General features: G+C 36.7%; 5 protein-coding genes and 1 non-coding gene across 11 annotated transcripts; 2 read left to right on the plus strand and 4 right to left on the minus strand.

The window, feature by feature from the left end:
* The first annotated feature begins 13,015 nt into the window (after positions 1–13,015).
* On the plus strand, positions 13,016–158,144 carry sema5a (sema domain, seven thrombospondin repeats (type 1 and type 1-like), transmembrane domain (TM) and short cytoplasmic domain, (semaphorin) 5A). Of its 4 annotated transcripts, XR_009425594.1 has the most exons (23): positions 19,645–20,021; positions 54,506–54,733; positions 67,654–67,753; positions 71,091–71,136; positions 82,587–82,649; positions 90,219–90,317; positions 93,272–93,485; positions 94,985–95,270; positions 95,665–95,800; positions 98,045–98,249; positions 101,254–101,461; positions 104,277–104,394; positions 106,223–106,404; positions 106,747–106,890; positions 116,720–116,867; positions 126,989–127,214; positions 141,313–141,522; positions 147,138–147,308; positions 150,743–150,898; positions 151,810–151,854; positions 153,530–153,741; positions 155,658–155,833; positions 156,914–157,052. XR_009425594.1 is itself a non-coding variant. In XM_059524531.1 (22 exons), exons 2-22 carry the CDS (start codon positions 54,577–54,579, stop codon positions 157,031–157,033), a joined length of 3,246 nt encoding a protein of 1,081 aa, XP_059380514.1. In that variant the 5' UTR covers positions 13,016–13,033; positions 54,506–54,576; the 3' UTR covers positions 157,034–158,144. The 4 variants fall into 4 exon arrangements, 3 of the variants coding, with proteins under 3 accessions (XP_059380514.1, XP_059380512.1, XP_059380513.1); XM_059524531.1 differs by lacking the exons at positions 19,645–20,021; positions 155,658–155,833 and adding an exon at positions 13,016–13,033 and having other exon boundaries at positions 156,914–158,144; XM_059524529.1 differs by lacking the exon at positions 155,658–155,833 and having other exon boundaries at positions 19,647–20,021; positions 156,914–158,144.
* A 46,192-nt stretch (positions 158,145–204,336) lies between these two features.
* Positions 204,337–226,947, minus strand: mtrr (5-methyltetrahydrofolate-homocysteine methyltransferase reductase). Its single transcript, XM_059524538.1, has 15 exons — positions 226,820–226,947; positions 225,947–226,100; positions 225,704–225,854; positions 225,508–225,625; positions 225,046–225,424; positions 224,667–224,780; positions 223,902–224,055; positions 223,652–223,740; positions 223,300–223,480; positions 220,478–220,520; positions 219,789–219,975; positions 219,357–219,475; positions 209,082–209,174; positions 204,959–205,144; positions 204,337–204,849 (listed from the first exon to the last, which is right to left on the minus strand). Exons 2-15 carry the CDS (start codon positions 226,088–226,090, stop codon positions 204,705–204,707), a joined length of 2,103 nt encoding a protein of 700 aa, XP_059380521.1. The 5' UTR covers positions 226,091–226,100; positions 226,820–226,947; the 3' UTR covers positions 204,337–204,704.
* A 285-nt stretch (positions 226,948–227,232) lies between these two features.
* Positions 227,233–234,086, plus strand: LOC132116022 (T-complex protein 1 subunit epsilon-like). Its single transcript, XM_059524536.1, has 11 exons — positions 227,233–227,455; positions 227,853–227,913; positions 227,992–228,156; positions 229,125–229,323; positions 229,400–229,592; positions 229,688–229,837; positions 230,288–230,407; positions 230,659–230,844; positions 231,064–231,201; positions 231,301–231,481; positions 233,761–234,086. The coding sequence occupies exons 1-11, from the start codon at positions 227,351–227,353 to the stop codon at positions 233,886–233,888; spliced, it is 1,626 nt and encodes a 541-aa protein (XP_059380519.1). The 5' UTR covers positions 227,233–227,350; the 3' UTR covers positions 233,889–234,086.
* A 29-nt stretch (positions 234,087–234,115) lies between these two features.
* cmbl (carboxymethylenebutenolidase homolog (Pseudomonas)) lies at positions 234,116–238,692 on the minus strand. Its single transcript, XM_059524537.1, has 6 exons — positions 238,541–238,692; positions 235,549–235,760; positions 235,369–235,476; positions 235,137–235,279; positions 234,938–235,029; positions 234,116–234,362 (listed from the first exon to the last, which is right to left on the minus strand). The coding sequence occupies exons 2-6, from the start codon at positions 235,758–235,760 to the stop codon at positions 234,183–234,185; spliced, it is 735 nt and encodes a 244-aa protein (XP_059380520.1). The 5' UTR covers positions 238,541–238,692; the 3' UTR covers positions 234,116–234,182.
* Positions 238,693–245,157: 6,465 nt separating this feature from the next.
* Positions 245,158–245,231, minus strand: trnat-agu (transfer RNA threonine (anticodon AGU)). The gene has a single exon. It is a non-coding gene; the product is annotated as a tRNA-Thr (tRNA).
* A 2,708-nt stretch (positions 245,232–247,939) lies between these two features.
* On the minus strand, positions 247,940–253,574 carry klhl15 (kelch-like family member 15). Of its 3 annotated transcripts, XM_059524535.1 has the most exons (5): positions 253,280–253,335; positions 252,212–252,293; positions 251,785–251,882; positions 249,943–250,654; positions 247,940–249,769 (listed from the first exon to the last, which is right to left on the minus strand). In XM_059524535.1, exons 3-5 carry the CDS (start codon positions 251,802–251,804, stop codon positions 248,660–248,662), a joined length of 1,842 nt encoding a protein of 613 aa, XP_059380518.1. In that variant the 5' UTR covers positions 251,805–251,882; positions 252,212–252,293; positions 253,280–253,335; the 3' UTR covers positions 247,940–248,659. The 3 variants fall into 3 exon arrangements, with proteins under 3 accessions (XP_059380518.1, XP_059380516.1, XP_059380515.1); XM_059524533.1 differs by lacking the exon at positions 251,785–251,882 and having other exon boundaries at positions 247,940–249,763; positions 249,937–250,654; positions 253,280–253,574; XM_059524532.1 differs by lacking the exon at positions 251,785–251,882 and having other exon boundaries at positions 253,280–253,572.
* Positions 253,575–256,538: the final 2,964 nt, after the last annotated feature.

Consider the following 256,538-nt stretch of genomic DNA (forward strand, 5'->3'; position numbering starts at 1 on the left):
ATGGACTGGATACATGTGGATTATTGTAATGTTTTTTGTCAGCTGTTTAGACTCTCATTCTGATGGCACCCATTCACTTGGTGAGCAAGTGATGTAATGAAAAATTTCTCCAAATCTGTTCTGATGCAAAAACATTGGGTTGCATGCAATTTTCATTTATGAAAGTTGTGGGAACACATGGATGCATGTGTGTTTGCTTATTATGTGAGTGGCTAAGATAACAATAACAAGTACTGCAATGACAAATCAGTACATTTCAAAATAGATTTTTAAAGAATGTGTATGCAAATTCATGTGCAATTATAATTAGCACACAGAAGGAATGGATACTTTGTCTTACTGTGTTTTGTTGCTGTGAGAGCAAAGGCTTTATGAGACTCTCTGTAGTTTTTAATTATGATTCATTTCAAGCAAGATGTGCTGTGGGCGAACGCTGCCTGCTGTATGGAGACCTGTATGATTAGAGAGGGAGAGGACATGTTTTAGGCTGCGTATATATTTTGCTCAAAATGGCTTTGTTGCCATATCTTATTTTAAACAGACGTACAGTGTCGTTTACTGTGGGCGATTCCTTTATTAATAACAAAACAAGGTGTAGGTGAGGCTGTTTATTGGATGATGGCCAGGAAACAGTGGCTGCATTGCAGATTTTTCTCTTTCAGAGATGCTTTGAAACTGCTGGCTCATGCTCTTAAACGTCCTGCCAGCCAGGTTTACTTTATAAACACTGACACAATTAATCTTGTCTTGTTTTAATTATGCATTCAACACAGAACAACAAAGTCATTCAAGGTCAGTGGTACTTGAAGTATTAGACACAGAAGAGTGCAAAGGCTAAATATGCCTGCTGCAGCAGTGATTTATTGTTGTGTTGAGTCAGTGTTTTTACATAAATTAATAGGGAGGGGTTTCACAAATGGAAAATTGTCATTCCGGCAAGTGGATTTCTAACTTATGGCAAAGACTTGTGGTGATATCATACTCTTTTAAATTGACTCCTCTAATGAGTTGCAGAACAAAGCCACTAATAAATCATTCTTCAGCTGGAAAAGTTCAGATTTAGACAAACCTGGAAGCCAAACCACAAATGTAACGCAGATTCTACTAAATACTATCTATCTATCTATCTATCTATCTATCTATCTATCTATCTATCTATCTATCTATCTATCTATCTATCTATCTATCTATCTATCTATCTATCTATCTATCTATCTATCTATCTATCTATCTATCTATTGGTTGGTCGGTCGGTCTGTCTAAACATAATTCAAACGTTTTATTAAAAAAAAAACATTAACCAATTTTTCATTTAATTTATTTTGTAAGTTTTTCATTCATGAATGACTTATTCATATTCTTATTCTCATCCAATCCATTTGGAACATTTTTACAGTAATATGCTAAACGCAAAGTAAACAAAAATAAAAAGATTTAATAATTATAATAATTAAAAATATTAATATAGATATTAATATATTATATTGATATAAATATAGTATTACATAAAAATATCACATAATAACAAACAGTAAAAAAAATTATATATAGAAAAATATATAAAACATCTGTAGTTGTTGAGTATAAATGTATTTGTTTGTTTCAGGTTTAGAATTTTTAGGAAAAGTGAAATGCTTTATTTTTATTCATATAATAACTCCATGAACATAGCGAAAGAGGCTATTGTAATAATTAACAATAAAGACATTTAAATGTGTTTTAAATTGTTTGTTTAATTTCCTGTACTCTTGAAAGACTGGCATCATTGCTGTAAGCTCTAACATGACAGGCACACATGCTATTTTGAGGCTTATCAGCTGATTAGTTCATGTAAACAGTTCAGAGCTGCTTTGGCACTGGAGCTCATAGCTCGGTGTGCATGTATGTGCGTGTCTGTCTGTCTTTGTGTCTGTGAATGCGTGCCATCTTAATTCATTGTCTGGCTCATCAACACAGCCTCAGATAATCAGCGGCCCCCAGTTTCTTGTTGCCGCCGGAAAATCCTTTGTTCCACCACATTAATGGAACAAGATTTCCATCTTAATTGATTCACAATACCCATCTGCCTGTACTTAAAGGTGCCAGGTGTGAGATGTTAAAAGCTCATTCTCAGAGTCTGGCAGAGGTTATGTGCAGTCAGACAGACTCCCATTAGCCATGTTCAGAAGAAATTTTTGTGGCCAAAACAGTTGCTCTGGAGAATTCAGTTTTTGCCTTCAGGCTGCATATATGCTCTGCTCCATTGCAGAAACCATCTGTGATAGAGGGTGTTATCACAGTTCATTTACACACTGTCTCTCTACGACTTCTGATCGAGGCTGAGCTATTAGAAGTGTTTGATCTGCACCTTGGCAGCAGTGCTGATGAGAGAAAGCTATAATGATACTATACTCCACATGATTACCTACAACACTTGACACAGCACTTATTTTTTGCTGGAATTATAACTTCCTTGGTCTGAGATGGGAATCTTAACAAGCAAAGCATGTTTAGGTATGAAAAATTTAACTATATAATATTTAGTGTCCAGTATATGGAACATTCGGACTCAAGCACATTAATTCTCATATAATACTGAAATATAAAATGTTTTTTTTACCACCGTGGCAAGATATAAGCAAGCACAGCACATTTCCTGTATCTACTGCATATACATATTTGAACAGATTTATCATATTAAAATCATTAATAATCTAATTAGTATACACTATCTGTCAAATGTTTGGCATATACACACACACACTGCAAAAATTATAAATGCAACACTTTTGTTTTTGCCTCCATTTTTCATAAGCTGAACTCAAAGGTCTAAGACTTTTTCTATGTACACAAAAGGCCTATTTCTCTCAAATATTGTTCACAAATCTGTCTAAACCTGTGTTACTGAGCACTTCTCCTTTGCCGAGCTAATCCATCCACCTCACAGGTGTGGCATATTAAGATGCTGATTAGACATCATGATTATTGCACAGGTGTGCCTTAGGCTGGCCACAATAAAAGGCCACTCTAAAATCTGCAGTTTTATCACACAGCACAATGCCACAGATGTCGCAAGTTTTCTTTTGGCAGTACATCCAACCGGCCACAGAACCGCAGACCACGTGTAACCACACCAGCCCAGGACCTCCACATCCAGCATCTTCACCTCCAAGATCGTTTGAGACCAGCCACCAGGATAGCTGCTGCAACAATTGGTTTGCATAACCAAAGTATTTCTGCACAAAATGTCAGATAACTTCTCAGGGAAGCTCATCTTCATGCTCTGGGGTCTCGAACCTGACTGCAGTTCGTCATCATTTGAATGCTCAGAGATACCGTGACGAGATCCTGAGGCCCATTGTTGTGCCATTCACCATATATATATATATATATATATATATATATATATATATACACACACAGACACACACACACACACACAAGTACAGCTCCAAAAATTTGAATAAATTGATTTTTTTTTTTTTTTTTTTACTAATTTCAAAAAGTGCAACTTTCATATATTTTAGATTCGTTACATGTACAGTTAAACATTTCAAAAGTTTTTTTGTTTTAATTTTGATGATTAGAGCTTATAGCTAATGTAAGTCAAAAATATATCTCAAAAAATTAGAATATTTACATTTGAGTTTCGATAAATTTCAATCCCTACAGTATAAATTCTGGGTATCTCTTATTCTTTGAAACCACAATAACGGGGAAGACTGCAGACTTGGCAGTGGTCCAGAAGACAATCATTGACACCCTCCACAAAGAGGGTAAGTCACAGAAGGTCATTACTGAAAGGGGTGGCTGTTTACAGACACAGAGTGTTGTATCAAAGCATATTAAATGCAAAGTTGACTAGAAGGAAGAAATTGGGTAGGAATAGGTGCACAAGCGACAGGGATTACCACAAGCTTGAGAATCCTTTCAAGCAAAGTCCAATCAAACATTTGGGAGAACTTAACAAGAAGCGGACTGGGGCTGGAGTCATTGCATCAAAAAGTCACCACGCTCAGACATCTTCAGGAAGAGGGCTACTAAGCCACTTCTGAAACAGAAACAACATCAGAAGGATCTTAACTGGGGTTAGGAAGAAAAATAAGCGGACTGTAGCTCAGTGTTCCAAACTTCTCTCTTCAGATAAAAGTACATTTTGCTTTTCATTTGGAAATCAAGTTCTGGAGTCTGGAGGAAGACTGAAGAGGCACAGAATCCAAGCTGCAGTATGAAGTTTCTGAAGTCACTGATGATTTGGGGTGCCCTGACGTCTAGTGATGTTGGTCCATTGTCTTTTATCAAGTCCAAAGTCAATGCAGCCATCTACCAGGATATTTTGGAGCAATGTATGCTTCCATCAGCTGACAAGCGTTATGTAAATGCTGATTTCCTTTTTCCAGCAGGAATTTAGCACCACAGTGCCAAAACCACTTCCAAGTGTTTGCTGACCATGATTTTACTGTGCTTGATTGGGCAGCCAACATGCCTGACCTGAACCCCATATGGAATCTATGGGATATTTTCAAGATAAAGATGAGAAACAGTTGATCCAACAATCCAGCTGAAGGCTCAATAGTGCCTAAGCAGTCTGATAGCTTCCATGCCACACCTCACTGATGCTGTAATTTATGCTAAAGGAGCCCCACCCAAGTATTGAGAGCATAAATTAACATACTTTAAAGAACTTGAACTTTTCTGTTTTGCAAAAAAAAATTTAATTATTAAATTTTTTTTATTATTATTTTTATTGATCTTAGGAAATATTTGAGCTACTGGACTTTTGACTTTCATGAGCTGTAAGCTCTAATCATCTATTCATCATCTATATCACCAAATCACACGAGTGCACTCACGTGATTTATTAGTCTATAAAACTCAAAATTCCAGGCATTCTAAATTGTAGATGGCAAAGCACATTTACTAATAATTTTATACAAGTTTAGTAAAGCAATAAGTGACTTACATTAAATATTGCTAATGAAAATAGTTCCAAACAAAGATCATAGCACTGTTTTGCATTTCTAAGCAATGGACGGTGTTTACTTATTGAATGTTCAGCTTTTTGAACAAATCGGTTGAATAAATGATTCAGTGATTCACTCATCACACAGTAAAATGTTTTTTTTTTTCTGAATGAATCAGCCATTTGAATGAATCGGTTGAATATCAATGACTCACTCATTAACATTCACTTGCTGTCACTTACTGGCGGTTTTAATTTCACATGTTGCCTTTTTTTTCATGTTTTAAATTATTTCAGATATCGGTGTTCAACGTTTTATGTTAAAAACAAAACATTAAGCCTATTTATGCATCTTTAACTGCAGATTAAATGCATCCATGTCCATGCTGAAAGACATGAAACTTTAGGCTAAATGTTATTTCAGATGCAAATTTCGGAAATGTTTTCTTATGTTGGAATGAAAGACACCAAGTACCGGATGAAGTTCAATTCAATTCAAGTTTATTTGAATAGCGCTTTTTACGATACAAATCATTGCAAAGCAACTTTATAGAAAATTAAGTTTCTACAATATTTAGTAGTAGCTTATAAGGAAAAAAGATGTACTGATCATGGTGGCGCGTCCACATGCAGCGGCTTCTCTCTGTCCCGACAGAACAGTGTTTTCGTGTTTTTTGTCTTGTGAGTCGCAGTGTTTTTGTACGACGCCATCGCGTCTACCTGTCTGTAAGCACGCATACAGTCGCGAGTTTCTGCTCGATGTCAGCAGAACCGCATTTTTACAGTTAGACTCCGCGTACCGGAAGAGCAGCAGGATCTCGGTCTGCTACGGAGACCTACACCATCACCGACCCCCACGACTGCATCTCGCCCACAGCAGAGGCGCCACAAGCGGTGTGAGAGGAAGCAGAAGAGGGGTAAGTGCGGAGGTATCCGTGCTAGGCTAACTGCTAACCCACAAAAGCCATCTATCCCCACCATTGTACTGGCTAACGTACGCTCTTTGGACAATAAACTGGACTACATCCGATTACTACGTTCAACTCAGAGGACTGTAAGAGACTGTTCTTTTTGTGTTCACGGAAACATGGCTCAGCAACAGCGTTCCAGACGGCGGTATTCAGCTCGACCAGCTGACGTGCTATCGAGCGGACAGAGCTCTCGTCGCGGGAGGAAAAACCTGCGGCGGCGGGCTTTGTATTTACATCAATGACGCGTGGTGCCGCGATGCTGTTGTGATCTGCAAACACTGCTCACCCCTGGTGGAGTTTATGATTATTAAGCAACAGGAACGACGCACCACACCACACAGAGACAAGCTTACAAAGCCATCCCCCTCCCCCACCTCGGAGCCTCAGACCACATCACTGTCATGCTAATGCCTGCATACAGACCGCTCATTAAAGTCACCAAACCGGTTCAAAAACAGATTTGAGTGTGGCCAGAAGGATCATCAGAGGTTCTTCAAGACTGCTTCGACACAACTGACTGGGACATGTTTAAGCAGGCTGCCACATACAATAACTCCACTGACCTACAGGAGTACTCAGAGACTGTCACTGCCTACATCAAAAAGTGTATTGATGATGTAACAGTCACAAAAACCATCACTGTCTGGGCCAATCAGAAGCCGTGGATGACAGGGGAGGTCTACAGACTCCTGAAGACACGGAATGCTGCCTGAGAACAGCCAGGGCCAACCTGTCCCGCGGCATCAGAGAGGCTAAGAGACAGCACTCCGGGAGGATAGCCCATCAATTCAGCGACAGCAGAGACACTAGGAGCCTATGGCAGGGGATACAGACCATTACAGACTACAAGCCCCCACCACGGACCTGTGACAGCAACATCTCTCTGCTGATTCAGCTGAACACCTTCTTTGCTCGCTTTGAGCAACAAAACAGCACCACTGCACAGAAGACTACACCTCCTCCTGGCGACCAGGTGATGACACTGACCCCAGACAGTGTGAGGAGATCCTTCAGCAGGATCAATGCACGCAAAGCTCCAGGTCCTGACAACATCCCTGGGCGTGTACTGAGAGACTGTGCAGCAGAAATCACTGATGTCTTCACAGATATTTTCAACATGTCACTTAGTCAGACTGTTGTTCCAATATGTTTCAAAACTACCACCATCATTCCAGTTCCGAAGAAGCCATCTCCATCCTGCTTAAATGACTACAGTCCTGTTGCACTTACTCCCATCCTCTAGAAGTGCTTTGAATGGCTAGTCATGCACCACATCAAGTCTGCCCCCCCCCCTCCCTGGACCCCTTTCTAGTTTGCATATCGGTCCAACCGGTCGACCGATGATGCCATCTCCATTGCCTTCCACTCAGCACTCACACATATAGAGAAAAAAGACTCATACGTCAGAATGCTGTTCATAGACTTCAGTTCAGCATTCAACACAATCATCCCTCAACAGCTCATTTACAAACTGATCCAGCTGGGGCTCAACACTTCGCTGTGCAACTGGGTGTTGGACTTTCTGACTGGAAGACCTCAGGCAGTATGGGTCGGCAACAACACATCCAGCACCATCACACTGAACACTGGGGTCCCCCAAGGATATGTGCTGAGCCCCCTCCTCTTCACTCTGCTGACCCACGATTGCGCACCGTCACACAACTCCAACCTCCACATCACAGAGGTGTGCACATCACAGAGGACCTCTCCTGGACTGAAAACACAGCAGCACTGGCCAAGAAATCACAGCAGCGTCTTTACTTCCTCCGCAAACTGAGGAGAGCCAGAGCCCCGCCCCCCATCATGTACACCTTCTATAGAGGCACCATCGAGAGCATCCTGACAAACTGCATCACTGTGGGGTATGGCGTCTGCAACGCGTCCTGCCGGAAGACGCTGCAACGTATAGTGAGAGCAGCTAAGAAGATCATTGGTGTCTCTCTCCCCTCCCTCCAGGACATTTATGGAACCCGTCTCACTCACAAAGCCCGCTGTATCGCAGGTGATCCCACCCACCCATCACACAGCTTCTTCAGTCTGCTGCCATCGAGGAGGAGACTGCGGAGTCTCCAGTCCAGAACCAGCAGACTGAAGGACAGCTTCATCCATCAGGCTGTCAGGAAGCTGAACTCACTCCCGAACTTGCCCCCCTGTCCCTCTTCTGCCCCAGGCACCACTGAACTATGAAACCCCCAAATCCTACATCCCCAGGTCCTTCTACCCCATACCCCCCCCCCCAATATAAGATGGCATGCACCAGTCACTTTGTGCAGCATTGGTCTGCTCACTACCTTATTCATCATGGAACTGTTAAATAAAATAACTGCTCTGAGCCCTTTGTCAATTTATCAGACTGAATAAGCTTCTTTTTTGCACTAAAAATCTTTATCTGCACTGTTTGTTCACTTCACTGATTTGCACTCTATCTGCCATGTGCCTTGCACTGCTTTATTTAACTTTTTTTTACATTTTATTATGTCTTTTTTACATTCCCTTATTGTATAGTTGTTTCTTATATTTTATATTTAATCTGTATTTTTTAGGCTCTACTGTTAGTTATCTGTTTGCACCGGGGGTCTGAGAGTAACGCAATTTCGATTCTCTGTATGTATGTACTGTACATGTGGAAGAATTGACAATAAAGCAGACTTGACTTGACTTGATAAGTGGTGACTGTCAGTTTATCTATATATGACAGAAATCTAGATTTAAACAGAGAGAGTGTGTCTGAGCTCCGAACATTATCAGGCAGGCTATTCCAGAGTTTTGGAGCCAAATGTGAAAAAACTCTACCTCGTTTGAGGACTTTGCTATTCTAGGAACTACTAAAAGTCCAGCGTTTTGTGACCTTAGGGAGCGTGATGGATTGTGACGTGGTATAAGGCTAGTTAGGTACGCAGGAGCTAAACCATTTAGGGCCTTATAGGTAGGCAATGATAATTTGTAACTGATACGGAACTTAATAGGTAGCCAGTGCAGAGACTGTAGAAATGTAATGTATTTAAAATGTATTTAAAATGTACCATTTAATAAATACTTTTCATACTTAAGTACAATAAATATCACATACTTTAAGACTTTTACTCAAGTAATTATCTAAATGGTGACTTCAATTTCTACTAAAGTAATTTTCTGGTAAGATATCTGTACTTTTACTTGAGTATGAATTTCAGGTACTTTATACACCACTGATAATCTGGGTATATATGGAATACCATTAGGTGTCAAGATTTGTTTTATTATTATTTATGAAGTTATATTAGTGTAAGAAAACTTTCCCCATATCCCACTGTTGGGACTGAATTTTGTTGATAAGCATGAATATGTACGCCTATTGATAAACCATAGCATGAGTTTATGCCAGTAAAATTAATTTATTTTAGTTGAAAACTTTTCAGAGTAATATTTATGTACTTTTAGAAATAAATATGTAGGTTTCATAAATTCGCACAATTGTTTTTTTTTTTTTTTTTTTTTTTTGTAGCAATCATGAGTTAAAGTCAAAAGCACTTAATATTCAATTACAAAAATTCAAATGGGGTTAATACTGGTAATTTTCATCTCAGAAATTTTATACAAAAAAAAAGAAAAAAAAGATTGTCACATTCGGACAACATACCAGTTTCTGTTTCAGTCCTCATGGTAATATAAAGCAAACCACTGGAAGATGCTTTATCGTTTGGTTAGCAGGTCCCCTAGGCACTGAAGAGATAAACATTAGTCATTTTTCCTAACATTGTGTCTGATTATTGATGGCTGAGGGCAGAGGAAATTTGTGCTGGCTGGTCTAGCATTCGCTCTCAGTGGTCAGCAGCTACTATTGTCTCACTCTTTCTTTCACTATCTCTTATTTTATCCCTCTCACAGCTTTCATTTTGCAAAAGAGATGTTCTCTGTGCGGTTTTGTTTTCTTTAAATTGCATTGTAATAAAATCTATGCTTGATAAATTGGAATAATATATTTATATAAAGTATTTATACAATATATGTAGACATTAACTGGACTATTTTTGCGCAAAGGAACACAATTTAGTTCTGTGCCATAACCATTTTTTTTTCAAGATGACTACTTCACCTAATATCCATTGTGACTGTCAGCTTTCTTAATGTCACAAGGCTTCAAGTGAACGGTCTGTGAAAATGAGAATGCGACATCGGCCCTCCATAAAAACAGAAGAGATTCTAGCTTGTTGTCATTTTGAAAGATGCTGTTTTTGCTCTAGAAGCCATTGTGGCATGGCTGATAGAAATTAATTAAGTGATAATGTGACTATGTTCACTCAGCAGCATTCAGAAAAGGAGAGCAGAATGTGTGTGAGAGAGAAAGAAAAATAGACTCTGGAGATTACGCAGCAGTTTAATTAAAATTGCTGATGGAGTTTGAAACGCTCAAGTCAAGTTGAGTACTAGGATTCACTTATTTATTATAATTCATTTGAAGAAGTTATGTTTTGTTCCAAAACTTTGTGCAAAAGGTCAGGATATTGCATATTTACTTCGTTTCATTCTTTTTGAGGTATAGCCACTACCTCACAAACAGACTTCATTACAGTGCTCTAACAAACCGTAAAGAAAACCAAACTGAAGTGGACAAATTCAACTTTTTCTTCTTTAGAGAATCACTTTGTGGAATAGATTCTTCAACTGAGTGAAAAGACAACATTAAGACTCTTATCTCTCTCACTAGACTGAGACAATATGATTTGTTCGATTACAAGCTAAATTCAATCCCATGCTTCACAGCTGACAGGCCACAGGACAGAATGGCAGTGTTGACACAAATCCTCCGATCCTAGATAATAGTCATGATTTGGGAAAACCTGTTCTTTCATCTGAAACAGATCAATGCTGTGCTAGATGGTATTGTGATCAATCTGTTGTTTTTCATCTAGTATTTGGATTAGATGAATGTTGCTTTGTTAAAATACGTCAAATATATTCATATATAACAATGATACTTGTAAATTCATTTCAACCAACAGCAGCAAGATTGCCAGTGTGATATTGCTTTTATACAACAGTTCACTAAAAAAGAATTTAATAGTATTTAGCTTTTATTTTAGACACAAAAGGCCTATTGGCTATTGTTTTTTGTTTCTACTCTGCCAGTGAAAATGGTTCCAAGCAAAGACACTGCAGGATCACAGTTATGCATAATTCCTGAATAAATCAGGCTTTTAAATGACTTGGTTCAAGTGAATGATTCAATGACTCAATACGAGTAACAAAGAATGCATTTGTGCGCATAAAAATGTAAGACAAAGGGCAGTGGAATTGAAGAACTTACGGTATAAATGTGTGTATTTTAAAAGGATAATTCACACAAAAATGAAACATTTCTGAGAATAAACCACTGAATATATAGATTCATTTCATCACTTGTTTACCAATGGATCCTCTTTTTAAATCTTTAAACCATTACTTCTAGCCAAAGTAGTTCATAATCTATAACTATGCTCCATAATAGCATTAAAAAGGCCATTTTGTTTATAACTATTCTGGACTATTTTGGCTTCTAAACAATGCTTGATCCGTGCATATTTCTCTCCTGATTCAGACTTTTTAACTGCAGAGTATCCATTGGTGGGTAAGTGATGGAATGCTACATTTTCCCAAATCTTGGATGACATGATGATGAGAAAATTTTCTGCAAATTTTCTATTTGGGGGAACTGTTCCTTTAAGTTAAGCACCACATTTGTAGTACACTTTGTCATGCATAAGACATTGCAAAAGATTTGAGCACAACACGCTGGTCTAGCTCAAGTTTACAATGAAAACAAATGGGGAAGCAGCACATATTTTTCTGCAAATTTTCTATTTGGGGGAACTGTTCCTTTAAGTTAAGCACCACATTTGTAGTACACTTTGTCATGCATAAGACATTGCAAAAGATTTGAGCACAACACGCTGGTCTAGCTCATGTTTACAATGAAAAAAAATGGGGAAGCAGCACATATTTTTCTTTATTGATCTTCACAATATATGTAATCTATTTTTTATGTTACCTAGAGCAAGACCTCTAGCTCCCTTCCAACTGGTGCCATTCTAGCAAATAACACTTACTTTTCACACCCAATCAATGATGGATAAAATTGTTATCTCTTACTTTTTCCCTTCATTGAATATGTCGTATTAGCTCAGTAAATGGTTTGTGAGCCCATTTCAAGTTGACATTAAAAACACCTACCTTTATCGTCCTTTCTGTCTAAACATGAGATTTTACTGAGATGTCACAAACCCATATCTGTGTGCTTTATCACTGCTCTTTTGCCATCACTGCACTGCATGAAATTACATTTGTTGTGAAACTGGCTCACCATCTTCCACACAATCCAATTTCTAGAAAGCAAGTGGACCATGTAAGTAATTATAATGATCTCTCTGGTCTAACAAAGGGTGGTATATCCATGAACTTTCTCATTTGTACATCTCATTGGAGTCTTTTCCGTCATTAAAAAAAAAACTAATTCCAATCTGCATTTTTGCAGCTGTCCAATAAGATGCATTAAGCCTTATGATTTGTAACATCATAAGATCAGATAACTATGAAAAGAGGGTTTTTAATCCATATTATTGTAGTATTTCAGTGCACCCAAATCTTGATGTGCAGTAAATATTATGACAAGCTTTGAAATTGTGAGGCAGACACTGAAAGAAGATTAGTAGCTGCAACAAACTGCCCTCTTGTCTCAACAAAGTTTGCTTTTTTTATTTTTTTTTATTTCTAGTGAGCAACTTGGAGGCAAACTAAACTTCTTTCCACCCCCGGCTGTTCTTTTTGCCTGACCCCTGCCGTTCATGGTGAGTAATTAAAATTAATTAACTTGTCTGGTGTGTGCCTGAAACCAATTACCCCAATGTAAACTTGCTTGTTTTCATGCTAGTGTTTTTTGGGAAGCTTGTTAAGTTGTAGTGGCCTCTTCTGGGGGAGTGAGAGATGATGGATGTTTACCTGCACTGAGGTGGGCGAATCATGATTTGAAGCTCAACTTAATTGCAACATTTTAGATTAGCAAACACCATGACAGCATGATCAAACCGTGTGTAGGCCTACTGATAATAATGAATATGCTGCTTTAGGAAGGAGTCAACGGGGGCATCTGGAAATAAGTTCTATGGTAAGTTAAATAGCAAATCTTTTAAATTCTAACAAGAAGCTAAATGCTATAAAAAGTGTTTTTTTTTAATTAATTAAATAAGTGTAATAAGGTTGTTAGATAAAGCACTTTCCAGGGTACAATTTTGTGTCCATTTCTTTTTTTTAAACAACAGAGTATTCTGGTGGCAAACATTAGATATGTTGTTGTTATTATCAAGTGCCTTAACATCATTTTTAAATACTGTTTAATAGCAAGCTTAATTATTCAACTGTTATCGAAGTTATTGTAAGAAAAAAAATCCATCCAACCATTTTTCATACCGCATTATCTTCTGCGTGTGACTTTGATCTGTATAAAGCAAAAAAAAAAAAGTCTTTATTCTATTTGTAAGTTTATTAGTAACTACAAAAGCACATTTGGTCCCCAAAAGCTCCTGCTCACTGCAAATGTTTTCTTTGGCAGAACCCATTTTACTCTTATTACTGTTACTCTTATTTTAAATATGTGGACGTCACTCCAGTTTTGTAGCAGGGTTGCAAAAATTTCTAATTTCATATAAAATACTGCTTTTTAACTTGTTGCATTGACTGTGCATGCTACATGAAGCTAATGCCTGTGTGCATAATTATGGTGTTTTTTAGAACTTATTGTAGTGAGATTTTTTTTTAAATTTTCACAACTTTAGATGTATGTACATGCGAACTGTTGAAATTGTACTTTCCTTAGGATGCCAATGTAAAACTGGCAAACAGGACTACAGAAGAAAATTAGCCATCAGCTAACTCTGGCATGTTACAGGTGTACTGTTGTTAATATGCATTGTCCTGATAAATAAAATAAAATAAAAAAATGTATTTGAACTTCTGAGGTTGAAGATCAACATTTTCAAAATCAAGCATTTAATTTCACTAACCATTTTGTTAAGAAATGTTTTTTTTTTTTTATGTACGTAAAATTCTTATTTCATAGCCTTTTTTGTTGAAAGTTCCATCCTGAGTGTACAAATCTGAATAGTCATTATCTTAAATTGCTTAGTGCACAAGAGGATAACCTGTAATTTGTATAATGGTAAGCTTTAGCCTTTGGTCTGTTTGGGTTTGAGGTGAGAAGGTTGTGACTGTGTGGGCTGTGGCATTTTAACCTCCACTGAAAGGCCTCAGTGTGTTATGGAGTGAAGGGAAGTTCCCTTGAAACAGGAGCTCTCTGCATCTCCTCTGTCTCCACATGAGGGGAAAAAAAAAACATCTGACAAGAGTCGAAATTCACTTAATATTATATATTAGTTCTATCCCCTGCAGTGTTCCTTTATGGAACCCATTGAGCATTTGGGCCTCACGTTGAGCTAAAATAAAGTAATTTAATCATGGTTAATATCCTCGGAAATTTGAGCCTCTGCTTTATTTCCGTATAAACTGATTTTTAATACTTGTATGGCCACTTTAAAAGCTCATATTCATTTTGAGCACCTAAATTGGTTTTAAAGCTGAAGGTGAACTCGACTCCGTAATGCTCAGATTACTAACTTCTCAGTCATGCTCTTAAAATAAGAAAATGTTCTAATCCTATCCATCATGTCGAAGCAGGCTGGACAGTGACAAATACAGTCTGCAACTGGCTGAACTTAAAGAAACAGGGGAGTGGAGTGATATATATAGCGAGAGGAAAAAGAGAGAAACAGTACATTTCATTACATCTCTTCATCCATTTTTATTCTCTGAGCATCACTCCACAAAACCCACTCCAGCTAGGAACTTCCTTCTTCATACAGAGGTCAGTAGTTCCAATACAGCCGGCTCGCTTCCTGCCTGCCGAGCTAGAGAAAAGCAGGGGAAATCACCTGACCGAGGGACTATTTACTATGCCACAGTGAGCTGCACATAGGTACGCAGAGGTGAATGATGTCTGATGGACTTAGTTGGGCAGCTTGACATCCTCCTTCATGGTATCCTGAGTGGCCCCAGGGACCCCTGTCAGTTATGATGGAATCACTGCTGAGGTAGTTGTTTAGCTCTATGCTTCCCTTTTGTTTTAATGCTCCCAGTGGGGGGCAAACAGTTGTTTGGTGAAAGATGAAGGTTGTGCATCACAAGGCTGGTCAACATGGTCCTGTTGCAAAAGTGGTGACCGGTTTGAGCAATGAGGCTTTTTGCTGCATGTCCAGATGAATACAGTGTAACACATGATTTCTTAATGAAGCTGTAAATAAAACTAAGATTACTGGAGAACGTTTTACAAGAAAATACTGCTTACTTTAACATTTTGCATTTAATTCAGTGTGTTGCCTATATAAGCTTGTCTTCATCACAAAATAAAAACCTTTAAAATGTAATTGCGACTTTTTATCTCACAATTCTTTTATTATTTTTCACAATTCTGAGTTTAACAAATTTCTGCTTTTGTTTCACCTACGGAATAAAAACAACAACAACAAAACTTAATTGTGACTTTTATCTAAAAATTCTGACTATATTTCTCATAATTGCGAAATTATATTTCACAATTTTTTCTCATGAAAAGTTCTGAATTATGGGATAAACAGTTGCAATTACATTTTTCTCAGAATTGTGAGGAAAAATGTCAGAATTGATTTTTCAGATTTTTTCTCAGAATTCAAAGAAAGAAAAAAAGTTAATTATGACTTTTTATCACATACAGTCGTTGCCAAAAGTTTTGAGAATTACATAAATATTAGTTTTCAAAAAGTTTGCTGCTAAACTGCTTTTAGATCTTTGTTTCAGTTGTTTCTGTGATGTACTGAAATATAATTACAAGCACTTCATACGTTTCAAAGGCTTTTATCGACAATTACATGACATTTATGGAAAGAGTCAGTATTTGCAGTGTTGGCCCTTCTTTTTCAGGACCTCTGCAATTCGACTGGGCATGCTCTCGATCAACTTCTGGGCCAAATCCTGACTGATAGCAACCCATTCTTTCATAATCACTTCTTGGAGTTTGTCAGAATTAGTGGGTTTTTGTTTGTCCACCCGCCTCTTGAGGATTGACCAAAAGATCTCAATGGGATTAAGATCTGGGGAGTTTCCAGGCCATGGACCCAAAATTTCAACATTCTGGTCCCCGAGCCACTTAGTTATCACTTTTGCCTTATGGCACGGTGCTCCATCGTGCTGGAAAATGCATTGTTCTTCACCAAACTGTTGTTGGATTGTTGGAAGAAGTTGCTGTTGGAGGGTGTTTTGGTACCATTCTTTATTCATGGCTGTGTTTTTGGGCAGAATTGTGAGTGAGCCCACTCCCTTGGATGAGAAGCAACCCCACACATGAATGGTGTCAGGATGCTTTACTGTTGGCATGACACAGGACTGATGGTAGCGCTCACCTTTTCTTCTCCGGACAAGCCTTTTTCCAGATGCCCCAAACAATCGGAAAGGGGCTTCATCGGAGAATATGACTTTGCCCCAGTCCTCAGCAGTCCATTCACAATGCTTTCTGCAGAAGATCAATCTGTCCCTGATGTTTTTTTTTTTGGAGAGAAGTGGCTTCTTTGCTGCCCTTCTTTGCCCTTCAGGCCATCTGCCTGCTGCCATTCCTGAGCAAGATCTGCACTGGTGGCACTCCGATCCCGCAGCTGAATCCTCTTTAGGAGACGATCCTGGCGCTTGCTGGACTCTCTTGGACGCCCTGAAGCCTTCTTTACAAGAATTGAACCTCTTTCCTTGAAGTTCTTGATGATCCTATAAATTGTTGATTTAGGTGCAATCTTAGTAGCCACAATATCCTTGCCTGTGAAGCCATTTTTATGCACTGCAATGATGGCTGCACGCGTTTCTTTGCAGGTCACCATGGTTAACAATGGAAGAACAATGATTTCAAGCATCACCCTCCTTTTAACATGTCAAGTCTGCCATTCTAACCCAATCAGCCTGACATAATGATCTCCAGCCTTGTGCTCGTCAACATTCTCACCTGAGTTAACAAGACAATTACTGAAATGATCTCAGCAGGTCCTTTAATGACAGCAATTAAATGCAGTGGAAAGGTTTTTTTGGGATTAAGTTAATTTTCATGGCAAAGAAGGACCATGCAATTCATCTGATCACTCTTCATAACATTCTGGAGTATATGCAAATTGCTATTATAAAAACTTAAGCAGCAACTTTTCCAATTTCCAATATTTATGTAATTCTCAAAACTTTTGGCCACGACTGTATGTGATAAAAAGTCATAATTAACTTTTTTTTTTCTTTGAATTCTGAGAAAAAAATCTGAATTGCAATAAAATTTAAATAATTGTAAGATTAGAAACTCAAGAAAAAGTCTGAATTGTGAGAGAAACAAATTGCGGTAAACTTCTCAGAATTCAGAAAACAATATCAGAATTGCAAGATATAAACACAACTGCAAGAAGAGAAGTCTGAATAATGAGATAAAAATTATTTTTTCTCAAAATTATACAAGGAAAAAAAAAATCTAAATTGCAAGATATAAACTTAGAATTGTGATAAGTGATAACTGCAAGAAAAAAGTCTGAATTGCAGGAGAAAAAGTGTAAGAATTGTAAGATATAAACTCAGAATTGCATGAAAAGTTTAGAAAGATAAAAAGTTGCAGTAACCTTTTATTTTCACAACAGTCTGAGAAAAAAGGTCGGAAATATAAATTCAGAATTGCGCAAATGAGAAGTGTGAAAAAAAATTTGTGGCAGAAACGGACTTCCATGTTTAATTTCCATTTCTTAGTAAAATTTACCAGCGTTTCTTCTCCATTTTTTCTTTATTTCTTTGTGTAGTCCATAATCTCTCTGCCCTGCCAAAACTTGTTCAAAAACCTACATAAGAACTAGGTGAAGGGGTCTTAACTTTAGCAGACGGTTGCCTGGCAACTTAGTTATTAGACTGTCTTCAAAGCTTTCATCGGGAGTCTGGAATTATGTATTGTTAAGCACAGTTGTCAAGCAATACAGGATCCTCTCTGATTCGTGAGTCCTCAGAAGCCTCTATATCCTTTTTATGGACATCATAATAGCAGATCATCTCGCTTGCCTTCGGGCTGGCATATATTTGATTGCTTTTTGGCAGTGTTTTCTGGCTAATGAAAACAGCAAATAAGATTGTCACAGGATTAAAGTTTTAGTCCACATTTAAACTTGATAACGACTGTAATCTCCTTGTGTTCCAAGAACACTGTGAATTATCCAAATGTAAATGTTTTATTGCCACTCATTTTGAACTCCTCTGTGGTGTTTGAGTTGAGTCACAGACACAGTATGTCATTCATGGAATTTAATACTCTGCTTTCATGTAGGCAATTGCATATACGGTAATATTGGACCAGCCGTTCCTTTTTTATTTTTATTTTTTTTCTGTCCCTCTTGCCTGGCTGCATAGCAACTCTCTGTTACAAGTAGGGCATTATATCCAAGTCATTCTACTTTCTGATGCTGAAAAACAGGCCTCTTTCCAAAGCAGCATTGCACCGTAGCAAGTACAATTAAATCCTTTACTCTTTATTGCTGTAAATAACTCTGGATTCCCTTTTCCACTGTGTTGAAGTTTATTGGAATACTTAAATGTGGTATATTAATATAACATGCACTGTAGACTATACTGCAAGTGTGAAACGATGCATTCAGAGTGTTAAAATAAATATCTAATTTGTATTCTTTTGCACTAATGCAAGATTTTTTGTCTTAAACTATTCCAAATATAGAAATTTTTTCATATAAAATATGAGCTGTTCACATGAACAATAACTGTAATGATAAAGTTGTATAATAAATATTCTATTCTAATTCTATGAAAATAGGGAAGTTCACACCACAGTTATAAAGATAAAAACACAGAGGAACGTTGTTGTAATCAGAACTTTTTTTTTTCTTTTTTTCAGCAGATAAACAATAAACATTAGCAGCAGGACTGCAGTTAATAGACCATTATCCATTTGTGTGGATACAAATATAGACTAGGCCTAAATGTTGTTATCTAGAACAGGCCTTTAATGATATTTATAAAATTATTTAATGACACAGTGGAATAGCATCCCTATTTTTTGTTGAGTGACAAAATAATTTTGAATTTTGAAGAATGTTAACCAAACAGCTAATGTAGCCATTGACTTCTAGTATGAAATAATAATAATAATAATAATAATAATAATAATAATAATATGGACGTCAATGTCTACCGTCGACTGTTTGGTCATCAACATTCTTTAAATATCATCTTTTGTGTTCAACAGACGAAAATTGTGTCATTCAGTGGTCTTTTTTCCTAATAATGTCAATCGTTTCCAGTTATTTTATTTTATTATTTCATATTGACATAAGTCTAATAATTTATCTTGTAACTTTATACCGTCTTTATCATAAATAAATCAATAAAATCTGTGATTACACTATAAGCACTAATGTAAGTTGTGACCTCTGGTGGTGTCTTACGCTACTGTAATAAGAACCAGTCAAAAAAAAAAAGTCAAAAAGGATTGCTAAACCTTTCAGGGTGGTAAAAAAAAACAATACACACAAGTAGTTAAGTGCTCCCACTTCACGCATTGTAAACTCAAATGATGTTCTTCTGTGTGTTGTTAGAGCACAAATTAGAGCGCCCTATCATCATCAATGAAGCTGTCCACGCGCGCAGTGCAGACAGGCGCGTTGGCTCAATGGGACGCTCTGGTCTTGTCGCGTCGCGTTGCTCACTGTAGACACGGGGGCGCTCGCTGGCAGCGCGTCTCATTCTGTCGCTCTCTTGACTGGAGCGCTTCACACACACAGTCCAGTGAGTTGGACTCCGCGGCACTGCTGCTCGTCCTCGGCCGCTGCGCTCTCACTGTCCTCTGGGAAAGTAGTGGAAGTCGTTGGGTCTTATTCGCGTAGCCTACCTTACAGGTTGAGTTCATATAGAAAGCTGCGCTCTGACGGACTATTCCCCCTGTGCGGACTGTAGAGATATTTGGATTATTACACGTCTTATATTTCAAAGAACTCACTGACTCTTTGGTTCTTCTTACCTACATGATCAGGAGGAATATTGTGGCACTTTATTTGGTAAGTGACTCGTTATGTTTTTTTCCTTTACGGGAGTATTTGGTAAATGCAAATAGCCTACGGTTTCTGTGTTTCTCGTGTTCAAATGCATTAAGTTCCTAAAACCGTTAAACATTCTGACTCTGTTTTATTTAGCCTTTTCTGTTGATATTTGCACTCTCATTTCACTTTTCTCATTAATGAGGAAAACATTGTCGAAATCATTTTTACCACAATGCATTTGTGCTTTCACGTCTGTTTTGTGGAACTTTTGCTGATGAAATCCTATTTACCGCGTGGTGGTGCTGCCTCAGAGTAATTTACAGTCTGGAGGAGAAGCAGCTTTTGACAGCAATTGAACAGTTTCACGTCTTAATTCAGCATCTGTACGCTTTGATTGCTAGCAGAAGCTGTACTATATAACTAGTCTACATTGCTTAGTCTTTGATATTGATGGATTTTTCAGTTAGATTCTGTATTTTCAATTATTCTAGTTTAAGAGAATGGATTCAAATACAGGTACACTTCGTTTTGTGTCTTAATTCTTTATTTATGATTTGAAAATTATTAACTGATGCAGAATTTTATTTTGGTCTTTTGATTTAGCCTGTGTAATTTATTATCTCCAGTCGAGAGGAACTTACTTTTATACAACACATTTATTGAACTATTAAACTAAATAAACGTATTTTCGCTTAATATGAAAATATGTAGCTAATTGACCAGCAATCATCAAAAACGAGCTGTCAAGATGTAACTCGTATTTGCTCTCATGTATGTATAACAAGGGTGTTGCAATTTTGTAACATGCATCTTTATTTGTAATTCAATATGCTTTAGTGTTTTAATCATACAGCAAAGTGATTTTTTTAAAAGCTGATTTACATTCTTTAGTTTAAGAGAAGTATTCTCATTTACTATTGGTTTTTCTCCTTTCATATGGATTGATTATATGTTTAAGGTTAATCACTATGATGATGATGATGTAAGACAAATGAAGACATTTTCAGACTGTCAAAGACTCTTGTGGGTTTTTATTAATGACTGCTACGTTTGATTGTCTCCTCTTATTTAAAGGACACTCAATCATGAAATGTATTTGTTCCACTTTACCTGATGTCCCACTCTACGTTAACAGCCACTTTCAACCATGGCTCATCGAGCTCATTTGGCTCAGTGGTCATATATAAACCTTTCTGTATTTGATTTTCCTGCATTGTGACCTTTGCAGTGTGTCCAAACTGTGTAGTCACACTTGCTGTTGTGATCAGACATATTTAGTTTAATCTAACAGAAAATGTGTCAGGTCATTAGGCATCAACTTTGGACATTCAAAACCATGCAGTAGTTGTCAAATGCAATCTTTTTTTAATCCCTCACTGTCAAATTTATCGCAAAATGGAAATAACCACTTCAAGTAATTTGGAGAGCAAATGCATTTACTTAATGATTCCGAACACGATTGGCATTCCTGAAATCAGCGGTTCATAGCTTTCCTGCTCCATTGATCTCTCCAGACTGTACCCTTATGCCTTTTACCCATGCTGAATATATGATGACATTCAAGACCTGGAAGATGCCCAAGTTCTCTTCAGTTTTTCTTTACTTGCTTAAAGGTAGTTGCACTTCAACGTAGGATACAATTTTAAACTTAAGCTCTATATAGTCTATGTGTATAGTGTAACACCACCAGCAGGCTTCTGGAAAAACGTGACCCTGGTCCAGATGGTTAAATTACTTTTAGATCATAGCAGTGCAAGTCCTTTGAGTTCATTCGCCTGCAAAGGCACAGTCGTTAAGGTCCCATAGGACAGAGCGGCTCGGGAATGTAAAGCGAAAAAAAAGTGCTGAATTCTGAAAGAGTATGATGAGATACCTTTGGGCAATGAGAGCGGTTCGAATTACAGCGCGGATTCAACACTGAATCTCAGTGGACGTGTTAAAACAGTCCTAAACTGGAAAAAAAAAAGAACTCTGGATCACTGATTTAACCTAAACTCTAAATTCTTTAATACTGTTATTGTCCTAAAGCAATAATTTAGTCAACATGAGATCATTACGTTTATATGTCAGCCATTGTCTCGTACACTTCTACACTGAAAGTGCTTTTATTTTAGAACGCCCCATGGATGCTTTAGTAATATGAAGATTGGCTTTGTTTCTTATATGTAACCCAAGTTATTAGTCTGCCACTGGCATACATGTGCTACGAAGGTGTCACCAGCTATTGTGAAGTTGTTAGTATGCTGTAACTAGCACCTGCATACAGTAGCTTGACAACCCAGAGAGCCTGTTGTTCCACTTTCCTTGTTCGTTTTACATAATCAGACAAAATACCAAAAGATCTTAAAGGGATAGTTCACCCAAAAATGAAAATTCTGTAATTAATTACTAAGATCTTTGTTCATCTTTGGAACACAAATTGAGATATTTTTGATGAAATCCGAGAGCTTTCTGAACCTCCATATTGAAAGCAATGCAACGATCACGTTCAAGGCTGAGAAAGGTAGTAAAAACATAATTAAAATAGTCCATGTGACATCAGTGGTTCAATTGTAATGTTATGAAGCTATATGAGAATATCTCTCGTGAACGCATTGAAGACTGACATCGATGAGAAGAAATGGGTGAATAAATTCAATATTTACAAAAAATATTTTCGTAGCTTAGTAAAATTACGGTTGAACCACTGATGTCACACAGTAATGTCTTTACTACCTTTCTAGGCCTAGAATGTGTCAGTTGTGTTGCTATCTATGCAGGGTGAGAAAGCTATTGAATTTAATCAAAAATATCTTAATTTGTGTTTCAAAGATAAACGAAGGTCTTAGGGGTTTGGAAGGACATGAGGGAATTAATGAAGGAATTATCTTTTTTTCTTCTTTTTTTGGGGGGGGGGGGGGGTCAGTAAAAACAGCAATATTGTGAAGTATTATTACAATTTACAATAAATATTCTGACTGTTCTGTTTGAAGATATTTTACATTTTTTATATTTTAAATATTTTAATTTATTCCTGTGATTCGTCCTTGCAGAATAAAAGCATTCATTCTTGTCTGTGTGCGTGTGTGTGTTTTCCTTTTAATCTTTCTTATCTCAAACTTTTGAATGGCAATGTATCACAGTTTCACAGTGTGTCTTTGGACCCCATTGATTTCATTATATGAAAAACACTTTCAAAACTTTTTACATATAGGTTTTGAACAGGCGAGGGTGAACAAATGTTGACAGAATATACATTTTGCTGTAAACTACCATTTTAAATGTGATAATTCCATTCATCATAGTCTCTCACACGCTTAGCTGCCCTGAAGTGAATAGTGTTTTTCCATTGTTTACCAGCGGTTTTGTCCCTCTTCTATATTTAGCTTCAGCTCGCCACATCTCCATTCAGGGTTAGTGCTCCTGTACTGATCACAGAACAGTCTTGGCAGTCTTAAGAGGAGAATGCAACAATGGCTGCCACTTTATTACTCTTGTAGAATAAGTCAGGCTTGAGGAAACAGCTGGTCTGAGGAGCAGACTGGTCAGGGCTAATGATGCGCTAACTTATTCAGTCGGTTAGACAGTGAAGGGTTGCTGTGGTTACATGCGACACAACCTTGATGGTAAATCAGACTACAATAGAGGAGCGACTGTATCCGTAGGCGTAATTGTCACCCGTGAAAGTTTATTGACGTTGCCATAGCTTCCAAAGAAGATTAGATAAGTATGTTGTACGACAACATGAGTTATTATGTCAGGACAGATCTGATGTGGTTGCAGCACTTTGTAATTATCACTGATTGTATTTATACTGTTATTCACATTCTTGCTCTTGATGTTGATGATTATTGTAATTACTATTTGTTAGTTTCCATAAACATTATTTGTTGTCTCCTCTAGGCTGTAGAGAGAATTCATTATTCATAATTCTTTCAATTATTATTTACAACTGAACAAATACGTTCAAGATGTGAACAGCATGGACATCGTATTTAAAATTAGCTGCATTTTTAAGTTCACTTCAAGGTTGTTCATAGTATTGTTCATGTCTAAAAGCCTGCAACTCTGAAACAAGAAATTTGTGCTGTATCAAGTTTTTTTGTGAGCGTACAGTCCAGAAAAGAGACTCTTTCATCATGCTGGAATAGTTCATTCGATCTGCAGCGTTGCCAGATTGGAGCAGGACTAGAGTAATAGGGACTGCTTTGAACTGTCTCTGTTCTGCAGGTGGAAGCCAATGCTTTCAGGATGATTTTTTGAGCTTTACAAAGAAAGAAAGCAGGGTCGAATGTGTTTTGAGTATGAGAGAGAGAGAGAGAGCTCTTTAATGCTCTCCGCTTCGGTTGTAACAGATATGTCCACATGTCATCTCTCCACTCTGGCTGATATGTTTACTTAGTCCTAAAACCACAAAACCTCATTACCCTTCTTTCACTGTCATTTTCAACCACAATCCGTAGTTTAGCCCTGACTCACTGATTGGGAAACTTCACGTTGACAAATCCCCTTGGTCTCTGTATTTCCGCTCGGTGCTCGTTTGAAAGACTTGTTTCTTTTTTGCGCATTTAAATGAGGACAGTGCTTCAGAGGCACTAATAGAGGTCCGGTTTATAATCCCAACAGACCTCTGGTGTTATTTTTAGGGAAGACTTGGAGAGCATCCTGTTTATGTTTAAAACACTGGACCTTATGTTCTTTGAGAATAAAGGATGAGAGCCAGATCTGTAGTTTATTAATGCCATGCCATTCTACCAGCGGTTCTTCTTCGGACTGAATCATGAGTTGTCAGTCTTCTGAAAATGATTTTCCATGCTTTCTAGGCCCGGTTTAACAGGCTCGTAATTTTTATGCGGGTGAATGACGTTATAGTATGAGTGAAAGGGCTGTTTGAGTGATTCTGCGTATGTTTCTGAGAGAGTTTAATGGTGACAGCAAAGATTCCTGAAGACCCTTCATCAAATCACTGACATGTTACTGAAGATGGTTGACATTTGTTTAAAAAATGTATGGATTAATTTTTGCGGCCGTTTTATGTGGAGCTATTGAAGTTGTATGGTCACTGTTGAATTTGTATATGTAGTCTATTGAGTTATGGCATAATAAATTTAATGGAGCAGAAATTAATAGCCGGTTAACTAGATTGATGGTCATATCATGTTCGTCTTTTCAAAAAAAAAAGCTTGCCTTTACATTCACTTTTTAATAGCTAATGACAACAGAGATAAAATTAAATGATTGATGTTAATTGCTGCAGTTTTAAAGATGTTTATGAGAAATGAATGGTAATTAATATGTAATGCATTTAGTATGTGGAATAATTCAGATTTTTTCAAGGGCGTATCTTATGCTCATTTGAGCAAAAATGAGGGAAAAATAAACAGTAATGATAAAAAATATTTTATAAAAAACCAAATATATTTTGCTGTGTTTTTTGTTTCTCTCTGATTGAATACATACATTTACACCTTTTACCATATATAACCGCACAGGCCATTCAAAGAAATATATATTTCAAATTTTTATATAATATATATAACTTTGCACCTACTCAAATCATCCACTTTCAGGATTCTTCTCTGGGTTCTCCATATAGCCTGGTTTATAGAAAAGCTTCAGCCACTGTTCTAATGCAGTGCAAGTGTGTCTGATGGATTCCAACAGCATTGTGACCGTGGACTGTGTGGGGAGAGTGATGCAGATAGCGAGAAAGCACTTAATATGTATTTAGGGCTTTTTTTCAGATAGAGCTGTAGCCTGCCGCCTCCCCTGCTGCTCTGAAAGCTTGTGTCAGGCTGTGAACAGCATCCATCTCTGTCTGGGGTCCTGAAAATGTGGCATAGCAGATAGAGAAAGTGTAGATTGATTCTTGTAGCCGGGGGTTTGCTTCAGGGTGAAGGAGGTCTGCGTTTAAAAAAGGCTTTAATGAGTCGCCTTGGAAGGTGGTCTGCCGGGCTCTGCTCCACAGCTTTTGTTTTAACGCTACGTGATTCTCTCGCTTGCTGTTTCTGTGGACTGTAGAGCGAAACACGGCGCTTATGATTGTGTGTCAGTTTTGTTTTCTTCTTACTGCGTAGAGAGTTTGGCAGCGTTATGTGAAAACTGTTGATGAAGCGTTTGCATACAAGCTCAGTCTTGCATGTGTGATATCATGTGTGACTCGGTTTCTTAATTTTAACTTAAATTTGAACTTTCTCCAATAAAAATTTTGTAGAGTACCCAAGAACGTAATCGATGTAATCAGCATTGTTTATGTTCGGGGGAGGGGGGAAGCGCGCACATGAACGTTACTGACGTAATCAGCGTTGTTCATGCTTAGGGTAAAGTGTGCGTACGCCTTGTGATACTCTTGAATAAAGTAATTATATTTGTTTTCTGTGCGCACAAAAATTATTCTCGTACCTACGCAAAATTGAAGTTGAGCCACTGATGTCACATGGACTGTTTTACTGATGTCCTTAATACATTTCTGGACCTGGGAACATTGATGTTGCATTGCTATCTATGGGAGGGAAAGAGAGCTCTCAGATTCCATTAAAAATATCTTAATTTGTGTTCCGAAGTCTTACGGTTTGGAACGACCGTTTAAACGTAACCCTTTTTTTCGGTTGCAAATGTTTGTTAGTATAATATTTATAGATTTATATCAGCTACCAGAAAAAAAGAAGAAAAGTAAAGAAAGGGAAGAAATTAATAGTTGTTTTACTTTTAGTTAACAATAACAATTTGGAGCTTGACTCTGATGCCGTGAGAAATAGATGGAGGCCTTGATCTGTTTAAAAAGCTCAGTTTCTCTGCCAATACCAATCCAAGTATCAGATAGGTGCAGCAGCTCTACAATTTTATTGATGCGCACAGAATTGAGAGGGCAAGAAAAGGCAGGAAGACGGATGGGTGGGGTCAGCAGAGGACCTAAGCCAGACTTAAACGTCCTCATGGCTCAACATGACAGAATATGTGGCCTAACCTTTAAGCCCAGGCGCCGTCTATGTGCTTTTCAAGCATGAAGATGACTCAAACTCTGCATTTTGTTTTCTTGACGTGATATTTGTGATGTGTCTGCACTGTGCATCTGTGCTATCCAAATCTGAAGAAGCGTCAGGGGAATTGACATCATCCCTGACAGGTGAGGCATCCGCAGGCTCAAGAGATGCAGTGAAGTCAGACGGGATGTGACAGAAGTAAGAGAAAAAAACATTACTGCTTTCCTTGACTTCATAAAGCATCTGACAGAGAGAATCTGACATCTATTGAGGAGTCTCTTGCTGTTTAAATATGTGTCTTAAGGCCAAAAGTCTGTTGTAAATCTTGTTTAGGCCATTAAATCTTTTTCTTGTCAGTGAAAGGAGTCTGATGTACTGTAAATTTGTGCACATATTAACAAACAAAGCCACAAGGTCACGGTGGAAGCATGGGCATGCAGATCATCCCTGCTGTATCAATGAACAGCTTGATTTTATGGAAACCAAGCTCTTGCTAATCAATACAAACCCCCCTAAGTCCTGCTTAAAGCATTGAACGGCTCCCTGAGAAGACGTAGCTCACAGCTCTCTGGCGACTGATGGGACAGCGACGCAATTTAAATGTGTCGACTGACTCCTCTCAGATGAATGGCTGTTCATGCAGACTTTATGAAGGGATCAATAAGAGATTTGCTGTTATAAGAGATGTGTGATTTATATTTAAAATCTTAAAATTTTGATCAAGTGATCTCTTTTTTTCAGACATATGTCTCAGTCAGGAGCCCCAGTATGAGTTTAGCAGGGAAGTGGGAAACAGTCAAACAGTTCACAGCGTGAAGCAGGTGGGTGTGAAACCCCCTCTAGCAGACAATGACAACTTCCTGCCTGCTGAGATGAGCCCAGTGAAATAACACAAACCAGAAAACAGCAAGCCTGTTTACAAATCACTAAATGTTTTAGCATGTTTATTTGATATCTATCTATCTATCTATCTGTCTATCTGTCTGTCTGTCTGTCTGTCTGTCTGTCTGTCTATCCTTCTGTTCTTCTATCTGTCTATCTATCTATCCATCTGTCCGTACGTCTGTTGATGGATGGATGTGAATGAATGAATGAATGGATGGATGGATGGATGGATGCATGGATGGAAGGATGGATGGATGGATGCATAAATGAATGGATTGGATGGATGGATGGATGGTTGGATGCATGGATGGATGCATAGCATTGGAAGACCATCAGAGAAAGCTTCCTCAAAAAAAGGTAAAAGTGATTATTATATTTTATATTTCCGTCCATCCGTGTTTTTCTTCATGGTGAAAAAACATCTAAACATTTTGACCAATGTGGCATGCTTTTTTTATTTTTGATGGCACTGGCCAATTTACTGACACAAAACAAAAAAAAAGTTTTAAAGCATGAATTAAAGGTTTTAGAATGAATTAATAACTACATATGGCAGACTTGCAGTAGAGTTCTGATGTTCCAGCGAACAGTTGTGACTACTGCACTACAGTTTAGAGAACACTAAGCCTGATTCAAAAAATGTGCTAAAGCGATTGAGAAAAACTGTAAAATAGTCTTCGTAAGTGATGATGCATTTGGATCAGGATGCATTATCTGATCACCAGCCTGACATTTGTCATTTTAGGAAACAAATCAGTTTCAAATAATTTGTATAGGAATGGAAAGCTCCATTCCATCCAACATCTACTTGGTTATGTGTAGAGGATTACATCTTCCACTCCTTCATTATGACAGGTTTATATACAGTATGACTCTGTCATAGAGTATCCATTAATATTTTAGCTACATTTGAAATGTTTCTCTCCATCTACGTTAATGATGCACTAAAGTGATACTAAAACCTAATTGGTCTGAAAGGTTACTCTGATAATGATGGTTATTTATGCAGAAGAACACACATTTTATCTCTTCTCGACTTTTCGACTTATTCTGACCCATTTTTGCTGGAAACAAATGATATTACTCCATTTTCACGTCCAGTATGATTGGTCAATTTAAGGATCAGAGGAGTGTTTATGCTGTCAGCATCATCTAGAGTTCATGAAGTGATTTCACGATTTGGAGTAAAACATTGGTTGATTTATCACTTAAAATTTACCTTTTTTGAGAATGCTTTCTCTGATGGTCTGCCAATGCTATCCATCCAACCATCCATCTGTTTGTCCACCAATCCATCCATCCATCCATACATACTTCTATCCATCCATCCATCCATTCATCCTTCTGTCCATTCATCCATCCATCCATTCATCCATACATCCTTAAATCCATCCATCCATCCATCCATCCATTCATCCATTCTTTTTTTGATATTATTTAATTCCTTTATCAATTATTTTCTTTCTTTCTCTTTCTTTCTTTCTTTCTTTCTTTCTTTCTTTCTTTCTTTCTTTCCATCATCCCACATCCTTTCTTCCTTTACATTCTTTTCTACATCCACTCTTCCTTACTTTGTGTCCTCTCCTTTATTTATCCCTCCTTCCTTACATTATCCATCCTGCTTTTCTTCCTTCTGTCCTTCTTTTTATACACTTTTTTTCTTTATCCACCCTTTCATTCTTTCTTTCTTTCTTTCTTTCTTTCTTTCATCCTTCTCCTTCTCTCCCATCCATCTTTTTTACTTCATTTGTTCCTAACATCCATCCATGTAAGGTTCACTTAGAAGTCTTAAATGGAGAAGTCTTTATTCATTTAAGTTTTCCTTTTACCTTAGATCTGTTTTTATGATCAAAACATAAGTTCATATTTACAGAAAGAGCCAGTGTTGCTTGCGTCAAATGGTTTAGAAAGGCTAACAAACACATTTTATTGAGTTATATAAGAGAAATTGTCCAACGTTTTCTGACAACTCACTCTTTTTGTTTCGGTCCATGCTAAAACCATACATGTTCAACTGTGGGAAGCCTTACAGCCTTACAGTCAAGTGTGGTGACAGTTCAGAGGTGCTCTTTCATTTGTATTCACTTTGGATAAATGTCACTGGAGGAGTTCTAGTTAGCAGGCAAATTAGCCTACCTGCCAACATGGAGTTCCTGCTGTGAAACGATAGGCACACTGTTACGTCCTCCTGTCCTTTTTTCATTTATGTTTTGTTTCCTTTCCACCCTCTACTCCTTTCAAAAGAGACAGAGTGCTTGGAAAGGAATACTGAGCTATGAAAAAAAAGAACAGAAATCACCTGTTGTGCTTAAAACATCCAGTTTTGCCTGGTGGGCTATTAAACCCTATTGCCTGCGTGAATGTAATATCAACAGGCGTCTTTCCTGTGAATAGTGTTGAATAAGACTGAATGAATTATGGTGAGCTCTGAACCCTGCAGAGCCAAACACGCTTTCCCTCCCAGTACAGAACAAACATCTGTTGTGTGATAAATAAAGCAACGTTTTCTAAAAGTATATTTCAGATATACACCTCCGGACCCTTCCTTCCCAGCCACCACACACTAAATGGTTTCTAGGTGTTAGGCTGATAGAGATGACAGTGCCCTTGTGCAGTTATTCAGAGTTATAAAAAGACACACTTGTTCCTTGACGCTCACTTGTTTCTCATTGACCCCGCTGAGGTTTGCACTCTCGCACTCCCCCATTTCACCTGCTGACCTTTTGACGGGGCTCGCAGGAGTTTTCATTCATTCGCTCTCTTCTGACAGCGCATAAACCGTGAGCTCAACCCTGACATCTCTGAAAACTGTCCTTCAAACAGCATGACCCAGACTCAGTTAATAGTCACAAATAAGCTCTGCCTTGCTTACCACTTATATGGTGCATTCTGATAATAATTAGAAATGTTTCTTGAGCGTTAAATTAGCATATTAGACTGATTTCTGAAGGATCATGTAACACACTGGAGACTGGAGTTATGATGCTGAAAAACAATGCTTAAATACATTAGAATAGAAAACAGTTCTTTTAAATTGCAAGAATGTTTACTGGTTTTCCTGTATTTTCAATCAAATAAATGCAGCCTTGATGAGTGTGAGAATGTTTTTTTTGTTGTTGTTGTTGGTTTTTTTTATCTTACTGACCCCAAACGTTTAAATGGTAGTGAATAAAAATTAAGTATGTACATAAAATTTAAAACTCACAAACATTAAAACCATTGCAGAAGCTAACAAAAAGTACTGTGAAATGCAAACTAAATTTGAGGAAGCCTTTCTCGCAGCCACCCTGGAATAATCATTCTTTCTTCTATTTTTAAACACCAATCTCTTGTTAGCAGTGCCACCTAACCTGGCCCATATGGACGTTTCGCCATTGCTAAATTTCATGTTAATTAGAATCTGAGAAGGATAATGAGGATTATGTATACTAGGATTTCAATCTCATGCTTATAAGGGATCAGTGTTCTCTGAAAACAATTAGGGGAACACATCCTGTTATTCCTGCCCTCAGAATTAGGTTCAGTTTACCATGACTGCTCAGCACGCACATTTTATCTGTCGTGTGAGATGAGGAAAGGGAAAGAGAGAGCGAGGATGAACAATGGACAAACAGGAGTGAGAGAAAAAACTAGAAGGAATGTTCAGTGGTAATCCTTGATGATTTAGGAATGGGAGGTGTTTGGAATAATTTCGGGTTGGTAGACCCCGTCTGACTTGCCCACCTGGAGGCCACATGTGGCGGCCCTAGAGAGCTACAGTCATCATTGAAGTGAAGGTTGAGGGGGCTCATTAAAACATTATTTATGTGAGCTGTGATATTTTATTGCCACCATACAATTTCATTGTGCTCTGTGAGGGCATGTTCAGCAGAGAGAAGAATAACTTGCTGTTAGGCTTCCTGAGACGCCCGTCGTTAAAAAGAGAAGTTGGGGTGTGAGGCCGTTCTGTTCCCAATGCACACTGGAGTGCAAAATTCTCCATCTTGTTAACACCTGTTTCTGTTGCTGTTTCTTTATGAGCTGTTTGGAGAATGAACTCGCTTAAATTTAAATGTTGACAGGTTATGTGAGCTTGCTGTGCAGGGTTTACAAATATTCTGCCTCAATGTTGCCTCAATCTGGATTTTTTATTTATTTATTATTTTATATATTTTTATGAAGCACACTATAGGTTTATACAAATATATTTGTTTAGATAATTAACTTATATTTAAATGATATTAAAAAAATATTTTTTTTTTAAATAATTGTCAAGTATTCTAGTATTTTATGTAAATAAATGAATATACTGTAAATGGCTTATGTAAGATATGTTAACAATATCCGTATCCTTACAAAATCCTTGAATAATTAAAAAAAGTTATTTTAAATATTTTAAAAAGAAAAAAAATGTTATTTTAAATTGTAAAATTCCACAATATTACATTTTATTCTATTTTGATTTTGATCAAATTGAGCATAAGAAACTACATCTAAAAAATTTGTTTTAATTATACTAAAGGTTTTTAAATGAATACTTATATATTATTACTTTATAAGTTGGGAATGAGTTGTATGTTTATTTATGAAACTGCTTGTGGACCTGGCCCACCCATCATGGATCTATTTATTTTTTAGTTGACTATTCTGGCATATATTTATACATAAGCTAAGAATACATGCCAACTGAGAATCTGACTAAAATGGGTTGTAAAATAATAATAATCATAATTATAATTATTTAATTATTTGTTAATACTTCATAATATAATAATAATAATAATTAAATAATTTATTATATATTATATAATAAATGTATTATATCTTAGGTATGAAATGATAATAATAATAATAATAATAATAATAATAAATATTTGAATCCTTAAATTATAAATTTAATCATAAAATAAATAAATAATGAAGTTATTGAAGGATTCAGATTTAAGGGTTTGGTCAGTTGTACCACAGCGCTTGTCTGTCTAACACTTTCACCGCAGAGCACATGCATCTCTTGCTTATGCAGCTGCACCCACCCGCCATCCTTCACTTCCTAAACGCATCTTTTCTTTCTTGATTCAGATACTTTAGGGAAAATAAGGGTTCACACTGGTGTGGTTGTGTGGTGGGCTGTTTGTGGTGTGTCCAGGTGCTGCTCGCCCCCATCTGTTTGGGTGAGAGGAGACAGGAAGTTGTGGTGCCTCTATAGAAGGTGAATTCATGCAGAAGTCTGTGGTGAAATCTGCCCTTGCTGCTTGCAGTTTAGCAGATGGTGAGGGTTAGGATTATGGCTGAGTCATTGCTGGCATTATTTCGGGATATTTTAGCAAAAAGAAAAAAAAATCTGTAAGTAAGACTTCTCTTTCTCTAAATGTATTATCTGCTAAATAAAACTATTGTGGAGAAGCCTGACAGATAATCAGACTCATTTAGATTTCCTAGCCATGCCTAAATCTCTCTCCTGACAGTGTTAGCATGACCCAGTTCTAACATCCAATAATACAGTGCTGTTATGAAGAGATTTTTATGTCACCTGCAAGAATATTTTATTAGTTAGGAAACTGTATCATTATGTATACTACTGTTGAGTAGTAAGACTTTTTTTTATTGTTTTGAAAGAAGTCTCTTGTCATGCTCACCAAGACTCAATGTTACTGTTTTCTATTTTAATGTTTAAAAAAAAAAAATCCTGTGATGGCAAAGCTGAATTTTCAAACCAACAGTTACTCTAGTTTTCAGTCACATTCAGTGTTACATGATCCTTCAGAAATCATTCTACTATGCTGATTTGCTGCTCAAGAAACATTTATTATTATCAATGGCGAAAAGCGTTATAATATTTAGTGGAAATCATGATTAATTGTTGTTCAGGAATCTTTGATTAATTAAAAGTTCAAAAGAACAGCATTTATTTGAAATATCGTGTTGTTTTGATCAATGTAATGGAACCTTCCTGGATGAAAATTTTATTAAATTAAAAAAAAAAAAAACTTCAAACTTCTGAATGATACTGTATCGATTTCATAAGCAGTTGCAAAAAAAAGAAGAAAAAAAAGAAACTGTATGAGGTCTTATGTTGTTTTAGGCCACATTTACTTTCTGTGTATAGTCAAAAACAGTGGAAGCATTCTTAAAATATCTTATTTTACAAAAGAAAGCAATACAGGGTTCGAATGACATGAGAATTAATGGTCACACTTTATTTTAATGTCCACTTCTCACTATTTAAAAATATATATATTTATCTTTGGAGTGTTACAACCTCTTGGTGCATAGATCTGTAAAGCTGCAAAGACTAAAGTCTCAAATCCAAAGAGATGTTCTTTAAGTTAAGACTCTGCCATGCCCTCCTAAAACGGCTCATTTAATCACGCCCCACATGTCTATGTCACTATGTGGAAATATTTGCCTAAAGCCACCCACATGTTCACTCAAAGAAAGAAGGCTTGCCTCTGGCGATTACTTTTTGGTTGCACCAGCAACTAAAGCAAAGTCTGAGGTGTGGAAAAGTTTTTACCATGTTTATAATGAGAATAATGAGTGAATAATGATTCACCATCAGTGAGCGCAGGAACGAGCTGAAGCTGAATTCAATCATTTTCCTACAAAAAACATGTAGGCTAGTCTAATCTCTGTAAGTAAAGGTTTTTCATATGATAACTAAATATTCATTGAGTAAATGCATAATGTGGACAGAGTATTTACCCTAATGTTGGCATTATTCTTTTATTAAATGTCAGCTGCTAGTGCCGAAGCAAATCCGGCTGAGCCTTTATCTTAATTTCTTTATTGCCAAATACCCATCTTAATTTAAAATGTATCTTAATTTAATTTGTTTTAAAAAAAACTCGTTTTTATTGGTGCGTTGGTGTGTTTATATTTAGAGTGCTGAGATGTTACGATGTTACAGAGGACTTATTTTATTTCTTTATTCCAACTTCCAAGTGGCCTGGTCTACGTTAGTTATGAATAAATTATGTTAAAACATGTATAAATGACTCATTCTTCACACAAGGAAAAAGAGCTGTGTGCATGCGCACATTTGAATAATGTCGGGCTGTAAAAGGGTTCGGGCTTTAAAAAAAGCTCTCAATCAAAATGTACTTGTCGGGTTCGGGCCGAAACCTGTCGGGCTCGGGTCCTGTCGGGCCTAACTTTTAAGGCCCGATTACAGCTCTAGCATCGGCTACAGCTTAGGTCCGACGCATAAGTATAAATCAGCCTTAAGTACTTACAAATAGCCTGCATGTTAATAATATGTATGCAAATAAGCAGCTACCATATAGCTGCCGTATAGCTACCGTATATATATATATATCTCATAACTACCGACGAGGAAAAAAACATATATAAGTGGCACTTGACTATAAGTCGCATTTATTTAGAACCAAGAACCAAGAGAAAACATTACCAACTACAGCCGCGAGAGGGCGCTCTATGTTTTCAGTGTAGACTACAGGAGCACTGAGCAGCATAAAGCACCCTCTTGCGGCTGTAGACGGTAATGTTTTCTCTTGGTTCATTTCTCTTGGTTCATGTCAAATTAATTTTGATAAGTCGCACCTGACTATAAGTCGCAGGACCAGCCAAACTATGAAAAAAGTGCGACTTATAGTCAAGAAAATACGTTAGTTAACATTGAGAACTGGTCCATATACTACAGTGTTACCGAATAAATAAATAATGACAGTATCTTCATTTCTGAGTGAACTATTCTGAATACTACATTTGCCAAGAAAGGGCCAAATTGGCCTCTATCAACAATACTATTTCCATACGCAACACATACACTGCATGGTTCACAGGGGTCCCCGAGATCTGTGGTCCACCACTGCAAGTGCTATATCGATACGCCAGTGAGTGCTTTGTTTAAACACAGTTATTCTACCCAAAAGTGCACTTAGTACAGCTCAGTTAGGTCTCTACAGTTCAGAAGGTGACCCACTGTAACCTAACTTGAGTGCAATAACACAGCTGCTCAAACCAAAACAAGCTCTTGTCTGGTACTTATGTGACTGCTGCTGGCCCAGCGCATGGCCCTCGCTGCTTACAAACACATATGAAGAGTGATGCTCTCAGCGGAACACTAGACATCTGCTACGAGTAGAAAACTGCTCACAGATGGACCGCCCTGTTGTCTAGGTAGTAGGGTTGACATCAGACAAATACTAGGAATGCAGAGCATGAGTTTAAAGGCCAGAGTGTAAGATCAGGGCCTTGTAATGATGTTGTTGTGAATGTTAGTGTGTCGGTTCGATATTTAAATCGATAATTAAGTTCCCATTTTTACAGTTTTTGATCCAAAACAAGGTGTTTTAGTAGAAATAAGGATCTGTGTTTTGTTTGATTTTATTTTAATGAAACTGCTTGTTGTTTTGAATGCACACTGTTAACACCTGGTCTAAAAGAAGTCTGTATATCATTACTGTATACAAATTCTGAAGGTGTTGAAACAATAATTAGCTGAATTTCTGCTCCAACCATTTAACAAGCAAAATATCCTGTAGATTCTTAATGAACCAGACAGGAAGAACCGATTCTGAGGATTTTACACAGATTATGTGGATTTTTGTAAATCACCTGACACTGTCTGAAATTAGCTCTAAAGCTGTCGACCCAAGTCAAATGGAAGTTATAGGCTGTATCCAAGTTTGCATACTACTTCAATGCACTAAAACTACAGTGTGCACTTTGCTGGAGATGGGGAAAGTAAATAGTTTTAAACATATGGTAAGCCAGCCAGTATGGCAGGATACCACAAACATCTTTGTCATCTTTGCCATTTTGTGTCAGCTAAATTCATTCTTATTATACTTACTTTTTTTTTTTATGTTACCTTATTCCAGATTAATATGCTATGCACAATTCATAGGTTGATTTTTCAGAAAATGTCTGTTTAGGTCTTGTTAAGCATCCTAGCCACATAGCAACACTGGCTCAACCGATAGTGTGAGTTTGGGGTGGAGCTTTTTGTTTATCCAACCAATGGCAGAAGAGTCTTTAGGAAGTCTGTTTGAAAGCTGATTTTTTTTTTTTTCTGTTCCTTTTGGTGATGCTAATGATGCCCTTTAAGGTGCATTATCATTTAAGGTTTATGCTTTTAATAAAAACATTGTCTTTTCTTTACTTGAAGTCAAAAGAAAACTTTCTAAAACTCCTCCTTCTTCCTTATACAGAAGTTATGGTTAATAAAAGCTAAAAAAAAAAAAAAGACGTTCACTGACATACTTCCAAAATGTTGATTTTGGACACCCTAATTCCTCTCACATCCTACATGGCATACTATATGAATTAGGATGCAGCCGTAGCGAAACTGTGCTCAGAATAGCAATACAATGCCAATCTCTACTTACATTGTCCCAGAACCTCTTGTGGATCGTTTCATCTCATCCCTGGATTTGACTGCTCATATACTATCCAATTAGCCTGCCGGGGCAGCGTATTTCAATTACTCTAACGAGGCCTGCAGGATAAAGCATACGTCCCCAGTTAAACTTTATTGTTTAAACTTCATTGTCTAATGTCCAGACGGTAGTTTTTGGAATATTGCCTCATGGATTCATCAGACCAGTGAGGAAGAGAAAAAAAAATAGAGGTTTGTTTTCTGGTTGCATCCCCATGCAAGTATAGCCAGCAACATCAGCGAACCTTTTAACAATACACACTTGATTCTCATAGCAATCTTTCTCCTTTATATAGAAAGAACTCTTAGAACCTAAAGAGATGCGAGTTATGTTGTTTATGTTGCATGAATATTATCCTAGTCTGCTGATCATTTTAATGTTCTTTATTGTCATATATTATATTATATTATATATATTTTTTCCAGAGATCTATAGTTACCTGTTTAAATGATGTCTATGTGTTTATTCTTTATGATTGCTTGGAGATGTTGCCTTTGCAGCCAGTTTGCATGTTCAGCTTTGAAAACTTGAAATGAATCAGTCAAACAAGAAGTGAAGCCACAAGCTCGAGCTAATTGGAAAATTTAAACAGCATCTCTAATCATTTCTTCTCTGGTGAGTTTTGGACGACTCCTAAATGTGGGGATAAAAAGATGGCACTATGACATAAAATAAGCTTATACTGCATTTGCATCAGTCAGTTAAGAAAAAATATCTAAATTCATTCATATATATATATATACAGTACAGACCAAAAGTTTGGACACACCTTCTCATTCAAAGAGATTTCTTTATTTTCATGACTATGAAAATTGTGGAGTCACACTGAAGGCATCAAAACTATGAATTAACACATGTGGAATTATATACATAACAAAATAGGGTGAAACAACTGAAAATATGTCATATTGTAAGTTCTTCAAAGTAGCCACTTTTTGCTTTGATTACTGCTTTGCACACTCTCGGCATTCTCTTGATGAGCTTCAAGAGGTAGTCACCTGAAATGGTTTTCACTTCACAGGTGTGCCCTGTCAGGTTTAATAAGTGTGATTTCTTGCCTTATAAATGGGGTTGGGACCATCAGTTGTGTTGTGCAGAAGTCAGGTGGATACACAGCTGATAGTCCTGCTGAATAGACTGTTAGAATTTGTATTATGGCAAGAAAAAAAACAGGAACACGAGTTGCCATCATTACTTTAAGAAATGAAGGTCAGTCAGTCCGAAAAATTGGGAAATCTTTGAAAGTGTCCCCAAGTGCAGTCACAAAAACCATCAAGTGCTACAAAGAAACTGGCTCCCATGCGGACCGCCCCATGAAAGGAAGACCAAGAGTCACCTCTGCTGTGGAGGATAAGTTCATCCGAGTCACCAGCCTCAGAAATCGCAGGTTAACAGCAGCTCAGATTAGAGACCAGGTCAATGGCACACGGAGTTCTAGCAGCAGACACATCTCTAGAACAACTGTTAAGAGGAGACTGTGTGAATCAGGCCTTCATGGTAGAATATCTGCTAGGAAACCACTGCTGAAGAAAGGCAACAAGCAGAAGAGACTTGTTTGGGCAAAAGAACACAAGGAATGGACATTAGACCATTGGAAATCTGTGCTTTGGTCTGATGAGTCCAAATTTGAGATCTTTGGTTCCAACCACCGTCTCTTTGAGCGACGCAGAAAAGGTGAACAGATGAACATGCCTGGTTCCCACCGTGAAGCATGGAGGAGGAGGTGTGATGGTGTGGGGGTGCTTTGCTGGAGACAATGTTGGGGATCTATTCAAAATTGACGGCATACTGAACCAGCATGGCTACCACAGCATCTTGCAGCGGCATGCTATTCCATCCGGTTTGTGTTTAGTTGGACCATCATTTATTTTTCAACAGGACAATGACCCCAAACACACCTCCAGGCTGTGTAAGGGCTATTTGACCAAGAAGGAGAGTGATGGGGTGCTGCGCCAGATGACCTGGCCCTCACAGTAACTGGACCTGAACCCAATCGAGATGGTTTGGGGTGAGCTGGACCGCAGAATGAAGGCATAAGGGCCAACAAGTGCTAAGCATCTCTGGGAACTCCTTCAAGACTGTTGGTAGACCATTTCAGGTGACTACCTCTTGAAGCTCATCAAGAGAATGCCAAGAGTGTGCAAAGCAGTAATCAAAGCAAAAGGTGGCTACTTTGAAGAACCTACAATATGACATATTTTCAGTTGTTTTACACTTTTTTTATGAATATAATTCCACATGTATTAATTCATAGTTTTGATGCCTTCAGTGTGACTCTGCAATTTTCATAGTCATGAAAATAAAGAAAACTCTTTGAATGAGAAGGTGTGTCCAAACTTTTGGTCTGTACTGTGTGTATGTGTATATATATATATATATATATATATATATAAAATATGGCCATTTAAACATGGAACTGTTTCCTATTTTAATATAATTTTAAATGTTATTTATTCCTATGCTGGCAAAGTTTCATTATTAGCATCATTACTTCAGTGTCACATGATACTTTAGAAATCATTCTAATATGTTGATTTGGTGTCCAATAAATATTTCATATTTTTGTCAATGTTAAAAATAGTCCATTTTAATCTTACTGACCCCGAACTTTGGAATAATAGTGTGTATGTTTAATGTTTACTACATTCCTAATGGAGTCTTTGGAGAATCATGTTTTAGAGTTTGAAAGTGAATCCATGGGGATTGAGCATCTCATAATGCAATTATTCAGTCTCCTTAATACCTTAATTGGTTTAGATCTACATTAAAATTCATGTTGTTTTAATAATGTGCTGCATTTCAATGTGGCGTACACCATCAGATTTTATTTTTCTTCTCTCTAAGATGTTAATAAGCTTATTAGCCAGTGTTTTTAAAGGCAAAAGCTACTCAGAGGAGAGATGTCTCTCTCGCACACGCATTTTTCTTTACTTTGTCCCACTTTTTGTGTCTCCAGAGACAACAGAATGCAGGTCATTAGGTATTAGGCTTATAGTACACATACAAGTCTCCATATGTTCAGAAAACATGGCTTTTTACTCGCCCCATACTGTTTCAGACCTTCTTCTGTTGAACACAAAAGAAATTTGACAAATATTTTTTATCCACAATGAAAGTCTGTGAGGTTCAAAACAGCATTTGTCCAGACCTGTATATAATGAAATGTACTTGGAAAAGTCTTGTTTTGTGTTCCACATAAGAAAGTGAGTAAATGAGGACAGAAACCTAATATTTGGGAGAACTATCCCTTGAAGCTATCATTGTTTCTCCTCATTTTCCTCCAGTTTCCAGTTGTTGATGTGTTGATGTCTGTTTTCATATGAGTGTTAAAATATGAGCAGCAAATTGCTTGGAGGATGAGGAAAGTGTGTATGTTTGTGCTTGACAGCGCTGTGAGTGTCTGGCTGTTCTAGACGGGGTGTGGATTCAGTAGACGAACTGTCTATAATCTATCCAACTCGACGCTGCCTAAGCTACGCCTGCAGCTGTGCAACATGCTCTGTCCTGTCAAGACATCAACCTCATTCATAGCTGGGCTGCAACACTTTGTCTTCCTCTTTTCTCTCTCACTCATTCTCTCATTAGCGCCGACTTACAGCCGACTTGTGCGACATTGTGTCTGCTTGCATTTCCTTCGTCTTCTTTTTATGGGACAAATGACATCCCACACATGTGATTAATTGGTTCCACTGGAGCGGAGTAATTATTTACATTCCGACCCTTTTCATATCTGAGGACTTTATAAAAAAATGGCTAAATGGTCTTACTGATCAAAAGTTGGTCTTTTCCTGTATCATGGCACCCGCATTTTGGTGTTTAATTATATAGCAGAAGAAGTGGTTATTATCTTTGTGCCATGACAGCTTGTACTTCAAAACCTGATTTATACTCGCACACACACTGCCGTTTGGCTTTCTTAGTCTGGACGTGTGCAAATATGTGTATATTGGTAGTTGTGTCACAGTTGGCAACTGGCTAAAGATGTAAAAAAAAAAAAAAAAAAAAAAATTTACAAGTTCAAGTAGGACTTTTATACAGCAAGGACACATTGATCAAAAATGACATTTATAATGTTACAGAAAAATATATGAAAGAAAGGCACTGGGGTGGGGCGCTGAGAACCAGAGCGCACCACCCCAAGAAACCAAGAATCCCGTCGGTGGAGCTGCGGGATTGCGATGCAATTGTGTCCTAAGTCCTAAGCCTGTTGGGCCTTCAGGTCAGCTGGGAAAAGAGCAAACTCTCGCCGTGGCAGAGGATCTCTTTTCTCGGTATGGAGTTGGATTCGGTCGAACATACAGCACGCCTCACAGAGGAACGTGCACGGTCGGTGCTAGCCTGCTTGAATACGTTCAAGAGCAGGACAGCGGTCCCACTGAAACTCTTTCAGAGGCTCATATGGCGGCGGCACTTACACCACTCGGCCTATTAAATATGAGACCGCTCCAGCACTGGCTTTATGGCCGAGTCCCGAGGTGGGCGTGGAAGCGCAGCACTCACCAGGTCCAAGTTACACCGGCCTGTCGCCAAACCCTCACTCCGTGGTCAGATCTTGCATTTCTCTGGGCAGGGGTGCCCCTAGAGCAGATCTCCAGGCATGCTGTGGTTTACACGGATGCCTCCACCACCGGCTGGGGGGCCACGTACAACGGGCATGCAGTCTCAGGGGTTTGGACGAGCCCGCAGCCGCAGTGGCACATCAATTGCCTAGAGTTTTAGCAGTGCACCTTGCATTGAACCATCTCAAAGGTCTCTTACGAGGCAAGCATGTGCTGGTCCGAATGGACAACACTGCGACTGTTGCGTACATCAACCGACAAGGTGGTCTGTGCTCTCGTCGCATGTCGCAACTCGCCCACCACCTCCTGCTTTGGAGTCAGAAGGTTCTGAGGTCACTTCGTGCCGTTCACATTCCAGGCCTGCTCAGTCGTACAGCCGACGACCTGTCTCGAGCAATGCTCCCGGGAGAATGGTCTACTCCATCCCCTGACGGTCCAGCTGATTTGGATGCGGTTCAGAGCCGTTCAGGTAGACCTGTTTGCTGCTCCAGAGACCTCTCACTGCCAGTTGTTCTACTCCCTGACCGAGGGAACTCTCGGCATGGACGTACTGGCACACAGCTGGCTGCGGGACCTACGCAAGTATGCGTTTCCCGCAGTGAGCCTTCTCGCACAGACACTGTGCAAAGTCCGGGAGGACGAGGAGAAAGTCTTGCTAGTAGCGTCGTATTGGCCCATGCAGACCTGGTTCCCCGAACTAGTGCTCCTTGCGACAGCCCCTCCTTGGCCAATTCCTCTGACGAAAGATCTACTGACTCAGAGATGGGGCACCATTTGGCACCCGCGTCCAGACCTTTGGAAACTCCATGTCTGGTCCCTGGACGGGACGCAGAGGTTCTAGGTGACCTACCCCAAGAGGTAGCGAACACCATCACTTCGGCAAGAGCACCGTCTACGAGACACGCTTACGCCTTGAAATGGAACCTGTTCATCGAGTGGTGTTCTTCTCGCCGAGAAGACCCCCGAAGATGCCCGATTGCAGTCGTGCTGTCCTTTCTGCAGCAAGGGCTGGAGCGAAGGCTGTCTCCCTCCACCCTCAAAGTCCAGGTTGCTGCTATTGCTGCGTACCATGACCCCGTGAATGGGAAGTCTTTGGGTAAGCATGACCTCATCGTCAGGTTCCTTAGAGGGGCCAGGAGGTTAAATCCATCCCAGCCCCCCTGTATACCCTCTTGGGACCTGTCTCTAGTGGTTAAATCACTACAGCAGGGCCCATTCGAGCCTTTGCATTCAGTTGAGCTAAAATTTCTTTCATTGAAAACTCTGCTCCTGCTTGCACTGGCCTCCATCAAGAGGGTAGGGGACCTGCATGCATTTTCGGTCGACGATTCGTGCCTTGAGTTCGGGCCGGCTGACTCCCAGGTAATCCTGAGGCCCCGGCCTGGCTACGTGCCCAAGGTTCCCACTACACCCTTCAAAGACCAAGTGGTGAACCTGTAAGCGCTGCCCCTGGAGGAGGCAGACCCATCCCTGGCTTTGCTTTGTCCCGTCCGAGCATTAAAGTGCTACGTAGACCGGACACAAAGCTTCAGGACCTCAGACCAGCTCTTTGTCTGTTACGGAGGCCGGCAGAAGGGGAGTGCCGTCTCTAAGCAGAGGATGGCCCACTGGATTGTGGATGCCATAACCCTGGCTTATCAGGCTTAGGATGTGCCCTGCCCGTTCAGGTTGCGAGCTCACTCAACTAGAAGTGTTGCATCCTCCTGGGCACTGGCTCGTGGCGCCTCGCTGACAGATATTTGTAGAGCTGCAGGCTGGGCGACCCCTAACACGTTCGCTAGGATCTATAGCCTTCGTGTAGAGCCGGTATCCTCCTGTGTTCTCACCTCAAACGGGTAGTGGCACTGAGAGGCCCCGGTTAGTGTCGGCTTGCTTAAACTACTCCAGAGTATCCGTACTGTAGACCCTGTTGAGATCCTCCATCACCCAGCTGGACGCGGCATAACGTCCGGCGCCAGGCCTTCATGATGTATCCGTGAGAACCATGGAAGGGTGGGTTCCATATTGAGACCTAAGCGGTACTCGTATGTGTATAGTCCACGGTATAGCCTTAGAGCCCGTATATATATATATATATTGCAGTTATCCATTTTTTTTATTAGATAATAGCCCCATCCATTTTTGGAGTCCCACTAAAATGGCAAATCTTGCCCGTAAGTGAACCCAGAATAGACATGCGCCTTTACAGTCATGAGTGTGAACCCTATTTATTCAAAAAGGTGATCGCGTTCAACTGTTGAAGGGCTTCAATACTACAATGCTGACGTGCAGCTGGGAATCGTGATAGTGTAATTTGCTGCAGGTTTTTCTAACTCTTGGAGGCCAAGCGTGTAATTAAACCTCTAAAAATGTCAAATGTTCAGAGCTACAGGCATTATGGGTCTTATCGCCGTACCTCCAGGGGTGTGGGTATTTGTGTATGCATGGGTTTTAGGTGGTATATGATGGGTTAATGTGAACCGCATGCCTTTCAGTGCAGTTTGTGTCACGTTAAGCATATACGTAGCAATTAGCATCAACAACGGGGCACCTGAAATGTCTGTCAGCCTGTGTTTCAATGCCTGCTTTAAACAGATTTGTACAACTTTGGAGAACATTTAATTTCTCTTGTCATCTCTTTTGAGAGCCTGTGAAGGTTTGCATCTTTAAAAGGCTCCTGTGATGTGGGGGAGGCTCACTGCCTGTGTCACGCTCTGGCATTTAAATGTCTCCAAAAACCAAAGCTTTGTGGAGCATGTGGAAAATGTCTCAATACTGTCAACTAAAAATGGTTTGTGTTATAATTTGGAATCAATAAGGCTTTGTGACAAAACAGCCTAGCTGCATCTTTCACAGCAAAGGAGACTTAATTAAATGTGCAGTGTTTCGTTTAAGTATCAAGTTGGTTTTCAATGTTAAATGTGGATAAATGAAAGAACTGAGGTATCTGGTTACAGTATTTGACATCTTTTGAGATCTCTTCTAGAACTTTAGAGGAGACACTTTAGGGTCTTTTTCTTGGAAGAAAAGAAGACTCGAGCAGTTGTCTTCATTTGCAACTGAGACTTAAGGGTTTTACATACTGTCACGCTGTCTGGTCTCTGTTTCCCTGGGTGTCCACTAGTGGTCTCACTTCCCCATAGGCACCTCACCCAGGCACTACTATTCCCACAAAGCCTTGTCCCTCATCCCAGTAATTGCACTCCTGTTAATTGCACTCAGGTGTCTTCACTTGATAGTCATTACCCTGCCTATATTAACCGGTCTTTTCTGTTTGTCTTCATGGAGTCCTTTCTTTCCGTCACCCAGTTTCCTCGCCTTCCGAGTTCCTCATCTTCCGAGTTCCTGTTCCCGTTCCTGTTCTTTCCCTGTTTGTTTATTTGTTGGATGGATTTATGGTTTTGACCCCGGCTTGTTGATTTCTGATTTGGATTACCCATTGAAAAACCCACACTGCGATTGGATCTCTTGTCTCCTGTGTTTCCCTGGGTCTCCGACCGTAACAGAAGGACTCAATCTATGTCGAGATCCAGCGGTGTGGGACTTCATTCCCGTTCCCCAGCCAGTATGGTGGAGCGGAGGGCGAAATATTTAAAATTAACCACCCTCCGCCAAGAGGGCAATGAGGTGGGTGCCATGGCACATGTGTTCTGGACCTTGACGGAGGGTATGGGATATAATGAGGTGGTCTGGATGAACAGGTACCTCGCATGGTAATGGAACAGTTGGACGCGTTTGGGTTCTGAGAATTCATTTTCTACTTACAACATCGGTCTCCGTGGAATACCCCAGCCACACCTGTCTCTCCCGGTGGGATAGCCGATTCTAGACCGGGGTCTACAAACAGGAGGACCGCCAGCCCAGCGCCACTGCACAAGATGGCCGCCAGCCCAGCGCAACAGCACAAGGTGGTCGCCAGCTCAGCGCCACAGCACAAGGTGGTCGCCAGCTCAGCGCCACAGCACAAGGTGGTCGCCAGTCCAGCGTCACGGCGCAAGATGGCCGCCGGTCCAGCGCCACTGCCCAAGATGGCCGCCAGCCCAGCGCCACTTGCGCCATTGACCCTCCAGAGTCGAGCCAGGTTCCCGTTGACCCTCCAGAGTCGAGCCAGGTTCCCGTTGACCCTCCAGAGTCGAGCCAGGTTCCCGTTGACCCTCCAGAGTCGAGCCAGGTTCCCGTTGACCCTCCAGAGTCGAGCCAGGTTCCCGTTGACCCTCCAGAGTCGAGCCAGGTTCCCATTGACCCTCCAGAGTCGAGTCAGGTTCCCGTTGACCTTCCAGAGTCAGGTCAAGTCAAGACACTGAAGCGAAATATCATATTTTGGCCAGAAGTTTAATGTTAAAATATTAATGGAAATCACACAGCTTAACAAATACCTTTGGCTTAAATGTTTGTGAGCCTCAGGCTCTTCTTCATGCATTTAAAAATGCTTCATGTGTGAGTGTTTCAATGACCTTGTGATAACGGGTTGGCTAGGGGGCATTACTCTTGAAGAGAGCTACATAACTACAGAGCTATGGCTTGCTTTCAGTGTCAAAAAGCTTTGTCTGTTATATATCCAAGGATAGTCAGTACCAGTTCCATCAGAGGCCGTGTAAAGAAACAGACATTTAAAAATAAAGGCTGGATACCTTGGGAGAGTCAGGGTGTGACGGGCTGAAATTGCTGGGTATGCTGTCCCAGATTTAAATCTGACTTTGTATGTGGCCAACCAGACCAAAACTGCTCTTTAACAGTTCCAAAGCTATTGCACAGAACATAACCCTCAATATGTCAGTCTTTAAGTAGTATTGTTTTCGTAACTAGCCTGCAATTGTGGCTGCCTACCCCCAACAAGTAAAATCCAGTTCCAACCAAGCCCTCCGTCAATTTCACTCAGTTCTTGGCTGTGAACGTGTGGGAGAAAGGAGAGGTTTTTGTGTGTGTGTTACATATTTGTTACATATCTGCCTATTTTTATGCATAATATGGACTTAAACAGATCAGCACTTAAGATTTTAAGATAAGCGGTTGGCTGTTATCCGATAGTTGACAGATGTTGTGTACTCAGATGTGCAATCTGTTAAAACGCTGTTGGTTTAACAAAATGAGAGCTCACTGGACCCAAAAGGAGTACTAGATTTGAGATGGAAATGGTTCTGTTTGGCTGAGAAAAATATCAGGAGAGGATAAAGAGGTTGCTAGCGGAAAATTCCATTCTCGCATTGAAAAGCAGTAAATGTTTACCGACTGACATGCACACGCTACACCTGGGAAACTGCAGTGATCGGTATTTGCTCAACCGGCTATCACTTTGAAGGTTATTTAATTATTATTTATTTTTTTTAAATGTTCAGGTTTGCCTCTGATTTCTTCTTTGTCACTTACAGATTCCAGGAGAAATAAAAAAATTTTGGTTGGGCGTTTTTTTTTTTTTTTTTTTTAATGAAAACAAAATGGCTTGCTGTGCTGCAAAGCCGTTATTTGTACCTTTATAAAGATCTATGCTATGGCAAAATTATTTGTATCTGTATTTGGATCAAATTAAATTAAATGAAAAGCCACATTTTTATGTGTTTGTCTATTCCATTTAAAATTATAGACTCCCTGCATTGTATAATTAATACAATTATTTATTCTTCTTTATTACAATCTTCAAGCTTAAAATATAAAAACGACAGTATAACTGTATGTCAGATTTTAATTTTTATTTCATTTAATTTTATTTTATTTCACAGGCGACTGTTTACATTATTTTAACCCAAAATCATTCTAATTCCACATCTTAATATCCTATTATTTCTTAGTTTATTTATATCTTAGCATCATGTATTAGTTTCATGTATTATGTAACCCTTGACAAGTTCAGATTTCTGAACCGAATATTAAGGAGACTTCAATTTGTTCACGGTTTAGTCTTCTATTCAGTTGGTTTTATGAATTTTTAATAACGTTTTTAATGTGTCATTATAAAGTATCAGTGTGATTGCTGGATATAAGTCTGCTAAATATATTTTCTTTCAATTATTATGTGATTTAAAGAAATTATTGATGTCTTTCTGATAATAAGGTAGTCAATTGCAGGCAAATCTTTACCAGGTAGGGTTTTACTTATCTTTGTTAAACACTTCTGCACTTCTATAAAAGTTATAAAAAGACCTTAGTAGCCAGTAAGAAGGATAACACTAGTATATCTATACTTTCCCTTTTGCTTCAAATATACAGTGCATTAAAATGCTGGTTAGTAGCTTGAAATGTTTTTCAGGGACCCTCATCCTCTCTAAATATGCCATTTTTGGCTGGAATAAGCAGTAATGTGGACCAGTATGCTAAAAACCTGAAGTCTGACCACGTGTGTGAGCACATTCACAATCACCAGCTGAGAATAACACATCAAGTCACCTGTCTGGATGTCACAGCTCATGAATGTACAATTCCCATCACTTAGGAAACCCTTGCATTGATGTCAGTTCTAACCGGGATGGCCAATTGGGATATTTCTCCAGAAGGAGAGGGCTAATTCAGACACCACGACTGAGCCTTATTCAATCCTCGAGAGCTTGTATAAAAATGCCCCTTTATTTATGCTTTATGTGTATTGACGCCTAGAGGCAGTCTTTGCCTTTTTCTGGACCAGATGTTGTTAATGCCTCCTCAATCCGGTTGCCTCAGGGGTGTTGGTAAAAAAAATATCCATTTTAGTAGAGATGTCAGGAATAGCAGGGTGAAAGACAGAGACGGGAGATTGAAATTGATCTACAGAGGAAATAAAAGTTGTCTGTGCTGGTTTGTGTTTCCTTGCTGTCGATCCATAGTGTAGGAAACCTCTATTTCCCGTCTTGTCCCATTATTGGTTTTTCCCTGGGTAAAGTCTGGTGTTCTACAGCGTGTGTGTCTTGTCTGCTTTGTAACGAGAAGATACATCCTCAGGAAGGTGCGATATGTGTGTTTTCTTCCACAAGTGGGTTTGAACTCAAGAGCCATCTGTGCAAACATGGAGAAGAACACAACATGGATGTGTAGTAAAGATCACATACTTAGTTCTGCCGCACTGTATGTTTATTTAAAGTGTATAATTATAAGCTTTCGCTCGTGGCAATGGATGATAGCTGTGTTAGTCAGCGACCTTGCGTGTACGGTGTCTATTGGAAGAATTTATTGACACCCGGGGTGTTTTTTATTTTTTAAATCTGTAATAGTTTAGGTTAATAGGTTTTTATTTGGTTGGCCTTCAAGCTGGTTTGAAATCTAGGTTTTAGTTTTTCTTTTCAGTTATTCATTCTTGCTTAAAAGGATAATTCACTGAATTGATAAAAAATGTCATCATTTAAACATCTTCATGTTCTCTTCACTTGTTCACTTCTGTTAAAAAAAAAAGACAGCCATTACATATTTTCCACTTTACAAGATTTTTCAATCACGCTAAGAAGTGTGAATTGCTTGAAACTACAATAAAAACCCATGTTAGACCAATAGCATGCCTATGCATTGCTCCATGAATAAATTATAGGGTTATTGATATAAGATCATTTTTCACTGTTTGTTGACTTTTTACTTTGTTGTTGTTTGGTCATTATTGGTAGATATTTTGCATTTGGGAAATGAGCACATTTAAATTGACACAAGAAGTTACTTGCAGTTAAGATGGTAGCTAGTTGAGAGACAATAGATGAATGCATCAATTTCTGAACAATTCCTATTCTTACAGTGTTTCCATGCTGTTGAATAGTTTAAAAAGAATTAAGGATTAACATTTTGTGGTTTTGCATATACTTTGCCTACCGTTATATTTTTATGTGTTTGAAAGACGTTTCTTTGATTATAAATACAGTAAACAACGTAATATTGTGAAATATTAAAATGTAAAAGGATTGTTTTCTATTTTAGTATATTTTAAAATGTAATTTAATCCTGCGATGGCAAAGCTGAATTTATCATCATTACTCCAGTCTTTAATGTCACGTGATTATTCAGAAATCTTTATAATGTACTGATTTACTGTTAAAAAATCATTTAATTATCATTCTTTTATTATCAATGTCGAAAACAGTTGTCTTGTATAATATTTTTGCAGACACCATGATCAATTTCTTCAGGATTCTTTGATAAATAGAAAGTTCTAAGGAACAACATTTTTGTATTTTTGTAATATTATAAATAATTCTGCGACTTATTAATAAGGTATAAATTATTTAAAAATAAAATCTTACTAATTCAAAATTTTTGAATGGTATAAGTATATATGTGTTTTAAAGCAATAACATAATGATGTCATGAACAAATCATTTTTCTAAATCAGATCTTTTCAGTGATCCATTTCTCAAATATGATAATTTGCGAATGCACTCACTGATTCCATCTGAATCAGAAAAAGAGAAAAAGATTTCCATCTTTTATCATACCAAAGCTATCATATGGCTTTCAGAAGAGCTGGAATGTAGTGCACGAGTCAAATGGACCACTTTTACATTTCTACCTCCTTTGTGAAGCTTAAAAGCTCCAGTCCTTAAACTAGTACATTATTTAAAAATGTACCTTCTGTGCCACGGAAAAAGGATGTGAGGATGAATAAATGAGAATAGAGCTTTCATTATTTGGGTGAACGCTCTTTTTTTATTCTTCCCTACATTTGGTTCAAGATATAACCATATTTCATTTTATTGCTGAAGATATTACTGTGATTCAGCTCTGTGAGCGACTGTAATATGTAGTGGATCTGGTGTTTCTATAGGAATAATTAGATCATATTGACCATGGTGCTCTCCCAATTCTACTTGTGTTAGATGAGGACAGTTTGAGCAGGAAGCCACTCAGACCGCAGTGTGTATGTGTGAGAGAGAGCATAACCGGTAGTACTGCTGAAGTGTTTCATCACTGTCAACATACATTGTTATTTCCTGCGAGACAGACACTGGACCAAAGCAGGAATATGTCATGTTGTCATTTGCAGCTATGATTAAAGGAAATTCAGCTCTTGTGTGCTGTCTGTTTATGACAACCAACAACCAGCCATTATGTTGTCTCGGTGGTAATTGGTTAAGTTTGTAGGTACCTTTTTTTACCTTTTATTTCAAGTGAAGTGGAGAAAGAGCAGGTATTTATGGATAAGGAATCAAGCAATGTTGTGAGCTGGATTCAAACCAAGGTTATTATAGTTTTGCATTTTCCATTAGTTTTTATTTTTATTTCGTTTTGACTTTTTGTTTTCAAATTCAGTTTAGTTTTAATTAGTTTTTAAAGTGGGTTTGCTAGTTTAGTTTTTATTTTGTTTTAGTATTAGTTTTAGCCTTTTTACGTAATTGGGGTTATTTGTCAGGGGCAAGATTAAAAAAGGTAAGAAAACGTATTGTGTAATAATTCAACAGAAAACATTCATTTACCCTATACTAAATTTACCCTATACAAAAGCCTACTCATCTGGATTGAAGCAGCAAACATTCAGTGTAAGCGTAAACAAATGACATAACATTATTTAATATTCACAGCTTATGTAGCGTTTTGACATCAACAACCCAAGTGCATTTTACCTCAAACTTGCGACTAGTTAACTTTCTAAAGTAGCAATCGCTTCTCGGGTCGACATTAACACACTGACAAAATTATATTCAGAATTAAAAATATTTTTATACCACTTTTTAATGTGTGATTGTGTAAAGGTGTTCACGAGACACCAACCTTTCACGAACTTGCTTTCAGCGTCGAACACTCAATCGTTCTCATGGAGACGCGGTGTGCACGGAGGGGAGGGGAGGGGCTGTGTGCGCGCGCATGCGTGTACGTGAGAGAGACGTGCGAGTGAGAGACGCAGGGAAAGGAAAAATGCAGCAGTTATTTGCTCTATGAAAGACATTGACAAAGACGAAAACTAAGGACATTTAATCTACATTAAATTTTATTTTATTTTAGTTAGTTTTGCCAAACAAACATTACAGTTTTAGTTAGTTATCGTTTTTTTTGTAATGTCTCTTTTTTTTTTTTTTTTTCAACGACAATGTTTTTCTCACCTAGTTTTCGTTTTTTCATTCGTTTTCGTTAACGATTACAACCTTGATTCAAACTCATAGTGTCCATATAGTATGAGCACCATAACTCGATGTGCAAGGGCATGTATTATATCTGTATTTAGAGCTGGGTAGATTACTTGCAAATTGTAATCTGTTACTGATTCCAAATTAGTTTACAAAAATTTGAGTTAGTATCGTAATCCTTTACATTTTTTGTAATATAATCGATCTACTTTTTGGTTACTTTTGACCTAACTTTATCACATTGATTTAAATAACAATCTTGACACAATATTGATACAACAATAGAAAGAAAATATATTCCATTTGTTTTGTAATTAGCAACAAGAACTAGGTTTAGTGATTTTAATTGAATTCATAATAATAATAATAATTTAATACTATTGTGTGAATGAGATGTAATCAATAAAATAATAGCTGTAGACGGATTAAAAGTATTTAAAATGTAATATAATTACAAGGACTTCATTTTTGGAATCTGATTACGTAATGCAGATTACATCAGTTTCAAATCAGCACTGTCTGTATCTGATTTGAGACTTCCTAGCAAATTAATTCTCATAAAAAACTTTAATGGATGTTTACACTTTTCACAGTCAAGTTATTCATCCACGCTAAAGTGTTTAAAACCTGCATTGAGCTACAATATAAAATCAGTGGGAATGTTCAAAAGAAATGATGATTTTAATGTTGTGCAAGTGTTTAGACTCAAAAAAACTAACATTCACCCAAAGAACCAAATTGAATTCCTTATTAACTGTATTTTGCCATTTGATGTGTTGTTTATGAGTGTGTGTGCTTGATAATAATGTAATTGAATATCAAATGGGAATTGAACGTAAGAGAAAAACAAACAAAAAAACACTGTGGCTCCACTCTGTCCAGCATCTACTGACAGGAAACTGTGTGTGTGTGTGTGTGTGTGTGTGTGTGTGTGTGTTCAAAAAGATGTAAAGCCCTGTTTCCATGCACTACAGACATGAGTCTCCAGACCCATCAACAGGCCATTCAGATCTGCAGTGTGTCAGTTACTGAGTCCCTGTGGTCCCTGCTGATGAGAGCAACTTTGGCGTAATCGAGTTCTGTATTGCCCTTTGTGCAGACTGACTCAATTTCATCTTTACTGTCGTAGTGTAGAGAGGTTATCCCAAGGAAAGGAAGGATGATGGAGTGATTTTTGATTGACAAGCATTGCGGCACAAGTGCTAGTCGTGCTGCAAAGTCAATCCAGGAGACCCGCAGTCGAGTTTTTTTATTTATTTATCAGGGTCAGACAGCTCTCGGTTTTCATCAAAAATATCTTAATTTGTCCCAAACAAACAGTGGTTCTGAGGCACTCACAGAACTTGCTATCCATTAAAAACATGCCAACATGTTTCGGCCTCTGTGGCCTTCTTCAGGGCAAATTCAAAACATCTTAATTTGTGTTCCGAAGATGAATGAAGGTCTTCCAGGTTTGAAACGACATGAGGGTGAGTAATTAATGACAGAATTTTCACTTTTGGGTGAACTATCCCTTTAATAGTCGTGTGCAAGTATTAAAGAAAGAAAGCGCTATTTATAGAATGTGCTTTATTGGTGAATATCAGACCTCTGTCAGAGCTTTTGCTCTTCAGCCCATGAGTCTGAAAGCAATCTATAACACTGTAAGTTTCTCAGGAGTGCAAAACTAGATGGAGTTTTTTCTGGCTGCATGTGAGCAGTGTGAGGGGCCCCTGTGGAGTGTGTGTGCTCTGCGGTATGTTCTCTGATAGTCTACGGCTCTTCAGAGGAGCTGGAGTGCAGCTCCCTGTGCTGATTCATGGAAGTGGGGTCAGAGGTCAAAGATGAGAGTGCAGGAGGTTGGGGAGATGAATGTGACAACCTCAACAGCTGCCATTTCTTTATCTGGCTGCACTCTCTGCCTGATGCTCTGTTACTCTGTCATGTTAATCACAGTTATATATCAGTATATATCACTTTTAATAAAAATATAAAGCAGTTTAAAGTTGAAAATAATTAAGATTAAGGCCCAAAACCAAGTCTGCTGGAAAACTTTTGTTGAGACCCTATGCTCCCCCAATAAGGCTCCATTTATTTGTTCAAAAGTGCAGTAAAACTGTAATCATTTGAAATATTATTACAATTAAAAATAACTCTTTTCTATTTAAATATTTTTACATTTAGTTTATTCATGTAGAAAGGAAACTGATACATTACCGTTCAAATGTTTTTGATACGTTTTGTTAAAAGAATAAAAAACATAGAAATGTTTGGATTAAATTGATGAAAAGTCACAATAAAGACATTTACAGTATGATGGTATAAATCATTTCTATTTTATTTCAAATAAATTGTTGCTGTTGTTTTGAACTTCATATTCATCAGAGAATCAAATCTGATCAGTCAATCCTCGTATTTTGCAGCATATTTTTACATAATGACCACTAACCTGTTTAATTTATTGTGATGTGATAGTTTCAAGATGCTTTCTTCTCACATAATAAAATGTTATGTAATGGTATTAAAATTGTATGAATCTCCATGTATATATTTCCTGTGTAAAAAGTGGGAGAATATACAGTACGATCAGCCAGTCATTATCATCAGGTCCTGCCTTTAAGTAATGATCTGTTACATAGTGATTTTTTTAAATGACTTATTAATGAAGCTTATGAAAGTTATAAAGTTTAACCAACGAAATCAATCAAACCTTATCGCGCTCGTTCAGTCATTCTCTCATTTTCTCTTCAGATTTCCGTGGCAGATGCCCAGCGCCCTATGCTCCTGCCCCAGCAGTACTGAGCAGCGTCCCCTGGACCCCCATGGCTCCCCCCGTGGAGGGAACGCCCCTGGCCCACTACCTCGTCCTGCTGCACAGCCTGCTGCTGCTGTTGCCCAGAGGAGTGCCCTGCCGGGGGGCCACATGGGCCCCGGAGTCCCCCTGCCATAGAGCTGAACACCCACTCATCTCTCACACAGGTCAGCATTTGTATCCCAGACAACACAACATGACAGCACGTTACAGGAGAGCTCTGGATTTCATTTTGCATGTTAAGTAATGGAGCTTGCTGAGATAAGCACCACTATTAGTATCTGCTTGATAATTTATGATATATCGAATACTGTTTCCGGGTCCAAGCAATTGCTCCATTTCAAGTGTACTAGATACTCTACTCTCTACAGCTGTTCATGGGCGCTATTCATTAATATCACAACTTTAAGCTTTTAAAAAACTCACAGTGTACACAACAGTCTCCACACTCAAGACACTAGTATTTTAATGATTTAGAAAAGATGAATCGGCCAAACAAGTTTAGGATTTTTCAGTAGTGCTACAGCACACATAGAGTGTATAATAGCACTGTATGTTATTTGCTTTTGGGGTTTGATACATCTGGACCCAGAAACAGTAATGTACAGTATGGTGTGTTTACAATCAGATTCCTGAAGTTTAGAATTAATAGTTTAGATTTGAACCTGTGGAAACATTTGACTTATAAAACCTAAAATATACTTTATTGCAAGTCTATAATCCTACTTTTTAATAAATATAATCTTATATTTAAATAAGCAAGTCTATAATCTTTAATATATATATATATATATATATATATATATATATATATATATATATATATATATATATATATATATATATATATATATATATATATTAGTACAGACCAAAAGTTTGGACACATCTTCTCGTTCAAAAAGATTTCTTTATTTTCATGACTATAAAAATTGTAGATTCACACTGAAGGCATCAAAACTATGAATTAACACATGTGGAATTATATACATAACAAAAAAGTGTGAAACAACTGAAAATATGTCATATTCTAGGTTCTTCAAAGTAGCCACCTTTTGCTTTGATTACTGCTTTGCACACTCTTGGCATTCTCTTGATGAGCTTCAAGAGGTAGTCACCTGAAATGGTCTTCCAACAGTCTTGAAGGAGTTCCCAGAGATGTTTAGCACTTTTTGGCCCTTTGGCCTTCTGTCTGCGGTCCAGCTCACCCCTAAACCATCTCGATTGGGTTCAGGTCCGGTGACTGTGGAGGCCAGGTCATCTGGCGCAGCACCCCATCACTCTCCTTGTATATATATGTATATATATATGTGTATATTTCATTTAAACATACATTGAAATGTACTGAAAAGTAATACACAAAATATATAAAAATATATTAGTTAATTTACTTAGGAAAATATAAGTTTATATAATTGATTTCCTTTGTATACAGTTTTATTTCCATACATTTTGATACATCTATTTTTTAAATAGTTGGTCCTGTGTTGTAAATTGTCCTTGAGCTATGCTTTCTGAATGACTACAGAACTAAATGCTTTTTTTTTTTTAATAGTGTGTTATGGACTAAATCATGGAGACCTACTGTAATAGCATCGATAAACTCAGTCACCTTCCCCCAGCTTAAATTACAGGACTCCCTTCCCTGGAGAACATGTATTATAATCAATGTAAATTCAGCAGGCGGATTTCAGTAAGTAATTGTAGAGCTGAATGTCAAAGGCAAAGGGGGTCTATTGGGGCTAATGGAGTGGAAAGACAAGGTCAGTGTTTTAGCTTAGTGATCAGCTCTGACTGGAAGTGAACTCCTGGAGAACCGAGCTGTCTGTAAGCACAACCTAGTGAGTAGTAACACAGACTAGTAGCTCATTGACCCATTGATTTTTAAGATTGTGTTCTTGTGGCTGTTCACCATCTGTGTTACAGAATGAGTGTGAATTTCAATGTCTAACACCCGTCTCACACACACAAATGGAACACAAACCTTTTAATTAGCACCCCATTCATTAAATATGCACAGTGAGTGCAGTGGTAATGGCGTTTATGCCCAGCAGGGACAGGGAGGTCTGTCACACACGCACTCTTCATTCCAAGCCCATTACAGTCCATTGGCACCGTTCTGAAAATGCAATTCTTATGGTTGCTCAAATAATCTCAGTTCTCCCTGTTTGACTGAGCTTTTGAATCAAAGCTTTCAGATCATTGAACAAGCCCCAGTCTACACATTTAGCAGCTGCCCTGCTGCAAAACCAAATACCTGCACGCCAGCTTTCACAAACAAAATCCCTTCTTCAGTAAAAACATTTATTCAGAAAGCGCTGGGATCTGCAGGCACTGGCTTTTCGCAGGTTTTCTCTTATGTGTTTGTTGAACTGCTCCACTCGGTTTCTAAAATAAGCCTTGAACTCTGTATGCTCTTTATGGCCCCAGTTCTCATCTGGAGTTCAGATTATGCTTTTTTCCAAACAAGCTCCTGTATTTAGTGGTAAATACATTGGATGTAGTTACAGCTGCAAAATTACTCTATATCTGTGAATTTGTGTGTGTGTGTGTGTGTGCGCGTGTGTGTGTGTGCGTGCGCGTGTGCGTGTGCGTGTGCGTGTGCGTGTGTGTGTGTGTGTGTGTGTGTGTGTGTATAGGAATTCTTGTTTTAATGATTTCATTGTTTATTGATTGATTTAATGTCAATTTAAATAAAATGCTTTTTTTATCTATTAAATAGGAGTTCTTATCTTTCTTTCTTTCTTTTCTTTCATTCTTTCTCTATATGTAGTTTATGTACTAATGTTTAATACCTTATTAATACCTACATAAAATACAAGTTATTCTATTCTATTTTTGTTCTTATTTTTATTACTTAAAACAATATTTATTTAAAAATGTTAATTAAAATAAATTAATTTAAATGTATTAATTAATTTTAATAGATGTTATTAAACATTGTATTCTGTAAAATTCCAAAAAACGCACACTGTAAAAACTGAACTGTAAAATGTACAGGATTTCACTGGCAAAAAAGTTGCCAATAAATTCCTGTAAAAATGATGTTAATTGCTGTAAAATGGATTACAGGACATTACTGCAAAACAAATTACAGTTAATTGCTGTATGTGAAATACAGTAGTTTGTAGTATTTTTTACAGTAACATTGAATTAAACTTGTAGTTTAGTTTACAGCATTATTTTGTAATTTCACTAAAGTACAGTATTTACCTGGCAACAAAAGTTGCCAATAAAATCCTGTAAATACCCCTAAATCCAATATGATGTTGTAATAATTTAACAATGAAACTGCTGTAAAGAATAATTTTAACAGTAAACTATAAAATACTGATATAAATGCATTATCATGAGCTCTATCTTAATACATTTACAACTGAATAAAAACCAAGTCAATGATGTTGCAAATACGTATTTTTTAAAACTGGCAGAAAGACATTGCAAGGCTTTTACTGGTAAAAATAAAATGTTGAGTCTTTCAACAGTTAAAATCTTATCATAAAAATAACACAGCATCACAAAATAACTACAAATACCTGTTAAAAAATAAGGCATATTCAGTGTAGAACATTAACTTTCTATAAAAATGAAGGTCAATCAACAGAATTTGTATAATTGTGGTAAAAAAAAATTTTTTTTAAATAAAAGGATTAAAATAAAATACTGGAATCAACATTAAATCACAAATTATGTTGTTTGAGCTTATGTTATATTAAATAAGAAGAATATTCCTGCAAAAGACAATGTAATAACTACATAGTGAAAGTTCATCAACTTTCTGAGATGAGCACACACGAGGGTTGTTCCTCTTCTCTGAGACTTTTCCACTTGTTTTGCCTCTGTGTCCATCTTGTATCCAGTGAGTGTTGTGATTCCAAGAAAACATCTGCACATAAAAACAAGCAGAAGCATCAGGATAAAGTTAAGTACTGAATGAAACTAGCTCAATAAAATAAATGTCAAAATGCCACTTATACAATACATCAGAATTGACCAGCACTTAAAGGGTTACTCCACCCCAAAATGAAAATCTTTATTAATCACTTACTCCCATGTCGTTCCAAACCCATTAAAGCTTCGTTCATCTTCGGAACACAATTTAAGGTATTTTGGATGCAACCGGGAGGATTGAGACTGTCCCATTGACTGCCAAGTAAATACCACTGTCAAGGCCCAGAAAAGTATGAAAGACATCATCAGTGTAGTCCACCAGTGGTTCAACCGTAATGTTATGAAGCGACGACAATACTTTTTGTATGCAAAGAAAACAAAAATAACGACTTTATTCAACAATTCGTCTCCTCTGCATCAGCGTAGCCCCATTTTGGAGAGTATCTTCTGGACACAAACTGCATACGCTGTTCTGTGTCAGCTGAGTCACACTGATACACTTTCTATGTTTATTTACGCTTTGATTTGAATGAAAACACCGTAACCGTGTGGTGCAGCTGATATAATAAAAAATAACGACTTTGTTGAATAAAGTTGTTATTTTTGTTTTCTTTGCATACAAAAAGTATTCTCGTAGCTTCGTAAATTTACAGTTGAACCACTGATGGAGGATGGAGTATTCTGACGATGCTTTTCATACTTTTCATACTCTGGGCTTAGACATTGTTAATTGTTTGGCAGTCAGTGGGACAGTCACAAACCTCCCAGTTCTCATCCAAAATATCTTAAATTGTGTTCCAAAGACGGGTTTGGAAAGGCATGGGCGGGGAGTGATTAATGACTAAATTTTCATTATGGGGTGGAGTAACCCTTTAAACTAAATAAGTGACATTTTTTGCAAATGAAATTACTCAAGTAAAACATGTTACCTTTAAGAAATTCAAGTGTGCAAAAGATGCCTTCCCCGGGATGCCAGACTGAAGTTGTAATAAGACTGCAAATCCAGCTACAAAGTTGAGGTATGAATTCACAACCATCTGAGCCTCAAATAGTCAAAAGCCACTGGGTGCACCTGAAATGAATAAATACAAGCAGTAATGTAACCTACAATGCAGTATTTCAATATAAAATTTAATCTATATTACAAGTTTATCAAATGATTTAAATAATTAATATATTACCTAATAAAATCAGCTTCAGAGTTTTGAAGCATCAAACATTTCTCCACATCAGCTGCTATTCTTTGCACCGACAAGAAAAAGAAAATAATCTTGTGATTTCTTTAAAGCATTTACATAAATGAGACCAAAATTAAAACCCCAAAAGGCATATATTTTAGAATAAACAAACTCTTACATTTTATCAAAAAATTTACTTATAATATTACATTGTAGAACTTTACCACTAGTCAAATTAAATAATTTACAGTGCCCAATTACAACTGTGTTATGACATTAATTTTTTACATTATTTTTTGAAAATACAATTAATACATTTTGGGAAAATGCAATGATACTTTTTAAACGTGAGACTAAACCGCCATTAGGTGGCAGCAAATAACGTAATGAGTGAGTCATTCATTGAACCGATCCGTTCAAAAAGCTGAACCATTCATCAAAAACACCACCGAGTTTTGATTTGAGGATGAGCAAAATAGTTTTGCTTTGATCTTTGTTTGGAACTATTTTCGTTGGTGATATAGAACAACTGTAAATATATTGTGTCTAAAAAAGTAATTAACTTGTTAACTAATTGTTTATTGAACTATGGAATCGTGATTCTCAGCAAAACGGCTCACTTGTTATGCTACTTACATCATATGTTATAAATAAACTCAACAGTTGAACATTTACGTCATGTATTTTCCGTGAGTTTATGTGTGCCGGTTAGCTTGTTTTGATGTTGAATGAAACGTTAATATAATCAGAATCAGTCTCACGGATGTTTCCTTAGTCAAAATTTTTAGTATTTTTTTTTTCTTGTCTAAATGTCATGATAGGAGGCTATTGTGACATGATATCGCGAATACATTAACTTAAATAAATATAAAAGGATATATTTCTTAAGTATAATTAAGTGAATTTACCAGGAATTATGAATAAAGCCTCTAATCTTCAATCGTTCTCATGCTGCTCCAGTCGGCTGGATATCGGATTTGAATGATGCGTGCGCAATCCCATAATGCCACACTACAATAAGTTAGTGTAAAAAGCAGGAGCTACAGTGACAACACCTGCTTCCTGTAAATGAATTACAGTTGACGTGGAAATATACTGATAACAACTGTAAAACCTTATTTGACCCATAATGCATTGCGAATTACAGCTGCATCTTGTAAAACGTTTATACAGTAATATTCTGTAAAATTTAGCTGTAGAAACTACAGCAATTTTTTACAGTGTACTTATATTAGTACTTGTACTAATCCTTTATAACTTAAAACTTGGCACTGTGTACAGCAAATGTTGTTCTCTCATGTTAAATTGCTTGCAGTGTTCTCCGTTTATAAGTCGCTTTGGATTAAAGTGTGTGCTACCAGGGGCGATTCTAGGATTTTCATTTTAGGGGGGCTCAGCCCCCAATGAGGGTATGATGTAAAAAAAAAAATGTGTTTATGCTCTAATGCTCATTATTAACTAGTTTCATTCATTCATCCAGTAACATGCATATGGCACAGTTTTATAATCACTGAGGTACCGAATGTGAGGTATTTAGGAGGATTCGGGGGCATGCTCCCCCGAGAAAATTTTGATTTCTCTGATCTATATATGTGCATTTTAAGAAAATATGGAAAAAAATGTAAAAAAAATTTAAAAAATTTTAATTTAAAAAATTTAAAAAATTGGATGACAATAGCTTTAAAACCATGTGCGGGCAGCTGTTTTTTTTCTCACCTCATCAGCATCACACTCTTTTTCTCTTGGTTTTTATCTTGCTCTGTCTTTTCCCTCGTAAAGCTGAGCTTTGACTGATATAGGCTTTTTATTTTTGTCTGTCAGTGAAGAAAGTAAACATAGGGTCAACTGATAGGTTGATTTATGAATCATTTTCTCAGACAAAGCTACCAGGAAAGCTAGGTAACTAAGTCCATCAACAATGAAATATAATTTATTATTTTTTTTTTAAGCTTTTTAGCCTTTGTAATCAACAATATGGTTGGATATTCACCAAGTCACCCCGTGAAAATCTATTTAATTTCAAATCATTCAACTAACCAGCTAAACGTGTATTAATGTAACTGTCTATTGGCAATATGATTAATCTGTTCTATATTTATTTCTATTTATTAAAAATAACAACATGAATTATCAATTTGCCACTTCTATAAATCAAGTACTTAAAAGAAAATCACAAATCCCTTTTACTCTTACTCTAATATATGTATGTACACTCCTCCTGATTCATTATTACTTAATACAAAACTATATTTATTAATACAAAACAAAAAAACTCCAAAATAATAATGATGTTCTCTCTCTGGGCCATCTAGTGCTTTCAGATAATGATGTGTGTCTTTAATCATTTCTGTGCATGGCAGCATAATGTAATGCCAAAATACAAAATAATATGTTTTAAAGTTTAAAAAGTAAATAAATAAAATAAATCATGATCGTTTTCTAAAGTATGTTTTCATGGGTGTTAATCGCTTCATTTTTGTAGGAATAAAAAACAACTATCACACAAGGGCTGAAGGTGAACGCAGCGAAACGTATTGGTATTGGATGAGAAACCGAGCCGTCCCGTGTGCTCCCAATGCTCCAGTAACATTACATTATGTAAACTGCAATGCATTTATGACAAAGAACTGCACCGATGCAGATGTAATATCATAGCAATCTATCAATAAATGCACTCACGACACACCTTGTACTCTCTGATGTTCGCTCTGCTCGGCGCCACTGAAGATTGAAAAATGCGCTAACTCCAAGCAGACTCAGATAAGGGGAGGAGCCGAAACTTGACGCAGCTTGCCGCCGTTTCAAATGAGTTTGAAGCCCCCCTAAAAAGGGCCTAGTGACGCCCCTGTGTGCTACTTAAATAAATGCAAATTTAAGTTAGATAGATGTCCAATTATCAAATGTCTTCTCAGTATCACCTTAGTAAACCAGAATTCAACGTAAATAAAATAGCTTTTCACACCAATTGCATGCTGATTTAATAAACACCTTCTGTTTCTCTGAAATTTCATGCTTTGTGAAATAGTTGTCCCTGTAATTACAGTCAAACACACAGGTGGTGCTGTGCTTATCCTGACAAAGGCTATATAAAGAAGAGTGACTGATGGGCCTCTTTTCTTTTTTTTCTTTTCTTTTTTAATCTAAACCTTTCAGACTTTGTCAGGCCACCCAGTAGGACAATTTAGAGTGAATTGAAGGCTGAGAGAAACATTTTGCTCTCTCCTTAAATTTGCCTTTTTGAATCAAGCCTGCAGTCTCCATTTATAGAGGGCGAATGTTCCTAGCAGCCTCTTTGAAAAAATCAATAAAAAGGGTTGAGTCACCGAGATGCGTGTCTCAATCCAGACAAAAAGACAGACATTGAGACCAAGAGACTGTGTTTTCCTAAATGGAACACCTCTGCTCTCTTCTCCAGAGTGCTGTGGGGACATGTTTCTCCGTGGACCGCGTAATCTTTGTCCGTTAGGGAGAAAAAAGTGGGAAGGACGAACAGTCGGCTTTCCTCTGTGCAAACTATAAAGAAGATAAATATACATCCCCTCAGCCATGCCAGAACTCCAGCAGAGCTCCACTGTTAGATCTCTGTATAAAGGCACACTGGTTGACTGTAAAGAAATGTTAATATCAGCGCCATGGAGCTGTTGTGCTCTGCTCATAAGTGCCGGTTTGTGTTCTGGACAGATGTTGCACACTCATAGCGAGTCAGGTTTGCATTTTGTTTAGACTTCAGAGAGTTTTTTTTTGTTGTTTTTTTTGTCTTGTTTTTTGTTTTGGGGGGTGGAAACAAGGTTTTTCTCCTGTTGTCAATGACAGGTTTAAGAAGCAGATGGTTCCCCACAGGTACAGTACATATCTTATGATGGGTAGGAGTGTTGTCTGTATGGGCTTGTCAGAGCCCTTGCTGCATTGCATGGCTTGGGGGAAAAACAAACCCAACACTAGACTTTTTATTTTGTTTGTTTTATGTTATAAAAATCTTATTTTAGTAAGTTTCTTACATATACAGTTTCTAGATCATTAATGTTGCTGTTAATGGTTTATTATGTAGTTTTCATTGTGTTTGTATGTATTGTTGAAGTTCTGGGTTACATTTTTTATACATTAGCATTAGTTAATGCAGTAGCTCACATGAAATCATAGTTAACAATATTTTACAGCATTTATTAATCTTCCTTAATGTGTATATATATATATATATATATGTATGTGTGTGTGTGTGTGTGTGTCGATATATTTAGCATTTAAAAGGAAAAGTTCAAACAAAATTTTGTCATTTATTTACTCACCTTCATGTTGTTCCAAACCTGTAAAACCTGTAAATTTATCTTTGACGCACAAATGAAGATATTTTTAATGAAATCCTAAAGCTTTCTGACCCTCCATAGACAGCAACGGAACTGGCATGTTTAAGGACCAGAAAGGTAGTATGGACACCATTAAAATGACATCATTTGTTTTCTTTGCGCAAGAAAGTATTCTCATAGCTTCTTTGGTATCAGAGTGAATCAGACAACTTAAGATTTGATCAAGAACATGGTTGAAACATGAGGAGCTGAATTCCACAGAAAGGCCCAAGACAACATGATTCTAAATCACATTTGTAATTTGTAATTTGTAACATTTGGCAACAATACACACTCTTTGTAAAGTGGTTTTGTCTCATTTTAATTACAATATTGTGTTGTGCTACTCTCTGTAATTTTGGTTAGAAAACTTGTTTAAGAGCAACTTTGCGCCAATAGACCCCAGCATTTGCACAGCTGCGGCTTGTCAGATGTTGCTTCCCGTACTTAAAGAATCTTTGTAAAGAGCAAACTTATTAATGTCTATTAAAAGAAACAGTCCTTGGCAGTTCAAGAAAACAAGTTTACGAGCAAACTAAGGCAAGAGTTCTTGCAGTTTTGACAGCCGTGACCTTGAGGTCTTTAAATTGCTTCCATGCTGAGGTTGATTTTTGGAAAGTGCCCATGTTGTTTTACATCTTTATGCTATTTTTATGTGACATTCATTGCTAGTGTGGCTCTTTCACACATTTGACTGAAAGAATTAAATAATTTTGCAAGAAGATTTTAGTTCTACTCAATATTTTGTCACAAAATGACACCTTTAACATATAAAAAAAGTGTTCACTGTATCCTGCAAAGAATGTGGAAATATAAACAGAACATAAATGCCTACCATTAGCTGACATAAGTAGCCTATATTAAGTCATCCAAAAGCCCAAAAATAATTAATATGTATTGTTATCATATTAAACTGCTTTTCAGAAACACTGAAGAAATACATTGTGTGTCTCCACATTCACTTACGAGTTCCAGTCTCGTTGAAGTTAGGGCTATCCCATAGAGACATGCAAGATTTATGGAGGAACATTGTGGTAACTGATGTTGCGGATCTTTAGGGAATTCTGGCTTCCTTTTGTATGCTCGAGATGCGCTTCTTCAGAAGAAAAACAACCCTATCAGAGTTAGAGAAAGCTTTGTTGTTTAGCAGAGCTGTTTAACTGATTATTAAAATAAAAGAACTTTATTGAAGAAATGTTGTAGATTATATTTAATTCATTTACTAGGTTTGTAAATTATTCTGTATTCATTATTGTTTTGTAAAGCACAAAGGACAAAAAAGTGTATCTGTCTGTCTGTCATTTTTCGATCTATATAGATATATCTATCTATTTATCGATCCATCCATCCATCCATCCTGTCTGTCTCTTTTGTTTTATCTGTCTGTCTATTGTAACTTTATATATCTATATATAATGTATTTACGTGTTAGGGCTGGTAAGCGATTAAAATATTTAATCTAATTTATTAATTTAATCTAATATATTAATACATTTGGCTGAGAAATTACTCCCATAAGATCATTTAAAATCATTGTTGTGTAAAGCATCAAACAGACATTACAAAAAGTAGCATCAGCAAGAAATATTTAGTTTGATCAAATGTATTACATATACTCCTCTTGACCATGAAGGGGAGTAAATGATGACACAATTGTCATTTTTGTTTATCATTTGGTTTGTGAATTATTGTTGCGTTTCCACCGAAATAACCCGGAACAATTATACAAATTATATTTTATGTTTAACCACTAAAGAGACATCAGAGCCAGCAGCACATATCAGAAGGTCTAGTCGAGGTGAGAGTGCTCTCGGTGGATACATGAGCACTGAGCTCTCGCTGATCGCCTGAAGCTGACGTCTCCGAGGTCGGCCAAACACATTTTTAAATAGGTGGTGTCTTTATACATAAACCACAGATTTGAGTTTTAAGCTACATTTAACTACATTCTCAACTTAAATACTTTTACATTTCATACAAAATGACAATACAAAATTACATTTCATGACACAATAACAGTAATATTTTGAAAATGATCCGAATCCGGTTAAAATCAAAATGCTGCATGAACTCAACCAATCAGCATGTTTAGCACTCAAGTCCCGCCCCCGAAAGTTCCAGAACTTTGAAAAAGTTCTACCTTGCCAGCAGGGACATTCTGAGGGGCATTTTTTTACCCGGAACTTTATTTAGATCCTGGTTCCTGCGGTGGAAACACACAGAGTACCAGACCAAAGTCCCTAGTTCCTGGGTAAAGTTCCAGTGGTAGAAATGCGGCTATTACCTTTATTTTTTATTTTTTTATTAATTTTAGTATTACTATTATGGAAATATTAAATAATTTCTTTAATGAAATGATACTCTAAAAAATAAACTAAAGCTGCCAGTAGGTGGAGGTAAACGTCTTAATGATTAAGTCATCAAGATATTTATTCATTGATTTGATTCGTTTAAATGGCTGATTTATTCAGGGGTGAAATGAATTTTTTTTATGAATGGTCCATTGAATCATTAGGCTTGTTCGACTTGAAGCAGATCATCACCGTCAGACTGATCGGTGTGTGACATCAAAGTACCACAAGAGCTTAGAGAGCAGATGGCTCCTTATGCTTTTGAATCGCTTTCGCAGTCCTTTGATGTCATACACCGATCGGTCTGTGCAACGCCTCTTCAAATCCAATGCGACTATAGCCACTGGTTCAATGCGCCAAATGGTTTACCCAATTCGTTCAAAACGTGCATTAAGAAATGAAATGCTGCTGTGTGTTGGTCGGAGATTAACAGTTCTGCTTTGTTTTTATATGTTCGTTGGCAAAATTTAGCAAAACAGACAACAACGTGTTTAAAATAACACAATATTAAATTCTTACTTACTGAACCATTGTATAAGATCAGTGTGATATTGCATTTAGCCTACAGCTCATGTGATATTGCTTAACTACATGATGTGAATATAAGACAAAAATTCAAATATATCTTGAATTTCTTATTTCTCATTTCTCACTCAGTTCTCTAGGCTCCATCATGCAGTAAGTTGTTGCCCTGCCTCATATTTGTCATCAATCAACTGTATGAAATGTCAGATGACCCACGTAGGCTACTGTAGGTCTGGGGCGGGGCAAGTGCGTTAAATGTGTTAATAGTTTCTCACTATAATTAATAATTATAATTAACGCTTTAAATTACCAGCCCTAGTGTTTATATTATGTTCATTTTTATGTTTTATTTATATGTTTTTGTAAATGTATTATTGTGTATTATTTCAACATTTATTATTATTTCATATTTTTATTTGTATATTTAATTATATTGTTATGTGTGTAATGCGTACATATAAAACATATTTTAACTGGGAAAAATAGTCCGCTCATGTGTTAATGTGAAACTACATCCCAGAACTGGAAAAAGCAATGACCAGTAGCACAAATGATCACATTACTGGAACAGCTAACCCAGCAGCTATCTCATTACACAGAGGTAGGTAGGCAAAAGATGTTAGACAGGCCAAGATTGAAGCATTGATGTCAAGGCCAGAGGTTAATATGAAAGGCGCCACAGCGAGGGCATTTGATATGCATATCATACACCCGCACAGAAACAAACACAAATGCACCCAGGAGCACTCAAATTGAAGAGAAATATGTGCGCTAACATGTGCCCTCTCTTGTTCTGCAGAAATCGAGCCTTGGATCCACCGATTCAGAGCTGAGGGCACCGTTGATTATTCGCAACTGACCTTTGACCCCGGCCAGAACGAACTAATCGTGGGTGCAAGGTAATGGTTACTTCTTCCATCACTGCATGAAATTTAATTAAGACTCAGTCCATGTGTCTCAGTATATGAATGAGTGTGTCGTTGTCAGAGGTTCTGACAGTGTGTGTGCTAAGCCTTACATTCAAATTGTACTATATTTTCAGCAACACCAAATTGACACCCATTGCGAAAATGTCACAATTGCCAAGTTTCCCATGATTAGCCGAATAGTGACACACAATCCGAGTCCTCGTAAAACCACACAATATAACCGAAGGACTTTTGTGGCAGACAAAGCATAGCATAGACCGTCCTCACGACAGATACTTTGATTAAAAAAAATCGCACCATGAATGTGAGAATAGGATAGGATTTCCTGTGTCCAGCTCTAATTAATGAGTGTGATGATTTCCACATAGACTTTCGCACTGTCCTCCCATACATCTTCAGCCAAATTAATCTCATATTCCCAATCTGTCAGCAGCCTGGATGATCTCCAAGCAATTATTTTGTGACAACCGCAGAAATGGTTTGATATGAGGCACTGTAACCGTTCATTCACCCCCAGGGCCGGGGGGCGGTAGAATAATTACTTTTTCTGGGGATTACCATTCACTTCACTAGTGGTTCATTGTATCGTGAGCAGAATGTGTTAGTAAGTTCTCAGAACCTGCTCCGAAGTGCAAAACATCATTATCAAGTCTGACATGGCTAAAGAGTTGCGGTTGGGATTCTTGTTCTCTCCAAACATCAAACGTGTCTTGCTGGTGTTACAAAGAAGTGCATATCAGTGGTAATGACTAAATTGAAAATATCCTTGTGCCCTCTTGCACAGTAGGAAACACTTGTTAAGTTTTTCCAGACATTGTGTTCTCATTGTTTTCCTGTAATGAGAAAGCTCAGTCACTCAGTTCCAAATAATGATTCAGTCTGTCAATAGATGTCTTGTACTTTAGGGTTTTGGAGACAAACACAAACAACTGGAGTTAAAGGAAACTAGTAATGCTCTTTAGATTGAGGTTAGCAATTAGGGATATTCTTAAATATATGAATATATGATAAATGAAAGTTCAAATGAAATAATGTAATAATTATATTTTTTGCATTTATTTATGTCTAATATATTTATCTTCTCACATTAACATTGGTTATCATTTTTTATTTCACTTAATTAAATTTGTATCTACTTTTATATATTTATAATATATTATATTATATAATTATTTGTTCATTTTTCTATGTATTTTTTATTCAAAGAAAATGTAAATAGTTTAGTATGTAAAATAATATTTGTATAATCATATGCAGTGGAAAACATTTTTTTTAAATATTTGTTATCTGCCTCAAAAACATCAACTTTGGTTATCATATCAGTGCCTATTTTTTATTTCGCTTAAATTAAGTGCATTTTATTTCGGCTAATATATTGGCTGTCTGCCTTCAAAATACATATTAGATCATCCCTACTTTTTTAGAATGGAGAGGTGAAAATCACAGTAAACAACCATGTTTATGCAGGTCAGCTATCTTTCTGTGGTTAATGTACATCACTGTGGATAGGATGAGTCCGGGGCTGTGGATCAGTGTTGTTCGAATTGAACTGTGAAGAGGAAAAACTTAAGGCTTGCCTTGGAGGAACTCCATGTTGCTTTCAGCTCGACTTGATGTCCCTGGAGCAGATGGGTTTGCAGGGCCCAAGGCCTCACAAACACACCCACAGTCTGGCCTAATGGACTGTGTCAAGATTCTCCAACTGAGCTGCTGCTTCATCAAGGTCACTGAACAACAGGGATCTCATGAAGTTACTCAGCAGCTCAAGGAACATTCTGTCAATTACCAACACCAGACTGTGCAGACTTGTCAAATACAGGCACTTAGAGTGTGAAATATTGAGTCATGCCTCTACTGAAACAAATACCCATTTAAAAACTGTTGTTATACCCTTATGTATAAATCGATAGATCCAAAATAATCATATCCTAAACATCTGTGCAGTGGCTTTTATTAGTTTTGGTGTTGCAAGCTATTAAAATGACCTACACAAATATGCAAACCTTGGCATTACTTGATTTTTTGTGTTCTCATTAATGTGACCCTGGAACACAAAACCAGTCATAAGGAGCACCGGTATATTTGTAGCAATAGCCAACAATAGGCTACATTGTATGGGTCAAAATGATCGATTTTTCTTTTATGCTTTTAAGTAAAGATCATTTTCCATGAAGACATTTTGTAAATTTCCTACTATAAATATATCAAAACTTAATTTTTAATCAGCAATATGCATTACTAAGGACTTCATTTGGATAACTTTAAAAGTGATATTCTCAATATCTAGATTTTTTTGCACCCTCAGATTCCAGATTTTTAAATAGTAGTATCTCAGCCAAATATTGTCCTAACAAATCATACATCAATGGAAAGCAAATGAATTATTCAGCTTTCCGATGATGTATAAATCTCAATTTAAAAAAAAAAATTACCCTTATGACTGCTTTTATGGTCTAGGGTCACAAATATCTTGAGAACCTCAAAAGGCTTTAACGGGAATGCAGTGAAACACAATCAATATGCATGTCGATTCAGTAAGTGGACCTTAATCACAGCAACCTGATTTATCATGTACTCTCTTATACAATAAGACAGGCTCCACTTTCAGATTACGTACCATATTGTTTTAGCAAATGTGTTTGTGCTTCCGACATTCACAGATGGATGTAAAATCATGTCGGACGGATATGCAATTTGTAGTTCCACATATAAATTACATTTGAGATTAGAGTTGGCAAAACACTATATTGCTACACTAGATTACATGCTCGTTCCAAGATGTTTGGAGGAGCAATTTTAGTTGTTTTTTGTTTCCCAGAATTAAAATGCATGCAGCATTTACAGGCCTCTGCTGCTCCAAACAAGCTCCTTATCCTTAGGCAAGGTCCAGCATTGGCTAATTAAAGTGACAGTAGGCTGCTTTGCATAAGAGGTTTTTGGCTCTAACACATTGTTTGACTTCATCCAGGTGTGCAGATCATATAAAAAAAACTTGAACTTGAACGGTTACACCAGGTTGTATTAAAACTGGATGTGTATTGGGAGCATGTTAATGTGATTTATTCAGCAATTAATTTGGCAATTTAGTTCCCAATCCTCCGTTTTATTTATAGTTTTGTTTATCTCTGAAAAAGCTCAAAACATTCCTCTCACAACATTGGCCAATTGCTATTGCGCATGGATTCACTCGAAATGTTGCAATCCATAAAAATCTCCATTTATAACCGCAATGGCCACCCACCCTCTGAGGCAACTTGTGTTCTGAATTGGGTGGAAATTCATATCTTTTTTTGGTATTTTCTTTCAGAAATCATCTCTTCAGGCTACATTTGGAGGATCTTTCATTGATCCAGGTGGGTGAAAAAAGTCTATATCTGTCTCTTTCTGTCTTTCTTTTTTTCCAGAATTGCTCAGACAGCTCAAACACCCAGGATGAGACTAACAGGTGTTGCTGCCGCCATGTGTGAATGCCAATTATGGTGGCTTCATAAGCTCAGAGAAAAAGAGTCTGCCAATTTAAAAGTTGTCAGTTCGGCACAAAGCTGACGTGACTGGTGTTATTGCCCCGTGGGCTAGTGCTCTCTGTTAAATCCATATGTAAACTTACCCTGGACTCCATTTTAGATTTGTGTGGTTGGAAAACTAACAGCTCTTATTTGTATGGCCTGATGTCTGTTTGTGCTAAAATTTAATGTTATAATGCTGTCAAACAAACATGTTATTTGAGTCTTTGATACTGGCTTTGAATTGGTAATTAAAAATGATGTTCACTAATAAATATGATGAGGCTGATAAGGATAAGAGAGTTTTAAGTGCTGGTTATACTCACTGGGATTAATCATTGGAAACTGTTGTGTATTTGTGCTTTATAAGGTGGCGGATCACTCTCTGGGATTGGGAAAAAAACCTTATTAAAATTATTATTTTAATTAAAAAAAGTTTTTTATTTTATTTTACCATTTTTGTCCACTAAACCAAAACCTTGTGTTGCAGCCAACATATAAAAAAAACAAGGAATGTCAGAGTAGACACTCATTACCGTGTGTTAAATGTCATAAAATATATTTTAATATATCAGTAATTTTCATATTTTATATGTTTTGCTCCAGCATACCTGAAAACAAACATAGGAGAAGCAGATGGATATTTATTTAACATAGCAATATTATTTTATATTTTATATTTTTGACCTTTTTATAACAACGCAGTGTTAAGTCAGGTTGTGGAATTTGGCAATAATACAGTAATACAATACAATAATACAATACAGTAATGTTATTAAATATGTAGCAAACTTTTTAAGATTTACGAATTAATTATTTTTATTTAAAAAAATACATAAAAAATGTTTTTATTCACATTTTTACTTGGTTAAAACACATGAAAAACCTTTAAATTATATGTATAACCTTTTACAAACCCATATAAAACCAACATTAAATACTAAGTGTACATTTCTTACAACTTGGCACAAGTTTTAAACTAAATTTAAAAAAAAAAAGAAGAAATTAAAAATGAATGAGTTTAGGTGATTTTGTGGTTGTGAATTATGTGAGTGTGAATGCCGCTTTAAATGCTCTACTTATATAAAAGTCAGAACTATCAAATCTAGTTTAGAAGCCAAATGGACCTGAATGAAGACCTGCATATCTTATTCCCTTAACAAGTTTCAAACATAATTACCCAGGAGTAACCGCTGTCTTGTAATAGCTGCAGCAGACAAGTTACTTTCCCTCTCCTATTGCATTGAGCATCTTAAAACCACATAAATACCCATCCAAACATTGACATCTTTGAAAGTTTATTTGAAGTCTTTCCAGATAGACTCCTTTGAGGCCTTTAAAAGAGCCAAACACTGGCAACTTCAACATCGTGGGGTCTCCTCAAAAAGACTGACCTCCTGAGGAAAAGAGCAAACAGACCAGACAACTGTAGAGATGCCTTTTGTTCTGACCTGCTCACAGGGAACAGGCATCACAAAGATGAGCTCTTCCATTGCTCTCCAGCCAGTCCTTACCTCCGTAATAGAATTCCTTCACTTGCCTCACAGCACGGAGTCTTGTGTGTACTTTTCTTTTTGGTCTTTTTATGCCCTTTGTCACTTCTACAGCTGACTTTGTTGAAGGTTTCTCTGAAAAGGGAAATTCTCTGATGAGATGTTTTGAGGGGAGCTTCCCAATTTAGCTTGACCTGAGGCCGCTTTGCAGTCTATATCAGTACTTGTAGGTTGTTTGTGTTTTTAAACATTCACAAATTTGATCTAGGGTAAAACATGAAAGTAATGTTGTTCCCTTTTGGGTTTTGGTGTAATATGGTTTATTCATATATAGAGTTTTTCTTCTCTCCTTACACAACAACTTTCGGGAAGACCGGTGAGATCACAGGCGAGGGGATAATATGAATGATTCTGGCAATATGTTGCAATGAGCGAGAAGTCCAGAGACCTAAGAAGGAAATGAACTAGAAAGTGCTGCTTTTATCCTTCATTGATCTCACAGAATTGAGCTTTTTGTAGCAGTGATGCATCAGCAATGGAAAAAATATAAACCCGCAGAGTGACCCATCATGTGTCTGCAACACCTCCGCTAGTGTTTAAGAGCACAGTGTTGTGAAGCATTAAAAGCCTTTTAATGGCAGGATAAATGTGGCAGCACTATAGTATATGTATAGTATGCAATCATTATATGGACATTGGCAGGGCACATTATATTTCATGGGTCATTGTACAAAATGAGTGTAATTTGTCTCCTATAGTATATGCAAGTATGTAAAAATGACTTCAAAATTCAAATAGCTGATGCCAACTAAAAATGTCTTTAGTATACTGTACATAGTAAAGCCAGATTAAAAGGCTTGTATTTTATTATTTTGGCAAGCCCTTCTGCACTGAACATTTCTTTAGCTGTAATTTTATTTGTATTACCACATGCAGTAAAAATAATTTACCATCTGTTACATTTTCCCCTCTATTACTGTCAGCTCCTTTTCATTTTCTAATCACAACATATTTATATACATCCCAATATATTAATATATAAGTTTACAGATACACACACACACACACACACACACATATATATATACATATATATATATATATATATATATATATATATATATATATATATATATATAATTATAAATCTGCATTGTTTGTCCTTTTGATCTTTCATTCAAAAAAATCTAACCTTTCATTGAAGTAAGACAAGTGAAAGTGGGGGGAAATCATATTGTGAAATAATTCATATGAATAATTTCTCCAATGCATGTTGGCCACATTTATTGGCACCCCTAGAAATTTGTATGAGTAAAATATATCTGAAGTATTTTCCCATTATTATTATTTTTTTTGTTTATTTATTAGCACACCAGGGTGACTAGGAACACAGAATTGTCCAGCCATGACTTCCTGTTCCACAGGATTATAAATATGAGGAACATAAAGCCAAATTCCCTTAATCATCCAATAATTAAGAAATTCCAATCAACTAAAGATGCTACAAATCTGCCTGGAAGAGGATGTGTGTCTATATCGTCCTGATGCACGTTGAGGAGGAGAGTTTGAGGGGCCAAAGACTCTCCAAGAATCACAGCTGGAGAATTGCAGAGAATAGTTGAGTCTTGGGGTCAGAAAACCTAAAAAATATATCAAACAGTCCCTACATGACCACATGTTGTTCGAGAGGGTTTCAAGAAAAAACTCCTGGCTCATCCAAAAACAAACTCTAGCATATTGAGTTGTCAAACACGGCTGGAACTTTAAATTGCACAGGTTTCTATGGTCAGACTTAAAAAAAAAAGAAAAAAAAAGCTTTTTGGCATCAATCCCACCAGATGGGTTTAGTACAAACAGGGAAAAAATGACCCCATGTCCACGGTTAAATATACTGCTGGATCTTTAATGTTGAGGGCCTGTTTTTCTGTCAGAGATCCTGGATGTCATGTTCAGATACATGACATTATGGATTCTATCAAATACAAACAGATAAAAAAATCTAAAACTGACTGCCTCTTTTAGAAATCTTATAATTGACCATGTTTGGATCTTCCATCAGGAGAGTATTCCAAAACAAACAAAAATGTGTCACTGAGCACAAAATGAAGCTTCTGCCATGGTTTTCCCAGTCTTCTAACCTAAACTTTGTGAACTAAAGAGAAGAAGCACCAACATGGAGCTGTGAATCTGAAGGATCTGGAGAGTTTCTGAATGAAATGGTCTCTGATCTCTTATCCGGTGTTCTCCAAACTCTTCAGGCATTACAGAGAAAACTCAAGCTGTTGCAGTATCTTGGGAAAAGGACATTGCAATAATTGGGTGCCAATAATTGCAGCCAACTTGAACTGGAGAAAACATTTATTCACAATGAGATTTCCCCCCAGTTTCAATTGTTTTACTTCAATGATAGATTTGAATTTTGTGAATATTTTGAATGAAAGATCAAAAGGATAAACCATGCAGATTTATTTTCACAGCCACCTTTGCTCATATTAGTGTAATTGTATATATATTATGTTTGAATTAAACTATACAAATTACATAGATAGATAGATAGATAGATAGATAGATAGATAGATAGATAGATAGATAGATAGATAGATTAGAAATAGATTTCAGTTTCATGCAGGTCCCTTCACAATAATGAAATGCAGATTCAGATCTGCAGAGTTTGCTGAAAGAGAGCACTTTGGAAGGTCGGGCAGGTCAGATATACTTTAATGAAAAGAGAATGTCTCAGACTAGTTTAATTTTCTTAGAAATCTTCGTAATAGAAAACAGAAAGGGTTCACGAAGTGATAGACACAACGAAATGTTGAGCTAGTGAGTTTGAAAACTGGCTGACAGGTTCAGATGATGTCTGTTAATGCTTGTCCTCTGTGTAATGTTGTTTTTCTGTCAGGCTGTTGTCCACAAGACAGACGAGGAAAGTAGGTTTTTAGATGTGATGATTTAACAGTGTAGACCTGCTTGTTGATAGACAAGCTTCTGATCGACTAGTCTGCACTGGATTTAGTCTCAGGCTCCCTGTGAGCTGCCTGACTGGAAGTCCAACTAATTTAAATACTAAAGCTGACAACTGCTACATTATTTTTAATATTTGCTTACAATGTGTTATATTAATCAATATATAACATTTAAATGCTAAAAGTGACTCTAATTATAATCTAAAGATTATAATAGAAAATTAAGAAATAATATATTAAAGGAAAGAAAACAAAGGATATCGTAATAAATGTCAGTTCTATACACCTGCTAATATCATGGTAAACAGAAACATGCTGAATGTTGCATTATGGCAATCCAGTGCTTTTAATTTTGTTCTCAAAAAAGTGAGTAGTGATGCGTAATTTACAAGTAAATATAAATCGAGTTGCTTATTTGTGCTTCTACACTGCATCAGCAGCTTTGGAGAAATGGTCAGTTTCTGCAAGTTTGCATCTAAGAATTCTGAATTTATATATCACTAAAGGTCAGAACTGTGACATAAAAAGTCACATTTATCTTTTTCATTTTAATTTTTTATTCCATATGTAAAAACATGATATTAGCACTTTTGGTAGTGACTTTTAATGTAGAGAAAATATAGATCCTGACCTCTTGTAGTTTTTTATATCAACAGGATTCTGAAGCCCAGGTTGACTGAAAAATACATCTCTTTGGTCTCTCATTGGTCAAATGACAGAGGTGCTTGAGGAAGAGCAGCTCTATTGTTCAGTCTTTATGCTCTCAGTCTACCTAGAATCCACCTTGCTCAGCCCATTTCCCTCTGTCAAGTCTGCTCTCCCTTAAGCATTTTGCATATTGTACAGTAGCAGCACTCCTAGCGCCACTGATTAATTGCCTGAATAAATGCATTGTAGTCACTTCATTGTATTTCAGGCTTGACAAATGAACGCCGGAGCCTGTTTCCCCAGTACACCTCTATTCAGCCGTTTTGCGAGAGTAAATTTAAATCAGTTGTTAATATGCAACAGAGCAATTGGCGTCTTTATTCCTGATGCATATGTAGAAGTTTAACACTGCGTCATTAAATAATTGAATATTTAACTCTAAGTGAACTGAATGATGTCTGGCTGCTCAGGATAGTCTGGTTTCCTTTTGGCAGGCTCGAAGGAAATGAGCGGAGGCGCTGTGAGGTGGCATCTTATCCGAGTGGCTTGTTGACCAATCGCCTCAGGTTAAACCTGTATGTCCTCTGCACCACAGCCAGCCTGCAGTGTCTATTCAGCACACATGCACTCATAATGCTGTGCCACTCACTTACTCTCTATTTAACGCAGCAGTATAGCTCCTCAGCTCATGACAGCTGTCTCGTTTTGAACGTACCGGCCAGGACCTGCCATTTACATTCACTTCCGCAGCAAATATGGTAATCACTGTGATTTAAACCGGTGTTTAGCCGTTTGCTCTAAGGGGATATGCCCACGAGCGCAATTCAGCTCTCCGCAGTACTTACACACATGCACCAGTGCGTTTGGTTCAGCAGAAACAGAGCCATTACCGTGATCGATGATTTTATCATGTCAGCTGGTTGTGTGTTGATTTTCTTTAGCCGTGACTCTGGATCTTTTGTTCATTTTTTTTATTCATATTTTATTCAGGGGCACCGGAATTGTGAGTGATGTTGTGAACTCATGAATATTGATTAGCAAGTATTGATGTTGGTAGGTAATATTCTTAAACCATTTAAGTCAAATTATTTGATTAATATACTCAAATTAAACCTTCACTTTGGTACTATTCGTAAACTGATATTTTGTGCAAATGTGTGTGAATTGTATAGCATTACCGAAGGCAGTTTTTTCACCAGTATCAACCCAGTTTTATGTTTGCTCAGATATTTTAACTTTTAAATATTATTTAATTCTGAAATATCAAAAACGAAATACCAACCTTTAAAAATACAATTAAAAAAAGATACATTTGAATGAATGAATGGAATTATTAAACAACAAGTTATATGAATGAATGAATATACATTTGATAGTTTATCAGTTATGTCTGATATTTTTATTGCCTTTCGAAAATGGTTTAATTCTGAGATGTCAAAACAGAAAAGTAAACCATTTAAGTTGATTCATTAAGATTATAAATTATATCTTTAAAATAAAAATAAACAAATAAAAAAATTATAAAAAAATAATGAGATGTCAATTGATGTATCTAATACAGGTATAATAAAAAAAAATATGATAATTAACAAAAAAAATTAATCAAGTTGTCCCTTGACTGACATTTCTCAAACATCAGGATACAATAAATAAATAGAAATGTAAAACATTTAAAGAAATTTTCTGAACATAAATGTAATTTTGGCCTCAAACTGATATGAATGACATTTTATCATCATTTCACTCAGTACCGGTTTTAGTTTGTAGTTTGAGCCATGTCTGTGAAAATTTCAAGTGGGTTTTTGCAGTAGGGTTCTCAGAGTAAAAAAAAAGAGTCTGTGATTAACATTACTTGAAAAACTTGTTCAGTCAGTTACATTAATTACACACTTTCATACCTCAAACATGAATTTTTGAAAAATGTTGTGCTTTAAAGTTACTAACAAGTTGCCACATAAGAAACCTGCAAGCAGACAGCTGATTCAAATACACATTTGAGGATAAACTGTGCACGTCTAGACTTATCAAAATGCTCTTGATTTCATTGGTTTTTGGAAAATTGTTATTAACAGCATTTAGCTGATATTGACTTTGACATGTTATATCATTAACTTTCCTTTTATACGCAATATAAAGTTGAAGTAAATGAGACAGATTGTCAGTCATGTATTTCATTAACCTCTCTTACTCACCGTCACTAAACAATTACATGCACTGATTAACAGAAAACTTGTGCTAATTTCTGAGGACGGCTGTTTCAAATGCTTCCAGTTATTCTGTCATTTGCATTCATGAAATACTGAACATATGAGCTCCCCTTCAGCGCTCTGTATACAGTAGTGTAACTCCATCAGATGTCTGATTAACTAGGCTTGGACCGTGGTCTTATATGCCAATTACAGGCTGATAATGGCCACTTAGCAACATACTGCTGGGATTTTTTTCCATTTACATATATGATGAGTGGAGATGTATTGGGATTTGGTAAAAGATCACTTTTGGCTAGGATTTCTGTGATATATGAGGTTTCAAACTCATTTATAAGCCACAGTTGCAGGGCAGGATGAGATCACCTTAAATCTCCACACTTCAGTGCATTGTAATTATGAAAATGCACGATTAATCCAATTGAGCAAGATGCAGTACTTTGTCATCTGTTGACTGTTGCTTGATGTGCTGCTTGTTGAAATGAGCAGAATTCATTGAATACCCAAAGCATGCCTGTGGTTGCGTTCTTCAACTCAGATAATACAAGCATGCACAACAGAAATACTTGCAATGATTTATGCATGCTTTGTTTTGTCTTGGCAATGTAAATTCCAGGCAGAACTCAGAGAGAGCCTTGTGGTGGGCGACTCAACCCACACCATGCTGACTGGGTCTCTCTGGCCCACCTGTTTCTGACAATGACCCCTCAGTTCTGGGGTCTGCACTGGACCATCTGGAACAATGGAGTGAGTCTACCATACAGGAGCGGAAGAACTGTAAAGACATTAATGTGTGTTTATATAATTTCAGATGTTGTCTGTGTTTTTACGTTCATGGTGAAAGCTATGTATGTAACCAGTTGTATAGCTTCCATAAAGAAAACCTCTGAAAATCTGAAGGACAAACTGTTGAAACCAAGAGCTGAATTTATTGAGCATTGTGTTCTATATGTTTTTTTTTTTGTTTGTTTTTTTTTTAGGCTAATTGTTTTCTTCTTTGTGGTGCTGCATAAAACATCTGTGTAAATAAAACAATCAACCAATTAATTCAACTACACTGAATCAAATAAGACATAAACGCCAGTATAGTACTGTGCTTGTACAGTCTTTGGAAATGTTTTGGCTTTGGTTGGACTGTTTTCTTTTGTGGAGCAAAAATTTACAACGTAACTGATAATATTTTGTGTAAAATGTAAGCTGATAGATGATTACTGATAGATGATGAACATTTTTAAAAGTAAACAGTCATTTTTAACCAGGCCGATTTTAAAGTTCCCCTATTATGACACGGTTCCACATTTTACGGTTCCTAATATTGTTTTTGGAGTCTCCTACAATAGGATTACATGCATGCAAGGTCAAAAAATGCTTTAGTTTTCTCAAAATATACATTTAATATCACCTCATTTTCCAGCGATTCTCAAACAATTTGTTCGAAGCAGTTCAAAGTTTCAGTCTCTCTAAACCCCCCCTTTCCGTGAGCCTGCTCTGATTGGTCAGATGGCCTAGTCTGTTGTGATTGGTCTACGGAATTTCAGTAGTTACTACGTTCTACGTCACGGAAGTGGGATTCGAATTACTAACAACTCGTCTAGGCTGTAGAGAGTCGATTCTTTATTTTGGGAAACAAGAACTTTATTTATCATGCGCTTTCAGCTTTAGAAATTTGCAGATTGTTTACATTCACATACAGCTACATTACACACTGCATGAAAGGCAATATTGGAAATGGCATATTAGGGGCCCTTTTAACGACTTGAATAAGTAGTTTTTTGCTAATTTAATTTAGCTTTTGATGTCATCCTTCTAGCTATTTTTAGCTGTACAAAACAATTTGTTTTGCTGCTTGATATTGCAAACTAGTGTTTCTTACCATATTACTTTAATACATTTTCTTAATTATAGATGCACTGCTTTGTAGCGCAAACAGTCTTACTCTTTACCGCACTTTCTTTTTGTCATTTGCATACTTTCACGATTAAAAACAAGGTGGATAGATTGATGAACAATTTTTAAGAAAATGGTTATTGTTACCAAAGCTATTTTTAAAAGACAAACATTTTGAAGTCAGTCATAAATACCAGTTGACATAAATAGGGCATATTTTACCGAAAGAGCAATTTTATGCTGTGCTGGTGTCTACCTGCCTCTTTTCCATTATTCACTTTTGAAAAATGTCTTGTGTAAAAATATCAAAGAGCGCAAATAACATTCAAGTCGTTAATGGCCAAGTTCAAGTTGGTTAATGGTTACGTTCAGCATTATTACATCATTAAATAGCTCTACTGATGAATAATGCCAACTACTGAATGACATTGTTTACACTATCCTGGAAATTCATAATGCAGTTTTCCAAAGTATAATTTTAACCTAATTTGTCAAGGTAATGGTTTTAGTAATTACATTTAATTCACTTTTCGCACCATTTTTGCTGAGCTAAAGGCAACACCTTGAGTGGGCGACGACTACTACCTCTAAGCAATTTGTGCTGGCACACACAAAAACCACTTTAAGACATCCTGATGCTGTCCTCGCACTCTGAAACATTCTGCTGATGTGCAGTTTGTTTGTACGACTGACTTTCCTCAAAATAACTGGTTTCTAGCCTGGGATATAAGAATGAAGTTTGTTCCTATTCCTTCTGCTGCTCGGCTACAAAAGTTCATAAAATGCACAGTTAAAATATAGTGTTGTGCCTCAGCGCCCCTGCCTAGCTATAATTATGGCATTTGACAATATGCTTTGAAGCATGAAAGCGCATAGTATTCTGCCCTCAGCCTTCTTTCTGCTCCTTCCTATCATTGTCAGGCTGAAAGTGTTATATCAGTTGCTAATGGTTATTTTGACACATTAAATCATCTTTCTTGTCATTCTGGATGTGAAGGAGTTTCCTGTCCCTCAGCCTATTTCTCTGTCTTGTGGTGGAGATTTGGCATGAATGGGCCTCGTGGGGAAACACATTCAGCAGCATGACTGAGCAAGACGACGGATTTTCAGTCCTGCATTTGCACATTCACACCCTGCACCATCTTCTAAGTGTCACTTGTAAGATTCCCTATTGGCTCGAGGGAATGAGAAACTGGATTTTTTTAACTTAATATTTGCCTGTTTCCAGAGGGTCACGGGTGCACTACGTCCTGTTCAGCCTCGGGCCGGGGTGACATAACAATCCCGTCTCATAAAGCCATGATCGGAGACTCTCCAGACAGAGTAACATCTCAGGCAGCAGCCACAGGGCTTCTGCTGTGCTCTAGATCACTTCAAAATGAGGTTACTGTCTAGCCAGAGTCGTGCCTCCTTGGGGAATGATAATTTCTTATAAATTTTTCAGTTCTGGAAAGGATAAAAATGGTCACTGTGCCTTTGTAACATATTCCTTAATTGTTTTTTGATAGTCAGTCGCTTGCTTTCGCTTGGCAAGCTTAAAGTCTCACACATCTGGATCCGAGCCAGAGATCTCATGGTCAATAAGTGCGAGGAGCTCATTTGATATTAAAATCCATTTGGAGGCAGTTGCAGACATCAGACTTGGCATTAGCCAGCAGTTCAGTGCCAGCGGTGAAATGTGAATGCAACCATAGTCTGTGGACGCTGTCATTGTCTCTGGGACCCTCATCTCTCGGTGAAGGACGGCACACAGGCTGCCTCTGAAAAGCCTGTTGTTTTTCCCAGAATGCCGGGGAGCTGAATACAAGTGATTATCATCCAAGATCTGCCTGCTTTCTATAGCCAAGTTCATTTATCCTCTTAGTGACAATCAATAATACCTGGCTAAACACAGAGATTTGATTTAAAAAAAGAGTTTCTTTTGCACTATATCCTAGAGCTTAGTAAATTTAAAAATCATTTGAGGCATAGATCAATTTTCTGATGTAGCAGATCTGTTTTTTTTTTCTTGTATGAATGATGAGCTCACAACAATGGCCTCTTTAAACAGCAAAACATGTCATTTCATGATGTTCTTCTTAATGTGTGTTTGTTTACAGGAGGCAGAATGGCATTGCGATGAGTTTACCAAAGGAGCCTGTTTCAGTCGAGGCAAATCAGAGGTACGCACATCTGAAAAGTACAAAAACTGTAATAATATGTCACTTTTACTTGCTAATTTGTACTTTTATGCACCGTTCAGGGATATAAAGTTGCACAATCACGGTGACATTCACAGTTTCCTTCCATGAGTGTTTTAAATTCTCCAAATATTTCATATTCGTGTGAGAATTATAAAAGGATATTATAGGGGATACATTTTCTAGTTAATTTTGGAAAGCTTGGAAATATTTTTTTGAAAAAGATTTATGAATACTTTGATTCAGCAAGAATGCATTAAGTTGATTAAAAGTGACAATAAAGATATTTATAATGTTTCAGATTATTTCTGTTTCAAATAAAGGCTGTTATTTTGAGAAATCCTGAAGAAAAAAAGGTTTCATGGTTTCCACAGTTTTTTTTAGCAGCAAAACTAATAATGTAATAATCTAAAGACCGGAATAATGGCTGCTGAAAAATTACTTTGTCTTCACAGGACTAAATTACATTTTAAATTTCTAAAAGAAAACAACTATTTTAAATTGCAATATTATTTCTTAATATTATTGTTTTTACTTTATTCAATCAATGCAGCCTTGGTGAGCCTAAGAGACTTACTTGGAAAAACTAAAAAATCTAACCAATCCCAAACTTTTGAATTTAAACATTTGAATTTAAATCGAAATTCAAAAAATTAATAACCCTTGGAATAACCATTATAAATCTTTTTTTTTTTTTTTTTTTTTACAAACCTTAAATGTTGGGTTGCAAAAATGTCTTTAAGCTTAAACATTACAAACAAGCAAATTAATGGACAGAGAACACTTCACTTCGCAGAATGCCTTTACCTGCCATACTTCCTGTCATTTCAGTGCAACTTCCTGTAGTCATGATTAGATTAATTCAGATTTAACCTGTAAATCGAAACTCTGAATTTTGCCTAAACCCCGTAGACAAACGTCTACTATTTTGACTTTTTAAACAAAACACTTTAAAAAGAAGTTTATTGCAATTTTTATTTCATAATAGTACATATTTATTACCTATTTATATTTTAAATAACATCCAATACTGATCCTAACAGCAACCACTAAAGGGCTGTCCTGTTGCTATAGTGACCACCTCAGGTGCGATTTCTGTTACCATTTAGCACCACATGGAAATATGAGCTAACTAACATGTTATCTGACCTTTTGTGGTTACTGAAAAATTTTAATATGTTTCAGACCTACCTTTTGTTTTGACTTCCATTGGTGAGGGGAGAGGGTGAATTCAAACCCCCAAACCCCACTGTAATTCACATCCTGAGTGAAGGTTATTTTAAATATTACCTGTACTTAAGAAAGCAATCACCCTCCTAAAATAGCTTGCCCATTATTTATGGCATCGCTCTTGCTCAGGCATTCCCATGTCTCTTCCACTTTGCTATGGAGCCGTTTCCATGGCACTTCAGCACCGACTCCCTTGTGTTTTTGAAGGCAGACTGAATCAGATCAGATTTGTGCTACAAAATGTTTCTTAAATCTCCTTAATATTTCACTTACTTCAACTCTGTCAAATATGAGACGGAGTGTCCCTCTTTGCTTTATAGTATGCTACACTGAGCTGAGCCATTTTAAGTCATATACGGCTGTATAGGGACTATGTTTGGGATTGCTGGTCATTCTTCCAGCCTGGGCTAAGCCCCAAGGTGTATTTCTAGAGGCCCCCATGCGGTTTCAGCCTGTGTGAATGGCCCCACAAGTCTTTTTTTTTATTCGCTTGTGAAACGTGTTTTGAAGCCTGTAATAAGATGGATTACTCTGAGCAACATGTGATTGTTATTCCGAATTTCAGGAGGAGGCTGTTGTAACTTTCTTGCAATTGTGCAGTCTTGCTGTATCGACTGCACATGTGGTGGCTCAAAATATCTCTAAAGTAATAGTTCGTTCCAAAAAAAATAAAAAATTGGTTCTTAAAAAGTGGCAGAAAAAAAAATTCTGTGAAACACAGAAGGATGCATTTTGAATGATGTGCTGGTTGCTCTTTTCCACGCAATTACATTGAAGATGTCAAGCTTCAGGAGGTACACAAAAGCACCAAAAACTATACTAAAAAGCTTTTTGTTTTGAAGTGATATGATAGCTAGGGCTGGGCAATATGGATTAAAAAATGATCAGGATATAATTGTTCATATCAGTTGATATTGATAATTATCACAATAAATTTTAACATTTTATTTCCTAATTTTAAATGGTGAAATGTATTTACATTTACAGTTTCAGACTGTTTGAGTTTTATTAAAATTAACCATTGGTCTTCCGTAGTAGCATACATTTAGATCATTATAACCACAGTTACAATACAACGATAAAAATGTAACCAAATTATTTCTAGTTATTTTATAAAAAAAACAGTAGTCTAAATACATTTAGTATAAATACACAAATTATATATAGCTTAATCACAAAAATACTCTTATTATATTCCATTGCTTCTTTAATACATTTAATTCATGTTTACATTAATAATATAATAAAATGTCCCACATTTCTGCCAAAATACCATGGTGCAGTTAGTGTTACTACAGATAATTCATGGTAAATTATTGTGATTTGTAGATTGAAAAGTCTTATGACTGCATCATTGTGCACAGTGTTTCTGCTGTTCGCCAGTGTTATTTCATCTGGGTGCGTATTAACAAAACATTTTATCTTACCACTAAGAGTTCTCTTAAATAGCAGTAAAAGTGTTTAGCTAGAGTTAAATTAGAGTTTATCTAACCCTAACCTATTCACAAAGCTGCTGAGACAAACTTTTACTAATGAATAGAGAGAAGTCTTAAGCTAAGAGAAAGGGGGGTGTTGACCTTGTTGCCATAGATGATGTCAGCATGCTTAACTATGCACACAGTGATTGGCTGATAGTCTCTGTCAGAAATTTATTAATGGAAATATTGCAGAGCACAATATTATGTTTCTGTATTCAAATAAAGATTAAAAAAAAGTTAGTTACCAATCTCAAATAAAAAGTATATGTTCAGCTAATTGTCAGCCTCTTACATGTATGCTTCACGAAAACAGTTAGCGGATATGCGTATAAAGAGACTTTTAATTAACAGAGTAGAATAATCATGGCTGATAGTAAGACATGCAAACGCAAAAAATAAAATAAATGGAAGCAAGAACAGCTACTGCTACTTGCCCCACTGGTTAATGAAAACAAGGATATAATCAAAGGAAAATTTGGAGTTGGGGTAACCTCCAAAACCAAAGGTGATACCTTTTTTAAAAGATCATTATCATCAAATGTTTCTAAAATGTTTACGTTTAGAGGCAGATTGCCAGCAACAGCCATTTTAGGAATAGTTTGTGGTTTGTTCTTAGTGACTTAGGAGTCCTCCTCACTACTCTTAACCTTTCACAGATTTAGGAGCTAGTTTTAGTGCTAAAACGCTTTAAGAGTCCTAAATTTAGGATTGAAACGCCCGTTATTTTTAAGATTTTCTCTTAAATCTGCGAGTTATGAACGACTTTTAGCCTTAAAGGGATAGTTCACCCAAAAATCTAAATTATGTTATTAATAACTCACCCTCATGTCGTTCCAAACTAGTAAGACCTCCATTTATCTTCGGAACACAGTTTAAGATATTTTAGATTTAGTCCGAGAGCTCTCAGTCCCTCCATTGAAACTGTGTGTACGGTATACTGTCCATGTCCAGAAAGGTAAGAAAAACATCTTCAAAGTAGTCCATGTGACATCAGAGGGTCAGTTAGAAATTTTTGAAGCATCGAAAACACATTTTGGTCCAAAAATAGCAAAAACTATGACTTTATTCAGCATTGTCTTCTGTTCCGTGTCTGTTGTGAGACAGTTCAAAACAAAGCAGTTTGTGATATCCGGTTCGCGAACGAATCATTCTATGTAACCGGATCTTTTTGAACCAGTTCACCAAATTGACTTGAACCGTTTGAAACGGTTCGTGTCTCCGATATGCATTAATCCACAAATGACTTAAGCTGTTAACTTGTTTAATGTGGCTGACACTCCCTCTGAGTTAAAACAAACCAATACCAATAATTCATGTATTCAAACAGTACACTGACTGAACTGCTGTGAAGAAAGAACTGAAGATGAACACAGAGCCGAGCCAGATAACGAACAATAGACTGACTCGTTCACGAGTCAAGAACCGGTTGCATCGGTTTTCGGATCACCAGTTCTTTTGCGCTCGACGTAATGGCATCATTGGCGAAGATTGCCCTTGATTCAAGCCTTCGGTTTACCTGGGCTCATAAAATTAGCACAGAATCAGTTCAGAATCAATCACCAAAAGAATCAGTTCGGTTCAGACGCTCTGTGTGTCGGTTTGCTTCAAACTGAATCACACATGCGCAGTATCATCAGCTCCTCGGTTCTCAAATCAGACACGTCTGACAGAAACGGTTCTTGACACATGAACGAGTCATTATCTGGCTCGGCTCGGTGTTCATCTTCAGTTCTCTCTTCACAGCAGTTCAGTCAGTGTACTGTTTGAGTACATGAATTATTCCGGGATATTGGTTTGTTTTAACTAAGAGGGAGTGTCAGTCACATTAAAAAAGTTAACAGCTTAAGTCATTTGTAGATTAATGCGTACTGGACACGCGAACCATTTCAAATTATTCAGTTTGATTTGGTGAACTGGTTCAAAAAGATCCGGTTACATCGAATGATTCGTTCGCGAACCGGATATGACAAACTGCTTTGTTTTGAACTGTCTCACAACAAACATGGAAGAGAAGACAATGCCGAATAAAGTCATAGTTTTTGCTATTTTTGGACCAAAATGTATTTTCGATGCTTCAAAAAATTCTAACTGACCCTCTGATGTCACATGGACTACTTTGAAGATGTTTTTTTATTACCTTTCTGGACATGGACAGTATACCGTACACACAGTTTCAATGTAGAGACTGAGAGCTCTCGGACTAAATCTAAAATATCTTAAACTGTGTTCCAAAAATAAACAGAGGTCTTACGGGTTTGGAACAACATGAGGGTGAGTTATTAATGAAATAATTTTGCAAATTGGGCGAACTAACTCTTTAAGATATTTTTTGAATACGGCCCCTGGTTTTAAACTAGTTTAAAATCACAAAGTCATTTGTTTTGTTAGCTGAATTTGCGCACTTCACAATGGATCTCACAGTGCTGTTAAGTGTTGTGTGACCGAGATTTGCTCTAGTGAGCTCGCACTGTGCTGTCGCTTGAACCTTGAGCTTACCAGATGCAGTTCAAATGAGTAGTGCTGATTCATTCCGCTTCTGGCGCATAAACATTATATCGAACATTTATCGAACACTTGTCATCGTTTTATCTCAGGAAATTGTATCGCGATGATTATCGCGATAATTTTTTCGGCCAGCCCTAATGATGAGATCACTCATAACTGAGTCAATCTGAATTATTCAGACCATATCTGTGAACCAAATCAGTTGATTAATTTAAAATGTCTTTATTAAGTTTAACTTTCATGATTTCACAAAGCTATCGTATGGCTTTAGACCAGTGGTCTCAAACTCAATTCCTGGAGGGCAACAGTTCTGCAGAGTTTAGCTCCAACCAGCTCCAAATCACACCTGCTCGGAAGTTTCTAGTAATCCTGAAGACCTTGATTAGCTGGATCAGGTGTGTTTGATTAGGATTGGAGCAAAACTGTGCAGAGCTGTGGCCCTCCAGGAATTGAGTTTGAGACCAATGCTTTAGACGATTTGAAATGTAGCATGCAATTTGTATGGACCAATTTTATGATACTTTATGAAGCTTGAAAGCCTTGGTCCTCAAAAGAAGGACCAGTACAATTCTTCAAAAAAAATGTTAAAAAAATTTGTGTTCCAAATAAATAAAAAAAGTCCTACGAATGGAACAACATGAGGACATAATCAAGTGAACTATTCCTTTTAAGACTTTTTGGTTGTTTTACACATCACAAAGCAATTTGAAAACGTTTTTTCTTTGTTTTTCTTTTTTGGCTTTACTACTTTACAAAACATTATCTTTAATTGAATTACATGAATAATTGTCTCTTTTAACCACTGCATCTGGTTTTTGTGAGTCTGTTGTTTCAAGAACAAAGGAAAGTGTTTAATGGAGTGAATGGTGTTCTGTCGACTTAGTATTGTTTGTAATGCAAACAGTGCATAGCAGCCACTATATTACACTATGGAGTGTAGCCATCTGTCAGAGGTTTCCATAAACATGTCACATTGTGATGTGGTAGGTATATTAAATCTCCGTTTATTTACGCATACAGCAAAGCACTGCCCCCTAGCAAAATTGCATTAGTAAATGTAAATCATCCTTTTTTTCAGGACTCCTTTTAGTGCAGGGAAATGAACGACTTCACAGGTTAACAGCCATTCTGATGAGCAAATAAAGTTGACCCCCTCAATCACTGCCTTGGAACACCTTTAAATCAACAGAGAGCGAGATGGGGTGACAGGGTTTCAAGTACTTCAGACAAGAATGATTTACTAATTCTCAAAAAGCCTTGTAAAAACAAACCAAACTGAAGCATTACGGTTCAAGAAGTGCTGCAGCTGGTCTAATATAGCAGACAATCTGATTGGAAGACAAATGTAACTAAGCTTACAAAAATTTCATTTTGAAAGATTTCTTGTTAAAAGCCATTCAAATCAAACAATAATGGTCTTATAAATTTGGCTTAAAGTTGCAATGAAAAAGAAGTATTGATAAATATTTTGTTCTGTATTGTCAGTGTCACTTTATTTGTAGAGCATAATTAAAACTAATTAATTAATGTAGGGTGAATTTTCATACTGATGAATATGACTATGATTTCAATTACGATTATGATTTCTACACTTGGGGAAAACTGTCAATGCTAATGGATTAAAAGGCCTTTCAAGATTTTGTTTGATCATTATATGAAAATTCACCATACAGTACATACATTTTCTAAATGGACGTTACTGATCATATTGTTCAATCAGCAAAGATATCTGACAACAGGTTTAAATAACTGTTAAAAAATATATATTGTATAAATGTAATATATAATAAAAGTATACATATTTCTTTTTAATATAACTGTTTTATTTATATATATATATATATATATATATATGTTGTTGTTGTTTTTTTTTTTTTTTTTTTTTTTAATTTTCCATTTTTCAGGCTGGTTCTGTAAATGAATATTTTATAATAAACAAACTTTAGAATTAGCTTTAAAAGGGTTAGTTCATCCAAAAATTATATCATTTTTTACTCACCCTCATGTCTTTCCAAACTCATAAAACCTTCTCTCATCTTCGTTACACAAATTAAGATATTTTTGATGAAAATGGGAACTGTCCTGAATGCGCTTCGAAGATTGACACGGAAGAGAAGATATTTTTAAATTAAGTTGATATTTTTGTTTTCTTTGTGCACAAAAAGTATCATTGTGAAAAGTCTATACCCCTTTAACAAAAAGGCAGGGTTTTCTATTCATAGTGTGTTATGATTTTGCCAACACACATTTTTCTGAGTTGGCTCAATGTTGCATTTGTAATGCTAATAGTCAACACTTTTGATAGTGCTTACACATTTTCCCATATGTCTTTACACAGGAGGAGTGCCAGAATTACATCCGTGTTCTACTTGTCAACGGCGACAGGCTGTTTACATGCGGGACGAATGCATTCACTCCAATTTGCACCAACCGCACGGTAACGTAAACGCATCAATGCACTTAATATAATGCACTGGCTTCCTGACCTGATGTTATGCTTGCTTTGTCCCAAGTTTCCTCTCCCACATTGACCTCCTTTGACATTTTCATCACTGTGTGGGTTGTGTAGCATAGCATGTGGTATTTCAACCAAAGCCTGTGGTTTATTTCAATAAACTTTTGTTCGTGCTTCACCTCAAAAGAAGCTTTTTTGAGATCGAGACAAAAAAACAACAATAACAACCAAGGCCTGTTTTTCAAATAAAATGGGATTTTGTAGTATCTCTAAGTCTCTTGTCCTTTGTGGAAAGTTCACACTTGTTATGCAGGTGTTGTGCGAGTGTTTGCACTTTATCTTTGACGAATTATTCCAACGCTTGGGTTGCAGCATAGTTGCCACCTATCGCAATAAATGCCACTCAATGTAGCTGATTGAAAGATAAGCATCTCCAGCAAGCACATTTACTGACATCCCCCATTATTCCCCCTCACATCTCCTAGTTTTCATTCAAGCATGTAAGTCTCTTGTGCTCGAATCTCTGAATTTGAATGACTGGATTACTCTTCTATCCTTTCCTCAAACCTGATAATGATGATGACAGTCGATTCGCATACGATGGCAATCATTTCCTCGGCTATTTATTGACTCAAAGCTAAATCACCCAGGGATTTACCATTATAAGTACCTCGTGCCAGCAGGAAAGGACTTAGCGCAGCCAGGAAGGCACGAGCGAAAATTCTCTGTTGTGTCCTTGTAACGCCGCCAGTAAAGCCTCATCTTTAAACAATCGGCTATCGAGGTTGTAGTGCTGCTCAAACACAGCTGCCAGTCTCCTGAAGAGGCATCTTTCAACCCTCTCCATTAATGTGCATTATGGGTAGCGTGTCCATATCTGCGAAGGCTTCCGAGTGCTATTTGTCAGAAGGTGTTCCATCAATAAACGCCTTTCATCTTTCTTCACACCCAAGAAAAGGCACATCCGTTCAGGCGTTGGCTCAGGGAGAAGTATCTCCCTGGCACTGACGCTTCAAAAGACTGCTTCGCCTTGCCAATCATGCAAATTCGCCTGACTTTATTGCCAGCTAAATGGCTCCAGGTCCTGAAGGAAGCCGAGACACTTCCAGCCATTCGCGGAGGTTTTCTTCAAGCCAACATCAAGGATAATCCCTCTTTACATTGATTACACAGGGCAAGTGTTGTGGCCGTCAGCTGCATGTAAGATAAAAGCATTCAGGAGAGGCCACACAGGATCTAATCCGCCTTCGGGACGGACCGATAGGGTTGAGTACAATGCAGTATGTCAAATTTCCTGGTATAAAAATAAGCTAGTCAGTGAAGGCATGACATTTCAAGCTGCATAGATACATTTACTGCTGCTTGAGATGTATTGTTCAATTCGAAAACCATTCACTTGTCATTTTTTCTGGTACCAGATACCACATGAATATGGAAGGTAGGAGCGTCATTAAAACAGAAACTTTAACGGGATTTTTCAAATGTGTTTTTGATGCCAATTTTAATCACATTTTTAAATATGATGATCAGGGTCTGACTGTGCTCTCAAAGGAAACAGCACTAACAGCTCTTCAAATCCTCTCCCTTGTGAGTACTGCAAAAAAATCCCCACAGTTGAATGTGTGTGTGTGTGTGTGTGTGTGTGTGTTTTCTTTTTTAATGCTCAAAATCTTTTAATTTTCCTAGTTTAAATTTTAAACAAGGCTTAGGTCATTTTGTCTCTCAATAAATGTATTTCATTGTTTGTTTTTTCACTGTAAATGTAAGGAATGTTTAGATGTTTCTACTAGAAAAAATAAATAAATACTGAGGAAGGAAATAATTTTTGGCAGTGATAACGGAAGCAGTCCTTTACATCAGTGGTTCTTAACCTTTTTGACTTCAGTGCCCCATTTTGTCCACAATAAATTCCCATGTTTTTTCCAGTTTGTACGTGGTTTACTGGATAAGGATTTACTCACAATTTTATACCCAATAAAATATTTTAGAACCTGGCATATATACATATTTTAGAGCTCGGACGATATACATATTAGACTTTTCTATGTCCACAAATCAGACTTTTATAATGAGGCTTCCTCATATATCCAGGTTTTACAAGAAGTGTCAATCCTGTTTTTTGAAAGACAAAAAAAAAAAGAGTTGTTAAGGGCATAATGAAGAAATATCTTGATTTTTAGTTGTTTTAGCTTGTTTCAATGCTTGTTTGGTCTGATTTTATGTCATTTTAAGGCCCTCTTGGACGTTTGCCAGGGTTGAGCCTGGTTGAGGACCACTGCTTTAAACCGATATGGTTCACTAAAAGCTTCTCTAGTAGTTCAGATGGAGAATTTGCTGGATGTCTCCGTTCGCCTGTGTGAAGGAACAGAAATCCGATAAAGAAACTTGGACCAGCACGAAAAGTCATACTCGCTTTCTTTGGTGGCATATCCCTTGTGCTTATTATATACAAATGTAAATTACCTCCCTGTCATGGTAGCTTCCCATTGCTGGCTAAATGTCACACTAAGCAAGAATCAAGGCTTTGCCATACTGCACATAAGGACAGAACGGGTGTGTTGCGAACGATTAGCTTTTAGCTATTGCAGCCACCACTAGGCGTGACAACCAAGTAATGAGATAAACATTTTTGCCGTCTAACAAAATAGCACCCAACATGGCTGGAAGTAGGCAGAGTGTTTCCACAGTAATAAATAATTCGAACAGTGAACAGCCACATCAGCGCCTTGCATAAACAGAATTAGAACATCTTAGAGATTTCTGTCCGTGGAAGTGTTTGGACGTATTTCTCTGTCCAGACTCAAAACAAACAATAATGCGTCCAAAATTATTTATTCCATGATTTGGATTCAGATTGTATTTACTAAGATATATACTAGCCATTCAGGTATAAGAATTCCAGGGTGTCTGAATTCAATCTCTGTTTCTCTGCACAGCTGACTAACCTGACCGAGGTCCATGATCAAATCAGTGGGATGGCACGGTGCCCCTATAACCCTCTGCATAATTCCACTGCCCTCATCACTTCCAGCGGGGAGCTGTATGCCGCCACAGCCATGGACTTTTCCGGCAGGGACCCGGCAATCTACAGAAGCCTGGGAGGACTTCCACCTCTGCGTACTGCTCAATACAACTCCAAATGGCTCAATGGTATTGTATCAAATATATTGAATTCAATTAAGAGATTAATTAAGTCATTAATAGCAATCAAGTGACTAATTAGTCTTTGGAAAATGTTGCACAAGTTGTTTTTAAAAGTGTAGTTCACCTAAAAATTGAATTTCTGTCATAATTTACTCACCTCCATGTCATTCCACAACTGAATTTCTTTCTGTAACACAAATAAAGACATTAGGCAGAATGACAGCCTCCAGCACTGTTCACTTTTATTGTATGAAAAAAATGACTGATGTCTGTCAGTCTGTAACATTCTGCCTTACATTGGCTTTTGTGTTCCATATTTGAGGTTCTGAACATAAAAAGGAGGTGTTAATGATGACATGTTGGGGGGTGGGGGTGATATGTATGTTTAAGTAGCACATCTGTTTTGAAGAGCTCTTCAGTTGTTCTTAACTGATGGTTCACAACACAAAAATAGGCTGCATAAAGTTTCAAACATCTGCAAGAACAAAATTTAATGCAAGTGTAACTTAAGTAAATGTGCATATTTGGAAAAGTAAAATTAATGTACTCATTATCCTTTCAGATAGATGAGTAAGCTTTTCCGGATCATTTGTTGTGGAGTTCAAATAGTGAGTGTCTGGTCAAGTTTGACCGTGTTTTATTACAACATCAGTCATATCATAGGAGGTAGACAAATTAGCATGCGCCAACATGATCCATAAAAACATTGAACAACACTGCAAATAATGAATACAGTTTTAGTAATTTTAGTCACCTGTTGTGTCCATTTGGCTTGTATTTGCTGGATTTGAATTGACCATCTTAAAGGAACAGTTCACACAAAAATGAAAATTCTGTCATCATTTAATCACAATCATGTGATTCCAATCCTGAATAACTTATTTCTTCTGAGGAACACAAAAGATAATTTGAAGATCGATGGTAACCAACAGTTTTAGTCACCATTTTCCTGGTAAAAAAAAAAATAAAACATACTTTTTGCACGAAGTATCCCTTTTACTGTAGACCTTAATCTTTTCTCCAAACCTAAACATCAACATCTAAGCTAAAAAAATTTGCCTGAGCTGATGGGTTTAAAAATTGTCATCAGAAAATCTTGACCGAGAAGAACTGATTTACATTTACATGGCATTAACTTTTTCCAATTGATTTTTCCTCCATGTTGTGCAAATGTGCAAAGCTCCTCACCACAAAAGAAAATGAATTTGCTGTCAATCACATCCACCTCCTCACTTTGAATCTTACGGAGCTGGCCTTGATTGTTGCTCTTTTTGCCTTTTTAGAGGCTCGTGCATTCATCTGTTTTGAATGGAGAACGATAATTAAACAAGTTAGCTCACTTTGATCGTTTCTCATTGTAACCTTTCTCTTCTCCCATGACAAATGAGTTCGTCCATTACCTAAGCATAAGATTAATAAATGCATCTCGATGGGCTAGTGGTTCTGCTCCATGTGCAATCCATTATTAATCACTGTCATCTGTCCCCTGTTTCTGTCAAACTTAGAGCCCAACTTCGTTTCCTCCTACGACATCAGCAACTTCACCTACTTCTTCTTCCGTGAGAACGCCGTGGAGCACGACTGCGGCCGGACGGTGTTCTCTCGCACCGCCCGCGTCTGCAAGAATGACATCGGGGGCCGTTTTCTGCTGGAGGACACCTGGACCACCTTTATGAAGGCCAGGCTTAATTGCTCACGGCCGGGTGAGATTCCATTCAACTACAACGAACTGCAAGGAACCTTTTTCCTGCCGGAGCTCGAGCTTCTCTATGGGATTTTCACTACTAATGTGTGAGTAAAGCACCTTTTAATCACAACACACAGTTTTAAGATATCCACTGTTATGTTCCGGGGTTTCAAAGCACAAAAGTCAACTTATGACACATTATTTCCTGCAGAATGTCAATTTTGTGGTCTGCAATCTCACCAAAAGCCTACTAATTCCATAGATTTTTTTGTGAGGACACTATCAATTTAACACCATACATTTGCCTTTTTTATTTGCTTATCTGCTGTTATCTCTCTGGTAGTGTGTGATCTGTATCACAGTCAGCCATGGACAGATCCATTTTTCACATTGTGTTCCACTGTGCTTAAATGATTGTCAGTGAAAAAGTGTTGCATATAAGTGTGTGTGTATGTGTGTTTGTGTGTGCTGACTGCCTGCTTCTGACTCTGTTCTCAGCAACAGCATTGCCGCATCAGCAGTGTGCGCATTCAATCTGAGCGCTATTACCCAAGTGTTCAGTGGGCCTTTCAAGTACCAGGAGAACTCACGCTCCGCTTGGCTGCCCTACCCCAATCCCAACCCAGACTTTCAGGTAAGCACCCAGAAAATGACAGTCACTTTTACGGACAGTATGCATTCGCTCTATCTACTTGAAAAGTTAAGTGGCACTTTCCACAAATAGGGTACAGAATAGGGCCTGAACCTCTCAAATGGTCAGTGAAAGGAGGTGCTTAACCTTCTGAGAATCGTCATCCATTCAAGAAGTCGTTCTGAGTTTTATTTTCCATTATTTGATGAGACCCTGCAACAGCATTTGTTGTTTAAATGTTTTTTGTTTTTGTTTAATACTAAACATAATTATATGATTTTTCTATTCAGTAGAAAACTTAATCATATAATGAGTAACAGGGTTGCAAATTTGATAAAAAAAAATATCAAAGTGACAGTAAAGACAATTATAATGTTCCAAAAGATAGAACTTTGCAATCAACAAATCCTAGAAAAGGTGTCACAGTTTCTACAGAAATACTAAGCAGCACAACATTTTTCAACGTTTTTAATATTTACAAATCGTCTTTTTCCACAATGCTGCAGGAAGTAATTCAGATTAGTTTGTAATATAAATATTTTTACTATAGTTTCTAAATTAATGAAATTTGTATTTAACAGATTATGTCAAAATGATTATTTAAATTTTTTAACTACCATTGAAGTGGGACTTCCTACATTTCATTCTAGGTTAGTAACATTAATAAATGTGGGATTTTTATCTTTGCTGCTCTAATGCCAAATAATAGGGTATATGTGAAAAGTGCCAGGTCTCTTTCTGTTGGCAGCACTCCAGCAGTAAACAACCAAAAAAATAATAATTGACTTTCTCACCTCAACTACTGTACCACCAATGTGTGCCCAATTAAAATGAGATGGTGACTGATGTTTTAGGTTTTATTGCCTCATGTGTTTGCCTGATTATTCTCCAGAAAAAAAAGAATATGTGAGGTGAGTTTTTATTTTTCTGAGTACTGTCCAATTATCCAAAACCCACAAACACCTCTGTCTGATATTTTCGATGAAATCTGAGGGGAGACAGATCAGGTCACGGTTCCTCAAGCCTCTCTGATGGTTGTTAATTCTCCTCCATTTCCATGTCTTTGTAATGCTCGTGAATTTATTAATAAAATTGCCAGCTTATAACATTTTTGGCTGGACAATAAGAGCTAATAAAACCAGTATTCATCTCCTGTGGAGTATTGCCAGCCACTTCACAATGACTGACTCTGCAGTGCATCGTTTTAAGACTTTCTTCCGAAATCTAACTCGGGGTCAGAATGAAGGAATGTATCTGTGTCTGAATTGCTGTTAATTTGTATTTTAAAATGTATTTTAATGTGATTTGAGATCCATGTTCAGGTCCAGATGGACTTTTATTTACATTTTCTAAGTTGAATTTTGGTGAAATTCTCCATAATGTATTTTTAAACATAGTAAATAGTGTTGAAAACCAGTTGGAATACATTTCACCTCTAATAAGAAATACACAAGGGCCAGATGCTCTGAATGACGTGTTCAGATTCTTTGAAAATCTTCAGTGATTTCTGTTGGCATTGGGAGCAGATTCTATGCAGGCCTGGTAATGACCCCATTAAAATGACTTGACTACCATATCTAAAACCTTTCAAAACTGTCTGATCAGCATGGACTTCTTTTTTGGATCAGCTGAATCAGACTTTCTCTTCTGGCTTATTGAAGCCGATCTCTGTGACCTGATAATTAAGTTTCCGAAGTCCACATGAAAGTCTTTGACTTCATTCTTTTTCTCTTTGAACCACAAGGATTCATGATGTACAGTAGCCCTACTTTATCTAGCTTGCTGTGACATCTTCATCAAGCATTTGTCCATGTTGTTGAGGCCAGATTTACGAGCTTCAAATATATGGCTTCCAGCATTGATGGAAAATGGCTTGCTGTATATTTTGTTCTTGAAAACCAACATGCACCCCATTTGAGAAGAATTATGTCTGAGTTGATCTCCAGCTGATTGATGTTGATTATATGTGATCCGAGAGAGTGCAGGTTTTGTGAGGCCAGCTAATTTGTTTCTCCATATAAAATCTTATTCAGGGAGGTAAACATTAATTTAGGGAAACAACTGCTATCCAGATTTCTACAGTAAATGCTTTTCTATAGAAGAAATTATGATGATTTTATACAGCAAATGGGTTTTTCAGACCAACAGCTTTTAGTTACTTTTTTTGCAATTCGTTGCAACCGTAAATCCTTTTTGTTTTTTTCTTATCGGCATCTCTCTGTTTGTATCTCTCTTGTTCTTTCTCAGTGTGGCACTATAGATTACGGCTCCTATGTGAACTTAACGGAGAGGAATTTGCAGGACGCCCAGAAGTTCATTCTGATGCACGAGGTGGTGCAGCCCGTCGTTCCTGTGCCATACTTCATGGAGGACAATGTGCGCTTCTCCCATGTGGCTGTGGATGTAGTGCAGGGCAAAGACATGCTCTATCACATCATTTATCTAGCAACAGGTATAGTACCACATTACCTTTACATAGAAAAAAGACGTCTGTACATAGCGTTAACATTTATGCACATTTAATATAGTCTAAAATAAGCACTGCATTAGATATACGTACTGATGAAGGTTAATGGAGTTGCAGCATAAGATGCACACTAATAGCACACTACTTTCTGCAGAATTGCAAATGCAGTCCATTAGTTGTGCCAGATGCTTATAGTGAGTGATCTTATTAGTATAAAAGCTCATTTCTTCCGATTCCATCAAAAATAGAAAATTTCATTTGTAAAATAAGAAATAAAGTCACAATTGACAAGTTTTAGGTATGAATATAGTTATTCAGCAAGGATGCATTAAATTACAATATATCTATTTCAAGTAAATCATATTATTTTGAACTTTTCACTGATCAAAGAATTCTAAAATAAAGGGATCACAGTTTCTACAGAAATATTAAGAGGCATAACTATTTTCAACATTGATGATGAACATTTTTTTTTGAGCACCAAATCAGCCTAGAAAGATTTCTAAAGAATCATATGACACCGAAGCCTGGAGTAATAAAACTGAAAATTCTGATTTGTATCACAAGAATAAATTAAATTTTAAATAAATTAAAATAGAAACCAGTTATTTTAAATGGTAATAATATTTTAGTTTTTTAATCAAATAAATGCACCCTTGGGGAGCCTTTCAAAAGCAGAATTTTAATGACCTCAAACTTTTGAACAGTAATGTAAGTAGCCACCCACACACACACACATATATAAGTCTGTCAGTCGATTCACACTGAAGACAGATATGGGTCACTAACAAAACAAGAACTTAAACAAGAAAATAAATAAATAAACAGTTCTGAGAAAAAAAAGTCTGAAATGAACATTAAAGCCTGTAATATGAAAGTAGTCAGAGAATCCCAGGTGGCCGACTTCTCATTAAACCCACAGCTTATTAGAATGTTACTTTTACCATCAGAACTTTGTCGAGTGAAGACTTCTGCATTGCCATAAGGGAGGCACAGGGGAAAACTGACTCTAGTAATTGGTGGTCCACTTGAATCATTGGTCTTTGAAGCAAGCAACAGTTGGTCACCAGGCTGAATAAAGGCATTAGACACATAGCAACGATAAAACATCAAAGGCAGCATGTGCTTACATAGGGGAAAGAATTTACTGTAAGCTGTCATTTGCTATCCAGATGCACACCAGAGCACTGGAAATCTCCAAGTCTGTCTGTTCTGGCCTGTGCACTGCTGAAAAACACTGAACATCTAGTTACCTGTCAACAGTAATTAAATTACAGGAACACTTATTGTTAAGGAACTGTGTAAAATAAACACTTGTTAAAGGGAAGGAGACACTTGTTAAATTGTACAACATAAACACACAGGACAGTCAGGGTTTAAAAGCTGTTTGCTAATTGGGCCAGTAGCGTGACTATGGTTTTATTTCTGTAATACACTGTTTTCGATTATCAGGAAGTCAGAGCCTCATGCTGATTTAAGAGCATTCACAATGTCTGTCTAGTCTGACAGTGAGGGAATAAAGGAATGGAATAGCAAAAAAAGAATAAAATTTATTGTTCGGCAAAAAAAAAAAGTTCTGTATTACTTTATTTCTTTGTGGCACAGAAAAAGGAGAATTTTAATGTTCACAAATGGCTTCCGGTCTTAAAAGATGTCCATTCTCTGTATTCCAAATCTTCTAGAACTTAAAAAAAGCTTGAAAGAAAGATCTCTACTTCTCTCCTAAAAACACAAACGTTCGACGTAAATATTTTCAGACAATAATAGTAATATCTTTTATTCTTTTATTTAAGTCTGTTGACTTAGTATTGTTATTTGTTCATTTCGGATATTAGTTGCCAAGGCAGTATTTCCAGTTTCTGTTTCCATCTTATATTAGTATCTTAGTTTATTAAAGCTTTGATTTTAATTAGTGGATACAATTTGTAATAGTTTTAACATTGCTAACACTGGTCTGATCCTCACACAAACCTCACATATGTCAAAATATTGTGCTTCTATATAGCGCTTTTGCGTCTTTTTTGAAAAATGTACTGTATGGAAAACTGGCTTTTTTAAAATCTTTTTCATATGCATTTGGAACAACATGAGGATGAGTAAATGATGAATTAATCATTTAATGCTCAACATTGCAGTCGCTGATTATGTATTCCATGATAATGACGTGCACTCAAGATTCAAATATTTGCGAGGCGCTATAAGATAAGTCCTTTGCTATGGCAAACAGTCCTTTATACGCCATGTTTATAAAGTTAGCCTTGATTCAATTCATGCCAGACAATAATAGCTTGAAGTGTGAGGAACGTAGCTGGAATTTCACAGTCGAATGGAATGAAATAGAGCACTGAAGCCTGTTTTGACAAGAGCAGGGACCTAATCAGTGGCTCTTGTAGTATCTAAAAGTTCATTGCCCCACATGTTGTATGGCTCCTATAAAACATCTGACAGGCCGCTTTAGAGCGAACAAAAGAATAACGGCAACTACTGCAAGGATAAGATAGATATTAAATAGCTTATCAAACCAATCCAGTTCACTCTTTGTGACATTATGAGATCAATGAATGTCCTCCATGGACTCACAGACCACATGCTCCATAGAGGGATGTATAACCTGCGAAAGGTGATTCAGCCGATAATTCTGCCCTCCTTTCAACTGCACAAAAGCCACCTTTTGGAAAAGATAATGAATCTTCTCTGGAGAGTAGTCAGTCCGCCCTCTTTGCCCTTTCTGATCCAAATAGCACATCCATATTTAAGTTGACAGCCCAGATGGCAGACTAGCACTATATAGAATTTTCATGTGATAGAAGAGATCTGAGGTCATTCTCCACTGCTGCTTCTCTGACATCATTTCCTTTCAATCTCACCAGGTTATCAGAGATGCCCCACTTGATCACCTAAACTGCTTCCTAACTCTTTTCCCCCCGTCTCTTACCTTCTCTCTATTATCTTAGACACTTGTTTTCAAATTTCTCTTTCTGCTTTCTAGATTATGGCACTATTAAGAAGGTGCTCTCTCCACTGAACCAGACCACGGGCAGCTGTTTGCTGGATGAGATTGAGCTTTTCCCCCCAAAGAAGAGGCAGCCAATCCGCAGCCTGCTCATACTTCACAGCCGCAGTGAGCTATTTGTGGGAGTCAGAGACCAGGTCATCAAAATCCCCCTGATGCGCTGCAACTTCCACAAGTCTAGAGAGTGAGTACTGCTGCTTCTCAGCAGATAAATGTACAACATCTCAAGGTAGAAATTCATACCTACTTCCCAAAAATGAAAATGTCATCATTTATTCACCCTCATGTCAAAAACTGAACACAAAAGTTGTTGTTTCTAGATGCCTTAGAATAGATCTTGTAAGTGGCAAATTTGACAGTTATGAAAATGAGGCTGTGAGGGATAGAAGTACAGTGCGTTCAATGGATTGTACTGTTGTTTAACAACATGCCGATTGTTTAGCTGATGAAATGTATTTCTCAAAATACATCAGTTGTGAAAATTATAATGACCTTTACAAAATTCGCTCCATTGTAAACACTCTAAGCTCTATTTAATATGGTTTCTAACCTGATTAAGGTCTATAATGAACATATTATATGGATACTTTAGTGTTTTGTTTATTTTTTGTCCTTTTTGGAGCTTGAAACATCCTACAACCTGTCAACCCTTTCATCAAAATATAATAACTTTTTGTGTACAAAGGCTTTGTGGCCGTGGGGGGAGGGTATTAACATATAACAATTAATCCTATTTTTCATAGTCTGATTAACCCTTAAAGAGTAAAATCAAATCAAAGGCTATATTTTGTAGCTTTTTTACAACACTGAATTTTTTTTTTTTTTTTTTTGTCACTCTTCAATTAGACTTAATGTGTTAACCTTGTTAACAGTGGATCATTTTACAGCATTTATTAATTTAGGTTCATGTTTTATACTATTTTTGGTCAAACTTTATTCTAAGTTCCAATTCTTGCTATTAACAAACCATTAACTATGACTTTTTCCTCAATAAACTCCTAATTTGATGTTTATCAATAGTAAGATAGTTGTCAAGTTTAGGTAGCGGGTAGGATTAGGGAATTGGTCCCACTGAATTGTCACCCTATTGTGACGAGTGGGGCGGGCCGAGAGCCGTGGGAACTGAGCGAGGCTGGTGAAGTGATCGGGAAATGAGCAACACTTGCTCCACTCGCCGGTCTCGCGTCCCACGGAGGAGATCGGAAGGATATAAAAGAGGAGCGACGAGAGTGAAGGACGAGAGAGGACCAGGCCTGGGCTTTATTTGGTGTTTTGTTTTGTTTGTGCGTGGCAGTCGTCTGCGAGGGGCTGTCGCGTGTTTATTTTATTATTTAAATTATCTTCATTTGAATGTCCGCCGGTTGCCACCTCCTTCTTCCCGAGATTGTGAAGTTTGTATTTTGTTACACCTATCTTTTAATTATTAATTACGTTCTGTTCTTAATTCATGTTAATTTATTGTATTTACTTGCTGAAATATGTTGGTATATATAGTAAAAGTGAAAGTATTGTTCATTGTAAGTTCATAATACCTAATGCATTAACTAAAGTTGACAAACAGAACATTATTGTTAAGTGTTACCCATTAGTTTTCCTTGCAAATTTTAATGTTTTATGTGACAAGTTAAATGCAAGTGTCATTTCATGATTGCTTTTAATAATACCAAAGTTTTGATTCCTGGCAAGATAAATGATACTACTAATCTTATGAGCGCATACATGCCTGCAACCTTTTTTTTTCGCTGCACAAGAATAAACGTAATTTCACAAAGATCATCTGCCAGAGGGCAACAAAGAACAATCATCATGTTTGACATTGTGCCTCCAGGCCTTCATATCAAGAGCACTTCTCTAATCTCTGCTCATAAGAGTAGATGGCAGCCTGTTCATCATCTCTCTCCATTTGCATTCCAATGAAAAGCGCTGAGTTATGTGAATATGAGCTGCGTTTTGCCTGATGAGCTTTTTCTATCCTCTTAAGCGGTTAAAGATTTGGAGAGGTCAATTACTCACACCTCTATACTTTCCGACAGCAAAAAGGGAAACTAATGCAAATTTTTATTGAATAAACAGCCACATGCCATAACAGGACTGTTTTAAAGTGCCTGCTTTACACTGCTGATAGTCCCATTGCTGTGTCACTGTACTATAAACTTCACAGCACTGAACGCTTGGCTTCATCTTTCCATCCGTGCTGATGACTGCTGTGATAGTCCTCAATCAGTTTGGGCTGTTCTCTATTTCTGATGAAAGTTATTACCAGCACTCGAGGGAAATACTGCCAGATGAAGTTATGCCAAAGCGAGCAATATTTATAATAAGAAGCATGTGTGTTCTTTAAGGTGTTTAACTTTTTAAAGGGCTCATATTATATGTTTTTACCATTCCATTTATTTCCCAGAGGTACACTGATGAAGTTATTCAACTTTGTTCTATTTAGTGTCAGAACTGAATTTGCATGAGGATTTTTAACCCTTCTTTGACTCTTAGAAGGGTATACCCTTAAGACTTCTGTGTAAACGCTTTTTCTGAATGTACAAAAGCTTCTCATTTACTCTTGCTATGCTTGCTCATGGCCTTCTTCAAAAGGATGTGCAGAGCTGTAGGTGCTGCATACAGCCTAGAACAGTGTGTTTAGTGGACTTTCACTATTTAATATTCTAATTTTTTTAATGCATAATATTTATTATTATTTTACTTCTGCTCTTGTTTATGAACAATGCGATCTGTCCTATTTGTTCATGTTTCAGGTTTCTGATGTCAGAAAGAATTTCATAAGCCGTATTTGCGGTTAAGTGTCGATATATGATGTTTTTGGACAGGGAAGGAATTTGTCAGTTGTAAAACTTGTGGAGAGTGTGCTTTCATAAAGGAAAATTGGATTTCTTTGTTACATGACCTCTTCATTTCTGTTCTTCTTTTGTCTTCTCGCTGTTGATTAATGTTGCCATAAACTTTCATTTCATGATGAGCATCTGTTCTTTCTCTCTCTCTCTCAGTGCCTGTGTGGGGGCCAGGGATCCGTACTGCGGCTGGGATCTGGTGCTCAAGAAATGCACCACCCTGGAAGAAAGCGTGAGCATGAGCCAATGGGAGCAGAGCATCACACGGTGTCCTGTGAGTATCCAGAATGCACTTCAATCATTCACGCCGTGTCTCAGCCCTCAAAGCCAAATGTTTTTTAGTTTTTTTCATATGAAGACTCTTGATGCTGATCCAGTCTGTCAGTGAAGAACAGGGACAAATGCGCCCGCTTCAACCGTAACTTGCAGGATCAACTTTTTTTCTCATAACAGCAGACACTCTTAGAAGTGTTTTATAACAATGTTGAGGAAACATTGCAGGTGATGGACAGACAGTGCTGAGACAGTGCAGATCTGATGTATTGCTGCTGCTCCAGCAAAACAAACTTTTCCTTTTTCTGTACTCAAAAAGTGAATATAAGGTTCATAGTAAATAGAGCTTGTGTGCAAAGAAACAAAGCGCAGCAGAATATCTTTCTGTTGAATGGCATTCTCTGGTAACATGGCTTCATATTCCCACACTCCTTTGTGCTGACATGTGCCCCTGCCTGAGGCCTCCCAGCCTGTAGATCACTCCCAGAATCCTTTGTCCAATCCATCATGTCCCTCCCCTGTATAGTGGCTCTGAAAATATTTAGACACTTGCTCTTCACAAGGTTTCATGTTCTAAAGGTTACATGCAGTGTTCTGTGAGATACCACAGCTCTGAAAGCACAATCCACACACACACACACACATATATCTGTGGACACAAAGATACTATAAACTACAGTATATCAGGCATTGTGGCAGTCTCACGGGGTCTTAAGGTAAAGGACCTTGTAGCTTGTAGCTGTAGCTGATAAATTACATTTTGTGTAATAGCACGTTGCCTCCCACACTGCCTGAAGAAAGCAGCATGGAAGTGTTGAACACAAACAAGGAAGTGTAAAAGTGTGGGAGGCTTGGGTCTCAGTCACTAGAATGCAAGATTTCTATTGATTTAGTTTCACACATGTTGTTTACACATATTGGTCACACATTTTGAGGTCCACATGTCCTTTGTTGTTGGAATCAACAATCAAAAATGTGCCCCAGACATGGTTAGCTTTGCTGCTTTTGTGGAAGATGCAGATTTGTATCCTGCCTATACATCTGCAGGGTAAGATTGTGTCCAGGTGTCTGAGGTTGAGTGACAGATCTAAAATGACTTCAGCAGCAGAGCACAGTAAGGCTAGATGGAGACACACTTCATTCACAAAGCCCTTCTGGAGGCTGACACGGTATGGAAGTAAACAAAGAACCAAATTTGTTTTCTCTGGAAAAAAAACCGTTAACTTACTGTATCATCCCTGCCTTAAAATTGGCAGAAACCGCATCTATATTTAAAGGAAAAGCGAGGCTTTTGAAAATGAGGTTTGTTTTAACTTTTTCACCACACTGGAAATGTGATTCTCTTATGCGTTCGGTACACAAAGAGCACAAACAATTTCTCTCCACACAGAGGTCCATTTATTATTTTCCATTCATAATGCATTGACAATCTTTTCCACAGAACTCATCGTGTTTTATGCGCTAGACAACATTACCTTCTCCCTTTGTTCACAAAATATGTTGTCCTGTATCTGATACCTCAGATGTTAATAACCAGAGAGCAATAACAAAATTACATTAGCTATTCATTACTGCATTCTCATATAATGCCTCATATGAAAATATTTGCTCATTGTAAAGCGTGTTCATTTTCCAAAGAGGAGGCCTGCTATTTTCACAAATCTCATATGCTGAAAGCTATATTTTGGTTGGGATTCATCAATAACTGGCAAACGTGACCTTATCTGCAGTAATAATTCATTTGCATTCATATTTTGTTTACTTGTTTCGGTGCCCATTTACTATTTATGTGCTTTCTTTCTGTTGTGTGTGGTTATGTATGTGTGTAGGTGAGGAATGTGACTGTGGATGGTCATTTTGGAGCCTGGTCAGGATGGAAAGCTTGCAGTCATAGTGATGGCGGCAGTTTTGGTTCATGCCAGTGTCGCACTCGAGCGTGTGACAGCCCGAGCCCTCAGTGTGGAGGGCAGCCATGCCAAGGAATCTTTGTTGAGGTGGCAAACTGCTCCAGGTATGCAAACATCTCACAAATGCGTATATACTGTAGCACAAAGACTAAAGCACAAAAAGATTTTTTCTGTAAGTAACATTTTTGTATTTTGTATTTTTTGTATTTCATTTCCTGTTTTAGTCATTACCATGCCACAAAACAGCAATTTTTCTTAAACAAAAGTTGTTGTTTGACTCTGAACTCAAGAATAAATCATTTCATACAATTATGTTGTTTCTATTGTAAACAGGCTTTGAACAGTCTTAACTAAGATCCTCAGTGAATAAACCGAAGGTTAGATTATACCAGCCAGCTGTGCCAGCGTTTGATTAGTGATTACTGCCGTAACATATCCATTCTCAGAAACGGGGCATGGACGCCATGGACGGCATGGGCTCCTTGCAGCACCAGCTGCGGGATCGGTTTCCAGGTCCGACAGCGTTCCTGCAGCAACCCCACTCCTCGCCATGGGGGACGCGTTTGTGTGGGCCAGAATCGTGAAGAGAGGTAAAGAAAAGCATGATGGCTTATTATATATGCTTTTTTTTTTACTCTCAAAATCTAAGGGGACACATGCATGTTTGAAAAGGCATGATGATTCTTTTGTTTGTTGCTTTCATTCTCACCTGCTGCATGTGTGATTTCTGCTGTGATTGCATGGCAGTTGATGGTAATGAATATGTAAACGCAGCTCGTTTTATAGCTTTTTTTATTACTATTATGAACTATTATGCAATGTTCATCTCTAGAAAGCTTGTTAGTAAATAACTGGAAGCACACAAACCAAATGCTTGAATGGTGGAGTGAGAGAGGTTCTTCTTTATCTGCCCCATAATTTGTGTGACTGATATCCAATTAAAAATAAACATGCTAAGACTTTTTAATTACAGAGACTGTCGCCGCAGACTTCACACAGACACTCAAACACTGTAGGTATGATAGTGCGCCATCTAATTATGGCAGAATTATGTTTAAACTGCGCTGCCCTGAGAATGTGTGAAGTTTCTAAGCAACAGTGCATTGCAGCTGAAAATTAGACCTGAAGTGCTGGGATGAAGAGAGGGCGAGAGAGGCATCTGTTGAAAACAGTTGTGGTCCCTCTGTTGAAGGTGCCAACTTTTCTTGACTCACACTTCAGGCTTTTGTCTTCAGACATTTTTTATAAATATGCTCCCTTATTTATAAGACCTCAATGTTAAACTCAGCTGTGGTTGAGAACAAGATAAGAAAATTACAATTATTTCCATATATAGTAATATTTCAATCTGCTATAGGTAAATAATTGGTTTTGGTTAATAACCCAACTGGTGACCAGCAATGTGAAACAAAACGGTAAACAGCATTTTATTAGGAAGCACTTTATTGAGGATACATCTGAAATGCAGATGAAACAGTGACTTAAATTCAGATTGCTGCAAGGAAAATAGAAAGAACCCCCTAGCAGATCTAGGCAGGTGGTGCTGGGGAAGGTGGAGGGTTAGGGAAATCCCATGGCACGCTGCAATGAATTGATTAGATAACCTCAGGAATAAATAGGTTACGTCGACAAAAAACAAACAAATGATTGGATGAAGTTCAGAAGAGTATCATGACTGTACTATACATTAAAGCCAAATTATTTAAAATCTATTCTGTTTATTGAAATAAAATTAAATAATTAAATGATAAACTTACTTAAAAGTTAGAAGTGTTGCCTTGGCAAGTAACTGAAATAAAATAAACAGAAGTATCAAAATTTTAAACTGAAACTGAATATAAAAAAAAACTAATAATAATGACAAAAGGACATAATTATTAACATAAAGACAACAATTCAAGAATTCCAAATTCAAAATATTAATAAATATTATAATACACTGTAAGAAAAAAAACAAGAAAAAAAACAGGGCATAACTGTATTAATATGAAGGATTTTTCTGCATTGAGTGTTTTACCTGTATTTTGAATGTTGCACTTTATTGATTTGTTTTTTAGGGTTTCCAGAAATGTCCATAAAATTCATTGATAATGTTCTGGCTGTGTGTGTGTGTGTGTGTGTGTGTGTGTGTGTGTGTGTGTGTGTGTGTGTGTGTGTGTGTGTGTGTGTGTGTGTGTGTGTGTGTGGTGTAGTATGTAAATAATATAAAGAAAAAAATCACTGGATTTAACTGAAAAATTAAACATTTTGTAAATGTAGTGTATATATATATACATATATATGCATGATTGCATGATTGAATAATAATAACTTTGCATGATTGAAAAATAATAAGCTCTTTTAATATATTATTCTTTCTCATTTTGGAAAATGACATTTTGACAGTATAACAAACTGACCTCAGGTTTGCCAAGATACCAGTGTCTGAAATCACAAGTCATAAACTTTTTAATTTCACTTTATCCAATTATTCCAAGCTCATGATTAGAGCCATGCTATCCACATTCATTTTATAGTTTTATACTTCTACTTCATAAAAAAAATTTTTTTTTTAAAAATTAAAATGAAGGAGCAACTGCTGAGCAATAAAATTGTCCTGTGAAACGGGACAAAATGACCATGTCACAGTTTTTCACCATAGAAACACAGACACGGGGCTTAAGACATGAATACCGCTGCAGATTGGTAGTTTTTCTTTCTTTTTTTGCAGGTGACTGTGAAGCAGACCATTTCTGCCACCTCTTGCATTTTCTATCTCCTGCCCCCCACTTACACTCTTTCTGCAAGGCGCCGGGGCACTTGATGCCCTTAGGTGTCTAACCATAAAGGCTGTGAATAATCAGCAGAAAAGTTCTGGTGCAGGCTTTGAGTTTGTCTCCAGTCTCACTAGTCTATATGCCCCTGCGAGTTTTTCACACCACCCATGCACTTTAATACAACACCTCAACCAGCCCAGCGGTGCATAATGGCTGTGAAAACATATCCGGGGAGCGCGTCTGGGCCCACAGTTTTCATTTAAGGTTGAAGGGAGCCGAGTTAGTGGCTCAAATGTGCTTTGTCAGTTCCCTTAGCAGGACGCTGTTTCGGACCAACAGAAGAAAGCAACATTCCTGGTTTTGTTCTACTCGGGCTACTGCAAAATCTCTGTAGTTCGGGGTCTTTTGTCCGATATTGAAAGAAGTTTGGATTCACTTGTTAGTGCTGCAGGGGACTTTTTTACTTTGAGTCCTGCTCAGCCAATGGGCATCTGTTCAGAGGTATTCAGAATCAGCTCATATGTACAGTCACACTTTATTCCTGTTCGGCGCACTACTGCCAGATGGCAATGTCCTCAGCACGCAACTCTGCTGTGGGTCGGTCACCATGAGATGTCCTCGATGAGTGAAACGAGAAAGAGACATTGAATTGAGAGTGTCAGCTTAAGTGATACTTCAGTCAAAAATAAATAATCTATGCTAATTTGCTCACCCTTTTGTTGTTCAGAAATCAGTCTGATTCAGAAGATTGATTTATAAATCAGATCTCACACTTTTTCTAATGAACACATGATAACAACAAATAAATACATATAATCTGAATGAGATAAATGTATGTATATATATATATATATATATATATATATATATATATATATATATATATATATATATATATATATATATATACAGTACAGACCAAAAGCTTGGACACACCTTCTCATTCAAAGAGTTTTCTTTATTTTCATGACTATGAAAATTGTAGATTCACACTGAAGGCATCAAAACTATGAATTAACACATGTGGAATTATATACATAACAAAAAAGTGTGAAACAACTGAAAATATGTCATATTCTAGGTTCTTCAAAGTAGCCACCTTTTGCTTTGATTACTGCTTTGCACACTCTTGGCATTCTCTTGATGAGCTTCAAGAGGTAGTCACCTGAAATGGTCTTCCAACAGTCTTGAAGGAGTTCCCCGAGAGATGCTTAGCACTTGTTGGCCCTTTTGCCTTCTGTCTGCGGTCCAGCTCACCCCTAAACCATCTCGATTGGGTTCAGGTCCGGTGACTGTGGAGGCCAGGTCATCTGGCGCAGCACCCCATCACTCTCCTTCTTGGTCAAATAGCCCTTGATGCCTTCAGTGTGACTCTACAATTTTCATAGTCATGAAAATAAAGAAAACTCTTTGAATGAGAAGGTGTGTCCAAACTTTTGGTCTGTACTGTATATATAATTTATTTTTTTTAATTTTTTTGGTTTTCTATTTAACACTTGTGCGTTGTTCAAATTCACTTTTTATTTATTTATTTTTTTATATATATATTTTTCTTTAATGGCAAAGCCATGACACCATAAAATCATGCATTCTTGAAGGTTGGTGGTTTTCTATGTAAGAATTTTCAGGACTTCTTTTTAAAAGCAATTGCAAATTGTATTTTCAATTGCGTTTTCGCTCAACGATTAATTTTTCCAAACCCCTCCTTTACATGATGCTAATCTGCTGTGATTGGTCTGATTGGATCATGCCTGGAATGCTTGATAAAGCAGCGTTTGTGAGCAGTGCTGCTTTGTGTACAGCCATTACTGAAGAAACGCAACATTTCTGTGCACGCATTTCTGTGCACGCAACAAGTGGGCGGGCAATATGCTAATGTTTCATGTTGAAATTTTTAAAACTATGCCTTTCAGTGATTCAGATTTGGCTCTTTATTTTGAGAGACAATGAATTTATACACTTTCAGATTTAAAACTTTGCAGAATGTTTTCATTCCCTTCACGCCCCAAAATACTTCAAACGAAGTTCATTTTCATTCTTCGTTTGGGGTCAAAAAGAAGTTCGAAAAGGATGAGCGATGGTATAACGTTCCAGAACATTCCAACACCCCTGAGTTGCTGGAGGCAGGGTGTAGATTAATGTAAACGTGTTGCGACGCTCACGCGTATCCCCTAAACACAATAACGGTGAAAGATGAAGTGTAGGCAATCTAAGTGTGAGAATATTATAGACAAAAAAAATCATGATTAGCAGCAGTTCAGAGTCAAGTATCATATTTGCAATACAAAAGAACCATTTCATTTCCATAATCAGTGTTTTATGGGAATTGTGAATGGCTCATAGTCTGAAAACTTTAGCATGATGTGGATGTTACTTTATTTTATTAGTGTTCATTTATTTTATTAAACTGGATATAGTGTTACACCTTTTTATATTTTATGTGGTGACATTATTTACTTTTGATAAAAACAAAGGTTTATTATTGTATATTAATTTGGCATTTCATTTATTGCAGGCCTATACCCGTTAAATTTGCTCATTAAAATAACAACAACAGCAGCATGATGAACATAATATAATAATATATAATCACTCTAAAAATGCTGGGTTCAAAACTTCTTAACTTGGGTTATTTGGCAAACCAGCGCTGGGTAAAAATTGGACAGAACACATGCTGGGTTATTTTGATCCAGATGATTTACCAAACATGGGTTATTTTACTTAAGTCATCTGTTGTTTAAACATTATTATATTGCTGGCTTAAAATGGACTTGATATTCAAAAAAAAAAAAATTATTAACACACATAATTACTAGAGGCAACAGCAGTAATCAAAAGATGAACATTTATTATTAAGCAAGAACACATGGAAAAAATACAAGACAAACTGAATTTATTTGGGTGAATACATCATACTTTACAATATTACATACATTTAAACTTGTTTAACAAGCATTTTAAAAGTAGCATTTTAATTTAAATGTATTCAATTATTCTCTGTAATCGCTTTTCACTGAAATAGTGCTAATTCGTGTGCCGGTGTGTCGCCACAATCTGAGTGAGTGAAGGGCTGCTGTTCGCCGGGGGAACTGCGAACTTCAGACCGCGGCCTCGTGATAAACTTGTAGCTGAAAGATGCTGTGACTGACTCCAAAATCTGCCCATTAAGAAACAGTAATGAGATTAGAAAACATATTTAAACATCATTTTAAATTAAACTAAGTACTATAATGAATAATTTGTTAGCAAAAGGCATTTCCATCATGCAAAGTGACTGCTGACTGACGCAGCTGACTGACAGTTCATCCTTATGTTGCGTTGCGTAAAATAATACAATTTACAGCACAGTAAAGACTTTATAAATTAAATAAAATGGGTTTTGGCTGGGTTTTGACACAAGTTTCACAGTTCAATACAATTAGATTCTCATTTACAAGCTTGCGATCCGATACCGATTCAATTCAATATTGATTATTTTGGATACATAACTGTTACAGAACATGCCAAATTTTCTCAAGGAAAAAAAATCTCTAAACTAATGCTGTACAATATACATGAGTGTCAGTTGGTACTACATTACTACAATATTGAAAGTTAAATTTAACTGATTATTATACTAACGCTTAAATTACACTCTATTACCTTTTTCTAATAATAAAGTTACAATTACATCATAATATTTCTACTCCAATTCATTTTTTATAATATAAACATTTAAATGGTGACTGTAATAAAAACTTTTAAACATAAAAAACGATTTATTTAAACATAAATTGAACATTGACGAACAATAATACATATAAATTAATATGTTTTATGGTGCATTATATTCAACAAAATGCCCCTTTCTAGAGTTCATTTTTCAAGCTTTTTCAAGCTGATGAGTTTATGGTCACAGAATAAGTTTTTATCTGAGGTAAATGTGAGATTTCTTGACAATCTTTACAAGCTGTAATACTGATGTCTTTGCGCGGTTGAAACACTGATTGAGCGATTACATGAAACAGGGTACAGATTTCAGTAAGTTGTATTCTTTCTCTTAACCTACCTTCGGATGTTTATTCATGTTTATTTTGTGCTGAAACTGGTATTAAAATGGGAGATGATCAGTTCACGCTGCAGCTTCTCCTGAATGAGGCGTACAGCGATCTGTAACTCCACATTAAACAGCACCAAAACAGCATTAATATATAATATTGTAATAAGATGGACAGAATTTGAATTCTGAGACTTAGTTTCATATCAAAAGTAAAAAGCTCAAAGTGCTTTAAAATTGTGATTTATTGGATAGGAGGTGCGCTACAATGATCCATTCATTAACTGAAAACAGGCGAGACTAATCGATTCTTAAATAGCAAGAATTGATTAGTCTCGACTGTTTTCAGTTAATGAATAAGCTTTATATCGTTCTTAAATGTCAGAATCGATTAAAATCGAAAAATCTATATTTTTTTACCCAGCCCTAGTAAGTACAATGTAACAACGGGTATGTACACAATAAGTGCATTCTATCAAATGTTCATATTCATATAGTAGTTAATGCAACTTAAAATTAAAGTGGGACAATATTACAATATAATGGTTTTTACTGTATTTTTGATCAAATAAGACATTAAAAGACATCTTATTGACCCTAAACTCTGAACAGTAGTGGATATAACATAGGAAATAAATTAAATTAACATGTTCCATGACAGCATTGGTTTTGGCACCAGCACTCTGGGGCCTGGAGACTAGTATTCAACTCTCTGTAAGCTCTGAGGGCCCTAGTTTTGATTTTTGACTGTCTCCAGTCATGCAGCCTGAGGCATTGGAGGTCCCTGACAATGGCCCCAATGGCCTGGTCCCTAATCCAGCCCTGGTCCAGAGCCATATATCTATCCCGGCACAGGGTGTCTGTAAACGCAGAGCCAGCAACTCCCATCCATTTGTGCTCAGAAACTCTCGAAAACAAGATAGAACCCCTGCAGGTAAAAGAACTGTTGTTGCAACACTCCAGTACTTTGTTCTGCTTGAAATCCATTTGATAAATGAATGTGTTTTTTACATGCTCCCTCATTCTTTTCATACACCATCTCAAATGTGCTATTAATTACCACTTTTTTCTTGTTCTTTTGATCGTATGTTTCTTTCTCCTTTTTTGTGCCAGAACAGGGGCAAACTTGTTAAACTTAGCAAATCCGATTTGAATGAACACTATTTGCATATGCAAATTGGCAGTGGGTTTCCCTTGGCTATAAATCTTTCTTATATGGATCTCTCGACTTTTTTATTGAACACTACATAACAAGTTCATCAGTGGTTCTCCAATGGGAATGTGTACTGCTTCCTACTTTCGAATACTTTTTCATATTTGAAACTTATTTTCTAATTTGCACATATACACACATCATCAGACATCTCTTTTGAAGAAAGTGGTTGCAGGCACAGAAAAATAAAAGTATATCTTGTGTAATTTCCCTGAAGTGTCCTACAGTTTTACAGATAAAATATCGCTCATATGGAAGGCTATACCATGATCTCCTTTCCTTATACAAACGTTTGGTTTTCGCAGGAAGAGTGTTGCATTAATTTCTGCTGGAAAATATACATTTTAATAGGTTTCAAACTATAATGAGCCTAATTTACATAAAAAAGAGATGTCTGTAGTGAAAAGAATGACAGTGGCTTCATTTGAATACTCAAGCCAAAGCATTACCACCTGGTTAGAATCGTCTTAAATATTTCAATTCAATTCAATTCAAGTTTATTTGTATAGCGCTTTTTACAATACAAATCGTTACAAAGCAACTTTACAGAAAATTATGTTTCTACAATATTTAGTAGCAGCTAGTAGTTTGTGCACGTTTGACAGGATTTTAGAAAAATAAAAATAATAATAATAATACAAGACGTAGTCAGCTAGATGATGAACTATCAATATTATTAATTAATAGTAATTATAGGATGCAGTCACACATGTAGCAATAATTGTTAGTTCTGTTTGTTAATTCATGGTTAGCATCATTTGGGGTCCTCTGAGGGTCAGCATCATCTCTTCTCAGGTGTTCTGGATCCAGACTGGAGCTTGTGTAAATCTTATCCCGTGGCAATACATAGAAACAAAATAGAGACATCATTAGCATAGCTGCTGATCCAACAAAGTAAAATTTGTTTAACCCAAGCTAAAGAATAAAAATGCAGATGCAACTACACTCACAATTTAAGAGATACATTATTCGAATGCTTGGCGAAAGAGATGCGTTTTTAATCTAGATTTAAACAGAGAGAGTGTGTCTGAACCCCGAACATTTGACTTTTTTTTTTGCCTGAAAATGTTTTACACATTTTACACAATGTTTTACGCAACTGTTTATGTATATTTTTGCCAGTTTTGTAAGTTCGTTAGTCATTAGATTAGATTTTCATGCATAAAAATTATACACAATACACAGAAATTGTTCTGATTGTCCTGCTTTATTTTAATGTCTGCAACTTTTTCCTAAAGACCAGTTATGATATATTATATTATATTATATTATATTATATTATATTATATTATATTATATTATATTATATTATATTATATTATATTATATTATATTATATTATATTATATTATATTATATTATATTATATTATATTATATTGTTTATATATTATATATTTCTTGTTTGAGAGAAATAAATATCTAAATATATTATATCAATATATGAATTAACCACAATTTATTTTGTGATTCCAGAGTGTGTTGAATAAAACCAATAATTGTCGGGGGAGGGGTAGTGAAATATAAAGAATTAGATTTCAGTTACCTTTCAGATTTGATGCGTTTTTACCACTTAAAATCAGTACGAATTTTTCAGATTTTCCTGCTTTATTTGTATCCTGCTTACATCTGTACTCATTGTTTTTCTGGTTTAGGGTCATGACAGGCTGAGAATGGCTGAGGTTATTTTTTTATTTATTTTCCGAGCCTTTGTTCTGGTTATGAGCGTATCTTCAAAAGGAAGCTGACTTCATTTATTATTCACTTCCTTTCAAAGATCCACTGATTGCAGTGAGACCACATGAGAGCTGGAATGATTGACTGTGTGTGTCCAATCATCATGCTTTATACCAATTAGCTTTATACCAACTACCTTTCAGTTACATCTACTCATCCAGCACACACGTCTAGCTTTGCAAGTGGACAGAAGGGCCCAGAAAACCCCCTCTCTCTCTGCCTGCAGGCCTCATTTAGACTAGACACTGCTCTATCAGTGCTCATTACACTAAGGTTAACCTAGGCATTTCCTTTCCTTGGAGACCTGCACAACTGCTAGCCAGTCATTATCTCATGTTTTGAATTCAGTAGTTTTTCCTTGTTTAAATGTAAAACTTTTTTTTATGCATGAATTTTTTAAATGGCTCTTTCATATAAATTCATCATGGCTTGATGCACCAAGTAGTTTTGAAATGTTTACAGTTAGTTTCTATTGTAATATACAAACATTTCACAGTAAGAAATAGATGAAAAAAAACATTATATTCTTTATTTGAAGTAAAAATATAACTTTTTTTTATAATTCATGCTTCAGAGGATTCATTGCATAATTAGGATGGTTTGAGTGAATAACTAGGAGATGAGTTTGTGAATAAATGTTTATTTGCATGCTGAAATGTTTGTTTCAATCTACTTTAGATACTGCAATGAGCACCTGCCCTGCCCCCCACATGTCTATTGGTCAGCATGGTCTCCATGGGAGCGCTGCACAGTTCCATGCGGTGGTGGGATCCAATCGCGACGACGAATGTGTGAGAATGGAAACGAATGCCCTGGATGCAGCGTTGTATGTCACTTTCCTATTATTACTCAATTTGTTGTGAGACCTTTTCTTATTAGAGCACCTCAGGAAATTCAAAGTGTGTTCAGTGTTTATAGGCTTTATTATTAAAATATCACTCAAACTAACAGCAGAAGCATCATGGCCTACCTGTGGTGTGCAAGGTATTTTAATTATTCGTATCTTAAGTTACGCTCACATAATTCCAGTCCAGACAAGTTGCAAACTTTTTCCTATTATATTTCCTATATTTAATCTAGCATTTATAATTTTGTGGGGGGGGGGGGGGGGGGTATTTATGACAGAAATTAATAGTTTTATTCAGGAAGTATGCATTAAATTGATCAAAAATCAAGACTAGTATATTATTTAAATTCTTTTAAAAAAGTGGGTTTTTTTTTTTTTTTTACTTTTTATTCACCAAAGAAATCTTAAAGATATCACAGTGTTCAGTTGCACAACTGTTTTCAACATTGATCTTGAACCAAATCAGCATATTAGGAAAATTCCTGAAGGATCACGTGACACTGAAGCCTGGAGTCAAAAATACTTTTTAGACGCCAAATTTCTGAACGGTAGTGAACATATCTGCATATATCTACAGTACATAAACACACTATACCAAAATGCATTTCCTCGTTTAGAAAGCTGGGAGGAGCTTGCCATGTGCATTAGCATTGCAAGAGTAAGCTGGGATTTTCCACTCATGAGTTAGCTGTGATATTCTTGCTCTACTTTTAAAACCAGTTACCCACTCACTGCTAGTTTAGAATAAGTCCAGCTCACATGACCACGGTTTCATGCTATTTGTGGAAGTGGTTTGGGTCATTTAAAAAACCTGGAACAGCTTTAAATAGTTAATTTGCTATATAAACTCTTTTGTAAGGAATAATAACATCTGTCCGGTTTAGAAATCAAGGCTGTCAACCGTTTCGATCTTTGCTGCTTGATCAATGGCACTTGGGAGACACAATGGCTTAAGAGAAAGTTCAGACATTCCTGTGAGTCCTAATGGTAATGCTCTGGCAAATTGTGTCCGTGTTTAGCCTCAAGGCCAGCTGCCTCAGATCCATCACATCGTAGACGACACCGAAAACACCAAGACACTGAAGTATCCTAGGAATGCCACAGAGGCTGTGAGGGCAGCAACATCATGTTGCTATATATATATATACATATATAATTATATACGTGTGTGGGTACCAGGGTGGTGCGTTGCCTGATTTGGATATGTGTGCTATTTGTGTGCCCTGTAAGCACGAAGTTAAGCAAGCTTCAGTTAATAAGCAAGCTTCATATTATTTTCTGTTACTGATGATGATTGCCTTGCTCTGACATGGCCCTTACGTGCAAACAGCTGTTATCATGTTCTGAAAAATTCCCATACTAGTTGTTGGTTGTTTTGTCAGACACAATAAAAACATGATGTGTCTGTCAGATGGTAATTTTACAGGGGGTTGGTTTGTCACAATGCTTGTAACCTCTCTGTAATGATAGTGATAAAGCCCACATGAATGTAGCCAGGTGTCAGAGTAGACAGAAACATAATAATGAGTACCTGGCAACCCTTACTAGGTTGTTTGTTTATGAGATCCTTCATGTTCAGTGTAATGATGCTTTGATAATCAGACTCAAACATTACCATCACTTTGTCATAGGGCGGCTGGAAATCTGTGAATATGTGAAGTACATTGTTAAGTGTAAGGATTTAAGACATTTTTTCTTAGTTTTAATTCGATTTCTGTAATTGCAAAAATAAGAAGATGTCTTATACCTAAAATATACTCTTTTTCGACTGCACATGATGACAGCAAACACATTGCTAGTGTAAATAATTCAGCATTTTTTTTGTGAGATGTAACTTCAGTGGGTACTTGGGTATTTCAGTTTAATCATTGCAGATGATCTCGCTAAATTTCAGTTTCAGTTGTTAATATCATATGAGTTTTATATAATAATGCATTATAAATTATATTATATATATAAAATATTTTTGAATATTAAATCTGCATATGAATGCCAATATTATTTTTTTTAATAACAATTTATTTTATGATCATTGAATTTCAAGAACTGTGTTGGATAAAAAACAATCATCAGTAAGTTAATGAGGGAGGAATACAATAAAATAAAGATTTCATTTTTAATATTTAAGTTACCCTTTTATTTATTAACTACCTGTAATATTTTAATTATTTTAATCAATTATTTTAATTTAATAATAATTTAAATTTACTTGAATTCATTAATATTGTTATTCGTGCCTTTGTAAGATTGCTGAGGCCACCTGGTTGAGAGAAACTAGCCTTAATTACTGTATATTAAATAAAATGTATAATTAAAATAAAATAAATGTCATTAGTAAGCATACTACCACATACAACTACCACATATAAAAACTTTTTAAAATAATTTTTCCAAATAGCTTGATCATTTGCACAATTATTCTTAAGTCACCCAAAATAAACACCCAAATTAATACTTTTTATATCATAATAAACCAAGGCCTTTGTCAGAGGTGCCCAAACTCGGTCCTAGAAGGCCGGTGTCCTGCAGTGTTTAGCTCCAACTTGCCTTAACACACCTGCTGGGAAGTTCCTAATATGCCTAGGAAGAGCTTGATTAGCTGGTTCAGGTGTGTCTAACTGGGGTTGGAGCTAAACTCTGCAGTAAACCAGCCCCCTAGGACCAAGTTTGGATACCTCTGGCCTATGTGTACCTTGTGTGCAGTTCAGTGCCTCAGAAGTTTTATCTCTTATGACAGCATTTGGATGATCTTCTGAAAGTTCTTGAGTTTTTTTATTAATTTCTTGCGAATATATTTCCAACTACTACATAAAACCATCCTCAGCCCATAAAAAACCCTGCATTCCATTTCTCTACGATGACGGATATGTGGATATAAATTTACCCAACGCTGTGGTCATACAGAGACAAGTTTTCTCCGGGGAATTTGAACATTCCCAAATGAAAGCATTTTTCATTAGACCCCCTGATGGAGTGTATTGCGCTCCGTAGTCTTGCTTGACTGATTGTACGCTTTTCTGTACTATTAATTGAGACTATTTGTCTTGGTGGTCCATTGTGGAATGGCCAGCCAGCATCTCTCAGGTGAACTAATGAATGCGATCAGCGACACCTGGGTAATGGATTGGAGTTTGTTGTTTTCTGTAAAACATACTAGAGGCTGCATATCTCATAGGAGTTGGGGCATATAGTGTCAAAGATGGGAGCCATAGAACGACCAATTATGACCAACACACACGTACTTGCTGATATGCTGTATTTTTGTGTGGACACAAAGGATTGAGGGCTGTGTCTGTGTGTGCAGAGTGGATGTAATGATGTTAGAAAGCTCCAGAGAGTGCGGGTGGGATTACTCATTAGTCAGCAGATGCCTGGAGACTGAGCGGGGTCCAGCAGAGCTTCGTAAGGGCATCCCCTAAACCCTGCTTTCTCTACCTATAATGCATTAGTGACGGGCGAGAACTTTAGGTGATACAGTAATTCTGAGGATGAAAACGGGAGTTTGAAAGTCTGAAAAAGATGGAGAGTGTAGGGGATAATGAATAGACTGTCTGTGGGAAAACAAGAATGGAACAATAGAATTAGGAAAGGAAGAGGCAGATAAAGTGAGATGGATGGAGAATTATAGAAATGAAAAACGTGAGTGGGATGAGTAATGATAGAGGAGTGGGAATGAGCACAAACACTCCGAGAGGGTGTATTATCCACACATAACATCATCGACACAAAAAATGGATTGATTGATTGATTTTGTTTGGTTTAGGTCATGTCATATTTTCACATTTCAGACAACATGGGAGGGATGGTTCACAAGCATCAGGCTGCGTAAATCAACACATCAGTAACCATTAAAAATCACCATTATGATGTGCTGCTCATATGTAGGAATTCGCCCAGCTGGTGAGAACATGTATCTCATTGAATCCAATGTAGCATCAGCCCCATAGCCGATTTGGTTGCATGCATTCTGCTGCAGTATCACTTTCACCTAATACCCTTGAAGAGAGATTGTTGCAGGGATGCTTTGCAAAGAGGTTTCTTTATTTTCATGACTATGAAAATTGTAGAGTCACACTGAAGGCATCAAAACTATGAATTAACACATGTGGAATTATATATGGAATTATATACATAACAAAAAAGTGTGAAACAACTGAAAATATGTCATATTCTAGGTTCTTCAAAGTAGCCACCTTTTGCTTTGATTACTGCTTTGCACACTCTTGGCATTCTCTTGATGAGCTTCAAGAGGTAGTCACCTGAAATGGTCTTCCAACAGTCTTGAAGGAGTTCCCCAAGAGATGCTTAGCACTTGTTGGCCCTTTTGCCTTCTGTCTGCGGTCCAGCTCACCCCTAAACCATCTCGATTGGGTTCAGGTCCGGTGACTGTGGAGGCCAGGTCATCTGGCGCAGCACCCCATCACTCTCCTTCTTGGTCAAATAGCCCTTGATGCCTTCAGTGTGACTCTACAATTTTCATAGTCAAGAAAATAAAGAAAACTCTTTGAATTAGAAGGTGTGTCCAAACTTTTGTGAAATCACGCACCTGATAGAATTTACCGCTGATTAGAGAACCGGCTTTACTGACAAGATGCGCATAACAATCGGCCAATCGTGATCGGAGCACCCCTTATCAAAATACTTTCATTTATCATGTATTTCTACAGAATAAACTGTTTGTTATTCATTTAATGAAGTATGAGTGACTTCTGCTGGCATTATGTTGCATATTTCATCTTTAATTTTGAGATCCCTCCCTTTCCCCATCTAATAAACGCTTCACATGCGGATATGTGTTTCCTACAGTTTCCGAAGTGACGAGGGAATATTACTGTGTTTATTAGCTTTCTGTTTCAGGTATGATTCTGTATGTCCATCAGTTTACACTGCAGTGACACTTGCAAACTCACACTGTGTCGCAAAACAGTCTGTTTTAAAACTAAAAAACTGTAAAATTGTTGCTTCCTCCATGTCATGGAGACGCTGTGTGTTTCATTAGGCGGGGAAGTCGTGGCCTAATGGTTAGAGAGTCAGACTCCCAATCGAAGGGTTGTGAGTTCGAGTCTCGGGCGGCAGGAATTCTGGGTGGGGGGGGGGGGGTGCATGTACAGTTCTCTCTCCACCTTCAATACCATGACTTAGGTGCCCTTGAGCAAGGCATTGAACCCCCAACTGCTCCCCGGGCGCCGCAGCATAAATGGCTGCCCACTGCTCCGGGTGTGTGTTCACAGTGAGTGTGTGTGTATTCACTGCTCTGTGTGTGTGCACTTCAGATGGGTTAAATGCAGAGCACGAATTCTGAGTATGGGTCACCATACTTGGCTGATTGTCACGTCACTTTCATTATGAACGCAAAAATACTTTGTTTGGACTTCCAAAAGAGGACACAACTAGAAATGAGTGATTGAGTTGTATTTGCAACACTGTTCCAGAACAGTTCAATCCAAATATTCAGATGTGACAGTGCATTTTATGGAGGACAGTTCTGACTCACAGTCTGTAAGTACGTTTACATACTGTATGTAAAGGATTTGCCACTGATGATTCAAACAGTGTAAAGTAGAGCTTGTTGTTTGTCATTTCTCTGATCAGAAATTTAGAAATGGTTTTATGTTTACGCAGGGAGATGCAACACAATGCATAAAAATACAGTATAAGTCATTATAATCCATAATTATGTCCCCACTGGATGCAACTAATCGCTCGTTTGTAATGGGTTTTATTGTTATTGTCTTGTCACGCCGGTGTTCTGATCAGGACACGGCATCACAGTATGGTAAGGAGTGTAAAATTTCCGTCATACGCTTGAGGTATTCGGCCAATCACAATGCACTTGATAGCTGGCCAATCAGAGCACACCTCACTTTTCAGACCGATGAGCTTTGTAAAAAACTACGCTTTTCAGAAAGGCGGGGCATAGAGGAGAAACAATGATGTAAGGTATGTGGTCAATAATGGGTTTTTATTGAACCTTAAACCACATAAATATATTTAATTACACCAAATAAATCAAATAATTTTATTTTTAGCATATATCATATGACCCCTCTCCATTAGATGAGAGAACATGTTGGGAACATTCTCTTGCTGTTTACTGTTGCTGTCAGGAACAATTTTTTAGTGAAAGGACAGCATTTAATGAACTTCAAAAAAGTAACATTTCAATACATACATATTTGGTTCAAATATTTTTTATTTAAAAAATACAAATAAAATAAACAAATAAAAGTAACCGTTTTATAAAAGCAATAATGTACCTGAGGCCATCCTGTATTGTGATTTATTCAGCACAGTCTCTCGTACCTTATTGCTCACATATGCCGCGTTTCCACCTAAATTACCCGGAACATTTTTACCAGGAACTTTTTTTCTCAGGAACTTTTTCCCCCCAGACCTGTTGCTTTCTGCGTTTCCACCGCGGTGTAAAGTACCGGGAAGATTGGGCAAATAGTCTGGTGACGTAGGTCTGCGCGCGTTTCTCAATACAAAGTACGCTGATTTTGGACGTGCATCCTCGGTAGTGCGGACTTTGTGCATTCATCTCGGGAGTGTGATGTCCGTGACGATGCAAATCCGGTAATTCTGCAAACAGCAGCGTACTTCATAACTTCAGTCAGCTGACCATGGCTACTGCAATTTTCCTCTCTGTATATTTACAATAAAACGAAATAGGATATCAAATACCACTGCCTCCTTTCGTTTTCATTCAAACATAATGAATGAGCTGCAGAAATGTCCTTGGTTCAGGGATATGTGTATGTATATGTATATATATATATATATATACAGCCATTAAAATGAAACGAAATATAATATAAATTTGCCTTTTTTTTATTTTCATTTTAACATATAGATAAATTGAATAGAGACCAAAGATAACCTGTTAGATTTACCCAAAACAAATTATATTATATGTTTAACCACTAAAGAGACATCAGAGCCAGCGGCACATATCAGAAGGTCTAGCCGAGGTGAGGCTGCTTCTCGGCGGATACATAAGCACTGAGCTCTCGCTGATCACGTGGAGCTCACCGTCTCTGAGATCGGTGAAACACATTTTAAAAATAGGCGCTGTCTTGATAAATAAACCACAGATTTGAGTTTTAAACAACTACATTCTCGCCTGAAATACTTTTAAAATTACATTTCATGACACAATAACAGTAATATTTTGAAAATGATCCGAATAAATAGTAGTTAACCCGAACAATGCTGCGTGAACTCAGCTCGCTTTGGCTACTGCGATTTTCCTCTCTGTATATTTACAATAAAACGAAATAGGATATCAAATACCACTGCCTCCTTTCATTTTCATTTAAACACAATAACAGCTGCAGAAATGTACTTAGTTCAGGGATATGTGTATATATACAGCAATTACAATGAAACGAAATATTATATAAATTTGCCTTTTTTATTTTCATTTTAACATATAGATAAACTGAATACAGACCAAAGATAACCTGTTAGATTTACCCAAAACAAATTATATTATATGTTTAACCACTAAAGAGACATCAAAGCCAGCGACACATATCAGAAGGTCTAGCCGAGGTGATGCTGCTTCTCTGCGGATACATAAGCACTGAGCTCTCGCTGATCGCGTGGAGTTCACCGTCTCCGAGATCGGCAAAACACATTTTTAAATAGGCTCTTTCTTTATAAATAAACCACAGATTTGAGTTTTAAACAACTACATTCTCGCCTGAAATACTTTTAAAATAACATTTCATGACACAATAACAGTAATATTTTGAAAATGATCCGAATAAATGGTGGTTGAACCCAACCAATGCTGCGTGAACTCAACCAATCAGGATGTTTAGCAGGGGCTTTCTGAGGGGCATTTTTTGGAAACAGTAGTTTTCAGGTTTTTTTAGTTTTTTTTTACGCATATTCTCTTTGTCGATAACAAAATAGCGCAAAAACTAGATGGAAACTTGGCTAGTGATAAAAAGCTAAAGCTAAAGAACCAGATTCTTTAATATTTTAATGGCATGTTTACGTAACTATAGACTTAATACAGCTTCTATTTGTAGTTTGTTCATTTGTGGAGGCATCTAGACATTGATTGTGAGTGGAACCATGTAATTATTGGGTAACTCGTTTCGATTTTGTGTTTTGAGAGAGTGCAGCCTAGCATGAACATTTCTCTATGCGTAGTCACACTACAACACTAACACCCAACAAGTACAACACTAACACCCAACACCCTCCTTTGTCTAAGAGAAAACAGACTGCAAAAATCTCTGTCTTAGAGCCTTTCTAGCTGAAGTGTTGATGCACAGTGAGGTAAAAAGTGTAGAGTCAGCTCATCTGTTTATTAAGCGTTATTAAATATTAACAAAGAGAGTGTGAAAACAAAAACAGATGGTCAGATCGCACAGCAAACAATGGTTAAACTTTTCCATATATTAACCTCGGCTGCTCCCTGTCCTTGGGAGAACGGAGGTCAGAAGAGACGAGTGGAGGGAGGGGAAGTGAGGTAGACAGCCGTCTGACCGCTTCACATCAGCTCTCCCTCCGTCTGCCAGATTGACAGATGAACAAAAAGGACTTTGATCTTGTTTTGCCAAGGTCTAGCAGTCATTCAAGGTCTCTTAAGCATAAATAAATGCAGCGAGAATGGACACAGCTCCCCACTCCACCAAATGAACACATATGATTTACAGGAAATCTATAGCTCCTTGTTTCAGGCGAATTTATTAAGGTGTCAGGACATGAATCTGACTGCCTCAAGTGCTAGACATTGGTATCAAAAGACGCTCTACATTATCATAAATCAAAAGATTGAAAGCTCATAACTGCTGGTACAGATCAAGGATACAGGCAGTGTAGATGTCATATCAATTATAGAAATGCAATAAAACGATCAAGAATTTAAGAGGTTTGCTGCCCTCCCCACCAGAATCGGACGTGATGTTAGAACAGACAGCGCTCGTTTGAACTGTCCCATGCCAGTGACAATTTCTTTTTTGTTAGTCCTTTGAGCTTCCATTCAAATCTAAATGTCATTTAGCTTGTGTAAATTGTGCTGCTTATTTATTTCCACATATTTCAGAGCCTTTTACTCCTCACAGGCCATAAATTAAAGTTGATCAATGACCTATTCTGCTTGACTTGTTTGCGACTTGCGTTGCTCAGCAAAGAGCGCATTGGAAATATTTCATATGCGCCTGCAAAATGGCAACAAATCACCAAGGATCATTCTCAGCATAAGTGTTATATATATACACTGAACACAATTATAAATGCAACACTTTTGTTTTTGCCCCCATTTTTCATGAGCTGAACTCAAAGATCTAAGACTTTTTCTATGTACACAAAAGGCCTATTTCTCTCAAATATTGTTCACAAATCTGTCTAAATCTGTGTTAGTGAGCACTTCTCCTTTGCCGAGATAATCCATCATCCTCACAGGAGTGGCATATCAAGATGCTGATTAGACAGCATGATTATTGCACAGGTGTGCCTTAGGCTGTGTGTGTGTGTGTGTGTGTGTGTGTGTGTGTGTGCGTGCGTGCGTGCGTGCGTGTGTGTGTGTGTTGTTCTTATTACTATCAACAAGCTAGTTTATTAATATTTTTGTGGAAACTGTAGTACACTATTACACAAAAAATTGTGTGTGTAATTTATTTTAATGTTGTTATTTTGAATTGTAATTGAAATGAATTTAAAGTACAGTATAAACCAAATGTATATAATTTACACAAAAATGTTCAGCCACAAAAACAGCATCGAAAATAAGAACCATTATTGATTATTGACAACCAATAATAATTGCTATAATATTATTTGTATAATATAATATCCTTCAGAAACCATATTAGAATGATTTCCGAAGGATCATGTGATACTGAAGACTGCTAATTGCATTCATATTAAATTATAATATTATAAATTATAATACTTATATATTCTTTATAATTATATATTTTATTATAATTTTTTTAAATAAATTATATTATAATTCTATAATCAATTCTATATTTTATGATTCAGAAATACAGACAATATAAAATGCTATTGAAATATTTTAAGTATTGTATTGATTATATAAAGAATAAATGTATAATTATATATTTTGCTCTTTTGTACAGGAATTCCAGTCCTGTAATACCCTCCCTTGCCCGGATCTAAAGAAGACCACTCCCTGGACCCCATGGACACCGGTGAATATCTCTGACAATGGAGGCCACTACGAGCAGCGATTCAGGTACACCTGTAAGGCGAGGGTCCCAGAGCCCAGCCTGCTGGAAGTAGGGAGACAGCGAATTGAGATGAGGTACTGCTCCAGCGACGGATCCACAGGATGCTCCACAGACGGTGAGATCTCATTCTGTCTCTCTTCCCTGTGATTCATCATTTGTCACTCAGCTTTTTCCTTTTCTCTACTCTCATCCTGCTTTTTCTCCATGTATTTTATGGAGTGAACCCATAGTGACTTGGAGGCAAGTCACTTGATCTATTTGTCCATCGGTGGAAAGACAACATGATGTGCTCCAGTGCTTCTCTCTTTCGTTCACTCTCTCTCTCTTTCTCTCATCAATGTGGGCTCACTACATCAGTTTTTTGAGTGTCGTCTCACCCAACACAAGTGCTCTTGGTGCATTCTGCCTCAGAGAGACACGAGGAACATGCTAATGAAGTCAAATCAGCGAATGTGATTTCTCTCAGTGATTGAGGCTCTTCTGTTGGTGGCAAAGTGCAGCACTTGCACTTAATTTTATTTGTTTGCCTCCCTGCATTAGGTTTCACATCTGTGAACTAGTTGCGGTTTCTAAACAAGCTGTTAACTGACGAGTTAAGAGAGTCAAAGTTGCACCGAGATGTTACACAAATATATGCAGTGAAAACCCTGTAACCCTGTAAAAGTCTGTTTTTGAGTGATGTTTATAGACACTCATATTCTACAGTCAAGCTCTGATCTTCAACAGACATTCACTAAGAGATGCCACACACAAAGCTAATGACAAGAACTCTTTTAGGCTATTTTCTTTGCTTTTCCATCTCGCTAATTTCCATTCCATTTTACGAGCGACTGAGCTAAACAAAACAAAAAAATAAACATTCAGACCCATATAAAGGACAGCACAAAAACATTTCAATTGCTACGTACTTTGTGGAAGTCTTTTGTTGTTTTTAAATGCAGCTTTTCCATTTGCTGGCCGAAATACAGGAAATCAATGAGGATTCTTTTTAATGGTAATTGTGCGTTGAGTTGTGTGTGGATATATATATATATATATATATATACAACCCGAATTCCGGAAAAGTTGGGACGTTTTTTTTAATTTTAATAAAATGAAAACTAAAAGACTTTCAAATCACATGAGCCAATATTTTATTCACAATAGAACATAGATAACATAGCAAATGTTTAAACTGAGAAAGTTTACAATTTTATGCACAAAATGAGCTCATTTCAATTTTGATTTCTGCTACAGGTCTCAAAATAGTTGGGACGGGGCATGTTTACCATGGTGTAGCATCTCTTTTTCTTTTCAAAACAGTTTGAAGACGTCTGGGCATTGAGGCTTTGAGTTGCTGGAGTTTTGCTGTTGGGATTTGGTCCCATTCTTGCCTTATATAGATTTCCAGCTGCTGAAGAGTTCGTGGTCGTCTTTGACGTATTTTTCGTTTAATGATGCGCCAAATGTTCTTTATCGGTGAAAGATCTGGACTGCAGGCAGGCCAGGTTAGCACCCGGACTCTTCTACGACGAAGCCATGCTGTTGTTATAGCTGCAGTATGTGGTTTTGCATTGTCCTGCTGAAATAAACAAGGCCTTCCCTGAAATAGACGTTGTTTGGAGGGAAGCATATGTTGCTCTAAAACCTTTATATACCTTTCAGCATTCACAGAGCCTTCCAAAACATGCAAGCTGCCCATACCGTATGCACTTATGCACCCCCATACCATCAGAGATGCTGGCTTTTGAACTGAACGCTGATAACATGCTGGAAGGTCTCCCTCCTCTTTAGCCCGGAGGACACGGCGTCTGTGATTTCCAACAAGAATGTCAAATTTGGACTCGTCTGACCATAAAACACTATTCCACTTTGAAATAGTCCATTTTAAATGAGCCTTGGCCCACAGGACACGACGGCGCTTCTGGACCATGTTCACATATGGCTTCCTTTTTGCATGATAGAGCTTTAGTTGGCATCTGCTGATGGCACGGCGGATTGTGTTTACCGACAGTGGTTTCTGAAAGTATTCCTGGGCCCATTTAGTAATGTCATTGACACAATCATGCCGATGAGTGATGCAGTGTCGTCTGAGAGCCCGAAGACCACGGGCATCCAATAAAGGTCTCCGGCTTTGTCCCTTACGCACAGAGATTTCTCCAGTTTCTCTGAATCTTTTGATGATGTTATGCACTGTAGATGATGAGATTTGCAAAGCCTTTGCAATTTGACGTTGAGGAACATTGTTTTTAAAGTTTTCCACAATTTTTTTACGCAGTCTTTCACAGATTGGAGAGCCTCTGCCCATCTTTACTTCTGAGAGACTCTGCTTCTCTAAGACAAAGCTTTTATAGCTAATCATGTTACAGACCTGATATCAATTAACTTAATTAATCACTAGATGTTCTCTCAGCTGAATCTTTTCAAAACTGCTTGCTTTTTTAGCCATTTGTTGCCCCCGTGCCAACTTTTTTGAGACCTGTAGCAGGCATTAAATTTTAAATGAGCTGATTAAGTGGATAAAAGTGTAAAATTTCTCAGTTTAAACATTTGCTACGTTATCTATGTTCTATTGTGAATAAAATGTTGGCTCATGTGATTTGAAATTCCTTTAGTTTTCATTTTATTAAAATTTAAAAAACGTCCCAACTTTTCCGGAATTCGGGTTGTATATATATATATATTCAACATTAATCGTGTGTAGAGTTACTTATATACACATTTATATATGCAAACACATGCATACACATGCAAACATACGTATGTATATTAGGGGTTGAGGTTTTTAAAGTCGACTTTTATGTGATGAACCAATAAGTCTGGAGCTGTGACAAACCCCTTTTGCACAGCTATGGCTAATGACACAGCGCTGCCAACATGGTTATTGCTCTTATAGCAGCTCATTTTTATCAGTTCTTTTGACTTTGTCATTTTATTTCTCACAGATTTCTGCTCATTCTAAATCATATATAGATAAAGTAGCACAGTAAAGATTACATTTATGTGAATGCATACTATACTATAGACTGTTTAAAATGTGCATTCTCCTGTTCAATTTCAAACATCCAGTAATATAATCACACATGTCTTGTGGAGCTTTCGGAGAATACTTTTTTTGTCATTTTAACTGTTTGGAAACGGAGAGCAAATGTGGAAGTCCAAAGATTTATTATCATGTTGCGCCCTCTATAGGACCCTCTATATGACCCTCTATATGACCAGCATAGGACTTCAGCAACGTCAACTTTTGTAACATTATAAATGTGTGTGTATAGAATAGTATATTCATGGGTTTCAGTCATCTGACTTTGTTTCGGATACCTTCTTTAGTACCTTGCGTAGCCTCTCCTCGCTTATCGGAAACTGAAATAACACTTCACCAACAACGAAAAACAATAGTATTAATAAAATAGATACTTTAGGATTAGATCCTTATTTAAACAGTCAAGCAAACTGCTGACTCCACTAAAGTCTTGTGAAAACTTACCAATTTGACGTTTGCTGATAGGCTATTTACATCTAACTGTACCTCATACACATTTACTCTCCTTACACTCAGGTCATTTTCAGTAAAATTTTCACCTGCTAGAGACATCGGCCCGGGTCCATCTGCCACACCCGGCCTGGATGCCTGTGTACACACTTTCAGATTCTGGGCCGAATCAACCGGACCAGATGCGACAGCCGTAACTTGCAGACATTGTGTCATCCAAGCCGGACTTGGCCCGTTGCGCAGCACAGGACGTTCATTAATGTTTCCTAGACAAAACGTTTACTTTCATTTTAAATATATAGGTTATAATACATAAATAACATGACGTAACAAATCTATAAACCTCTCATTATGGAAGCAATTTTAATTAAATAACTAGCTTGACCAAGCTGGCATGAGGAAAATGTATTTACAAAACAATTTATTTACAAAACTATGCAATTACAGCAAAAAGCAGCTCTACAATTAGTGTAGATAAAGTATTTAACACATTTTGCAAAACTACCCATGCATTTACTTGAATGAATGATGCATTTATATGTACGCTTAACACATAACATTGAATTAAGGTTAAAACATAAAAAAACACATTTGTAAATGGCAAAGTTTTGGAATTAAATAATTTGTACTTCATAAAATTATTTAAATAATAATTAACTAACTGTTAATATGAATACATTTTAAAAGCAATCAGTGTTCTTGGTTGTTGCTCATTGTGGGTCATTGTGCAGCATGTCTTACGCATCTAAGTCTAAGGTATTTAGGGTGGAGAGAACGTTGTACATTCACTCACCCCACCTGAAATTCCTGCCAGCCCGAGACTCGAAGTCACAACCTTTGGATTACGAGTCCAAATCTCTAACCATTAGGCCATGACTTCCCTTATTATAATAAATACTTATTATTACTTACCAATTTAATTCTAGCACATTACATGGTTGTGTCCAGTATTGAAATTTAAAGTGTGTATCATCCTAATTAAAGAGACAGTTTACCCAAAAATGTAAATCATTTACTCCCTTTATGTCGTCTGCATGTGACAAACTTGTTGGTTTTGATTACCAACATTCATCAAAGTATCTTCTTTTGAGCTCTGCAGAAAAACAAAAGTCAGGGGTTTGAAAAAACAAAAAGAGGTTGAATTGATGTAAAAATTGTAAATAATGACAGAAATCTGGGTTAACTATACCTTTAAGTAAATAAGTATAAACAGTATTCACTAGTCATCACTAGTGCAGAAAAATAACAGTGAATACCACTATAAAATGCTTGAAAAATACACCTTAAATAGATCCATAGCTTCCTGTTGGTCAGTTTGTCTTTTCAGTTACGATTCCCCCCAATTGTTGCAGAAAACATTATATTACATAGTATAATCATGTTCAGTGCAGACATTTACTTGAACTTACTTTCTCATCGACTCTAAATGCTCCTTGGTAGTCCAGTCAGAGAAGTATAAATGAAGATGATGTCCACTGTCTGACTCCAAGCACTGCTAGTGTTCACATGTGTCTGAGGAGGAACGTCTGGAATTTTATCTGCGATGACATTTCTCTTGTTTACTGAAAAACATAGGTTAAAAGACATTTGTGGAACATTTAAGATAAATATTAAGTTATTTCTGTATGTCTCTACATGCTAAATGAAGTAGCAACACAACTGTAAATCTGTGTTCTGTTGTAGTCAGTTACATGTGTTTTGACATTGGTGAGCACCTGTACATATAAGTCTGCTTTTATAGCAACTGTAAAAGGAAGACACAGCTACTGCAAATGATCTCAGACATATTGATGCATAAAAATTTGATTGTAGTACATTGGCATAGTAAAAATCACTGTAACTAGCTTATATATTTAGTTAACTGAGATTATTCTATAGGATTATAATACTAATACTTACAAACAAATCCTCTTCACTCTAACACCCTTGAAGTAATTACATTCAGCTACTACATTCATAAAAATAAGAATGTGGAAACCTAAACTACAAACCTTTCTCTTTTTTAACGTTATGTGCTGGACCATCATCCTCGTCCTCTTCCTCATCTGTTTGTTTTCCTGGATCGGAGTGTTGTCCGTCAAAGTCTAGTGCAGCATGAATATTCTAGACTCACATAACTGTACTTACATCAAAGATAAAAAATAAAACAATAACTTTTAGTTGATTTATTAGCTTTAGGTGGAGCATAACTAAAGTTTCTCGCATGCGAATTTAACCTTTTGTAAGTTTCATCACAAACTTGCTAACTAAAATACAAAAAATTTACAGATGCATCTTTGCTTACGAGAAATATTTGATCATAAAAATCCCATATATACTCTTGGTAAATAATCCGTTTTGATTTGCTGTTATCAGCCCAGAGCAGAGTACAGCAGATTGCAATTTGGTGCAACAAACGGCAGCCACACCACTGTGTGATGTCACATGAAACCTATGAATATGTAGACTTGAGTTATGGCTATTACAACTGTTATGGCTATGTTATTTTACATTTAAATAGACTTCACAATATTACTATTCTTACAGCATTTTTGATCAATTAAATATAGTATTGTTGAGCATAAGATAACTCTTTACATTGGCATGCATATACGAGCACACACAGCACTTTTAGAGGTGTAAGAATTATCTACAATTTTAGTTTAAATTTTTGTTTCATATTGCGTGCAATCTGTATTTCTTTGACACGCAAATGATTCATCAGTGCTGCATCAGTATAAATATCATAAATATTAAATGCCCAACATACACATGAATAATTTCTGCATTTTAACCATTATTTAGCTTGAAGCACCCAGCTGTACTGTTGCATGCCCTATAATGACAGATGTTTGTGGACAGTGGTTAACGTACTGCATATCGTACAGAGGAGGCCTAGTCCCATAATCACCTCCACGCTAAAGATGTGTGTTGATGTCAGTGAAGCCACAAGGGAAGATAAGTTCCGAAATGAATGGGGTGCCATTTGGCCAAGATTTTGCCTCACGTCTCGGCTGGCCCATATTGATTTGAATCCGTAAGCCATGCCGTGTGATAAAGCATTGCATAGAGTTCATGTGGAACAATCTAGAGTGGAGGAATGACTGTATGTGGTTACATTAAATGGTTACACAATCAAACTCATAGAATTACTGCAAGATGATTATTTGGGTGAAAAATTTGATTGGATTATTTATGGGTTGTAGTTTGTGTTAAGACACTAAATGCTACATATTATGTAAAAATGTGGTCTTTTCTTTTTGTAAAATGTATTTATTAAAACACAAGGACATTCAGTTGTCTGTATATCCCCTGTAAAGACCTTGTCTCAGAGGAGCACCAGGACAAGAACACAGGAAACAGATGATTCTTCTGCACAATCTGACTTTGCTGCAGCCTGGAATTGAACTACTGGTTTCGTCTGGTCAGAGGAGAACTGGCCCCCCAACTGAGCCTGGTTTCTCCCAAGGTTTTTTTCTCCATTCTGTCACCGATGGAGTTTAGGTTTCTTGCCGCTGTCGCCTCTGGCTTGCTTAGTTGGGGTCACTTCATCTACAGTGATATCGTTGACTTGATTGCAAATAAATGCACAGACACTATTTAACTGAACAGAGATGACATCACTGAATTCAATGATGAACTGCCTTTAACTATCATTTTGCATTATTGACACACTGTTTTCCTAATGAATGTTGTTCAGTTGCTTTGACGCAATGTATTTTGTTTAAAGCGCTATATAAATAAAGGTGACTTGACTTGACTTGACTTGACTTGTAGATAAACTGAGTTAGTAGGGCCCTGGAAGTCACCTTGGCATTGTCAAGTAGAAGTCACGTGTTTGTTGCTATTTTGTCAAGTCTTGCAGGTCTGAGCATCTGTCTCTGTCTAATATCAACATTATGAAAGAATCAAGATCAGTAGAATCAGCCCTGGCTGACATTTTCAGATTGGAAATGCATTTGATGTCAGTTTTATTTTTTTAGGCAAATGTAAATCGGCTTTGTGCAGATAAGGTTCCTTGATTTCTCTGCAGTCTCTTTTAGGAGCAAATTAAAGAAATTATCACAGTGTCCGCAGCAGCTGGTCATTATTTACAAGGATTCAGGAGCTTTGCTTAGTGAGCTGCAGTCCGTTTACTTAATTATAAGAAGTAGATTAACCTGAATAAAAATCTAAAAAAATGTCAGATAACAACATCACTTTCTTTGATAAACTACTGCCTGTATTTGTTCAAACCTTGATGGTCATCAGTTAATTTACTAGTGTTTATAAGTTTAAAAGTTCTGTCCTCTAAGATTATTAAAGGTGTGAATGGATGACAGTCTAACACATTTTCAGCAGTGCTTAAATGAACATGCAGAGAGTGTGCTGGGCTTTATCTTTTAGACATTTTACATAGTAAAAAAGATTCCGCCCCTTTATAATGCTACTGCTATAGGCATATGCATTCAGACATATAAACTACAGTACATAATATATATTCTTAAGAGTTTAATACTTTTATTTGTCAAGTATGCATTAAATTAATTGAAAGAGACATTGAAGACATTTATAAGGTTACAAAAGCTTTCCGTTTCAATTAAATTATTTCTATTCATCAAAGAATCCTAAAACAAATGTATCCACTCTATCCACAAAACTTTTTTCAGCATTTGTAATAATGAGAAATGTTTCATATTAGAATGATTTCTGAAGGATCATGTGACACTTTTAATCAATTTACTGTGTCCTTACTGAATAAAAGTTTTATAGTTGTTTATTTACTCACAACTTTCAAATGGTAGTACATTACAGTTTCCACAAAAATATTAAACAGCACTACAACACAACTGCTTTCAACATTGATACTAAAAATAAATGTTTATAGAGCAGCAAATGAGCATGAAAATTCAGTTTCCTTTCACTCAGTCATTCTCAACTTCGTAGCCGAGCGACAACATCATTCTGCTCCATCCAGTGTCTTCAAGTCTCTATGAGTTCAACGCGCTCTTGGAAACTTCTGGTGTTGATGGTACGGTGCTTCAGTGATCATTTCCAAGACTGATCGTCTTTTTAAAGATGCCATTGCACCCGTGCCTTTCTGGATGTGGTCATTACCTGGTGCTGGGTGATGGTCACGATCGCTGCCTCGCGTGTCTGAGAATTAAACACACTGAGGTTGGCATTCGCGGATTAGTCATATTCCCATTGCGGGAAGACGACCATCTCGGAGCTGCAAGCCAGGCTCTGTTTCCCCCAGGGGGGCGGAGCTCCATTGACTCTGGGCTACTCCCAGACCGAGGGAACACTCGGTACGGTCACACTTGTACACATGTGGCCGTGGGGACTGCACAAGTATGCGTTTTCCCCAGTGAGCCTTCTCACTCAGACGCTGTGCAGTGTCAGGAAGGACGAAGCTAAAGCTAAAGTTTCTTTCATTGAAAACTCTGCTCCTGCTTGCAGTGGCCTCCATCAAGAGGGTAGGGGACTTGCACACTCCCAGCCCTAGCGTTGCTCTGTCCTGTCAGATTCCTGTGATGCTATGTAGACCGGACACAAAGGTTTAGGACCTCAGACCAGCTCTTTTTCTGTTAAGGAGGCCAGCAGAAGGTGAAGGCTGTCTCTAAGCAGAGGGTGGCCCACTGGATTGTGGATGCCATCACTCTGGCTTATCAGGCACAGGGGGTGCCCTGCCCATTCAGGCTGCGAGCTCACTCAACTAGAAGTGTTGCATCCTCCTGGGTGCTGGCTCGTGGCTCCTCGCTGACAGATATTTGTAGAGCTGTGGGCTGGGCGACCCCCAACATGTTTGCTGGATTCTATAGCCTTCATGTGGAGCTGGTATCCTCCTGTGTTCTCACCTCAAATGTGTAGTGGCACTGAGAGGCCCTGTTTAGTATTGGCTTGATAAAACTACTCCAGAGTGTCCATACTGTAGACCCTGTCAAGCTCCTCCATCAATGTGATGTCGAGAGCGACAGACTGAAAGGAAACATCTGAAGGAGGGAACGGAGACATCACGGCTGCTGTGCCACCTCTAAGCGGCCGTGTCACTGGCCGGGCTCCTCAGCAAAAACCTGGTATGTATTGCACATGCTGCTTTCTTTATACTTATGCTGTGATCAGCTGCAGCTACATGCAATAATTGCATGCCAGTGTGCATTGGCTCATTTAGTTTACGCTCGAATTAGATTGGTCTATCGAAGCGATATGCTAATTCGTCAGTCTTCTGACGTGGCTTCTTACCGAGACGATTTGCATCACTGGAATAAATAACATTTAAAAATATATTTCAATAGGAAACTGTTATTTTGAACTGTGACTGTTTCTAATATTTTTAATCGAAAATATGCCTTTCAAAAACATTAAAATATTTTTCCAGTTTTTGTCTGTTGTCACATATTGCAGTTTTTTGAGCATCCCGTCCTGTTTTTTAAGATGCCATGTAGAATTAAAAACAAAATGTTTCTTGTATGCCCAAACCCTAAAAAACACATCTGACCAAGGTCATGTGAACCTCAGACCAGCCTAATTATTGTTAATTAGTTTTGTTAATAGTTGTTCAGGAAACCAACTGATTATTCATTCTAAATTGGGTAGCTTACAGAGGTGGAAAGTAACGAATTACATTTACTCGCGTTACTGTAATTGAGTAGCTTTTTTGTGTACTAATACTTTTTAAAGTAATTTTTTAAATCTGTAATTTTACTTTTACTTAAGTATATTTTGTTTGAAGTATTGTACTTCACTACATTTTAAAACACATTAATTACTGAGTAAAAAAATAAATAAATAAATAAATAAATCGCTCCCTGGAAACTACGGCATAATGGGCAGGAGGGCAAACTGGCGCTAAAATCACAAGAAAGATGCAGACGGACAAATCAGGCGTTAGTGGTGCAGACACCGCAGAAAACGAAACCCCGTCATATTCTGAAGTTGAACTCGAAGGAAATGAAGTGAACCCCTGGCCATATGTATGCTCTATTATGCAGTGTAAGCTGTACTTGCCTAGGAAGACCAAACTCGCAGCTTATAAAATCTCGATAAGACATCAACCCTTCGCAAGAATGTAGAGGTAAACTAAATAATTGCATCGTTGCATTGGTGGTTAAAATGAAGCTTTGACATTTTAGCAAGAGGTTTTGCACAAATTATCTAAAAAGACCGTGGTGAGGAGTGTGCTATTTTTGTTTTAATGATGTGCGCGCGCATTTATAGTGCGTTCTTTCACTGTGTGGTTCAGTCTCCTAAAATGCATTTAGAATGATCACAAAATTGAAGATAAAGGGGCAGAAAATTCACATATTTATATAATTTCATATATTAAATCAAAATCACACAAAGAATGCCATCGTTTCCTCCAAAAATCATCATGAATATATACATACATATATATAACAGTTCAGTAAACAAGTTAATTAAGAGACTTGCGTTTTAGACACCATATTGCCTTTTTTAGCTCTATTTCTACAACAGAAAATAATTCCAAACACAGCCACCAAAGCACAGTTTTGCGTCTCTGAGCAACGTGACAGTGTTTCGTTCCTGAATGAATCAACCGTTTAAATGATTCGGTTCAATCGCAATGACTCACTTATTAACAGTGACTTGCTGACACATACTGGCCATTTTAATTTCACATTTAAAGTATCTTTTGATTTTTTTAAATAATTAATTTCTTATCATTTCAAATGAGTATTCAACATTTTATGTCTTGTATATCAAAACATTATTCATGCATTTGTAACTGCAGGTTAAATGCATTCTTGTCCTGCACTAAACAGTGTAATACATCTAAATGCCACTTCCAATGAATTTTCTGCATTTCCTCTGCATTAAAAGATGAGTTTGTTGATACTGATTTGCCTGGTAACAGCCCAAATGTTATATTATTCTAAATAACTGATTCCTTTAATTAAAAACAACTAGTTTGAGATTAATAGACCTATCCCAGGGGTGTCAAACTCAGTTCCTGGAGGGCCGTAGCCCTGCAGAGTTTAGTTCTAACCCTGCTCCAGCACACATATCATGTAGTTTTCAAATAAACCTAAATGATTAGATTAGCTTGATCAGGTGTGTTTAATTAGGGTTATATCTAAACTGTGCAGGACTGTGGCCCTCCAGGAACTGAGTTTGACACCCTTGGCCTGTCCCATTTTGACTCCCTCCCACTGTTAAAATGTAACTAAGTAATTTTTACTCTGAGTAAAGTTTAAATAAGCTACTTTTTACTTTTACTTGAGTAGATTTTTAGACTGGTACTTTTACTTGTACTTAAGTAAAATTTCATTAATGTAATGGTACTTTTACTTGAGTAGAATATTTTTGTACTCTTTCCACCTCTGGTAGCTTATGCACTGACAGGTACAAACTGTAAAAATTAGGTAATATTTTGCAATTGAATGAACACAGTTTAGAAACTTAAAGGGCGATTACAAATTTTAGTGTGCAAAAAAAGGCTCTGTAGCTTTCGTTACAATATAGCACCATTTTTCTTTTAGTGCAAGTGTTTAACGCTTAACCTTCAGTACAATAAAAATCAATACATGCATCATTGCTGGAGTAATGGCAGTGGCTAGAGTGAAAATGCTGCCAAACAGTCAAGCTACTTATCTTAAAACCTTGAGTTTCTTTGAAGCATATTGATGATGGTCCAGGTTTGTAATTTGGCTATGAGTGATGCCTTCATTTATCTCCGAAACAATAGCACATAATTTTAGCGTTTGACTTTAGCACTATTTTCTCATCTAAATACCATGTTGCACGGACAGCTCCATCTCTCTGTCATTCTCTTTTTTTCTTTCTTTCTTTCTTTCCTCCTCCTTTTCTCAGAAGCTGCTGTTATCTCCAAGGCTATTTACTGTCGGTTCCCTACAGATCTGCCATCAGTTAGAATCCCACTCAGTGTCAGATTCTGCAGACCTTAGGATCTCAGCTGGCAAATTTCTCTGTGGTGCATTACACACACGTCCTTGGATACAAAATAGAAAATCTCACTGTCTGTGATTCTGGTCTCAAACTGAGCAGACCCAAAAAGTCTGAGCATGCGTCTGAAAACCTGTGATTAAAAATCAAGTTCAAACTGAATAGAAACTTAAACTTTTGCAGTTTATGCATCTCAAGTGCTGTTTTTGTTGAAGCAAAACCAGTGACATTGTGATTTTATAAAAAAAATAAATAAAAAATTCTTTCAAATGATGGTAATATGTGTAATTTATACACAAATTTTATTTAATTACATTAATACATTTTGCATAAATAAATTGAATTTGTATTTAAAAACATTTTTGAAAATTGCAAATAATATAATTTATTAATTAATAAAAACTATAAGAATAGTTTAATTATAAAAAATAATATTTAATATAATATACATTTTTAGAAAACTATTATATTATATTATTTTTATTTACAAATTAATGTAATGTCTAATTGAAAAAGCTGTTAAATTGTATTCAGTAGTTATAAATCATATCATCCATTATTTAAAAAAACTTAAATTACATTTATTAATTACAAATTAATATAATTTCTCATTTAAAAAGCTGTTAAATTATATTCAGTAATTACACATTTATAATACAATGTATAATTAATAAAATACTTGATAGTAACAATAAGAAATAGAACAGAAATAAAAACAGAAAAGCATTTTTTACCAGTGGTCTAAGACTTTTGGACACCACTGTTTAAGAGCACCCCACACTTTTCAGTTGACCGTTTGTGTCTCGACTGCTTCTTGCGATGCTATAATGCTATATGTCATTGTAATTACATGTATTTGCAGAGGCGTTAACCACCCCCTATGCAGACCCATCAGGGAGTCGTTTCTAATTGCCCACCCCCTAACTTTTAATGAGCGCCCGGTGACCGCTAGACAGTTTACAACAGCTCTGGGGAATTGCGTAAAAGCCACATTCTTAATCCACAAGAGCTATTAATTTTCTTGATTGTGCAGGATATAATGCCACCCATCTCGCACGGCAGATGTACCGCCGATCCTATTGTCTAACACATGACTGGGAAAGTTCAGTGTGTATGCATAAGCACTGCCTTTTTTAATCGCAATTTATCTTCTTTACTTTGCGTGGGATCTTAACAACCAGCAAAGCATAGCGAAGTTAAAATCCAATTCCATAATGCGACTTTACACTTTCCTAAAAATCAATGTAGTCTGTCATTTCTTGGTTAAAGTCATTGAACGCAACACAGTTTGTTTACCTGCGGGTCTAGCATGCACTGACACCTGTGTTCCCTTGCCATTACCCATCAGAGCCAGGCGCCCCACTTTGAGGTGTGGGTAGATTATGAAGTAGTCTATTACCTTTGAGAGGACTGTGTGCTCTGGTGCTGGAGAGATTAAAGGTCGACCCATGTAGCTCTGTTGCCTGCTCAGAATTGATAAATGGCTGTGGCTCACAGGGACTGTCACAGATGGATCTCGCTCAAGGTCAGAGGTACAAACACAGAGGTCACGGTGCAGACAGATACTCTGTGGCAAAAACACTGTGTGTGATAAGATAAATGTTCTGACACAATACAGTAATACAGGGAAAGTTGTGAATGGCATGGATAACTATGATGTGAAAATCCATTTTGCTATCTGAGCTATTCTTTTGAAATAGTTCAGGTGGTCTGGATCTTTTTTTATATATATAATAGATTGAAATGTTTGTTGAAATAATAATCTCTGAAATCAGAAAACCCTTCTCTGGGTTTATTGAAGAGCATCAAATTCCCATGATTTCCCAGGAGTTGAATCTGTTTATTCTTGTTTTAGGAGATTTGCTGCGTTCTGGACGTATCTCTGGATTGACCGTAAATGGAGGCTGGTCCGCCTGGGGGACTTGGAGCCAATGTAGTCGGGACTGCAGCTCGGGGGTCCGAAACCGCAAACGAACCTGCTCCAACCCCAAACCCAAATATGGAGGAATCACCTGCCTGGGGCCTGCCCAGGAGTATCAGGAGTGCAATACTACACCATGTCCAGGTTAGCAGTGCTTATACATAAACCTTTTCCAACTTTTTCCTTTCATATTTTTGTGACTTACACATCTTCTCCAGACACTGATTCTCCCACTGTTTTCCCCATTCTGAAATTAAATTATATGTATTTTGTTTGCAATTAAAAAAAACAATTGTTTTAGAAAAAGTATCTTTTGCTCAACTAGGCTGCATTTATTTGATCAAAAAAATTAAGTAATACTGTATTAATACAGTAAAAGAATCAAATAAAGTGAAATCCAGTGTAAATAAAAAGTTATATTTTTAAATAATCCTTTTCTATTTTAATGTATTTTAAAATGTAAGTTATTCCTGTGATTTTTGAGCAGCCATTACTCCAGTCTTCAATGTCACATGATCTTTCTAATATGCTGAATTTTGTGATTTTTGTATTTTGTATTTTTTATTATTATTTGATGAATAGAATAAAGTTCAGCATGAACAGCACATATTAGAAATCGAAATATTTTGTCTTAATTAAGTCTTTACTGACACTTTTGATCAATTTAATGCATCCTTTCTTTAAAAGAAATATTTGTAACTGTATATTTGTTACCTACAAAGACTTCCCTAAATTAAGAAAAAGTAAATTAAATTATTTTATTTATAAATATAACTGTGTATGTGTAAAAAACATTTCATCAAAGACAGCTATTGAATAATTCTTTTTCTTTAGATGTCAAAATAAATTCTTAAACTACAGTTATAAACAACAGAAAAGTGCAGTTTGGCTCAATGGAAAAACTTCTGAAAGAGGAGAACATATCCTCCAGTCGAGCACCAGCACTTATTTGGTGGAAAAAAGAACACTGCGTTTACTTTAAAAACCCTCACACAACACAAACAGAATTCAGACTTATCCATTCTTTCCTTAAATGTTTATATGGAAACGATCATAATAACTGTCTGTTTTCAGTTTGTTACTGGTGTGCAGGGAATAAAGAAGGATTCCAGACATCAACAAGCGATAAAAGAAAGACACACACAACCCACATTTGCGCATGGTATTTGTACGTGTAGAAGACAGCCTCCCTGTTTTAAGGTGCGAGGACCTCAATTTGCCAGTGGAAATGGAGAGAAATCTCAGTGGCATCGTTGTATGTAATCACATTTCAAGCTAATTACACCGGCAGAGACGGCAAAGCAGGATTCAGTCATTAAAAGGCTTGTGACAATGGTGTACACCCTCTCAAAGTTGAAGGAGGGGAAAAAGCTCTCTAATTAAATGAGCGCTCATCGTTATGTGTGCTGGAAATATGCTGTCTAAATGGAAATGCGCTACTTGGGTATTTTATGATACCTAACGGTGAACAAGACACAATCAGGCAATGCGGAATTTGTTTTGCAATCATAATTAATCAATAGCCTGTTTTTGGAGCCTGAAACCATCAAAGCACTGAAGTTTCTAGCTCTTCATGATATACTGGAAAGCTAATTGCTCCTCAGTCTTAATTTCTAATAGGAAATCACATATTTCCTGTAAAGTGACAGTAGCAAGACTGCTTCATTAACAAAGACCTCCAGAGGTTTTAAGACCTGATTAGACTTATTGATGTTTTTCTCCACAGGCGTAATTGCTAACAGATCAGGAATCGCAGCGCAAATTTTATAAAAGCGGCGGATGAGAGATTGTACAGCAAACTACAGTATGTGAGCGCTCAGTAACTGTGCTTCACTAAGTTAATTCAGTCCTTGTCTACTTCCAGTGAAACGTCTTAGTAGCGCTTAGATTCAATAGCTCTTTTGTACAGACGATGACAGAATAATACAGATGACTTTCATCAAGCGTATCCCAGCAGGAAGCTTGGAAAAGAACACATCAAATTGTTCTATACCTCCATAAGCGTATTTGAACCGGAGTCTGTGACCAATATTCTGTCTGTGTCTTTTATTGGTTCCTTCTTGCCGAGCTAAATCTTTATACGTTCAAAGTCAGAAATGCATTATTTTGTTTTGATAGAGGCAGACGGAGGTCTCGCGGTTGCAGTTGTGGAGGCTATGAAATGAATGAATCTTTTTTTCTTTTGCAGGCCACAAGGGGGAAATTAGATGATTTGTCATTTTTCACAAAAGAGAAGTTATAGCAGATGATAAAATGCAATATTTGGTTTACTTGTGTCTTTTATATAAAAAGTCACCTTTTCTGTTTTGTGAGATACAGTCAACAACACATATAGTTATAGAAACCTTTACTAGCAGCTGTCCTGAGCTGTGACTTCAAAGGCACCAGACAGGAAAAGCTTCCCAAATCAAAATTGGGCACTAGTTTTAAAAACCTTTTATACTGCTAAAATTAAATACACTAGAAAAACTGGAAAAGGATTTACTTTGAAGCAATTTTCTCTTAGAAATTGCTAGTAATTTTCACAAATAATTACAAAGAAACCGTAAGTAACACATTTAGTTAAATGGTGTCTTTTTTTAAGAACAAAGACTGAAATAGTAATTTCTTGAAAAATGTGCTTTTTGTTGCATTTACAGCTTGCATTTGAAAAATATTTTCAGCAATATACAGATATGATCGTGATATGTCACGATATCAGAATTTCACTACATAGTTATCATGGCTAAAATAATTCATGATAACAGTGTTGTATTAAATTAAATTACATTTTTATAAATTTATTTATTTAGCAGACGCTTTTATCCAAAGAGACTTACAGTACATTCAAGCTATCAATTTTTACATATCATGTGTTCCCAGGGAATCGAACCCCCAACCTTGCGCTTGATAACGCAGTGCTCTACCAATTGAGCTACAGGAACACATTATAGAAATGTCTTTAGAAATGATTTTTTTTGCAATGAATCCTCCTTCCCCATTTCATCAAATAAAGTGATTATATTTCTTAAACCATTCAGTTAATATGGATTATTTTTACAATGCCTTTATGACCTTTTTGTATCTTCTAAGTTTTGGTTACCTGGATATTCAGTGGAGGGACAAAAGCCTCTCAGATTTCATTAAAATATCATAATTTGTGTTTCAAAGATTAACCAAAGTCTTATGGGTTTGGAAAGACACGACGGGTGAGAAAATGATGACCTAATGAACTAATCCTTTTAAATATTTGTAGCATACCATATATCGTTTAGCATACAGTTTGTTAATAGCAGCCAATATACAATGCACTATATAGTAATCAGTATGCTAATATTTCCTACTAAACTACCAAAATCTACTCATGTCAGTGACTCTCACCCCTCTTCCACAAACCTGTCAGACAGCTAATGCTAATGTAAAATGAGACTCAGTATGCTTGTTTTCCTTTAATTAGGTCCAAGATAGTCATAGTGTTTTGTGAGTTGTTCTATGTTCCCCCAGTTGTCGCGGGTGATGACCCTGAGCTTGGCACTCGCTGAAGACGGGAGGGAGTGAATTGATGGTTCATTTAGCCTCATTAATTAGAGCAGGGGTCAGTGTGAAACCGAGAGGGAGAAGCAGAGCTCCAGAGCAGATTGTGTGAACAGCTTCTATTCTTATCGACCCCTGGATTCCCAGCAGTCTTAGCATTTGGATTTAGCTGGTTTTGACACCAGATGATTTCATTGTAGTGATCTTATCAGTGATGTCATTCATTCAGATTGTGGTAATAGACTAATAAATTAGTTGGATCTATTTAAATGAAATACATATTCACTTGTTAGCAGGCCATGGTTCTTTTAAGAGATTTATACAGTATGTAAATGAGCTGTGCTATGGTTGCCTAACCTCTTCAAATGTGAAATGAGTTCCAGCTCCTCCAAGTTTCTGAATATTTAATAGGTGCTGTTATCTAAATCATAATTTTTTTGATATTACAAATGTGATGCCTTCTGAATGACCTGTTTTTGCAGATCATTTTCTACAAATGGTTGTGTTGTTGAAGTGTACATAATAAATTGTAATATTTTATTTATTTTAAATCCTGTTTTCCATGATATGTCCCATTTCAATTTAATGAAACTAAATATACTCAGTCTGAATCACTCCTCTTTGCTGAGCTACAATGAGAAAAGTGTAGAACAAATATTATATAACACATTTGCCTTTATTGATATAAACTAATGTTTCGCATTTAGAGTGGCAATCCCACTCAAAATTATTCAGATATAATTATTCTATTTTATTTATTTACTTTGAAATGATAGATGCTCTTCTTAAAAGTGTTTATGACACAAGCGCAGTAGGATTTAGCTTGTTTTGAAACCAGATTATTTCATTGTATTGATCTTAACAGAGGTAACTATAGTGAAGTCGTAAATTTATATTGCGGTAGATCAATACATTTCCTGGTTCTATTTAAATGAAATGGAGCACATTCACTTTCCCCCTTTAACCCGAAACACACTGCATGATTTTCGGCTGTCCCAGACAAAAGATTGGCATCTTGAAACAATCGTGGTGGTTTCTGTGATCATGGCTCCTAATCTGTGGTTCTGTGTCGTACAGTAAAAGACAAAGATGGCCGTTGTCACGGTCTTGCGACAAAAGATAGCATACAGTCATATTCTGACATTGTCAGAAATACAGCATTATCGTCGCACAGTGTGTTTGCTGCTACGAACCACATATACTGACCAATCAATAAAAGTGCAACATGAAATCAACGCGACATGGCGCTAAGACATAACAATGCTTAACTCAAAAGCTTATGCTTTCCTCTTTTGCCACTTTGTCAAATTTTTAAAGCAAACATAAAACAACAACTGCTAAAGTGTGATTTATCATGCTCTTTTTGTTTACCACTAGCGCATGCTAATGTCGTTTTATTCTTTTATAGTAACTTGCATCATAGCCTACGAGTCAATAAATGTCACAAGTTTATTAGATCCATGTCACACTGTGTGACACGCAGTGGTCTTATAGGATTGCTAAAATTGTGAAGTCTATCTTTTTATCTCTGGCTTTAGTAGATCAGTATTTCAAGATCAAATACAGCCATAACCCTGGTTGAAAACCAGTCTAAGATGACTTGGTTTCAAACTAGCCAATAGACCAGCAATAAAACCTAAGAATGACTTTAACTGACTTTTTTTTTTTTTAAAGACAATTTAGTTTTATGTGACTGTTCTCTATTTTCTCTCATCCTTTTAACAGGCCAGTGTTCTTTTAAGAGTTTTATATGTAAATGAGTTGTGTTATGATTGGGTAACCTCATAAAATGAGAAATGAGTCACTACCAAATTGCAGAATACTGAATATGTTCTGATATCTAAATCTTTATAGTTCTGATATTACAAATGTCATGCCTTCTGAATGACCTCTTGTTGAAGATCGTTTTGTGTTATGGGGCTACTGTATGTGTTTGTATTAAAAATGAACTCTTTTATTTTTATCATTTTATTTATTTTAAATCATATTTTCCATGATATTTCCCATTTAAATTGAATGGCACTAAACATGTTTATCTGAATGACTCCTCTTTGCTGAGCAACAGTATAAGAAATGTAGAGAGCAAACACATTTGCCTTTATTGATATGAACTATTGTTACACATTTATAGCTGCTCAAAATTATTGCCGAAAAATATTTTCACTATTTACTGAAAGAAATGTAGGATGCTAGTCCCAAAATTATTCATGACACAGTTTTAGTGTCCTCTTTTCCTTCTCTTTCAGTGGATGGGAGCTGGTCGTGCTGGTCACCTTGGTCTAAATGCTCAGTGACATGCGGAGGAGGCCACTATATGCGCACACGCACCTGTAACAACCCTCCACCTGCCTACGGAGGTGACATCTGCCTGGGTTTGCATACTGAAGAGGCCCTCTGCAACATCCAACCCTGCCCAGGTACACACACACACTTTATCACGTGCATGAATTCAACCTATGTGAACTCTCACACTCACACCTTGAATCCAACAGGAAATTACATGACTTTTTTTCGAATAGGAAGCCTTTGTCTTGTACCTGCTTTCCTTTCGTCATGTCTCACGCATAAAGCGGCCCATGGGGGAATGAAAGCAGAGAAATCAAAATGTCACACTTCATAGAAAAGCAAATGGTAAAGGCGAGTTTGCGATATGAAGATAATATGCATAAGCCCGCAGCAGGGAGTGCAAGAGAGGAGGGCAAGATAAGGCGATTGATGACGGAGTCAAAGCTTGCACATTGATCCATGGAAAGGTGAATGGGAGAAGAGAGCTTGTATTCAAATGTCAGTCCATCCATTAGCCAGAACTGTAGTGAGGTTACCGAGTGACCTTTTATTAGCTGCGTTCAGGTCTATCTGTCACACCATTCATTACATGAGCGGGTGTGTAGCTGTACAGTGAAGCCGGGAGACAGAGGAAGGGATAAGTGAGGGGAATGCTAATCAGAAGACACTGTGAGGAAGTTCTCTTAAACTGGATTCCAAGCTTTTTAGGTTCCATTGTATAGTTTAAATGAGCTTGGAGGCCAAATAGATAATCAATTCACTCATAAGATAACCACATAACACAATTTCAAACCTACTGGAAAATAAAAGTCTAATCTGCCAAGGAGGTCTAGTTTCTTTGTTTTAAAGGCCTGTTATACTTCAAGCAAATAAAAAATGAATAGATATGACAATTTTGAACAAAATCAGGCCAAAATTAAGGTTGTTTAAGGTCAAAACTGCTTGCCAAGTTTTACATAAAGTATGCACTAGTTAGTAAACACCTTTGAGCTACCAATGGTCTTTGGCGATTAGGAGGGTGTGGATCTGGGGCTCCGCCTTCTTTGACATGGAAAACCTCTCTGGTTTATTTCTTCTGTTAAGTATGTTAAAGGTCCCGTTTTTCACACTTTTTTGAAGATTTGATTGTATTTATAGTGTGCAATATAACATGTGTTCATGTTTCGCGTGTAAAAAAAAACAGTATTTTTCACACAATTCACCTATCTGTATACCGCTGTTTTCACTGTCACAAAAACGGGCTGATGACTTCCTTGTTCTATGAAGTCCCTCCTTCAGAAATACGTAATGAGTTCAGATTGGGCCAGTGGTTCCTGTGTTGTGATTCGACACCAGCTTAGAGCAGGCTGACCTCCTGGTAACGCGATTGGGCTAGTTTTGAGAGGCAAGTGGGCAAGAGCATGTGCTGGAGATGTACTCATAATCACAGGAGCGTTTTTACTAACGAGATGCGCATGAAAATCGCATTCATTTTTTTGCACAGCCCTAATATATAGTTAACAAAGCTAAACAGCGTTGCCCTTTGTCTAGTAAGTTACAGAAACTGTTAAACGCACCAACTGTAATAATAAAATACACTTACCGGTTGTGGTCTATAAACAACGCCTTCTCCAGACAAAGAGGGAACTGCTCCATCTTTCAAGAATAATCTTTTTGCGAATCCGGCATTAAACTGATTGAGATTGACGAAGTTGTCCTCAGCAAGCTGTCCTCAGCAAAATTTGCTGCACATAGTTTTACATGTGGATTATAATTTTCGGGAACCGAGTTAAACATAAATTGTAACCATTAATCTCCAAGTACAGCATCCCTTGGAAGGCCAAACAAAGATGATTGGACTCCGAGATGAAAATAACAGCGTTCCAACGACATGGCAAACACAAACGCAACTCTTCCTCTTCTCCGTCGGAGCGCAACAAGACCACGCCCCCCTTTTTGTGAATTCATGTGGGCGGAGGTTAGTCAAAAAACTGTTTTAGTGACGTCATTACTGCAGGAACTAGAGGAATGTAGTCCAAACGGGTCGTTTTTTGTAGGCGAATTCTGTTAAATAAAATATCTCGCTTGGCATTGAACTTTGAGCTTTAGAATTTTACAGATATTATTTATACTCTAACAACAACATTACACACTAACTAAAGTTTAAAACATGGGATCACGAAGAAGGGGACCTTTAAGGTCAGACATGAGGAAAACCATGAACACAGTGGAGATCTTCTTTATAGTAGAAATTGAAGTTGTAATTCTAATTGAAAGCGACACTGACAGATTTTTTCAAGTTTAAAGGGTCATGAAACCCTAAAACACAGTTTTTGAGATCTTAACAGATATGTATGGATTGCACATCAAATGCATTTTTCAGAGCCATTTCATTGTTCCAGTTGATGTAATGTAACAAAATGTAGGTTACATGCATCACTGTCATTATATGCTTTCTTAACTGCTGTTTTCTCACCGTTTTGTATGTTTATTATTGAGAGGAAGGCGTGTAGCACATATTTTTATATTCATCTAAACTGCGGTCATAGCAACACCAGCGACGTTGGGTTGTTCACTAACAGCATGCCAGTGTTTAGGTGTTTTAAACTTTGGTAACACTTTAGAATAGGGCACACATATTCACTATTAACAAAGAGTTTTCCCTGAAAATAGTCCTTATTTGCTGCTTATTGATAGTTTGTAAAGTAGCTGTTAAGTTTTGGCACTGGGTAGGTTTAAGGGATCTAGAGTATGGTCATGAAGAATAAGATATTAATACGTGCTTTGTAAGTTTTAATAAACAGTCAATATGCTAGTTATATGCAGGCTAATAAGCAAGTAGTTAATAGTGATAAATGGTCCTTAAAATAAAGTGTTACTTAAGATTACTTTTTCACCCTGAACAACGAAAAAAATGGGAGACTAGATAGACCCTGGGCTAGTTTGAAGGGTCTTGAATTCTGATATATCAAAACCAGTTAGTTTTCACAAGAGTTTTGAAAACTGTTACAGAAGTGGGCGTGATAAGCTGCGGCATGCAGCGGAATGAGGTGAGAAAGAAAACACAACAGTGGCTTCTGATCCAGTCAGTTTTATTGCACTCTCATTGAGTTAAAAGCATCAGGTTCCTACAAATGCACAGTGCAGTTCACCGCTGCACCCATCAAAATGAACAAATATATTATACATGTTTTTGTAGGCTCAGAGCACATTACATAAATACACATATATCCAGTGATAGCTAGATTTTAATGTTCAAATAAAGGCACAGCCATTTGGATTTGCATTCTGCACTCTGAAAATATGAATGTTCTGTTGCAAGTTCTGAGACTTAATTAGTGACGTTTATATAAGCCATTCGATCATTTATTTCAAGAAGCTTTAAAGAACAGTTTCATTTATGGTGTGGATGGATCAAGTTTGTGTCAGAGACTCAGGGTATATGGATGAAAATTTATGCCATGCAGAAACACTTAATAGATAAATAGATAGATAGACAGAGAGAGAGAGATAGAGTGAGAACTCCACATTCCTTCCCCTCTACATCACTTTGCATCTGATTTGGACTTGTTGTTTTCATGTACAGAGAGCTGGTCTGATTGGTCCGAATGGTCCCCCTGTGACTCATCAGGGTCTCAGGTTCGCCTGCGGCACTGTGACGTCCTGTTTCCCACTGGCAACCAGTGTTCAGGCAACAGCAGTGAAACTCGTGCCTGTCTACCCATCTCCAACTTCATCCCAGGTGGGCACAGAAACCTGCACACATATACACTCAAACACTTGCCATATCGACCCCTGGACAAACAAGTATCTTCCCTAATTGACAAGAAGTAATGCGAGACACACCAAGCCATTGATTCCTGCAGTGCAGGGATAATTAGCCTCTCATCCTTTGCCCTGTCTAAGTGGCACGATCGAACAAATGCATTACGCTGATATGTTTCGTGTAGCATTTACATTCGATACCTGAGATACTTCCGCTCTACAAGTTTTACAAACTCAACCATGAGGGTGCTAATTGTAAGAAAGAACATTACGGTAGTCAACGTTTGAAGCGGATCAAAAAAGTTATTTAAAGTTGTCCTAAGTCAAGAACGCATTTTGGTTTTAAGTTTAAGGACAACTTTGAACTTTGATCCACTTCAAATGTTGACTAGTGTATATCTGAGTAACTGTACTTAGTTCTCTGCTGATGAACTACAATGTACACAATCACCTCATTTTTAATGTGCTCATCTTTAAAATTATGAGTTATTATGTGATCTGCCACTTTGTAGAGATAGAAATGGCTAACCGTTTAATCGTCTTGGGAGTTATTACCTCGCTTGCAGTGTAGCACAGGGAGTGGATTTTTAAGGCCATTCTGTAAATCTTATGTAAATATTGTCTGGCCTGCAGAGCCCTCATGTCATTCTCAGAGTAACGTTCCATTACAGCTCGTTAGAAGAGTTTTATACCTCATTTACTTCCATTACTGATCATAAAAATGCGTTGCAGGTGCCACTTTCCTTATTCAGCTCTTTGAATTTTGCGATAATAGGTTGAGTTTGAAATTCACTTGCTGTAATGTTCTGAAACTTCTAAAGATCTCATTTATCAGCCTAACGGATTAATTTCCATGTTCGTTTCTTGATTTTTTTCTGTTCTCCTCAGAAACGTCTGTTGCACATTCAAGTCGGGAGGAAAGATGGTGTGGAGGTAAGTAGTGTACAAGCAGCCTTATATCGCTCTGCAGGGGTTTATTTTGCAATTATGACCGGCTAGCTGTACATTATCCCCTTTATTACTCAGCTACTTGCCAAATAAAAAAGTATATGGGCATGAAATATTGATTTCTGTCATAATTATCCTATTATTCTTGCTTAAAGCTTAGCTTAGATCAGCTGAAATCCTACTCTAATAAAAAGCCAAGTATTTTTTTTTTCTTTGCATTAGCTAGCTAACATATATACCCTACTGTTCGATAGTTTGGAGTCAGTATTTTTTTTTTAAGAAATTTATACTTTTACTCTGCAAGAATGAAAAAAAATAATTAAAACTGACTATAAAGACAATATATATACAAATGATTTCTATTTTGAACAAATGCTATCCTTTTGAACTTTCAATGTATCAAAGAATCAAAAAGTATCACAGTTTCCACAACATAACTGTTTTCAGTGTTTATTCAGCACCAAATCAGGATATTTAAGCATTATGTATTTGCCATCACAAAAATAAATTATAATATAAAATATATTAAAAATATATTCCTTTTACTGCTTAATAATATTTTACAATATTGCTGTTTTAATTTATGTATTTTAGATCAAACAAACATAGACTTGGTGAACTTAGGTATGGAAGTTGATTTCTGCCACTGAATTAAAAAAAAAAGGTGATTGCGATAATTTCACAATTCTGACTTTTTTCTTGCAATTGCGAGTTTACATCTCCTGATTCTGACTTTTTTTTCTCAGAATTGTGAGATATAAGCTCTTTCAGAATTATATAAACTTGCAATTGCAAGAAATTGCAAGATACAAGCTCTCATTTGCGAGAAAAAGTCAGTATAGTTTGTATCTCACAATTTGACTTAACTCGCAATTGCGAGTTTATATCTCACAATTATGACTTTATAACTTGCAATTGAAAGCTAAAATCTCACAATTCTGTGAAAAAAATGTGAGATGTAAACTCATAATTTGTGAGAAAAAAAGTCAGAATTGTGAGGTAAGTCGCAATTAACTTTTTTTTATTATTATTATTCAGTGGCCGAACCGGGCTTCCATACATGATGACTTCTTTAAAAAAATCTTCCTGAACTCAAACTTTTAAACATACAGTAGTACATTTAAAAAAAATAAGTCCTCTAAGGTCATTTTTATAACAAGTGCAGAGTGATGCAACATAACATGAAAGTAGTAGGGATGTGTTTCCATTGAACAACAGTGAAATATACAGTTCTTTTGTGTATTATACACAAAACACATCTGACCGTTCAAAGTCATAAGTCAAAGTCACAACTGACCAATCAGAACACAGTACTCCAGAGAACAACATAATTCCAGCTGCTATTTATCCAAAGTGTATCAAAACTGATGTTCAGTACACTGATTAAAAGCACAATGTGCCTCAAAGCTTTTTTGGGACCCATTAAACAAATGTGCAATTGAAATGGCTTGTCTCTAAGTCCTTCCATTTATAGCAATTATTCAGTTATTATGCAGACTCGCAGGGCAACCGCGATGCTTACTGTAATTTACTATAGTGTTTAATTGGCTCAGGTAATGGATAATTGATATCCTCTGGCTTCAGGATCAATGCTCAAATCCCCAGCCATCATGCTTACGTCAGATCATTTAGCCATTAGCCATTTTGCCTCTCTTGCCAGACTTCAATGTGTTCCACATGATCGCCGTGGGCCTCAGCAGCTCCATACTCGGCTGTCTGGTGACCCTACTGGTGTACACTTACTGTCAGAGATACCAGCAGCAGTCCCATGATGCCACAGTCATCCACCCCATCTCTGCCGCCCCACTCAACACCAGCATCACCAACCACATCAACAAACTGGACAAGTACGACTCAGTTGAAGCCATTAAGGTGGGTGTTATTCATTCATACGATCAACAGTATGTTATTCATATGGCAAATGGATAATGGATTTAGTATGTAGTCCGTGTGTGAATGTGTGCGATGTGTCTTGTGTCTAAATCAATTCATACATTCATACACTGCTTTCTCATAAGTGCAGTTTTTATTCAGTTTGTATACTCAGTGTTTGTGAAATTGTCTCAAATGAAATCAGAAACCAATATACAGCTCATGTCAGTACATTTCTGAGAATGTTATTGTTGTTAGTGAGTTACATTAACCCTGAAAAAATGAACTTTTCTCTTAAATGTAGTTTTTTATTACATAATGCTTTAAAGTTATGCAGTGCACTATGAGTTTTTTTTTTTCAGCGAAAATAAAGCACGCCATCATTTTTCACATTTAGTCAGAAGGACAGTTAAGGCTTCATTAGACTTGAATGTACAAGACTCATGACTAATTACAGAAAGTGCTTCTCAGTTATTGCTTGCTCAGACACTTTTGTGAAGTTTCATATTTCATCAGATGGGTGTATTGCACTAGAATAGCATCACTTACACAACATCGCAGCTGAAGGGTAATGTAGCAAATGACTCTATGTTTTACTGTCCTGAGACTATACAAGTTCACTCGCCTGGCTTTCTACTGATGACAAGAATGAATGAAACTTAAAGGCTACATAGTATTATTGCCATGCACAAATTATTTGTCAAATTGTTTTTCTCTTCTGAATGCTGTCAGTTTGTTACTGTAAGTATGGAATATATTTTCCCATACAGGATCTTTAAAGTCAACATGACATCAAATTGACCCTGTTTACTGTCTTAATATGTATTCCTATGATTCTAAAGAAAAACGTCTTTGTAATATTTCATCAAAGTGATTTGAAAAGAATACTTAAATGGCCGATGTCACCATGTTAAAAGGGAAAATAATGTTAATTTTAATACCCAAAGAGCCTTGTGTCGTTCAAAAGCCCATACTGTAAAAATGATATATATTTTATTTATATATATATATATATATATATATATATATATATATATATATATTTCAGGCTTTTTACTTCAAAATGTTGTTTAATTTCATGTGTTTCTTTGTAAATATTTATGGAATTTAATAGCAGTGACTTTCTTTCATTTTCAGAGCACATATTAAGATATTATTAATATTCACATTTTCTTTAGTCCACATGACCAAAATTTTTGTCCATCAAAAGTTACACAAAAAGAAATTTATACAAATAAGTGATCAAATGGATTATTTAAATATATGGATTACATGTATGATGTCATTTTGTTTCGTTTATTTTTTTATGCAAAAAGGTTTTGTTGTGTGGATGGATTAGAATCACTTGTAGTAACTTTGATTACATAAAACAAATAATTTACCCCAAAATCAACATTTTATAAGAACTTATTCACCATCATGTTGCTCCAAACCCGAACTTTTGTTTATTTTCAAAAATAAACAAAAGTCCGGGTTTGGAGCAACATGATGGTGAATAAGTTCTAATAAAATGTTGATTTTGGGGTAAATTATTTGTTTTATGTAATCAAAGTTACTACAGTTATAGCTATTATAAATTTATTATGAATCATAATGCGATTCAGAGTGAACTTGACATTAAACCTAAACCTTCTCCTTAAAAGCGGGAGTTTTGGTTTTTAAGAAGATAAATGGACCACCACAATTGACTATAAACTTCATTCTGGTATGAAATAACCCGATGGATGAAAACTTTTTTTCTTTATAATTATTCTGTTTTACATTGAAGTCTGTCATTATGGAAGTAAATTTGGTTTGCGAGGGCCATTTCATGTTGACTTTAATGATAGCTTCCCAAACAGACCAAAAACGACAGCGTAGGCCTTCTTTCGTCTCCTGCTGCCCTGAGGATGATTGTGCTCCATTCCTCTTTTCAGCCTGACGTTTCCGTTCTCTTGCCTTTGGACGAGCACCACATTTGCCAGCCTTTGTCTTCTAACACTGGTGTAGCGCGAGGCCTGGAGATTTTCTACTAACTCTTGACCGGCATTACCATCCTCTCCTCTGACTCTTAGACCTCTCACGAATCCCCTGTCCTTCCCCTGACCCTCGTGTACGTGGCAGGTGTGCTCGCCCATTCGTTCTGTCTGCATATGTCACCAGCATTTCCCATCATCCCACAAAGCAGATACTCAGGCTTGTGAGAAGGCAGTGTAATTGTGGTGTCGTGTCTTGATTATGGCTGTCTGTTACCATTTTTTGCATGCAATTTTCCCCCGTCTCTTTTATTCTCTACCTTGTAAATCGGATTAATCTTTTCTTCTGAATTATTATTTTGCTTGCTTGTTACTGCCACCCCACTAAGCTTGGTATTGGCTTACAGCTTTGTTACATTTCTTTATAATTGTTTTCTTTTCTAATTAAGTAGAAGTCTGAATAAATACTCTTTTTTTAAGCATTTTATTTTTAACTTTTTTAATATTTATGAACCTTGTCAGCCTAAGTCATTAATTTATTAAAAAATAAATAAATAAATAAAACAAATAAACTGTTATTTAATTTGTATATTTATATTTTATTTTTAACTTTAATATGTATGAATCTTGTCTTTAAATGTTTTATGCTTATATTTTAAATGTTTATTAACATTTTAAAAAAAAATCTAAATTAAGTTTTAAATATTAAAACAAGGTTCATAAATATAAAACATTTTTTAAGAGCTGAATAAACATTTTATTGTTTCATAAATATAAAAAAAATTATATTAAATTATTTTTATACTTTTGTATAAATTGCCTGATACGGAGGTAGTGTAACCATGTTGAGCATATGGGTGGCAGAAACAGCTAAAAATGCATTTCTGAGTTTGTATGAAAAGCTTTGTTTACTTGGTCCTTTCCATCCATCTTGATGCTGTGGTGTTTTGACTGCTCTTTTTTTATTATTCTGTGAATGATTTTTTTAAGTTAGTAATGTATAGTCAGCCAAGTGAATCAGTATTTTGTTAAACCCTCTTCATGGTCTGGCCATCTTTCAATCTCAAAGCAAGATTTTTGTTCAGAATTGCAAGTGATTTGTGATTTGATTTCTTTTTTTTTACAGTCTGGCTTTTCATCCATGTAAACAAAATCAAGTATTTTTCATTTCTGGTGTCTTATCTCTGTAACCGAAAACATTTTTCTCTCGTCTGCAGGCTTTCAATAAGAATAACTTGATCCTGGAGGAAAGAAATAAGTATTTCAACCCTCAGCTAGCAGGAAAAACATATACCAACGCATACTTCACTGACGTCAACACTTATGACGACTTTTAAAAATGGATCTGTGATCTCAGTCATATTCACCACATGAACTTCAGCACCTAGTGATTTGTTTTTTTGCCTCTTTTTCTGCGTGGGTTACCCAGATAAATAAAAAGACATTTTACGTGGGACCATTTTACCATCAAATGCCAATAAAGCTGTACAGAACCATTCTCACAGTTAACAAGGACATCATGCTCTCCAGTTGTGCGGACATCGTTAAATGAAGTGGAACTATGGCGATTTGATTCAACCAAGATGCTGACAAACTCTGGCCGCAGAGATGGCACATGGATGCTTTGCATGATTCTCATCTGATGTGTTTTGCTTTATCGTTGCTTCATCTTTTTGCATGGTTGGTCGCATTCCAGTGTTAGTGGGCGGGGCCTGCGTCCTAAATGGGTGGAGCCTTCTTGGACTGCTTTGTTTCCTGTGCCGAATCAGAAGCCCCTGTGCCTCACTGAGGACCTACAGTGGTCTCCAGTTCATCTGCCTGCCCTATCACTGGGTTTTGCCGCAACAGACAAACACAATCCATATGTAGATACCACGGTCTCTGAAAAATGTGTTTATGTATCTCTCAATATGGGGCACTTGTTAGTTGAGCTCTTAGTGGTGGGAATCTCTGTGTTTTTGTTGTAAAATACACTTTTCATGACACCGATGTCAGTGTAGCTTTTATAGATGAGTCTATTCTGAAAAATAAAAGTAAGTTTCAAAGTAAGTCATCAAAACAAGACTTGTCATATTAACATTCGTCGTTATGTGGTGTAAGGTCTGCAAAAAAGAGAGAATGTGAAACGCTACAGGACCTTTTTATGAAAAACATTGATCATTTGAATATTATCGACATGTTTCTATTTGTTTAGTTGTTTAATAGTTCAAAATTTCATGAGAAAACAAATATAATCTGTAAAAACAAACTGCTTTTTAGCACAAAATACTGCTTTATCTGCCCTTCTTTATTTTTTAAATATTTGAATGAATTTACTTATAAACTTAACCATCCATCCATTATGGAGAGGTGCTTGGGAATCCACTTTTTCAATTTCTACTAATTCTTTTCTACTTGTAAAACTTTGTTTGCTTGTTTTATGTGCATAAATTAAAATTGCTTCATATACCTCACTGTGTCCAATCTATGAAATGTTAGATGGCGATGCCGAGTTGATGCTTGAATTCACTTATAGCCTATAGTCTGTGCAGGTTCAGTGGGAAAACACACCTGTGGAGACATTTCTGTAACATGTTGCATAGCTTCTTAAATGTTTTGCGATACTTTCAAAGTGAAATGTTCAGTGAGTGGTGGCTGCTAACAGCGCGTTCAGTCTTATACGAAATAGCCCATGGAACTACTATTATGGCAGTACGGAAATTAAAACAACTGTATCTACTATTTTATTTTATTTATATAAAAAATCAGTTTTAAAATCATTCTTATGGTACACTTACTTCTAATAATGCGGATGGCTTCTCTCTTACCAAATTGAGCAGAAATAGTGGATTGTTTCATGCCAACAACAAATGTTCTCATACAGCCATCCACTGTAATTATGACAGTGATGAATGAAATGTGTTTGCGGTTTAAGGTTTAAAAAAAACACATTATTTTCCACATACTGTACATTATTATTTCTCCTCTATACCCCGCCTTTTGAAACACGTCGGTTTTCACAAGGCTCATCTCTCTGAAAAGCCAGGTGTGCTGTGATTGGCCAGCTATCCAGCGCGTTGTGATTGGCCAAATGCCTCAATCGTGTGACAGAAATGTTACGCCTCTTAACATATTGTGATGCCTTGTCCAGCCGGAGCAACGAGACAAAAACATAAAACCCATTATAAACGTGATATAGACATGATTTATAGTCGTGTTTTCTTTTGGAAGGCAAAAACAAAGTAGTTTCGCTTTCTCGACGAAATAGCGTCAAACACCGCGGCCTTGAGTGAGCAGAGGCCCGAGGCCTAGAGTGAGCCACGGTCTAGAGTGAATCGCAGCCGGCTTGAATGAGCAGAGGTGGGGGGCTTGAGAACGGTGCGGCAGGCCGATTTTACGAAGGAGCAAACCTTGGTCTTGCAGAAACCACATGTGACGACCCCGGGCTGGATGCCACTGATGTGGTGCGCAGAGTACATTTTAATGCGTCAGAAAAGCCACACGCTATTATGACTATTTGATGCGAATATCAAAACATGATTTTGTGTTTTGAGGTCATAAAATACTGCAGTGTTTGTGCAAGGAAATTGAATTGATTCTGTCTGTTGTTATTCTTAATTATACGTTATATCAAAATGAATACAAGTTATTGTTTTTTTACTGCAACTAGTGTTCGAATCCAGCTGGAAACTGCAGTGACTTTACACATATGTACATTATTTAAAGTTTTGCAAAACTGTAGGTAGATATTTTCCAATCAGACAGTGTTGCGTTTAAAGGGTTTTTGTGAGTCTTAAAAAGCCTTAATTCACCCTTCCACCATTCAAGGCCTTAAAAAGTCTGAAATCTGAGCAAGTCATTAAATGTTGTATGCACTGCAGAAAAAAAAGAAAAGAAAAGAAAAAAAGAATGTCTTGCTCAGCATTTTTGTTTTCCAATATAAACATCTGTACACCCTTTACGTAAAATGGAAATGTAAAACTGTACTAACTTAAACTAACTTGAGTTTATACTTAAAACAAGAACAAATATCTGTTCATGGGGAATGAAGACTTATTTTTCTTTTGAATTAAGATGATTTTTCGCACCCTAATTTAGAAACCCTTATTCAGTGAGCACGAAGACCACAATAGCTGCCTAGCTGCTGAAAATACCTTCTCTCTGTCAGGTTTTTATTTTTATTTTTTAGTTTTATCCTGTGTGAGAAGGTAATTGAGTGTCATAAATCCACTCGTACATGCTTGTGTGTGAACTGGAGGTGTTGAAATCACAGGTTCTTGGTTCTGAGGACTAATCACAGTTTACTTTGACTCATGATCAGGGTTGTGAGGCTCATTAGTCTGGTCCTGCATGCTCAGATGGTGTTTGGGTAAGTATAGGTGCTATTCATTTGTTAAAATGGCATGCCTGATCTGCTTCATTTAAGACTATTTCTAAGCCGTAAACATGGTCTGCAGTGACTAATGTGGCATATGGTTTTCTCTCTGACCCCGCACTCACCTCCAATTGACTTGCTTGATGTACTGAACCACCTGGTTCAACAAACATCCACCCACATGCATGCACACATCCATGACCAAGTCTTTGTAAAGATGCTAGTTGTTTTTACTAGAAATGTCACAGTTATATTTTTAAAGTGAACTATCCCTTTAACACAATTTGTTACTGTCACATTCTTCAGATGATGTAGTGCTTATTTTTTTCTTCAGACTTCACCATTTCTTTCTAAAACACAGTCGAACCTTAAAAATAATGTTTGTGTCATCACATATGTCTTAAGTTCTTGTTTCCTGCACTGGGGTTCGTTGATGAGAGCTAGTAATTCAATAGTAAAAATGTAAAATGAAAATGAAAAACAAAACATACGGAAAAGATTAAATATTTTTATATATATATATATATATATATATATATATATATATATATATATATATATATATAATATATTTGTTTACTGGCATGTCATGTGACCAGGTTAACATTATCAGAGAAATGTTAACATCCAAATGTTTTCTTAAATTATTAAATTATTAAGTCCAGGGGGTACTTCAAGTCAATATTTTAAGTAAAAGGGGTGTAACTGACAAAAAAAAGATGTATGTTTTGATCAATCCAATTATCAATTATCATATGTCATATTAAATATACAATTAAAACAGTGTACTGTGTCAATATAAAGGAGTTTTTTTATAAGTGGGTTTTTAATTATGAATTGCATTTTGTTATATTTTAAGGTTAAAATATATTATAATAAAATATTAAGCATTTCCATAATCCTAATGGAAAATTTACTAATTTTTATTTATTTATTTTTTTTTGGCCAAGAAATTATTTTATATACAGTATGAAACTCAAAACTTTTGTCAGAAAAGGAAACTAATAAGCTAATAATATGTGTTATTTTCTCATATTTTTACAGTTATTTTTTTAAAAAGCTGCTTTCTTTATGGAAGGAGGATTCTTTCATTTTCATCGGAGGAAAAAAAAAATCAAACATCAGCTTAAAAAAAATCAGTAAGTAAAAGCTGTGATGAGCTCTATGATGCTTTGTTGCATTAGTATGTCTGACTTTTTAATAATTATGTTTGATCAAATTATACATTTTTGAGGATTAAAAAATATATCTAAATGAACTTGTTGAAACCTTCATGTTTTAAAATGCTGTTTGCTGTCATTGTGTAAATAACTGTTATATTTAACCAGATCATATTTAAAACCATTTTATAGAAATATTATATTAAATAAAATGTATATAGACACAATACAGAGCTGCAGATTTGAGTCTTGATTTATTTTTATTTTTTTTAGAAACACTTGGAAAAAGACTATTGATTATTAAAAGACATTATTAACATTGAACTTGTTACTGCACAAGCAATGAAAATCTGATGTGAATGCATTGAGAGGCTGTGGAAATCAATGCTGGTGCTCAGCTAAAAGCAGCGTAGCCTGTGGGAGAATCATTACATTCAGATATGGACACGGCTTTAGAGTCAGGCTTTCCTGCTCAGCCTTATTAGTGCTAAAGCATATCACATTACAAAAACAAATCACTGAATAATATAGACAGAGCTCACAAAAACATACCTCATATTTAAACCTGGTTGTGCATTGGTTGGCTTTTCTGTTGATTATCCTTCAATAATTACTGCTGGCTTCAGGGGCAATTTTGGAAATAAAAAGAAATCATATTGCTTGTATTTTGGAAGGTTATGACTTTGTTGTCCGTTCTTGTAAAATGTATTATGGGGATTTTCCTCTTATTCTTTGTGTTCTTTTTTTCTTGGTTTTCATTGTTTCCCGTCCCCCATTAGAATATGATATTGTGTGTGTCTGTGTATAAATGCATTGTTTTATTAATTTATTATGAAAAAGGGAGCACATTTGACATCCACAAAATAATCATCAATCACAAGTGTAAATAATGCAGCAACCTGTAGAACAGTGAACAGTAAAGCAGTAGATGACATTATTTATTCATGCTGCAATGCATGCTGGGAAAGCAAAGTCCTCGCCACTGGCTGGTATATTTAATAAACCAAAAATATAAAACTCCTAAACAATGTAAGTTTGCAAACAATAACTAAACAATAATTTTTTAATCATTTTTATTTTCATTTTGTTATAAAAATGATTTAATAAATATAAACAGAAATATAAAACAGAAATATAAAACTCCTTAACAATATATGTGTGCTAAATATTGAGCATGTGTAATTTTGTATTTAGTCATTTATTTAACTTTTAATTTAGTTAATCTAAATATTATGAAAGTTATTTAATCTACCCAAGTTTTCTACATTTTGATCATGTGTAACTTTGCATTTTGTTAATATAAGAATGTTAGTTTTCATCTTTGTTTTAATCAATCCATAATTCATTTCACTGTCATCTCCTGCAGTTCCTCCGCCTCAGTTCTCTCAGATGCATCGCTTCCGTGTTATAAAACACTCTTTCCAAAGCACAGTTTGTCTTCTAATATTTACCAGGTAAGTTATCATTCTGACTCCAGGAAGATCTCAATGAAAACGCTTATAAATAAAGGACAAGATAAAGGCTGGAGTTTTTAACCTCATCGAGATTTTCGAAAAATGGTTGCGCTGTATGAAAATCATATTAAAGAAGAAATCACAGTAAAACAAATGGTCTTAGGTCTGTGCAAAAACTTTCACATAGCTTACTGTGCTCCCATTCTTTCACTCAAAACCTATAGCTCAGATTTGTGTCTCTTTATATGATATGTTAAAGGATGAGAACAAGAACTCGCTGTGATTTCTGTAGCCAAAAAGAGGAATGGGTGTAGAAACTCAACATGAACTATTGCTGGGTTTTACAGGACTTTTGTTTATGCCTTGTTCTTTAAAAGCCTACATAGATTTGATTCTTTTAGCTTTTTCATTTATTCACCTCGCTTTAATTAGAGGTTACGACCTCTATTATAGCAGCCGCTGTAGGGAACAAAAACGACTTCGGCAGTAGTTAATTTACTCCTTCTCTTTGCAAGTGTACACATGTATTTGTGTACATAATACAAGATATGTAAGTTATGTGACTGCAAAATAATTATTGCCTCCCATCCACTTCACACCTTCCACAGATTCATTTTTCAATGTCACACAAATCTTTAAGGTTGTTGTGTTGCCTTTCATGCAGTACACTGAACGTTAAAGCAACAGTTCACTAAAAATGTTTGGTCATTTTTCATGCATATGCATGTGTTTCCAAACCTGAATGACATCTTTCTTCTGTGAAACACAAAATGTGATTTTCCTTTTTTTAAAGACTATGCTGTCCAAGCAAAAGAAATAGCAATATCTGGCTTATAAACTAGTGCTGTCAAACGATTAACCACAACCAAAATAAAAGGTTTTTTTTACATAATATATGTGTGTGTGTGTGTACTGTGTTTATTATGTATATAGAAACACACACACATACATGTATATGTTTATATTCATATAATTTATATTATGTATAAATACATTTAATATAAAAACAACACATTTTGCTTAAATATAAACATGCATTGTGTGTATTTATATATACATAATAAATATACAAAGTACACATATATTGTGTAAACAAAAACTTCTATTTTGGATAAATTGCAATAATCGTTTAACAGCACTATAATATAAACAAATCATTCTTTTTTTTATTAACTTCAAATTAACAGAGAATATCATCAGTGAACAACAGTTTAAAGTAATATTGTGTTATTTTGAATATAAGACTGTGTTTTTGTTGTTTTTATAACTATTATGAAAAAAATGGGGGAATCTTATATTCAGAATAATAGATTTAAAAATGAAAATTTGCTGAAAATTAATCCAAGATTTTGAGGAGTTTCTTTCTTCATCAGAACTAATTTATAGAAATTTTTTAATGGATCCAATGCAGTGAATGGGTGCCGTCAGAATGAAAGTCTAAAGAGCTGATTAAAACATCACAATAATCCACAAGCAATCCACACGACTTCACTCCAGTCCATCAATTAACGTCTTGTGAAGTGAGCTTGTATATTTTTGTGTTCCTGATAGCTTTTTATGTTCTTTTGAAGCTGCTTGAAAGCTTCGGTTCCCATTCGTTTATATAGAAAAAAGCAACCAAAACACTGTTTAGCACACATCATCATTTATGCTCCACAGAAGATAGACATATGGGTTTGTAACAACATGAGGGTTTGTAGATGATGACAGAATTTTTAATTTTACGCAAACTGTTCCTTTAAAGTGTCTTTCATTGCAGTTCTTCACTTTGATTCAGCCAGGGTTCTTCCCTGAAGCGATGTCAATGCCTGGCTGTTGATGATTGCTGTCAAAGAGGAATAATTCACTTGCTGTACTGAATACTCTAGCAATTTACAGTCTCCGCTTGTGTGCAGCACTCATGGGAAATGGATGTTAGCTCCCTCTGCAAAAGCGCCTTATATCAGTGAGATTAGCCATCTTGACTCTGACACTCCATCTCTCATGCCTTTCATGACCTTCTGATCCTCTCCAAGATGGTTTCTACTGTAGTTCAGCAACACAGCTTGCTACATTTGTCTTCACTAGCCTTTCCTACTCTCCTTTAACTCTCTGCGGGTCTAGGTCAGCAAATTATCTATCAGTAAATCCACCTACAGTAGATGCTGATTTCTTTGTGTTTGGTCACTTATTTGGACACAAATTATCACTGCTTTATTTTTGACGACTTTTAAAGACTTTAATAATGTGACATGGTTCATTTAGGAATCAAGCTGAACTTGTTCACTGAATCAGTTCCTGTGTGAACTATTATTTTATTCTTTTGTTGTAAATGATTTGTAAAGGGGAAAATGCATTAAATAAATAAATTAAAAAAACATTAACAACCTTATAATTCCTATAAATAATTTTTTCTTTTTTAAAATAACAAGAAAATGTAGACCTTTATTGTTAATTTTTTTCTGTTGTTGTCCCTTCTCACCCTCACCAAAATTCATGCCTGTTTTCAGAAGATACATTATCTTGTCAGACCTTTAAGTTTTCTTACCTCATAAAAATCATAATTTTGCTGTTGGAACACAAGCTTGAATCTTGAAAAGTTGCTTTATAAAATAACTGGGGGAGTTTTGAAGATGGCTGTGAAGTGAGCTGACTTGCCTTGACTTGACAATATGCGCTGATGATTCATGCAAAATATAAGTAGAAACATTTATGATGAAGGCTAATAGAGTTCATTTTGATTTCATGTTGCCTTTAACAAGCATTCTGCCCCCGTATCATATAGCATACAATTCCGGTCTCTTCCCCAGCCTTGACCAGTGCTGAGGTGAGGCCATGAAAATGATTTTTCCACAGTTCTTAGCGATGTGTGAGGTTGCTGATGCCACCACAATTGTTGTCACCCACTGGGAAGCACAAAGCAATTTCTCGGAAACACAGACACGCTGTGAAGTGCATGGTCTGAGGCTTAGTGTGTTTGTGCGATGGGATTTGTCAAATTAAATTCTCAACACAAGAAGATGTAGGAGAGATTTCAGCCGCAATGTACAGGTCCCTCGCTGCAGATTCACTTTAAATATTCTTGACACAATAAGCAGCGCTGTCAGTCAGCAGAAAAATGGACAGAACCATATGCAGTTTATATCATAAAATCACTAGAAGATTTGCAGAGCAAAGACAGATTTTGATAATGGTTGTTCAAGTGTTAGTTTTGCATTGTGAGACAATGGAGTCCAAAATGTCTAAGACCACACTGAAAATCTAAAATTAAATGTCTAGAAATAAACATTGTTTTAGGATTTTGAGAAATTTAATACAAAAGGAATGTTATAAAATAATGATTAAAATGTTCTTAAACACAAAAACCACCATAAACACAAATGCACTTTTGTTAATGAGTCGTTCTTTTCATTTGAATCTTTCGAGTGAATCAGTTGACCAAATTCTCAAAACCGAATGTGAATGATTTATTTATGAATCAAACTCCGTTTCAGTAATTGATGACATAAATTAGTTTCTGAGTGAACTGTTCCTTTAAGATCTGCTTAAAATAATCCTATCCTAAATTCTAATTGAATAAATGATAAATAACATAAATTGAAATAAAAAAAAATACATAAAATTAGAAAATGTTCTTCTAGACATTATTAAGTTTCCTTGGATACATTATAATAAATAACAGAATTTCTCATTTCTAAAGATTCCTTGAACTAATGATGATGAATACAATTAGACAAAATGCATTTTAAATAATCTATCAAATAGCAATTTGTAAAAGGAAAGAAATGCAGTAACTTTGAAAATGTTTTCTGACCAGTCTGAAGATTCTTTGGATGAATGATAAATAACAATTTGCGATGGAGAAAGTTGCATTGAAATAAGAAAAAAAAATATCTTCTAAACAATCTTAAGATTCTTTGGACAAATGATAAACAACCTAATTTTTAATGGGAGAAATACATCAAAGTAGAAAAATGACTTTTACTAGACTTTTGAAACCTGTATTATGTCTTCATAAAGAATCCGCAGAATAGGAATGAGTCATTCTCACAGAGTAAAACAGTCATTGCTGAGGTGCATGAGGTGAATACTAAAATATATGACGGTGTCTCTGAGCCAGAGATAGACAGATGATGTTAGTCCCCACAGTCCTCCTCATCAGACATCTGGACCCACAGGTGGCTAAACAAGCCTGGGATTCAGCTGCAGGAAGCCTTGGACCAAATCCCTGAAGCTTCCTTCCACCTCCAACCCAACCTGCGTGCCAATCCCATTTAAAGCGCTGACATTTTTGATTACCAGCTGCAGTGTCCACTTCCCCTTCATGTATTTGGCTTTTAAAAAGGTGAATCAGAACAGTTTTGTTCTGCCACTGCTGACACTTTGGCAGGCTGCAGCGGCATCTATGAGCTCATTCAGGGTTCAGTCATTTCCTTTTTTGGAGTGTAATCAATAGACATTTTATGAGACGTTCTTTCAGTTGCCGTTGAGAGTAATCTGTGCTTAAAGAGACAGTTGCCTGAAAATGAAAATTGTCATCATATGCTCTCCTTCATGTTTTCCTTCCTTTCTTCTGTGGAGCACCATTCTGAGTGAAAAAACTATTGTTTCCAGCAAAAAAGTACTAGTACTATATAAACAATATTGCTTTCTACAGTAAAAAAATAAATAAAAAATGTTGTCGCGTCTGAATCAGGAGGGAAATATGCACAGATAAAGTACTGTTTACAAGGCACCAGTCCAGAATTATGGATTTGATGGATTTGTTTCTTACAAATTCTGTTTTTGATTGACTAGATTACTTGTGTTATTCTGACGGCACCCATTCGTGATCCATTGGTGAGCAAGTGATGTAAAGCAACGCCAAACTTGAAGAAACAAACTCATCTACATCTTGGCTGGCCTGAAGGGGAGTATTTTGTGTGTGTGAACTATTCCTTTAAGATTTCTTGGATGAATGATGTTCATGACAAATCGTCAAAATATGAATTTGGATCCCACTGTACAACAGAATGTGGATGAGACTTCAGTACTAGACGCTGTTGTCGTAAATCAGTAAAAGAGCCCACCTGTGTCTCAGTTTCAGTGTCATTTCTCAGAGGGAAAATCTCCAAACAAAACTAACGAGTAATCCATCACGCCTCTGGGCTCCAGACATTGGTTTTGTAAGTGTGTCACCCCTGATGTTGATCTCTAAAAAAGAGTGCTGACAATTCAAGTTAGACACACAGCTTTCATTGCTAGTCTTACATCTTGCTTCACACATTTCTTGCATTAAATGCTCATGTCAGAATCTGTTCCTGAGCTACGTAGTTTTCCTGTATAATCTGCTGTGATGATCTTTAGACATGCACAATCCAGACACTTTCTTGCAATTTCATTGATTAATAAATTTACTACAGGCACAACCATAATCTTTATGGCAACTTTCAACTGTTGCTCTTCGTGAAATAATTGACTTAAAATGAAAATTGCCCGCTCATTTTTGAGTGTAAATTATGTCATTTTGATTCATTTTCAAACTTTTTTTAAATACAACAATCCCCTTGCAACTTTTTAAAATATAAAAAAGCAGAAATGTATTTTCATCTAAATGTCAGATTGATTGCTTTCTGTTTTTGTTGCTACATTTTATTCAGGTTTCCCAAGATTATTTCCTTATTTTACATAAATATTGTTCACATTTCTGTATATATCAAGGGTCTAATAACCATATTCCTGATTTGTAGCTCTAGAATGCTTATAAATAACTTGTTATTAGCTTCTTCTCAAACATTTAATCTGATTTGATCTCTTCCTTCAGGCAATCATCAAGTGCATTTCAGGTGCCCGAAATGATTCATTATCTGCTACTAAATTTACAGAAACACATTCAAGCAAGTACAGCAAATGTTTAATACTATATAGATTTCTATAATAGGATGTTCAAAACCAGCTATGGAGTCCAATCATAGTTGTTTCTTAGTATCTACAGTATGTTGGGTTTATTTTTTTCATCTAAAATTCATATGGAATTATACTATCCATTCCACTGAGCTCAGATTGCACAGACGAGACATTATATGAGCAACATCTCCAGAGAGAATGAACATTTCTGTGCCATACGAAACACTGTAACCCTCCCCTTTCTTATTTTGGCAGTCAGGGAAAAATCGGTCACATCTTAAATCCCACTGAAAGGCTGTTTTCTATGTCTGGTGATGCCATTTGATTTTCAGCTTAATTCATGGAGATGATTGCCTCTGTGCTCAAGTCACCTGTCAAGTCAGGTATAAATATTGCATTGTTCAGGAATGCTGTGTGAAACAAGCTGTTGTTCAACAAAACCGGAGGTGGGTCAGGCTGTGGGGATCTATTGTCTGTTCCAGATGTGACCTAATTTAAAATCCCCATATTAATCATGTAGGATCCAATCTACAGAAAAAAAAACAAGGCTCAGTATTGAATTTTGTCAGTGAAGAGTGTGAACTCTGTGCTTGTTACATCGATTGCCTCACAGACGAAACTGGATTTGTTAGAGCTGAAATGATAACCTGGATGCGATAGTTTGTCATCCTTAAAATATAGATTTTCAAGAAAGTAGCTATAAATAAATATGCTAATTTAATAAAGGGATCTACATTTAGCGGTATTATTGGTATGAAACTAATTTTATAACAATAAGTTGATGTGGCAATCAGTTAATCACATACTGTATATCCATAAAATTTTTGCTGAGGAAAAGTCATGTGAAGCCAAATTAAGATAATTCAAAGATATAGGTAAGTTTTTGAATTATTTTCATTAAGTTTAGCTATGCTTTTTAAAATATTTCTATATTATACTCATTAACGTATTAATAAGGGGTCTCTGAAATCTATATATATATATATATATATATATATATATATATATATATGTATATATATATATATATATATATATATATATATATATATACACTTTTTTTAATTCACTTTATAACATTTAAAAAGACTGAATTTCATCTGATGTAATATCATGCAAATATTTCTTGACAGAATGTGCAATTAGTTTCGTTGTATTTGTTGAAATTAGACATGCTATGAATTGTACCTCAGTGAATACAATATAATTAGTGGTTGCATTGACTCACGTCTAAATCGTGAAAAGTAGGTATCTAGCCGTAAATAAAATGGAAAATGGAGGCAGGTGGAATCTGTCTTTGCTGACAAGGTAGCTGCTGTTTTTGGAGTGCATCACTCATATCATCCCCCATGTGAGAAATGGATCTTGTCATGGGTGAAGCTCATATCTACTGCTTTTAACATCTATACACCTCTGAGTGTTTTAAACACCTTTACGGATTCATTCAGTGTGTATTGGGCTCCATTAAGCATGGTGAATTTCTGCTGTTAATACCGACTTATACAAGTGTTTTTGTCAGCACAAAATGTGTTTATATTTTATTGATGGCTATGACATTTTTGGCTTTACGTTGTCAAATACTGAAAAGCATGCATTGACAGTTCCTGACAATTTAAGAAGGGTATTAGATATTCATTTATGATGTTTCAAAAGAGCCCTGTGCCGTCTCTTAAAGACATAATAATGCAGTTTAATCAGTGACTGTACTAAGAGTCTGCACTATGGCATTTCAGGCATTGATGCTCAAAAAGCAAATTGAGAACCTACACATGAAAGAGATGAAGAATGAAAGAACTGAAATGAATCCAGCATCTGGCTTGTCCCTCAAGAATAACGTCTATGGAAAACCATTGTTGCATATGGTTTGACTAAATGCTGTTAAATTAATGCACACTTTAATTATCCCTGACATGCCGCAAGACATCATCTATTTTTCTCTGTCTGCCAAACAGCAAACCCATCTAATATCATTTTTGTACCATATGCAGTCTGGTTTAGTGCATAAAAGAACTATTAGCAAATTACATATTAACATTATTCATTAGCAGTGAAGGTTTTGGACCATTTATGAGAAGTTATTGTAATGGTTGTGTGATACGTGCAGGGTCCTCTGCTGTTTTCAGTTTGTCTTAATTTAATGCTTTGCATGCATTTGTAATTTTGTCAAAATGTATCCTTTGATTGGAGCACCTAACCCCACCCCTACCCTAAACCTACCCACTTCTGAACAATATAAAACACATAACAGGCAAATATAAGTGCAGTCACAGGTATCTTGCAAAAATTTACCATAAAAGATACATGTAAAATATTACAAACAAGTCGTGTTGCATTCTAAATCTTCAGATGTCATACTATGTCTTTATGCGAAGAAGAGAGTAAAACAAGGTTTTAATCACTGAATATCTTCCCACTCTGTTAACGCCCTCACATCTAATTCAAAAAGATACTCTCGTAACATGATGCAATCGGTCAAGAGACACACAAGAGCATTTTGCAACCAAGGCTGACATAAGTCTTCTTCTGGCTGCATTTTTTTAATTTGAGCACGGATTGCACCACATAGTATGAGCTTTACGGCAAACAGAGGAGATCGCGTCTACACCTCTCAAAAATTCAGTTGTTTTGCCTCAGAAGACTTGGAATATTAATACTTTTTAAATAAATTATGACTGTAGTTGTACCTGACTGTTATATCTTGTGTTTTATTGACAAATGATGTGCTTATGTGTAAATAGTGTAATATAAATAAAACCGTTGTGACTGTTAAAGGGATAGTTTACCCAAAAAGGAAAATTTGATGTTTATCTGCTTACCCGCAGGGAATCCAAGATATAGGTGTCTGTTTCTTCAGTAGAACACAAACCTAGATTTTTAACTCAAACCGTTGCAGTTTGTCAGTCTTATAATGTAAGTGGATGGGAATCATGGCTAAAACATACAATAAAACAAAACAAACACAAACAAAACCAAATTAAACCCTGAATGGACCATTGACACTCTATCTACAATCTCAATTAGGAGTGTCATTGGTCCACTTGAGAGATAGGTGGCAGTAATGCACTTATAAGTCTGTGATCCGCATTAAGGCAAGAAGAAGAAGAAGAAAACACTTCATGTGCCTGCTGCTGAGAACGCGCACAAAAGAACGTGCTCAGGAGAGTTCTAACAGTTTGGACATTGCGTGAAACAGAGGTAAAAAATTATATAAATACTGTTCCATTTCTTGCACAGACTGATCGTTTTGTGTCTTTACACAATAGTGTATCGTAACGAGCCACAGGGTTTAATTTGGTTTTGTTTGTGTATGTTTTTTTTTAATTGTATGTTTTAGCCATGAATTCTATCCACTTACATCAGAATCAGAATCAGAATGAGCTTTATTGCCAGGTATGTTCACACATACGAGGAATTTGTTTTCGTGACAGAGCTCCGCAGTGCAACATAACAGCGACAGAACAAAAAACACAATAAGGAATAAAAATACAAAAAAATACAAATAGGTGGGTAAGGATTGACAATATACAAATTGACAATGTATGGCAGGTATATTAAAATGAGCATTTATGTATGTACATGTATATTATGTGGAAAACTTTTAACTGTACGCTAAGTATGTGTGTTGGATAAATAAGTGTATGTGTATATACATATAAATATAAGTAGTATAGTGTGTTCCATGTATGTACATGTATATTATGTGCAAAAGATTTACGTGTACGCTAAGTATGTGTGTTGGATAAAAAGTGTAGTGTATATAAATATAAATAGTGTGGTGTGTCCCACAGTTATTATCAGCTGTTCATAAGATGGATTGCCTGAGGGAAGAAACTGTACCTGTGTCTGGTCAATCTGGTGCTCAGTGCTCTGTAGCGTCGACCAGATGGCAACAGTTCAAAGAGTGAGTGTGCTGGATGTGAGGGGTCCAGAGTGATTTTAACAGCCCTTTTGCTCACTCTGGATAAGTACAGTTCTTGAATAGATGGGAGGGTTGTACCGATAATTCGCTCAGCAGTCCGGACTACCCTCTGTAGTCTTCTGAGGTCAGATTTAGAAGCTGAGCTGAACCAGACAGTTACTGAAGTGCAGAGGATGGATTCGATGATGGTGGAGTAGAACTGTTTCAGCAGATCCTGTGGCCAGATCCATTATAAGACTGACAGACTGCAAAGGTTTGATTTAAAAATCTCGGTTTGTGTTCTACTGAAGAAACAAAGTTACCTACATCTTGGATGCACTGGGGGTAAGCAGATAAACATCACATTAAAATTTTTGGGTGAACTATCCCTTTAACATTGAAAAATCACACCCCAACATATATGCAATAATGACAATATTATTACCCAATATATAATTTAATCATGACTATAAAAAACTAATATAAATAAGCATTTCTTATTTAAAGAAAGGCAACTTTTTATTTTTAAACTGAAAAATGGTGGTAAAGAGGTACCCTGTGCATCAAAAAGTGATAAATATGTGACAAGTTGGGAGTGAGATTGTGTTGCGTTGGTATGTAATATTGACAGCTCGCGGTTGAAATGGGTACTGCAGTCTAAATTAAAAATATTGTTTCTTCCGCTCTGTCCTTCTTAGACTCAATTTGCATGCATGTTGCCAGATTAGGGACAGGCAACAGGAACGAGTTCAAGTGACAATCGAAGGTGATGAGCCTTACATTGTTTGTTAATGTGCATTTAAATGCCTCTGGTCACAGAGATTTTTAGATGGATGCCAAGGCTTGTTAGGTCAGGTAGAACCTGTGATCTCTGATGCAGTTTAATGGCTGCAATACCTTGTGTTTTCCACCCAAATGGCAACCCGGGGTCTCGAAATACTGTTGAGTAAATTGGCAGTGGGTGGAATCACTCATACCAAAACAAAAACAGACACTCTGACACAAAAAGTGCATTTCAAGGTAGTATAACTGGCTGTAGCATTGTTTTTTCAGAGAAAACCATTATGTGAACTTATGTTTCATAAATAACTGCAAATGTAATGGTACAGTATTTACATGTTTTAATATAATATATATACAGCACCTCAAAAAAATAAAGTTTATTTATTGGCTTCTATGGTTCCATGAAGAACCTTTAACATCAGTGGATCAAAGGTTATTTAGATCATTAAAATGTTAAAATGATTATTAAAATAAGCAAAGAGTTGAAGTTGAAGAACCTAAAATGGTTCTTCTGTATCATCTCTCCAATGAACAACATTTTGTTTGTTTTGTTTTGTTTTGTTTTGGCAACACTTTATGTTCAGAACATGACAAACGCTTAATGTTTTTGAATTCTTTACACTTTTTCAGTCATTTTTCCTTGACAGAATAAATATCTTAACAGAAAAAAGTATTTCTTTGTTTCTGCTTGTTCTAATGAGTGATATTGTTTCAAGATTTGTGTTGTCTGACTTTGATGATGCATATCGTTTGCATGCAGTGCAGATTGCAAAATTTATAATATAACATTTTTATGCACATTTCGCTTATGCACATTTGAAAGTAGTGGTAACTTGAGTTAGCATAAAGATGTAAATTAATCTTCATTATCAAAAACAGTAACATTTAGATTAACCTTTGTTCTTCCATGGTAGCATAAACTCAGGTCCCGTTTACACTAGTGCGTTTTCATTTTAAAACATATAACTTTTGCTATGGTTACGCCCATCATTTATACTACTTCAGCGTTTTTGACCCTCAAAAATAGAGACTTTTGAAAATGCTGCAGACCCCCTTTTAGTTTGAAAACTCTGGGGTTGCATTTCAGTGTAAACGGAGTAAAACAGAGACGTAAAAACGATGGTTTGGCTGCTTACATTCTCTCTGTTTATCCTTGATGAGCGTGTAATCTAAAAAACAGGGAATCTGCCTATATACATCTATGATTGTACCTCGTAAATGGTCATGTGACATCTGTTTACAGTTGTGTAGTATAGACAGAGATTGTTTCTGAAATGCAGTGATAACACCTGTGTAGATGAGGAACGTTTTCATTTTAAAACGCTGTTTTAAAACAGAAACGCACTAGTGTAAACAGGGCCTAAATACATTTAGAATAAATGCATAAACAGATAAAAAAATATTTTAATTATATTCTATTATTCCTTTCATACATTAGATTAATGAATAATAGATGAATAATAGGCTATAATACAATTCAATATGAATGTTCATTTTCAGACTCAGTCATTTCAGAGTTAGTTTGGTTTTGAATCCCATACAATGCAAACAAAATCATAGCTTGTATCATTCGTAAAAAAGCATAATCTAGTGGTGGAATGCTACATTTGAAAGACCTGAAGCAGGATGTATTGATCATGTGTGAGAATGACTTTGATACTACTGTAATACTGAGCGTTCTATGAAAAGTTCTATCTCTCAAAATCAATTTTCATTTTTCACTTTGTCCCCAGACCAATAATAAAATTAATCTAAACCCGAGTGTAATACAGAAACTGATATCATTTCCCTGGATAAATGTTTTCTCTTTAACCTTCCAATTAAATCCATGAGTGTATTAAATGAGCTTTAGGGTGCGTTATTGATTGCTCACCCTCTTCAAGAATCATTATTTAAGAGTTCAGAAAAGAAAACAAAGACATTGAATTGGCTGAGTGATCCCTAGAATGCCCCTCAAGGAACATGCAAATGAAGGTCGCTGTGAAGTGTTGCCAGGCAAGCGTGGTTGTTAATATTCTCAGCTATGGCAGCTAGCACATAGATAAACCCCCGGATGATCCATCAGACATCCACTTTGACGAATGACTTTGCTCTGCATTCATTAGAGGAGATGGAGATCATAAGATGCAAAACCGCAGGAAACAAAAAAACCTGCAATATCGTTCAGGACACACTGAGCCCCATTAACCTCCTCTGCAGGTATTTATCTTTATTATCAACAAGCAAATTATAATTTGTCAACATGATCCCGATGCTAGTAAACACAGCATTTAACCTTAAGAACTTTACAGGATTACAGAAGATCAAATATTGTTTAAAGTACACAAATACTTTTGTCAGAATGAGTCTTGGGCATAACAACAAAACAAATGGTTTGAAATATTAAGTTCTGGAGCCCTCCGTCTGGGAAATCTATAGTTTACATAGAAATTATGTAATTGCTGGTTCAAGGTTTCTATCTCTGTGCTTTTAATTTTTCTGAAGGATAGTTCCATGAGAGCATTGTTTCATGTTAAGTTAAAGGATTTAATAGCCTTCAAAACTATTCAAACAAGCTGATATCACACTAATTACAGTATATATAACCTGAATAAAAGATATGTTGTTTTTTTTAATTCTGTAATTGAAATGCGGTTCTTAAAGCTGTACGTCAAAGGTAAAACAAAAGTCACATTTAAAGAGTCTAATGCAGAACTTTTCCATATTTTCTACTATGGGAGGGCAATAGGACCAACCTTTTATATCATGATATTATTTTTGCTTTAAATAAAGTCTTTATGATATCAGCATTTTTGATACCATAGAAATTTCATAATTCTTGTCACCAATGTCAATCTCACAAAAAACTAATACTAGCCTAAATTTAAAAAAAATCTCACCGAAAACAAGTAAACAGTCAGCGATATAATAATAAGAAACTAATTAGAAGCAACAGGACAAAAAAACTACAGTAGAAAAAATAAATAAGAAATTCTACACTGTACAAATTAAATGTATAAAAACATTACATTTTGTAATGCTTGTTTTTTGTTTTGGGTTTTCTTTTTTTCTTTCTTTCTTTTTTTCCACAGAAGAAAATCAGTCATGCAGGTTTGGAACGAAAAGTGAGGGTGAGTTTTTATTTTTAAGTCAACTATCACTTTAACATCCAGCCCAACTAAACCACCTTGCTTTTTCACAATCACACACTTCTCTTTTTCACTATCACGCCTTTCAACTCTTTCCTCACCAAATAAAAAAACTCCTCTGGGTTCTCTGGATCTTTGGACCGGAGAGTATATTCGACACCTTTCAGAGAAAATTGAGATGCATTCTCAGCAGTAGGCTTCTCTCCTCTGAGGAAGTGCATGTAGCTGACTCAACTATTATTCCATGGGAAGCTTAATAATGGATTTTATATAAACATATGCAGTTAAGAGGAATGTGCTCATGGTAGTCTGCTGACCATAGGCTCCAGTTCATTCAGAAAGTAGAGAGAGCAGGTGGTAGAAAGCTGAATCCCATTGACGTTTTCCCTGATGAGTGGACAGCATGATGAAAGCCCACCCAAATCCTCACGTCACATACCACCAAGACCAATACTCCTCAGTCATCCTTCATTACATTGACGTGCTTTCGTTTTGGTCATGTGGCAGTGAAGAGGCAAAGAAGTGTCTGGAGAAGAATTGGACTGAGATGTGATTTGTTTGCCTTCTCAGTCAGGTAATGCTCAGCCTCTTTCCTTCATCTGAAAAACTCCTTTTTTCTCCCTTTGTGTGAATTTATTCTGGCTAGCGGCCAGGAAGGTAATAGACTAGGGAGTTGAGTTTCATTGACTGCACTGGAAAATAATGTGTGGAATGATTGAATTCTTTCTGAAACACAGCAAATTTGGTTGGCTTTAGGCCAGGAGCGCTACGTTCAGATAATTTGTTTTAAAGAGCATTGTCTTTATTTCTGCATGGGTTTGATTTCAGGCTTCTCTGTGTGTGTGCTTGTTCAGGTGGATGTTTGATTATTTTTAGCTCCTGTGTTTGTTTATATTGATTCATCCTCATTTTCCTCATCCTGTCATTTGAAGTTTTGACAGCACTGAAGGTGTCTGAGTCTTCTACTTTAAGTCAGGTGGAGATACATCTCGTATATAATAAAATGCCATCCAAATGAAAACAGATTGTGAGGCCAACCATGCAGCACCTTGGGCCTCCATTACTGGGTTGGCTTGCTGAGCGCAGAAGACGGATGAGACTATTCATTTTCAGTGCCGAATAGCCTCACTGCGTAAGTGGAGCATGCAGCAAATGCATGCTGTTGAGCACAGCCTCAACATCAGCCAGTTTTACTGAAATTTTGTGTTGTAATGAGAGTTAGAAGAAATGATGCCATGAATAGGAAGGTTTGGTGCAAATGTGTTTTCTTTGTTATCATTTTTTTTGGCACTGGTGGACTGTTGTACCAGTATAGGTTAAAATGTTAAAATGTTTTTTGAACATGCTTTAATGCTCAAAAAACACATTCTTTTTCAAATACTGTACATTATTGTAGGTCCTCTAGCTCCTCTCAAACACGTCGTCTTCTACAAAGTCCCTCCTTCCGACAAGCGCAGTCTGCTCTGATTGGCTAACTGACCCAGTGCATTTTGATTGGTCGAACACCGCAAGCACTCGTTAGAAATGTAATGCTCATTTCTATAATGGCAAGCTTCATCTTTCAAACTAAATGTAAAGATAGTTATTAATGTCCTTAGTTTGATCATCAGTTCAAGCCCGAAAGGGGAACTGAGTCGTGTGACAGACACAGTGATGAAGCTCATATGTGTTTGCAGTGCACAAGCTAAGGACGGTTAAGACAGTTGACTCCACTGTGTGAGTGTCTCTCTCTAACACCTTCCACACTGCACATTAGTCCTGGAAAATTGGCAGGTCACCTTCTGTGTGAACGCAAACAAATCGCGATCAATCCCGGGTTAGGGACCTAGTAAAATTGCTGGGTTCAATCCCGGAACGAGCTCTGTGTGAACAAAAGCCAGAACAAATGCCGTAAAGGGTGTGACGTAGTGATGACGCACGTTATCGTGCAACTCTTTTACCGGGTGTTTTGAATGCAGATCAACGTTCATGACAAAAAAATATGCAAACTGTAATGAAGCAGAGATCACTTAGCTCCTCACTATCCACAGTTAACATGCCTAGCATTTTCGACTCACACATTGCACGTCACATCCTGATGTCACTGGTCAAAACGGGGCATGCACATATTCCAGGAAATCACTGGCAGTGTGAAAGGAACAAAATCTAGACCCTGGAAAAATTACCGGGACACGTTATCTGTGTATCTTCCGGAATCGCAGTGTGAAAGGGCTCTCTCTCTCTCTCACACACACACACACACACACACACACATGCAAAACTCCACATTTGAACAGTCAATAGGAAATTCTTAAACTAATAAGAAATCATACTTAAAGTAGCTTATTCAGAAGCGCCAGATTTTCATAGCAAAGTCAGAATTACCACCTTTCCTAGGTTCACGAAACGATCGTCCATAAAATGCATTGCTGTTCTGTTGTAAGTAATCTTAAAGATTCCTAAAATTCATCTACTTTCAGAAGGCCAAATAAAGTGCTTTTGCCTTTGCCTATATACACACATCTCCCTGACATGGCTGCTTCAACACTAACTGCAGTTACTGAAACCACGCCTTCTTTCTTTGCGTGAACATTTGGGTGGCATTATGCAAATATTTCCACATCGTGACGTAGACTTGTGGGGGCGTGTTTGAAAGAGCCGTTTTAGGGGAGCGTGGCAGTCTTAACTTTGATAAAGAAGATCTCTTCGGATTTGCACCAAGAGCTTGTAAGACTCCAAAGAAAAAGGAAAAATTTAAATCGCATCATATGACCCCTTTAAATGTTCATCTAGTTTAAATTTGTAAATGTTTCTAGGCTAAGGTTGCTTGCTAGCAACTGTTCTGTGTGGAAGCTTTTTTTTTATTTCAATTAGTCTGACTTACTGTAGCTTGATTTGGTTTCATAAAGCAAATTTACCATAGCTCAAGCTTAGTCACTGTGGCATCTTATGCTGAGAAACTAACCTGATTCAGGGCAGGCTAACTGTCAGGCTAAGCTGAGCTCCTCTAACACTGACCAATAGAAACACAATGACATTACACTGACTCTCTCACATACAATTAATTTAGTTTATCATCTTTACAAAAATAAAAGTATACAGAAAATACAATACAGGAAAACATAGGCTACGTTCACACTGCAGGCTGAAATGTCCCAAAACGACCCAATTCCGATTTTTTTGCCCCTATGCGACCTGTATCTGATCTTTTCATGACAGTCTGAACGACACAGATCCGATCTTTTCAAATGTGACCCAGGCCACTTGGGTATGTGGTCTTAAATCCGATACGTATCCGATCTTTTGAAATGCGACCTCCGTCTGAACGGCCAGGTCACATGTATCCGACCCGTACGTCATTGATACGCTACAAACGTCATAATTCTGTGTTGAAGAAGGCGGGAATGAGAAGATAAACAACAACAATGGCGGACGATGCTGCTTAAATAACTTTAATATTGCTAAACGAGCTCCGCTGTTGACTACACTGTTGTTGACATTCATGTTTAACGTTAGCTACTTCCGCAAACAACGAGTGACGTCGTTGGCCGTTGAGTACTCTTCTGCGCATGCGGATCACTTCTGGGTCATTTCACGTTCACACAGGAGATCACAAAAGGTCGCATTTAATTGGAAATGTGAACGGCCTTGCAAAGAAATCAATTTCAAAAGCATCAAAAGCATTAAGCCCTGCAGTGTGAACGTAGCCATAATGTCTCAAATGCATTAAACAACACAAATATATATGAATAGAATTAGTTGGAGTGCGAGAACTGAAATTGTTGTTTATGGAACCACTTTAGCCCTGATTTATTTGATAGGTTATTTCAAGTCAAGTTTAAGACTTTAATCCCTGCCTTTCTTAGCACTTTTAATGAAACAACCCCTGATCACCCTGTTTGGGTTTATTCTGTGATAGTCTCAGCTTCAGACATCACGCCCACGGACAGTTGGCTGAACATCTGATGCATATCGCACTCAAAATTGGAAACACTTCAGGAGTTTTGAAGTCTTCGTCGGATTGGTTGAATTATACAGGATTTATGGAAGATGTGTGTTGTGTTCTTTAATGTTCCACCTGGAAATCATGAAGCCATGACGACAAACCCTCTCATGGAAGATGAAATCTGTCGTATTTAAAAACTAAATACTTATCTGGATCAACTAAACGCTGGATTTTCAAAAGTATGTGAAATATTTAAAGTTTGCGGCATAGACAATATTCCAGGACTCTTAACATGGCGCAGCACAAAACGAAATGTGATTGGTTGCTTTGGCCTCTTGGGCGGGCCTTGGCCTTTCAAAGCGGCCATGATTCCCAGACCTTCTGCCTGGAGGTCTGGCTACACAAGGCTAATTCTGTGATAACCTTATAACATTGCATTTACTATTTTAATATTTTATTTTAAAGTCTTACTTTTAAAATAGAAAACTTTTAGGATTATGTTGGATTAAAAATGTTAGTTTTGATTAATTCATTCTTGCTAAATAAATTAATTTATTTCAAATAAATAAATAAACAATTGTACTGACTCCAGTAAACATTAAACTGTTAGACCTAACCCTACACAAATACAGCATTAACCATCATAAAACTCCCTGAACCAGAATGAAACTGTATGTTGGTCAACAGGGAACTATAATCATCCAGTATACAAAATTAGTTTGACTACACAGCCTAACTAGAAATCTTTGTTTAGGTTAGCATTTTTAGTGCCCGGGAATCTTGCTGTTTCATTGCAAAATAATGTACATTGTCATTTTGGCTTCAAAGATTCTCTAAAAAATAGGCTGCATTTCATAATTTCAGTGAAAAATTGTTGGTGTTCATTTCCGTTAATTTCACATTTTTGTGAGTTTTGCAGTCTCAGCTATATTGCACACACAGACAATTTTGTGGATGAGAAACTGTCTGGTTAGATTTCCTGCATTTCTTGCTTAAAGATGTATTCTTCTAATTGGTGGTTTTGAATAAAGTTATGCTGTTCCATTTCTCCAAAAATGAATATGTATATTTCAAAGGAGCAGCCTCTACATTTTTTTATTTTTTTATTCTCTGTATTATAATAACTTGCTGCTTTCTAGTTCCTGTGTTTTTTGCCTCTTTTGAATTACATCTCATATGGATTGCAAATTAAAATGTCAGAGCTGTTGAGTGCACTGATGTTTTTTAACCTAATGATGTAAAGGTCTTTGCGTTCAGTGCTGTGAACTCCAAAACTAGACACTAAAACCACATTTAAAATATTGAGAGTCACAGAAAAATGGACTTCCAATTTTCATTAGGAATCCTCGTTAGCTAACTATCTGTGTTGGTAGCTCTTGGACTATCCTTCTGAAAGACATGAGAAGGAATATTTACTTGAATTTTGATTACAGTATTTATTACATCCATAAATGCTTTTGTCATTGTGGAATACATGATCACCACCCAGTCGCCAGAGAGTTATTCTACGCACTTAACCAGGTTTAAATTGTAATTTACTCTCTTTGTCCCTTAGTGGCAATAAAATCTTAATTTTATGCATCATAATTTGACCTGCTGTGATTAACAGCCCTGATCGAAATGGTCCATCCATAAAGCTCAAGCCAGGGAACATCAGATGCGTGATTCCATCAGCTCTTCTAAAAATGGTATCAGTGACTTCATAGAGACTGGGTTTTTGTTCATTTATAGTCAAATCAATCAAAGCTTCACCTTGAAGTGTTCTCATTAGGTCAATATGGCAAAATGGCACTTTGTGGAATAATAGTGATGATATAATACTGAAGGTGTAATGTCATAAGGACATAAAATAATTTAGAACTTCAATCCATATTTCTGTCAACACCACTATCGTCAAACTGATTGACTAATCGCATACAGTTTGGATTGGCGGTATGGTTATGTCCTGGGCAGAACCAACATAAATGTATCGCAGATATTGTTAAAGTTCAGTAATTTTATGTACACATTTTAGAATTATTCTGATTCAAAGGAGAATCCGAAGGCTGAATCCTGACTGACAGAGGAGGAGCTGGGGATGGAGGAGGGTAATTAGCTATTAAGCAATGTGAAAACTGTTGACAATACTGAGGGACCTTAGATAGTTGTCATGGTGATCAGCTGAGGGTCAGCTGATGCGAGCAGATTGACTAACGTGACCTGCCAAAACTAACGCTATGCTTAATGTGTTTCTTTGTGAATGAATAGTTCACCCAAAAAAGAAAATTTGCTGAAAGTATACTCCAACAATGGATCCTCTGCCGTGAATTGGTGCTGTCAGAATTAGACTTCAAACATCTGAAAAAAACACAATAACCCACATGACACCAGTCCATCAATAAATGTATTGTGAAGTCCTCTAACTATAATATTGCTTAATCTCATCTAAATAAGGAGAGAAATATGCACAGATTTAAAAGCAAAAACAATTTCAAACAAATATGTCTATTGGTTGTGATGTGAGAGGAAACATGGGATAGAGTTATTTTCGGTTAAGGACTATTTTGGCCAGAAGTGACAGTTAATTCTGACGGCACCCATTCACTCAAGATGATCCATTGGTGAGCAAGTGATATAAGGCTAAATTATTCCAAATCTGTTCAGATAAAGAAACAAACTCATCTGTATCTTAAATGTCCTGAGTATCAGTACATTTTCAACTAATTCTTTTTTTAATGAACTCTACATTTAATGCATACAGTATGTGCAGGATTTAATATGTTTTGTGTACAGGCAAAGGCTATACTTGAAGGTCAAATCTGTGTGTGAGCATATGCATTTGACCTATTCACTAGTTTGTGCATCTTTTTGTACTTGAAAGCCCTACAATTAAATACATCTAAAAGGAATAACCTAATTTGGGACCTGATAGGACCAGCCCACTGCTGTGATTATGCTATAGAGGATTTTTTTATTAGGATCTTATGAAGAGCTTGACAACAAATATGTTTCAATTTGGATTCTGCATGTGGATGGTAATTATAGCTCACACTTCTGCATAAACTTGATTGAGTCAAGGACTTCTCTAAAGAGACCTTGAAATATCCTTTTGCTTGCAAGAGTTGCATGTGCAGGTACAAAACTTATCTATCCTTAGATGTACATCAAAAGGTGTGCAAACATCGAGAGTCATATTTAGTGTTGGGTAGTTGGTGGTGAAAATATGTAGTATGTTTATGTACCACTTTATACAAGATTATTTTAAAGCAGCTTCACATTAATAAAACAGGATATTAATTTGAATGTTGTAAAATGCATCAATTATGAGAACCATCTGTAAAGAAGACAATAGTGTCATTATTCAGCTTAATTTAGCTCAATGTTGAATCAGTTAGCTCTGTCATTGTTGCAATGTGCATCAATTATGATATGATTTCAGTTCAGTTATGAGCAACTCTACAGAAGGCAATAGTGTAATTTTTCAGCTCAATTCAGTCAAAATTTTGTTCTGGTCCAAAAGTGTTAGTGCAGTTAAATCAGTTATATTACTGAATATTAATCATCTTTTAACCCTTCCATAAAATTTGTAAAGAATATCTTTGTAATAAGGATTTTATCCATCTATTATATCTTTTATAAACAAAATCATTATAAATAAAAATCAAGGGCAAACATCTCTACCTGTTCCTTCGCTGTTCTCTAAAAGAGTGTGGATTGAAGACATGCATTTTGCACATCTGATGCGCTGTAACCCCTGCATGGTGATTCATTGAAATATGTGGCTAATAGTCATTTATAGGGCAAACCAAAGGTCGTGTTCATAAATCTGCCTCCTGATTAGCTACTCACTATTTTCAATTAACAAACTTTAATCACTTAGTCCGATTAATCCACAGTGTGCTTCACCCGAGAAAATTACGTTTTCTACACTACTGATGTTGATCAGAAAGTAGCATATTTACATTTAGCAGATGGTTTTAACCAAATTGACTGACAAAAGAGGATCATCATAAGCAATTTAATAAGAGTAAACCATTGCCAAGTTTGAGAAAAAAAAATAAAAAATTTGCCAAGATTGGTTAAAAAAAAAAAAAAAGCCAAGTTTGGTTAAAAAAAAAAAAAAAACGGATATGTAAACAGACTACAAAGGACATGCAGGAAAGAAGAGAATAATTTAGAAAATTATTTTTTTTTTCAAATTTTGATTTGAAAAAAGATAATCTATACGACTAAACCGGTGGGGGGAAATTGCATTATAAATATTTCAATGCATACTTCAGGTTTTGTAAGTAAAAATAATTGTAATTTTTTTCCATAGAAAAATGTCTACCATCTTAATTTAAAATATTTTTTTTTTTTAAATACTCTGATTCAGAAAGGATGAGTTAAATTTACATTTAGAATGTTATAAAAGATTTCAGTTTCACTTTCTATTTCTATTTGAGATTTTTTAATCTGATTCCACAAAAATATGAAGCATCACAACTGTTTTTTTACATTGATGATAAGAATCGGACACTGAAGACTGGAGTAATGATGCTGCAAAATCAGCTTTGCAATCACAGGAATAAAACGCAAATAGAGATCAAATAATTAAAATATCACTTCCAGGAGCTGCTGAAAAACTTATTGTCACTACTGCGATAAATAATTGAATGATTGTTTTAAACAAATATGTGACAATTATTTGAAATTAACTGTTGTTATCAATGCAGTAAATATAATGTAGTTTATCTTGTATTGTGTATTTATCATTACTTTGCTGTTATCTCTGATTCCCTCTAATGAAGATGAAGTGTTTCATCACCCACAAAACAAAAAAATACTATGCGTTAGTACAATTGCCAGATGATTTATTAAACTGCTGTTGTCCACTTTGGGTGTAGATAACAATCATTAATCCAATTAGTGATGAGCCACTAGAGCTTGGAGGACTCTGGAGAACAGGTTTCGTCGTTAAAATGATAAAGCCCACATATAAGCATCTCTTACGCACATTTATCAGTGATGATTAAGGAAGAAGATAAGATGGATCTTGTTTCTGAGTGTGTTTTTAGGTGGTTGGTTAGACGTTGAAAAATAGAGATGCTCGTTAAAGCTCGTTACGGATAGTTATTGCTGTTCTCTGTTGTTATAAATGTAGAGTACATGATAAGCTATTTCAGTTTCTCCTTAGCACTCAAGGAACCAAAGACAGTTCAAATCAGTGTTAACTTACTATTTTTCTGCTGTAAGTGCATACTTCGAGGTACAAAAGCACACTGAATACAGTGTTTTGCTAGTGAACATCTTTCTAAACTTTACAGCAAATGTAAGGTCAAAGACAGTTACCAGGCACAGAATAAACTCTTAAAGGAATAGTTCACAAAAGAATGAAAATTTACTGAAAAAGAATTCACCCTCAGGACATCCAAGATATATTGTAGGTGCATTTAATCTGAACAGGTTTCAAAAAATCTCAGATGAATGCTTTGCAATGAATGGGTGCCGTCAGAATGAGACTCCAAACAGCTGATAAAAACATCACAATAATCAACATGACTCCAGTCCATCAATTAACATCTTGTGAAGTGAAAAGCTACCTGTTTGTAAGAAACAAATCCATCAAGATGTTGTAACCTTCAAGCTCAAATCCTCTGTCCATAATATTGCTTTCTCCTGTATAAAATTATCTCATCTGAATCAGGAGAGAAATATGCACAGATCAAACACAAGTGAAAACAGTCCAAAACAGTTCTAAACAAATACATGGGTGGATTTTGACGTGAGAGGGCAACAAGGGACTTTTTCAATGGAAGAACCATTATTACGGATTAAGGACTCGTGTTTTGGTGAGTTTAAAATTAAAAAGTCTTAGTGATGGATTTTTTTTTACAGTCATGCAGCTTTTCATTTCACAGGATGTTTAATTGATGGATTGGTATCGTGTGTATTACTTGAGGATCATTGTGATGTTTTTATCAGCTGTTTGGACTCTCATTCTGACGGCACCCATTCACTGCAGAGGATCCATTGTTGAACAAGTGATGTAATTTTAAATTTCCCCAAATCTGTTCAGATGAAGAAACAAACTTCTCTACACCTTGGATGACCTTATTGCTTGTTGACTTGCTCCAAAAGTTTCTGAAGTGTCAACATGTATTTTATTTTCCCCAAGGCCTGAAGTCCAGCAGGGGTCAAGGTGACCCATAGCCGATGGAAAGCAGGTCACAGAGAGTAATTAAAGTACCCTGTAATCTGTGATGGCTTTACTCACTGCTGGTGTTTGTGGCATTTGCGCTGTCCACTCTCATTTCGTTACTAGTAATTTGTTTTTGTCTGTCACATTGAGGGTCAGAGACATGAATGTGTGAGGTGAGGTTAATGTTCTGACCTCTAAATGGCATCTAAAAGGATTTATTGGGCTGACAGGCTCCTCAGCACCTGCCAAAAGGAAAAGAACGGCTGGTCAAAGAGGAACATTATATAATTTGCAAGCAGAGAGAGTTTAAAGGGGTTCATATATTCCTTGGTGTTTTGAAATAAGATTTTGATGTATTATGTAAACATACTGTAATAACTTTCTAGTTCATCATAAACTTGTGTAATTTACTGACTGTCAGACATAGTACATTGACACATGACCACTGCACATTTATATAGCAACATCTATTCAGCGTTCAAATAGTTGAAAAATATTTAAATTCATCATTAAATCATTTTTAAAGGAAAATATGTAGTAACATATACAATAAGGAATAGTCTCAGTAAAATGTAAACAAAAATAAAACATTATAAATAACAACTCATTCAATGTTAAAATATATATATATATATATATTTTTTTTTTTTTTTTTTTTTTTTTAGTTAAGATAAACATTGAACTATTGAAATATTGAAATATAGAACATTGGAATTGAAAACTTAAAGTTCACCTTGCTTAGTTTAAGTATAGTTGAAAATACTTAGAATACTTTGAAAGTGCATAGTTGTTTTTTTTTCATTAATTTTAATTTTAGTTTTAGCTATTTTATTACATCAAGTTTAAATAAAATTAGAAATTTTGGTTTATATAGGTTTTATTGGGCAAAAGAATGTCTCGTGCACAGTGCACTATTCCTTTCATACCCGGCAATAAATGATTTTGCTATTTTGCTATCAATATTTCATTGTGAAAGTTACAAATCTTCCAATGTTTTGCTGAAGTCTGCCTCTCATTCTTTATTTTTCTAGCTGTAAATACAGCAAGGACAACATGAGCCTAAAAGTTTCTAAGTCCCAGACCTTAATTAAAACTGTTTGTTTTGTTTTTCATAAAGCCATCATTATGTGTGCAGAAATAAGCACAGAAAGGAAAAAAGAGATTACAGTATGCATCATGGGGATTCATGCCATGCTGGATTTCATTTTTAACACACATATAATTGGCTCGCTTATCAATCTATAATCAGTTATATTTAAAAACCCATTGTTTCATATTGGTTTTCGCAAGCTTGAAAAAGACCATATGGTTCAAATTGCTGCCTTTAACCATAATTTGTCTTTTTAAATCAGTTTTGAGAGGTTCAATGTTGTAGAGCTAACCGTGTTTTCAACAGAGTCTGATTGAATAATTATATGTCTTCCAATGATCTGTAATGTGATGTTTTTCTTCACCGTTTATACCAGTGAGGCATGACAGTGTAGAAATACAAAATGAATGGTTGTTGGAAGATTCAGCACAGATTTCTTTATCAATGTGTCATCAACTTCCATACGAGTTTGAAATATTAAACATACAAATATAAAACATTAAATATTAAAAAGGCTGGACACCAGGCTTGTGTGTCATGCAGAACTGAATTGAGAATGTGTTTGGATCTTAAGGTAGCAAACAGGATCAAGAACTGAAGAAGTTCTCTGTACTTTGTTTTATCATTCTGAACTAATGAAACTCCTCGGTTGGCTAATTGTGTTGACTTCCTATGAGATGCGGACAGTTCAGTTGAAATTCATAGTTCTTTTTTTTTTTCTTCATTCTGAATCTTGCTGAATGCCATCCAGGGTAAAAATTATCATTGCTTAAAGTACTTGTCTCAGTACTGAAGAGCATGAAGTGAGGGAAAGTGGACATTGGACCCAACAGGTCACAGCTCGCCCCCTCTTCAGCCTCCCTCTGATCGAATAAATCCAGCTCTTATCAGTGCTAAGAGAGGAATTCTTCTCAAACATCTGTCTGCATAATGAGGTGTTTGAGACAGAGTTCATAGTGGCCCAGTTTCTGTCTGGCCTTCCTGCTTAATGACTTACAGAAACATGAAGAGGGGAAAAAAGAAAGTGGAACCTCTCAGACTCCTCCGGGCTTGCATTTGAAATGTGTGAATAATTTCCCGGAAAGAATCAGATGTGCGAGAATTGGTTGGTAGTGCACTTAAATTTAATGTCACCTTTCAACCTGAAAAATATCTACTCACCAGTACTAGTTAATGTATAGTCAAGTACATTATGTACATGGGTTAAACATATAAACATTATATTTGTATGTTTATAAAAGCCAGCTTTCTTTCTGGCATAATTGACTGAGCATAACTGAAAATACAAGCACTTATTTTAAAATTGTAACTAATGAGATTACTGAAAAGTGGTTAAAGATAAAATACATCATTCTAAATTATAAAAGTACAATCACTCTTTGTACAATTGAACTTTTGTAAAATTAAGCCACTTTATTGCAGCTCTGGCCTTGAAGCTCTTCCTCACGAAGCCTGAAGTTCATCTTAATTAGCACTATTAAATAAGTATACTATCTAATCCTCCTCAATCCATAGTGAATGTTCTTCGCAATATGCTCAGAACACCATAATTAGATCTTTCTATAGAGCAGCCATCTATATGAACAAGAACTTCTTCATTGGTAGTGACAGGTGTGATTAAATCATGTCAAACAGATCCTTGTATATATTCATAAATACAGTGTCCCTGAACCTTTCCGTGTCAGATGATTACATCTAAGGTCAAAATAATGATCAGAAATGGCAGCTCGTGCAAGGACATTTACAATGCATAGCATTTTTGTGCTTATTTACATTCTGTAACTTAATTAACTTGCACTATTTTATGGTTTGTAAACTTTCAAAGACATCCTGATGGCTAAAACTAAATTCTAAAAACACAAACTTGCAGCACTGAATATAAAATTAAAACATATAAAAACTCAAATTAAAACTGGTACAAATTATATATTATGTATAAATGATATAGACATATTTAAAAGAATTGTAAAATGACAAAAAAACAAAAAAATTCTGATATTAATTCAATTTAAATACAATGGCTCAATGATAATAAAATCAGTTGCACTTTCATATTTCTTGCATATATGACTTCATCATTTACAGTTGTGTTCAAAATTATTCAACCCCCTAGAGACTGCAGTACTTTACAAATACAAGCTTTTCTGAAGATCCAGGATATAATAAAACTTGCATCTATAACAGTTCACTGGTATATTAAAAGTGATATTGTCAATATATAATGTAATATATTTGAGTTATAAGATTTTTTAATAATACTGCTATGTCATAATTATTCAACCCCTATTCAACATTGCTGTTTTTAAATCACTTATTTGCATGGTGGGGAATAAAACAGTCTCAAAGAATTAGAAACACAGAATTAGCTTGAGCTGTTACACATACAGTTTGGCCCATGCATGTATTGAACTTGAGTAGCAAAATGTCAACAGAGATCTCACAAAAGCAAAAGAGAAGAAATATTGTATTACTTTAGAAATGCTAAGGCTATATGATGATTTCCAAGACATTGAAAGTTCCTAGAGACACAGCTCTCAGCCTTATTCCTTAGCTTAAAGTGTGTTTTACCAGAAAATCTTTGAGGGTGTGGAAGAAAAAGCACAATATCATAAAATGTTTAATCAGAGCAACTGAGAAAAAACCTGCAATGTACAGCCAAAGACTTGCAAGATGACCCGATGAAAGGAGGAAAACCATTTCAATGCAGTAAGAAGAACACTAGACAAGTATGGCCTTCATGTTGAGACATTTTGATAAATACCACTCTTGATCAAGAAGAACAAAAAGCCAACTTGAACTTGATAAAATTCATTTGTGTGGACCTGTGGAGCTCTGGAGGAATTTTTTATGGAGTGATGTGACCAAACTGGAACTTTTTGGACCCATGGATCAGCGGTATGTCTGCTGCAAAAAAGGCAAAGCTCATAAGCAGAAGAACACCATCTCCATCATCAAACTTGGAGGTGGATCAGTCCTGTTATGGGGTTTCTTTACTGTAGAAGGAAGTTGAAATCATGACTGTATGAAGGACATCATGGATTCTTTAAAGTGTCAGGCCATTTTGACAAGAATTGTGATGCCTTTGGTGCAAAAACTGAAGCTGATGATCAATGGACTTTCCTGCAGGCCAGTCATACCAAAGTACACATCCAAATCTACTACTGCTTGGTTCAGGGATCAGTCATAGAATGTACTTGAGTGACCTGTTCAGTCTCCAGGCTTAATTCTCATTTCAAATATCTGGTTGAATTTGAAGAAAGCAGTGGCAATGTGAAAACCAAAGATTATCAGTGATCTGAAAGCTTTTTCAGGTGTGGAATGGGCCAAAACTGTAGTAGAGAGGTGACAGAAGCTTCTAAACTCTTACAGACAGCGTTTATTGGTGATTTTAAAGAATAAAAGATTCTGCACAAAGGGGATTGAATAATTTTGAAGATGCTTGTTTAGAGTCAATTTGAATTTTATCATGATTCATCAATGTTCCATTCTCAGAATCACTCAAAAGTGTATTAACAAACTTTCCCTAATACTTTACTGATGCCTTTGTTAAATTGATTTCATAAAATGTTATCCTCCACAGCAAATTGTCTTGTAAGTCAAGGGGGTTGAATAATTTTGAACACAACTGTACATAATCAAGCATACAGAGTTTTGTGAGTCACAGATGCTTAGAAATACTTTAAATCTACATAAAAACTAATGCTAAACCAAATGTTGTCCCAATTCAGCTGTCTGAACAAACCAATTTCATATTGAACAATGTTGTTAATTTTAGTCAGTGCAAGATCCCAGCATGAATTGCAGCGACACTTATGTGCTTATTGTTATATGATTCATTTTGATGAGGTTTGCTGACTTGAATTAGCTCATCTTGGTGATTGTGACTGTAAAACGATCTCATAATAGCTCTGTGGTTGATCAAATTGTCTATAAAAGACAACAAAATATTAGCTGAATGTAGCATTCTTCGTTTAGTCAAACTTTCATTGTGGAATAACCGTATAATTTGTTAAACAATGTATTAAGCAAGTACTGTACTATTATACTGACCTTGAAAGTTGCACAACTAAGACTTTTATACAATGTATGTACTGTAGCAGGACGATACCAAAGCAGCAGCACACATGAACACTGAGCTGATATGTGTTTTTCTTCAGCAAATCAGTGAAATGGAAACTTAATATGAAGTCATTTATATAAAGAATATTTTCAGTGTAATGTATGAAGGCAGAGGCCACTATGCTGGGCTGCATTTTTCTTCTCTTTTTTTCTACAATGAATGTATTAACCTGCAGAAAGTGCGAGCCAGTGAGGTGTAAATTTTACCTCTGATTGTGTAGGTCAGCCTGTCCGCTGAGGGAAGGTGAATTTACCTGTTTTCCAACCCTGTGAAAAATTGCTAAATTTGTATGTTGACCAACATGAGCCACATAACAATAGGGATGCCAGTACTTCTGAAAGTCCGTCATACAGTTGAGGTCTCTTTTGCATTGACAAGTCCAGCAGCATTGGGAAAAAAATACTCAGGGCTGGCTATATCCATTTTACTGTCCTCTGATGATTTCATTTGCCCTCATCTGCTGAGATGACAATGTCCTTGCATGAGGCAATGATTGGTCAATCCATCTTATTTTGACTGAATGGTGACCAATGAATGATGGCAGAGCTGATATAATTTCAAAATGAGGAAGCAGGGCTCCTCTGAAAGTCAGCAATTACTGTGTTATCACCACCTGCCCAGACGGTATAAGGACTTATGGCCTAATCGCAAGCGATGCTGTGAGAGAGTGTGAACCAGAGGCTATTTTCCTCACTCCTTCACCAGACGCATTATTGCCAGATTCAACAATGAAATGCTTAAGCTCGGCTCTAATGACCACAGCACACATGGAGAGAAGGAAGGTTTAATTTCTCCATTACTTTTCTATTCCTGTCACTTTCTATGAATCTGCTCAATTTAGGAATATGGCTAGGGTGTTTTGTCCCCCAAGCAGTGGATGAAAAAATAAATATTATAAAATATGATATCAGATCATGCGTAAAGCACTCGTTTTTTACAGTAACACTGGGAATTTATCTGCAGGCAGCATCTCTTTTAACTTTTTTTTTAAAGGGATAGTCAACATGACCTTGAGTATTTGTATGTGTTTTAGGTAAAATGTGATTCTTCCATATATTGGCATAGATACCAAAACACAGAATACTGACATAGGCCTATTACAAAATCTAAAACATCAATCAAAACTTTACACGCATAAATGTTCTTATTTAATCTATAATATTTCATTCATGGCATTTTTATTGGTAGCTGCATTGACAGAAGATTGAATTATGTTCTGTTTTCTGAGCCCTCTGATATTTTAATATATTAAATATGGACAGGATTCGTCTTGATTACTGGCGAGTCAGTATACTGTATTTTCAAACACTATATTGTAGCCTCAAACATATAAGGGATATATATAATAAAAGTAATCTTAGTCCTGTGGAATTATCTTTTTATGATTATTTTTCAGTTTAACCTTTAAAATGAAACCATTTTTGAATAAAGTGACCAACTCCATCTTGCTAAAGAAAATTTCAAAGCTAGCATTTTGAATCCTAAATATTGGCAATTGAATTATATTTTCTCACTTTGGGCATAAAATGATAACTACAGCTTGATTGGAAGTGATGGCAAAAAAAATGTATAAATATATATATATATTCCTTTTCTAAATAAATTCTGTATCTCTAAATGTTGCATACGAGTTACATATGAACAATAAGTCCAAGCTGGGATTTTGGGATTTTTTTGGGAAATCCAAGCTGGGATTATTCACCCAAAAAAAAAAATAATTCTTTAAATGTCATTCCAAATCTGTACACTCTCAGAACAAAAGGTACAAAAGCTGTCACTGGGGTGGTACCTTTTCAAAAAGCACACCTTTGTACTGTATTTATCCCTAAAGACTGCATATACCTTATAGATACATATTAGTACCTAAAGGCAGAGGTGGGTAGTAACGAGTTACATTTACTTCGTTACATTTACTTGAGTAATTTTTTGGGGTAACCAATACTTTTCGGAGTATATTTAAAGATGGGTACTTTATACTCTTACTTGAGTGAATTTTTGGGGAAAAATCTGTACTTTTACTTCGTTACTGTGGGCGACGCTCCTCTCGTTACTTTATCTTAATGCAATAAATGTTATAATGCTTCAGTTTATTCCAAATGCGTCTACTTTTCTCTGGGCAATGAGCGATGCCCATTCGCGAATGATTCATTCTTTTGAGTCAATTCTGTTCAAAGGCTTGATCAAACCAATTGGTAAACGAGTGAATTGGTTCATGAATCAGTTTGAATGAGTCGTTCAGTTCCCTGCCGCACGCGCTGAGCGTCTGAAGTGGTTCACTCGGAGTTGTAACGTTTAAGAACAGAAAGAGCGTTGAAAACGTGGCTGGAACTGCACTGAATTGAAATCTGCAAAGGTTATTATTTGCTAGCGATGGAGATCCTTATTAGATGAACACCGCGTGTGCTGTCTACTGTTTAACAGGTAATAACTTGGACTACATTCGATTACAGTACAAGATACCACTGTGACATTAGTTTGGTGTGTGGCTTAAAACAGAGGGGAGTCAAGTTGAATGCAGCTTCCAAAAGACAAAACATAGCCGATTAAGATTTTATTAATTTTAATACAATCACACTGGTGCAAGTACGTTCAGCGAGTCATATTATCAGCTGCTAAATTCAGATCTGTGATTGCTTGCTGGCGCTGAGTCAGAGATAGATGCGTTTATACAGCGCTGCGCATTATAACAAATCACACATGATTCTTTTGAGCTTATTAAAGCATTGGCCAATCAGAGGCCAGGTGCTAAAATGCCGGTGCTTCCTTCACTCGCTCACTGACTGAATACCTCTTTCTGGCGAATTCTCTCGCAGGAACAACTAAGTGCAGATGTGTGTACGAATCTTTAATTAAGATATTGATTTCACAGTGTTAACAGTTTCAGTGATTTTAATGGGAGTTTCTGAGAGTGATTGAAATCTAGACTGTCAGTGAAAATTATCTTTAATAATGTAAATGTTATTTGCTCTCTTTCTGAACAATGAAAGATTAGTAGCAATATTTATATCACATTAACTTTCAATGTTAAATTCACATTTAATATAAAGTCAGTCGTATTAAAAATATGTTATGGCATGACACCTATATCTGTTACTTAAGTAAACAGACAGGGTTTTATAATAAATTACATAAATTGGTGTAAAGGCTGATGAAATATATACATTTATACACGCACACATACATTACATACATTTTATCTATATATCTAAATAAAAATAGGCTCAGTATATATGACCCAAAGTAACTAGTAACTAACTACTTGAGTAGATTTTTTATCCGATACTCTTTTACTCTTACTCAAGTAACTATTCAAGACTAGTACTTTTACTTTTACTTGAGTAAATATTTCTAGAAGTACTTTTACTTGAGTACAGTTTTTGGGTACTCTACCCACCTCTGCCTAAAGGTACATTTTATATAAATTGTACACTTAAGTACCTGAATGGTGCAATTTACTAACTTTAAAAAAAAAAGGTACTGCTCCAGTAATGTACTTTTTTCTGAGAGTGGCTAGCTTACTTCTAGTGACAAATGTATGTGTTGTTGTTGTTTTTTTTTCATACTATGAAAGTCAATGGGATCCAAAATAGCTTCCATCAAATAAGAAAAAAACTGTTCCACAGAAGGACCAGTTTGGAGCGACATGAGGGGGGAGATTGCCTTCATTTCAGAAGTCTAAATCAGAATCAGAATCAGAATCAGAATCAGAAAGAGCTTTATTGCCAAGTATGCTTGCGCATACAAGGAATTTGTTTTAGTGACATAAGCTTCCAGTAAACAGAGACAACAACACACAGACAAAAAAAAAAAAAAAAAAAAAAACAATTTACAGGAGATTTACAAATTGGCAAATAAATAAGTGTATAAACAATTGTGCTATAAATGATAATGGAATAGGATTGAGTGAGATGCAGGAATGTTCTAGGATGGAGGGGTAACAAATAAATATAAGGATATTGCACATTTTTGCATAAGTTTAAGTGGGAAACATTTAACTGTTCATGAGGTAGATTGCCTGGGGGAAGAAACTATTCTTGTGCCTTGCTGTTCTTGTATTTGCGGCTCTGAGGCGCCGGCCAGATGGCAAAAGTTCAAAGATGGGGTGACTTGGATGTGAGGGATCCAGAGTGATTTTCTGAGTCCTTTTCCTCACTCTGGATGTGTACAGTTCTTGGAGGGTGGGCAGGGGAGCACCAATAATCCTTTCAGCAGTCCGAACAGTTCTCTGTAGTCTTCTGATATCTGATTTTGTAGCTGAACCAAACCAGACAGTAATTGAAGTACACAGGACTGACTCAATGACGGCTGAGTAGAACTGTTTCAGCAGCTCCTGTGGCAGGTTAAACTTCCTCAGCTGGCGAAGGAAGTACAACCTTTGTTGGGCTTTTTTCACAATGGAGCCAATGTGATTGTCCCACTTCAGGTCCTGAGAGATGGTGGTTCCCAGGAATCTGAATGACTCCACTGCAGTCACAGTGCTGTTCATGATGGTGAGTGGGGAAAGTGCAGGGGGGTTTCTCCTAAAGTCCACAGTCATCTCCACTGTTTTGAGCGTGTTCAGCTCCAGGTTGTTAAGACTGCACCAGACAGCCAGCTGCTCAACCTCCTGTCTGTAAGCAGACTCGTCACCGTCCTGGATGAGGCCGATGACTGTAGTGTCGTCTGCAAACTTCAGGAGCTTGACAGAGGGGTCTTTAGAGGTGCAGTCGTTGGTGTACAGGGAGAAGAGCAGAGGGGAGAGAACACATCCCTGAGGGGCACCAGTGTTGGTGGAGCAGCTGTTTGACATGAATTTCCCCAGTCTCACTAACTGTTGCCTATCTGTCAGAAAGCTGGTGATCCACTGACAGATAGAGCTAGGAACAGAGAGCTGGGTCAGTTTGGTCTGGAGGGTTGTTGGGATGATGGTGTTGAAAGCCGAACTAAAGTCCACAAACAGGATCCTCACATAAGTCCCTGTTTTGTCCAGATGTTGCAGGATGAAGTGCAATGCCATGTTGATTGCATCATCCACGGACCTGTTTGCTCGGTACGCAAACTGCAGGGGGTCTAGTAAGGGTCCAGTGATGTCCTTCAGATAAGCCAGAACCAGTTTTTCAAACAACTTCATGACGACAGACGTTAGAGCCACAGGTCTGTAGTCGTTAAGTCCTGTTATCTTGGGTTTCTTTGGAATGGGGATTATGGTTGAGCGTTTGAAGCAGGAAGGCACTTCACACAACTCCAGAGATCTGTTGAAGATCTGTGAAAAGATGGGGGCCAGCTGGTCAGCACAGGTTTTCAGACAGGCTGGTGTAACGCCATCTGGGCCTGGTGCTTTTCTTCTTTTGTTTTTCTTGAAGACCTGGCGCACATCATCTTCACAGATTTGAAGAGCAGGAGGTATGGAGAGGGGGATTGCAGGAGGTGTTAATGGTTGTGTAGGGAGATGGTCAGAGTGGGTGTTGGGGGTTTCAAATCTACTATAAAACTCATTCAGGTCGTTAGCAAGTCGTTGATTAGCCTCAGTGCAAGGGGATGGTGTCTTGTAGTTTGTGATGGCTCTCAGTCCTCTCCAAACTGAAGTAGAGTCGTTGGAAGTAAACTGGTCTTCCAACTTTTTAGCGTAGGTCTTTTTAGCCGCTCTAATCTCTTTGTTCAGTGTGTTCCTGGCCTGATTGTACAAGACCCTGTCCCCATTTCTGTAGGCATCCTCTTTGGCCTGATGAAGGTGTCTGAGTTTTACTGTAAACCATGGCTTATCATTGTTGAATGTTAAATAAGTCCTGGTAGGAATGCATATATCCTCACAGAAACTAATATAGGATGTTACGGTCTCTGTGAGTTCGTCCAGATCGGTGGTAGCAGCTTCAAAAACGCTCCAGTCTGTGATGTCAAAACAAGATTGTAAATCCTGCTCTGTTTCGCTGGTCCATCTCTTCACAGTCTTTACTACAGGTTTAGCAGATTTAAGTTTCTGCTTGTAGGTCGGTATAAGATGAACCAGACAGTGATCAGAACGTCCCAAAGCTGCTCGTGGAACAGAGTGATATGCATCCTTTATTGTGGTGTAACAGTGATCCAGTATATTACTGTCTCTGGTGGGACAGGTAACATGCTGTCTGTATTTTGGCAGTTCACGGGAGAGATTGGCTTTATTAAAGTCCCCAAGAATGATTAAAACAGAGTCCGGGTGTTGTTGTTCTGTGTCTGTGATCTGATCAGCGAGTTTCTGTAAAGCCAGACTTACTTGAGCTTGAGGAGGGATGTAAACACTAACCAGAATGAACGAGTGAAACTCCCGCGGCGAATAGAACGGCTTGCAGTTGATAAACTGCGTTTCTAGATCAGGACAGCACATCTTCTTTAATACAGTTACATCTGTACACCACCGTTCATTGATGTAAAAGCATGTCCCGCCGCCGCGCGATTTCCCCGTTGATTCTGCGTCGCGATCCGCTCTAAACAGCTGAAAGCCCGGCAGATGGAGTGCGCTGTCCGGTATGGCGTCATTCAGCCAGGTTTCCGTGAAACACAGAGCAGCAGAGTGAGAGAAATCCTTATTTGTCCGAGAGAGCAGAAGCAGTTCGTCCGTTTTGTTGGGTAGAGAGCGGAGATTTGCGAGATGGATGCTAGGCAACGGCGTTCGAAAACCGCGCTTCCTGAGTCTGACGAGCGCTCCCGCTCGCTTTCCCCGTCTGCGCGTCTTGAAGCGCTTGATCAGCGCCGCTGCTCCTCCGATAACAATGTTCAGTAAAACGTCTGTATAATAGAAATCCGGAAAAATATCATGTGGTGTGTTCTGCCGAATGTTCAGCAGTTCATCCCTGGTGAAACTGATCGTGTTTGTTAAACAAAAAACAGGAAAAACGAACAAAAACAGTACAAACACTGGAGAGCCAAGCACTGAAGCAGCCATGTGCGGCGCCAAATTTGGGTATTCACAGAGCTGGCCTAATCCAAACAAACATTTTTAACACCATTCATTTATACCTTCCACTAGTGGAATAAATATGTTAATATATATGCCCCATGTTCTTGAAAAAGTTAACAGTTGCTCTCGTAATTGCACCAGAAGAGCGCCCAGAGACAAAACCAACACCAGCTCTCTGCAAACAGTCAATAACACATAATTATTTATTTGGAGCTTCCCGCACTTGTGTGAACCCCAGAAGCATAATGATGTAATGTCCATCTTCTGTACATTTAGAATACATATGTTGTGTACTAATCTCTAGCCTCTGAGCATTACACTCAGATTCAACATCTAATTAAACACGTCTCTAAATAGAAACTCCATGGCCTCTCTCTAAGGGAGGGGATGTTTTTCCTCTAATAATTATATCATTAAAGACACTGAATGCACCGAGTAGGATGCTGATAATATTCAGGTCCAGTCTCTGCGGACTTCATGTCAAACCGGAGGTTGTTTTAGAGAGGTGGTTGGTCCCAGTTTGCGTGGATCGGTCTGAATGTGTGTCGAATAAGATGAAAACCTGAAGCCGTGCGCAAACCTGCAAGTAAATGGTGGGATTAAAGCCAATTGGAAAGGCTGGGTGTCATAAATCACAGTCCCGCTGACGGAGTGCCACATCGCTGAGACAGGAGTAATGTGTTCTTTACATGCATGTGCAGCAGGGCCAGTGGATTAGACCTGAACATGTTGCCGCTTCCAATGCAATACAAGCCACATGACAGAAGACTGAATTACAACCTCAGTTTTCTGAGCCCACTGATATTTTAGTATAAACAATGCACTTACTTGTGAATCATGTATACTTTCAATAATTGCTACTTGTATATATATATATATATATATATATATATATATATATATATATATATATTTAAATTGTAAATAAATTCTCTTCTTTTTAACTTTTTATTCATCAAAGAACCCTGAAAAAAAGTATCACAGGTTACAAAAAAAAGCAGCACAACAGTTGCAGCACTGATACTAAATCAGTATATTAGAATGATTTCTGAAGGATCATGTGAAACTGAAGACTGGAGTAATGATAGTGTTGCTGAAAATTCAGCTGCCCATCACAGAAATACATTCGATTTTAATGTATATTAAAATAGAAAAACGTAATAATATTTAGCAAAAGTATTTTATTTTTATTTTTTTTTATCAAATAAATGCATCCTCAATGAGCGTAAGAAACTTTTATTTATTTTTTTTTGTGGAATTGTCAATTTTTTTTAGAATTTCTTGAAACAAACACATCTCAAATGAATTGCTAAAATTAATTGGGACCCAAGAAGGACCCAAGTGAACTTTTGAATGGTATAAACACAATAAATATTTAAATTGTTATGATACCGTATTCGCTTTTCGTTTACAGAATAAGTCATATTTTATCATCTATTTTCATATTTTAAGCTTTAAGTCTGGGTCTGTAAGGTTCATTAGTAGTTTCCTGAAACTTCACGTGTTTGTTAACATCAATAAATCCAACAAATTGTCCATGTTGTTGCCCCAGCTCTGGTTTTACATCAATAAATGGGTTCCGTTTTTAGACTTGACTAAAACAATGCACATGTATCAAGAGAAAATGAGGTTACAACATTAGAAAGACTGAGAGTGGCTCACGAATGCATTTATTTATATGACATGACCTACCTTGAAATTGCAAATTACACTTTAAAGTTGAGAAATGAGGAAAATTTGTTTTCATCAACAGACTTATAAGCCTGATTAAAATAAATGAATCTGTAAAAAGGCTTTTGTGTATTCCAGAATCATTTACACATTTTAAATTAGCATTATATCATTTTTTAAAAAGCTAATTAGAATTCTTAGAAACTAGCTCTATGCCTACATTTTTATTCATTTTCAACCTGCCATCACAAAATCACAGATTTTACCAATATTAATTTCAGCAGTCACAGTGAACAATTATATTACAAATCCGACTCAACTCTCAAGAATGTTTCTGAATACAGTTTATGCCATAAAATCGTTGAATGGATGATAAGAAGATCTGAAAGCTTTCTCCTCAGCGAAATATATGATCATGAGAGCATTAACCCAAACCCCCCCAAAAACATTATGTCCTCTTATTTTTTTAATATAAAGCCTACAACCACCATTTCAGGGTCATTACTGCTGCACTCATTAGATGGAAAATCAATTAGCTTTGTACTGAAGGCCTTTTAGTAATTATAAAAACTAATTGACTCCCCTATCGCCCTTTTTACACTGCAATACCTGAGATGGATGTGTTGTACATTTCATCTACTGAGATAAAAAAAATTAATAAAAAGCACCTGACTCCATGTTTGCTTTCAAGCTATTTTCCTTTGATGAGCAACCTTAACCAATAGATATGTGTTTCTCCTCTTTGTGTTGTAGTATTAAAATGAATCAGTCTATTAAAAAATGTCTCAGTGACGCAAGAAACAATTTGGAGACAAACTCCATGCCTCATCTATACACTGAAATGGTGAAAGTTAACACAATAGATTTTATATAGGCTTATATGTCAAAATTCTTTTCATTTTCAGTATTTTGTCTTTGTTTAACATGTATGTAGTTGATTAGCAAAAAAAGTGAATGATGTTAAGATGTGATTTAATAGAATATTAATTTTTCTTACCCCTTTGGTTTTGATTTAATCATAACCCTTGCTAGGTTTTGTTAGATATATGGTTAAAACAATGCAAAAATGGTCAATGATTTACTGATTAACTTCAAGATATATTTTCTGAATACAAAAATGCTAATTATCATTTATTAATGATAGTTATTATTAATATTAAAAAGTACAAGAGTTAAAGAAAACAAGACAAAAATGACTTATTCAAATTAAATTTTTGCAGTTTTTTTTTTTTTTTTGCAGATCTAACAGTTGAGCTGTAGCCCTCCTCTTTGTAAAATTGGTGGCTATTATAAGCAGAATAATGGCATTTGACCTCTCCTTTTCAATACTAAATAGCACATTTATTGTTATAATTATTGGGTAGATTATAACTCTGTGCCCTATACTGAAAAGAGTTTTGTAGAGGTCTATAGAGTTTATTAAAAATCCTTTTCAGCACTGGCAAGACTTGATAATGTCATTACCCTTCCCTTTACAGTGGCAACAAAATGTCAAACCTAACAAAATTACCCAGAAACGGTCAACTATATCATACACCTGGACGAACTACCAGAGAAACTGCAGTGGACTGAAGCGAAGGGTTCCTCTAATGATAATCATTACCTCTAACACATATCTTTCTGCTTCATTTAAGCCATTCTTAGCAGGGAGATCTATCATAACCACCAGCATGCTGCAAGTTTGTGGCCTTTGTGATTTATCCAGATTACCATTCTCTTCTATGTGCTCCAGTCATAAAGGCACCTTGAACCTTTTTAATTAAGAGCATCTAATTTAGAAGTAAACCCATCATTAATGCAGCACATTCATTATGGGATTCATTTATGTGCCTTTCCAGAGAGCCGTTCCCCAGTGCAGATGCAAATAACACTCGTTCACAAGCAGAGAGGCTCATGGGATAGAAAAGACAAAAATGTAAACAAGGCAAAAACCTGATGATTCGATGTCCCCTTGCTCTCTTTTGGCTTTATCTGTTTTTAAATGGGTCAGCTAAATCAAACTTCACAGAGGATTTGATTTTTGCTGTTTATACAGCAAATACCTTGAATGCTGTTTACAAAGTGTTTGTCTCCATCAGCTCCCTATAGATAAAGGAATAGTTCATACTTAAATGACAATTCTGTCATATTTTCTCACCCTTGTGTTGCTCCAAACCTGTATGAATTTCTTTCTTCGGTGAAAAGATGTTTCTTTTGTTTTGTTTGTACACAGTGAAAGTCAACACTGGCCCCATTTGACTTTCATTATATCCAAATAAATAAATTAAAACAATTATATACTATATATACATATATATTTATATTTATTTATGGCTTGACCAGAGCAGATTTTGTACTATTAACCCTTTTTTCAACCATGAGCACCTTTCTTTCTTTTTTTTTTTTTGCATTTTTCATTCACTGCTTCTAGTCAATTGCAACTTCATTGTTCCCATAAAAGTTCAAGTGCTTGTTTTAAATCTTAAGAGCCACACTTATAAATTCATGACCATCCCAAATCACAGCTCCACCGTTACTCACTGCTGTTCAGACTGAAAGCTGGAAACCCTCTTCTCGCTCTGAGACTACATTTATAATCCGTAGGATCCCTAATTCACAACTGATGTGAAATCCTAAAGGGGTTTGTGTTCATAACTTCATAACCTCATGAGGTGAGGGATTCTGTAATTATTCTTCCGTGATTACACGGTCTCATTAGCCTTCTGACCCTCTGGAGTGTTGACATGAAACATCGCCTTCAAGAGTCCTCGTGCACAAACAGTGTTTACCAGGCTTCAGCAACACAGACAGAAAACTCTCAAGTCTGTTCTTTATGCAATAACACTTGAGACAAAAGTGGTCTGAGATGCATGTAAAGAAAGGTCATAAAGATGATGATTAATGCCACCAAGCTAGGGAATACAGAAAACGAAATGTCACGGAACAGATGTTTAGCCATAGAGCGATTTTAAAGAAAGATATGTAAGAGATAGCCTACAGTACAGTCAGCTGGTCACTATCACCAAATAAACACCTGAGAAGGCTAATTTAGCAATAATGACTGGCTGATTATTTGCAATAATGACAGGCATTTGATAAGTGAGATGCCACATGCTGCTAGTTGCTTTTGTTGTGTTAATTGCAGTCCACTTCTTCAGCTGCGTTGGCTTCGTCAGAAAAGCAATTTTTCCATTCATGTTTCCCATAAGGATGTTTTAAAAGTTTATTAAAGAGTTATATAAGCCATGAACCAAGAAAATCAGCTATGATGTGAATCACATCATTGCAATTGATTTATCTGAAGCAAAAAAGTATTTGGAAAATCGTTCATAATCAAACGTATAAATATGTGTACTTGACGGCTTTAGTGAGGAAAAGAATTACAATCCCAAGTCAATCACATTAAAATCGTTGGTGGAATATCAAAGTATCCATTAAAGTTGTCGACTAAAGGTAGAAACAAGTTTATTTAAGATCATCTCTTCTGTCATTTATGTGCTTCATGTCATTCCAATACCTTTGTTTAACTTCATAACACAAATGAAAACATTTTAGATGAAATCCAAGAGCTTTCTGACCTTCCATAGACAGCAACGCAACTACCACGTTCAAGGCCCAGAAAGGTAATAAAGATATTCCTAACATAGTCCATGTGACATCAGTGGTTCAACTGTAATTTTATGAAGCTACGAGAATATTTTTGTGTGCAATATTGTGTGAATATTATGTACCCAAAATTAATCATTCATGAAGAACTGTTACACAGCCCTTGCCATAAAACAACTAGTCTGGACTAATTACAGTGAGTACAGGTATCATGTTGAAGACTATTAATTAAAAAGTTTTCTTAGCCTGGCAGTTTTAATAAAATGTTGGGGTATAACAATAGACTGGCCAAATCTCTAGACTAGTATAATTGCTCTGGGTACCGGAGGTGAATTTCAAACCTACATAGCAAAAATGTTTTTTGGGGGAAAAAAATGGTTGACTCTAGAGTATCCTCTCTAATCTTAAAAAAAACTATTGGAATTGAAAAACACGGAAATGCTGCAGATGATCCTGGATTTGGCAGCTCCTGACAGTTTTCCCATCCAGTCTGTCATGTTTTGGTTTCTCGTGTCTAGCATCCTCCTGCCTTCCGACTCTGATGCATTATGCATATTTTACCTGCGCTGTATCTAAATGTACAGAAACGTTCCTCAAAGAATGAAACGGTTATGCAGGGCTCCTCTTTAATAACCGCATAAAAGGCACAGTCAAAAAAAAAAAAAACAGTTTGAACAAACAAACCTAATCTAAGCGTTTTTAACCGTACCTTCAGATAATTTACTAAAAGCTTTTAAAATACTTGAAAGGGAGGGAAAAAGCATTGAGACTTAGGGCAGTTGGTTAATGAATTTGGCTTTCACTCAATAGCACCTGTTGTGTGGATATGAACTAAAAGGGCCAAAAAGTTATTTTGCACATCTGTCTATGAATATTTGTTTGTGCTCTGTAAGTGTGCTTTCTCAACTCCAGATGTCCTGTAGATATCGCTTCTCCTCACGAAGTCCTGCTACGGTCTTCATAGCATCCAGTTTATCGATTTGAAGTTCATTTCCTATGATCTCCAGTAGTGTGTCATTCACATCCTTTGCCATGTTCTTTGCATCCCTGTAAAATCGTGAGATATTGTCTCATTCCCGTTGAGCAAAATGCGATGGTACACATGGTAAAAAAATAAATAAAAAAAAAGTCAAACCACTTAATGTTTTGTACCCACCCACAGACATAGAGACAGCCTTTGTCTTTGAGGAGAATGCTGGCAACATTTTTAGCATGGAGACGCAAGTTATGCTGGACATATGTTGGAGTGCTAACGGTTCCCGCTGCATCAGGCTCATCTCTGGAGAAGCACACGATCAGATGGCTCAGGGTTCCATTATGCACAAATCTCTCCAACTCCTCTCTAGAAGAAAAGCAGTAATGTGCTTATTTTACAGCGTTTCACTGTTATTTCATCAGTCAGTGGTTGTTTTTGTGGTGGTTAAACTAAACTTGTGCATTTTAACATACAAATGGAACAAATGGCAAATTAGATTCTCTCAGATTTTGCTTTAGTAAAGTAACAACACTTGTGCTCATTAGTGTATTGCATTCGAAAACTAAAATTTTCATCTCCCTCATCCATCTGGCAAGAACATTTATAAAACCTCAAGGCTGCTGTTGTAAATCGCTTCTGTAGCAGCTTTTATTTCAGCCTCTCACAAAACTTTGGGTGCTATTTCAAAAAAAAAAATGAGATGGAAAAGTGAGAAGGTTTCAGACAGGGTCAAGTTCAAGGTTTGAGTCTCTTTTGCAATCAACTGCTCTGCTTTTCTCGAATGTTCACTTGGCAAAAGCCACTCTTTATTGCCTTAAAGGAAATGTTTATGCAAAAATGAATATTCTCATGTTGATCCAAACCTGTATGACTTTATTTTCTATTGCACACAAAAGGAGAAATTTTGTAATTTTGCAATTACAATAAATTGAGACTTCATAAAAGTGTCTTTAGTAAACTTGTGTAGTACCAGATTTTTCATTAAGTCAGACCAATATTATTTGTTTAAATTTCTTATTTGGTGTCCTGCTACAGGTTTGGAACAATCTGAGGGTGAGTAAATAAAGACATAGCAACTATAGCATAACTATTGCAAATAATAGTTGTGATACAACTTCTGAGGCATCTACTATACATTTCCACTGAAGCTACAGGAAGATGACGAATTGAAATGTAAACAGATGGGTGATGTAATGGATGAAGCGAGTGTTTGCACACAACCTCTGAAAATGTTTACATGGATCACAAACACCTGAGTACTTACTTACATGCACTCACAATGAGAAATCACCACTTAACACAGAATTTCCAGTTCCGAATCAAAAGGAAAACTGTTTTGGAAAATTTCTGAAGAAAATCTGAGTAGTGCTGTGCAAAACAGATTTTTCGATTACTTACAGCTACACACCCTCAGAGACTGAAGAGTGAAATAACAGCTGCTAACAGCTTTAGCTTTGCATTTGCATATATATTATATTAACACTGTCAATCTATTTTTGTATAAATCACACGTTTTTCTGAAATTAACCACAATTAATCGCGATTAATCCCACCTAACATTAAAGTTTTTAAATATTCTTTTATATTGTGTTTAATTTTACATTCAATCTTCAAATTAATGTAGAACCAACATAAAGACAGTATATATTTAATGGCATCATTTTTTTATGCCTGAAGGCAAGTATCACATATACCAATACTACTGATGTCTCTAGAAATTTGTTTTCTTTTTTTCTAACATTTAACCATTGGCTATAGCCATTCAACATTGCATTTAAACTTAAAATAACAACTTCTAATTTAAGTGAACTAAAAACAATCTAGACTACTCCGTCAGCAAGTAAGAATTATAAAGAAACTGAATAAAGTTATCAAACGTTCTAAATTAAATATAGATGAATCCTAAAAGCTACAAAAGATATTGATTTCCTCTTTTATCTTTTGTTCTTTGATTAACAGACATCACAGCACCTGGGTCAATTGGTTATACATCCTAGGTGTATGTGATTTTCCTCTTTCAGAATAATCCAATCGAAGTTAAATAAAAAATTGTCCTTGCTCTTCCAAGCCTTTTATTGGGGGTAAGCGGGTGTTTGACATCCACTGTTCAGAAGACGTGAAATAAAGTGCGCACATCTGTAAGGCCCCCTGTGGAGAATCCATGTGTTTTTGTAAGATAAATATCAAGATTTCAAACATAATAAACACTTTTTTTCTTCTGCTGACTGTGGGGACCCGGAAGACGTGAAGTCGGATGTTGTAGCTCGTCAGCGCTGCGTGGTTAGTGACGAGCATGGAGAGAGAACAAAACAAAATGCTGGTGAAACTGAACAAAACGAGGCTTTGTAAAAAAAAATTAAGTCAGAGGATTTCGAAATAAGCCAGGAGGAGACTGGTTTTCCTTTGGTAAAGTAAGGAAACTTTGTTTCCTTTGCTCCTACATTTCCCAGAGGCGCACAACGTATTCGTCTTAGATCTTCAGCCTGCATGTTACATTTAAAATCTGGATATTTATCTTACAAAAACGCGTCGATTCGCTACAGGAGGCCTTTGTTCACCCCCCGTGTGAGACAATTTTTTTTTATGGATGGGCACTTTTTGTTTAACTTTTTTTGGACTGAAGCAATGCAACACCCACTGACTGGCATTGAAACATCTTAAAAGATAAAAGACAATTTTTTCTATAACTCCGACTGGATTCATTTGAAAGAAGAAAATAATATAAACCTAGGATGCATTGAGGGAGATTAATTTGTGGGCTAATTTAAATTTTTTAAACTAACCCTTTAACAATTTTACATCTAAATTATGAAACTCCCTGTCATTAACAATCAGGTCTATTTATAGAACATGCTTCATGGTTTTGAGTACATATGATTGCGTTGTCCATCTGGGAGCCACATCCATCTTAACTAGTGCAGATAAGCTGTTCTTGGCATTCTGGTGACAGATATCGAATGTTTACAAAGAAAACATACTTGAGTGATCCTTTGTCCCCTTTTCAAGAATCTAAGACGCTCGCTTTCCCTCCTCATGTAATCCAAATCCATAAAAACAAAGAGGCTCATTGGTGACAGAAGGCCAAGACAAGTGTTCTTTATTTCAACAACACTGATTGAGGCTGATTTCACCTTTTTAACACTCATAAGTATCGTATTTGATTAGAATTGATAGCAGACGCCTTGTTTTCTTTAGCAGGCTGCCTGATGGCTAGCTGGTTCGTTTTTAGTTTTTTTCGGTGAGCATTGAGTTTTACAATCCAGGTTTTCAGTCTCCTTCTCATCTCAAATGCCACCGGCACTTTCTATTTTCTACTTTGCGTAACCGACAATGAGGGTGTTACACCAAACAACAAGCACATTTTATTGATCGTCTTAATCGATGCAGAGAAGAAAAAAATTCAAATGAAACCACAACGTGACCAACGTGAATAAAAACGTTAATGAATACAATCCTTGTTTCTTCGTGACCACTGAAGGCAGAGTAGATAGATTCAAAGCGTGTCAGGACCTTGACTTTGATCTTGTTGTTAGCTCTTGTGTCAAGTAGAGACAAGTGCTGATACAACGTTGTGTGCCGCCCAGCCATCACAACACACACACTTAATACTCACCAATCCAGGCACCAATGTCATTACTCAGGACCTTGCCTATGAGTTATGACTGTGTGCCTATGGGAGAGCCAGACCCCAATCATCTTATATAATGTCTCGTATCATATGCCCCATACTCTCAGAGGGAGTACTTTAATTTCATTGCTTTCCCAATCATTACTCTCAAGGACAGTGCAACAGGAGCCTCTGGCTGATAGCAGCCAAGAGAAGAGCCTGTGTGAAGCTGGCAGATCGAGTGAAAAATACTCTGAGGTTATGGAGATAACATATGATCAGGATGCAATGGGTGACGGTGGAATAATGGTGTGGTTGAACTGCAAAAATCCATTTTCTTAATCAGACTATTTTTTTTCCAGTGAAAAATATATTTAAACATTCTTAAAACATCATAAATTTACTTGGGAGACAAGATTGCATCAGAAAATAAGGCTTCTTTAGAGATTATCTTAAAACTGAACTTGTTTCATAGCCTAATTGTTGCATTTTGAGCATCTAACAAAATATTCTGAGGTTTATTATATATTAAAACAAGAAAAAAACACTTCAAGATTTATTTTTTGAACACTGCTCGTATAATAAACTCAATTGGTTTTCAAGTACAGTTATATCAATTTAAGGCTGTTTTTTCTGCAAAATAAGACAAACAACAAATTAAGAAAGTGTTTTTTTGCATGTCTGTGATGCACATACCTGAAAAGAAAGTCTTTGTCTTTGTGGCGGCATCCGAAAAAGAGCCACATCTCTCCAAAAGTTGCTTCCCGGTTCACTTCACGTTCTTTCTCTCTGTCAGGTCAAAACAATAATGCAAAATGTAACAATGTCTTCATAAAATAAAAAGTTATAACACACATACTGAATAAGCACTTAAAAAAAATTTTTTTTTTTAAATCAGTCAGTTTTTCATGTTGATATCTATAGAGGTAAATGGCCAATGGCCAAAGTAATGCCAATTAGGGATTTCAAAATGACCTTTACTTCAGAACCAAATCAATATTAAAATAAACATACATAAATAAAGTAATCGCAGCCTTTCTGTAGGTCTGGTAATACTGAGTGCAGACTCAATTCAGTAGCCAACGGCTGTCTGACTGACAGGCGGCTGCTTCTAATGCTTGCATGCATATTTATATGTTTACGCCTCATGGTAATGTGTGCAAATGGTCAAATGCACTTCTTACTTAAAATGTCTCTTGGCGATTTATTAATGTAAATAAGTGAATGTAAACAGTTGGGGGAAAAAATATGGTTTGAGTCAAAATATGATCTCCATGCATCAGGCTGTGTATTAAGCCTAATAGGCCTGCCACAGTCTATTATATTTATAATAACAATAACTTTTTTTTAAAATGGATTTTAAATTAATTTAAAATCGTTCCTTATTACTTACTGAAAATCACTGAAAACCTCAGCAATATTTACTTATATAGACACTACCGTTCAAAAGTTTGGATGTGATATGATTATGTTAGATTTTTTTTTTTAAATCTCTTATGCTCTATATATATATATATATATATATATATATATATATATATATATATATATATATATATATATATATATATATATATATGACAAAATATTTCATGTTTCATTAGTATTGATATAGACTACTAAAATCATAGCAACCCTATCATATATACAAAAATGTTTAATATATTTAATGGCAAAGATATACACCCAAATTTATTTAAATATATTCAAAGTTAAATTAAATGTTATTTATAGACAAGGCAGTCAGGATATTTTGGAAATGAAACGAGGGCAAACAATCTTGAAATTCTTGAATATGAGTCTCTCTGACCTGCTGCATCAACACAAAAACACAAACTCAATCTGTAGAGAGAAGACCTTTATATTTATCTGGACGTGTTCTTTAAGAGCAAGTCCACCAAAAGATCTAGCAGTGTTCCCAGAATTCCCTACACTAAGGTGACATACAGGTACTGGGCACTATCTGTACACTGCACCTGCTAAAGGTTGAGAGACTTCTCCAGAGATAAGAGAGTAGCCGTCGCACAAACACAATCAAAACTTCTTTAGGCCCTTGCATCTTTACTCCAACATGATAGAGGAAGAGATCTGTTAGAGATGCATCATACAGGCCAGAAACAAACTCCACTGCGTCTACTCCTTTACTCATCTCGGCCAACCTAAATGAAGCATTCAGAAATAGAACACGGTCTGGAACTTTGAGAAGCATTAATAGAAGTGGAATGTAGAAACACCCGAAGGACTTTGAGGGTGAGATGCCCTCCATCATGCTGATAACTCTCAAAACATTGCAGTGAGCCGAGTTTCCAACATTAAGCTCTCCCCATCTGCTGAACGTACAGTTTAATTGCGATTTGAATACCAATGAGCCACAGTGTGGACGAGATGACCACAGGAAAACAAAACAGAGCTTCTCTTCAAACATCTACAATCTGTTCTTTTTCATTTCAGGTCCTTGCTTCAGTGACCCATCGCATGCAGTGAACAACTGGCGAGCAAAGCAAAATGCTCACTTCTGAGTCATTCTGTCAGACAGTTGTTATTGTGATGCCTTTATATTTAATTTAGTGGCATGTTGAGCAACAGTCAGGCAAAAGAATGCTAATGGGTTGTTTACTGACTGATGTTAGTAAAATAGATCATGCATCTTTTTATACACCAGGTATGAGATTACTTTGTGTGTGACATCAGTTAAAAACACCCCCAGGCTTTTTCTATTTACTATGTAGGCAATAAGCATGCAAGTACTTCTACTTAAATTCAGAAAGACCTAAATAAAACCTACAATTGACCATTCACATGAAGTTTGATCGAGTGTCAATTTGACCAATAATAACACCAAATCTGCCATTTTTGTCCAACCAATAGACCAGACAGGACAGTAGATTAACGTTGGTGGGCTTGAACTTGAAAAATGGTGCATATTGACCGCCTATCCGCAGTTGAAACATGATACCTTATTAACAGCAGATTCATGTTTATGGCACGCTATAACTTCACTGCTGCTTTAACTAAGGTGTTACAGTGATCTGTCATGACACATTAAACAGCCACAAAATGGTATTTATTGTTTGAATTTCTAATAAGGACAAAAAAAAGATTGTTTCATACCTAAAGTAACCTGCTCTGTATTGTCTGTTGGCATGTTGTCAGTTTTCTCTTTGCTCTGTGATGTATTTTTGGATGTATCGTGTGGAATGAGAGTGCCATGGCTTGTCGGACGTAGCAACAGTAACAAAGGGGGGGCGAGTTATTGCGTAGGGTCAATTGTGTCTTAACCTAAAATGGAAAACTGCCACTTTATACCTCACAACTGAGACAATTTTTCAGAATAATGTCTTTAAACATATCAGTGTGACGGTTTCTCAAAATTGTGACTTTATATCCCAAAATTACAACTTTAAAAACACAAATCTATACATAAGTTGCAACTATTCTTCAAAATCATTCTTCAAAATCAAAAAGACTTTATACCCCACAATTGCCACTATTTCTCAAAATCGTGACCTATAATTACAAGTACATATTGTCAAAACTGGCACAATATACCGCACATTTGTGATTATTTCTTAGAACTGCTCTTTTATTTACTTTTATGGCAAAAACTTAGACATGGAATCAGCTATAAAAGCTGACAAAAATGTATACATAAATATAAAATAAAATAAATATAAACCTAATTTAACAAAAAAAATAGTCCAGCCATTCCACATACACATTCTAGAGTAAATAAACTACCAAAAAAAGCAAATGGCTCTTTTAAACGATCCCTCTATTCCTACAGTTGCCAAATTGCGCATTAATGATGTTCGACTCCTCCCCCTTATACAGCCTTTGAAATAAACACTCTACTTTCTGGATTTCCTAAAACACTTTCTCAGTGTTACACAAACAATTACAGCCACTGATTAAATGGTAAATGAAACCATGAATGCATGGGAAATGTTTTGTTTTTATTTTTTTTATTGAGAGTAATAACTTTATGCATTGCCTTGATGAGGAATTTAAATAACACACATAACCAAACACAGCTTGTCACATCCATTTCCCTGCTGTCCCTCTCTGCAGGAAATTATATTTTGTGAGACAGGTTAAGATTTTGGATGCTTCTTTTGGTCACGCCCATCTGCTCAGAGCTTGGCTCAACTGAGTTTGGCATTTGAACAAACAGAGGGTCCACAGCAGAGCCATTAGCATCTGGGAGTTCAATATCCAATCTGGAAATGGGCTTCAATAAACTAGCTTTAGTAGGGCTTTATGCTGCCCCAGAGGGGCCGGTACCAATATGAAAAACCTGGATTCCATTTTGTAACACCATGCAGACCAGATCCCATTCTGAATACAAATCAACTGTACTGCGACAGTGAGGATGACATATCTGCATCCCTAAAAAAAATTACAGCCTGCCGTTGGGTAGAATAGAAACTAACGCAATAGCTGATACCTTTTCATATGAAGAATGAAAGCAAGTCAGTGGCCTACTCTGAACATTCACCTTTATAAATCACCATACGGTGTAATCCTCCTCACTTACCTCTGAGAATATGCACAGCATTGTGAAAGCAAGGGACATACGGTGACCTCAAAGCTTATTGTAATAATAAATTTTTCTGACTGGCGAACAGTATGAAAAGTGTGAACAAACAAGCGGATGTGAACAAGCATTTCGTTGCCTTTATAACATTTAACCACAGTTTTACTTTTTCTGCAGAAGGACCCTGCTATGTTGTCGTGTCCACTGGCGACAGAATGTAGGGGTGGGCGATATACCAGTAGAAAATGTATCAATCGGTAGAGATTTTTGACAATCGTGAAACCGGTTTTTAACTCAGAGTAATCTTCAAATAGTGACTCACGCATTCGTAACATCACGACTAGACTACTGTAATTCACTTTACTTCTATCTCAGGTCTATCTCAGTCTTCTCTCTCTCGCCTACAGCTAGCGCAAAACGCAGCAGCTAGACTCCTCACTGGGACACGCAAGTATGAGTCGATCACCCCTATCTTATTCAAACTCCATTGGCTACCTGTTAAATTCAGAATTGATTTTAAAATTTTACTTTTTGTGTACAAAGCTCTTAACAATTTGGCCCCTCAGTACCTGACTGATCTGCTCTGTCCGTACACTCCTTCTCGTACTTTGAGATCCAGCGATCACTGTCTTCTCATCGTGCCTAGATCCAGGCTTAAAAAACGAGGCGACTGTGCTTTTGCGACTGCAGGCCCAAAACTTTGGAACAATCTGCCTCTCTATATCAGACTGGCTCCTTCAGTTTCCATCTTCAAATCTTCTTTAAAGACTTTTTTGTTTTCTCTTGCTTTTGATGCTCATTGATTCTGATACGATTACTGCTTATTTTTTCTTTTTGCTTTATTTTTTCAGTTGTTTCTTTTGTCCTGTACTGCTCTGCATTTTATTCTCTGCTATGTACAGCACTTTGGTCAGCCTTGGTTGTTTTTAAATGTGCTTTATAAATAAATATTGTTGTTGTTGTTGTTGTTGTCTCTTATCACGGTCACACGTGACCTTGCTGTAGAGCTGCAACTAACGATTATTTTTCTATCTAACGATTAGTCGACTACTCTAAGGATTATTTTTATTGCAATAAATAATGAATCGAATGTTCTTTTTTTGATTAGCTAATGAATCCTTTGGATAACTTTACAAAAAAATATAAGGACAACTTCTAATATAATATTTCAACCTTTATTAATTTTCAACCAATGTGGTTGAAGTTTTTACAGTATACAAAAATAAAGAGGCAAAGAAAATTATTTTACTATGGTAAATATGAGTTTATGATAGCACTTATAATTAAACCACAGTAGCCACAAATTTACAGTTGTCTGAGACGTTACAAAATGTTCTTTAGCATCACAAACCATAAAATGTAGTCAGGGTTCTGCTATGGTTTAGCATGGTTTCCAGAGATCTGGAGCTGATTCTGGGTAGCTCGGTGGTCTGTGACTGTTGTCTTGTGGCGAGCTGTCTTTTAAGGGGCCGTTCACATATCGCGTCTTTTGCGCGCTCAAATTCGTTATTTCCAATGTAGGCACGCGGTATATGCGCTCATAATGGAAGCGACGTGGTCGCGACGCGCACGTGAAACCAGGTGCATCCGCATCGAGTTAAAAACATCTCAACTTTTCAGAATGCCGCAAGCGCACCGCAGGTCATGTGACAAGAACTAACCAATCAGTTTCATCCTTTCCCGTAACAACGGTGAAAGCTCAGCTAAGATGAAGGAACTGCTGATCATAGCTGTATATGGATTGCCATTTTGAAATAAATTTAGTAGCAGAGCTACTGCAAGTGATTTTTAGTGCTGCAAATCCATTTATCCTTTGCTGAAATTTCCGCGTCTTCATGGAGAGAGCATGTCATGGTTGCTTAGCAACGGCAGACACCCCAGGGGCGCAACTGCCCGAGCGCTTTGGAGAGAAAGAGAAAGCGGCGCGACTAGCGTTTTCCACGCGTTTTTAGGCGCGATATGTAAACGGCCCCTAACGCGTGTTCGAAACCCGCGCAAACACAGACTTACTTTATTTTTTATTTTATCCTTACTTCAGGCGCTACGGGTGATCATACCAATAACTTGTAATCTTTACAAGAATATCAGAATCATGCAATGAGCAAATCTGCGTTTATTAGACACTTAATAATATCACATCAGTTTGTACTTTTAGAATCGCCGAATCTGCTGCGGTCCTTCCATTACATCTGCAGCAGAGACCTGAACCAGGAAGTTGGTCACCAGATCACACGGTAACAAGTTAAACCGTAACACCGGAGAGCGCCAGGATGTTTTCCTCTGAGGTGCTCGTGCATCGCAGTTGTGCTGCCGTGGTACACCATATCGGTTTTTCAAAGGGAACAAATGGCCATTTTATTTGGCCTCTGTTTGAAGTATTCCCATACTTTTGATAACAGTGGTCTCTGTTTTTATGATAGAATGCAACTTTCTCCATTCCCAGTATGCCATTAAGCGAGATGTAAACAGTGTGCCGCGTCGACGCATTTCACGCACGTCGACGTATTTTTGTAGTCGACGTAATCGATGACGTCGACGCTTCATTGCAGCACTACCTTGCTGTGCTACGTTGTCACGAAAACAGATTGTTTTTAAGCATTGTGGTCTAAAAACAAGTGATTTTAAGCTATTGAAAGGCAATCAGAAGTGGAAAATAACTCATTTCGCTTTATGACCATGGTGTCTCAGAGACCGTGCTCATAGAGAGCGGGAGTATTGAACGGAGTTATTTTTCTCCGCTTTATAGGCCTTGAGCTGTTAAATACACACATTTGTATTGTAAACTTGTCAAAATGCCCAACAAGTATGTTTGCAAGTAAACACAGTAATTTAGGTTGTAAGTGAAAGCAAACAGTTGAAAAAGAAAGCACATTTGTAACCAGGCAGCTCTTAAAGTGACAGCAGTCTAATATTACTTCTTTCTGTCATTCATGTTAATCAAACAACAAAACAGAGAAAATCTCTCACAGCTCTTGACTAAATCACCTCTGTAACTTTAATAATACAAAATATATTTTTAATTTATAAAGTGAAGAATATGCAATTTTTTTATACATTTGATTACTTTATACATTGTATGTAGCATTTATTATTAATTTGTTCTACTGTAGTTTTTTGTCCTATTGATTGTAATTAGGTTCTAATTTAATCGCTGGCTGTTTACCTGTCTTCAGTGAGCTTGAGTTTTTTTGCTTGTTTGTTTGTTTTTTAATTTAGGCCAGTATTAGTATTTTGTGATATTGACACTGGTAACAAGAATTATGACATTTCTATGGTATCAAAAATGTTGATATCATAAAGACCTTATTTCAAGCCAAAATAACTATTGTGAAATATATTATTACCATAAAATACCATAACTCATATCGTTATACAAGATTTTGGTCATATCGCCCACCTCTAGTGTTAAGCAATGCGTGTCACTCTACAAAGTTACAAAATGTTTAACTTTATGCAAATGAGCTAAGAATTTCGTAAAGCGAACAACCAACAGGAGTGAATTTGTTTTCTTTCATTGTAGCCCACATGTCACTCTCTCAGATGCAACTAAACAGGACAGAGCTCTGGAGCCATTTCACTATTTTATATAATTTAACTATATAAGTCTGCATTCTTAGTAAGTTAGATTCATACATGGATAGTTTGTGTTAATTATATGATGCAGTGAGCAGTTTAACAATGCCAAAGTTCATATTACAGTTTCATCTGCATAATGTTGACTATTAGGGACAATAAAATTGATTATTTGTCAAATAAATATTACATTTTAGTAATTTTTGCAGTACAGGTGAGTTTAATTTGTTGATTGATCATTAAATCAAATTAAAGATTAAATGCACTGAGAACGCTGCAGTTTATATAGCAATCCAGCAGAATGCTACTTTTAATTTTACTTTTGAAGGCAGTAATATAGTTTTGTTCAGTTAATTCTGTAGAAGCATCAAGTCCTTTCCGCCTAAAGCTCACTGGCAGCCTGCAAACAGATGAATTGGCTTGTGAGATTCTTACCAAGTCCCTTACTTTCTCCACAGAACAATACATTTCCGGCTGTCTGCCTGCTGCCATTGATTTACAGAGGAGGAAATCGAAGTGTCCCATGCTGTTTGCTCCTAAAGAGGAAACACTGAGCTTTGTGACACAAACAATGTCCTGCTGACAGAATGGTGATCGTTATCTTTAATTGAAGGCTGGCATCAAGGTAGCTGTATTTAAGAGAATCTCAAGTTAAGAACCGCATGGAAACAAAGTTCAACAGCACACATTGGCAGTAATCCTGCACATCCATGACTAATCGGTCTCAATTGTGGACGATTGTGTCCAAGAAAAGGCTTTTGTACTTGAGATGGGAAATGTGTAAATTGCTGTCATATTGTCTACAAATGAGCAGGCAACTTCTGTTATAATTGTGGAACTTTTCTTATTGTTAAAGGACTGTTCAGCAAAACTGATTTTGGTTTGAGATACAGAATATGAGCCCTAAACTGGAGGGGAAATTCTTCCCCAATACGTTAATTAATTAAATGTTAATTGAAAAGTAGAACATTATACGAAAACATAAAATATGGTTATTAAAAAATACTTAGAAAATACTATTACAATTGATAATAGGAATATTAATATAAATAGATATATATTTGCAAATCCATATAAATAGTGCATAAAAACATTAAAAGAAACCAATTTGTTATTGATCCATGGCCTGGAGTTAAACCAAACATGCTGTGCTGCATGAATGCCTCAACCTTGACTGTTTGGAAGGTAAAGTGGTGTTTGAGGACAACTTTTGCCATTCATCATTAATGTCTCGTCCCACTCTCACCGTCCCCCAGACATGTCTGAAACATTCATCAACCGCGTTCATCTTGGACACTAGCCCCTGTGAGTACCTGTGGCCCTTGTGTCACTTACAAACTATTTGTGTACACACACAGCAGCCATCACATCACCCGCCAGGGCAGACGGCTTCATTCATATGTAGTTCTGTCGTGTCACTCTTCATAGGCCATAGAGTCTAAACCACACGCTGAGATGACAGGCCTCGACAAGACACATTTACAACCAGATCCTGAATTTATGCCCTTCTTCATTTTAACACCAGGGTCTTCAGAAACACTACTAGGCTTCACAGATAATATGGCAGGGAGCAGGTCAATAGCACATTTACACTTTCTCTTCTTCCTTCGACCTCTTCAGATTTATCCTCATCACCCTAGAGGTGCTTTTATGCTGCTTTTACACATGTGAATCAATAAACATGATTTATATTCATTATTATTGTTTTTTTTTTTAAGATACATGATAAATTGTATTCCTGTAGCTCAAGTGGTAGAGCACTGCGTTAACAAGCGTTGGGGGTTCGTATCCCGGGGAACACATGATATGAGAAAATTGTTAGCCTGAATGCAATGTATGTCGCTTTGGATAAAAGAGTCTGCTAAATGCATACATTTAAATATAAAGGGTTGTTTAGACTTATTGCTCTATGGAGTGTGGAGTCATTCTGCAAATAACAACTATGACTTTGGACTGACAGCAAAATGGCAAACATACTGTTAAAATACAGTCATATTAAAAAAATGTAAATATTAATATCTTTTCTATATTAATATATCTTAAAATGCCATTTGAATTTTCAGCATCATTACTCAGGCCTTCAGTGCCACGTGATCCTTCATAAATCACTCCAATATGATGATTTTCTGCTCAAGAATCATTTCTTATTATCATCAATATTGAAAACTGTTGTGCTGCTTAATAATTATGTGGAAACCATGATATTTTCACAGGATTCTTTGATGAATAGAAAGTTTCAATTTTTTTGTAATAATATAAATCTTAAATGCCACTTCTGTTTGAATTTATACATCATTAAATAAAAGTATGAATATATAAAGGTTATTATATGGTCACAAATTTAACAAATCTACAGATATAATCATTTTAAATTTGTATAAATATCAGCTGATTTTATATGTGTATATATAACTTTTTGGCCTATTTTTGCCATATTTGATTATTAACTGGCATCTAGTGCATTATATATTATGGCTGAGATACAACTACTTGAAAATCTGGAATCTGAGGGTGCAAAAAATATATAAATATTGATCATATAATATCGTCTTTAAAATTGTCAAAATGAAGCTCTTAGCAACGAATATAACTAATCAAAAATTAAGTTTTGATTATATTTAGAGTAGGAAATTTACAAAATATCTTCATGGAACATGATCTTTCTTAATATCCTAATGATTTTTGCCATTAAAAAACCCTATAATTTTGACCAATGCAATGTATTGTTGGCTATTGCTACAATCATACATGTGCTACTTATGACTCATCTTGTGATCCAGGGTCACATACGGTATTATAACAAAATATTATACAGTATCAACATTATCTGTAAAGAAAGGGTGAAATAAATCTGCTGAATGTACCTTTGTTGAAGAAATCCAATGAAGGGGGCCACACCTGTCCCAGGACCCACCATCACTACAGGAACAGACGGGTCGGCTGGTAAGTGGAAGGTGCTGCTGGGACGGGGCCTGACATGTACCTGGAGATGACATTTAGATCCATTCAGCTTTAAGTAGTGATAATATTCTTAAATTGTGGAATCCCACACACAACATCTGTTAACTAGAACAAACCCAGTTCCATACATTTTGTAGATAGCATCTAAAGCTTTTATGTTGTTGTGGTTGTTGTTCTATTCTGCTGCAAGGATTAGTCCACTTTCTTCAGAGAGTATTGCTGTCCAGCTTTTACCTCAATCAAACAACCCAATTCAGCCCAAATCCTCCCAGGGTCTGTGAAAAGCTAATTCGAAGGTGAACTGGCTCGCTAATATGTAATGCTACGTTGCTAACCTTCGGCAGGGCTGATGTGCCTGGGCGCTCTGAAGCCAGTACCGTCCCAAGGCGCCGCAAGATTGAGGAGACGTGACCAGCCAGCCAGCCCGTGCACAACCCAGTCCTCGCCGGATGCTCGGGACGTGCAGGGAACTCCACAACATTGAACACCAAATGAACTTTCCCAGGGAGCTGAAGGCTGGAGCTGAGGAACAAGACAAAAATAAGAGACTAAGTGCTAACAATCCAGAACCAACCCTGAACATGAGCAAGCCTGTGGACCTCATTATCTCTCTCTTAATGGCCTGCCTCTATCGCGCCTTGGGGACCCCCGCTGACCGGACTTTAATATTTCAGAGCCCTAATGTTTCTGTGTATTCTACTAGCATCAGCGTACTAAACATAAGACATTAGTGTAGATGCCAGACCACTTACAAGCCAAAAGAGACAGGCAGAGAACAAATGAAAGTGTGTCAGGCAGTTCTGAACGGACATCCTTTGCATCCAGTGTTTGACTTTGATCACAACAAATGGAGTATCATCAAGCAAGAGAAAGTGGTGCATCAAATTCATGTCTGTCTATAATAAACCTCACAACATCAAATGAGGATAAGACAGAAAATAAACACCTGGATATGTCTCTGCTTTAATTTTTGAGTCCAAATATAAAGCACAGGTGTTTAAACCTGTTTAAATATGTCTCTTACCTGGCAGATGAATAGGCTCTGGGCTGAAGCTTTGGCAAATGTTCTGTAATGAGGCAGAGGAGAGATCAGAGATGAAGATGGCATTGTGTTCTTGAGGCTATTCGACCATGTCTTGAGTTCCTCTTTTAGGGCATCACCCCTCTGGATGATACCCAAGCCTCTTGAGTTGGTGAGGGCCAGTTTCTCAGAATAGCTCAGTTCACAACACAATGTTTCATTGCCACTTACTTTTTAGGACATCCTTGATGTTTAAAGCAAGTACAGTATATGAAATCATGAAAGGTTCAGCAGATTTTATGTTTTAAGAAGTTTAAGGGCCAGAAATATTGGCTAGGCCAATTCATTTATCCATAATTGATCATTTAGAATTTAGAATTTTTTCGTTTGGGGTCAGTAAGATTGAAAGAAAATGATTATAGTTTTGCTCAGCAAGGATGCACAAAATTGATCAAAAGTTAGAGTAAAGATATTTATGTTACAAAAAAAAATTGTATTTCAAATAAACACTGTTCTTTTGACCTTTATAATTATAGAATTCTGAAAAAATTATGGTTTCTACAAAGATATTAAGCAAAGCAACTGTTTTCTGATTTACTGATTTACCATCCAACAACATTTTCTTCAACATGCAGAAAAAGCAGCACGCATGTGAAATAATGCAGGCTTAATTCATTTTGGTGTAAATGCAAATGATAATATTTGACAGAAAATGTACTGAATTACACACTTGCTGAAGACTCTGGAAGCACACTGCCGTCAAAACTCACACAGACTCTGCATTAGAGTTAGCTGTGCCTTACAGTCTCCAACATGCTCTTTGTTATTGACACATTAATAAAGAGTTTCCTTATGCTTGTGTAAGGACCGAGAGGGCATTTAATGCAAAAATCATTTCTCAGAAGACAAAGAAGCTTCTAGCACCTTTCCTTTCATTTCCATTTTCTACTTTTGTAGTGATACTACTGTAGCTGAAAGAAGAACATACTATAATCACTTAGAAAAATATTAAAACATTCAAAACTTTGTTGTTATTCCAAACAAAGGCTTGTATAAATGAAATTTTGATTTGGTTTTCACCCAATCATTTTTATTTCAGTGCAACATGATTTTATGACTTCCGGTGAAATTTAAGATGTTGTTTACACTTAACATAACGTTTCTTGTTAAAAACACAGAGGTTGTTATTTCTCAGCTCAAATAAATTGTTTAAAATTCCCCTTCATCAGTCGGCAAATGAAATATCATTTTCTCCAATTCGCTGATATGATGAATCAATTTGAAATGTTCATTTCAAGCTCACCATATGGGAATGCTGAAGGTCCTCAATATTAACAATTAATTACTATCAAACATTCCATATAGCGAGCAGCTGTTGCAATCAAAGCCTCTCATGACTGCAAACAAATATATCAAAAAGGCACATGGTGCTTTGGTGGAAAAAACACTGCTCTTTAATGTCGGGGAAGTCTAAAAGTCAGGAGAAAAAACTGTTTGACTGATGACAATGATTTTACTGCCAGAACACACCAGTGCAGAGTGATTTTAGGACTAAAATGAATGTCCTGTCAAACACTGCTGAACCAGCATTTCTGTCAATTTGTGCCATGGAGAATCATTGTGTTAATCCTTAATTTGCCAAAATCACAGTAATATTCACACAGATTAAAACTTCACATGTACACGCATCTAATGCAACAATCCACTGGGAGGGTCACTGCATTATGACTACCTTGCAGTTTTCTAAAGCATGGCATGCATTAATAATTTCAGCAATACCAGCTGCACCTCAAATCCAGGTGACGGCATATTTATCACCTTGATGGAGAATTTTATTGCACAGCAGAGGCTTACTGTAGGACAAGAAATCTCTGAAACAACATATCCACTTATCGCTTGAAGGATTAAATAATCTTAAAGGTTTATTATTTCAAAATATCAACTTTACATTGTAAAGGTTAATCACATTGCACAGTGCTTTCTTGTACAATGTGCAAAACTAATACTACCACTGAAAAGTTTGGGTCACAATTATTTTTTCTTTTATTCAGAAAAAATGCATTAAATTTGGTTGCAAAATATTTTAGTTTGCTGTTCTTTTGAGGAGTCAAACCCATTCTCAGCGCTGATTATAGTAAGAAATGTCTCAGAATGATTTCTGAAGTTCTCAGAATGATTTCTGAAGGATCGCGTGACACTAAAGACTGGAGTTGAATGAGTGAGCATAAGAGACTTCTTTCAAAAACATTTTAAAAAAAAATTTAGAGTACATAATGTGGGGTTCACATTTTTTATGTGCCTATTTAATATGATTTAAGAAAGAATTTGTGTTTTTGTGCGTGCAAGATCAGTAAAGAGCGCACAATCCTGTTTCTATACAGCTGTACATATATGTTCTCAATATAGAGTGTCATGCACTCAAATTTTTCCCCCTTAAAAAGAGACGGATGGCATTTAATACAATTAATTATGAAATATAATAATGATTAAGTATCTTAATCGACTGACAGCCTTAATTTTTAGTTTATATTTGCAGAATTCATCATCATTCTCCTCGTGTCCCCTGACATGCTTTGGTGAGTCTCAAATTTAATGCTAAGTTTAAAATGTATTTTTTCAGAGGCTCTATATGCAGTTGCCTTTAAAAGGAGAAAAAGCAAAGCTGGGGCTTGTTTCTGATGTTGTTTTACTGCCATCTGGTGGTACAAGCACTGCAAAAGCTTCCAAACATCAGCCACATTCACCATGCAAATTGCATATGCTGTTATGAAATTCAAAAATAGCCACATTCCAGTAAATTCCAAGCAGATCGTGTGTTTACTGACCGAACAGAAGGCTGAGTGGAGGTAGGCAGGATGGGAAGGCCCGAAGCAGATCCAGCAAACATACGTTGGCATCCCTGACAAAGCTGTTGTAGTCTGCTGAGCCTTCTTTGCTACACAGCTCCAGAAGCCTTCTTTTCTCTGAACCGTTCTGAGTGAAGTCCACCAATGCTCGCACAAACGCCTGAAAGCACAAGAGAATCTTCAGACTACAGCCTTGCATGTGAAAGCTAAATAAATCATCCCCACCGGTTCATCAAAAGCACTGTTGCATATGAAGTAAGCGCTAATGCTAAATCAAAGGTTCAGAACTTCAACAGCAGCGATCACATTAGGGTTAATAACACAAAATTACTTTTTTTGGAGCACTCCTTATCCCCAAACACCAGGTGAGAATAAACTGCAAAGAGCCGTTCTGTGGGATGTGAAGAGGAACTTTTGCTGCTGTGCAAAAAAAAAAAGGGCTGTGTATTTATTCAGCATTTCTGTTTGTTCAATCTAGTTCTCGGAGTTGTGAGCGGAATGCATTATATTATCTGTTTTCTGCCACAGTTCGAGGAGAATGTTCCTGGTGTCACTGATTATGTCAACAACGGCTGCAATACCTTTCTTACTGCTGTTTTTAAGCAAGTTGACCTGAACAGCACAATTCTTCCACGTTTGCAGATCCAGTCTGAGCAGCAGCTCCTCAACTTCACTGGCTCTGTTTGGACAGAGAATATCAAAGGCGTCTCCAGGCTGATAAACAAGGTTCTGCTCCTGGAGAGACGACATTCATTATAACTCCTACACGACGAACACAACATAGATTTTTTTGTTGTTGTTGGAAGAATACATAAGCATGTCTATTTGACTGATGCCAAACCAAATTCTAAAGTAAACTTTTGGGTATTATATATACCCAAATAAACTTTTGGGTATTATTAGAATTTAGTTTTGGATCAGTCAAGTAGGCATGTTTATGTATTCCTCCTAACAAATTTAATTATTTGTGCTCATTTCTCCCTTTTTTTACATTTAGATTACCTTTAATTTGGCGTTTAGATTAACTATGAATCTTTTTAAAAAACACTAATAATTTAATAATCATGTTAGCAGAATGAATATCCATTTTTTCATACCTGACATTTTAATATTGTGATGCGTACATTCACTTGTAGCTTTTATATTTATATTATGTAGAGTTTTATATATTTTATTTCGATTATATTTTATGGAATTTTAATATCAGCCATTCATTTATGATGATTCATTTTAAATAAAAAAATACCTAATTTATTATTCAAATAAATATTGGTTTATTTGTAACAACCAGAATTTTAATACTGCTGCATCAGCACTTAAATAAAATTGAATAAATATGGACTCACCGAAATATCAAGCTCCAGTAAGATGGCAGTTTTCACAGCATCATCTTGAGTTAACTGAACTGCTTTTGAAATGGACACCTCATGATAACCGTCTTTATCAGATGGGACTTTCTCCTATTAAAGTAGTATGATAATTAGCTAAATTATAGACATAATAGAAACAATTAATGGAATTATATTTTATCCCACATTATCTATACAACTGGTTCTCAACCTTAAACACTGAAACATTTAATGAATAGACCTTATTCATGAAAATAATAAATATTCCTAAATCCATGTATACAATGCAATGAATTTACGCAAAAGTTTTTAAACAGAAATTCTGTCCGGCTTGTGTTTTGTGAATTGATCTCTGTATTTTCCAAAAAGAGCATACCCCTTCAGTTGACACCTGCTCCAAACGGACCTCCAGATATGAAGCAGGAAGTGCAGGAACATTAAGAGCGGACTGTGACAACGGTGGCACCGACTGCTTCAGAGATGCAACCAACACTGCAGAAACAGTCTCTACATCTCTGCTGTCAGATTCAATCCCTTTTCCTTTTTGTGAGTCTGCTTCACTCAGCTTTAAAAGATGAAGATCAACTTCTAGATCCGACTTATTTTTTTCCTGGCCAGATGCAGTTTTATGAAAACTGTCCTGTGTACTGTCACTAAGGACAGCGTCCTGTTGATCTGAAGTAGCCATGCTAGGGAACGTTTTTTTCAGAGCGTCCCAGAGGCCCTCAATCCAAGGATCCACCACTATTTCCAGTCTGGAAAGAAAAGAGTCTGAAAGTTTGACATGGCAAGATCTCAGAGAACCTGCTTTTTATTGTTACTTAACATTCATGCTTACCCAGTGCCGTCATCTGCATGCCCAGTGGCATAGAAATGTTTAGCACCAAGCTGTTGCAGACGGCTGTCAATGGTCTTGCCCCCGTTGCAGAAATTTGCATAGTTTGTGTCTCCCAAAGCTGCATAGATAACAGCATGAAAAAGTGCTCATGGGCGGAGCTCACGCTAACGCTAACATAACAGACAGATCATCTTACCTAACAGTGCATAACGCAGATGGGAGAAGTGGTCGTGTGGAAGAGATTTGTTTTTGATCTTTCTCACAAACTTCTGAGCTGTGTCCGGAGGGTCCCCATCACCGGTCGTGGAAACCACAAAAACAACTGGCCGGATTTCATCTAAGTTGTACTGGGAAAACATGGGAGAGTTGCATTAGTCAGTTCTGATATATGACTATCAAAGATCTGATATCCATGAAAAGTAATAGCCAAGAAACATACATTGTGCTGGTTGCTCAGACAGCTGATGTCCGCCGTAAACCCATGTTCGGCTGCTTGTTGGCAGATCTCTTCAGCTAGAGACTGAGCCTGACCGCGCTGAGATCCATACAATATCAAGAAGCGAGAAGCAGCTTCACACGGCATACTATAAAAGCTGGACAAAGGGGGTTCAAATGTGGAAAATCATTTCTGCATGTAGTTAAAAGCAATTAAAATATTTTTTTTACATTAGAATTAAATATTTGTTATAGATATTATAATTAAATGTATTATACATCATTATGTACTATGAAATATTTACAAACACAATTTAATAATAAACAATTAATTAAAAGTTACATAAAATCATAAATTCATCAGATAGTTCAAAGCAAGTTTCCAACATGATTGATGTGGTATTTAATTACGTAAGCGTTTATATTTAATTTACATATCTCTTTAATTTAATTTTAAAGTTAATGGTACTTATTCAGAAATGAGATTGTTAACCATGTATTTACATGGCTTGTGATTCTGCTGATTTTGCGACATTGCTATCCTGATCATATTCGTAATAGGCATAATACATTTATATTACAAATATCTGCAAACATAATACGTTTTCAGTGATACTTATATTTTGTTTACATGTTTGTGGGGCAAAAAGCATCATCTTCTATGTATAAACTGGAATTGAACAGCTGTAGGCATGTGATTATTTACATCAGACCTTTAAAAGAAATCAAAACAGGCTGCACTCTCATTTATAGTTGACAATTTTGTGTTAAATACACAAGGCATTCTTTTTAGACCATCCGAAGTATAAAATAGTTTTTGGTCACAAATTTAACTTATGAGCGGTGAGATTAAATTGGTTAAATTGATAAAAGGTACCTTGATTTTGTGAATGTAAACTCCAACCGCGTCTTAGGCCGAGTAACATACTGACTATGAGCTGGAGGAACAGGATCCCGCGGACTCGCACATGGTCTTGCAGAAATAAGCGATTTGTAAATTAAAAGATATACTAATCAAGAACAAATCTTAATATGTTTAGTCAATCTGAATGGAATATAAATCTGTGTCTGTACTCGCGTTATGTGTTGGAGTTATCGCGAGAGTGGAATAAACCATTTTTATGTTTCAGTTTTACATTTGGTAGAAAGAGGTATATTCATTTATTTATTATTCCTAAACAATTTTCTTTGGTGTTTTAAATTATTCTTTAAGTAATAACTCAACATTTAGCAAATTTTCCCGAGAATGCCATAGATGTTATCCCTCTTGGTTTGCTCCGTCCCGCCCCGAGATTCTTCCAGAACCAGCCGGCAGATCCGCGCGGCGAGGTGCACAGCTAGAGGAGCAAACTCTCCGATTTAAAATCATTTTTCATAGCTGTGCATTTTATTGGGGTGGAGATAAAAAATGTCCGCACTCGGGACCCTCGCCTTCGATGAATATGGAAGGCCTTTCCTCATCATAAAGGACCAGGACAAGAAATCTCGCTTGACTGGCCTGGGAGCGCTGAAGGTACAAAAGCTAACGGGCTAAAGGATTCTCTGAGCGTTTGACTGGGCATTAAGTCATATCTGTAATCCAGAACGGCACAGTCTGTTTCATATTTTCATTACGTATTTATTACAATATACTTCATTTAGTAGTCTGACGTAGAAACATGTCTTCCTGTAATTGTCTAATGTGTTCAGTACCGCACCTCGTGTCAAGCAGAGGAGGGTCCATGTGCTTCCTCTATCGGTGTTGAGTCATGATGCGCAGTCAGGGAGACATGAAACACATATATTTTTAATACATAGGACAGCTGTAACTGTACTTTGACTTTATTTTTCTATTAATTAAAGTATGATTATTTGTAAAGAAGTTTTGTTTTTTGTGACGCATATTTTAATGTTAACCCTGCACATTTCAGTCTCACATCATGGCAGCAAAAGCAGTTGCAAACACCCTGAAAACATCACTTGGGCCAAATGGTAAGTCCTCTGTTCTACGTGTGGCCTTGCTAGTCCGTTCCTTGCTGTTTTCTTAATGCAAATGATTGTTGTTTACAGGACTTGACAAGATGATGGTGGATAAGGATGGTGAGGTGACTGTGACCAATGATGGAGCGACGATCCTCAGCATGATGGATGTGGACCATCAGATCGCCAAGCTCATGGTAGAACTCTCCAAGTCTCAAGATGATGAAATCGGAGACGGAACTACTGGAGTTGTTGGTGAGTTCCTCTTCCTTATTAAACATATAGACAGCTGGCTGCACATAGGATGCACAATTTGGCTTTTTACATCCATGAACCTCTACATATTTCCCCCTGCATGTTTGTTTATTAAGTATTCTGGTGTTTAATAGTCTGTACATGTATCAGTAGTTTGTATCAGGGACAGAAATTACTCAGGGCCTGGCTAAAATGACAACAATATATGTACATAATGTTACATGCACACTAAATCAGCATATTAGAACATATTTTCATACTGAAAATTCAGTGATAGCATAACAGGAATAACTGTATTTAAACTGAAAACAGTTTTTTTTTTTATCAAATAAATGCAACCTTGGTGACAATGAGCAGTCTTTCAAAAGTATAAAAAATATCTGACCTGGAAACTATTAACTGTAGTTTATATTGATTTATTATTATTGTTATTTGTTTTGTTAAGATAATTTAAACATATTTAAATATGTAGCTTTCATGATCACTTGGTTGTAAGCTATAGGCTAGTAGATGACATTTTTTATATTTGTTAAAGTGCCTCATTTACTGTATGTGACCGTGGATCAAAATTTTTTGAAACCGAGAATTATTCATTGTCTTTGCAAATAAGCAACTATTTGAAAAATATGGAATCTGAGGGTGCAAAAATAAACCCGTTAAAGCAGTCCAAATTAATTTCTTAGCAATGCAGAATATATCAAGTTTTCATATATTTATGGTAGGAAATTTACAAAATATCTTAACGGAATATGATTTTTACTCAATATCCTGATGATTTTTGGCATAAAATAAAAAATCAATCATTTTGACCTATACAGTGTGTTTTTGGCTATCGCTACGAATATACTTGTGCGAGTTAAGACTGGTTTTGTGGTCCAGGGTCGTATATAGTCTTGTGTTTTTTAAGAAAAGTATGTTTTCTGCTTACCCAGTGTAACTTTAGTGGTCTAATGTGTTTGGTCCTGTAGTTTTGGCAGGAGCTCTTCTAGAGCAGGCCGAGCAGCTGTTGGACAGAGGTATTCACCCCATCAGGATCACCGATGGTTATGACCAGGCCGCAGCGATCGCCATTGAGCAGCTCGACAAAATTGGTGATAGTTTCCCAGTGGATCCCAACAACACAGAGCCTCTTATTCAGACCGCTATGACCACACTAGGATCCAAAGTGTGAGTGTCTAAGACGTGTTTTTTTTTTTTTAGCTAAATAGAATATTCTAAGGAAAACATATTTTTTGTTTTGTAGAATCAACCGGTGCCACAGACAGATGGCAGAGATCGCTGTCAATGCCATCCTAACAGTGGCCGACATGGAGAGAAAGGATGTTGACTTCGAGCTTATCAAAGTTGAAGGAAAAGTCGGTGGAAAACTTGAGGATACTCAGCTCATCAAAGGAGTCATCGTGGACAAAGATTTCAGCCACCCTCAGATGCCCAAGGTTTGTGTTTACTCTTAATATTCATTTCTGGTTGCATATGCATGGAATGTTTATCATATGTAAAGTCTTTGTTAATAAGCATGTTGTACATGCAGGTACTGAAAAACGTAAAAATCGCCATCCTCACCTGTCCATTTGAGCCCCCCAAGCCCAAAACCAAGCATAAGCTTGACGTGACCTCAGTGGAGGACTACAGAGCTCTGCAGAAGTATGAGAAGGAGAAGTTTGAGGAAATGATTCGACAGGTCTGTATACTGTATGCTTCTGTTTGCTTGCTTTCCTAAAGTCATTTAGGTTTTGTTTTAAATCATTATTTATATTTCCTAAGATGCTGACAAGGCATTAAATAAAAACATTTTACTGCTACATTGACACATTCAATGTGCTTTAGAGACATCTTATCAGTTTTTGTGTGTGTGTTTTAAGAAGTTCTTTTAACTTGTGTTATGTCATTGTTAACATAACAAACAATGGTTTTCAGTCTAAATAGTCTTATTAGCAATAATGACATTTTCTTATATAGTATGACAGCCCCCTTCAGTAAAGCGGTATTTAGAGCTATGTTTTGAATATTGTGGAATAATCAGAACAATTTTAATCCAAATGAATTTGTAATTTCAGTTTGATTTTTATCATATTTGCCACTGATCATATAATTGACTGTATTTTTCCCTGTTAAAACGCTTCTTCTAAAGGTCAAGGAGAACGGGGCCAATCTTGCCATTTGCCAGTGGGGATTTGATGATGAAGCCAATCACTTACTTCTGCAGAATGAGCTTCCTGCGGTCCGCTGGGTCGGTGGACCTGAGATCGAGGTTTGTAAAACACTACTGATCAAGCATTTTGGGTCAGTCTGAATTTTCTGCATCATTACTCCATGTCTTCATTGTCACATGATTCTTCAGAAATCATTTTAAAATGCACATTTTTATCAATTTATTGCATCCTTTTGGAATCAAAATATTAATTTCTTACAAAAAAAAGTACTGTGTATAGCACAGATGGGTTACTATCTAGAGTGTGTTGGAAGAATGAACAAACTGAGATTTCATGTAAACATTTCCAGCTCATTGCCATTGCTACTGGTGGACGTATTGTACCCCGATTCTGCGAGCTGACTCCAGAGAAGTTGGGCTCTGCTGGGCTGGTGAAGGAAATCTGCTTTGGGACCACTAAAGACAGAATGCTGGTTATTGAGGAATGCAAAAACTCCAGAGCTGTGACGATCTTCATCCGTGGCGGGAACAAAATGGTAGAGAGTTTTTTAGAGTTCAACTCTGATGTTTTTCCCCTTTAAGATATTAGATCTGTATTTGTATCATGTTCCTGTGGCTCATTGGTAGAGTATTGTGTTAGCAACGCAAAATGTTGTGGGTTCAATTCCCAGGGAACACGCATACTGGTAAAAAATGCATAAATGTATATGTAATGTAAATGTATCGCTGTTACAATGTTCATCTGAATCACTTAGATTATTGAAGAGGCTAAGAGAGCTCTCCATGATGCTCTGTGCGTCATCCGTAACCTCGTGAAGGATAACCGCATTGTGTACGGTGGTGGTGCATCAGAGATCTCCTGTGCTCTTGCTGTAAACCAGGCAGCCGATAAGGTATACTATTTTTTGGAGTCATCGGTACTCCACACGCTCTCAGTCCTTAGCCTCATGAGGTTTTTAAGTCCGTGTTTAAACACTCTGCTTCTATTCCAGTGCCCCTCTCTGGAACAGTATGCCATGAGAGCGTTCGCTGATGCTCTGGAAGTCATTCCTATGGCACTGGCCGAGAACAGTGGTATGAACCCCATCCAAACAATGGCAGAGGTCAGAGCCCAACAAGTCAAGGAAAACAACCCTGCACTTGGAATTGACTGCCTACATTTATCAACAAATGGTATGGACTTCTTCATTTTTCTTTAGTGATATAAAAAATTGTAAACAGATGTATGAATTTAAGAAAAACTGCAAGTAAAGAAATGTATTTTTAGTACTTGTGGAAAGTGGGGAGAATAAGCAATTTAAAAAAGTTTTATTGGGGGTGCTCCGATCAGGATTTTTGAGGCCGATTACAGAAAGCAGTATCTGCCACTACAATCCAAGAGGGTCTGGCTGCAGACTTGCACTCTCAGACACTTGCACTTCCGCTAGTGACATCACTTGCAGTCTTTATTTTTTATTTTATTGAATTTTTTTTTTTACTTTTTGTTTGAATTTCCCAACATTTTATAACAGTAGCCAGGTGAGTAGGTGGTAGCGGAGAGTGCAAGTAGCGATTGCAAGTGACATTGTAATATAGTTTTGTTTTTTCTTGTCTTCACCACCTGGCTACTGTTGTAAAATGTTGAGAGATTCAAACAAAAAGTTATAAGTAAATAGAACAAAAAAAATAAAAATAAAATAAAGACTGCAAGTGACGTCGCTAGCGGAAGCACAAGTGTCTGAGAGTGCAAGTCCGAGAGTGCAAGTAGCGATTGCAAGTGACATTGTAATTTAGTTTATTTTTTCTAGTCTTCACCACCTGGCTACTGTTGTAAAATGTTTAAATATTCAAACAAAAAGTTATCTATAAATAGAACAAAATAAAAATAAAATAAATACTGCAAGTGATGTCGCTAGCGGAAGCACAAGTGTCTGAGAGTGCAAGTCTGCAGCCAGACCCTTCTCATACGATCAGTGCAGAAGCAGCAGGAGCTCACTGTGCTTTCACACAGGAGTCTGCAACTGATCCTTGGCTGTTTACTACAGACACAACATTTAGTCATTATTTTGATTTCAAATCCAAACATTGTTATTGAAAATGCTTTTTCAGCATTGTGATTCTTTTTTACACAGCACAGTAGCTAATACAATCTTTCATAGATGTGTTTATACACAATATAAGAAACACATTATTTAGTGCTTTTTACTTTTGCATTTACTTCTAGATTGATTTATTAAGTTGCTCAAGCGAGTGGTAAAACATGTACTTTTCTTACATTATAACAAACATTCAAAATTAAAATTGATCATTGACTGAAACGGTCAGCTCTACTGCCTTTTCTTTTGCACTTAATTCTTTATTACAAGCAGTCCTGTGGTTCACTAAGAACTTTTGTTTTCCTACCTCCACGAGAGCCATCTATTACTGCCTGGTTTTCTGAAAGTGCTCTTTTCAAACAATGCGCTGTTACTTTTATTGTTCTCTGTATTGAAGCAAAAGTAGACTCGCATCACAACCATGTGTGCAGTGTGAACCCTTTCATCCATTAACATGAGCGTGGAAAAAATATGCACCGCATTCGCACTGTAAGCAGAGGAATCTGGCATTATGTGCGCACACTGCCAGTGTGCATGAGCACTCAGTCTCCAGGAGAACGCACGAGTGCTGAATTTTTTAAACACTGGCAAGAATTAAAAAGAAATGCAATTAATAAACTTTAGTGATGATGCGACACTGCTTCGATTGTGCAAGTGACAATTCCTGTTAACTGTGCAGCTTATAGTGCAGATGTGATTTTATTTGAAGCCATTTGCGTATTTTTAGAGAGAGAGAACGTGCACAGTGATTCACTCACGTCGTTTGTGAAATTGTCTTGCAGAAAGTTTTCAAATTAGCTACTTAAGTTATTTAATGAAGAAATATGAAGTGAACCTCACCTCACATTACAATTATTTCACCCACGCCAGACAGAGACGGTGCTGCTTCAGGAGATCGTTTTTTGAGATTGGCCTTTATAGAGACCGCCAGTCAATCATCCCAAAGCGATTATCGGTGAATAGTGATCGGTAGCTGATCAATCGGAGCACCCCTAAACCCTGATATACACTAAAGTTCAAATGTTTAGGATTTGTAAATATTTTAGAAGTATTTTTTGTGCAGCAAGACTGCATTTATTTGTTCAGAAATACCATAAAAAAAATTGTCACATTGTGAAATATTATTAGTTTTCTATTTGAAATATATTTTCAAATGTTCTTTATTTCTGTGATGCTCAAGGAATATTAATTCCCATAAATGTTTCAAACAATTGTGTTGCTTACAATTTTTTTTGTGGAAACTATAATACATTTTTCTTACGAGATGTTTTGATGAATAAAGTTAACAGTATCTTATTTTTGTACCGATGTAAAATTCTTCAATTTGTAAAAAAAAAAAAAAAAAACTGGCATTAAATTTGAATTCAATCTTTGCAGACATGAAGCAACAGCATGTGATTGAGACCCTCATTGGAAAGAAACAGCAGATTTCTCTGGCCACTCAAGTAGTCAAGATGATTCTGAAGATCGATGACATAAGGGGCCCTGGCGAGCCTGAAGACTGAGCGTCATGTAGCACTGGTGAAATAAAAGGTCTCAAGCACTTCTAAAGGAATGTGTCCAACCTCCGTACTGTTATTTATCAGTTGATTTTTCAATGTAGTACTGAAGTGATCATTAAAATTTTGTTTTCAGATTTGTTGGAGTCGGTTGTCACATGTTGGAATCTAGTCACTCAATAAAATACACACAGAACCGCAAAAGTTTTCAAGTGTATTTGAAGGAAATTGATTTTACCACCAGATTTTTCCATTAGAGAATGTTTAATCTTCACCTCAGATGTTTTAACCCATTGCAGTTTACATGTACTTATTCAACCAGTTGATCATATCTCTCCTGGCCTCCTCTATATAAGGTTTATCATCTGGGTTAATGTCTTCTCTCTTGCGATGGACAAACCCATGTGTCTGTTTTGGGAAGATTTTCACTTGGAAGTCAGCAGTGCACTTCTCCTTCAGTCTTGCCTCTAGTGTAGTCACCTTGGTTGAAAGTAAGAGAACAATAAACATTAACTCATTGTCTGTGCAAAGTTTATGACCCTGATATGGGTTTATTCATGAATACATTTACCCCCATTTATTATCCTTCCGAAATGATATTCGAATAAGTATATTAGATTGAACACTACATTGCATTAGTAATAGGATACTACAATTACATTTTAAAGAAAACTGATCTGATTATATTTAAATTAAGCCATTTTGCCTGAAAGTAAAGCATTCGATAGGTGCAAATTAAATAAAGCTTATCCATGTTAATGTAATCCTTACCATGGCATTACTAAATCAATAAGATGTGTAAAGAACTATGATGGAATATATGTATGTATATATATATATATATAATTGTCATGTTAGAATAAAAAAGGGTCCTGTCCAAACAAAAGAAGTACAAAAGTCCCTAGAATATAATTATATGCTTAAAAATTAAGATTTGTACTCATGGAAATTCCTTAAGTAGTCAAACCTGTTCATTAGAAGGGGGGTCCCAATACTTTTGGCAATATAGCGTATATAGTGCAAACCTCTTAATCCTGTCCTTGACCTCATCTTACCTGATCAAGTGGAATGACTGCATCGTTTTCAGCAAAGATAAAGAGGGTTGGGCTCTTGAGATTAAACCGGTCTTCCCGCTCTCTAACGATACCTTTGTAAAAGAAGTTTAATATTTACAATTTCTTGGATTGCAGAAAGCATCTTGCCACATATTTCCTGTGTCTTTGACTGTTCAAGAAGACACAACAAATGGATTACCATAGACAGAGACACCAGCTTTGATTTCCTGAAACTGAAGAGCAATGTAGTGTGTGGCAACCCCACCCCAGCAGAAGCCCACAACTCCTATATGCTTCACGCCACACTGCTCCTTCAGATACTTCAACACAACATCCACTTCCCTGGTTAAACAACAACATTGTTTAGTCTTTCCTTCAAAGGTATGGTCAAGTTCATCAGATAGGAAAAATTTTGTTGATTGAACTTGTACTTTTTAATTTCTGTAGGCTTTTTGTCCTCAAGCCACTGCTGAAATGTTGACCAGTCATGAGATGGGCTCCACGGCTCTTTTCCAACAAAGAAATCTGGACATATAGCACTGCGAAAGAATCAAGAACAGGGATATCAGCAACCATCTTCATATTTTTAGAAATATAAATCAGATATTTACATGTATCCATTGGCTGAGAGCATGTCAGCCATGTATCTGGTGTTTGGAAGCTGCCATCCATAAATGTCTTGAATTACAACAATGGCCTTCTCTGATGCTGGAGGCTTCACCACATAAGCTTTAATGTGCTGGATTTGAACTTCCTCTCCGAGACCTCCATAGTCAATCTTGTCCCCGATATCACACGGACAGGGCTTTGCTTCATTTGCCATCTGTTCATAAAAAGGAAAGCATTGTGAACTCATTTTATTGAATCCCAATTTTCCCAACTTTATTCCATGAAACAAAAAACGGCATGCCTCTTTCTTGAAAATAAATAAGAGTTTGAGACAGTATGTGGGTTATTCCTTGTCACAACTGTAAACAGAGGCCAATATATATATATATATATATATATATATATATATATATATATATATACACAGTCGTGGCCAAAAGTTTTGAGAATTACATAAATATTGGAAAAGTTGCTGCTTAAGTTTTTATAATAGCAATTTGCATATACTCCAGAATGTTATGAAGAGTGATCAGATGAATTGCATAGTCCTTCTTTGCCATGAAAATTAACTTAATCCCAAAAAAACCTTTCCACTGCATTTCATTGCTGTCATTAAAGGACCTGCTGAGATCATTTCAGTAATCGTCTTGTTAACTCAGGTGAGAATGTTGAGGAGCACAAGGCTGGAGATCATTATGTCAGGCTGATTGGGTTAGAATGGCAGACTTGACATGTTAAAAGGAGGGTGATGCTTGAAATCATTGTTCTTCCATTGTTAACCATGGTGACCTGCAAAGAAACACGTGCAGCCATCATTGCATTGCATAAAAATGGCTTCACAGGCAAGGATATTGTGGCTACTAAGATTGCACCTAAATCAACAATTTATAGGATCATCAAGAACTTCAAGGAAAGAGGTTCAATTCTTGTAAAGAAGGCTTCAGGGGGTCCAAGAAAGTCCAGCAAGCGCCAGGATCATCTCCTAAAGAGGATTCAGCTGCGGGATCGGAGTGCCACCAGTGCAGAGCTTGCTCAGGAATGGCAGCAGGCAGGTGTGAGCGCATCTGCACGCACAGTGAGGCCAAGGCTTTTGGAAGATGGCCTGGTGTCAAGAAGGGCAGCAAAGAAGCCGCTTCTCTCCAAAAAAAACATCAGGGACAGATTGATCTTCTGCAGAAAGCATAGTGAATGGACTGAGGACTGGGGCAAAGTCATATTCTCCGATGAATCCCCTTTCCGATTGTTTGGGGCATCTGGAAAAAGGCTTGTCCGGAGAAGAAAAGGTGAGCGCTACCATCAGTCCTGTGTCATGCCAACAGTAAAGCATCCTGACACCATTCATGTGTGGGGTTGCTTCTCATCCAAGGGAGTGGGCTCACTCACAATTCTGCCCAAAAACACAGCCATGAATAAAGAATGGTACCAAAACACCCTCCAACAGCAACTTCTTCCAACAATCCAACAACAGTTTGGTGAAGAACAATGCATTTTCCAGCACGATGGAGCACCGTGCCATAAGGCAAAAGTGATAACTAAGTGGCTCGGGGACCAGAATGTTGAAATTTTGGGTCCATGGCCTGGAAACTCCCCAGATCTTAATCCCATTGAGAACTTGTGGTCAATCCTCAAGAGGCGGGTGGACAAACAAAAACCCACTAATTCTGACAAACTCCAAGAAGTGATTATGAAAGAATGGGTTGCTATCAGTCAGGATTTGGCCTAGAAGTTGATCGAGAGCATGCCCAGTTGAATTGCAGAGGTCCTGAAAAAGAAGGGCCAACACTGCAAATACTGACTCTTTGCATAAATGTCATGTAATTGTCGATAAAAGCCCTTTGAAACGTATGAAGTGCTTGTAATTATATTTCAGTACATCACAGAAACAACTGAAACAAAGATCTAAAAGCAGTTTAGCAGCAAACTTTTTGAAAACTAATATTTATGTAATTCTCAAAACTTTTGGCCACGAATATATATATATATATATATATATATATATATATATATATATATATATATATAAATAAATTGCAAAGAACATACTTGAAAATCTTAAAGGCGATTGTGGGGGGGGGGGGGGGTCAGATTAGTTACATGTTATAGGTCTACTTAATGCAGATATTTTTTGTTAAATCTACAATTTTATAATGTCGTTGAGTAAGTTACTTGTGACCATGTTTGTTTGTGCTATGATCATCTTTTATTAATAATAATACTTTTTATGAGACGTAATTACCTTAATTATAGCTTACTTTTTTTGATACACTAAATATATATATATATTTGTGTATCAAATATAGTTGCTGCAATGTTACATCTGCAATATTATTTCAGTCTGTATTTATTTCGTGAAAGTAACCCCCAACCCTCCCCTCCACACTTTTTTTTTTTTTTTTTTTTTTTTTTTGAAAACCAGAACTTTCTGTGTACGAACGCTAGTTTTTTTGGTTATAAAATAAAATACAATAAGCACATAACGTTATATAGGTTCTCTTGATTTTAGGTTGTTATGGAAACTCACTGTAACGTTCTACAAAGGTTCGTTTTTGGATTAAAAAAAAACGGAGAACGTTTGTAGAATATTATTATGTGGTTCCCGAAAAATAACCGAAGCATGTGCTAACGTTATGGGAAAGTTCTGCTGGGTGAACTGAACATGAAATCAAAACAGTCTTCCCTTTCATTTATAGTCGACGAAAACTCTTTGTAAAAATCACCAATAACTATTTTTAGACTCTGCAAGTACAATTTCGGTTAAATTAAAATAAATATTAGACCTGGCACTTGAATGCTCCACATTCTGCAATCTTTCAAAAGAAGAACGCGAATTAATCACGTGATTCAAATATGTAGCCTAACTCCGTTCAGACTGTTCAAAGCAAAAACATTCGGTAGAAGTAGCGCGTACTAATGCTACTACAGACAATAACCGCTTTCTACATTACAGTCTTTGACTGTTTTGTAGCTACTTGTCATTTTCGGAAATGCACTTACCGCACCGCTGAAGCTCGGGTTTATTTCGCTGTGAGGAAACGAAAAGGCTGAAATCTGGCACAGACTGCAGATTTCTGTGTTTGTCCCTTTTAGCAACGCCCACCATAAAATTGTCGTATAACCCACTCGATGCCATTCATCATGAGTCAGCAAAATCATTTAAGCTGAAAGTAGTTTATATGGATTTATAGTGGTGTGCAGAGGATTCATTCTTCGATTGGGGTGGCAAATAAGAGGCAGAATTTGTCAAAAAAAAGAAAATGCTTGTTTTTGTTTCTAACAAAATGTATGCATTTAAAATTAGTATATTATGTTATATCCATTAAAATAAAAGCTTAAGAACATTTAGATTTTTAAATAATTTCAACCAAACACTGGTGACACAGCCACTTATGTCTGTCATTTTGAAGTAACACCACAGACATTACATTTAGTCATTTAGCAGACGCTTTTATCCAAAGCGACTTACAAATGAGGACAATGGAAGCAATTAAAAACAACAAAAGAGCAATGCTATATAAGTGCTATAACAAATCTCAGTTAGCTTAAACGCTGTACACGTAGCAAGCGTTTAAATAATATACAACCCAAATTCCGGAAAAGTTGGGACGTTTTTTAAATTTTAATAAAATGAAAACTAAAAGACTTTAAAATCACATGAGCCAATATTTTATTCACAATAGAACATAGATAACATAGCAAATGTTTAAACTGAGAAAGTTTACAATTTTATGCACAAAATGAGCTCATTTCAATTTTGATTTCTGCTACAGGTCTCAAAATAGTTGGGACGGGGCATGTTTACCATGGTGTAGCATCTCCTTTTCTTTTCAAAACAGTTTGAAGACGTCTGGGCATTGAGGCTATGAGTTGCTGGAGTTTTGCTGTTGGAATTTGGTCCCATTCTTGCCTTATATAGATTTCCAGCTGCTGAAGAGTACGTGGTCGTCTTTGACGTATTTTTCGTTTAATGATGCGCCAAATGTTCTCTATAGGTGAAAGATCTGGACTGCAGGCAGGCCAGGTTAGCACCCGGACTCTTCTACAACGAAGCCATGCTGTTGTTATAGCTGCAGTATGTGGTTTTGCATTGTCCTGCTGAAATAAACAAGGCCTTCCCTGAAATAGACGTTGTTTGGAGGGAAGCATATGTTGCTCTAAAACCTTTATATACCTTTCAGCATTCACAGAGCCTTCCAAAACATGCAAGCTGCCCATACCGTATGCACTTATGCACCCCCATACCATCAGAGATGCTGGCTTTTGAACTGAACGCTGATAACATGCTGGAAGGTCTCCCTCCTCTTTAGCCCGGAGGACACGGCGTCCGTGATTTCCAACAAGAATGTCAAATTTGGACTCGTCTGACCATAAAACACTATTCCACTTTGAAATAGTCCATTTTAAATGAGCCTTGGCCCACAGGACACGATGGCGCTTCTGGACCATGTTCACATATGGCTTCCTTTTTGCATGATAGAGCTTTAGTTGGCATCTGCTGATGGCACGGCGGATTGTGTTTACCGACAGTGGTTTCTGAAAGTATTCCTGGGCCCATTTAGTAATGTCATTGACACAATCATGCCGATGAGTGATGCAGTGTCGTCTGAGAGCCCGAAGACCACGGGCATCCAATAAAGGTCTCCGGCCTTGTCCCTTACGCACAGAGATTTCTCCAGTTTCTCTGAATCTTTTGATGATGTTATGCACTGTAGATAATGAGATTTGCAAAGCCTTTGCAATTTGACGTTGAGGAACATTATTTTTAAAGTTTTCCACAATTTTTTTACGCAGTCTTTCACAGATTGGAGAGCCTCTGCCCATCTTTACTTCTGAGAGACTCTGCTTCTCTAAGACAAAGCTTTTATAGCTAATCATGTTACAGACCTGATATCAATTAACTTAATTAATCACTAGATGTTCTCCCAGCTGAATCTTTTCAAAACTGCTTGCTTTTTTAGCCATTTGTTGCCCCCGTGCCAACTTTTTTGAGACCTGTAGCAGGCATTAAATTTTAAATGAGCTAATTAAGTGGATAAAAGTGTAAAATTTCTCAGTTTAAACATTTGCTACGTTATCTATGTTCTATTGTGAATAAAATATTGGCTCATGTGATTTGAAATTCCTTTAGTTTTCATTTTATTAAAATTTAAAAAACATCCCAACTTTTCCGGAATTCGGGTTGTAATAAATAAAAAGAAAACATAGAATAGAAAAAGAATAGAGCAAGCTAGTGTTAGAGGTCTTTATATATATATATATATATATATATATATATATATATAAAGCTGCTCAGCTGCTCGGATTGAGTTGGGTAGGTCATTCCACCAGGAGGGAACATTTCATTTAATAGTCCGTAAAAGTGACTTTGCTTTTTTGAGATGGCACAATCAAGCAACGTTCACTTGCCGAACGCAAGCTTCTAGAGGGCACATAAGTCTGAAGTAATGAATTTCGGTAAAGGGGGCCAGAGCCAGTGGTGGTTTTGTAGGCAAACATCAATGCCTTGAATTTTATGCGAGCAGCTATTGGTAGCCAGTGCAAATTGATAAACAGAGGTGTGACGTGTATTCTTTTCAGCTCATTAAAAATTAATCTTGCTGCCGTGTTCTGGATTAATCGTAAAGGTTTGATAGAACTGAATGAAAGACCTGCCAAGAGAGCAATGCAATAGTCCAGCCTGGACAGAACAAGAGCTTGAACAAGGAGTTGTGCAGCATGTTCTGAAAGAAAGGGCCTGATCTTCTTAATGTTGAATAAAGCAAATCTGCAGGACCAGACAGTTTTAGCAATGTGATTGAGAAAGTTAGCTGATCATCAATCATAACTCCAAGGTTTCTGGCTGTTTTTGAAGGAATTATGTTTGATGTGCCTAACTTGATGGTGAAATTGTGATGCAACGATGGGTTTGCTGGAACCAAAAGCAGTTCTGTCTTGGCAAGGTTGAGTTGAAAGTGATGGTCCTTCATCCAGCAAGAAATGTCTGTTAGACAAGCTGAGATGCGAGTAGCTACCGTCAGATCAGCAGGATGGAATGAGAGGTAAAGTTGAGTGTCATCAGCATAGTCAAGTCAAGTCACCTTTATTTATATAGCGCTTTAAACAAAATCGTCTTTAAACGTCAAAGCAGCTGAACAACATTCATTAGAAAAAAGCATTCATAGCAGTGATATGAAAAGCCATGTTTCTGAATGACAGATTTTAATGATGCCATGTAGACAGAGAAGAGAAGTGGTCCAGCAACTGAGCCCTGAGGCACCCCAGTAGTGAGATGTTGCGACTTGGACACCTCACCTCTCCAAGATACTTTAAAGGACATATCTGATAGGTAAGAGTCAAACCACTGGAGTGTGGTTCCTGAGATGTCCTTTGTCAGTAGGGTTGACAGGAGGATTTGGTGGTTAACCATGTCAAAAGCAGCGGACAGATCAAACAAGATAAGTATTGGAGATTTGGATTCCGCTCTTGCCAGTCTTAGGGCGTCAACAACTGATAGCAAGGCAGTCTCAGTTGAATGTCCACTTCTGAAACCAGATTGATTGCAGTCAAGGAGGTTGTTATGTGTGAGAAAGGCAGAGACTTGGTTGAACAGCTCATTCATGTGTTCTTGCAATGAAAGGAAGAAGGAAAACTGGTCTGTAGTTCTCTAAAAGAGATGGGTTGAGGGTGGGTTTCTTAAGTAGTGGAGTTATACGAGCCTGTCTAAATGATGAGGGCAAAACACCAGTGTGGAGGGATATGTTAATGATGTCAGTGAGTGCAGGTACAGCTGCAGGAGAAATGGATTGGAGGAGATGATATGGAATAGGATCAAGCGGACAAGTAGTAGGATGATTAGAAAGGATGAGTTTGGAGACTTCTACCTCAGAGAGTGAGGTGACATGTTTGCTGGTGACATGTGCTTGACGGATTGTGGTGTGGAAAATTGTGTACTGATGTTTTAAATTTTATTAATGAAAAATGTGGCAAAGACGTCAGCTTTATATTGGAAGTTACTATAAGGCTGTGTGGTGTTACCCGGAAAGACAACTGACAAATCAGCCTAAATCCAGACTTTTTTCAAATGGAGGTAGCCATCATGATAATTTCAAGGTCAGGGCACATTTAGGAGATATTCATAAGTATGTAAGCTATGTAGCAAAATTTTGATCAAAATATGTCAGATCTGCAAGTTATCAACATAACACAGCAAACCCTAATAAAGTGCGGCACATGAAATTGTCACTAATTTAGCTAAATAAGAAAGAATGTACTCCCCATGCCCCCCTCGGATCAACCAGCACCTGCAGTGACCTTTACACACAGGAAGCAGTCCAAATAGAATTCTCAATTTTCTTAAAGGGGCGATATCCATTGTTTTAACTCCACAGACATGAATTTGGGGGACACAACAGTCCGGCAATGAGGAAAACAGAAGTTTCTTTGGAAAATGGGTTATTTTATTACACCCCAAAAAAAACTACTGAACAATAGAAACCAAAAAATTAACAACTAGGCCTTTAAAAGAGGTCAACAAAATATAACTATACTCAAAACGGCATACAACAAAACAGGATATAAACTTAACAACCTGACCTAACAGAATGAGACACCAGGGAACATATATAGTGGCTTGGCCAAACCAATTTACACAAAAAGGGGAAAACGAAAAATGGGAGACAAATACAAACAATCACAAAGCCAACAAACTAAACCCAAAACCCCCCTCCAACATGGCAGCACATGGTATGGCTTAAGTGGCAGGTCACAGGATATCACAGTCCTCCACCCTTGGCCACACCTTTCTCCCCCCCCAGGACAGAGCTCTCTCCAACATGGTAAAAAAGAAACAATGATTAATAAACAGAAAATATTTACATAGCCCTACAGTGTGGAAATGTGTGTACTCCATTTAAACAGTGTATGGCTAAAGCAAATAATATTATAACTGAAATAAACTATATTATCAATGTTTCTAAATCATGAATTGTTTGGGTGTGGCAATTGCAAAAAATTACTTAACCTGTGTACCTAAAACATAACCTGTGTGCTGGTATTACCATTGCTGGCTATTACCCTTCCTTGCCAATTGGTCATCCTGTGTGGCTTGGGCCACCACAAATATAAAAAAATATGTATTTTTTAAATAATTTAATAAATTGTACATGTTAAATCAAACCTATATTCACAATATAACCACTTTATTTGTGTTAAAAATGTTATATTGTTGCAATTACATTCCAAGATACCTCTCTAAGGTATGGCAGGAACATCCATATTTTGTTACAAATGCGATTTAACTCAATTTAATACATATTTTAAAACAAAAACTGTTAACCATTAACAGTGCACAATTTGTGTTTACCTTACAGAATACAAACATTTTATGACTTTGGTATTTAAAGTTTATTTCAATTGTTGTTGTTACCACCACAAATGAAGAATGATATGATTAATAATGTGATAGATATTGTAATATTTTATGTTAGCAGTTATATATGAAATTCTAGTATACTATAGACATGCATAACTGTATAGGAAGAGCATGTTTTTATATGCTGTGACTGCTTTTACTAATTTACCAATTATTACGATTTTTAATCACTATTTTAATGGTCGTGATGTTTGAAGAATTAATTTCTGCATGCATAACTAAACTCGAAATAAACGTCTCTATTGACGGTTTGGCACCAGAGGGCGTGCTGTAACTGATTTTTATTTGAGAAACAGCTCTGAGTCCACTACAAAAAGTTTTTTTTTTTTTCTGTCATACATAATAAACCTTGCTGAGAGAAACAATTCTCCAATATATACAGTACAGACCAAAAGTTTGGAAACATTACTATTTTTAATGTTTGTGAAAGAAGTTTCTTCTGCTCATCAAGCCTGCATTTATTTGATAAAAAATACAGAAAAAATGTAATATTGTGATATATTATTACAATTTAAAATAATTGTTTTTAAATTTATTATACTTTAAATTATCATTTATTTCTGTGATGCAAAGCTGAATTTTTAGGATCATTATCACATGATCCTTTAGAAATCATTCTAATATGATGATTTATTATCAAAGTTGGAAACAGTTCTGCTGCTTAATATTTTTTTATAACATTTGATACTTTTTAGGATACTTTGATGAATAAAAAGTAAAAAAAAAAAAAAAAAAGAAAAAAAAAGAAGCTATGTTTTTAAAATATAAATATTTTGTATTAACAATATACACTACTGGTCAGTAATTTGGGGTCAGTAATTTTTTTTTCTTTCTTTTTTTAAATAAAATCAATACTTTTATTCAGCAAGGATGTGTTAAATTAATAAAAAGTGATAGTAAAGAAAATATATTATTAGAATATACTTTTGGTCTGTACTGTATTTACCGAGGATTGTGTTCCTCAAAACAATGGTAAATTATTTTTTATGTTACCGCTGTTGCTGTTTTATTAATTGGTTTATGTTTAATAATTGTTTGACCCTCTGTATTTTGCAGGTAAACACAGATTTAGATCATCCTTTTTTCTTTCTTTTTCTTTTTTTGACCAAACCTGAGAGATATTTTGAAGGATTATAAAAAGAATAATAATTAATCATTATTATCTGAAGAGTTTAACGGTAAGGGTGCATGGAATGCATTTAAAAGGCACCGCTGGGATTCGAACCCAGGATCTCCTGTTTACTAGACAGGCGCTTTAACCAACTAAGCCACGGCGCCACGTGCGCGTTGCACGTAATATAGCGGTTTCTCCTAAGCGGAAATCACTGGTTATTCATTCAGTATTCATATTAGAATGATTTCTGAATGATCATGTGATAGACTGGATGTTACATGTGACACTGAAGGCTGGAGTAATGATGCTGAAAATTCAGCTTTGCATCACAGGAATAAATTATTTTTTTAAAGTATATTCAAATAGAAAACTATTATTTTAAGTTGTAATAATATTTCACAATATTACACTTTTTTCTGTATTTTTGATCAAATAAATGCAGGTTTGATGAGCAGAAGAAACTTCTTTCAAAAACATTAAAAATAGTAATGTTTCCAAACTTTTGGTCTGTACTGTGTATATATTTTTTTTTTTTTTTTTACTAAAACCGCCGATAAAATCAATTAAACATATAGACTTTCCAACTCGAGGTAAAAACACTTTGGACTTTCTTTACACCACCCAGAGAGGAGCTTCCAAGGTTCGGAACGCTGCCTTCAGAGCTGGAGATGAGGTGGGCCTGAGAACAGCCAGGGCCAACCGGTCCCGACAGTACTCCAAGATGATAGCCCATTGTTTCAGAGACACAGAGACACTCGGCGCCTGTGGCAGGGGATACAGACCATTACAGACTACAAGCCCCCACCGCGGACCCGTGAGCACCATCTCCCTGCTGAACGAGCTTAACGCCTTCTTTGCTTGCTTTGAGGAACAAAACAGCACCACTGCACAGCCCGGACAGCATGAGGAGATCCCTCAACGCAAGCAAAGCTCCGGGTCCTGACAACATTCCTGGGCATGTACTGAGAGACTGCACAGTGGAACTCACTGATGTCTTCACAGACATTTTAACATCTCACTTAAGTCGGGCTGTTGTCCCCACATGCTTCAAAAATACCACCATCATTCTATTCCGGTAGAAGCCGTCTCCATCCTGCTTCAATGACTACCATCCAGTTGCACTTACCCCTATTCTCATTAAGTGTTTGAATGGCTAGTTATGCATCATATCAAGTCTCAAGAGAGAAAATATATACAATTGTTTACCCGAAAAGTACAAGATGTCAGAATTCAGTTCAACTGAAACCGGTGTGGGGAAAATTCCCATTAAAAATTTGTAATATATTAAGTTACATTTTAAAGACATCAAGCTGAAATTACATTGTGAGATTTAAAGTCACAATTGATGGATAAGATTGCAATCATGAAGAAATAATTTACATTAATTACTTTTTATTACTCTTAGAGGCAGAAGTGGATTTCCTAGTATCACACTGATGAATAGGCAAAAAATATATATATATAAAAGCAAAAAAACACTCTTATTTGCAAATTATTTCTGGCAAGATGAATATTTAGGATTAAATTAAAGTGTGAAATTTTGTTTATTATTGGAAGAAAGAACATTTCACATGAGGCTTTATTCTGCAAAGTTGATGTGGTTATAATTCATTTCAAGAATACCAAGAGACATTAGGCCCCCACAAGGCACCTTTCTACACTTTTTTTTTTTTATAACATTTGGCAGACAATTTTACCTAACATGACTTATGTTGCATTAAATGTACACATTTTTATCCGCTCATGCATTTCCTGGGAATTGAACTTACAACCTCAGCAATGTTCTTAGCATGCTTTTACTCTGAGCTACAGGAATGCATTTTTCTCAATATAGCACCATGTAGCTCTTCTGTCAAGACATGGCGACAAGCTGGAGAACAGGCTTAGAGTCACAGCACCCGTCCCGTCCTGCTGGTGGATCCTCTTACAGGGATAAACCCACAGGATAATATGCTGTCTAAAGAAGACAGAGGCTAAAATACACGCTAAACCCAAAAACAGCAGCAATTAGAAAACCCAGAGAGCTGGACAGTATGAACATTTATTTCTGGAAATGAATTACAAAGTCTTCAAATACCAGTGAACCAGCAGATTCTGGTAATCAAGTTCGCAAATCGGATTTTATTCCTCTCAAGAACAAGATACAGGGCTTTGGATGATCATTATTATTATTAATTATAATAGTGGAATAATTGTCTGTTATTCTGCTAAAGGATAACAAGACGAAGTTAAAATCTACCACTGTGTCTGATTATTACAGCTTGACCCTTACAGACCACAGTTTGGCATCTATATGTACATGATTTTTGGATGAGAAATGTCACATGAAAGAGACAGAAGCTCAAAGCTAGTGTTTGAGGAAGTACAAACCAACCAGGAACTCTGAAGAACACATAGCATCACATGTGAAGTCCATAACAGGAAATTACATAGTGCCAATAACCTTCAGGATCATCTTAAGTGGTCGTAGTTCAACCAAAAACCAAGATTCAGACTCACCCTTGCGTCATTCCAAATGCAGAACAGAAAATATTATGTGCTTACCCTTTCACTGAAAGTCAATGACTATCATTGCACACACAAACAAAAACATACATTTTTAAAATATCTTCACTCAAACGAGCTTGGAACGAAATAAGGGTGAGAAACTGATGAATAATGGATGTACTATCCCTTTAACCACAACTAATTTTAATACATAGTGGATGCCTAAACTTACAAAACTGCTCTAAGTTTCATTAGACATTAAACACAAGATGCATATGTGCTTTAGCCCTTTGCTGGTGAAACAAAATGAGTGACACACACACAGAGAGAGAGAGAGAGAGAGAGAGAGAGAGAGAGAGAAAGCCGTTTCATTACATTACATGGATTGGATCAAGGCAAGGCTTTGCCATTTTAATAAATAAGTTGAAAATAAGCATAAGCACAACTAATAAAGGCTGGAGAAGTGGGAACTATGCGTCCCCTAATCTTTGCCGTCCCCTTTTCTCTCTTTGCAGTCAGCAGTGGAGGACTGGTGTTATTGTAGAGCAGTAATATATGCCCTTATACGAGTGCAATGCTTGTCAACATCATCGTCAAGATTACAATCATTACAGTCATTATCCACTACAACATCACTAGTATCAGCACAAATGTATTCTTCGATTAGTAAATGTCAAAGAAAAAAGGGACTTTTTTTTCATGAGTTCCTCTACTTCCTTTAGTCTCCTTTCCATTTTTCTAACCGCTTCTAGACACAGCAGACTACTTGTTGTGGAAATACGCACGCATTAAACTTCCTGTGAAGAGAATGAAGGGATATAGAAGAACGTCACATATAGAAGACAAACAATGTGGCGAAACATGAAGAGTATTATGTGCTCTACAGGATGATTACAGTGCAATGAGTCAGACTTATGAGCAAAAAGGCTGTCTGTATTCGTTTTTACGGACCAAATAACAAACCTTCCTTCTACAATGAAAGCCTAAAAAGGAGTTTTCTTCTTAAATAAGCACTGGTCTACAGTTTAAAAGCTTCAACAGAATTAGTATTACTTGTCACAACTGTAAACGTTTGTCTCCCAAACTGTCCAGAAGTTACAAAGACTCAGCTGCAGCGTCTCACGTGTTCCAGAACATATTCTGGGAAGTGCAAACTACACACTTGCAGTCCGTCCAGTTTGCAAGGCATTCTGGGATACTCATCCTCTTTCCATTTGTTCTCCTCGGGGTCAAATGTGAGGATAGAGTCGCTGTAATGACCGTTGTAGCAAAGTCCTCCAAGCACCATGATCTGTTCCTCCAACACTGCCACTCCGTGTCCGCTGCGTCCTATAGGCATAGAGGCCAAAATAGTCCATTCGTCGGTCTCTGGGTCGTACACTTCCGTCGAAGGGCAGCCCTGGGACTCGAAAGAGGCACGCAGTATCACACACACCCCGCCGAACACATACAGCTTCCCATTGTGGGAGATCATCTTATGGAAGCAACGAGCGTAGTTCATTTTTGATTTGTTTTCCCAGCAGTTGGTGAGGATAGGCGTTCGCCGCATACGGTGTTCAGATGTTCCCTCCCTTCCCGGGTCAAAAACGCATACTTGTTTTGAGGTGGAAGAGGAGGTGATGCCGCCAGTGATATACAACTTCCCATTGAGCACGGTTCCTTCGTGGCCGTACTTGTTCACAGGGTACGGGTCTACAAATTCCCACTTGTCCTCAACAATGTCATAACGTTCTGTAGAATAGAACGTCTCATCGCGAGTGCGGCCGGCGACGGCGTAAATATACTTCCCGATAACGCCGACTGCAAACTCCGACCGGGGAACGGACATGTCAGCCATGCGTAGCCAGGAGTTCTGTCTGGGATCATAGCGGTAGACCTTAGAAGAAGCATGGAATTCTCCATCTGGGCCTAGTTCTTCACCACCCAAAAGGAAAGTGAAGTTGTTGACGATGGCCAGGCAATCGGGGCGAAGCGGCACCTGAGGGCCTTCTAGTTCCCACCACACTTTGGGCCGGTGGAGGAGGAGGATCTTGCTGTTGACCATGCTGTGGCCAATCATTCCACGAAATACAGCAGTCTGGGGTCTCACGGATCTGATGCGGTTGGACTTGGTTTCCGCCAGCGGTTGTTCATTCACTTGGTGGAAGTAGCTGAGTGCCTGGTCTACTTCTAGTCTCAGTTGACGGGAATAACGGTAGAACTCTGATGTCTTCACCTGTGCAAGCAAAAAGAAACAGATAAACTATTTCTTTAAAATCTCAGACTATTTGAAAGGCAAAGTTAGTTCAGGTTGTTAAGTGTCATGTTGCGAAATTCAATATTTTTATTTTTCTGTTGCGTACTGTCTTATCTGTAAATGACACATAAAGAACAAGGAAGCACCTTTACCTTCTCAAAGATATTGGCAGGAGTCATGAGGCAAAAGCGCAGGTTCTGCACGACCGCATCCGTATGTCTCCAGCGCCGCCGGTCATGTCTCAGCCAGGCCTGCACCGCCTCATACAGCTCAATTTCCGGAAATCGACTCAGCTGGTCACTATCCAGATATGCCATCAACTTCTCCAAACTCAGATAAGATAGGAAGTCCGGTCGTGCCATCAAGGGCACAAAGTTCTCCAGCAGAAACGCGTCAAGCTGCTCCTGCACGCCTTCCACGCCGACACTAAAGTCTTCCAGCAAGCGCATGACCTCAGCACAGTTCTCCAAGCAGATCTTGGCCAGCAGGAAGGAGCAGCAGAACTCTACAGCCTCGGTGAGTTGCACGTACATGGCTGCCTGCAGGATCTCCTGCACCGTAATCATGCTCAACTCCAAAGAACCGTAGTACATGAAGCGAAGGACGTGACCAAACCCAGCTGCAGTCAACCCCTTCATGTGAATCTTATCCTGGTCACGTTCCCGCATATCGGCTGTGAACATGACCCGGAAATAGTCGCTTTGCGTTGCTAACAGAGCCTTGTGCGCCTGGAAGTGGTGCTCCTCGATAAGCAGAGTGACATCAAGCAGCAGTCGCTCCTCATACAAGGCTCTGAAGCCCGACGACACGCTGCCATCATGCCCTTGGGACAGGTACACCTCCACATCCCCCGCCATTAGGCACCTGCACAGACACAAACGCTCTGATAAATGGCGTGTCGAGATGAGTCGATATGTTCCAATTCAGCTGGTCATCTCTGCAAGGTTGGGAAGACAATTACGGTGATGGAGAGACAGACATTTTACAGCTTTCTCTCAGGGATTGAAATCAATCAACAGGACGGGAAAAGCCCCCTAAAGGGAAAGTTCACCCAAAAATGAAAACTTATTTTGAAACACAAAAGAAGATACTTTGAAAAATGTCTAGGTGTTGTTTGTGCACAAAATGAAAATAAGTGGGGTCCACATTAATGTTATTTGATAGACAAAAACGAGTAATTCATAAAGTTTGGAATGACATGAAAAGAAGTCCAACACCATTAAAAAGTTTGGGTTAGGTTTGATTTAGATTTTTTCTTAATATTGTAATTTTGCATAGAAGTATTCAATTGATCAAAACTGACATTTATACTTTACGATTTTTTTTTTTTCAAATAAATGCTGTTCTTTTTAAATTTCTATTTATCATAAAATCCTAAAAATATATATACTGTTTATAACATTGATAATAACAAGAAATGCTTCTTGAACACCAAATCAGCAAATCAGAATGACTTCTGAAGGATCATGTGACACTGAAAACTACAGTAATGGCTGCTGAAAATTCAGCTTTGCAATAAGCTTGAAATATTTTTATTTTATTTTAACTGTAATAAAAAAAATGAATTTTAATATTTTACAATATTACTGTTTTTACTGTCATTTAGATCAAATAAGCTTTGGTGAGCATAAGAGATTTCTTTCAAAAACAAAAATCATACCAACCCCAAACTGTAGCATAAATGATGAGAAGATTTTCATTTTGGAGTGAACAATTACTTTAAAACAAGATACAATTAAACATAATTACATGACCACTGAACTAAACAGCATCTCATCAAACTCTTCATCAGCCGAATTGTGTGAACTGTTAGTATTTTAGTGAATAATAGTTGGTGAAAAACATGCCAGATTTAATAAAGCCTCTGGAAGGACTTCAAGAACGTTCACACCTCAGCACTTCAGTTTCTGCTGCTGAAAGCCAAACTCTATCTCAAAGCTCCCCCACACACACACTCCCCCTCTACTGCACACATACACACACAGCACACTCACCTCTGATTGGCCACGGGCATGTCACAGGGGGGTGTCCGAGCCAATCAGAGGACAGTACCTCTTGTGTCCGTAGGAAATTAAATTCTGAAGATATTCACCTAAATGACAAATCGAACAAGCCCCAATCATTAAAATAATGTGAAAGTTACCAGCAGACTAAAATACTAAAGATGCACCAACAATTCAATGTCCCACAGTGTGCAAACAGGAAACAATTACTTAAATGGAGGAAGAATTTGATTATATATTGATTATATTGATTATATTTGACTATTTTGACAAAACATATCCCGGCTTGCATATTGAAACTACACCATATTTGTGCACCCTATAATTATTTAATATACAATTGAGATGAAATACACTGTATCCTCAGCAGGTTATGTGGCTTGTAGAAAAGTAGAAGGCGATGATTTTCTGATATTACCTTTTAGAGGCCTCCTGGCCAACTGTCGGCTTCACTGCGCTGAAGGGACGTTCACATTTCCTCTGCTTATATTTGCCCTGCTCTAAAAACAGATGACATCCACATGCTGATAAACAGACAGGTATTCTTACATTTCTTTGCTATTATTATGCAATTTCCCCACTGTTAACACACACTGTTCTGCTTAAAAAGTTAAAAAAGAACATATCTAATGTTGTGAGGGATGCTTTGTTGTACATGAGACAGTATAAGAGCTACATTCACAAACAGCAGACAGATCAGACAGAAGAAAACAAAGAGACTATTCAAATACAACTGCTGTCATATTTTATTTCGTTTTACAAATAAAGTATGATTATAAACTCATTACTGTCCAAAAACATAAAATCTGTAACATTTTATTTTTTTTAAAAATTATACTTTTATTGAGAAAAGAAACAAATTTGATCAAAAGTAACAGTAAAAATTGTTAGGCCTATATTTCAAATAAATTGTGTGGGTTTTCTTTTTTACAATATGTATCATAACTTCTTCCACAAACATACATTAATCAGCACAAAGGTTTTCAATATTGATAATAAGAATTGTTTCTTAGACTCAACTTGGTTTTAAATCCTCTAAACTTCCGTGACCTCATGTTCAGACCCTCAGTGAAAAAGACAAAAACAACGTTTGACTGATCCCAAGAAAAGTCTGTATCATGTGCTTCTCAATGACATGTTTTGATTTCGCAGTTGTTGCTATTGTTTGGTTTCTAAATTCTTTAATAACTATCTACAAGTAACTGGACATAAACACTAATGAGGAGAATACCTAGACCTTATTTATAGTCACTGAATCCTAACGAATACCTAACGCGAATATGATGCCTAAACATGCTATCTACCTAGGGAGCTCAATATGAGAGGCACAGTCAGTAATTAACGCTAACACGTCCCAACGAATGTCAGCCCACTAACGGTAAATGTGTAACAATTGTGCTGCTTCGGCTACAATAAGTTACAATTAGTGCGTTATTAAGCAGAACGACGCTGTGTGGGAAATGAAACGGTCCCGGTAGGGTTTTACCTCGGCGATGCGACTCCACGCAACCCCGCTTCGACCAGGGAGCCCGAAGTCCTTCGGACATGGAGTGCTGGTGTTAGACAACGACCAGAGAAATTAAATATGACATTTCATTATCGACGGAGATATGCTGCCCATTGGCGTCTTTGGGTGACAATAAACCAGTGTTATTTGGACTGAATCGCTAAATGTTGTTTGCCTGTAGCCTCCACAGCGATCGTAGACGCCATATTATTGTCTGCACTGACGTCATTTCCCGAACATTTGTCGGTCGGACGGAAATGTTGGAGTCTGTGTGTCAATATTCTCTGCCTTGACTGCCTACATCAAGTTGAACTTTACTGTCATTCCGCTGCATGTATGGAAATACAGTGGAACGAACTGTTGTGCCTCACAGGACCATGGTGCTACATAAATACAGACATACAGCAATGAAGTAAAACAGTATAAACTTATACACAACTAATCTACTGACAGATTTGACTATAAATATACTATATATAAATGTTTACCTATACATAAGCTAAAAAATACAGACTATAAAATGCTACACATAAACACTGTACCTATACACAACGAACCTACTGACAGATTTTGAATATGAATATACTACATATTAATGTTTTCCTATACATAGACTGAAAAAGAAAAAAAATAAATAGACTATACGAATGCTTCACATAATACTGTACATGTGCAAAGAGAAACATCGTAAGTTAAGCAGCTGGATGGGGAACAGTGCAAGATGATTTGTAATGCATTAGCATGTAAACACATATTACTGAGTCTTTTGTGGGATTATGTACATACAGCAGTGTGTGTGAGAAGTGTCTAGTGTGCATAGAGGAGAACTGCAGAGCATGAATTCTGAGTATGGGTCACCATACTTGGCTGTATATCACGTAATATTCACTTTCATTAGCTCTTGTTGTTTTGAGGACTGCTTTATCTCCTGATCTGAATGCTTCATCTGTGGTCTTTAGCAGCCCATGATCCTCTGCTGTCATCCACAGCTTTTGGTTTGCAAGTGTGGTGATGGTCTTGGTGACTGTCACATCATCAATGCACTTTTTGATATAAGCACTCACAGTATTAGTGTACTCCTGCAGGTCTGTGAGGTTGTTGTAGTTGGCTGCCTCTTTAAACATGTTCCAGTCAAACATATTTAAACATTTTCCACTGTCACAGATGTGAAAATTTTCTTTTACTTTTCTTATGAATCCTTATGAACATATGAACCTCCTGTTTCATATTGTATTATATGATATTATATGATATGATATTATATAATATTATATTACATTATATTATATTATATTATATTACAACCCGAATTCCGGAAAAGTTGGGACGTTTTTTAAATTTTAATAAAATGAAAACTAAAAGACTTTCAAATCACATGAGCCAACATTTTATTCACAATAGAACATAGATAACATAGCAAATGTTTAAACTGAGAAAGTTTACAATTTTATGCACAAAATGAGCTCATTTCAATTTTGATTTCTGCTACAGGTCTCAAAATAGTTGGGACGGGGCATGTTTACCATGGTGTAGCATCTCTTTTTTTCAAAACAGTTTGAAGACGTCTGGGCATTGAGGCTATGAGTTGCTGGAGTTTTGCTGTTGGAATTTGGTCCCATTCTTGCCTTATATAGATTTCCAGCTGCTGAAGAGTTCGTGGTCGTCTTTGACGTATTTTTCGTTTAATGATGCGCCAAATGTTCTCTATAGGTGAAAGATCTGGACTGCAGGCAGGCCAGGTTAGCACCCGGACTCTTCTACAACGAAGCCATGCTGTTGTTATAGCTGCAGTATGTGGTTTTGCATTGTCCTGCTGAAATAAACAAGGCCTTCCCTGAAATAGACGTTGTTTGGAGGGAAGCATATGTTGCTCTAAAACCTTTATATACCTTTCAGCATTCACAGAGCCTTCCAAAACATGCAAGCTGCCCATACCGTATGCACTTATGCACCCCCATACCATCAGAGATGCTGGCTTTTGAACTGAACGCTGATAACATGCTGGAAGGTCTCCCTCCTCTTTAGCCCAGAGGACACGGCGTCCGTGATTTCCAACAAGAATGTCAAATTTGGACTCGTCTGACCATAAAACACTATTCCACTTTGAAATAGTCCATTTTAAATGAGCCTTGGCCCACAGGACACGACGGCGCTTCTGGACCATGTTCACATATGGCTTCCTTTTTGCATGATAGAGCTTTAGTTGGCATCTGCTGATGGCACCGCGGATTGTGTTTACCGACAGTGGTTTCTGAAAGTATTCCTGGGCCCATTTAGTAATGTCATTGACACAATCATGCCGATGAGTGATGCAGTGTCGTCTGAGAGCCCGAAGACCACGGGCATCCAATAAAGGTCTCCGGCCTTGTCCCTTAGGCACAGAGATTTCTCCAGTTTCTCTGAATCTTTTGATGATGTTATGCACTGTAGATGATGAGATTTGCAAAGCCTTTGCAATTTGACGTTGAGGAACATTGTTTTTAAAGTTTTCCACAATTTTTTTACGCAGTCTTTCACAGATTGGAGAGCCTCTGCCCATCTTTACTTCTGAGAGACTCTCCTTTTTCTAAGACAAAGCTTTTATAGCTAATCATGTTACAGACCTGATATCAATTAACTTAATTAATCACTAGATGTTCTCTCAGCTGAATCTTTTCAAAACTGCTTGCTTTTTTAGCCATTTGTTGCCCCCGTGCCAACTTTTTTGAGACCTGTAGCAGGCATTAAATTTTAAATGAGCTAATTAAGTGGATAAAAGTGTAAAATTTCTCAGTTTAAACATTTGCTACATTATCTATGTTCTATTGTGAATAAAATATTGGCTCATGTGATTTGAAATTCCTTTAGTTTTCATTTTATTAAAATTTAAAAAACGTCCCAACTTTTCCGGAATTCGGGTTGTATATTATATTGTTAAATATAGTCTCTCTCATGGACATGCAAAGAATATGTTTTCTACTTTTTCTACAAATAATCTAATCATATTAATAGCTTATTCTGTTTTTGATGTCTGCGATTCAATGCAGGTTTTAAACTACTTTCCCTTCACTTTATTGGTACTTTATTGATCTCTCAAGGGCAATTATGTTGTAAATAGCAAAAAAAAAAAAAAAAAACATAGAAACTGTATGGTGCAGAGTATTGTGTTAAACATATCACAAAAATGAAAAGCTATAGCCTACACTATACACAAGAGGTAAGTTTGCACTGTCCACGTTAAAATTTTCACATTAGAATG

This window comes from Carassius carassius, chromosome 35 (genome assembly GCF_963082965.1).
Source record: "Carassius carassius chromosome 35, fCarCar2.1, whole genome shotgun sequence".
Classification (NCBI taxonomy): Eukaryota; Metazoa; Chordata; class Actinopteri; order Cypriniformes; family Cyprinidae; genus Carassius; species Carassius carassius.

Excerpts from the sequence above, each read along its gene's own strand:
- klhl15 (XM_059524533.1), bottom strand. The coding sequence starts at position 253,340 with ATGTCCGAAGGACTTCGGGCTCCCTGGTCGAAGCGGGGTTGCGTGGAG. Across the intron at positions 252,294-253,279 it reads CGTGGAGTCGCATCGCCGAG|AGCAGGGCAAATATAAGCAG; the intron begins GTAAAACCCTAC and ends ATCTGTTTTTAG. Across the intron at positions 250,655-252,211 it reads GGCCAGGAGGCCTCTAAAAG|GTGCCTAATGGCGGGGGATG; the intron begins GTAATATCAGAA and ends GTGTCTGTGCAG.
- sema5a (XM_059524531.1), top strand. The coding sequence starts at position 54,577 with ATGGCTCCCCCCGTGGAGGGAACGCCCCTGGCCCACTACCTCGTCCTG. Across the intron at positions 106,405-106,746 it reads GAGGTGGCAAACTGCTCCAG|AAACGGGGCATGGACGCCAT; the intron begins GTATGCAAACAT and ends ATCCATTCTCAG. Across the intron at positions 106,891-116,719 it reads GGCCAGAATCGTGAAGAGAG|ATACTGCAATGAGCACCTGC; the intron begins GTAAAGAAAAGC and ends AATCTACTTTAG.
- LOC132116022 (XM_059524536.1), top strand. The coding sequence starts at position 227,351 with ATGTCCGCACTCGGGACCCTCGCCTTCGATGAATATGGAAGGCCTTTC. Across the intron at positions 228,157-229,124 it reads CGGAACTACTGGAGTTGTTG|TTTTGGCAGGAGCTCTTCTA; the intron begins GTGAGTTCCTCT and ends TTGGTCCTGTAG. Across the intron at positions 230,408-230,658 it reads TCGGTGGACCTGAGATCGAG|CTCATTGCCATTGCTACTGG; the intron begins GTTTGTAAAACA and ends AAACATTTCCAG.
- cmbl (XM_059524537.1), bottom strand. The coding sequence starts at position 235,760 with ATGGCAAATGAAGCAAAGCCCTGTCCGTGTGATATCGGGGACAAGATT. Across the intron at positions 235,280-235,368 it reads AAGCCTACAGAAATTAAAAA|GGAAGTGGATGTTGTGTTGA; the intron begins GTACAAGTTCAA and ends TTGTTTAACCAG. Across the intron at positions 235,030-235,136 it reads AGCTGGTGTCTCTGTCTATG|GTATCGTTAGAGAGCGGGAA; the intron begins GTAATCCATTTG and ends TCTTTTACAAAG.
- mtrr (XM_059524538.1), bottom strand. The coding sequence starts at position 226,090 with ATGCCGTGTGAAGCTGCTTCTCGCTTCTTGATATTGTATGGATCTCAG. Across the intron at positions 223,481-223,651 it reads TAAGGAGTGCTCCAAAAAAA|GCGTTTGTGCGAGCATTGGT; the intron begins GTAATTTTGTGT and ends TTGTGCTTTCAG. Across the intron at positions 219,476-219,788 it reads GCACATCAGCCCTGCCGAAG|GTACATGTCAGGCCCCGTCC; the intron begins GTTAGCAACGTA and ends TGTCATCTCCAG.